The 219,410-nt window shown below is 39.2% G+C and overlaps 11 protein-coding genes and 1 long non-coding RNA gene across 15 annotated transcripts; 8 read left to right on the forward strand and 4 right to left on the reverse strand.

Annotated features, from left to right (window-relative positions):
- The first annotated feature begins 1,396 nt into the window (after nucleotides 1-1,396).
- Nucleotides 1,397-6,443, forward strand: dnajc27 (DnaJ (Hsp40) homolog, subfamily C, member 27). 2 transcript variants are annotated; one of them, XM_056242246.1, is made up of 8 exons: nucleotides 1,397-1,789; nucleotides 2,071-2,153; nucleotides 2,599-2,668; nucleotides 3,178-3,342; nucleotides 3,426-3,548; nucleotides 3,644-3,804; nucleotides 5,847-5,975; nucleotides 6,407-6,443. In XM_056242246.1, exons 1-8 carry the CDS (start codon nucleotides 1,703-1,705, stop codon nucleotides 6,408-6,410), a joined length of 822 nt encoding a protein of 273 aa, XP_056098221.1. In that variant the 5' UTR covers nucleotides 1,397-1,702; the 3' UTR covers nucleotides 6,411-6,443. The 2 variants fall into 2 exon arrangements, with proteins under 2 accessions (XP_056098221.1, XP_056098220.1); XM_056242245.1 differs by lacking the exon at nucleotides 6,407-6,443 and having other exon boundaries at nucleotides 1,398-1,789; nucleotides 5,847-6,081.
- Nucleotides 6,444-10,833: 4,390 nt separating this feature from the next.
- si:ch211-132f19.7 (adenylate cyclase type 8) lies at nucleotides 10,834-23,334 on the forward strand. The gene is made up of 18 exons (XM_056242244.1): nucleotides 10,834-11,792; nucleotides 12,123-12,272; nucleotides 12,347-12,477; nucleotides 12,570-12,681; nucleotides 12,904-13,031; nucleotides 14,207-14,365; nucleotides 14,452-14,683; nucleotides 15,829-16,017; nucleotides 16,101-16,201; nucleotides 16,312-16,513; nucleotides 16,591-16,683; nucleotides 16,818-16,990; nucleotides 17,591-17,672; nucleotides 17,951-18,109; nucleotides 18,315-18,461; nucleotides 18,683-18,775; nucleotides 21,069-21,183; nucleotides 22,798-23,334. Exons 1-18 carry the CDS (start codon nucleotides 10,917-10,919, stop codon nucleotides 23,202-23,204), a joined length of 3,549 nt encoding a protein of 1,182 aa, XP_056098219.1. The 5' UTR covers nucleotides 10,834-10,916; the 3' UTR covers nucleotides 23,205-23,334.
- Nucleotides 23,335-27,382: 4,048 nt separating this feature from the next.
- xdh (xanthine dehydrogenase) lies at nucleotides 27,383-61,212 on the forward strand. The gene is made up of 36 exons (XM_056242236.1): nucleotides 27,383-27,542; nucleotides 27,673-27,730; nucleotides 38,236-38,332; nucleotides 39,256-39,364; nucleotides 39,550-39,676; nucleotides 39,779-39,840; nucleotides 40,590-40,667; nucleotides 41,045-41,140; nucleotides 41,240-41,381; nucleotides 41,893-41,985; nucleotides 42,204-42,355; nucleotides 43,172-43,265; nucleotides 43,741-43,850; nucleotides 44,288-44,472; nucleotides 44,586-44,760; nucleotides 50,843-50,932; nucleotides 51,012-51,181; nucleotides 51,404-51,530; nucleotides 52,610-52,732; nucleotides 53,870-53,966; nucleotides 54,748-54,872; nucleotides 55,384-55,517; nucleotides 55,605-55,692; nucleotides 55,780-55,866; nucleotides 55,976-56,167; nucleotides 56,242-56,387; nucleotides 57,161-57,242; nucleotides 57,329-57,424; nucleotides 57,575-57,703; nucleotides 59,137-59,211; nucleotides 59,322-59,374; nucleotides 59,526-59,640; nucleotides 59,768-59,833; nucleotides 59,917-60,105; nucleotides 60,190-60,357; nucleotides 61,043-61,212. Exons 1-36 carry the CDS (start codon nucleotides 27,462-27,464, stop codon nucleotides 61,091-61,093), a joined length of 4,062 nt encoding a protein of 1,353 aa, XP_056098211.1. The 5' UTR covers nucleotides 27,383-27,461; the 3' UTR covers nucleotides 61,094-61,212.
- A 2,631-nt stretch (nucleotides 61,213-63,843) lies between these two features.
- Nucleotides 63,844-68,339, forward strand: zgc:162964 (uncharacterized protein LOC560569 homolog). The gene is made up of 8 exons (XM_056242247.1): nucleotides 63,844-64,250; nucleotides 64,543-64,684; nucleotides 64,963-65,103; nucleotides 65,200-65,358; nucleotides 65,813-65,975; nucleotides 66,053-66,227; nucleotides 67,337-67,609; nucleotides 67,690-68,339. Exons 1-8 carry the CDS (start codon nucleotides 64,037-64,039, stop codon nucleotides 67,902-67,904), a joined length of 1,482 nt encoding a protein of 493 aa, XP_056098222.1. The 5' UTR covers nucleotides 63,844-64,036; the 3' UTR covers nucleotides 67,905-68,339.
- A 1,402-nt stretch (nucleotides 68,340-69,741) lies between these two features.
- LOC130076928 (epithelial cell-transforming sequence 2 oncogene-like) lies at nucleotides 69,742-79,415 on the reverse strand. Its single transcript, XM_056242233.1, is given in 22 exon segments — nucleotides 69,742-69,988; nucleotides 70,186-70,358; nucleotides 70,573-70,661; nucleotides 70,842-70,907; nucleotides 71,447-71,603; nucleotides 71,689-71,762; nucleotides 72,458-72,657; nucleotides 74,390-74,618; nucleotides 74,683-74,787; nucleotides 74,877-74,980; nucleotides 75,080-75,256; nucleotides 75,998-76,090; nucleotides 76,218-76,346; nucleotides 77,003-77,171; nucleotides 77,247-77,331; nucleotides 77,452-77,570; nucleotides 77,885-77,988; nucleotides 78,142-78,394; nucleotides 78,558-78,720; nucleotides 78,812-78,924; nucleotides 79,238-79,378; nucleotides 79,380-79,415. Coding segments are annotated over 22 exon segments (2,910 nt in total). The 3' UTR covers nucleotides 69,742-69,857.
- Nucleotides 79,416-79,800: 385 nt separating this feature from the next.
- On the reverse strand, nucleotides 79,801-83,987 carry ccdc28a (coiled-coil domain containing 28A). Of its 2 annotated transcripts, none has more exons than XM_056242230.1 (7): nucleotides 83,853-83,987; nucleotides 82,216-82,378; nucleotides 81,945-82,108; nucleotides 81,710-81,864; nucleotides 81,052-81,074; nucleotides 80,413-80,490; nucleotides 79,801-80,382 (listed from the first exon to the last, which is right to left on the reverse strand). In XM_056242230.1, the coding sequence occupies exons 1-6, from the start codon at nucleotides 83,923-83,925 to the stop codon at nucleotides 80,436-80,438; spliced, it is 633 nt and encodes a 210-aa protein (XP_056098205.1). In that variant the 5' UTR covers nucleotides 83,926-83,987; the 3' UTR covers nucleotides 79,801-80,382; nucleotides 80,413-80,435. The 2 variants fall into 2 exon arrangements, with proteins under 2 accessions (XP_056098205.1, XP_056098206.1); XM_056242231.1 differs by lacking the exon at nucleotides 83,853-83,987 and adding an exon at nucleotides 82,727-82,882.
- On the forward strand, nucleotides 83,354-92,279 carry snap23.1 (synaptosome associated protein 23.1). Of its 2 annotated transcripts, none has more exons than XM_056242229.1 (8): nucleotides 83,354-83,508; nucleotides 85,950-86,064; nucleotides 88,507-88,548; nucleotides 88,686-88,734; nucleotides 88,842-88,959; nucleotides 89,073-89,246; nucleotides 91,158-91,302; nucleotides 91,530-92,279. In XM_056242229.1, the coding sequence occupies exons 2-8, from the start codon at nucleotides 86,008-86,010 to the stop codon at nucleotides 91,587-91,589; spliced, it is 645 nt and encodes a 214-aa protein (XP_056098204.1). In that variant the 5' UTR covers nucleotides 83,354-83,508; nucleotides 85,950-86,007; the 3' UTR covers nucleotides 91,590-92,279. The 2 variants fall into 2 exon arrangements, with proteins under 2 accessions (XP_056098204.1, XP_056098203.1); XM_056242228.1 differs by lacking the exon at nucleotides 83,354-83,508 and adding an exon at nucleotides 83,625-83,714.
- Nucleotides 84,804-96,557, reverse strand: LOC130076930 (uncharacterized). Its single transcript, XR_008805699.1, has 2 exons — nucleotides 96,333-96,557; nucleotides 84,804-85,024 (listed from the first exon to the last, which is right to left on the reverse strand). It is a non-coding gene; the product is annotated as an uncharacterized LOC130076930 (long non-coding RNA).
- On the forward strand, nucleotides 95,496-104,440 carry LOC130076927 (synaptosomal-associated protein 23-like). Its single transcript, XM_056242232.1, has 8 exons — nucleotides 95,496-95,812; nucleotides 96,382-96,455; nucleotides 96,745-96,786; nucleotides 96,910-96,958; nucleotides 98,634-98,751; nucleotides 102,497-102,631; nucleotides 102,752-102,896; nucleotides 104,362-104,440. Exons 2-8 carry the CDS (start codon nucleotides 96,399-96,401, stop codon nucleotides 104,419-104,421), a joined length of 606 nt encoding a protein of 201 aa, XP_056098207.1. The 5' UTR covers nucleotides 95,496-95,812; nucleotides 96,382-96,398; the 3' UTR covers nucleotides 104,422-104,440.
- A 6,961-nt stretch (nucleotides 104,441-111,401) lies between these two features.
- Nucleotides 111,402-127,378, forward strand: rin3 (Ras and Rab interactor 3). The gene is made up of 10 exons (XM_056242235.1): nucleotides 111,402-112,345; nucleotides 114,992-115,652; nucleotides 116,756-116,870; nucleotides 118,619-118,691; nucleotides 118,791-118,882; nucleotides 119,828-121,261; nucleotides 122,166-122,474; nucleotides 125,864-125,995; nucleotides 126,708-126,871; nucleotides 126,956-127,378. Exons 2-10 carry the CDS (start codon nucleotides 115,053-115,055, stop codon nucleotides 127,280-127,282), a joined length of 3,246 nt encoding a protein of 1,081 aa, XP_056098210.1. The 5' UTR covers nucleotides 111,402-112,345; nucleotides 114,992-115,052; the 3' UTR covers nucleotides 127,283-127,378.
- A 7,283-nt stretch (nucleotides 127,379-134,661) lies between these two features.
- pth2 (parathyroid hormone 2) lies at nucleotides 134,662-136,965 on the forward strand. The gene is made up of 3 exons (XM_056242242.1): nucleotides 134,662-134,699; nucleotides 135,490-135,599; nucleotides 136,163-136,965. Exons 2-3 carry the CDS (start codon nucleotides 135,490-135,492, stop codon nucleotides 136,527-136,529), a joined length of 477 nt encoding a protein of 158 aa, XP_056098217.1. The 5' UTR covers nucleotides 134,662-134,699; the 3' UTR covers nucleotides 136,530-136,965.
- A 2,097-nt stretch (nucleotides 136,966-139,062) lies between these two features.
- tmem121aa (transmembrane protein 121Aa) lies at nucleotides 139,063-177,445 on the reverse strand. Its single transcript, XM_056242249.1, has 2 exons — nucleotides 177,194-177,445; nucleotides 139,063-141,024 (listed from the first exon to the last, which is right to left on the reverse strand). Exon 2 carries the CDS (start codon nucleotides 140,554-140,556, stop codon nucleotides 139,606-139,608), a length of 951 nt encoding a protein of 316 aa, XP_056098224.1. The 5' UTR covers nucleotides 140,557-141,024; nucleotides 177,194-177,445; the 3' UTR covers nucleotides 139,063-139,605.
- Nucleotides 177,446-219,410: the final 41,965 nt, after the last annotated feature.

Consider the following 219,410-nt stretch of genomic DNA (forward strand, 5'->3'; position numbering starts at 1 on the left):
CCCTTTAGATCTTATTTTTAGGGCATTAAACAAAATGTAATTTTTATATAATATTTTAAACTGTAGTTTGTTTGAATATTTATCTGATTGACTTTAAAGAGGTCTTTAATCGGTTCTTCAGAACAACTCATTTCAAAGAAATGTTGAGAGCCTCGGCTTACCATGCGTAAAAAAACACAAATGGCGCTGAAGTTTGATGATGTCAACTTATATATCATTCTCTGTCTTCTTTTCAAGACAAAATTACGCCTAGAAGACAGCCCATTCGTCGTCTCTCGACACATTGTGAGTCTGACATGAAAGAGACAGATGTATTAGTTCGACCGCTGCACAGAGACCAAACGTTGTGACATCAAAATACAGCGAGAGCGATTTGAAACCATACGGGAAACATCTGCTCCCTATTAGCTCTCGCGGTAACTTACTTTAATGTCATACACCGATCGGTCTGCAGCAAGTCGAACAAAGCGGCGCAGCGCAGACCGATCACCGATCGGTGAGAAATCGAGAACTACTACTCGACCGATTCACTCCTAGGCTGCGTTCCAGCCCACTTTTAGACACACGCACTTGCGAAGTTCCCTAAGCACTTCTCCTCGGGGGAATCCCTGCCACAATTTTGAAGTGCGGGGAAGTTTATGGACAGACCCTCGCTCCCTCGATTTTGACGGTGACCGAGTCTACTTCATATGTCCACTTTAGGCAGCTCCATATACCATAATGCAACACGATTGTGATGTCAACGCATATTGCGTTTAATTTACCCCACCACAAACAACTCTATGATATATTAATTATATATATATTTTAATTTAAACAACTCAAACACACCTATATACATATAGAATGCTGTATTAAACAATTTCGTAAGAAAAATAAAAATCAACCCCATAATGGATTCAAGGGCTTAGCACGTTCGCAAAGGTTCCGCCAGTAGTGGGCACTCATGTTGCATGAGTAAGCAATGACGTGCATCTCAGTGAACTAAACGGAGGGAAGTTAGCGATCAAGGGCATGACAATTTTGAACTGGAACTATTTTTTACAGTCAATGACTGGAACCCAGCCCTAGTCATGACGACTGGTTAGACAGTAAGGTTATGTCCTCTTTTGGTTCTGCGAAGATCCGATTCAAAATAACGGTTCGAACTTCGTTCACGAATTGGACATAGCCAATTGACTCCCCTTTGACGAATCTTTGTAATAGGGTTGCTGTCGCCATAGAAACCCTTTATCTGTTTGCTATAATTCGGCCCTTATGTTTCGATTGTACATATCATGCTTACTTATCATAATTTCCATTAACCTATTTAGGAAATATATCATTTAAAATGGTGTTTTAAAACTATATGTTTAGATTTTTATATTTATTTTATAGCACAAGGTTCTGTTGAATCTGTTGTTTTCAATCGCGTGACCAAATAACGTTAGTCGTTGCTAGGGCAGCTAGCCCGTTAGCATGTCGAGTTTTAAACATATATACCTGCAAAAATACCTGCTGTTTTTGTCGGCAGCACATCATGTGTGAAATGTACTTACGATTTATGGACAAATGTTATCCATAATATTCCGTGACACACCGGCCCTCTGTTAGCCATATAGCAGGCTGTTTACTGTGTTGACGGACCGACTCAAACAGTCATACGTGAATTCTTGGGATATTTCATCTCCTCATTTGGAAGTGGTTTGGGAATAAGTGCAATATGGACACGAATGTTCAGAAGAGGCGAGAAAACAAGAAGTCGTTACGGGTTAAGGTAATTAGTCTGGGAAATGCAGAGGTGGGGAAGGTAAGAATATACTGTTACTATGAACCATACAGACATCAAACTTAATTATCTTTTTAAGAAGTATGCTCCTTTTAAAATGATTTCCCCTTACATGTGTATTGTAGTGTATTTAATATAAATGAATACTGATACTGTAAACATTATTTGATAGTAATCTGTTTTGCTTTAAATGTAGGAGCTTTTTATTCAGTAGGATTTTGTTTTTAGGGTATCCTGCATAGTGTGTAGCATACTAGGTTACCTAAAACATATGTAATATTTCTTAATATTTTTTGTTTCAGAGCTGCATTATTAAACGATACTGTGAGAAGCGGTTTGTGCCCAAGTATCTAGCCACCATTGGGATAGATTATGGCGTAACCAAGTAAGTGATGTGGGTTTGACAAATAATGTCCGTGTTTTCTCAAATATAATGTTCTAAAGGCAGCCAGCAAGACTTTAATCTAACATCCTTTCCAAAATGTATCATATTCATGGCACATAACGCACCTATTTTGTATCCTGCTGGTTAAAAATATTATCACTTATAATTTTATTATCGTGTATTCATTAATTCTTTAATTGATTGTATCTACCTTTTTGCAGTAATGTTAAATATTAAATATGAATAAGTCATTAATGACCTTATATATATATTTTTGTAAACATGATAAAAGAGGTTGTTTTGTCACTTATTGGTGCACTGGCACATACTTGTTGATGCACTTTTTAAAAAAAAGAAGGTACATTAATTCCATTAATAAAGTACAATTACTGTGATTCACTGATGGGATGTAAATGAAATAGTTTTTTTTTTTTTTCACCTCTAGGGTTCAAGTTCGAGACAGGGAGATAAAAGTAAACATTTTTGATATGGCTGGACATCCTTTCTTTTATGAGGTATTGCTTGCTTTGTTTTATATTTGTATGCGTAAGCACATTATAGAGTAATATTAATAATTATGTTGAAACAAATGTTTCTTTTTATTATAGAATATAATCCATATTTGTTTTTTGTTACTGCTCTATTAATACATCTAACTAACCACAGTGTGGTAGTATAGAGCTGCTGTCAATGTGTAACACCTAAAGTCGGCATGAAACAGAAGTTGTGATAGTCTTTTCTTCCTATTGTTTCATACCTATATCCAAGTGTAATGGCTTCTCCATCAAAACAAAAAAATGTAGGGCTGGACTTGATTTTGTCTGTCGGAAATTGATTGGATACTTGTGGTAAAAGATTATGAGGGTACATGAATTAAAAAAAAAATGTGTGCAATGATACTGCAATATTCCATTCAAAAACAAGAATTTTCAGTTTTGATTTCATGATGACTTTAACAATTGTCATCTATTTTTGCGTAGAATTTGATCCCAGGTTAATATAGCTGATGCTGTGTATTCTACAGGTTCGCAATGAGTTTTATAAGGACTCTCAGGGGGTGATTCTGGTCTATGATGTTGGTCTGAGGGAAAGTTTTGATGCTCTAGACAGCTGGCTCACAGAGATGAAGCAGGAGATGGGCTCACAGGCCAACATGGAGAACATCATCTTCGTTGTGTGTGCCAACAAGGTGCCACAAGTGTTTAAATATCTGTATTATTTTTGATTTATTTGAGATTGACTGTTATAAAGTGCTGTTGTTCACCCTAAAAGGTTGACCTGACGAAAAGGCGAGTGGTGGATGAGAGTGAGGGGAGACTTTGGGCCGAGAGCAGAGGATTCCATTACTTTGAAACTTCTGCCCAGAGCGGTGAAGGCATCAATGAAATGTTTCAGGTGTGTGTCTCATTCAACTCTTTTCCGTTTACAAACCTGCTGTTGTGTTTTTAATGAATGACTGTTGTTTACCTACTGTGTGTCCACCTCTAAAGGCCTTTTTCTCCTCCATAACTGACATGTGTGAAAATGGAGGGAAGAGACCTACTCCAGAGGTCAACGTAGGTTTTACCAAAGAGCAGGCCGACACCATCCGACGCATTCGCAACAGCAAAGACAGCTGGGATATGCTGGGGGTTAAACCTGGGGCCACAAGGTAAATCTTATGCTACATCCTACATGTCTCTACTAGTGCTGCTGATATTTTGTACTTTATACTCTGAATGAATGGTTATTTGAGATATTTATTGACTATTGCTCTGTATAATGGGCTCTGTTGAACAGAAACAGGTTAATGTACTGAGGGATACCCCCCTCCCCCCTCCAACTCTACAGCATGTCATTAAAACATTTAGAATAAAATACAATATATACACTACCATTCAAAAGTTTGGGGTCAGTAAGATTTTTTTTATGTTTTGGAAAGAAGCCTTTTCTGCTAGCCAAGGCTGGATTTATTTAATGAAAAATACAGTAAACTTAAACTTAAAATACAACAATAAATATTATATACAATAAAAAACTGTTTTCTGTTTTAAGTGTAATTTATTCCAGTGATGGCAATGCTGAATTTTCAGCAGCCGTTACTCCAGTCTTTAGTGTCACATGATCCTTCAGAAATCATTCTAATATTTCGATTTTGTGCACAAATAGCATGTCTTATTATCACAGTTAAAAAGGATTGTGCTGCTTAATGTTTTTGTGGAAAGTGGAAACCATAATACTTTTTTTAGGATCGATTGATGAATAGAAAGTTCAGAAGAACAGCATTTATTTGAAACAGAAATCTTTTTTAACATTATAAATGTCTTAACTGTCACTTTTGATAAATTTAATGCATCCTTCCTGAACAAAAGTATTTAAAAATCTTACTGACCCCAACATTTTGAACAGTAGTGTATGTATCTACATTTGCCTGATGCAGCGTATTGACAATGTTTAAACTGATTTATTGTATAATTTCTGATTTCTTGTATAATATAAATTTATTTGATGGTGCAAACTAGTGATAAATAGTGGCCAATGTGGATATCTAAAGAGCATAAAATGTCAGACATGTGATATATCATATGACTTAAGAATAATAAATAAATAAAATGATTATCAATTTATTTAAATAAATGGCAAATTAAATGTTATGCTTGAAATTAAAATTTAAAATTAAATCAAAATTAAATATTAAATATATTACTGTATTTATATTGGCAACTGGGTTTTAAAATGTTGTTCAACCAGTCCTAAACAGCTGTGTTGGTTGTAATAAACTTTGTGCTCCAGACTTTATGCAGTCAAAAATCTGGCATGCGGCACTAATTAGCCAAATATGCAAAATTTGTTGAGCAATCATGTAAAAATAGCAGATATTACTAGTGCAAGCCCTATTGGTGTTGCATTTGGATTAGGATGTTGATTTGGCTCTATTTGATTAAACCTCACTTAACCTCTCCAAAGTTATAAGAGCAATTTGATGTCAATAGGTTAGTTTTTTTTTATTTCCAATCTTTGTTTATGTTGCTTTAATAATAACCATTAAAAGTACACTATGTAACTTTTGGCCTTCTAGCGATTGAAAAACAAAACAGCATGCATTTTGCAGAAGAGTATTGCTTCAGCTGACTGTGCGGGTGAATATTACTGCTCATAAATCATTCACTACTGGGCTTAAACAACAAAAACACGTGTATTGACTCATTTAGTTAAAGAAAAAAAAAGTTACATAGTGTACCTTTTAAGAAAGCCAAAGCTAGTACTTACTAATCTGTTTCCTGGAATGTTTAGTAGAATGTCAGAACAAACAGTGAATACAGTTTGATACACTTATTTCCCATTTAATTCTAGCGTTTCAACATGATTGATGCAACACTCACACTGCAGGTTGTGTTAGCTTGGCTGGTTTAATCATGTGGGTCACGATCATTAGAGAATGCCTGCAATCCAATTACCATCCCTAAATTCTCTCCTGCCAGTCTAATCAGCCTCTTTGAGATCTCTCCAACACCCTGAGAAGCCAATCATGAGCTTGTGTCATTCCTCATGTCTGACCAATCACGGTCCCTGTACAGGGCCAATCTTCATTAACTGATTCTTCACTGTGATCCCTCTTTAGTGAGACCACAATGTTTTGCTATATCAGCATTTTAAGCCTGTTTGATGTGTGGAAACTGAGACTAATAGGTTTTTCTCATTCCGTGCTCATAGGGAGGAAGTCAACAAGGCATACAGGAAGTTGGCTGTACTGTTGCACCCGGACAAGTGTGTGGCCCCAGGCAGTGAGGATGCCTTTAAAGCAGTGGTTAACGCTCGCACGTCCCTGCTCAAGAATATCAAGTAGGAGCGTGTGCCCACACACAAGTGCATCTCACATGGTTTCCATTACAAACATACTCCTCATTATGTCTGAGATATGCCATAAAACATATTTTTTTAATCTTCATTGTGCCATTGAAACATTATTTATTTTAAAAGATTTTTTTTTTTTAGATTGCTTGCTGTGGTGTTTTCTTTGTTGAATTTGTATTATATATTTATTTATTTATAATTTTGATTATTAATTGTGCAATTAAAATGGCAATTAAAAACCTTGCGCGAGCCAGGGCAGTTTAAATATGCTATCACAATATTTGAAGTACAAATAACATTGTAACACCACAAAAGTGTTTTGTTTGTTTTTTCGCCTCAAGATTTCATCAAAAACCAACAAATGACCACTTAGACCCTTTAAGGCTATCAAAAACTTAACCATGTTCCCTTGTTTTAAGTTGATCAGCTTCACATTGCCATTAGTTGGAGTTGGAGAGTTACCTCGCATTTGCAGAGTTCCCTTCTCAGTGAAGATTACGCTTAAGACACATGGAGAAGCCTCTGGACTCCAACAAAGACTTAGTTACAGCTGAGTTTGATGTACAGCTACAGTATGACACAGTCACCACAGTTGTCCTGTTTACTTTATAATGTAATATACATGTTCATGTCAAGTTGTAATGGGGAAAACAATGCTCTAAGCCCAGATCATATGTACGTCACATCACCTTAGAGCATGAGGATGACTTAGGTGGACCGTTCCTTTTCCCAGTCTGTCCTGTGACATCTGACTGTTGTGCTGCTTTGCTCCCATAGACGTACAGTTGAAAGACCTTTTATTTTCCTACTTATTTGTGAGTCAGATTTAGCATTCAAATGCTGTTGTTTAATCCCAATGCATCTTGCAAGGATACCATAACCTACATGGGTGATTCCCAGTTTTCCCCCTGCTTCACCTTAGCTCACTCCAAAGAGGAGGAAAGCACCAAACTGTACTGTAACTTAACCAATACCTTTGCTTCAGTGCAATTTAACAGTAGAGCTGGGTTTTAAAAATCCCAAGTCTTCTCATATTTGATGCTAGATTCTGTTAACTAGTCTTTTGAAGAGAATCAAGTTTTAGTACAAACATCAATACATTTAAATCAACCTGTTCAAGAACCATGGTATGTCATGCAAATGCAATTAGTTAATTTGACTAAAGTTATGTACTTTGGGGTATTATATAGGCTATAGTTTTTTTTTTTTTAAATAATGGATTTACCAAACATACACTACCGTTCATAAGTTTAGAGTCAGTACATTTTTTTTAAAGGAATTAATTAAGAAAGGATGTGTTAAATTGATCAAAGGTGAAAGTACATTTTACAAGACATTTACATAGTTACAAAAGATTTATATTTCAAATAAATGCTGTTCTTTTTAACTCTCTTTTCATCAAAGAATTCTAAGAAAATTGTTTCATGGTTTCCACAAAAATACACTGGTATATTCAGCTTTTATTCATCACAGGAATAAATTGCATTTTAAAATATATTCGAATAGAAAACATTTTGCAATTTACTGTTTTTACGGTATACTGGATCCTGTATCAAATAAATGCAGTTGTGGTGAGCATAAGAGACTTCTTTAAAAAAAAAAAAAAAAAAATTCTTACTTATCCAAGACTTTTGAACGGTAGTCTATGAAATGTTGTGGTCACTACTAGTGCCAAGACTATATTAGTGTATAAGAGTACCGTTTACCAGTCTTTACAAAACCTTTGGGGGTTTTGCAAAACGCAAAGCTAAAAAAAAAAATGTATTGATGCTGACACAGTAGCTTGCGTATATATATATATATATATATATATATATATATATATATATATATATATATATATATATATATATATATATATACACACATATATATATATATGGTTGTTTTCTCTACTCTGAACTGTATTAACCATGAAAGGAACTCTCTGTGAATCTGTCACAGTGATGGTATCTGATCCCAGGATAACGTAAGAAGAAAGGAGCTTTGTTTACACCAACATTGGAATAGATAAAAATAACGAAGATAAAACTGTTACATTAGCAGAGCAATGTAGATGTGCCAACATGCATTAGTTCAACAATGTTTTGTTTGGCCCTTGTATATTAATAATAATCACTGTAATGCAAGTATATCAAATGTTGTATTTTTTTATGGAACCGTGGTGTTTACAACATGATGTAGGTGTACATGTGCAATCTAACCATTATTTATATTTTCAATCAAGTTCACGTTTTGTGATCTCTATTTCACGTTTATTTTGAAAGGGCATTTGATAATGTGCTGCCTTATTCGCTATGTTGGACTATGTAACGTATCCGAACAATGTTTGACTGTTGCATCATCTGTAGATGTGAAAAGATGAGTTGTATTGCTAAATGTTTCATTAGCTACCCTTACCACACATTACACAATATTGAATCTTTTAACTGGAATCACTTTTGTTTCCACCTTTTGTTTCATTGTGTGACATTGATATGTCTGAGTATAAAATGTGTTAAAGCATGAATAAGAAGCATGTTTGTGATTATGCAGAATAGAAAGATGCGGCCAGTGTAAATGAATGCCAAGGCCACTGCTCAATGGGGAAAAGTGTCTCTGTTTTATGCACAGAAGCATTCACTTTCTTCATTCGGCTTATAGCGTAATAAAGGAATAATTTTAAATCACTTTTGGTCCCTTTTGATTTAGAAAATTGTATTATTAAATCACAACATTACAAACTAATCCAGTTTCACAAAAGCTACAGAGTTATGGGCCATTAATACAGAAATTATTTTGCATTTAAAAATAGAGATGCAGGGCAAAGTCTAGAGATGCGTTTTTAAAAAAAAGTTGGACTTTTTTACCTTTTAACTAAAGCACCAAGTTTTCAGAATGCTGTGTAATGCGTGAGACACGAGCGCAACGGTCAGATAACTAGAATAAAAATAGAAAAGCAGTAGTGGAATGCAAAAACGCATTCTGTGTGAATGGCCCCTGTTGTACTATATAATAATAATAATTCATTACATTTATATAGCGCTTTTCTCGGCACTTAAAGCGCTTTACATAGAAGGGGGGAATCTCCTCAACCACCACTAATGTGCAGCATCCACCTGGATGATGTAACGGCAGCCATATTGCGCCAGACACCCACCACACACCAGTTTATTGGTGGAGAGGAGACAGTGATGAAGCCAACTAGTACATGGGGATGATTAGGAGGCCATGGTGGACAGAGGCCACTGGTCAAATTTGGCCAGGACGCCGGGATTACACCCCTACTTTCGAAAGACATCCTGGGATTTTTTGTGACCACAGACAGTCAGGACCTCGGCCCCTGCTGGCCTCACTAACACCTCTTCCAGCAGCAACCATAGTTTTCCCAGGTCTCCCATCCAGGTACTAACCAGGCTCAACCCTGCTTAGCTTCAGTGGGCAACCAGTCTTGGGCTACAGGGTCATATGGCTGCTGGCTTTAGAAATGCTACGAAAATTAAGCCAGTGGGTAAATGCAACTCAACATTGTTTAGCCCAAGTCATCCACTAAAGTGACGGAAACAGATGGTTCAGTCACTTTCTGACCTGGCACATATTGTTGGTAACCAGATCAGTGAGAAGCACTTTATCCAGCTTACTTCCCACATTCCCTGAATCAGTGGCCTAGCCTGCTAAGTGCTAACTAAAACCCTGCCCTGTGTCTGCTCAAAAGCAGATGTCAACCAATCACAAATGATCAGCTTTTCTCGTTATAAAGTAATTATGTATCTGGGCAAGATGAACTAGATATTGTGAAAACAAAAAAACACTTTTAATCAACTATTTGAAACATGGAATTAACAAAACAGGGCTTTCCAAAAATACATTTACAGAGCAATTAGATTTTAACCTAGCTCTTGCCTCCACACATAAACTCACCAGCCATGTACATTATCCTGTTAGCTGTGAGGCCTTAATGGATCACGTGCGCCATTGCTGAGTAGATAATCCCTTATATTTCAACCTATTACTACCTGTGTGCGTGTGTGCATGTGCATTAGATCCCAAACTCCTCTTTCACTGACTGCTGAGTCCAAGTCCACTTACTTTTGCCTCTAAACATATCCATCAAGAGTCAAAATTCTTCAATAGGATAAGCTTCAGCAGATTGTGCTCTGCTACCTCTGGGAAGGGTCAGGACAGCTTTTCAGACCATCTGGCAGAGCAATCACTTCATTACCTGAAGACAACGCTACTCAACTCTCAAGACAGAGTCAATCATCCACAGACAGGATGTCTTTTTAAACTGGAGTGAGGTTGTATTCATCCAATGCAGAGGTGATGGATGCTTTGCATAGTTATGGTGCATGGCATGGCAGAAGGGAAAACTGTCAAAGAAGACTCATTCTGCACTCAGCTGCTGAGCATTACACCACTGAGGGACAAGAATTTGCCATATTAGATATTTGCTTGTGTCTGGATCAGTGTACCTGGGCTACTGTTCATGGCGGAGCAGATGCATGCATTGTTACAAGATTTATCAAGCTTGCAACACCACATCAATGGCAAGTATCCTTCCATTTATTTCATGTGTATACGTAGTTTTAATCGATTTTGTTCTCTGCTAATTTTTATTATTGAACTCATTTTGGGGATATTGAACTTGTTCTAGGGGTATTTTGGGGGGTATTGAACTTGTTTTGGGAGTCTTAGAGTGTATTAAACTTGTTTTTGATGTATTCTTCTGAGGGCATTTTATGGGTATTGTGCTTGTTTTGACGTGCATTGTCATTTTACATCCAGTGTTAAATCATTTTAAAGTTTGTTTTTGAGTTTCATACTGATACAACTTCAATGTTCCATCTATACTATTAAATCTTTTTTCTCTCTTGTTTCAGGTTTGTGCAGTTGATCGAGGTCTTTATCTGAGTTTTGGGATCTAAAGCCTGTTCAGATAAGGTTCAGAAAATGGCTTTGAGTTCTACAGAAGTCACTGTTCAACCTAAGGTATGCACATATGCGCCTCCCCCGCCCCACCTAAAACGCAAGCAACTAATGTGGCAGAATGCGGTACGTCACATTATCGACCAACGAGGAATGCACCACGAGGGACGAGTAGCCAATTCTCACAAAATCATTGTTACCGATGCCTACATCGATGACATCAACAGGCAGATTCGTAACAAAGCTGCACGGAGCACTGCTGGCATGCACAAGCGGCGCTCCTCTGCGGCCCGCATCCATCCATTACGAGAGCGCAACTCCACCTCCACTCGGAAGTCCACTGACTCGCTCAGTGACGCAGACTTCTTTGTAAGCTGGGGCTCCACGGTGCGTGGAGTCTTCCTTCCTGCTCTCCAACACAAGTTCAAATCTCATGATCTCGAGCGTCTGTACCAGCATCATTCATCTGGTCAGCGCCGAACTTCCCTTGTAGTCACTAATGTCATCGATATCCTTACCAAACTCCATATTCTCTTCATTTACCTGGCAGTGGCCCCTGAGATGGTGGACCTTCAACAAGGATGGTTGGCTGGGCTCTTCATGGCACTTGGAGCAGTCATATGCGTCTTAGTTCTAACCTATAAAGGATTGATGTGTCCAGATTACCTGCGCTATGCTGGGCTGGCGAGTTGGCTCTCCCAGACTGTTCAGGCACTGGGTAGTTTGGTATATGGATTGGAGAAGGACCAGTCCTGGTATGTGCTCTTCACCCTGTTCGCCACCTACACGCTATTGCCCCTACCTCTTCTGTGGTCCATCTGCACTGGGTTCCTCACCGCTGCCTTGCACCTTTTGGTGGATGCCCTCAGGAACTACAATGACACGGCCATTGTAAGAAAGGTAAAAAGGACTCAAGATCAAACCTCATTAAACTTAAATGTTCACTTTTGATTTTCACCTTAGCGTCGAAAAGTAAAAAGACATTAATGCCTAATTGAAATTGGAGATGATCACGAGAACTATCCTTGAGATTTTGAGTCAAGTTTGTGTTTTTTTCGGAGTTGTGCTTGGTCTTCCTTTTGATAAATGCTCCATTATGGCACAAGAGTACACCAGTATCAGAATCTCAAGACTTTCTTCAACCACTTGTCGACTTGAGAGATCAACTAATGAACCTTGTCTTGTTCATTTCAGTTACTGTGCTAACTTTTACTCTTGGTTTTCGTCCAGTTACTAGCGAAAGGTCTGTTGTACATGGGTATGAACACCGCAGGACTGTTCATCCACTACTTATCGGATCGTGCACAAAGGCAGGCCTTCCTTGAGACGCGACGTTGCATTGAAGGACGAGTCAAGATGGAGCAAGAGAACAAGAGACAGGTTTGTGATTCTTGACTTAATATGATAGATCATTAATCTGAAACCTCAGGAAATGAGAAATCATTTTGCGTTAGGAACGCTTGGTGATGTCCATTCTTCCTCGGTTTATTGCTATGGAGATGATTGGTGATATGACTTCTATGGATGATGAATTACTTCCTCAACAGTTCCATAAGACCTACATTCATCAATACAAAGACGTCAGGTACACACTGCTTCCTGTGCAGTACTACCTTCCAGCACATTTAGACTGCGAGGATGGTTCATGAAATGAACATATATGTCCTCTTGTCTCAGTATCCTGTTTGCTGATATAAAAGGCTTCACCTCTCTCTCCATGACCATGTCGGCTCAGGAATTGGTGCGCACACTCAATGAGCTGTTCGGTCGCTTTGATCGCCTTGCTGAGGTGAGAAAGATTAACCTTTGAGTTTTACAGGTAGTTGGAGAAAAGGGTTTTGGTCAATGTGTGTCCGACTGTAATTTACTGTATGAGCTTAGGAATTGTTGTAACTATTGTAAATATCACAACAGTCGTAATTAGTTTTAGTGTCAGATGTGTTACTTTATGCCAAAGTGTAGAAATGTGAAATGTTAGAAGATTATTAAAAGATATCTTTTGATATTTTAGGAGAATCATTGCATGAGGATAAAGATTCTTGGAGATTGTTACTACTGTGTGTCTGGGGTCCCAGAGCCCCAAACCGCACATGCTCGCTGCTGTGTGGAGCTGGGTCTGGCCATGATAAACACTATACGGTGTGTATTTTACGTGTTAGACACCCCCACCCCCCACTCAAAGGGTTTGTGTCTAATTCTCAATGATTTTCCTATTTCAGAGTTTGTAAGCAAGCCATTCAAATGTTGATTTCCCCCAAAGACTTGCTCTGTCGCGCCACTAACATTTTTTGCAACAGCGTAATCCTTCTCTGACGAAGAAATCTCAGATTATCCGCGCGTATAAATGGTACCAGAACAAATTAATCTGATTGTGGGTGAAGAAATCCCCATTTTCTGCATTTTTGAAGGTGATCTGAGCGATGCTCCTCAGTCACTGATTAAGGCCTTATTATTAGTTACGTCATTGTATTCATATTAAACAGCTGAACCGCTCAAATGAAACAATCGCGCCGAATTAGTGGTGAAAATTCTACCCTAGCTAAATAGTAATTTGCCATTGTCTGTGAAGGGAATGTGCTGTTTTGATTTGTGAAAGAGAGAAAAACGTCATGTGTCTAAGCTGGAGTTCTCAATGCAAACTTTCAGCACAACGAGAGCGCTGCTTCGCTTGATTTGTGTTGTTGGTTGGGGCATTGGTCTCTTAGCAACGCATGACACCAGGAAGTACGAGCAGGCACTTCTGTATAATCTGATAACAGCACCAACCTCACAGACCCTTTTGTAAACAAGTGATTGTGTGTGTAGCCAAAGCTAGCTCTCTAGTTACCCTACACGCATACAAGTTAAAGCCCTTTACCTCGACCGATAGCTTTTAGCGCCCGGCTAAAACTTGGACACGTGTGAGTGTAAAGTGTAACCTTTAAACCAAAGACTATAGACTTTGGGCCTTGGCCCTTGAGACGAAGGGATTGTGATTTGAACACAAGTGATGAGAGACAAAGCTCCTCGAGGCTTTGAATCAAAGGAGTCAATTGGTAACAAATGATTCATTGTTTTGAAGCGCCCCCGCTGGGGACCCCTGCTGGTCAGAACAGTGTAAGTGTAGCGAAGTTGGGGCAGGTTTGAGCTCTGTTGGAACTCTGCAGGACGTTGACCCTCCAGGAGAAGGACTGGGACACCCCTGATCTTTTGGAATATTCATATTCTGTTATTTCCAAGTTGCTTTATAGCGATTTAAGTCCATATCTGTTGATGAAATCAAAAGAGATTATCAAAAATCAGAAAAATGTTATTCTTCCCTCTCCTTTTGTCAGTTATGTACGTAAGGAGCTGAAGAGAGATGTGGACATGCGTATCGGGATCCACTCCGGCTCGGTTCTGTGTGGGGTTTTGGGTCTGCAGAAATGGCAGTTTGATGTGTGGTCTTGGGACGTAGATGTTGCCAACATGCTAGAGGCTGGAGGAGTCCCAGGGTAAGTACACCGGATCATTACCATGGTCATATGTTTAACTTAATACAATTGATATTAGAATAATAAAACAAATTGTATAATATTAGGAGGATTCATATATCACAAGCAACCTTGGACTGTCTAGAGGGTGTATATGAGACAGAAGAAGGTCGAGGCCATGAACGGAATGAGTTTTTACGCAAACACAAGGTCGACACTTTTCTGATCCGCCAAACCCCACAGGAAGACAAGGAGCCTCCTAAAGTCCGGCGAACCAGCAAAGATGAGACTACATGGAGTGCTGAGCTTCCTTTTGATAACATCATTGGAATGAACTGCGTGAGTCTGCTGGCCTTAAAACCTTACCTAATCTTACTTCTCTTTCTAGTTAGTGATAAGATGTAATGTTATCAAACCTGTTAAATAGTGCCATACTATGTTATTCATTGAATTCTTTAGTACACTAAAGGAATGTTCCAGTACGGAGACAAGTTAAACTTTATCACCAGCATCAGTGGCATGGCAGATTACATTAGAAAATAATTTATAAAAGACTAGTCTCTTGTTTGTAAAACTAAACAAAAATCATGTTCACAGTAAGCATTTAATATGGAAGTCTGTGCGCAAGGCAAAAAAAAAAATTATTTCTAGGGGTGTAACGAGACCCTCATGTCACGATTTGATACATATCATGATACTGAACTCACGATACAATATTTTTGCGATACTCTAAAAGGTTAAACAAAAAAGATTATGTTGATTAAAATGCTAAATTTGGTATTACATTGGGGGTGTAAATGAATAGACTTGGACTTGGTTCTGGTAACCCAATGCACAGAACAATGGTGACACCAGAATATAAAATATTCATGATTCTGAAGCTGAAAATACAGAATTATTTTGGACGAATATGCTTGCACTCTGTCACTGACTAGATATATTTAAAATTATGTAGGCCACTTTTTACTGGTAACATGAGACATTTGGCATTATCAGGACCCACAAATATTCCCCCATTGCATTATTATACATTATAGTAGTGTAATGTGTTACTGACACTAAAACGCTGTAAACTTGAATTTTTTCTCACAGAATTTTTATCTTGGCTGAACTATACAAAATACATATTGTCACTATCCATGATACATATTGCGACATACAGTATTGTGACACGATATATTGTTACACCCATAGTTATTTCAGTTGTAAAGTTGTTAGCTGTTAGCATTGGGACTAATCAATATGATCAATTTAAAAAAATCTCCAATTTTGGCCAATAAACAATATCAGTTCAGTTTATTTGTCCCCATAGGGAAAGTAAGTTTGCAGCATACTCACACAGACATTTTAAGAAACACAATTTGATACACATACATACAATACATGTGTATGCCAAGTACATGGTACAGGTCATCCATCTCTATTAATAATTGTAATAGATTTTCTTTTTCACTTGCAATGCTTTTTGTTTTGTCATCTTTTAGATCTTAGCCACTTTCACCAATGGCTCCCTGGTGCAGTTGCCCAATCAGATTATTTCCCATTGTGCCGGGTCTCGAGAAATCAACAAGAGAATCAAGCAGGCCATCGAGGTGCGCAGTAGTGAGCGAATGCGCAAGGAACACATCACACCCTTCACGTTGGTCTTCAAAGACGCACACATTGAGGGAAAGGTATTGACTGCAGAGGAACTGCTTTTATATGTCGTAGAGCACTTTTGCTTACAAGTAGGCCCACACAAAATTTGCACTTTCAGTTTTCTCAGATGCGAGATGAGATGTTCAAGTCCAACTTGGCCTGCTCTTTCCTCATGCTCCTCTTCATCATGGCTGTTCAGGCCCTCATCCCCTCACCACAGTGAGCTATTATTATTATTATTATTTCAAAAGCCTAATGTGGACTTTCATTGAATTTTAAAATGTGTTACATTTCCGATTTATAGCTCTGAATGCATGTGTCCCCCACAGAATCTGTCCTATGGTAATCCAGTTTTTAGTATTCCTGTTTGTCTACATGCTACTGCTTCTGGTCACACTGGCTGAGGAATTTAAGCGCTCCCCACCATACTTACAGCATCTGTGCTGTTGGATCCACGAGACCAAGAGCATCCGTAACCTGCTCACCCTCGTCGCTATTACTATTAACTTCGGTGTGGCCTCCTGTGATATTGTGAGTGCCAGAATTGATAGTTTTCTTGGGCCAAATTAAAATGCTTCTCTTAATGATTTTTTTTTTTTGCTGTACAGTTGTGGTGTAACACAGTTGGAGAGGATGAGGAAAGTAACAAGACCTCCAAACAAGGCTCACAGTGGACTGTGAACATCTGCACCCATCCTGAGGTACGGTAGATGCATATTAAATACAAATGTGTCTCAAGTGTGATAACTTCCAGTAATGCTTAATCTGGTACTATGAATACCATTTCTGTAACTCCACTATAAGGCATACTATAAAACTCTCTGTCTCTCTGCAGTTCTTTGTTTTTAGTGGTGTGTTGGCCATGGTGACGTGTGCTGTGTTCCTCAGACTCAGCTGTCTGTTGAAGCTGGCAGTACTGATGTTAGTCATTGCAGTTTACACATACCTCATTGAGGTAGCCTTCCATGTGCTCTTTATCCGCCAACACCAAAACGGCCAAATTCAGAGGTACAATATTTTGCTTTATTGAAGAGTTCATACCAAGTTTCTGAATGTGGTAATGTGTTCGATTTTAAGACACTTAGGCACTTCAACGATGAATAAGCCATTTTTGCAATCTTTTTATTATTATTATTGTTTAGAGTAAATTTACAGTTTTGAAAGTAACAGTATATTTACAGGTAAAATTTAAAATATAACAATTAAACTCTTTTTAATATGAAAAAGCAATATTAGTTGAGACTAACAAAAAGAAAACTTGGTAATTTTCATAACTTGGTGATATTTATAAAATTTAAAACTACTTTTTTATGATTAATGTACATTTAAACTGTAAAGGAAATGTTTTTTTTTTTTTTTTTTTTTACCTTTTTAGAGCTTTTAAATTTTAATAACAATTGAAATTGTACAGACATTTTTTTATGTAACATTGCATATGTTTAAAATGCAGATTTGGTCATCATTGTTTGTCACTGACCCTTAAATAGTACATCAAACTTTTTTAGAAAGTCAAGAAAAATTTTCATGACATGACCCCACCAAATTACTTCCTGGACTGTTGAATTGTTGTAGCCCCTCTGATGTGTGTATATGTGTGTTTTTGCCCAGATCTCAGTACCTCAGACGCAAAGGCATTTCTGTGTTGCTAATGGCCATGTTTGTTGTGGTCGTCCTTTACAACAGTAGACAGGTAGTATATTAACATCTTATTAAAAAAATGTATTATAGGAATGCATATACTAGTGATTTAAATAACAATTTAATTATATAAAATTATTACATATTTATTTAACAATTGATACATATATTTATTTTTAATGATATAAATACTAATCAAATCACCACTTAGCCTTAATTATCATCCTATTGTAAAATAACTGAAACAATAAAAGCTGACATGCAATTTATATTTTGTGTTTTAAGTTATCTCAGTATGATTCAAGAAATGATTACTGCTTTAACCTACAGTTAGAAACTACAGCCAGGCTTGACTTCCTGTGGCGTCTGCAGGCCAGACAGGAAGTGGAGGACATGAAGGAACTGAGGGAGCATAATGAGTGTCTGCTGTACAACATTCTTCCTGGCCATGTAGCTCGCCACTTTCTTGAGAGAGACAGGAACAATGAGGTAGTTGCGTGGATTATTAATGACAGATATTAATAGTTTAAACTTATAACAAATAATAATGTAAGTAATAACATTGTCAAGCTGTTTTCAAAATGAGGGTCTATTTGGTGCATTTAAATTGTTCCAGCAGCTATGCACTCTTCATTAATCAATAAGTATAAATAAATTAACAGTAACACAACTGTATTAACTCTTTGGCTTCAAGGACCTGTTCTCTGAATCGTATGAGCGAGTTGGGGTGATGTTTGCTTCCATTCCAGACTTTACAGATTATTACGAGAAGAAAGAGTTGATTCATCAAGATGTGGAGTGTCTGCGTCTTCTTAATGAGATCATCGCTGACTTTGATGAGGTGCGTGGATTTGTGCAGCATCCTCTTAGTAACAAATGTCGTCAAAAGCCCAAGCGTGGACATGCTCAGGGATTTAACAGCTAATAGCTGCTCAGGTGTTACTATTGGAATGTATTGGCTATGTGCAAACACTCATTTCTTTTATCATAAGACATTATGTTATAGTGAAATATCTCAGAGACAGGCTTACTTAGTCTTTTTTCCCCTGGTTTTTCCCTTAGCTACTGGAAGAGCCTTACTTCCAGGACATAGAGAAAATCAAAACCATTGGCAGCTGCTACATGGCTGCTTCTGGACTGTCTCCTGAAAAACAGGTGAGTTTGTTTCAAAATGTATGCCTGGCAATATATGCAGATGCATGAAATATAGGCTACTGGACTGGTCAACCATATTTGTTGTTAATACTATCCACACCAGTTTAATTAGGTCAATATTGGAATCAGATAAAAATATACAAGGAAAAAAAGTAGTATAAAATAAGAATACGGTTTAATTTGAAACTTATTTACTCACATGTTTTCATAGCCATTGCAGAATGTGCAGCATATTTATTTTATTTTATTTAGTACTGTCCTGAATAAGATATGTCACATAACAAATGTTTACATATTGTCCACAAGTCAGAAATAATAATTGAATTTATAAAAATAACCCCGTTCCAAAGTTTACACAGCCCTTGTTTTGTGATGATTGTTCAGAAGTCCCTTGTTTGTCCTGAGCTGTTAAAGGGATAGTTCACTTTGAAATTAATTTTTGGTATGTTTTAGCTTACCTCAAGGGCATCTAAGATGTAGGTGTCTTTGTTTCCGCAGTAGTTTCAATTTTGATATTTTTAGGTCATGAATTTATATTATTGAATTTTTAACATTTATGATTATTATTATTATTTTTTGTTATATCCTTTCTGACCAACATGATGGTCAGAATTAAAAAAAAAAATTTTAAATATAATTTTCAGTTCTGCTCATAAGTTTACATACCCTTAGCAGAATATGCAAAATGGTAATAATTTTAACAAAATAAGAGGGATCATAAAAAAAATGCATGATATTTTTTATTTAGTACTGTCCTGAATAAGCTATTGCACATAACAGATGATTACATATAGTCCACAAGATAAAATAATAACTGAATGTATAAAAATGATGTTCTAAAGTTTGTATACCCTTGAATCTTAACACTGTGTGTTATTTTCTGGATGATCCAAGATGATCCAGATGTTTTGTGATGTTGTTCATGAGTCTGTTGTTTTTGGAGCACTTGCCTTCAGAAAATTCTGCAAGGACATACACATTCTTGGGTGTTGTCATATTTGAACCCTTTCCAAAAGCAACTGTACGATTGTGAAATCCATCTTTTTACACCGAGGACAACCACAGGACTGTACACAACTTTTACAAAAACATTCACTGATGCTGAAGGCGGAACTTTTGAAAAAGGTCAAATATTCAGGATATGCCTACCATGTGTAGGACATTGAGTATTTTTCTGAAGAGCAATGCTCTGTTTAAAGGGATAGTTCACTTTGAAATTATTTTTTGGTATGTTTTAGCTTACCTCAAGGGCATCTAAGATGTAGGTGTCTTTGTTTCCGCAGTAGTTTAAATTTTGATATTTTTAGGTCAAACCGTTCTTGTCTGTCAGTCATATAATGCAGGTCTATGGTCACCACCTCAAAGAGCATGCACAGAGAAATCCAAATTAAACATGATTTAATGACTCGTAAATGTAAGTACACATTGATGGCCTAAGACACGAAACGAGCGGTTTGTGTGAGAAAACGAACAGTATTTATATCGTTTTTACCTCTTGTAACCACAGCCACGTCCAAGTGATCTGAGGCCGCGGGCGCTTCGGTCTGTGGTTACAAGAGGTAAAAACGATATAAATACTGTTCGTTTTCTCACACAAACCGCTCGTTTCGTGTATTTGACCTTTTTCAAAAGTTCCGCCTTCAGCATCAGTGAATGTTTTTGTAAAAGTTGTGTACAGTTCTGTGGTTGTCCTCGGTGTAAAAAGATGGATTTCACAATCGTACAGTTGCTTTTGGAAAGGGTTCAAATATGACAACACCCAAGAATGTGTATGTCCTTGCAGAATTTTCTGAAGGCAAGTGCTCCAAAAACAACAGACTCATGAACAACATCACAAAACATCTGGATCATCTTGGATCATCCAGAAAATAACACACAGTGTTAAGATTCAAGGGTATACAAACTTTAGAACATCATTTTTATACATTCAGTTATTATTTTATCTTGTGGACTATATGTAATCATCTGTTATGTGCAATAGCTTATTCAGGACAGTACTAAATAAAAAATATCATGCATTTTTTTTATGATCCCTCTTATTTTGTTAAAATGATTACCATTTTGCATATTCTGCTAAGGGTATGTAAACTTATGAGCAGAACTGAAAATTATATTTTAAAAAAAAACAATTTAATTCTGACCATCATGTTGGTCAGAAAGGATATAACAAAAAATAATAATCATAAATGTTAAAAATTCAATAATATAAATTCATAATAATTAATAGTAATTAAATAGTTTAGTAACTGAAAAGTTGCATTTTTGTAAATTAAGGCTCAATTGTATTTCATAGGAATGTGAAGACGAGTGGGCTCACCTCAGTACGCTGGTTCTGTTCGCTTTGGCCATGCAAGAAACTTTGAAAGAAATAAACAAACGTACCTCAAACAACTTCCAGTTGCGTGTCGGTAAGATTGTGCTTTTCTCATATAACTGCTCTACTAGTGCTTATAAAAACCAAGTGCTTATATAAGATTCTTCTTATTTTCTAATTTAAGAATAAAGATGAGAATATTTTGTATTCCCAAACAACTTTTCTTAAGAATTTTCTTGTCTTGTTTATTAAATGTAAAGAACAAGCTTAAGAAGTATTCATATTTCCAAAAAAGAATGCTCTTAAAAATCATCATAAATAACTTCTTAAAGTTAGGATAACCTCCATCCTGTCATTAGGCTGCCTACAACACAACACTAGCTACATATAATACAAATTACTACCAGGAATGTGGACGAGTAGGCTACTCTGAAGTGACACCGTTCGATCATGAAAATCACTACTCTAGCAAGGCAGAACGCACAGACGAAATAAGACGGAGCGCAAATTAATCCATTAACTCCAAGTGTTACGAATTGATTCCACCGGAGGCAAGATGTAGCGAACCCAAATGCAACTTTAATAATAAACATAAGATCAAACATAAAACAAAGGCTAGAAACTAGAACAACACAGGAAACATTCACTGGTAACATACAATACTAGACAAAGACACAGGGCAAACAATGGGGCCTAAATACACTGACTAATTACAAGACAACGAACACTTGTGAACAATGATCAGACAATTAACAAATGACAAGACACATGGCAGGACCACATGACAAACAGGGAATCACATGACAGACAAGAACAAGGAACAAGACACAAAACCCACACCGTGACACCAAGCCAGTTGCGATGAAAATAGTCTGTGAATTTATTATTATAACTACATTAATCTACAGGCAGGGCAAAAAGGGTTTTGAGGTGTTTTTCATTCAACAAATCTTCAGCAATACCTGCCTTTCAATTAAGTAACAAGAAGGCTTGTCATTTTCTTCTTAAGAAAATATTTGAAAAATTCTTAAGATTGTTTTTAAGAATTGGACTTAGTTTTTAAGAACATTCTTAGGAACTTCTTGGCATTTATCTTAAGAATTTTGCTCATCCATCCCTCGCGTCCGAAAATTTTGACCCGAAAATCAAAACTTTTGTATCTGAATATGAACTATGAATACACACACAAAAAAATGACTTTAGGACCCAGCGGAGCTATAAGGCCATCTGTGGCAAGAGTCATGAAATTTCATGTTGTGTACGGCAAATACCACAAGAGTTCGGCAATCACCAACATTGACCCATTGTGAGATATTTTGAGCTGATCTAACCTGGTTTATGCATGTTTTGAAGAGTTATTTTGAATTTAAGTTGAAAGGATGTGAAGAATATGCTTAAATGATTATTTATAAAATTTAGTAATTTAAAGGTAAATTAAAAAAGATAATACAAAATCTCTCCCCAAAAAAGCATAAAAAAATATATAACAATTAAGTAATATAAGCTCTCTGGAGTCTGGACAAAATAAAAAAAGTATAATTTAAGGGTTTCGGGTCATTTTTAACCACGAGGGAAGGATTTGTTACAGAATGCGAGGAGAGGATGAGAGTTAACTTTTGCCTTGTAATCTTTACAAAATGTTGTAACTACCTTTGCTCTTCTTCTGAAAGACCATTAATGGGCATAAAACTGCTCCTCTATCACACAGGTATTTCTCATGGGCCTGTAGTCGCCGGGGTGATTGGCGCCACTAAGCCCCAGTATGATATCTGGGGCATGACTGTGAATCTTGCTAGCCGAATGGACAGCACAGGGCTCAGTGGGCGTATTCAGGTCCCGGAGGGCACGAGCCGTATCCTGGCCGACCACGGCTTTGTGCTACAGCTTAGAGGAGATATCTACGTCAAAGGGGTTAGCGAGCGGCGGGGAGGGGTCCGCACATACTTTGTTAGCAGCAGGGAAAAGAGCTTAAACTACGGCGAGAGGATCACCAGCAGAGGGATCTCTCTCGGGAGGAACACCCTCGGTGCTGTGGTCTTTACCCTGGTGCAGGCCCGCAAGAAAGAGGAGTTACGAGAGGCCAGTGGAGGCTTTCATCTCATGGAGATAACATGAGTTTGGATTGAAAACTGGACAGGAACCACATTCAATACCTCTTTTAGAGACTCATGTCTCTTTCATGAGTCATTGCCTTTAAGTGATTTTCCATTTTCTCTGTATTTCTTTGTAAATAGTAATAACTTTATTTCTCTTGTAAGATTTCTTCTGATTTCCAAAGTCGTGTTCCTTTTGTCCTGAAATCACTGGGATTTTTAGGCCCGGTTTCACAGACAGGGCTTAGATTAAGCCAGGATTAGGCCTTAGTTCAATTAGTGCATTTAAGTAGCTTTTATAAATGTGCTTTAGAAAAAAGCATTACTGGTGTGCATCATGAGACAAAACAATGACATTTTAAGATAAGTCAGTACAAGTTACTTTCAGTTAAGACAGCTCAAACATGCATTTTAGTCTGGGACTAGGTTTAAGCCTTGTCTGTGAAATTCCCAATTTTAACCCCAGGTTTCAAAGGGTCAAAATAGGCAGAGCTGCAAATGAAACATTCCTCATCTTGGAACAAGACCAAAATAGTGTACAAAAGCTATAAGGAACTCTGGATTCAACTTATCAACTTATTAGACTGATTATAACACTTAATTTAATTGGAGGTCATATGCGCTCTGATGCTCAACTGCCCTGACAGAATAAATGTGCAAATGTGGAGAGTAAAGTACGGTGGCCCAGTAGTGCACAACGAAATTTAAAAAGCAAACATAAGTTCACAACACAACGAAATTAAAGGTATAGCGGAGGATTTTCTTTTTCCGGGTGGGTAGTCTATACTATTGGTCTACCTAAGTGTCAATCATTCTGGTGATATGTTTACGTAAGGCCGTCGTACGTGCTCGTCCCTATGTAGTTTTCGCTTTCTGCGCATGCGCACTTTCAGGTGTATTATGTGTGATAAGTTACGGTTTCGGCCATTCCTTTGAAAATGGCTGAGGGTCGAAAGAGAAAAAATGTATACGAAGTGTATGATAAGAAGAGAAAGGCCGCAGAATATAGAAACAAGACCAGAGTGATTTTGGGTGATTATTTCACACGCTGGCGTGCGCTAAAAGCACAGGTTGGGCTTTCCACTGATGCCGCAGTCGCGAAGATTCTACTAGACAGGTAAAGTTTGTCATGCTATTTGGAGAAATCCATTTAAAATCACTGCTAGTAAAAGTTAATGTAAGCTATGATTAGCGATCCTGGCACAAGTCATGATTAGCGACCCTGGCACAAGTCATGCAAATAGAGTGTTGCGCATGTGCATTTTTTTTAAAAAATTGGAGAGGGCGGGTCTTCTCTAAAATTCGGAAAGATCCTCCGCCATACCTTTAAGCCTCAACACAATGGAAATGCTCCAGACCACTAGAGGGCTCTCGAACATAAAAGCTATAAATCCCAGGATTACTGTTCCGACATATCAGATTTTCTATGAAAAGCATGTAACGCAGAATATTTTAACAGTTTGTAAAACTCCCCTTTTTATATTATGTTTACATGGTCACAAAATGAGAATGCCAAAATTCTGTCTCTTTCTCTCTCTCCTTTTTTTTCTTCAGTAGACCTACACTTAGGTATTTCTGGGACACACTACCACATGTAGGCCACCAAATGATGTTGCAGTGTTTCTAAATATTCAACCGCGTTTACAATTTTGGAATATATTATATATATCTAGGGAGACTTAATATATTGGTGACGGTTACATAATATCTTCCAAAAAAAATTAAACATTTGTCTAATTAGGCCATTATTGAAAGCAGATAAAAACAGACAAACAATAAAAAAATTATAAACAATACTAAATATACTAATATTAGTTTTTGGCCAACATGAAAATAATTATTTGTTATCAGCATAGTTAATATGTTTATATCTATACATTAATGTTTATGAAAGGTGTATGTTATAGGAATGTGAAAATAAGGCCTAGCTCAGTGCTTGTTCTGTTTGCCTGGCCATAAGCGACTCTGGAAGAAATAAACAAAAATATCTCAAAACAATTGTGTGGTGGTAAGTTTTAACTTTTCTTGTTACTTTAAGCTTGGTGCCTTCTAGAAAACAGTAAAATCATTGTAAAAAAACAAATTGTAATGTATCTTTGAATCATGATATTTTTCTTGGGGTGACTACATTGTAAAAAACATCACCTTTTCTGCTGCTCTGGGCTGCACGAGCTCTGATGACGACACAGCTGTTCCACGATTGGCCGGATTCACCGCATGACAACGATCACGTGCGTTTCGTGTTTATTCGGTTTATTCTCACACCTTTAGTTCCACTAAAGCTCACAAATCAGTTTTTTTTATAACAGTAAACACTCTTTTCATGTAGTCGCGATGTATTGTGTTATGTTTATCAAAATAAAACTGATTAAAAAACGTTGATTCCACTTCATTGATAGTAGCTGTAGGCTTATGTTGAACTTTATTCTTGTTCAAACAAACGCTGTATGAAGCAGTACATAAAGTATTGAATGAAAATGTCTCTGAAACATCTGTGTATTTGGCAAATATTGCATTTATTTCACTTCAGCTGTGCTAAAGTATACAAACACCACGTGAGCGGTCACTACAGGAACCAGAAAGTGTCCGACTTCACGTCTCCGTTTGCAGCTCCTCCCCGCCTGCACGCGGCTACTCTCGCCGATCAGTTACATCCAGCCGCAGCCGATGTCGAACACACCTATTATCTTTGTTGTACAAGTAAATGGCGTATATTAGTGATGTTACATGACACTGAAGCTTCGATGTGCGTATCGCGAAAGCGATGCAATTTCTATTGAAGCCCCGTATCGGGGTGTGTATTGGTTTCCCAGAGGTCACGTGATCGATGACAAACGAAGCCTCACTTTCTGTCCAATCACGTGCGCGTCTCGCTTTGGGTGTCAGAAGGCTCGAAGGTCCTTGTTGGCTCAGTCTGGTTGATGGGTTTGTGAGGAGAGTGCTGTACTTTGAAAGTTAATCAATACATTACATTTAAATAACCAAAATTACTTATTATTTTGTTGTTGTTGTTGTGTCTTTTTGTTTTTTTTTTGTGTAAAAAAACACTTTTGGTGTTTTTTAGGTAATTTGGTGTTGGTATTTGGGTGTTTGGTGACGGGTTTGTATTTACAGCAATGGCAACAGCCAAAAATAAGTAAGACTTCCCCTAACTGGGAATATTTTGAGCTTATAGCTTCCAATCATGAATGCATTTCTAAAAAAAAGAAATAAATATTTATTTATTTATTTAGTATTATTTTATTTTTTATCATTGTATTCTATAATTGTTGACCATTGATGTGTCTTATATTCAGTCAATGTACATGTACAGTCACTCCTAACAAAAAAAATGTATCCTCACACTTCTGAGGTGGAAACCTTTGGGTTCTGTTGGAAAGTGCTGTAGACCAGCGCAAACAAAGCTCAAATGCCACTTCTGATGCGATCGTAGAAGTGGATAAATACCTTACAGAGACAAACATACAAAGAGCTGAAGATCCACTTGAATACTGGAGAATGCAGAAACATGTCTACCCCCATCTATATACATTGGGATTACAGAATAATTAAAATCTTTATCACCTTTCTGTCATTCCTACAGTTACATAAGCACTATCACTGCCAAGTGTCAACAGATGATCCTATCACACAATGTCCTTATTCACTATATGTGTGTGTGTGTGTGTGTGTGTGTGTGTGTGTGTGTGTGTGTGTGTGTGTGTGGGGAGAGAGAGAGAGAGTAGGCCTACATTAGATCTTATTAAATCATATGCTCATTTTTATATTTTATTGTCACACTTTAATGGGTAAAATAATTTATTTATTAATGGACAAATCAAACACAAACGTGTAAGGCTTTTTATTTCTACACATAACATTGAAATTATGGAGTGTGTTGTGGTTGCTTCATCTGACAGAGCTTTTAACACAGGCTTCTGGCTGCTTTATTTTAAATAAGCACCACATGGCGCTGTTCTCGACACTCTCGAAGCTTTGAATCTTTTCCCGGAACAGTCAGGGGAAAGCCTCATTGATTCACAAGGCTTCATTTCCCATCATTTCCCCACCCCTACTCTTAGCAGTCTCAAATCACAAACTTTCTCTTTCAAATCAAACAAACAAACAAACAAAAGGCTACTCAGTCTCAAAACTCTTAACATTCAAATCACAAATCATGTATTGATAAGAATCTGTTCACGTGACGCAGTGCTCATAGTTCGTCAGCTCACTTACAGTGACAGCAGCGCTCATCTCACTGATTTGATCTCAGGATTCTGGGGGAACACTGGTAATTAAAATGTCGATCACAGCGGACGAGATTAAGGATAAATTACACTCTTCAGGAGATGACCTCGTTTTCTTCGTTAATGGAAAAAAGGTAATTGGAGAAGTTAATAATTACATGTGTTTAACTACGTGTTTCAAACATTTTGCTTCTGATTTTTCCCCTGGGTTAAAGTTGTTAGCCAATACGGCCAAACGTGTTTTCCATAATTAATTCTGTGCAGATTACGGAGAAGAATGCAGAGCCTGAGATAACCCTCTTGACATATTTGAGGAGAAGCTGTATCCTTTTGATCCGTTGCTCTGCTGAACAGTCTCTGTGTGTTGAAACTGAAAGCTTTTTGTCCTCTAAAAAAAAGTTACATTATTAGACCATAACCCCAGCATTTACGAGACACTGATATTTCTGTCTTCTGGAGTTATGTTTTTGGTTAAATTGAATTGTTCGCTACCTGCATGGGATTGCGTTCCTTTGACTATTCTTTGAGGTTTGCTCACATCACAGTCAGTCAGTTTATTTAATTGCATCACTTTCATTTTGTTGTCTTTGCTCATGAAAAGTGCTGATTTGTTTCAATATGTGATCAAGCCTGTCCCTTATTCTTATTTCTATACAGTAGTATGATTGTATAAAATACTTCAATGATATAACTTTGAGATAAATATAATAAATGAACAGTTGTGGAGAATTTTGTTGATTTTATTCCCCCTGCATTTTGGTAAAAACTCCTCCATTTGATTAATATTACAGAATATGAATCAATTAGATTTTACACCAACAAAAGTACTTAGTAAGAGTCAAATCAGCATGATTCAAAACTGAAAATAAAGTTCTGAAAGGTTGAAACTAAGTGTTCGAAAACTCAAAATCTTACAAAAAAAAGTTTTGCAAGATCGAAAAATAAGATTTGCAAGCTTGCAAAATGTAAAAAAAATTAAAAATATCTCTGCAAACATTATGTTGTTTTTGAGATTTCCTTCTTCAGAACTGCAACATTTTTTTTACGATGTTGCGCAAACAATTTTTCAGAGTTTCACATTTGTCAGTGTTCTCCCACTGTATTAGTTTGTTTTCCAGGTTTGAAACCTTGTAAATGGTGATCTGAAAACTGGTGTGCGAATGTGTGAAAAAAAGTTTTGAAACTCTGAAAACAGACTTTTGCAGGCTTGCAAAGGGGTAAAAAAAAATTAAATCTCTGCAAACATAATTTTGTTTTTGAGTTTTCCTTCTTCAGAAGTGCAACACTCTTTTTTACGGTGTTGTGCAATCATTTTTTCAGAGTTTCGAATTTGTCACTGTTCTCCCAGTGTATAGTTTGTTTTCCAGATTTCAAACCTTGTAAATGGTGATCTGAAAACTGGTGTGCGAATAGGTGAAAAAAAGTTTTGAAACTCTGAAAACTGAGGTTCGAAAGGGCGAAACTTATTACATTACATTACATGTGCACTCCTATTGCAGACTATTTTTTCAGAGCTGAGTTTACAACACCCAGTTTGCGGAGATACGCCCACACAGTTGCGAGCTTGCGACTCACGTGATTTGTGGCAGCGTTGTCACGCAGTTCTGCTCTGAAACTCTGAAACTCAGACTTCGCAACCTCGTAACTTAAAAAAAAGCCTGGAGGGAGGGCCTTCTGCTCTTGGCCAATGCTTTGCTGTCTGCTGACGTACAGTCCAATCACAAGTCGTATTTACTGGAAAGGTGGGATTGACCGACTGCTCCGCCAATGACGAAAGCGTATGGAATGAATATAGTCAGTCATATTTATTTATAGAGCACATTTAAAAAAAACAGCTGTTGGCCAAAGTGCTGTATCAAAATATAGTATCAAAATGATTAACACGTGCAAGCACAATTATCAATGAACTTGATTAATGTTGCAGAAATGTTTTATTATCCACAACCAAAGGCCTTTCAACAGGCCTTTTCAGGGGCGGCGCCAGATCATTTTTAACGCAGGTGCTGAGGGGGTGCTAGATCATTGACAGGGGGAGCTGCGCAATTATATATATATATATATATATATATATATATATATATATATATATATATATATATATATATATATATATATATACATACACACACACACACACACACACACACTATTATTTAAATGAGCAAAATTTATAATGAGATGCTCCAGCTCATATATGCAATGCAATCGTGCCCGTGCCTCCATGATCATATTGTCAGCTTTTTGCTTCTTATTTATTATATATCCAATTGGTTGATGAAAAAATGATTAAAATTAAGATACAATTTATACAAAACGAAATTCACTTTAAAGAAAGACTTTCTACAAAACAAAACTTAATTTAGTGGTCAAAATCATGTCTGACCCATCATTTCTTCCGATATATTGCGCATCCATCTTACACATGCTGTTCAATTTTCATAATCAGCATAGATGTGAAAAAAATAACATTATAATATTTTAACAAAAATGAAACTAAATGCGCTTATTTAATGGCTACAACACATATAGTGGGCCTATACAGACTCTCTAAATATTTACATTAATATTGACAATGAAGTGCAGTTTGTTGATAGTAAATGTTAACTAATCTATAAGTGTTACCGATTTTTTATACACCGATTCAGAGGTCTCGTGAGTTCAGTGTTGGACAGGTCAGTTGTTTCAACTATTCATTAAAGTGAAGAGTTAAAATGAGTCATTCGTTTGCGTATCGGACGTGTCATTAGTGGACGTCTAGCACGCTTGTGTGATTATCTCGGCAGTTTAGGAGTAGGACATCACACAAGATTTGCAATGTGTACAAATAGAGACATTTTTGTGAATACAAATGTTTTCTTTTGTATTAGTGTTTCATAATTTGCGCATCCAACAAAGAAGACGTGCATATGTGGATCAGGTGACACGCGTGCATTCATTGACGTCTTTTCTGAGTCGATCTCATTTGATTCATTTGGATTTTGAGACTTTCTTTTCGCGGGTTTTAAGCATTTCACAACCCACACACAAACAACTACAAATGAATAGGCCTGGTGCTAATTATTGATTTGGGCACAACTACACATCTATTTGACAAATTCATAAATGTGCGTCACTACATTTAAACTAATACAATTCAATGTGTGCGCAGAATCCAGAATCACATGAATGTGCAGCATTTTGTACAACTAGAGCCATATAGTTGTTAATACAAAACCTCGATTTTGTATTAATGTAGCTCAGAACTTGTGCATGCAACAAGATGTGCAATTTTTGATCAGGTGAAACGCGTGCATTCATTGCTCCGTTTCTAGAATGCATGAATATATTATATTCATCCCATACGCTTTCGTCATTGGCGGAGCAGTCGGTCAATCCCACCTTTCCAGTAAATACGACTTGTGATTGGACTGTACGTCAGCAGACAGCAAAGCATTGGCCAAGAGCAGAAGGCCCTCCCTCCAGGCTTTTTTTTAAGTTACGAGGTTGCGAAGCTTCATTTTCTCTCAGTCTGAGTTTCAGAGTTTCAGAGCAGAACTGCGTGACAACGCTGCCACAAATCACGTGAGTCGCAAGCTCGCAACTGTGTGGGCGTATCTCCGCAAACTGGGTGTTGTAAACTCAGCTCTGAAAAAATAGTCTGCAATAGGAGTGCACATGTAATGTAATGTAATAAGTTTCGCCCTTTCGAACCTCAGTTTTCAGAGTTTCAAAACTTTTTTTCACCTATTCGCACACCAGTTTTCAGATCACCATTTACAAGGTTTGAAATCTGGAAAACGAATCGGTTACCTAACGTAACCTCGGTTCTCTCTAGAAGAGGGAACGAGTATTGCGTAAGCTAGCTTACGCTGTGGGAAAGATTCATCTTTGCTGAGATATTGAAGCCAAAAAATTATTTCATAATTTTGTATCCATACACAACGCAGTTCCTCTGCGGCAGACCTAGAGCGGGCTAGCTAGCAGCTCATTGGTTCGCTCAGAGAGAACTGCTTAAGCCAATGGGAGAGCGGGGCTGAACCCGCTTCCAATGAGAGGCGCCCGCGCGCTCATTGCGTCATGACCCGCCAGAATGGGCGTGGCCATGGTGTATATAAGGCGCTCTCCCAGGCTTATATGTTGATTTATTTCAGCGTGAAGCGAAACGCTAGTAGCGCAAGCACGGCCGGGAACGCAATACTCGTTCCCTCTTCTAGAGAGAACCGAGGTTACGTTAGGTAACCGATTCGTTCTCTTACGAGAGGTTCTCTCGTATTGCGTAAGCTAGCTTACGCTGCGGGAACACCTGGCCAACGCCGTGCGCGCTACGAATCCACTCATGAAAAACCCAGGGATATACCGGGGGAATTTCTTAACGTGGAGTGAATGTACAAAGAGGCCGCAGAGCGGGCTCATGAAGTGTACACATAAGCATGTATGGGGCCAGCAGAGCGGGCACATGAAGTGTATAAGCATTACAGGAGAGCACAAGGGGCGAACCGGTTGTGAGGGACCTCCAGAAATGCAGCTTCTTAGAGAGCTGTTCGTCAGACAGCTAGTAATTTTGCCTGCAAGGCGGGAACTTCCAAGTTATAAAACCTGACAAAAGTGGACGGGGAGGCCCATCCCGCGGCCACACAAATGTCATGAATGGAAATTCCACAGGACCATGCCCACGATGAGGCCATGCCTCTAGTGGAGTGCGCCCTGATGCCCAGAGGGCAGGGCAGGCATTTAGATGCGTAAGCAGAGGCGATAGCGTCCACTATCCATCTAGACAGTGTCTGTTTTGAGGCGGCCAGACCCTTGGTGCGCCCCCCAAACGACACGAAAAGCTGCTCAGCGCGTCTGAACGCGGCAGCGCGCGTAGTGTACAATCTCAGAGCCCGCACCGGACAAAGGAGATTGGCATCGCGCTCACTATCGGATGAAGGCAGAGCCGATAGGGAGATAATCTGAGCCCTGAACGGGGTACCAATCGCCTTCGGGACATAGCCATGCCTAGGTTTGAGAATGACAATCGAATCATTCGGTCCAAACTCAAGACACGCGGCGCTGGATGAGAGCGCGTGAAGATCCCCAACGCGTTTAACTGAGGACAGAGCCGTCAGGAAAACGGTTTTGAGCGAGAGGTATTTCAGATCCACAGACTCGAGCGGTTCGAACGGGGGTGCTTTCATAGCTTCAAGGACTATAGAAAGATCCCAAACCGGAACCGACGGGGGCCGCGGAGGGTTCATCCTCTTAGCTCCCCTGAGGAAGCGGATGACTAACTCGTCTTTGCCCAATGACTGAGCGCGTCGGGGTTCCGCGAACGCCGCGACGGCTGCCACATAAACCTTGAGAGTGGAGGGGGACCTGCCCTTGTCCAGCATCTCTTGAAGGAAAACAAGCAAAGACGGCACCTCGCACGACCGTGGGTCCAGCTGTTTGTCGGTGCACCATTTTGAGAACACAGACCATTTAGACGCATAGAGCCTTCTCGTGGAAGGTGCTCTAGCCTGTATGACAGTGTTTCTTACTCCCTCTGGCAAATCAACGAATAGTCGTTGATCACCCATGCATGCAGCGCCCAGCGCTGTGGATGGGGGTGCCAGATCGTGCCGCGAGCTTGAGAGAGGAGATCTGCTCTGACTGGGATGGGCCACGGGGCTGTCTGTGACAGCTGCGTGAGCTCCGGAACCCAATTCTGACTCTCCCAACGCGGGGCTATGAGGAGCACCGAGTGGCGTGTGTCCCTGATCCTCTGAATTACCTGTGGTAACAGAGCGATCGGAGGGAATGCATAGAGCGGGCGGCGAGGCCATTCCTGGGCTAGCGCGTCCTCGCTCTTCGAGAAATATATTGGGCAGTGAGCGTTCTCTTCTGACGCGAAGAGGTCTACTTCTGCTCTGCCGAATAGTCGCCACAGTAACTGGACCGTCTGTGAGTTCAGGGACCATTCTCCTGTGGAGATGAGGTTCCTGGACAGTATGTCTGGACCGTCGTTCAGATGGCCCGGCACGTGCGTCGCTCTGAGCGAGAGCAGGCGGCTCTGAGACCAAACTAGAATGCGGTGCGTCAGTCGACAGAGATTTCTGGATCTGACACCGCCCTGACGGTTGAGATAGGAGACCACGGCCATATTGTCCGAACGGATCAGGACGTGGTGTCCCTGGATGCGCGGGAGAAAGTGCGAGAGCGCGTTCTCGACCGCCAGCATTTCCAGACAGTTTATATGTAATGGGCTTTCCTGAATCGACCAGTGGCCGAAGGCCGGTGAGCCCTCGCAGACTGCACCCCAACCCGTGTTGGATGCATCTGTCGAGATGACTTTTCGGCAGGAAAAGGTCCCCATCGTGACGCCTAGACGAAACCATTCTGCTACTGTCCATGGCTGCAGCGCCGTGAGACACGTTTGCGTAACCCTGATCAGCTGGCGACCCGTGTTCCACGCGCGGTGGGGTACACGGCTGTTCAACCAGAACTGAAGCGGGCGCATGTGCAGAAGGCCCAGCTGAAGTACAGCGGAGGCTGAGGCCATGTAACCCAGCATCCTCTGAAAAGTTTTCAGAGGCCTGCGGGTGCCCATCTGGAACGAGGCGGCTAGACGCTGAACACTGCGCGCGCGCTGTGTAGACAGGCGAGCCGTCATCGTGACCGAGTCCAAATCTATTCCTAGGAAGGAAATCGATTGACTGGGATGAAGGGAGCTCTTTGTCCAGTTGACAGAGAGGCCCAGCGTTTCCAAATGGTCGAGGAGAACTGCGCGGTGCGACAGAAGCTCCGTCTGTGATTGGGCCAAAATCAGCCAGTCGTCCAGATAATTCAGAATGCGCAGCCCCTGGCTTCGCAGGGGGGCGAGCGCCGTATCCATGCACTTCGTGAATGTACGGGGCGCCAGAGATAAGCCGAACGGGAGAACGGCGTATTGATAAACAAGACCCTCGAAGGCGAAACGTAAGAATGGCCTGTGACGGGGATTTATCTGGATCTGAAAATAGGCGTCTTTCAGGTCTAGAGATATGAACCAGTCCCCTTGGCGCACCTGCGCGAGGAGTTTCCTGGTAGTGAGCATCTTGAACGGTCTCTTCATGAGCGCTTTGTTCAAAGACCTGAGATCTAAGATCGGTCTGAGGCCGCCGTCTTTCTTGGGAACCAGAAAATAACGGCCGTAAAACCCCGACTCGGTCATAGATGGCGGGACTCTCTCTATCGCGCCCTTTTGCAACAGCGTCGCAATTTCTGAGCGGAGCGTGCCGGCGGCCAGCGGGCTGACAGAAGATTCGAGCTGCGCGCGCGCACGAGGCGGGCGGCGGCGAAACTGTAGCAGGTAGCCGTTCTTTATAATGCTTAACACCCACGGGGAAATGCCTGGAATGGCTTCCCACGCTTTGGAGCATGCGGCTAGTGGCCGAATGGCTGTATTGCCCTGATTGCTGCACATAGCGGGCTGGACACAGTGTGTGGGCGCGCTTTGAATGTGTGTGGCAACGGGATTTGCACTCAGAGAGGAGTCTATGGGCCGTGACACAGAGCGAGCAGAGAGGGGACACGTGCACGAGCTCGTGGGCGTGTTTATGTTCTCTGATATTAGAGCGGGCTGTGCCCGTTTCATGTGATGGGGCTCTGATAGAGACACGGGATATGTTATGCTTGTGTGTATGGGTGAACACATGATTGTGGGCACATTTTCTACACAACTGGCAAAATTTCTCTTTTTGAGATTTCTCTGGGTAGCCGTAAAAACGGCTTTTTGTCGCTCGCAAGCGGGCTGGGACACCGGCTTGTTTGTGGCGGTCAACACTACAGCAGTCGGCGAAATAACGGGGACTGGCAGAGGGCGAAGCTTTGACGGCGGTCCGGCCACGGCGGGAGAGCACCGTCGTTTTCTTGACATTGTTAGGCAGACTTCTGATGATCAGGCTTCAGCGTGATCTTGGGTCGCGGGCCACGGGGGGGCGGCGGTCTGCGGCGGCTGTCAGAGCGAGAGCGAGGGCGAGGGCGGCCGCTCTGACTGCGCTGAGTTGTTTGAGTCTGCGGAGGGGGGCGCTGTGATGGGGCTCTGGCGGAGGGCTCGTGAGAGCGGCCCGCTGAAGAGCTAGCGCGGCGGGGTAGAAACAAGTTCATCGCCTGAGAAGCTTTCTGTACTTCAGAAAAGCGATCGACAATTCCTGTGACGGCAGATCCAAACAGGCCCGTCGGGGAGAGGGGCGCGTTGAGAAACGCGGCGCGCTCAGAATCTCCCATGTCGGCGAGCGTGAGCCATAAGTGTCTCTCAGCAACACAAAGGCTGGCCATGCATTTTCCCAGAGCTTGTGCGGCGGCTTTAGTGGCGCGAAGGGCGAGATCCGTAGCACTTCTCAAATCCGTGACGGCGGGGGGGGGGTTTTCTACCGCCTTCGGCCCATTCACGGAGAATATCGCTCTGTAACACTTGGAGGACAGACATAGAGTGAAGCGCAGCGGCGGCCTGACCGGCGGCGGCGTAAGCGCGAGCATGAAAGCTCGAGGTCGCTCTGCAAGCCTTCGAAGGAAGCGTGGGTGAAGAACGCCATCTAGCGGAGGGCGGGCAGAGGTGTGTGGCGACCAAGTCCTCGACGGGCGGCATGGCTGCATAGCCTTTCTCGGCGGCTCCGTCCACCGAGCGCAGCGAGGCGGATACATCGGAGCGATTTCTAGCCGAGAGCGGTGCATTCCAGGATTTTGTCAGCTCTGCGTGAAGTTCAGGCAGGAATGGAGCGGCCCGGGTGCACGCGGGGGTCGAGCGCCGATGAAAAAAGCTACCGTCCATTCGGTTCGGGGCCTGCTCGGGTGGAGGAGACCACTCGAGACCGAGGCGTTCGACGGCCTGTGAGAGGAGGCGCATCAGCTCCTCTTCTATCCCGGCGCGGGTCCCCGTCGACTCTCTCGCGGATCCGAGAGATGACCAGTCTTCACTGTCAGAAGCGAGCAGTGAACAGGAGTCCTTCTCCTCCGCGGCGTCATCGGAAACAACAGAGCGGCCACTCGGCGGCAACTGAATGTCCGGCAGGGGCGGGGAGGGAGAGCGGGAAGCGGGAGGCGGCGGCGGCGGCCCGCATGTTTCCGCTGGGGGCTCCGGCGGCCTTTGAGAGCGGCGTTTCTTTTTACGCGGCGAGAGAATAGGCGGCGCGGGAGCGGTTTTCACTGCCAGAAGTCGTGCCCGCAGGGACGATAACGGCAGGCTTTCACAGAGGTCGCATCCTCCATCAGCGAGGGCGAGTTCTGCATGCTCGAGTCCCAAGCAGAGAGCGCAGATGACATGGCGGTCTCCGTCCTCGAGACGAGCGCGGCAAGAGCCGCAGGAAAAACGAGACATCTTTAAAAAGACGCTCGGCTCTTTTAGAAATAGAGAAAGGATACAATCGTCGGATGGCCTAGCTTGCTGGGCGGCTGAAGGTGGCGAAGACGGCCGGCTTCTTCAGGGTCCTTGAGCTCGCTAGAGGATGCCTTCTTCGACGGCGATGGCTTTTCTCAGGAACAGCAGAAGCGTGCAGCTTGCTGAAGATGAAATGAATCAACATATAAGCCTGGGAGAGCGCCTTATATACACCATGGCCACGCCCATTCTGGCGGGTCATGACGCAATGAGCGCGCGGGCGCCTCTCATTGGAAGCGGGTTCAGCCCCGCTCTCCCATAGGCTTAAGCAGTTCTCTCTGAGCGAACCAATGAGCTGCTAGCTAGCCCGCTCTAGGTCTGCCGCAGAGGAACTGCGTTGTGTATGGATACAAAATTATGAAATAATTTTTTGGCTTCAATATCTCAGCAAAGATGAATCTTTCCCGCAGCGTAAGCTAGCTTACGCAATACGAGAGAACCTCTCGTAAGAGAACAAACTATACACTGGGAGAACAGTGACAAATTCGAAACTCTGAAAAAATGATTGCACAACACCGTAAAAAAGAGTGTTGCACTTCTGAAGAAGGAAAACTCAAAAACAAAATTATGTTTGCAGAGATTTAATTTTTTTTACCCCTTTGCAAGCCTGCAAAAGTCTGTTTTCAGAGTTTCAAAACTTTTTTTCACACATTCGCACACCAGTTTTCAGATCACCATTTACAAGGTTTCAAACCTGGAAAACAAACTAATACAGTGGGAGAACACTGACAAATGTGAAACTCTGAAAAATTGTTTGCGCAACATCGTAAAAAAAATGTTGCAGTTCTGAAGAAGGAAATCTCAAAAACAACATAATGTTTGCAGAGATATTTTTAATTTTTTTACATTTTGCAAGCTTGCAAATCTTATTTTTCGATCTTGCAAAACTTTTTTTTGTAAGATTTTGAGTTTTCGAACACTTAGTTTCAACCTTTCAGAACTTTATTTTCAGTTTTGAATCATGGCAGGATATTAATCCCATACCTGTAGAAAAAAAGAAGAAAAAAAGTTGCTTTAGTACAAGCAACTTGAATGTTTAAGTGATTTCAACTTAAATTGTATTTAACTGACTTTTAAAAAAATGTGTTGAATCTTGTATAACAAAAAAAGTTGAAAATTACTTAACTTATTTTGATTAGTTAAAGCAATGTAAAAACAAATGTCACAACTTATGGATCATAAGTTCTTACAGTGTAGAAATAATCTGTAACATCATTTTAGCATAATTTCTTTTTCAGCAATAATCATTGTTTAATTTTTGTTAACTTCATCAATCATTTACATTGCACCACTACTGATACAAGTGACATTTATTGATCAAACATGTCATTTTGGACTGCCATCTTATTGACCTTGAAATTGTACATTACCAACATGTTGTACATTGTAGTAATTTTGTATTAGCCTACTCATTTAGGCCTAGACTGTTGTTTTTTCAGTGTGACTGTTTTCCTTAGTGTTAATGCTTGCAGTGGGTCTGACAGGAACCAAACTGGGATGTGCTGAAGGAGGTTGTGGAGCCTGCACTGTAATGGTGTCCAAATATCATCCACATCAGAACCGGATTATGTATCTTTTTATGTACTCTGTGGTAGATTTTTCCCCTACACACCTGACTTAGGTTGAACTGAGTGTCCCTGACACGACACCTGAAAATATTATACTCAGTTGAGTTCACCTTCAGGTTGACGCCTAAGTGTAGCTATTCTGACCGCATAAAATGCCTAAGAATTATAGTTACCTGACCGCAATCTAACCCCGCCTAAGAGTCTCACAAAGAATCGAACGACGTCTCGTTCCGTTCGAACACTATCACTTGGGAATAAGGTCTCTAGGGTTCCACCGCATCACTTGGGAATAGAAGTAAGATCTCTACTTGTGTTTCGCTAAATGACTTGTTCCACTAACTAACTTGCTGCACAGCATTAAGTAGACAGACTCCAGACAATGCCTTCGAATATGCTTTAATCACGGCTGGAGGATCTCAGACAAATATCAGAGAGAATCCCACCAGCAAAAAGAATACAACAGTTTTTATTGAATAGGAGCATGTCAAAAATGACATGATACATTACATAATTTCCCTACAATTTGATTGGTTCTTCATATGCAAACCCTTCTGTTACTAGGTAGGAACAAACTTAGAAGTTCAGTTGATTACTCAATATGTCATGAGACTAGTCTAAACAGTATATTTTTGAAATTGTCTCGTCAGCATCTCCAAATTTTCCATCGACAGCAACATTTTTCAGAGAACATTTTGTTCAAGTGTTTAGAATGTTAGGCCTAAAAGAGAAGTAAGTTTAGATGTTAGAATTATGATTACCGGTAGTTAAAAAATCTATCACAATTCCCATTTTGCAATAAAGTGCATTGATGTCCTTAAAGTCTGTAACAGATTCATGATGAGATAGCTGTTAACAATTTAAATATAATTGTTAAAGGATCTTGAAACTTATGCCAGAGTTAAGTCCTTAATGACACTCTTTAAGTCACTATGCGGTTAATGCCTGTTTGGCTCCTCTCTGCTCTTTGCATCACTGTGCAATAACAACCGTGGAGGGCATCGGCAGTGTGGCAAGCAAACTCCATCCTGTACAGGTCTCAATTTTATCTTATTTTCTCAGATAATAATGAGAGAATGATGTCAGATTACATAACATTATAACTACTTTTCCTTCCTCCATTCATTACAACATTATCTTTATTATCACTTGATATATTGCTTTTCTGCTCGTTTGTGGTGTAGTATCTCTGACAACAATAATATTCTAATTTTCATCCAGGAGCGAATTGCAAAGACTCATGGGTCACAGTGTGGGTTCTGCACGCCAGGAATTGTGATGTCTATGTACGCTCTTTTAAGAAACAACCCTCAACCCACCATGCATGACATTCAGGAGGCCTTTCAAGGTATATTAATAGTCATAACTTCTTCATTTTGTTAACTTTTATCCCTTAAGGTAATATATTTTTCAAATAAATCTTTTTGTTTTTAAAATTGGTTGCACACAGGCAATTTATGTCGCTGTACTGGGTACAGACCTATTCTGGAAGGCTACAGGACATTCACAAAGGTAAAATTATATATTTATAATAGTTTGTGAGAGTAAGTGGGAGTTTATGGGTGTACACAAAAAAATCAATAAGTTATGATCAATAAGTTATGACGACGTATGTTTTTACATTGCTTAAACTCATCAAAACATTTTTTTTATAAGTTGTACAAGATTCAACTAATTTTTGTTAAGTCAGTTTAATGTCATTTAAGTTGATATGACTTAAACATCCATGTTGATTGTACTTTTAATTTACAGTGTAAGAACTATCTATTACGACGTATATCCAAATGATAATTTGCCCCAAAGTGCAGCTAAAAACTGCTTAAAGGGATAGTTCACCCAAAAATGAACATTCTGTCATCATTTACTCACCCTCAAGTTGTTCCAAACTTGTATGAGTTTCTTTCTTCTGTTGAACACAAAAGAAGATATTTTGAAGAATGTTGGTAACCAAACAGTTGACGGTAGCCATTGACTTCCATAGGATTTCTTTCCTACTATGGAAGTCAGTGGGGGCCAGAAACTGTCTGGTTACCAACATTCTTCAAAATATCTTCTTTTGTGTTCAACAGATGAAAGAAACTTGTACAGGTTTGGAACAACTTCATCATCTTGGCTTATTACAACAAGTCATCTTGGCTTATTACAAGTACAAGATTAATATTTCCAGGTAGTCTGAGCTGATATAAGGAATATTGCTGTAAAATAAACAGAATTAGCATAGACAATATCTTTTGTTTAATATCTGCCTCTTCTAATTTCAGGATGGGGGATGTTGTGGTGGGAAAGGACAAACGAATGGCTGCTGTATGACTAATGGAAACACACAAGAGCATGTCAATGTGAGTGGAACAGACATCCAGACACTATGCTCTATTTTCTCTGAGCACAAGCACGTTTTTGTCCTTAAGTCTTTCCATTTATGATAAACCTTTAGCATACTGTAGTTGGATATGAAATCAATGACATGGCAGCCATTGCATTCTCATAGGAAACCAGTCACATGTTTGAACTGACACTCATAAGCATGTGAGGTCAAATCTACAACCGTGAAACAAACAGGCACTTCAATATCACTGTTTCACAATCACAGTACTGCCTATCAGTGCTAAATGTTATCTAAGGACTTTTCATCTGCAAGGTATATATATAACTCATGGTGCCAGTTGCCCGTTTGTACTTTTACAAATATTTTTTACATTTCTTTCTCTAATTTTAGGACAATTCAACACTTTCAGCTCAGAAATTGTATGACCAATCAGAGTTTATGCCACTGGACCCGACACAAGAGATAATTTTCCCGCCTGAGCTCATGGTGTGTATAAAATAAGTTTGATTGACCATCATAGTAAAATGGCTGATTACTGCATTAAATGGACGCATCAACAGTTTAAGTTATATTTGTGCTCTACAGAGTCTGAGTAAACAGCCCCAAAGAGAGCTGAGGTTTATAGGGGAAAGAGTGTCTTGGATTCAACCCAGCTCCCTCAAGGAACTCCTGGAGCTGAAGGCGACCTATCCAAACGCTAAACTAGTGGTTGGGAACACAGAAGTTGGTGAGGCCCACATACATTAAGAATATCAATAACATGAAAATAGTATAAATTATACAGTTAGTTCCGGTCCTTGAATTGGATTTTCTAACAGTATGAATGTAATCTGGATGTACTATATTCGTCATGTTATCATTGACATGTGACCTACAGTGTCAGTTCCGTCGCTTCACTGCCATTCACAACTCCTCTTCCGTAGCCTCAAGTGTCCATCAGATGCGCGCTTCAAAATCTCGCCAGAAATATGTCCAGGAACCATTCTTTCTGCATGTTACATTGTTATGCCAGTAGGTGGCGACAAGTGACTGTATTTAACAAGGAGTCATTTAATAATTCACTCAACTGTTTTGTTCAAAATGTTGATTCATTCAGGAATAAAACAAGTGACTTCATTATTTACTCAACCGCAATGCAAGGCAAAAATACACACATTTTTTCTTTGTGCAGTAATCAAAGAACTCAATGCAAAACATTATGGGATCAAGTTTTTAATTGTTTTGAGTCTCTGTTCTAGGCATTGAGATGAAGTTCAAAAACCTTCTTTACCCTGTGATTCTGGCACCAGCTTACATCCCAGAACTGAACATCATCCAACACACTCAGGATGGTAAGAGTCATATACCTAATGGGATGCTGTCAATGTATGTTGTTCGATAATTTGAAGCAAATATTATTTGTCAATACAATACATTAAGACATTATAGAGTCAGAACTGTATGTGCATTCATCTGTCTTCAATCTAGTCTTTTTTTAGTGGCATTTCACTGCTTAGGTTAATTGATAGTTGACGGTTAATCGCGGCTGTAACAAGCATGTGGTTCACAGGCATCCAGGTTGGCGCATCAGTGACGTTGACTGTGTTGGGGGATGTGTTGCATGCAGCGGTGAAGAAGCTGCCCGCTCAACAGACGGAGATCTTTAAGGCTGTTCTTGAGCAGTTGCGCTGGTTTGCAGGACAGCAGATCCGAAATGTTGCGGTAAGTCATGTTCCTGAAAACAAAAAGTGACACAGCGTTGGTTACACTTTATTTTGATGGTCTCCTTTAGACATTCTGTTGACTGTAAGTAACATTGCGCCTTCATGTCAAATAACTGATTAAAGTATTACTTGATTATTAGTAGACTGTTAGGGGTGGGGTTAGGGTTAGTAGAATAAGGTGAAATGTACTTGCAAAGTTACTTATAGTCAGTAGAATGTCTGTTCGGGAACCATCAAAATAAAGTGTGCAGAAATTAAGCATACAGTGTACTGATACTCTACTAATACTCTAATGAGAGTAAGTTGACGTGTACTGTAGGTGCAATGTTACTTGGTAACGCTTCCTTTTACAGTCCTGTTACCCATGTACTTACTATGTACTTATTATAGTAATTATAATTACTTGGTAATAAGTTATAACTAGGTACTAACCCTGAACCTACCCCTAAACCTACCCCTGAACCTACCCCTAAACCTACCCCTAACCCATGTACTTACCTTATATTAGCCAGTAATTTATAGGTAAGTACACTGTAAGTACACGTAAGTAATGTACTGTAAAAGGAAGCGTTACCCGTTACTTATAGTCAAGATAGTGTCTAAAGGGGACCATCAAAACAAAGTGTTGACAAAGTGTTTTATGTAAGTTACTTAATGACTGTTTAACTTAATGAAATGCCTAACTTGAACAATAAAACATAAATGATTATGAATGTATACGTCACATGGTTGATGAATCATGTTTTAATCATCCAACCTTTTTGAAATGAAATGATTCATTTCAGTTACTTAAATATCATATTAATGCTTTCAGGCTGTTGGTGGCAATATTATGACAGCGAGTCCCATTTCAGACCTTAACCCTGTGTTTATGGCAGCTGGCTGCAAACTCACGGTGATGTCCAAAGGTACAGTACACCCCCCGATCGAGGATCAAAGGTTGTAAAAGTTCATGATCTGATACAGAACACAGAGAACAGAGAAAACATTCAGAGCCAGTCTATGTAAATATGCTATTCCACTCATTTTACATGCATTCTGGCTGGAGTCTGAATGTTATGGTGGTAATTACTGTAGCAGTCAATAGTAATTCTATAGGGAATTAGAGATACTGTCAAAAAATGTACAGTATCCCAGTGTTTGGCAGCTTATTGAATGATTGTGGTACATAGGGTAGGGGTTAAGGATACTGGAAGCTAAATAGGACTTTCACAGTACAGTCTAGTTTATGAGTAACATGTACTGTATAGGGTGTTAACCTTGTATGTTTTCTTGACATAGTCTCCATGTTCTTTGTTCTACAGATTTTATGATAGCAAAAATACATTTTTACTTTTAATCTGTTTCAAAAATTCTATAAAAATCTTTTTCTGATGTTTTAAGGGGAGAAACGTGTTCTTGAAATGGATGACAAGTTCTTTCCTGGTTATAGGAAGACCGTTTTGAAGCCAGAGGAGATTCTGTTGTCCATTGAGATTCCATACACAAAACAGGTCTGCAGATTCTTTTCAAAATAAATGTTTTAATTGAAAGTACGATAATTTTGTCATCTATTACTCACCCTAATGTTGTTCCAAACCCATGTGATGTTCTATCCTCTGTGGAATACAAAAGAGATTTTGAAGAATCATGGCTACTCTTTTACATATAATGAAAATGAATGGTGTGGTGAATCTGGACTGTCGAGCTCCAAAATTGGTCCATATGACTTGTTCGCTATATTGGAAGTCTTCTGAAGTCATACCAGGGCTTTGTGTGAGGAAACCCATTTACGTTTAGAATCTTTCCATAATTCTTGTATTTTCTTTAACTCTTCTCCCTTTGTGTTCAGCTGAAAAAAGAGAAAGTTATACTGGTTTGGAAAGACATATTGATATTGATGTTGGTATCTCAGTGTGATGAATCAGTCATTCTTTCAATTCATTTTTAGGGCCAGTACTTCTCAGCCTTCAAACAGTCCCCTCGCAAGGAGGATGACATCTCCATTGTCACATGCGGGATGAATGCATTCTTCAAGGACCAGTCCAATATAGTGGAGAGTATCCGGATAAGCTATGGAGGAATGGCCCCTGTGACTGTCCTTGCCACGGCCACATGCAACAGGTTGCTCAACAGGTAGAAGATGATGGCTGGCAAATTTTTTAAATTATTTTCTGACATTCAGCCTCATTCCTGAATCATGAGCAGAATGACTGCATCAGTTTCACAGAATTGTTATTTAATTGCAGGCAATGGAACGAGGAGCTTCTAGAGGAAGCCTGCACCTCATTGGCTGAGGAGATGAGTCTGTCTCCCTCAGCTCCTGGTGGGATGGTGACATATAGGCGCACACTGACTATCAGCCTCTTCTACAAGTTCTTCCTCACTGTCCAGCACAAACTGGCTCTGAACCTGCAGATGGAGGTTTTTTTGTTTGTTTGTTTTTTGCACATTTACACATTCAAGTGTTTGAGAAATTCCGAAACAGAAGTAATTTAAAGTTATATTTTGGGCCTTTTTATGCCTTTATTGTCAGGGTTCTGTCACTTCTGTCTGGTTTTATCTTAAGCTAGAGAGATATTTGGAGGAAACGCATACAGATGCAAAAAGGCATGAGCCTATGTCAATTCCATCAGACATCCCACCTATCAATCCACCAGAATACTAAATGGAGGTCTGTGCACCTAAGTGGAAAGAGGTAGAGCAGGCTGTGAGAAAGGCAAGGGCTTCATCATCTCCAGGGCCTAATGGAGTTCCATACAGAGTGTACAAGAGTGCTTCAGGAGTTCTACGAATTCTGTGGAAATTGATAAAAGTGGCATGGGAAAAACAGGTTGTACCTAGAGCATGGCGCAGAGCAGGTGGAGTCTTTATACCTAAAGAAAAAGATGCTACAAGCATCAGTCAGTTTCGTCCTATTTCACTATTAAACGTTGAAGGTAAGATTTTCTTCAGTATTATTGGTCAGAGATTGTCCACCTACCTATTAAAGAAAGGCTTCATTGACACTTCAGTTCAAAAAGCGGGCATTCCAGGGTTCTCAGGATGCTTAGAACACATCAATGTTATCTGGCAACGAATTCAATCAGCTAAAAAGGAGAGGAAGGAGCTCCATGTGACATTCCTGGATTTGGCTAATCCATATGGTTCAGTGCCACATGAGCTTCTTTGGGCAGGATTTGATTTTTTTCAGAGTACCAATGTCAATAACAAATTTAGTGAAAGCCTATTTTGGAGATTTGCAATTTAGTTTCTCAACTCCAGAATTCAGCACTACATGGCAATGCTTAGAGGTTGGAATAATGGAAGGATGCACCATTTCTCCACTGGCTTTTACCATGGCAATGGAAGTAATCATTAGGGCATCAAGATGGGTAGTAGGAGGAGAGCGCTTGGCTTCTGGGATGCGACTACCACCAATCAGAGCATACATGGATGACATGACAACCATGACTACAACAGTAGCCTGCACTAATCGGTTATTGGGTAAGTTAACCGATAATATTGAATGGGCACGAATGCAATTTAAGCCCTCTAAATCAAAGAGCATCTCGATAGTTAAAGGAAAGGTAGTAGATAAAACATTCTTCATTAATGGTGAGGCAATACCAACAGTTTCTGAGAAGCCAGTGAAGAGTCTTGGGAGATGGTACGATGGGGATCTAAAGGACACAGTGGGAGAAGTTAGACGACAAGCAGTGGAAGGGTTGAACACCCTGTGCTCTACCAGGCAAACTAAAACTCTGGTGCTTTCAGTTTGGACTACTGCCGAGGTTGCTGTGGCCACTGACAGTGTACGAGGTTTCTTTGACAACAGTGGATAAGCTGGAAGCGTTAATAAGTTCATACATCAGGAAATGGTTGGGAGTTCCACGCTGCCAAATGACCTTAGTAGAGTCACACGACAAATGTGTAAGGGAGGCAGCACCTGTGTTAAAAACTGGTAGAAAGTGGTCGGCAAAGAATCTGTGGTAGAGGCAAAGGCTGCCCTTCAAATTGGTGATATCGTGGGACAGGTACAGCATGGAAGAGGGGGTTTTGGGCTCAGTTTAGCTCCTCCTAAATGGAACAAGGCAAGCCCAGCTCAAAGGAGGAAGCTGGTAGTCAACGAGGTGCGAAAGCAGGAAGAGAGGATGAGGTGTATAAAGGCCATTTCCCAGGCCAAGCAGGGAGAGTGGATGAGATGGGAGAGTGTGTCACAACGCAAGATGGGCTGGCAAGACCTTTGGTCAATGGAAAAAGTAGGATCAGTTTCCTTATCAGGTCAACATATGATGTTCTCTTATCACCACAGAACCTAAACCTCTGGGTAGGAGAGGATCCCTCGTGTCCTTTGTGTTCATCACCTGCCACATTAAGGATGTAAGGTGGCTCTTAGCCAGGGTCGGTTTACTTGGCGCAATGACCAAGTACTGCAATGTTTGGCTTTAGCATTGGAAGGCAAGTGTAACATGACCAACAAGTTGCCACCTGTTCTAGCAAAACATTACACACAGAAGACAATATTCCTCCGCCCAGGCGAGCAACCACCAAGAAAAGGTGTTAAAACCAATTCTCGCCCAGGACAACTGGAAGCTGCTAGGGACTTGAAAATGCTGGCTGATCTTGATCAATGGCTTATTTTTCCACCTGAGATTGCCACCACTAACCTCCGACCTGATATTGTTTTGTGGTCTGGATCAGCACGCATTGTTCAACTGATAGAGTTAACAGTGCCATAGGAGGATGCTGTAGATGAGGCATATGAGAGGAAAAAAACTGCGGTATGCTCATCTGGCCACTGAAGCAGAACAGCGAGGATGGAGAGTCCAGGTTTATCCAGTGGAAGTGGGTTGTCGAGGATTTGTGGCACACTCTACAACCCGGTTCCTCAGAGACGTCAGATTCAGTGGCCAAGAGTTGCGTCGCACAGTAAAGAACTTATCTGAAGCAGCAGAGAGGAGCAGCAACTGGCTGTGGTTGAGACGGAAATATTCTGGCTGGCTGTGTACAGGCTGCCATGCTACGGTTTCCTAGAATTCTTGAAGAGTCTGTTGGTTTATTTGTATAGTTTGCATAGTAATTACAGTTATTACGTTCCTGTGTATATTGCGTGAATGAGGGTTGATGTTTGGGCAGATATTGTGTTTTGCGGTAGGTAGTATGCCATACGGAACCGTTGCCACTGAACCTACTTTAACGAAGACAGTGGGGCTCGACAACCTTAGTCAAACGGGTTGGCGCGTATGGTTGGGTTGCGGAGAGATTGTGAGATTGTGGTTAGGTCACATGTGAACTACGAGGAAGGAGCAACCTCAGCAGCAGGAGGGATGTAAAGGTCAGTAAGCTGAGTTGAGTGGGGGACGGAGGGGGGTGACTCTGGGACGCCAGAGTCACTGTTGAGCCCTCTTGAGGTGTCGTGGGCCAGTCGACGAAACACTGAGGACGGAAGGTGCCCACTTGAAGACCCTAGAGATGTCCCCTACTCGGCTCAATCCAGACGGTTGTCGTGCTGGTCCACTGGGGAGACCACACTGTAGTTGCAGCCGTTGTGTGTGCTGACGCGCCAAGTACACTGCAGCCGTTAACGCCGGACAGAAGGAGATTCACATCACCATATGGAAAGAAGCGTAAATGGATGGAGAAGCATAGGTTACTGTAAAGCTACGTCTTAGTTTGTGCTTATCTTGGCGAAAGCCGAGTACAAATCAGCATGAAGTTTTAACATCTACTCTCGTGTAATGGAAATCATAGTGGGTGACAGAGCTTTGACATTCCGGGTTTGTCATGTGCTTGTGTTCTAGTTCTGTTTATTGTGAGCACATGGCTTGTCATGTGTTTCCTTTGTGCCATGTGCTCTCCTGTCTATTGTCTAGAACCCTCCCATCTTGTTATCTGATTATTGGTTAATTCTTCCCACCTGTCTTTCTCGTTAGCCTCCTTTGTTAGTTCCCCTATTTAGTCTCCCTGTGTTTGCTGTCCTGTGCTGGTTCGTTGTCAATGTTTCCTTGTGTTACCTGTTTTTGCCTGAAATCTCTCTTGGTTTCCCCCTCAGGGTTGTTTTGTTTATAGCTTGTTTTATTTTGTATTATTTAATTAACATCATCTCATCCTGCTCTTGTATCCTTGACTCAGTTCTGACCATTCCGTGACAGAACGAACCAATAATGTGGATACAGCGGAATGAGATTTTTCCTGCGGGAGAGAAGGGATCTGCTATTTCCTTATTTGACTACTTCGCTATGTGCGCTAGTAGGACTGAGGAGACCATGGGAGCCAGCGGTCAGGTGGGAGGAGGTAAGCCCAGGACTGCGACTGGCAGCTCCTCTAAGACTCCGGCTCACCCGCAATCCTTTGAGGGATCCCGCTTGGCCAGATTCTCGGGGACTCGTGGAGGCCATAGAAGGGGACATGGTCGTCGTGGACACCAACATCAGTCCACAGTCCAAACTCTCTTCAGCCAGGTACCGGAGCCATTTAATGACGGCGATCCTACGACTTCGATGGTCCGTAACCGGAGGGTCCGGAAGGACCAGACGACGTCGGGGTTCTTAAGTCCGGTGGTCCGGGAGGACTCGATGTCGAGGATCCCAAGTCCGGTGGTCTAGGAGGACTCGACGTCGGTGATCTCAGATCCGGTTGTCCAGGAGGACCCAACTTCGGTGGTCTCAAGCCTGGTGGTCCAAGGGGATCCAACTTCAGGGGTCCCAAGCCCAGTGGTCCAGGAGGACTCGACATCGGTGGTCCTAAGCCCAGAAGTCCGGGGGTCCAGAAGGATCGGACTTCGGGGGTCCCAGGTCCGCTTGTCCCTGAGCCGGAGTCTGTCCCTGAGCCGGAGTCTGTCCATCCATCATGGCCGTCAAAAGGGTGGTCTCCACCGTGGCCACCTGAATGGTCGTCTCCACCGTGGACACCCGAAGGGTCTGCACAGCCGGATCCACTCTGGCCATCTGAACTCCCTGCTCCACCTTGGTCACCTGCACAGCCTGATCCACCCTGGTCGTCTACACGTCCTGCTCCGCCCTGGACTCATGCTCTGCCCTGGATGCCTGCCAAGCCTGTTCCACCCTGGACACTGGATCCGCCCGGGAGGCCTGTTAAGCCTGCACCATCCTGGTCCTCAGCCAGGAATCCTGGCAAACCTGATGCTCCCTGGCTCAACCCTCCCTGGTCAATGCTTTGGACTTTATTGACTCTCATTTTGGTTCTGTTTTGGCTCCCCTCCCATCTTGTTATCTGATTATTGGTTAATTTGTCCCACCTGTATTTCTCGTTACCCTCCTTTGTTTGTTCCCCTATTTAGTCTCCCTGTGTTTGCTGTCCTGTGCTGGTTCGTTGTCAATGTTTCCTGTTTCCTTGTGTTACCTGTTTTTGCCTGAAACCTCTCTTGTTTTCCACCTCAGGGTTGTTTTGTTTATAGCTTGTTTTATTTTGTATTATTTAATAAACATCATCTCATCCTGCTCTTGTATCCTCGACTCGGTTCTGACCATTCCGTGACGTTTATTGGATAGGACAGTGTATAGATCAGACAGGAAAGCAAAGGGTGGAGAGAGGGGAATATGATTGGCAAAGGACCCCAAGCCCGGAAACAAACTCAGTTCGTACAGTACTATACAGTAAGTTGGAGCGCTGCCCACAAGGCTATTGGCTCAGACGTAATTTTTAATAAATAACTAGATAAATCAATAATTTAAATACAAATTAGTGCTGTCAATCGACAAAAAAACCAACAACAACGAATTAATCTCTAAGTTTTCTGTAATTAATCGTGATTAATCGCACCTAACATTCAAATGTTAATTATAATTATATGTTTTGTATAATTTCATATTGAAATGTAGAAACAACATAAAGATGGTATATTTTAAATGTTTACTTAATGGCATCTCTTTACTGAATATGAATGAAGGACAGTATCACAGATACCAATACAGCTACTGATGAAATGGATTTTTCTCAATTTCTGTAGACAAAATGAGTAATAGCCATTCAACATTACAGTATGAGTGAGAGCCTTCATTTTAACGTTTAATATGCTTTAAAATATATAACAACTTTTAATTAAATCTGTTTTTTACCTGCTGTGCCTATATATATATATATATATATATACAGTATATATTATATGTATGTGTATATATATATATATTAATCCTTATTAAAGCTACAAAAGTGAATCAGTCAAGAGCTGTGAGTTATTTTATTTTTGTCTTTTGTTGTTTGATTAACATTAATGACAGACAGCAGCAGGAATATTAGTCTGCCGTCAGTTTAAGACCTGACGCAAATGACCCGGATCTGACACGCATCTAATGTTCTCACAACTATTTTCGGTCATTTAAGAAGCTGCAAGAGGGAGGGGAAGTTATTTTGATTAAAGATTAGGAGGGCACATGAATTAAAAATAATAATAATGATGTGCACGGATAAATCATTTATAATAAATTCTGTAATATTCCATACAAACCAAGAATTGTCCATTTTGATTTCATGGTGACTTTAATTGAAATCTGTGTCTCTACAGGGTGTGACTGTGGAAGACATCAGGCCTGAGTATGCTACTGCTACTGAGCTCTTCCAGTTGGACTCACCATCCAGTGTACAACTCTACCAGGTACATATAAATAAAGCTTTGGCAGCTTTGTCTGTGTATTGTTTTGGCAGATTGCTTAACTTTATTTCTTTGTTTGCAGGCAGTTCCCCCTGGTCTTAATAGTGATGATGTAGTGGGGCAGCCGATCATGCACCTCTCCGCTCTTAAGCAGGCCACAGGAGAAGCGGTCTACTGTGACGACATACCCTGTTATGAAAATGAGCTCCATTTGGCTTTGGTCACAAGCACTAAAGCTCATGCCCTCATAAAGTTAGTTGAAAAAGGACACACGTCATGTTCTGGAATGATTTAATATTGAGTTAAAACCATCTATATGACTTATCACATGCACAGTGATGACGTTAAAGAGAGCCTACGTTGTTTTTATGAACCTCATGTCATAAAAAGGTTCAGTTCTGAACTAGATTGTTGTGATCTGAGACCATCTTTATCCAAGATTGTTAACTACATGTCTACCTGTTTTTCTTTTAGATCAATTGACACCTCTGATGCAATAGCGGTTCCTGGAGTGTTTGCATTTATCTCTGCCAAAGACATTCCAGGAAGTAACATAACAGGACCTATTTTCTATGACGAGACCGTTTTTGCCGACGATAAGGTGGATTAATCTATATTTCAGTGCATTTTCTGTGCAGTATTTCTAATGAGAGACGTATTAAATTGATTATGACAGTGTTTGCCTTTTATATAGAAGTCTGTTGTAAGTTATGATGCAGAGTAAATCAGGGATTAGGCCACCATAGGACAATGGCTTTTACATTTCCCTTGCAAAACAGAGTGTATCATTCGAAAGGTGTAGCAAATGACGTCATGCACATGTGACAGACGTACAGTATAGTAGATGGATCCCCGTGCAAAATGTTTCTCACATGCATCATTTGATTGCAGACTGGCTTGGCTATTGTATGATCAAGCATCTTTTAACGGCATAATCATTTATATTTGCAGTTACACTTTGACGTGTTCTTTAATGGTTAAGCATCTTGGACGTTGTACAGTAATAAAATGCCAGACATTTGCAGCAAAGACCTTTATAGGCTTATAGTGAAAAACTAAAGTTATTTTTGAGGTAAACTTTAAAAAAACAACAGTTATAATAATTATGTATTTATGTATTTTAATGTCTTTGATATGTGTCATTTGACAGTATTATACACTACAGTAAGATTTTTTTTTTTTTTTTTTTTTACAATTTAAAGAAATTAATACTTTTTATTGAGCAAGGACACATTAAATTGATCAAAAGTGAAAGTAAAGACTTCTTAAACACATTTCTATTTCAAATGACTTCTTTTGACATTTCTATTCAGAGGTATCACGGTTTCCACAAAAACATTGAGCAGCAATGTTTCTTGAGCAGCAAATCAGCAACATTAGAATGATTTCTGAAGACTGTAATGAGTAATAATGCTGAAAATTCAGTTTTGTCATCACAGGAATAAATTACATTTAAAAATATATTAAAATAAAAAGTTTTTTAAAAAACATTTTTATTTTATCAAATAAATGCAGCCTTGATGAGCAAAACATTCTGTCTAAAAACATTTTTAAAAATAATACCTGCCCCAAACTTGTAATAGTTATTGTGTGTTTGATATGTCTTACAAATTATTTGTCACTATTGTTTATTCATGAAGAGTTCATTGTTTTCTTCCCCACATTGATCTTTCATGCTAGGTCACATGTGTTGGACATATAGTGGGGGCCATTTTGGCAGACACACAGGCTCATGCTCAGAGAGCAGCCAAAGCTGTGAAGATCAGCTATGAGGAACTGCAGCCTGTGATTGTCACTATTCAGGTTTGTATTTATGTGTGCACATACACACAATAGACTTAAAGTGGTGACTTAAAGGGATAGTTCACCCAAAAATTTAAATTAGCCCATGATTTGCTCACCCTCAAGTCATCCTAGGTGAATATGAAATTCTTCTGTCAGACGAATACAATCGGAGTTATATTAAAAAAATTCCTGGCTCTTCCAAGCTTTATAATGGCAGACAGTGAATGGAAGTGAAGGCCTTCTGAAGCGAAGCGATGAGTTTGTGTAAGAAAGATATTTATATTTAAAACTTTATAAAGTAAAATAACTAGCTTCCGGCCAAACAAACATACGGATTCGACTTAAGTCTAAACGCAACTTATGCGAGTAATGTCACGTACTGCTGCTATTTACGCTACGCCATGACACACCACGTTACTTCTGACGTCATAAGTTTCATAAGTTGCGCATTAGGCGTAAGTAGACTGCGTATGGCCATTTGGCCGGAAGCTAGAATTTTACTTTGTAACATATTAAATATTAATATTTTTCTCACACAAACGCATCGCTTCGCTTCAGAAGGCCTTTATTAACCCCCTGGAGCCGTGTGGAGAACTTTTATGATGGTTAGATGCACTTTTATGGACTTATAATGACAGAAACTGCCATTATAAGGCTTGGAAGAGCCAGGAATTTTTTTATTATAACTCCGATTGTATTCATCTGAAAGAAGAATGTCATATAGGATGACTTGAGGGTGAGTAAATCATGGGCTAACTTTAATTTTGGGGGAACTATCCCTTTAAAGTTGCATATTGAACAAAAGTAAATGTTTAAAATTAAATTCTGATAATGGCTACAGACCTACAACTCACTTTTGGTTTTCGACCCAGTACCACTGATCTACTAGCCTCGTGAGACCATCCTGATCTCGCGAGCTTGAGCAAATCCATCTGGCGGAGTCAGGTTACTGATCTACAATATTATTGCAAAACATTTGGTTATGTGATCTGACCTCTCACCATTACTTAGCGCTTTTCCTGCTGTCATCATTACATAAAAGGGTTTTTCAAGGTTTTCAAAACAACAAGCTTGTACAAGTTCAAAAATACACAGAACGCATAAAGATAAGCTTGACTGGTTTGCTAACATGTTTGCGTTCACTCTTTCAAACAGGATGCTATTACCAACAAGTCCTTCTATCAGCCGGTGAGAAGTATAGAGAGAGGAGATGTTGCACAAGGATTCAAAGACTCTGATCACATACTGCATGGTATAGCCATGTTTCTATTTAACCCTAATTCTCCTGTGCTTGTTAAACAAGAGTTCCTCACGGGTCAAAATAACCCCAAAGCCCTAAAATTTTACCTTTTTTTTCTTTCTTTTTTTTCTGAAAGCTTATTTCATTTCATTTTGATAGTTTTTTCTATTTTTAATGCAATTTTTTTTGTAGATTTTTTTGTTCAACAGTGGATGTGATTGGATATCTGGACTAACCAGCAGACTAATCACATCACAGCATCTCGAATGTAGTTTTATTTCTTCTGAAATGCCTGAGCCAAAGCCTGTCATCAAAATAATTTGGTTTAATTCCCTCCCAGAAGCGTTATGTCTGTGCGCTCTGAGATGAAACTCCTTTATGATGTAGGAAAAAAGAGTCAAAGGCGTCCTCGATTGCAGCAACTTCCGTTTTTACTACAGATATTTTGGGCCAATTTCCGAGGAAGAAAAAAGTTGGAAACGATGCTATATTCGCATATGTTTTATGCGATATTCCAATATTTGCGCATTCACAACTTTGGATGGAAACATAGCTTGTGATACACTGCATCAAGCCTATTTCTGAATAAAGAAAGTATCTAATAAAAGAGTCATATTATTTAAAAGCATATGTTTATTAATGAAACAGGAAGTCTGTACCTGATTATAAATGTGCACAAATTATGTGGTAGATGTGCAGGTTTCTCGCCCAGCATTTAAATTCCTTGAAAGATTCTGTTCAGTCCTGTTTCTCTTTAATTTGATGAGCTGACTCCAAATATGTGATTCTGCAGGTGAGATGCACATTGGAGGACAGGAACAGTTTTATTTGGAGACTAATTGCACGCTGGCTGTCCCTCGTGGAGAGGATGGAGAAATGGAGCTGTTTGTTTCCACACAGGCGCCCTCCAAGACTCAAGTAAACATATAACATATTTACTTTCTTACTTTATAAAAGAAAATTAATTGAAATGAATAAAACAATTATATTTAATTAATGTACATTTAATCTAATAATACGTCATATAAAAAATATTAATAAATAATATCATTATTATTTATATTACTATAGTTTAATAATAGTCATAAAATAAAACTCAGTTAAATAATAGATGGATGGATGGATAGACAAGCAGAGATTAAATAGATAGATAGATAGACAGACATACAGACAAGCAGATCATTAAACAATTAGATATAGACAGACAGACAGACAAACAGCCAGCTAGATAGATAGATAGATAGATAGATAGATAGATAGATAGATAGATAGATAGATAGATAGATAGATAGATAGATAGATAGATAGATAGATAGATAGATAGATAGATAATTGATTAGGAACAAAAATGTGACTGGATTATTAATGTTGCAAAATATAATGTTGATTGTACTGTCCTTATGGAAATGACTTGCTGTGTTTGGCTCAGGCCCTTGTGGCTAAAGCTCTAGGAGTGTCTGCCAACCGGATCGTGTGTCGTGTAAAGAGGATGGGAGGAGGATTTGGAGGGAAAGAGAGTCGGAGCACCATTCTCTCCACAGTGGTTGCTGTTGCCGCGCATACGTATGAGAACTTACAACAAATGAATGTAACAGCGTCGATGTGCCTCATTGTGTAAGTTGAAGATTTTGTTTTGTCTTTTTCTTCCAGGGCCAAGCGACCGGTTCGCTGCATGTTAGATCGCGATGAGGACATGCTGGTCACAGGTGGTCGGCATCCATTCTTTGGTCGTTACAAGGTGAGAAATGTTGCAAATTAGCCAAATATTGTCCATGTCCTTGTTAGACTTTTCTCAGACACGATCTCTCTGTAATCTCATGTCTAGGTTGGTTTCATGAACAGTGGAAGAGTGATGGCACTTGATGTGACACTCTACAGCAATGCAGGCAATTCACAGGACCTGTCATTGTCAGTGAGTGGCCATCCCAAAGTTTTGAACATCTGTTTCCCCCTGGTGGTCAGTGAGACACATTACAAGAAATGATTACCCTCCAAGTCTAAAATTGTGTCTCAATCCACAGATCCTGGAGAGGGCACTGTTCCACATGGATAACTCCTACAACATTCCTAACATTCGTGGCACAGGCTACATGTGTAAAACCAACCTGCCATCTAACTCTGCGTTCAGAGGCTTCGGTGGGCCGCAGGGCATGATGATCGCAGAGAGCTGGATGAGTGATGTGGCTTTGAGCTGTGGTCTGCCGGCAGAAGAGGTTCGTACTGCAATTCACTCTCTCTCTCATAGTCCACACAGATCACTTGTAACAGGATCCTTTACTAATTCCAGGTGAGGAAGTTGAACATGTACAAGGAGGGAGATCTCACGCACTTTAATCAACGTCTGGACCAGTTTACCATTAATCGCTGCTGGGAGGAGTGCATGCAGATCTCAGACTTCAACAAGCGCAAGGATGCAGTGGAACAATACAACAGGTCTGAAATACTCCTAGATATCAAGCTGAGAGTTTGTGCTGTTTAACGAGACTATTTTGAGATAAGTGTAGTGGAAATTAAATTAAACTGTTTTTGGTGCCTTTTTGACATTATAAGATAAAAAATTAATTTACTAAAATGTAAATAAATAGTAAAAAAAATTATATAAACTCAAAATTTACAAATAATACACATTATTATGTAAAATGTATAATAATAAAATCTATAAATAACTAATGAAAAATAAACAAATGAAATAAATGTTTATGTTTTATTTGCTCTATCATATTCAATACACTTCAGTGTCAATAGAGCAGCGTCAGAGTTATTAACTAAAGCTAAAATACATTTTTAAAAATAATCATCAGTAAGATCATGTTCGTTAATTGAAATAAAACTAAAATAAAACTACTGTAATATTAGATGACAGGCTTAAAATTAAAAGAATGATAGGAATGTTGTGTTGGCATCTAACTGAAATGAATGAGTTTGAGTTGAAATAAAACTAAAATAAAAATTATGAAAAAAAACTAAAAACTAATAATGACAAAAAGCACTTGTAAAAATGACTAAAACTGAAAATATAAAAAAGAATTGTAAATTAAAAATATTTATAAATACTATTACAGTATAGTAATAATACTAAACTGACACAGAGCAGCAGATGATGTAATTTTTATGAAGGGATTTTATTTGGATGTTACTGTAAATATGTTCAGTTCAGGTACTGCCAAGCTTGTTGGGTAAGAACTGCTGTAATCTTGTCATTCCAGGCAGCACCGTTGGACCAAGAGAGGGTTGTCCATCATTCCCACCAAGTTTGGCATCAGCTTCACTGCTGTCTTCCTCAACCAGGTCAGCCCTCTTCCTCTCAGGCTCTAAATAATTCTTAGAAAGAGGTGATTAGGTATATAAGAATGTGATGTACATTTCTGATTCAGGCAGGAGCATTAGTACTTGTGTATGCAGATGGTTCTGTTCTACTAACTCATGGTGGAACAGAGATGGGACAGGGCCTGCACACTAAAATGGTCCAGGTAACACACACACACACACACACACACACACACACACACACACACACACACACACCCTATGTGTATACATACATACATATATATATATATATATATATATATATATATATGTTGATCAGAGCTTTTTATATTAATCTTTGTTTTGTGCAGGTGGCCAGTAAAACTCTTGGAATCCCCAGCACAAAGATTCACATCTCAGAGACCAGCACTAACACAGTTCCCAACACCAGCCCTACGGCCGCCTCTGCCTCCTCAGACCTTAACGGCATGGCCGTCTATGTAAGGCTCATGCACCAGAAATTCAAATTTATGATGCGTTATGTACACTGCCTTTCAAAATTTTGGGGTCAGTAAGATTTGTTTTAAATCTACATTAAATTTATTAAAAGTAACAGTCAAAACTTTTACGTACTTCAACTTTCTATTCATCGAAGAATCATAAAAAAAAAAAGTTTCTGAAGGATCATGTGACACTGAAGACTGGAGTAATGATGCTGAAAATTCAACTTTGCAATCACAGTCATTTTAACCCTTGTGTTCTGTTCGATTTCTGTGTACACCCCTTATGGACCGGGTCAAATTGACCCTAATTGGATTCAATGCAATTCCTCAAAAATCACACTATGAAAAACAACAAAGATTTAGATACAAACTGTAAACTTTTAATATCAACATTTGTCAAACATTACAAAAACATTATATCTGAAAATATGATTAATGAAAATGTTTTTAAAACATTTTTTAAAACAGTTTTGTTTTGACAAAATTGGAAAATAAACAGTATACTGATTTTTTTGCATATATTTTTTTTTTTACTTTTTTTTTTTTTTTTTACATTTTATGCTTTGAACATCATAACTGAACAAAAAAAAATGGCTGTATAATGAAAATTTTTCATTTTCCTAAGTTAACTTTCCCTAGTTTCCTAAGACCTATTTTCCTAGTTTCATTATTCACTCACTGGGAAGTGAGAAACCAAACATAACAAAAACATACATCAAATAAATGTTTTTTATTTATTTTTTGGCTCTGTGAAGCTGCCTTTGAAAATCCTACACAAAAGTTTTGGTTAAAAGCTAGGTATATAGATATTTTGAATATTGAAATGAGAGCTTATTTTACTATCTGTGTCTGACAAAGATTTTCATCTGTAATTTGCAAATAATTCTGAACATTTTAATTTTAGCTTTTTCAAGTGTGTTTGGTTAGGGTTAGAGCACTTTTAGATGCAATTGCACGTTAGAACTGGAGTTGAAGTGCCCTGACATACAGAAAATAAATGTTTTTATTTTGTGTCTGTACAGTTGCTTTTGAATGGCTGTCTATGAGGGTCAAATTGACCCGCGAACATCACGAACGTAACAGTAATTTTGTTTGTATATGTCAAAACACATCAGCATGTTGAAACTTTGCATGCATGTTCATCATGATAAATGAGAAAAAGTCACAAAATATCAAGAAAAAAAACAAAGGTTAACCAGTATTTCCAACAACTTGAAAATCGAAACGGGTCAAATTGACCCGCAACATAACACAAGGGTTAAAGTATATTAAAATACAAAGCAATTATTTTCAATTGTGATAATGTTTCATAGTATTACTGTATTTTTGATCAAATAAATTCAACCTTGGTGAGCAAGAAACATTAAAAAATATTCAAATCAACATTTGTCATAATCAGTAATTCCACGCAAACTTGTAATGTCCCATAGAATGCTTGCCAGACTTTACTACAAAGACTTCAGCCTTACAAAGACAAAAACCCCAAAGGCTGCTGGGAGGATTGGGTCAGTATCTAGCTTTTTTCATGTAATTATTTATCAAATGTTTGAATATATATATATATATATACTGTATACACTGTGTATGTGTATATTTGACATTTTGTCTATTGCAGGTGAAAGCAGCCTATTTTGACAGAGTAAGCCTGTCTGCCAATGGATTTTACAAGTATGTTAATTTCTTAATATTTTCTTCAGCTAATAAACTCATCAAATTATAATACATTTCAATAAATTTGATCATTGTCACATTTTACAGTGCTAATCATGTTGGTCCTCATAGAAATGAGAGGTATAATTAATCCGATTATATTTGATAGGACTCCAGATCTTGGCTATGACTTTGACACAAATTCAGGAAGGGCATTTAACTACTTTAGTTATGGCGTGGCCGTCTCAGAGGTGGAGATAGATTGTCTAACTGGCACACACAAGGTAATGGCAAAGTTAATTGTGTCTTTATTATGTTCAAATGCCAGTTTTACTGACCACAGGACATCTGGTCTACATAACAAATTACATATTTGAGATGCAAGCTAAAAAGTTAAATCTCTCCTGTCAGAATCTTCATACGTCCATAGTCATGGATGTGGGCAAGAGTTTAAATCCAGCATTGGACATTGGACAGGTATTTCATCTAAAATGAATAAAGCAGATCACTCAATTGTTATTTCATTATGAATATTATCTGATTTATGGCTGCGTGTGCAGGTGGAGGGCGGGTTCATGCAAGGTTTAGGCCTGTTCACGCTAGAGGAACTCCGCTACTCCCCTGATGGTTACCTATATACTCGCGGACCTGGCATGTATAAGATTCCCGCATTTGGGGATATTCCAATTGAATTAAAGGTCTCGCTGCTCAGAGACGCTTCCAACGAGAGGGCCATCTTCTCATCAAAGGTTGGTCGCACCACAACAACCGACTTCACACAGTAGATGATAGTTTGTGTCTGTTAACCTTTAAGGCTGCGTGCTTGTGCTCAGGCTGTGGGCGAGCCTCCTCTTTTTCTGGCGGCCTCAGTGTTTTATGCCATTAAAGATGCCATCACTGCTGCCAGGGCTGAGTCTGGCCTGACTGGACCCTTCAGACTGGACAGCCCCGCCACTCCTGAACGGATACGAAATGCCTGTGAGGACAAGTTTACTAAACTGGTATGTAGTAACTTTTTAATGCTCACAGAACTGCAAATTAAACATTGCATCAAATCTGAACAAGGATGATTTCAGACTGAAGATGAATTTTATTATACCTTCTCAAATCAAGTCAGACACTACTGTTCAAAAGTTTGGGCTCAGTCATTTTTTGACAGAAATTAATATGTGTATTCAGAAAGGATGCATTTAATTGATCAAAAGTGACAGTACAGAAATTTACTCTGTTACAAAATATTTCTGTCTCAAATAAATACTGTTCTTTTGAACCTTCTGTTCATCCCCAAAAAGCGCAACTGTTTTCAAAGTTGATAATGAGCAGCAGATCAGATATTAGAATTATTTCTGAAGGATCATGTGACACTGAAGAATGGAGTAATGCTGAAAATGTTGCTTTTCCATCACAGGAATAAATCACATTTTAAAATATATTCAACACAGTTATTTTAATTTGTAATAATATTTGATGAGCATAAGAGACTTATTTCAAACACTTAAATCTTATGGACACCAAACTTTTGAATAGTAGTATATATAAAATATATTTCAAATTACATTTTATGTGGTTTAATGTTTGATATCATATCAAATGCTTCTGATAGGGCCTAATGAAGTGCTGTTGACCTTTAAATACATGTCTGCGTGTGTGTGTGTGTGTGTGTGTGTGTGTGTGTGTTTGTTTTAGTGTCCTCCTGCGGATCCTGGCACCTTTATTCCATGGGCAGTGCATGTGTAAGACACAGCAAACTCAATTTAAAGTCAACATGAAATCAAAATGGACCCTAGTATGTACATTCTTAATGCACATTCTTTGTCTTGTGGAATGATTCATCGGTGCATGTTGTTCCAAAGAAAGTCTATAATCTTCAAATCAAATTGTTATAGCTTACTGTTCCCCTGAAACAACTTGCCTTTCCTGCTGGCACAAGCTATTGAATAACGTTAACCATTTGCCAAATAACTATTTAAGCATTGCACATTCGGTCGACTTTTCACAATCCACTTAATTCCTGATGGATAACTTCAAGTCCCATTCACACAGGTGTTGCAAAAGGAAATTTATGTTGACTTTAAAAGCTCTCAGCATTCAAAATGCACAATAGTGAACACAGACACTAAGTGATGAATGATAACTGCCAAAGAAACGGAACGATTGAGGATTTTGTACTGAGCAGATTATACTGTGAAAAAAAGCATTTGTGTTTTTATCAGCTCTCTGTGCTCTAAGCGAAGCTTAGCTAGCATTATATGAACATACTAAAAGTGTAAAAGGTAATTTTTTCATCTAATCCCTTTGTAGAAATACACATTTGTCACCCAATATTATTAATCTTTTTTTTTTTTTTTTTTTTTTTTAAATTGTCAAAAGAAAATAGGGGGATAACAAGATAAAGTTGTCTGGTCACGTGATCTCAACATGATAGAAAAGGGAAACCACTCTCATGTAGAATCAAACAGCTTTTTCTAATACACGGGTACTACCGTATCTTCAACTAATGTGAGTGTACAGTACAGCACAAAAAAATGCTTAGTGCCACTTTAAATACTAACACCACCCATCTAACAAAAATGTTCTAAGAACGTTTTGCTAATGTTCCCATTAAGTTCCCAGAAATAAAACTTTAAAACAAAATGGTCAGTTTTTAAAATGTATTTAAAAAGTTTTTTCTTGGTTATGTGAACGTTCTTCACACATTATGAAAAATTTATTTTTTAAACTTTCTGAAATAAGTGGAAGCATTTAAAAAGGTGTCCAACTTAAACATTTCAGAAAAATGCTCTACGAACAACGTATAAATAAACGTTTTTCTGCTAAGGTTTTGAGAACATTATTAAAGACCAGATACGTTTAAACAAACATTCTATTAATGTTACTGAAGGAACTTAGAGAACCTTGCCAAAACGTTCTAAGAATGCTCCCTGTTAGCTGGGTAAATACCAATATTATATAGAATTTGAATGTACTTATGAAAATGTAACTCAATTATGGTTTGTTACAATATAAATAATAAATGATAGTCATAATTAGATTACTTCTATGCATATTCATATGTAGGCTCAATGTTGTATATTGTTCCAAATTATGATTTCTCAAAGATTTAAGAGTTCTTGTTAATAAATGATTTATGTATTTGAAAAAGTGCATTACACCTCACAATATTAAATAAAAGCCTGTTCTCACATACAGTTCTTGTTAAGGTTGATACCCTATTAAGTTTTTTATAATGGTGTTTGTCAATGAAAAGCTCTCTCCTCTGAGAGTGACCATGTATTCGGTACAATCTTGAGAGATTCTGGACATTCTTTGTGTTCCCTATGACCTCATTCCAATCACTCCATTAGCTGTGGAGGTCTGTGATGGCAGAAGAGGGTGCTTTTGAAAGCCTGATGCAATGACTTCAATCTGTAAGTGTAAAGGAGAGGATTAAACACTCAATTTGCATGGAAGAGAACGGCTGTTGGCAAAATCACAGGACAAAAGTTTGCCAGATCCACTTGTGTCTTTTCATGTTAAAACTTAACAGACTGGAACCCTTGTTTCTGTTCAAATTCTGGGCTTTCCAGTTTTTCCTGAGGTCTGCTGGCATTTGGGCGATTCTTTGCATGTATTTAAAGGGATATTTCACCCAAAAATGAACATTTTGTCATCATTCCAAGCCTGTATACATTTTTTTTCTGCTGAACCCAAAAGAAGATATTTTGAAAAATGTTGGTAACCAAACAGTTAATGGGCACCATGACTTCCATACTAAGTTAATGGGGCCCATATCAACTGTTTGGTTACAGACATTCTTCAAAATATCTTCTCTTGTGTTCAGCAGAAGAAAGAAATTCATACAGGTTTAGAACAACTTGAGGGTGAGTAAACTTTTCATTTTTGGATGAACTGTTACTTTAAACATGTTTAATGGATTTCTCAGGTGAGATTGATTTTAATCTGCACAGTTTGCTAAAAATGCTGTGAAATAAAAGTGGGGAAAAGAGTTTGTTTTTTAAATGCTTTAAATACATTTTAAAGACTGTATCAACCCAAAGTGACTTGATGGTTCAGGGTTTTGAAATGATATTTTTCCTTGCCAATTGATTTGCTCATTGAAGAACAACAACAACAAAAGGCTACAAACCAAGCCTCCCATACACATATGAATATAAGTTACAGAAGAAAACTTCACACTGTTTAACAAATTACAATAACAAAGCAAATTCAGTTAAATATTAACATTAAAACATGCAAAAATATAGTTTTATGTAAATATATGGAAACTATTAAAACGGTGCAAAATACTTCTGAATGTCGGCAGTTATCTATAATATATCTTAATATAAAACTGCGTGACCAGAAAACTATATAAAAAAAATCGTAGTGCTTTGAAGTGAAATGTGGTTCAGTTTACTAGCAGCTGGCAGCTGCACGACTAGTTGAGTCAGGTCAGTTAACGTATGCTCAGGTAATGTTCATGTCTTGTGTGTCATTTTAGCCTTAAACCAAAGCGGAAATTCGTCAGAGAACATTTGGGGGTTTATCTGCGCAGGTACAGAAAGTGAACGCGGTTTCAATGAGCTGAAATTAACACAAATATCCGTGATTTCCGGTGGGAATATACGGAAGAGAAGTGTTTTCTGCGCTACGTGGCCACCTGTGACAGCAGCAGCGCCTCGTAGTGACAGTTTGTTTGACATGATGGAGTTTGACAGAGAAGAACATGGCAGGGAGAGGACCGATAAAAACTGCGAGAACGATATTATTAACACCGAGAATCACGAGCCCGGCACTGAGGAAGACCATACATCATGTGAGGATCATGAAGAAAATCAGAAGTCTTGGAGTTTGGAGAGAAAATGGGGTTTCACATTACAGGAGCTCTTCAGACTTGCGCTGAAATTCTTTAAAGGTACAGATAATGAATTAGCCTAGACTTTCACTTTCCCTTTTCTGTTTGTCCAGTAAATGTTTACAACTTTATTCTGTACCGTCACAACCTGCAGTCATGTAACGTTACTGTTTCTTTATTGGTAGCAAAACAAAATTAAAGTCCCTTTACTGTGACTCATTGTCTAGATACATTGTAATAATAACTCCACCCATTCAGAAACTGGAAATGCCACTGATAATAATAGTGATTCATGATCTCCCAGATGTTGTCATTATTTCATGATGATTTCTACATGTTTTGTCCCACACAGAGATGAATGGGAAAGCCTTTAATCCAACATATGAAGAAAACCTCCGTTTGGTTGCACTACACAAGCAAATCACTCTTGGCCCTTATAACCCAGAAGCATGTCCAGAAATTGGGTTTTTTGACTGGCTGGGAAATGACAGAAGGTAACAGAGGATTATGTATGTAATGACTGTTTAAGGCCAGTATAATTATCTCAGTACAATAAAAATGGCATTACCCTGGTATTATGATATATGATATTTGTAAATTCCATGAAATTTGGTAGCATGATACATACACACATATATTTGGTAGCATGCCATGATATAATACACACATAAAAAATCAAGCATTGTCCATTTTGATTTCATGGTGACTCTAATGCCATATTGCACAACCTTACAATGTCTATAGAAGCTTCATTTATCACTGCATTTCTCAGGAAAGAATGGCTACGGCTTGGCAGCATGGCCAAAGAGGACGCCATGGAGGACTTTGTGAAGCTTCTGAACTCCTGTTGTGCTCTGTTTGCACCATATGTGACATCACATAAGATTGAGAAGGAGGAACAAGAAAAGAGACAGTAAGTTCTGTATTAGTTAAAGTGCCTGACGTTTCTCATAATGTAGTCTATTAAGAATTGTAGGAAGCCCTTTTTATTCTGTTTGTGTGTGTTTAGAAGAGAAGAGGAAGAACGTCTCAGACTGGAGAGAGAAGAGCAGGAGCGACGGCGGCTGGAAGAAGAAGCACGACGCAGAGAAGAAGAGGAGATGAGGATAAAAGAGGAGGAACAGAGAAGGAAAGAAGAGACAGAGAGGTTACAGATAGAGCGGCAAAAGTGAGTGATGGTAATCTATAGATATATTGATTTTGAAAGTAATCTTATGCTCACCAAGGCTACTTTTATTGGATCAAACACAGTAAAAACAGTATAATACAGATTGCAATTAAAAATAATAGTTTTCTATTTTAATATATTTTAAAATGTAATTTATTCCTAATGACAAAGCTGTCTTTTCAGTATCAGTGTCTCATAATCCGTTATTACTCTAATATGCTGATTTGGTGCTCAAGAAACATTTCTTATTATCAACGTTGAATACTGATATGCTGCTAAAATTTTTTGTTGTTGTCTAAACTGGATAGATTTTTCTCCAGGATTCTTTGATGAATAGAGTTTTTTTGAACCAATGAATCAGTGAGAGAGTTTCAGTTCTCTGTTGTTTCTGTAGAGATGACTGCTGCTTTAAAATGTGTTGTTAACTTCTAGTATATAACATCTGTGTGCACAGACAGCAGATCATGGCTGTTCTGAATGCACAGACGGCAGTGCAGTTTCAGCAATATGCCCAACAGCAGTGTCCAGACAACCCAGACCAGCAGCAGTTACTCATCAGACAGCTGCAGGAACAGCACTACCAACAATACATCCATCAGGCCCTTCACCTGCAGCAGGTACAAACACACCTGGAGACATTTACGGAAACTTCTCATCAGGATCCTGGTCTTAGGTTGCTTCTTTATGATTTCAGATGGCCTCGCAGGAAGACTCAAATGCGACTCAAACGTCAGAAGCTCTTCCTGCTCCTGTCTTAAGTGAAGCAGTGCCCAGCTGCAACCCCAACAACCAATCAAATTCATTAGAGAATCACGAACAACAGTCAGACTCAAAAGCCTTCCATTTGTGTGTAGAAGGGACAACAGGCGGTATGTTTTATCAAACTATGCAAGTTCTTGTCTATTTTCATTTTCTATTTGCAGCTAAGAAAATTATACACCACAATTTGAAGTTTGATTATTGTTTTATTTTTTTTTATGTTTTGGAAAGAAGTCTCTTATGCCTCCCAATGCTGCATTTATTTGATTAAAAGTTAAGTTACAGTAAAACAATAATATTGTGAAATAGGAATAATATTTTAAATGGTTTGTTTTCTATTTTAATATATTTAATGTTATTTATTACTGTGATGGCAAAGCTGAATTTTCAGCATCATTACTCATTTCACATTTCACATTACACATTAGTCTTCAGTGTCACATGATCCGTCAGAAAACATTCTAATATGCTGATTTAATGCTGCACAACTTATTATTATTATTAGAGTATTTTCATTTTTGAAAAACATAATGAAATAGTTTTTATTTATGTATATTAATAAAATGCTTTTACTAAATTAATATGAATATATTTATAGGCTTATATATATATATATATATATATATAATATATATTTTTTACATACAATAATAAAATATGATAAATATAGATTTGTAAAATAAAATAAAACAATTTGCTTTTAGTTTAGGTTCAGTAAGATTGTCTGAAATTAATATTTTTATTCAGCAAGGATGCATTGAATTGATCAAAAGTGAGAGTAAAGATCAAATAAATGCTGTTCTTTTGAACTTTCTATTCATCAAATAATCCTGAAAAAAATAAAATGCGGTTTACACAAACATGTAAAGCACAACTGTTTTTAAACATTAATTATAAAAAATGTTTCTTGAGCAGCAAATCAGCATATTAAAATGATTTCTGAAGGATTATGTGACACTGAAGACTAGAGTAATGACTCCAAAAAATTACAATATTACTGTTTGTTACTGTTACTATGTTTTTTTTTAAATAAATGCAGCCTTGGTGATCATAATCCTACTGACCCCAAACTTTTGAACTGTAGTATATACTGTAGATATATTTATTTATATTAATAATAATTAGTTTTTTAAAGTTGGGAACACTAAGTTTATTCACACATATAGTCGTCACATTACTTGTCCTCTTACATTCATTTATTTTTCTTTCTTGAATGCAGAAGTACCTATCATTGCTCCCTCTATGTGGACACGGCCTCAGGTGAAGGAGTTTAAGGAAAAGGTGTTGCACGATGAAGACTCTGTGATCACGGTGGGCCGAGGGGAGGTGTTGACAGTACGGGTGCCCACTCATCAGGATGGCTCACACCTGTTTTGGGAATTTGCCACCGATCACTACGATATTGGTTTTGGGCTCTACTTTGAGTGGAAGGACTTGACCGTTCCAACAAACAGCAAAAATGAAGGAGATTCTACTACTGACGCTAATGAAGGTAAGAAGGTGGATTTCATAGACACATTAATAAAATATGATTACATGTTTATTATTAATTCAATTCTATCCTAACTAAAGGCACAGCACAAGCTGAAAAAGAGAAACTGACAGAACAAAGCAGACGTCCGCTGGTAAATGAGGTGGTTCCTGTTTCCCGTCGTGACAGCCACGAGGAAGTTTATGCAGGCAGCCACCAATATCCTGGTGAGGGAGTTCATCTTCTGAAATTTGACAATTCCTACTCCCTCTGGAGGCCAAAGGTTGTCTATTACAGAGTTTATTACACTAGATAAATATCAACAGACCAGGTGCTGCATTCACTATCTCTAACTTTGAGAATACCGTGTGAGTCTTGATTCAACAGAGGCACAGTATTGTGCTGTTGAAATATGAAATATAAGAAATATGTCGTTTTCTTCAAATGCAAAGGTCTTTTCTACTGAAAGATACATGAATCCTGCTTTTGGTGTCATGATCAAAAGGAAGTCCTGTTCTTTAGTAATTTATATATTTTTCCATGCAAGAAAACCCAAATCTTATGTTTATTATGTTGAATCAATGAAGGAGTGGTGTATATATATAGTTTTTAATTGATGTGATTCAAGCACTTTAAAGTTTGAAAAATCATTTATTAATCCTAAAACAGATGACATTTTGCCTTATACAGTAGTGGCCAAAAGTGATGTCTGGACTAGGAAAATTGATATCTTCACCTTTTATTCAAAAACTATAAAAAATGTCTTAAAGATTTTGTAAGCATATTGCGTAGTTGTGCTTGAAATCATTTGTGGGGTTTTTTGTGATAATGCAATTAAACATACCAAATTATGCAGACATAATTTTCGGCAAGGCTGTCATACAAAGAAATTATATACGCATGCTAAAACGAGAGAACAAACAAAATATTAATAACTGATTGGTTTCCTGTGAGCTTTTTGTTATTCTATGCATTATTTGCATAGTAAAATAAACAATGTAGCTATAGTTAACACCTTTTTTTGCCAAATAATTTTGTTAGATAAATGCCTTAACCAAGTTTAGTGCTTTATTCTTCCCTCATATTTAAAATATAGAAAAATATAAAATATTTTTCTCATATTTTGATGGTTTAATCAAACTTGTAGGGTCATTAAAAACAAATCCCCAAACCAATCACTTTTGGCCACTACTGTATTTCTTTGGTGTATAGGATTGTTTTTCTTTTTATATTGTTTTGTGGGTTGTTGAATAGATCAAGCATTAGATAATGTAATAATTTGTACTTTTTATATTAAGGCCTAATCGTAAAACATTATACTTTTCCGTTTATATGTTAATTGCAACTGGAGGTTAGGATGTTATTGACCTCTTGAAAGTTAAATGATTGTTATGTCTATGTTTGCACAGAATGTTTGCGTAAATGTGCATACAATGTGCACTTGTGCATAAAAGCAAGTCAAGAACTAGTGCTACTACTACTACAACTAGACTCCAAAATGTCTAGTTCCTAATGACTTTGTTTGGCTTTCTAGTAAGGGTTCATATTATTATATTTATAAGACAAGTAAATACACATACATTTATATTATATGTGTATTTACTTGTCTTAAGCATACATGTCTATCCTGATGATACTGAAGCATATATGAAACTATGCAGATGCCACAATATTGCACACTACAAAGATGCAGAGATAGTGTGTGTAGACACAGATGAAGAGGTAAAAACACTAAATACTTTGGACTATCAGTTCAGATAATTGTTTTAAAAATTTTTATAAATTTTTTAAGAATTATAAGTGGCAGCTAGGTGTAACCATGTCCGTGGTGAGGGATTTTTTTCTTTTTAATTGTCTTTTTTTGTATAAATAGTATAAAACAATTGTCCTAATGACATCTGGAAGTGTACTGATGTGGGAAGTCCCACAACGCAATCAAAATCTTTAACACTGTGAGAACACTATTTTTTGTGAAATAAATGCTTTTATACCCTACATAAGTGTGCATGTACAATATTTAAATTATAGTTTTAATTATTTAGCCCTGTGTATGATTATCCCATTTTTCCACATTGTTCCAGCAATAAAGTAAAAATGATACATTCAAAATCACAAAGTCAGGGATATTATCAATAATAATCAGATGTAGTAATCATACCAATTCAATTTGCTTGGTAATAAAACAAATGAAAAAATAGCAAGTTAGGAATTAAATATGTCCATCATAGTTTCATCATTTAGCTTTCAGGAGTAAATATTCTGTTCATCTTTAGTTAGGTGTTATAGCAGCACTCATAGCACTGTGTAAAGCACACAGCAGCCTGATTTTGTCCTCTTCTCTATCTGTAGCACATATCCACTGCCGCTTTGGGCTCTCCAGCTGAAAAGCGTTTCGGACATCTGAAAAGATTATAAAGAAGTTAAAGTGTTTAAATGTATATGTTATAATATTATATTATAATTTTAAAGTGATATATTTTATATATATATATATATATATATATATATATATATATATGTGTGTGTGTTGTGTTATAACTTCCTGTGTTATGATAACATCCTGAACACTGCATTACAGTACTAATAATAGCACATACACTTTGTATCTGTGATTTCCGTGAGATTTAGACAGTGCAGAGCCACAGAGGTGAGAAAGGTGTGAGTCGTGTTCTTTGCCAGACAAAACGGCACGTTTGACACACTCTTCTCTGTGAGCACGAGAGCATCATTGAACAGAAACATTCCCAGGTCACTCACATGCTCATACATCCTGAGAAAAAATGAGAATAAATACATCACAGGTCAGTAGGGTTTGCTTGAGTAAATCCGGTACCTTGATAGAAAGTTTATTTCTTTATTACAGACTCCAATATATTGAGTTTGATTTGAAACTATGTTGTTACTATTCATTTACAAAAAAAAAGGTTGGCTTCAAGTAGACAGAGGCTTTTGTTTCTGTCATTTGATCTCAGGTCAGATACTACCTGAGAGAGGAAGCAATGTCTCCATTAAGGCAGCTCAGTAATGCCACATCCTGTGTGGTTATCAAGTATCTGCTCCCCTCCAACAAATTCTAAATAAAGTACAAAAATAGTGTGTATGAGCATACAGTGAGTGCACTGCAATTGTGTATGGCTGTCTATCACAGACTTTTGTTGTTTTAAATACAGAAACCTTGCCTCGTGACCTTTAGTGGCCTGTGAGAACCTGATCTCTGTGCGTAAATAACTGGTGCAATGACTGTGCAACTTACTGGGCAGCTTTGAATTGTGCTCTGTGCCTCCATGATTCTCAAGTTTCGATCCAGACTCTTTTTCAACTGGGAGTAAAAAACAAAGCACTGTTTTAAAAAAGTGACATGACTTTACTCGGAACACCCATACTTGGAATTTGTTCTCTGCATTTAAGCCATCCAGGTTAGTGCACAAATGTGATGTAAGGCAAATTGAAAAAATCCAATACTTCGTTCAAATCATTTTTTTCCGAAGATGGTTTCTGTCATTTTAGATAGTTATCATGCTGATGTCCAGTAAGTTTGGTTTTAATTAGTTATTTGATGCGATAAAAACAGGCTGTAACATCATGATTGACAGCTGTACATAAAAGACTACAAACTACTACTCAAGACTACAAACGAGGCGTTTCAGGGAGTTCCGAAACAGTGCTTACTGATATAGAGAATAACTCCCTTTTGAGTGGACTTTGTGCTTTGTAACTTTGTAGACCTTTTTTAAATACTCATACAGCAATATTACACACTAAAGAAAGTTGCAAATGTAAACAAGCATAATAGGCCATCTTTGAGGTGAAAAGATACATGTTCATATTTATTCACTGAACACTTTTTTTGTATCACACCTTGTGTATGAAGCCTCTGTAAGTCATCAGCGAGTTAAGGGCAGATGATAACTGTGTGTAGTCTGGGTGCTCAGGCGGTGTGTGTAGCGTTAATGCCTGAAGCAAAGTCACATACTCCTCCACCCGTGCGGATGGTGTGAGAAACAGCTCCTGGAGACTGGACATACAATAGGAGTGTTGCTAAGTCGCTCTTGTACAACTTTTTTTGCCAGAACACTACCAGATCTTTAACTCTACTGTACCTCAGCATTCTGGTAGCAACGGTCCGGTCGTGTCTCTTCAGAAACGTGCGGAATACTGGAAGCATCTCACGACACTACAAAACATATACAATATTACATAACAGTTATTTTATATTTACAATAAAAAAAAACTGTTTATTTTAATGTTTTAAAATGTAATTTTTCAGTAGCATTACTCCAGTCTTTAGAGTCACATGATCATTCACTGAAATCATTCTAATATGCTGATTTGATGCTCAAGAGATATTTCTTATTATCAAATGTTGAAAATACATTGCCTAATATTATACGCTGCCTAAATTTTTTTCAGGATTCTTTGATGAATAGAAAGGTCAAAAGAATATCATTTATTTTTAAATATATTTTTGTAACAATGTTAAAGTATATAAGAGACCTATCAACATTGACACTTAGTCATGAGGGTCTGCAGGGATCTCTATGTAATTTCCTGTTTTGTTTCCGTACATTGCTCGTACCACATGACTGATTTGGCAGAAAAGTTTTTCAAATATTTATACATTTTTATCAAAACTGCTTTGCTTCTAATAACAATAAAATATAATAGCAACTACTCAGTAAAGAAAGAATGTCATTCTTTTAACCCACCCCCACCCTATTATATAAATTTTGACTTTATTAAAAAATCTATCAAAATGCTTTTTAATTTAGAAATTAAAACATTTACATCACTGAAGAGGTTTATTCAAGTCCTTGTATACATTTATTAGGGTTTTTTTATGTATAAAGAGAATATTCAACATTAACATACCTTATCTATAGTTCTCAGAATGGTAGAATAGTTGTTGAAAAAGTTAGTGTAGACTCTTAACTTGGTGCAAAACTTGACACAAACATCCCCCACACACTGCAGCGGAGCCCACTCCTCCCACCTCTCTGTAAGCTCCTTCAGAAAAACACTGCAAGACCATTTGTGAAAGCCAGAGAATGAGAGAGTAACAGAAAGAGAAATTTATATGTGGAAACAGCACGTCCAGATTTTGCCGAGTTAGACGCGTTCCTGTATTTTGTTGACCCTGAAACAACATTCCTGTCTGAAAATGTAATCCTGTCTACATCCCTACCCCTAAACCAAACCTTACCCAGGCCATAAGTTATCCCTAAAATCAGGGAAATAATAGGTGAATAACACTTGACTTGACATCAGTGTTGGGCAGTAACGCGTTACTAGTAACGCGTTACAGTAACGCAGTTACTTTTGACAGTAACTAATACTGTAACGCATTACTTTTTAAATAAATTAACTCCGTTACCGTTACCATATGGCGCGTTAGTCCGTTACTTTTTTAAATTAATTAGTTGCTGGAGCGGCTGAGAAGTGTGCGCTGTCATTACACAGTACGAGAGCACTGAAGAGACTGCTAGCATTATACAGAGCGAGAGGACACCGGAGGACACATAACAAACTCACTGGCTGAGTTGTTTACGTACACATGAGGCAGCGCGAGCACGGAGATTACAATCTGCACGGAGAGCGCTGAGCACTTGATGCGCATTTAAAACACAGACAGCGAAACGGTATGAATACAGAACACTTAAGTACACATTGCCATATCATTGTAAAGTAATTAATTTTTTGACTAGAGCTGCATCAGCACATTCAGCAGAGAAAGAACAGAAGCTTGCCGTCGAGTCTGAGAGGAATAACATTAGTAACGGCTAACTTACCTCAAGCGATTAAAGCAATGTGACAAAAACACACGCAGACCTGACCCACATGTTTTTAATGTCGCAATTGTTACCATCTATTTGCATTAGTTTATATCCAGCTGGTCACTTTTATGCATTCATTAGCCGGCGAAGTTGTATTTTAAAAACTAGTGACGTGATTGATTGCTTACATTGATATGTTCATGCAGCCGACATCAAGTCTAATCAAGTGTTCTAAAATTTAAGCAAATAAAGTGAAAGACTGTAATATAGGTCTACATTTATGTAATTTTAATGCTCTGGCCTTTGCAGATATTTAAATATGGCCATCTTCTTTAAGCTTGAATCATATAAATGTCACTTTACAATAAGATTACAATTTTAGCATTAAATATGGTTAATAAATGTTGTAGAAGTATCATTCATTGTTAGATGTATTTGTATCTCCTTAGTTAATGTAGGCCTACTATGAATTAACAAGAATGATCAAGGTACAATTGTATTGCTCAAAATCAAATATTAATTCATGCAGTAAAAACCACAGTGGTAAAAACGTATACTGTCAGCTGCATGAAAATATCAATGTTGAGAAAGCAAACAAGTCACTAGCTTTAAAAATGCTTGTTTTGTTATTTATTTCAGAAATCCTTGATATATTCAGTTTGTGCTGGTCTGACTTAAATAAAATAGTGTTTAAAAATTACTTTCTGTTTAAGTCAGTTTTGTGTTTGTATAGACCATAACGCATAAAAGGGCATTAATGGGAACATTTAAGAACTTTCTTTAAAAAAGTAACTAAAAAGTTACTTTTAACAGTAACGCATTACTTTTTGGTGTAAGTAATCAACAAAGTAATTGAGTTACTTTTTGAATGAAGTAACTAGTAACTGTAACTAGTTACTATTTCTTAGTAACTAGCACAACACTGCTTGACATAAACTCTAAACTTGTCCCTCAAATCAGATTGGTTGATTGGAATATTGTTCCAGGACTAACAAAGATATTGATGCAGGAACATGTTGCACTTGGTTCTGCGAGGAAGAATGGACTGTATTTTACTTGTTTGCCTCCAAAATGTCCAGCAGAGGGCAGAAGAGGCTGATTAGATTGACTGAGCTGATGATGGCTCGATTGGAGTCCAGTGCCGCTCTGAGAGGTGTGTAGAACACTGTGGCCACCGCTTGAAGATGCCTCACGTATGTTTTCTCACTATTCAAAAGCTCTTTGCACACAGCACTGCGTCTATCTGCATCACTTAAACCCTAAAAAAAAGACATTTTTAAGGCATTTGGTAAACCAAATGATCTGAATTATAGAAAGATTAGCACTAACATTTGGAGATTCTGGACTGGGGAATGGATCAATGTTCTTCACACCACTGTTGACTGATGACCTTAGTAGAAAGTGTCCCAAGAAGTCTAAGGGATCATCCTACAGCATGACAGTAAATCAGTGAATTCAATATAATGCAGCGATAAACTGATATTTACTGAACAGAATGTTGTTGTTTTTTTGCTTACTGGAGTCTCGTTCATCAGAGCCACGAGCCCACGAACCAAACACTGCATGACCTCGGATTTAAGGGAAATGACAGGCATCTTTATATGATCCCAGAGGAATAGACCTGTAATAGCCACGCAAACAAAGAAAACGGTTTGAATACACACACAGGAAGTAAATGACGTAACTGTGTTTTAGGCTTTGTTTTAATTTTTTGACTTACCCAGGATGCGGCCTCTGATCTCTTGACATATAAAGTCCAGCTGTGGCCCCAGCTGTTTCCGTAGTTCCTTACAGGCTTCTTCTATCCATTCAGCCTGTCTGCACCAGCTCAGGAGGAGGGTCTCATGCAGATACACCAATGGAGGAAACTCACCAGACCCGGACCACTCACTGAGAACTAACAGAAATATAGAGACCGCTTCTTTAAAACACTAAGATAATACTTGACTGAATTCATGTTTCTCAGAATCTTTTTTTTTAAAGTAAAATCAAACAAGTAATTTAAAAAAATTAATAAAATAATATAATTATTATTATTATTATTAGTAGTAGTAGTAGTAGTAGTATTATTAACATGTATATTATTTTATAATATATATTGTATAAATATAATATATAGAATAATTCTATAATTAATGCTAAATAATAAACAATGCTATAATTAAATATATATTTTAAAATAATAATTGATATATTTCATAATCTTAAAAAAAAAACTAAAATGAAATAAAATTTTGTTATTATTTTTTTGTTATAATAGTTGTAATTTATTATTTAATGAAACATGATTTTAAGATTAATTAACATTAATATGATGTAATTCAGTTGGGCTGAATAAGGAATGAAAACTAACATTATACCAGGGAGCATTACAAAAAAATTATTAAAAAGTATCCCAGGATGCACCTTATGAAGTTGGTTGAATGGACAGAGCTTGCAGAGCTTTAATTTCTAAAGGTCTTAGTCTTGATTTAAAAATGATTGGTCACAGACTCACAACATTATTTTACTTCCATTTGTTATTTCATAGGTTTTATGACTGTGCTATTCTAAAATGTGGCAATAATAATGTGTCCAAACTTTCGACTGAAAGTATAATACAGTAGATCACAAATTAACCGACATATCTGAAACTCACTGTGCTGGTAGGAGCCCGTGCAGATTCCTGTGGGAGCTCTGACATTCAGACCAGTCAAAACAGACAACTTCCTCATCAGATCCATCCCTGCAACTGAACGATCAATACAGAACAACATCTGAATAAAACATATACAGTAAATGTCACATGGAATGGCATCTCAATGGCTACAACCTGTGTCAAGCCAGTACTGAACTGGGACAAAACAGACAAACTTTACCAGAAGCTCCCAGGGGAACAAAGATGTCCAGACTCCCTCCGTCTGAAGCAGGAACCACCCAGCCACACAGTTTCTCCCAGAACTCCCTCACACACGGCTTCAGCACTGTCTTCTCAGTAATGCTCAGTCCTGGGGATAAAACACAATATATATAATGTTATGTTATGCAGGGTGTTTTGTTGTGTTATGACAAAACATAATGTTGTTATAACATGTTATGTTTTGTCACCTTTTTTCGCCTTTGGCTTGCTTAGTTGGGGACATTTAATTTAATATTCAGCAATATTATTGATCTGCCTGCATTGACACCATTTTATGAGAACTGAACTGAGCTGGACGATGACATCACGGTTTTCTCTAGAGCGGCTATATATATAAATGAAGTTCGAACACCTTTTTTAAAACAAAAATGAACCATCACTGAACTTACTTAAGCTGGACTGTGATGCTTATTTTCTTCTAGAAACAAACTTTGTTGCATTATTTTCCTGTTTTCTCTTTAAAGCTGCTTTGAAACAATCTGTATTGTAAAAAGCACTATATAAATAAAGGTGTCTTGACTTGACTTGTGATAACTTGTTCATCATTTACAGCTACATTTTTTATCTTTACAGTTCATTGGAGCAATTGAAATATTTGCCATGAATTTGACAGTAGCTCTTTTTTTTAAGGTTATTAAAAAAAAAACCTGCCGCCATAAAGTTAGAGAATGTTCCAGAAAATCTATTCCAGCAGTGAAATATTCCATGTTAATGAAATTATGTTGAATTAATCAGGGAAATTACCATCTGTGAGAGTCAACTCCTCTGTGCTTCCTGCCACCAGAATGCCGAGACTTTGCATCATCCTGCCTTGGATCGTCCTTTCCGCCAGAGAGAGCAAAGCCTCCAAGGTCATTCCTTGTGAGTCATACGGCAAAACCACCACAGACACATGCGCCGCGGCCAGAAGCAGCTAGAAAAATGAAGTTGAGATCCTTCAGTTCATAAACAACTGTCTAACATTCAGAGATGTAACTGAATGTCTTACTTCATATCCAGGGACTTTGGATGACACAAGCAGGAAATGAGGAAGAGGACGGTAGGAAGACTTGACTGGTTTGCAGAACAGTGAACTGTAAGGTAACAGCATTTTCAGGAATAGGTTTCCATTATTGTTGTTTGACATATAAAAAAGGTACTAAATATAAAAAAAATAATGCAGAGATTTCCATCTATTAAATCCTATAACTGACCTCATAGTTTTCACTACACTGGTGGCACATGTGCTCTCAAGAGTATTATTCATCCTCAAATCAAGCCACGGTTCTCTTATTTCCACACTAGAGAGTGAATTTTCCAATCGACACTTTTCCTATGAAAAAAAGAGAAAAATTACCCTATTGTGTATATTTTCTGTGTATGTAATACAAGACTAATATTGTGTTACATAAACGTATCTAAGATGAAGATAAAATTAACATAATCATGATCAAAATGATCAGTGATTAAATTTTTTTGGTCATTTAGTTTTAGCACTTTAAACCACGTATTTGTGCATGTGTATATACAGTATATATATATATATATATATATATATATATACCAATTAAATATTTATTTTATTATTATTTAGATGACATGCTTGTTGATAAAATCTTTTTAGCTATAATTATATCAGTGTCTCACCCCAAGCTGAACAAGAGCAGCAGTGAGACTCAGTGGCTTATGTATAGATGATGTGCCCAATTTACTCGTGTTTAACCATGCTCTCCTGGTCTTCAATGCAGCCTCTGTGGAGAAAGCAGAAGGGAATATGAGGACCAGGACATCTGCCAAATGACATTATTAGCCTCAGATCATTTACATTACATAAAACTCTTTAACCTCAATCAGATAATTTCATGAGGGCATTTACAAGCAATGCTGGAATCCCTGGTACTTACTTTTATGCTCTGCTATCTTCTCTCTGATAGTTTGTCTTATCTTGTGCTCTCTCCATCTATCCTCTTGCTCCTCTGGTGCTGTCAAACTCTCATTCAAGGTACCATAGACATCTTCTGCTTCCCGTGCAGTCAGAATGTCTAAACTGGCAGTGCAGGCCACATAATGTCTTTTCCACGCTCCGTACTCATGATCTGATGGGCTGTAGGGAAGAAACCATCCCAGACGGATGCACTTCGGAGACCACAGACAGTCCTAGAATCACACAGAGATTGCAGTGTGAGTGAGTAAACATGTCTTTGACATTTCTGGCAGCATTCTGAAATTGAATTTCAGAAGATTTTCAGTAACAATGTTTGAGTGAAGAGACTGAGAGAAATGTGATAGAAGCTCGGTATCTAAATGAAATGCACATTACCTGCTCTGCCAGGAATCTCCAGTGCCAGCACACCTGTGCTGCGGCGCAGACGTCTCGAGGACTGAGGAAGGACATGATGTAGAGAGACAGAAAGCGAGGCAGCACTGCCGTGAAGTCCATTCGAGTGATGGGGACTGATTCTGCCAAACAATCACTGGTGAACCTAAAATCATAAGAAAGTCATTGTAATTTGTATGAGAAAGTGGAATTCCTGTGTGTGGTGAGATATCAGATATTATGCACTGAGAATTTACTTGAGCTGAGTTTTGGAGCATCTCCTCAGCAGCCGACAAATAAATTCTTTTCTTTGACGGTCTGTCCACAGGTCAAACCAATGGAGGATGAGAGTTGTTCTTTCCTGAAAAAGCTGCACATTTATTTAGTTAGATTAAATGTTGTTAATCTTAAAATAAATAATTTAAAAGTAAAAAAATATATATAATTATAATAGAAAATAAATAATTTTGGTTACACTTTATTTTAAGGTGTCTTTGTTACACTATACATTCAAGTAGCCTACTGAGTAATATTAAGTAACTACATGTTTTGGTTGGGATTAGGGTTTGGGGTCAGTTGCATGTAATTAAGCATAATTTATACTTTTTACTATAGTAAATACATGTAACATATTTAACAATGACACTTAAAGTAAAGTGTTACCATAAGTTTTTTCCCCCGACCTGTTGGTTACATGCTTTATTTGTTACAGGCGTCCATGAACTGAATCTGGTCTCTGTGCCGTCGGACTGCGGCTGTCTGTAGTCACTTCCATTCATCTGCCAGTGATTCATAAAATCAGAATTCCCGCGTTTTTTTTTTTTTTTACTTATAATAGGTTCTAAATTCCACAGACGTCATTCTAACAGTTAAAGTAATTAAAATAGTCCAAAACTATCACTTCCCGGTTTAAATAAAATAGCAGACGGAGAGTCGGAGACGTATTTGTTTTATTTGCAAATGCGCTAATTATTATAAATTCTGCCAGAGTATCTGCTTATTATATCGATTGGAGATTCTAAACAAACCTCTAGTGAACATCCAGGAACCAGCGCCTTTCCCAGCACGTTTCCCTGGAGACCACATAACAAATGAAGCTCTCTGAAATTCCTTCACACGAATCGTGTTTCTTTCAGCAGCTCCTGGATTCACGGTCGCAGACAGTTATTTAAACATATATGTTTATTTTTACATAAACATATTGTTTATCTACGTAATTCATATGTGGGTCATAAAACTTGACATTAAAACTTGAACTTTATTGATAGAAGCATGAATAAAAAGTTTAATCAACAATCAGCCAGTAGGTTACAATTTACATTTCCAATGTTTTAAATCAAAATAAAATATGTAAATAGAACTATATAGTCTATAACCAAAAATATACAATGCAATTTTAATTTTATTCTGCAGTCTTAGTAGTCTCAGGAAACTGACATCAACTGACATGAAAAATAACCTGCCATTATCTTTCTATTAATCACTTTAAGACAGGGCATAAATAAATACAAACTGAGCCAATCAGTTCCTTGTTAAAAGTGAATTAGTGATAATGCAAAGGTGCTGCTATTGTACAACTACAAGGCAACATTTAAGACATAAGATTAGATGCCATAATGTAATCGAACATCATCTTATGCACATATATTTCTTGTGGTACCATGTGAAATGATCCGGTGAGAAAGACAAGTGGGCAGTTCATCACAAATGTTTGGATTTGTTCTGTGATATCACATCTATAGAGTGTAAACAACCCAAGCTGACCAATTCTACACGTTTAAGACCACAGTGTCACCGATATGACTGTAATACTGGTGTTTCCCCATAGCTGTGTTGTGCTAAATATACACACAGTATTCTGCATGGTAGAGCCTTTGTAGTTCATATGCTGGAAGTTCTGGGGACATCTTGACTGTCAGCAATGTTAAGCTTTTGTCTAAGGAATTATAGTTAAGATTTCAAACTCAGTTAAAAGAAATGACTTGTGTTAGAAAAACCTTTAAAAGAATTTGATTTTAAGGATGTAACATGTTGCTGCTGTACTACACAATGCTTATGCAGACGAATTTCAAGGTTACATAATAAAGTTACCTGATCAATCTTAAAGGGATATTCACCCAAAAATGAAAATTCTGTCATCATTTACTCACCCTCAAGTTGTTCCAAAACTCTACGAGTTCCTTTCTTTTGCTGAACATAAAGGAAGAAATTTTGGAGAATGTTTGTAACCAAACAGTTGTGGGGCACCATTGACTTTCACAGAATTGTATTTTTCATACTATGGAAGTCAATGGTGCCCCACAACCGTTTGGTTAGCCAAATTCTTACAAATATTTTATTTTGTGTTCAGCAAAAGAAGAAAAAAAAACTCATACAGGTTTGGAACAACTTGAGGGTGAGTGATGAAAGAATTTTTGGGTGAGATATCCCTTTAACTAAACACTACAATATCATCCAGTTGATTCATCGGGTAATTGGCGAAACCATGAAAGGATACATTGAGGAGCTCAACTCTTCCAGCTGAAGGGGGGAAAAAAAGAATGAACTTCATTAGACTTACTAGACAAATGCATGAAAGAACTCATAGATTTCTGGTTTTTGACTAAATATTTGGTCACACTTTATATTAGGTGTCTTTAACCACTATGTACTTACATAAAAAAAAATTTTATACAATGTACTAGTTTGGCTCATTGAGGTGGGTTACAGGTAAGGTTAGGGACAGGTTTCAGGGTACAGTTAGTTTTAAGGGTGGCTAAAGGTCAAATCAAGTCACCTTTATTTATCTAGTGCTTTATTTATGCAATACAGATTGTTTCAAAGCATTCAATGATGCAAACTTCATCAAAGATGAGACGAATTTAAATTCTGCTTTTAAGCACCTCTATAGAAAACAATAGTGTCATTTATCAGCTCGAGATTTAGTTTAGTTTAATAACTGTGTAAATCAATTATGAAATGAGTTCAATTCTGCTGTAAACCACCTCATTATTCAGCTCGGGTCAGTTCAATGTTGGTTGCATGCATGTATTCTTTAAATACAAGTACAATGTAAGTACAAGTGCATTGTATCATATTATTAATTTAAATGTTAGTACATAGTATAGTTAAAGACACTCAACATAAAATGGGACCAAATATCTGATGTTGCTTACATTTGATAACAGTTTATCCATGTTAGTGTCATAAGCAGACTTCCTCTGGTCTTCCGGCAGCTCATCCACTTCTCCATAAAGGTCAAAGTGCAGGCGAGCCAGTGTTTCCTGCATTTCCCGCACATGCTCCATCTGATCGATTGAGCACTCGTTGCCTGATTCAGAGAAGATTTAGACTTCAATCAAAACTGTAAACACTCGATAATTTATTTTTTACTGTACTGTAAGAGCTTACCAAAGGCTTGCAATTTTCCAGAGTGGAAGTCATTGAGAAGGCTGAGCAGACCCTTCTCCATCTCCTGAACATCAGACACGTCTGTGAGAAACGAGTGCTGGATGTGGCCCGACTGGCTGCTCTTACCCGACTGACTCTGAGGCCTTGGTTTGTCTCTCACTCCCCTAACACCCCAAAACAAAATGAATAAAAGATCATGGCAAAATATGACGATATAAATGTGAAAATTTTAATACCTTACACAGTTTAAATGATGACAGATGATGCTCACCTGCGATACTTTGACCTCTGACTGTGCGTGACCATACCACCAACACCAAACGATCTACTGGATGTTGTTTTTCGAGCAGTCACTGGGGGAGGCGGCTGGTTGGAAGACGGTTTTGGGCTTTTACGTTTCTTATTCTTTTCCTCCATTGTGTCATCCAAATTATCTACAGAATAAAGTAAAAGACATGAGCAAAAGAGCCTGAAAAGTTAAGTGGTTTCAGGTCAAAGAACAACTAATCCGCGATTACTAACAGTAGAATGTTGAACAGGCGACAAAATATTTCACACTGGTAAAGAAACATAATATAAACATTGTCCGGTGATATTAAACCGTGTTATCACGCGCATTAGCAAGCGCTTCTAATCCTGTTTTATAATAACAGAACACGTAACATGTAAATAATATGCGAACGAGTCAAGGTGTGGCGTTAGTCGTGTACAACATGCCTATTCGGAACCACTGTAGTAGCGCAAGCAAAATAGTATTCGACAGCATACTCGTATGATTTTACCGCATAAAGGAAGACTCCACTTTTTAGAAGGAAATATTATCCCGTCTGAAAGGCATTCTCGATGAGATTAGACTGCTCTAAAGTTGGTACAGCTGACCTGGCTGCAAGTTTACAAAAGGCACTTCCGGGATTTACACGTCATCATCACGGTGATATCAACACGCACTGTACTGTAATTCCACTAAGCAACTCTGTTACTCAAAAACGTCACATTTGACCAAGAGAAACATTTTTGTTCCAATACTAAATGGATGACTGCCTGAGTCTATTCAAATATTGTATAAGAAACTATAGGAACAGCGAGACACTTTAAGATTAAATAATGTACTAAAACGTGCTACAGTGAGTGGTCATCTTTTTCAGTGTTTATTAAAAAATACACTCTAGTGGTGTACCGAAAGTAGCCACCTTTCTTTCAGGAACAAATTTGTATTGCACATAAACTAAATAATAATAATAATAATCGTATCAATTTGGCAAAAAATTTTTTTTCTATTTATTACATGATCTTTCAGAATATTAACTACCTCTATGAAACGCTTCACCCCACTCAGCATCTTTTCTGTTGTTATTAATAATTATCTTTTCTATTTATACTCGCTTCTCTTTGACGCATGCGCACTAAGTCACCTGTCATATGACTGCACATGCGCACCACTGTCATAATCTGTCTGAAGGAATTTCGGAAAGAGTTTGGACCAGCACGGGAAATAAACACTTTCTAAACACTTAGACCGATCGATCCTCAGTCTTATCCTTCTCCTGCCCTGGAATCAACCTCAGTAAGTAGCGAGTGAAACGTTTTGCTCCAGGTTCCGTCCAGTATTTTTAAAAAAGGAGGATGGTAAAGCGTTTCTACTTCCCCAAAGCGGAACTGAGTACGAGACCAACTGACCAACTAGCAACTTAACTTACTGCCTTAAATAAACAAACACACTTTACCAGTAAGTTAGCAATAAAGAACATCGTGAAACATCATGAGTAAACAGTAAGTATAAACCTTGACCGTAAATAGTGGTGTTGGGATCCTGGATCATTGGGAAGATCACAAGGACTTTCTCCACTTTCAAAGTAACGTTAACGTAACGTACTAACTTTATTAACGCGGTCAATTATTTAACGTTACCTGGCAAAATTGTGCTCTGTCCTTCTGGAGTTGGGTGTAAAAGGTACATCTTGGAATCAGCAGCATTAAACATCACTGTTATGTGTTTATACTCTCTGATTAGATCAGATTCTCTTGAATGGTTTCTGTTTATGGTTTCCTGAATGTTGATGTAACGTAAGTAGAGGATTTGTCAGATCCCAAGCATCATATGAGGCATGTTGTAGTTTGGTCCCAATTTGATCATAATGCAAGTCCAGATGATGATTAGTGTATCTGATACAGAATACAGTGGAAATAGTGTAATGTTAAGAGACATGATGTAATGACATTCCCTCGAGAAACCGGTTTTTGTTGACAAACTGGAAATGTACAATTCTTAAGGAGGTGTTTCTCATGGCTGGACTGTTTAATGGAGGAGAGTGAGTAATATGACGTTCTTGGTCATGTTAGCTTAAAAACACTTGTTTAACCGTTTTGAAAAGAACCTTGGATAAGCAAGTTAAAGGGATAGTTTAACTATCAAAATTTAAAATTCTGTCACTTACTCACCTTCAAGTTGTTCCAACCCTGTTTAAGTTTTTTTCTTCATCTGAACACAAAATAAGATATTTTGGACAATATGGTAATTAAACAATGGATGAACCCCATTGAATTCCATAGTATGGGGAAAAAAATACAATGGAAGTCAATGGGCCCGTCAACTGTTTGGTTACATACATTCTTAAAAATATATTTTGTGTTCAACAGAAGAAAGAACCTCATAGGAACAACATGAGGGTGAGTATATTATGACAATTTTCATTTTTTGGGTAAACTGTCCCTATAACAGAGAAAATTAGAATACTTTTAAACATGTATTCACCTTGTGTTGTTCCAAACCTGAATGACTTTCACAAAAGGAGATGTTAAGCAGAATTTGCCTCAGTCACTGTCTCAACTTTCATTTCATTGTGTCTTTTTTTATGTAGCTATAACAAAAGTGAATGGTGACTGAGGCTTTAATTCTGTCTCTTTTTGTGTTACCTGTTAGTGAACATGTTCAGAATGTAATTTCCCAGATCAGAAGTGGATTTGTGATGGCTGGATCTAGGGTTAGATGATATAGCCCTATTGATATATAGTGTGAACTTTTCTTTAAAGTTAGTTCTTGTGGATTTTTCCTCTACCTTGCTGGCATTTGAATCAGGAAGCTGCAGAAACGAAGGAAAAGACATAAGAAATCTGTTTCCTGTGTACAGAGACAGGCCTATTACACACTCTGTCATACCATAAACACTTATAAGCACTTTTTTCATCTTTTTACTGCAGTTTAGTTTTACTACAGTGCATGTGAGATTTTTACTGTGAGCTGTGACAGTTTTACGCTAGTCGATAATTGACCTCAGTATCTGTTTATTCATTAATGTTTTATGTGTATTTCTGCTCTTTTGTTTAAGCTTCAGGGTTCTTAGCAATAAAACACACCCCAAAATGGTGTATGTCTTATGTTGACCACATTGGTCATAAAATCTTCATAGAAAAACATCACACTTATCTTGTATCTCTCTCACACCCATCTCACACCATTGTTAACAGTGTTTTCAACAGCACAGACATTATACGCATTTTCACTTTTAACATTAAGGCGTGTAATGGGCATTGAAAAAAATGTGTTGTGTCTGTACTGTTTGTGTCCTCTTGGTGTTCTCTGAATTGTAACCTTTTTAAAATAATATTTTATAAACTTTACTGTTCATTTTAAAACATTTGACAACACACAACATTGTTAATCACTTTCATGCTTTTCTTTATTTTCATTATAGATATTTGAACTTTTCACCCAATATTTTGTCATCTACTCCGCCTCATGTTGCCTAATTCTATGTAATACAAAAGTTAAAACTTACATTTTGATTAGTAAGACTTTCAGAGACTTTGTATAGTACTTTGTGAAGTAAAAAAAAAAAAAAAATCATTTGATTTGAGCAACATGAGGCTGAATTCTGATGATAGAATTCCTTCAAATTCAAATTCCAGGTGGTAGATTTCCATGGGAAAGCTTTTTTGGGGGGCATCTTTGTTTGTGTGTGTATGAAAATGGCCTCTGAACCTTGACCTCTCGTTTCTGACCTTCAGACCCCAGAGCGTAGAGCTTAAGGCCACAGGAGGGGCAGCAAACTTGGACACCAGCAAGATGGCAGACATGTCAGTGGAGGACATCACGATGAGAGCCAACCAAGTTACAGATGAGGTATGCTGATCATCTGTTACGGTAGCGATATACTGTAACAGGATGAAAGGAATTAATTTCTTTGTTATTGATGCAATGTTTTCAAGTTCCTGTATACATACAGACTCATTGTTTGTGACCGCAAACAGTTTTCTTTTACTCACTGTTATACTGCTCTATTTTGCAACCTTACAATATATTTCTTGCACTAACAGTTGTAAAAAAAAAAATCTTAATGTCTTTTAATAGAATTTGCAAATAAGTGACTCTCTGTGCTACTAAATCTTCGATAACTATAACGCACTTCTTTCTTTACCCACAACTTTGTTTCCTTCTCTCTTTCTCCTTCTTGCTGCCTCTGAAGGGACTCACATGAGCCTGTGTGCTGTAATAAAGACTAATAGCATGAAGCGGCCTCTGTGCTCATGCTCAGCATGGGTGACTGGGGGTAAACTACAAATCCATGAAACATTCCCCACCCACCTTTCTATTCTAACATCAGTTTGTTTGTTTGTTTGTTTGTTTAACTGTGATTTTACCATTAGTGTTTAAGTACCCTCAGAATGTAATTTCCCAGGTCAGAAGTAGATTAATGATGGCTGAATTTAGGGTGATATATTGAATATTTACTAATACTATTTCTAAATATGAGTTATATATTGCTATATTTTGTGTGTGAGAGAGAGAATTTATTGAAATATTATTAATAATAAATGATTATTAAAATATTGTTTATGTAAGTATACATATCAATAGATAAACATTTTTTTTTTTTACTGTTTTAGTTCTAGTATTAAACATACACTTATGGCTATTTTGTTGGGGAAAAAATCACACTTTTAAATAGGTTTAAAGCAAATGCATAAATATTGATAAATACACAGATGAGCCAAAACATTATGATAACCTGCCTATATGCTATTGGTCCTCTGCGTGCTGCCAAAACAGTGCCGACCCACCGAGGCATGGACTTTTATAAGACCCCTGAAGGTGGTATCTGGCACCAAGACGTTAGCAGCAGATCCTTCAAGTCCTGTAGGTTGTGAGGTGGAGATGGATTGAACTTGTTGGTCCAGCACATCCCACAGATGCTCAATTGGCCTGAGATCTGGGGAGTTTGGAGGCCAGGGCAACACCTTGAACTCTTCACCACGTTCCTCAAACCATTCCTGAAAAATGTGTGCAGTGTGGCAGGGTGCATTCTCCTGCTGAAAGATGCCACAGAGAACACCGTTGTCATGAAAGGGTGTACCTGGTCTGTTTAGGTAGGTGGCACGTGTCAAATTTACATCCTCATGAATGGGCAGACTCAGGGTTTCCGAGCAGAACATTGCACAAAGGATCACACTCCCTCCAGCGGGTTGTCGTTGTCCCACAGTGCATCACTTCCCCAGGTAAACGGCTCACAAGTCCACGGCCGTCCACTTGTGTAAAAGAAAACGGGATTCAACAGACCAGGGGACCACCTTCCACTGCTCCAAGGTCCAGTTCCGACGCTTGCGTTCCCATTGTAAGCACTTTCAATGATGGACAGGGGTCATCATAGGCACTCTGATTGGTCTGTGACTATGCAGCCCCATACACAGCAGAATATTATGCACTGTGTGTTGTGACGTATTTCGCCCATAATCATTTTCAAAAATGTTGTGTGACTGACTTGTGCCACAGTAGACCTTCTGTTGACTCGGAAAAGACGGGATAGCCTTCATTAACCTGTACATTGATGAGCCTTGGGTGGCCAACACCCTGTCGCTGGATTATGGTTTGTCCCTACTTGGACACTGTTGGTAAATTCTCACCACTGCTGACCAGGAGGAACCCACAAGCCTTGCCATTTCAGAGATGCTCTGAACCTGTCGCCTTGCCATAATAATATGGTCATTGTCAAAGTCAGTCAGATCTTTATTCCTGCCCATTTCTCCTGGGATCCAACATGTTGATTATGAGAACTTATTGATTGCTCGCCATCTAATCTACCCAGATCTTAATAATATGTGGCCTTGTTAGGAGATGATCAACAATTTGTTTCACCTGGCTGTGACTGGTAATAATGTTTTGGCTCATCAGTGTATAATGTTAGTAAATATCTATAAAAAAAAAAGTGAAGATAATTATCTTTTTTAATAGCCAAGCTGCAAATGTTTTATTTATACCTCTCTATTGTGTTCCTGTGTATGTATTGTGTTCTTTGCATGGCTTCATAGCATTATCTATGATTTTCACGTTTCTTCATACACATTTCTGAATTTATCAGTGTGTTCGAATTAAAATCAACTCATAAAGGTCTACACATTGTGGCTTTATGAGCCAAAGACTTAGTGGAAAGTGTTAATTTTACATTTATTAATTGTGCTTTGTTTTATTTGATGTTTGCATGCAGACCTGAAATATAGAATATCTGCTGTTTTCTTATTACAGTAGTGATTCGATTACCTTTTGAATATGCGTTTCTTTTTCTTTCAGTCACTTGAAAGCACTAGGCGGATGCTACAGATGGCAGAGGAGGTAAGAGCTCCAATGAAACCTGGAGGCTTCAGAAGCATGTTTGCTGTTACCTGAAGTACATAATGCTTAGAACTACCTGTATTTGCTCATTAGAGTTATATATATATGACCTGATATAAGCATGCGTATGTTTTCAGAGCCGGGAGACGGGGGTCAAAACAATGACCATGCTGGATGAGCAGGGAGGTGAGTGACTGCACCATTCCATCGCAATCTGTAAAAACTTAATTTAGGAGATGCTGACTAATTAAGACATTGTTTATTGATTGAAATCTTTATTCTGTCTTGATCAGAGCAACTTAAGGGAGTTGATCAAGGAATGGATCAGATCAATCAGGACATGAGGCAGGCTGAGAAGAACCTGACTGATCTGTCCAAATGCTGTGGCCTGTGTGTGTGCCCATGTGACAGGTTTGCTATTATAACTCAACTTCCAGCTACTGGATTTAAAATGTTATGCATTACGTTGTATCACATCTTTCATCTTTCTGGGGTAAATGAGAGTATTAAAACCTCTCTTTCAGAGTGACTTCCATTGAGCATGATGGGAGATATAAGCGGACTTGGGGCACAGGCAGTGACAACGCCAGCATGCAGGGAAAAGAGGGCGGTGTGGTATCCAGCCAACCGCCCGCCGTTCGCAATGGGCAGGCTGTTTCAGGTGGATCAGCAGGCGCCTCTGGCCCCTACGTCAAGAGGTGAGGGCAAAATACACTGAGAATGATGGACATTGATCCAGTGTCAGACATAGCTAATAGAAACTAAACAAGAACATATGTTTGGCTTTATCAATAATAAATAAAGAAACATATTGATGACAATAATAATAATAATGATGATGATGATGATAATACTAAAAATAACTAGAGGATGAGGAAGATATGATAATATAGTCATATATAATAATACAATAATAGTAAGAATAGTAATAATAATAACAAAAATAATAGACTTTTCATTAGGAATGAGGGGGAGGTTGGAGGATAAGGAAGAGGACAAATAATAATAATAATAATGGTAGTAATAATAGTAATAACAATAATAAAGCTATTACTAATATGGTATTAAAAGGCTGCCTCTGATCCCTCCTTGGCCACGGCATAAGTTAGACCCCCAGCCACGCCACACTACAATGGGCCACCAAGAAGAGGCGCTGCGGGGCCCAGGGCCCCTCCCCCATCCCCAAGAACACTCCCCACCTCCGGCTGCCACACACATGCCATGTTTACCCTGTTTGTTGGCTGGGGGTTTTTTTTCCTTTTCTTTTTTTTGCTCGTGATGGACGTATATTTATGTCAGCTAGTGTGTTGCAATAAAAAAGCGAGACATGCAGCGTGGGACCAGCTCCGTGCAAAGCCCAGGCCACCACGTCCATGCCACACTTATCCTGCGTATGTGATTTAATATATTTTATTATGATTATTATTTAATTACTATTTTGTAATTAATTACTATTATTATTATTTCTTCTATTTTCTTACCCCTTGTTTAAGCTCCCAATAAATGTGTACTAATGCCAACTGCATAGGACAGGGACTGGGATGCCATGGCCAGCTTGGGTCCAGAAGCAGTATATGTAATTCTAGTGTATTGTTTTGGATTGAGGTGGACAGCTTTTCCACAGCAATGTACTCTATTAATAAGTTTTTCTTATTAATAGAGTATAAAAGATTTATAGTTTCTTAAGAACTTTATGTTTTCTAATACATTTAATGCACGGATTGTTACAGACAGACCTGCACAAGCTCGCGGCGCCATCTGCGGGACACCCTTAGCATGTTTCAAAGCAGCAAGTGCGAGTAAAAATCGGCATTGAAACGGTGTTACTTTAGTCACCAGTTGCCCTATAACTTTTTTATGAATTTTGACAATGCATGGTTGTGAGAATGTCATATGGCTTCATGCGATCATCAAAACGGTTATGAATATATAGTCTGACGCTTTACATGTTTGAGAGTAAAGAAAGGTATTCATTTTCAGTTTCAATTCACAGTAAATGCTACTTTGCAAGTGCTGAGAGTTTGAATCACTTATAATTTGTATTTGCGAACACAACCTGTGCCAACCATCTTCCCAAATTCGTAATGAGAATCGTTTAGAAATCTGTTGTTGTTGCTTATTTTTTGTCACATGCCTGCTTTATGTCCTTGAAATATAGTCAGACGTTTTGACATTTGGTCCGATGAAAAATTCCAACATTAAAGCCACATTTTCTCCTAATTTACCTTTATTTTTGTAGAGCTAAACTGTTGTGCCATCATTTGAATAAGCTTCCATTTTGTTGCATGCTAGTGTGTTATTGCGGTTTCAGATTTACCTACCCTTAAATGTTGCTAAGAAATGAACAATGGTCATTTGTTGCCTTCCTGTCTAAAGCAGGCAGCGCTTGACCTAGAATAAGCTACAATGTCTTTCTTCAATGCCGCATCGAATATATTTTGGGTGGCTGGTGCATCTGCAGTTTGGCTCCACATGTATGTGGTCTTTTTTTTTTTAATTTTAAGATCTTTACAGCTGATTAATTCTCCTGATTATTAATTTAGATTAGTCACTTTTTGTATTATTCTGTGTATAATAAGATGTACTGTATGCGTTATCATTCCTAAAAGAGTAACGAATGATGCACGAGAAGATGAGATGGAGGAGAATCTGGAACAGGTGGGCGGCATCATCGGGAATCTCAAGAATCTGGCCTTGGACATGGGCAATGAGATCGAAAAACAGAACAAGACCATTGACCGCATAACTGATAAGGTAAAGCCACACTATCAAACTCCTAAATGAGTTATAAGTTCATTATTTATTTATATACATATATGTATTTATTTATTGAAATATATATTTATTATAAAACAGATGTATTTTTTTTTAGGAATGTATATATATCATTTTATTACATAATATGATTGTATAATTTTATATTTAATTTTATATATATATATATATATATATATAAATATATTATTAATTGTGTTGCCCAGGCTGATATGAATAAAGCTCGCATTGATGAAGCCAACCAACGAGCCAACAAACTTCTGTAGAGAATGGACACTTCCAGCATCTTTCAGGAGCCTGATTGTTTGATCTTACCACACACTTACACAAACTTTCTGCTTCACAGCAATGAATTGCAGCAAGTGAGTTTTTTTTTTCAATGCCATCTGTGCCTTTTATTGCAGTCTTTGTTCTATTGTAAGTAGGTCGACACATGCACACAAACATATTAGAGCCTCCTGTACAATCCAGTCTTCACCCTTAATATGTGGGACAAATATGCTGGACGCACAGAGTGCAGTTGTTTTTGCGGCTTTGCTCACTGCTGTCCTGTCAGTCTGTAATGGATGGGAGTCAATCTCTCGGGATGGTGATGGGTTTTGTCCGTCCCTCTCTCTGGACTTGAGTCAACATGGCCAATTCTTTCACTAATCTGAATGAGGGGCCAAAGACTTATGACAGAACCTTCAATGTACCTGTATGCTGCCCTTATAGCCGTTTATGTATGTTTGGGCGGATTGGATGTTTGATTTGTATGTAATTTTTTTCTGATTCTGTTACTGATTATACTCCTATTTAATTATCTTAAGACATTAATAGGCCTTGTGAATACAGTTGGTCCTGTTCAATGTTTTGGGTAAAATTTATGGTAGTGTCGTTTTTTAATTTACCATGCTATATAGGAATAGGACATTTCACTATATCTATTTTAATTCTAATAAAGCCAGTATAATCCTTCCTTGGTTTTTTCCCCCTTTTTAAAAAATTATTTAGACCTGACATGACCAGCAGCAGGTGCTTCCACATTACTTTATGCTTTTAATGTGAAGGTTTGAAGTGCTTATTGCCACACTATGTATAGCTTGTTATGTCTGTGGGTTTAAAAAAAAAAAAAGAAGAAATCTCTAACACTTAGTTTAGGGTCCAATTACAACTATTAACCAGTCGCTTATTAGCTTGAATATTACAAGGATGTTGCCTGTTTATTAATACTTATAAAGCACATAGTGCCTTATTCTGCATGACCATACATGCCTCAATCCTACCCAATACCTAAACTTACCTTACTAACTATTAATAATCAGTTTATTAAGGCAAGTTTATTGAGGCAAAAGTCGTAGTTAAGTGAGAATTGGACCCTAAACTTAAGTTTGACCGAAGTCTCTTATGCTCTCCAAGGGTGTCTTTATTTGATCAGAAAATAGGAGAGTCCTTCATTTTGTGCTCAGTGACCCATTTTGTGTTGATTTTGATGTTTGCTTTGGATCTGTTCTGGTGGACGATCCAACAATGGCCCATTATAAGATTTCTGGCAGAGACTGTCAGGTTTTGATTTTTTATTTGTTGGTATTTGATAGAATCCATGATGCCATGTATCTGAACAAGATATCCAGGACCTCCAGCTAAATTAAAGATCCAGCAGAATATTTAATTGTACACATGGGGAACTTTTTTTATCCCGTCATGCACCAAACCCATCTTGAGTGTGTACTTTAGCTGTTTTCTTACAGCCACTTTCTATTTTGTGAAGCTCAACAATCTTTTGCTGCACATCAGAACCATATTCTTTGGTTTTACCCATCGGGATGAATGATTAAGGGAATTTGGCCTTTGTGTTTCCTCGTACGCTCCTTTGAAACAAGAATTCATGGCCGAATAGTTTCATGTTCCTAGTCACCCTGGTGTGCTAAATTGTAAATGTGAAGAAGAATATACTTCACAGATATACTATTAACTGTTTTTGTTTTAGTTCAGTGAACGGTTAGATTTTATTTGAATTTTTTTAAATGAAAGATCAAATGGATAAACTGTATATTTGTTTTCACCGACGTATTTGATCATGTTTACCAAGGGTGGCAATAATTCTGAACCCAACAAACACGCATAAATATATTTGTTTTTACTTTGTCATCTCTTGCATGTATTTGTTATATTAAACGGTCATCAATGCCTTAAGGGTGCAGTATGTAATATTGACAGCTAGTGGTTGAAATAGGCACTGTAGTCCAAATTGAAAATATTGGAAAGGGTTGTTTCTCCCGCCCCCTCCTTCTCAGACTTAACTAACACTGGTTGCCAGATTGAGGATACACAACTGGAATGAGCGCAGTTGACAAATGAAGGCGACGAGCCTGTATCACTGTATGTGATACAGGCTCACTTATTAATTGGAAACTATATTGGAAAGAAGAAAATCACAAAGTTCAGGGTATTTTTCCATGTAGGTAAAAAAACTGCCCCTTCCCCATTGCCAACTCACTTCGTTTTTGGATTGGTTGCCCACAGGAAGTTGTAAAGGTAGGTACACTATACCTGTAAATTACATCATTTTTAATAAAAAAAATAATATGCCAGAATCTGATCTCAGTAACTGTTATCTATTAATTCTAGCTTTCATCTTTTTCATGGATACTTTTACTTGGACTGATTGTTCTTTAGTTTTCCTCAAGAGGATTACATAGTAGCCTAGTTATTTGAATCTTTTGAGGTCTCAAGAACTAGACAGTGCCTCTGTTTCAACTCCCTTAGAGACTTTCTGTGTCTGCTGTCCAGGAAACTGCTGAGGAGGGTTTAGGAGTCTGAAGGAACCGTCAAGTTATCAGCCAGCTCTGATGTTCCCTGAGAGTCTGAAAAATGTAGTGCCACAAACATTGGATATAATATAAAAACTAAGTTTGCTGATAACGTTTTGAAGACTGTCTAAAGATAAAAGAGAAAAAAGGACCAACAGGCTTCCCTGCATCTCTCTGGCTTGGTTCTCCCATTGTGATGGCCCAAGCTTGATGGCACCTTCTGTTTAGGCATTGACATCGTTTATCATTTGCAAAATTACAACTGTGCCAAAGGCAACAGCAGCAGTATTACATACCAATTTTTTGTTTGCATAATAACTCACTGCTTTTCAGTGAAATAGTCATTTCCATGTGGGACAGAGTATTTGCTACTCGAAACAAGTAGAGAAAAACTTGATAATTACTGGAAAGAAGAACGACAAATCACAAGACCGTTGAGGGTATTTCCCCATGTGGTGTTCTTCCTTCTCACCCCCCATTGCCAACTCACTTCCAGTTTAGAATGGTTGCCCACAGGAAATAGTAACGGCAGGTGTACTTAGCGGCATTATGTAATAATTTCATATACAGTATGTAACTCAATGGCTCCTATCAATAAGTTCATATGATTTTGAATAACATCTTAACTCATATAACTTCTTTGGAATCTTAGAGCTCTGGTCCAGAGTAAATATTAGAGGTATATGTTTAGGCGGGACTTGGTTGAGTATTGGGCAAGCAGCTTAAACAACAAAGGCTGTGTCGAAATTCAGAGGCTGCATCCTTCGAAGGACGCGGACTTCAAGAGCCATGCCTTCGAAGGGTTTTGTTCCAAAAGTAAATTTTAAAAGTGTGCTCATTCGGATAAAAACGTATATGGATTATTGTATGTCTACTTGCATATATAAATACAATAGGGTGAGGTGTATGGAAGCTTCTGCCACTGAATAAAACAATTTAAAAGATAATTGCGCCTTCTTATCTCACAATTGCGAGTTTACATATAAACTCGCAATTGTGAGTTATCAGAAATGCTTGATATAAACTCGCAATTGCGAGTTATAAAGTCCGAATTGCCTGATATAAAATCACAATTGCGTGTTAAAGTCAGAATTGCGAGATACAAAATCGCAATTCTAAGGGGAAGAAAGTCAGTTGCAATTCTGCTTCTGATTCAATTCTGATTCTGACTTTATAACGCAATTGCGACTTTATATCAAGCAATTCCAAATATATTTTAATATATATATCAGAAATATATTTATTCAGAATGCAGTTGGAAAGTAGGCTACCGTAGCCTAAATATATTTATAGGAACATTTCAGCAGGTTCAAGATAATTCACGCCACGGTAACGCAGAGAACATGATTTAATGTTTAAACCAATTGACAGCCATTAAATGTAGTAATAATCTGCGATTAACTGTCTGTAATGTAGGTGCTCTGAACCCTGTTACTGGAAAGTCCTGAGTAGGCCTAGTAATATTCTTGCTAAATGCCCTCATTATCCAAATGTCACTGACCCCGTTTCAGTGTTGCCTAATGGGCGTTTTTTCCCACCGTGATTGGGCAGGTTTGAATAGCAATTGGCTGGTTTTGGTATAGGTACACCCACAGCTCTTTCTGTGGGATTTTTTTGTGGTGCAAAGAGGAAACTTCGACATGTACAACTGAATCACAACACGTCACTCATCATCAGAACTCTGGAGCGTCTTGAGAGTAAGTACCTTCTCAGATACACATACACCTGTACATGAACTAGAGGCACAAAAATATACTTTGTAGACAACTCTCACTTTAACTTACACTTTTGTTGAAATTCTGCTGTGGTTGATAGCTTATTTAGTTTGACTTATTTCTTGTGCTGTGTTGAAAATCCTAATTGATCTAAGCTTATGTGCCTTAGTTTTCTTAAGGTCTTAAACTGAGGTGCATAAACTCAGATCATTTATGCCTACGATCAGTCATTTCTAAAACGAAATATACAAAACCTGAGCTAATTGAAACAAAACAAGTTGATAAAAAGATTGGAATCCAATATTTGGCAATAATATAGCATAACAACAGTTTTATTAGCAGTTTTTTTGAAAGCCGGTCATTTTTGACTTGGAACACCCATAAGTGTAACAAGGTGGGGCAAAATTCCCCCCAAAAATGCACAAATGTAAAATTGTTCTGTTCTTTTAATATTGTCACATACTTGTTTATAAGCAAATGTATCATCTTAACTTTGACTTACTGTATAGGCTACTTTTCCCAAAGTGTATGTAAAGTTTTTGTGCCAGCAGAATCCCAATCCAGCAGCATGGCAGACATGTCAGTGGATGAGATCACAAGTAAAGCCAACCGTGTAACAGATGAGGTAGGTTTGTGATATCATGAAATATCATTATCTTCTTTTACAACCTCTTGTTCTTTAGATGTTTGTTTCTGTTCCTGTAAAATTCCCAGCTCGCATGAAAGCAGCATTCTATTTCTCTACACTAGAGATAAAATTCCTTCTTTGACCCATCTTTCTGTCTTTCTTTTGTTCTCACTTGTTTAGAACAACCACAGTTTATCAGAAGTATTAATACAATTTGTTTAGCATAATAGATTTATCATCATACTACAGTAATGTTTGACTAAGTTTCTTTGTATTTGTTTGTCAGTCAGCTGATAGCTGTAGACGAATTTTACAAATGACAGAGGAGGTAAGTTGTCTTATTTCAAGTAAACCAATGACACATGGATTGTCCTTAAAAGCTTGTCCCAAATAACATAATGCTGCTATTTGAAATGTAAAAATGCTATTTGCTCATTGTGTATTTGTGCAGACTATGAACGTCGGCGACAAAACAATAACTATGCTGGATGAGCAGGAAGGTAATTCCGTTTTCTCAATATACCTGATTCCTGATGTCTACTTCAATATCTCAAAACTTGGATGCCTTTTCACACATTAAATCATTTCTGTATATTCTTATGGATGGCATTTAGAGTATACTTTATAGTAATTAGCCATGAAATGCCTCTTAAAGGAACACTCCGACTTTTTGGGACTTTAGCCTATTCACCTTATCCCCCAGAGTTAGAAAAGTCCATACATACCTTTTTCATCTCCGTGCGTGCTATAAATCTGTTTGACGCACCCACCGCTAGCCTAGCTTAGCACAAAGACTGGATGTAAATGGTTGCAGCTAGCATACTAATCCAAATAAGTGACAAAATAACGCAAACATTTTTCTATTTACATGTTGTGATTTGTATAGTCACAGAGTGTACAAAAAACAGTCACATGAGACACAGACATATTTTAACCGTATAAATACTATATTCTCTGAAGGCGACTATATTCTCTGAAGGCGAAGCACTGCTACTTGGGCGGAGTGATAACTGCAGCACCTGAGACGCGCCGTGGTGAGGAGCAGAGAGCGCGTCTCAGGTGCTGCGGTTATCACTCCGCCCAAGTAGCAGTGCTTCGCCTTCAGAGAATATAGTTCCCAGTATTTATACGGTTAAAATATGTCTGTGTCTCATGTGACTTTGTTTTTTGTACACTCTGTGACTATACAAATCACAACATGTAAATAGGAAAATGTTTGCGCTATTTTGCCACTTATTTGGATTAGTATGCTAGCTGCAACCATTTACATCCAGTCTTTGTGCTAAGCTAGGCTAGCGGTGGGTGCGTCAGATAGAGTTACAGCACGCACGGAGATGAAAAAGGTATGTATGGACTTATCTAACTCTGGGGGATAAGGTGAACAGGCTAAAGTCCCAAAAAGTCGGAGTGTTCCTTTAAAGGTAGGGTAGGCAATTTTCTGAGAGGCTAGCAATAGCAAGCTAGCTTTGAAAGCATACGATCCCACCCTCCCTTCAGAGCGTCTCCAAAGCCACGCCTCCTTCAAAACACATGAACGCGTACAGCAGGGAGCAAACAAAAGCGTCATGAGAGACGGCGTTAAACTAGCGCATGTCTCCAAGTACATAACATTACAATAATAATGAATGTAAACACTGAGCTACCACCTGACTGCTGCAGATTCATTTCGCCGTTGATAGTGTTGCCATTTAAACGCATAAATTCAAGTCACATACCGCTCGAAGTACAACGTCACGGGTTTCAATCTTTAACAAATTAACTAACTTTTTATTGTCCTACAGCTTTCACAGATGATATATTTTCATATAAATACATCAAGACCACTTAACTTATTGATTGCATTTAGGGTGTGAAGAGACTTTCAACCAGCAGAACAAAAAAAAAATGTTTCTGGAACAAAACACCTACCCTGCCTTTAAGGTGCAATCCCATTCGCCATTGCTTGGCAAATTTTCGCTTTCAAAATCCAGTCATTGGGATTTCCGTATGAAGGCAAAAAAAAAAAAAAAAAAAATCCCATTATCAGGTTAATAATGCACATTTTCTGTGCTGACCAACAGAAAGTTGATTGGTTGAAAAGTGACCTCTGTGTGAGCCATGCTTCATGCATCACTATTGATAATAGACTACAGACTGGTGACTACCAGACCTTTATTCTCTTTCTCTCTATATCAGAAAAACTAAGGAATGTGAAACAGGAAGTCGGCCAGATCAAGCAGGACATGAAACAGGCTCGAAAAAACCTGAATGAACTGTCCAAATGCTGCGGCCTGTGTCTGTGTCCATGGAACAGGTTGGTTAGAGGGTATACCTTATTATGTGACATTGAGTTTTAAATTTAAATTAGTTAGACTACATTTCTTGTCGGACTACAACACAATTAATAAAGTAAGACACTGTGGAATAATATTGGAATTCTTAATCAGTGGGCCGGGCCCTGGTGACTTAAAGATGACTTAAGATGACTTTAAGTGATTTTAAGACTAAAAAAAGCATAAATTAAAGGTACACTATGTAACTTTTGGAGCTCTAATGCCTCGTTTCCACTGAGTGGTACGGTACGGTTCAGTACGGTACGGTTCGGGTCGGGTCGCTAAACCATGATCGGGGCTCGCGTTTCCACTGCCAACAGTACCCTACTTGATAGGCGTGGTGTATGCCGGAAAGTAGTGATAACGTCACTTGATAGGCGTGGTGTTTGCCGGAGAGAAGCGATCGACGTCATTTTCGCGCGAACAAAAACGACATAGTAAACAACAATGGATGACAGACAGCAGATCTTGTTCTTGCTTCTCGGGATGTTTGTCACAAGAAACAAGCGCTGGCATTAGGCGTTTCTCAATACCAAGTAGCCACGCAAAGTCCGACTCAGGAGAATGATCCCGAGGACGCGAGTCCAGTAATTCTGCTGATGGAACAGCGCGTTCTTGAAAGCGCCACTCAGCTCGCTCTGCTACTCCGGTTATGTACATTTTAGGCAACAATAAAACGAAATATGTTATAAAACACCACTCTGCTTCTTTTCGATTTAATTTAAATACATTTAAAACATTATAAGCACACAAATGTGGTTCAGGCAACGCATAGCCTATATTGATTATATTCACTGCATGTAACGTTATATTTATAACAAAACTAAATATAAAACACAATCCTGCCTCTTTTCGTTTCAATTTAAAAATATTAAACATATTCCAGGCAATGTAATGCATATTGCATTGGTACAAATGTTGCAATAAACAACATTACAGATGATCTTGTAATAAAATAAAATAAATGACAAAACTATCTATTTTTGTTGAATTTCAGTTTTATCAATAATAGCCATTATAAAAGTATAAGTAAAAGGTACAAAAATATGTACAGTAAAGCTTTAATAACAAAGCAAACAATTCAGTCAAATATACAAATTCAGCGCTCAAATATATGAAACTTCACTTAGCCTTCTGCCAAAACTATTGGCCAGGGAACGAATTATAAATTCACGAGACCAAAGATCGCCTGTTAGGTCTGTACAAGGCGAATTATATCTCATGTTTAACCACTACAGAGACGTCAGAGTCAGCGGCAAACATCAGAACGGCTAGCCGGGGAAAGGCTGCTCCAGGCGGGGTGCACGAGCGCCGAGCGCCCGGTGATTGCTTGGAATGGATCTTCAAATTATCATAAATCTATAAATAAACCACAGATTTGAGCTTTAAAAAACTACTTTCTCGCCTGAAAAACTCTTAAAACTACATTTCGTGACACAATAACAGTAGTATTATATTTTAACTGTATGCTTCTAATGCCCTTGTAGCACGCGCAAGTGACGATACTCTGTCAACCAATCACCGTTCTGCAGTGAGTCTAGCTCCACCTTTTAGTACCGTACCACTGTGCTAGGTACCACAACGGAAGGGTACCCAAAAAGTGGTACGGTACGGTTCGGCTTTTTGGTACCATTCACAACTTTTGACAGTGGAAACGCAAATAATTGCGTACCGAACCGAACTGTACCGTACCGTACCGCTCAGTGGAAACGAGGCATAAGAGTTAATAAACAAAATTGCATGCGTCTTGTGGAAGAACATCGTAGCCGGAGCTACTTCTCTCTGTTTATGTACACTCACCGGCCACTTTATTAGGTACCCCATGCTAGTAACGGGTTGGACCCCCTTTTGCCTTCAGAACTGCCTCAATTCTTCGTGGCATAGATTCAACAAGGTGCTGGAAGCATTCCTCAGGGAGTTTGGTCCATATTGACATGATGGCATCACACAGTTGCCGCAGATTGGTCGGCTGCACATCCATGATGCGAATCTCCCGTTCCACCACATCCCAAAGATGCTCAATTGGGTTGAGATCTGGTGACTGTGGAGGCCATTTTAGTACAGTGAACTCATTGTCATGTTCAAGAAACCAATTTGAAATGATTAGAGCTTTGTGACATGGTGGAAGTAGCCATCAGAGGATGGGTACATGGTGGCCATAAAGGGATGGACATGGTCAGAAACAATGCTCAGGTAGGCCGTGGCATTTAAACGATGCCCAATTGGCACTAAGGGGCCTAAAGTGTGCCAGGAAAACATCCCCCACACCATTACACCACCACCACCAGCCTGCACAGTGGTAACAAGGCATGATGGTTCCATGTTCTCATTCTGTTTACGCCAAATTCTGACTCTAACATCTGAATGTCTCAACAGAAATCGAGACTCATCAGACCAGGCAACATTTTTCCAGTCTTCAACTGTTCAATTTTGGTGAGCTCTTGCAAATTGTAGCCTCTTTTTCCTATTTGTAGTGGAGATGAGTGGTACCCGGTGGAGTCTTCTGCTGTTGTAGCCCATCCGCCTCAAGGTTGTGCGTGTTGTGGCTTCACAAATGCTTTGCTGCATACCTCGGTTGTAACGAGTGGTTATTTCAGTCACTGTTGCCCTTCTATCAGCTCGAACCAGTCTGGCCATTCTCCTCTGACCTCTGGCATCAACAAGGCATTTCCGCCCACAGAACTGCCGCTCACTGGATGTTTTTTCTTTTTCGGACCATTCTCTGTAAACCCTAGAGATGGTTGTGCGTGAAAATCCCAGTAGATTAGCAGTTTCTGAAATACTCAGACCAGCCCTTCTGGCACCAACAATCATGCCACGTTCAAAGTCACTCAAATCAACTTTCTTCCCCATACTGATGCTCGGTTTGAACTGCAGGAGATTGTCTTGACCATGTCTACATGCCTAAATGCACTGAGTTGCCGCCATGTGATTGGCTGCTTAGAAATTAAGTGTTAACGAGCAGTTGGACAGGTGTACCTAATAAAGTGGCCGGTGAGTGTATATGACACCGGTACTAGGTAGGGGAGCAGTATAGGCTCCACTAGGCTACTCTAAAAGAGTCTGAATATAAACACTTATTATAGGCGTACCGTAGTTATTCATAAGACAAAAACACGGTTTGGAAGATGGCTTCATGATGTACTTGCTCATTATATAAATTTTGAACAAAAAAAGTTACATAGTGTACCCTTTTGTGAAGTGTGATTTCTAGAACTGGAAAAGTCATGTAAATTAATCAAGTCTTATAACTCAATGGGCTTTTTTATAATTACATTTTAAATACATTTATACATTAAATACATTCTAGCTGTGTCAAGCTCTACAAAAACTTTTTTTCGAAATTCAAAAACTTGGCTACTTCTTTCTTCAAGTGTATTATTCAGAAACAGAGGACTTGATGTAGGATGCTGAAAAGAACAACAAATGTTGTGTTTTTGATGCTAGTCCCCAAAGTGAGATTCTGGTCTACTGATATCCCCGCCAGTTTCTTAACTAGCTTAACCGTCAACCAGGAAATCCAACTGCTTAATCAACTACATTTTGTTGGTGAATAGCCTATACTGCTCCACTACCTAGATCAGCATTAAACCAACACTATCCTGGTCTAAGCTTACCTTTTCAGCAGATATAATTATAAACTAAATTGGCACTTTTAGTTTGTGGTTTTCACCTCAGTTCTTGTATTTGATCTATTTCTTTGGATCTGAATGGCTCTTCTTTCAGAGTGAAGTCCTCCAAGAGTGACAGGAGATATAAGCAGGGCAAGGAACCAAAAGAAAGCAAGCGGAATGTGGTCTCCAGCCAAAAGAGTGCCATCCGCAATGGGACAGAAGCCCCCTCTGGCCCTTACATCAATAGGTGAGATTTGTGTTATGCATTGCCATATGGCACAAGCTCTAAATTTATATTTAGACACGTTTATCTAATAGATGTGTAATGGTCTTAGCTTGGAAATTCAAGTGGTTTTTGTTCTGTAAGAATAACAAATGATGAACGAGAAGATGAGATGGAAGAGAATCTGAAGATTGTGGGCAGCAACATTTTGATTATGAAGAGCATGGCACTGGGAATAGGCGACAAGATCAGCAAACAGATCCAAACTATCGACGAAATCAATAATGAGGTAAAGTTACTCTTATTAAATCCAGAGGTGATTCATTGGGATAATAGTGCAATTGTGACGCTAGAGATTTAGATCTAGCTGGCAATATACACTCACCGGCCACTTTATTAGGTACCCCATGCTAGTAACGGGTTGGACCCCCTTTTGCCTTCAGAACTGCCTCAATTCTTCGTGGCATAGATTCAACAAGGTGCTGGAAGCATTCCTCAGGGAGTTTGGTCCATATTGACATGATGGCATCACACAGTTGCCGCAGATTTGTAGGCTGCACATCCATGATGCGAATCTCCCGTTCCACCACATCCCAAAGATGCTCTTTTGGGTTGAGATCTGGTGACTGTGGAGGCCATTTTAGTACAGTGAACTCATTGTCATGTTCAAGAAACCAATTTGAAATGATTAGAGCTTTGTGACATGGTGGAAGTAGCCATCAGAGGATGGGTACATGGTGGCCATAAAGGGATGGACATGGTCAGAAACAATGCTCAGGTAGGCCGTGGCATTTAAACGATGCCCAATTGGCACTAAGGTGCCTAAAGTGTGCCAAGAAAACATCCCCCACACCATTACACCACCACCACCAGCCTGCACAGTGGTAACAAGGCATGATGGATCCATGTTCTCATTCTGTTTACGCCAAATTCTGACTCTAACATCTGAATGTCTCAACAGAAATCGAGACTCATCAGACCAGGCAACATTTTTCCAGTCTTCAACTGTTCAATTTTGGTGAGCTCTTGCAAATTGTAGCCTCTTTTTCCTATTTGTAGTGGAGATGAGTGGTACCCGGTGGAGTCTTCTGCTGTTGTAGCCCATCCGCCTCAAGGTTGTGCGTGTTGTGGCTTCACAAATGCTTTGCTGCATACCTCGGTTGTAACGAGTGGTTATTTCAGTCACTGTTGCCCTTCTATCAGCTCGAACCAGTCTGGCCATTCTCCTCTGACCTCTGGCATCAACAAGGCATTTCCGCCCACAGAACTGCCGCTCACTGGATGTTTTTTCTTTTTCGGACCATTCTCTGTAAACCCTAGAGATGGTTGTGCGTGAAAATCCCAGTAGATTAGCAGTTTCTGAAATACTCAGACCAGCCCTTCTGGCACCAACAATCATGCCACGTTCAAAGTCACTCAAATCACCTTTCTTCCCCATACTGATGCTCGGTTTGAACTGCAGGAGATTGTCTTGACCATGTCTACATGCCTAAATGCACTGAGTTGCCGCCATGTGATTGGCTGCTTAGAAATTAAGTGTTAACGAGCAGTTGGACAGGTGTACCTAATAAAGTGGCCGGTGAGTGTACACTCTAGTGACAACTTCTACACGTATGTTTGTAAATTAAGTTAACAAATATAATTAAAAATTGATAAGATTTAGAACTCCGAAAGGTTTGAGAGCTCAGAGGAGGAAAATATTGTATAGATAGATAGATATGTGAACTGACTCCTTTATTGTCTTTTTTTGCCAGGTTACAAAAAATACACATGATGTTATTGAGGCAGAAAAACATGCCAGGAAACACCATTAAGGGAAATACTGAAAGGACCACCACAAGTTTAAGTCTGCATGACAAAAAAAAAAAAAAAAAAATCCTATTGATTTTCTAAATGAATGCTTTAAATTTATTGTGAACAATTATTCTGTGCATATGTGCATTTTTTATTTAATTTTTATTTTGACCTTGTAACATTTTATCTTCTGGTGAAAAGACAGACTTCTCTGTAGTGACTTCTGCAGGACTTCTTCAATCATTTAGTCAGTTTAAACCCCTGCCCTACAAGCTTCCGTTCAACTACCTTTTGTGTGCAACGTACACAACTCAAAATCCAGTCAAGAACCAATGGATCGAATCAAGCCCAGCACTAAAAAAAAGTTCTTATCCGATAATCTGTTTCACTCTGATGTACATCACAATACGGAAGAAAAGATCTGCCGCTACTTAATTTAATTTCACTTCCATTTGTGTCTTTTTATTGTAATCTTGGTGTTTGTAAATAGCTGGACACAAGCTGTGTCATTAAATCATTTGCATAATAAGGCTTAAAGATGATTGAGCCTTTGGAAAGTGATTCAAGTCGGCATAAAATTTAAGTTGCAATTGTCTTTTCTTCCCTATTATGTCAAGTGAAACGGCTTCTTAAACAAGAAATGTAGGGCGGGAATTATTTTTTCTCCATTGAATTGAGTGGATCATTGGATGATCGTGGTATACTATTGCTGTGATGTCATGTGAGTGACAGGTTGTCCGGCCCTTGTTTCAGTAAACACATCATCAGAGAAGACAAGAGATGTGGCTGCAGGAGGGAGGATAGATATTTCATAATTTATGTTGTACTTTGTACTGTATGTGAATGTACACATACATTGTATGTAAATGACCAGCAGAGGTTGCTGTTAGACTATTTTGAAATAGTCAAAATGTGCTTCCTAAAATGGAGGCCTCAAAAAGCATATAGTTATGTTATGTATGAGAATTTTCTCAGAACTGATTACACTCTGACTCATCCATGAGTTCTAACACTTATTCTTATTGCTTGCTTTTCTTCATCACATGAGGGTTTTTTCTAGTTAGTTTAAGTTATGTTCTGTAGTGGTGTTATTGGGCCTACCACATTATTTTCTGTGGCTAAGTGCAGCAGAGCTCGTTTCTGTCTTGACAGTTAGGCATATCAAGCAGGCCAACACATGCTTAAGCTCTTCTGGACTCTTTTTCTTCGTTTTCAGGGATATCTGTGACTGGCAACTACAAACACTTTTCACTTTTACAGAAGTACATTTAGACTGCATTCTTGCATGAAGTGAAATTCAGACCAACAACACAAATTTGATATTTTGTAATACAATAGTATACAAAAGATGTTAATACTGAAGTTCTTAGACACAATATTGCCATTTACAGCATTGTTTTTGCTGTCAAAAATAACACAGTAGTGAGTTTGGCATTAGAGCCCCTCCCCCAGGGGGAACCTTGAGGGCAAAAAAGGCATTATGTAGCGGAGTATGAATATGGAGTACATAACGCATATATGGAGCTTACCACAAAAAGAAGTGTTTTTATAAAAAGAAGTTGCGGATGACTTTGTGACAGGTATAGTATTCGGTTTACAGCACTACTCATTTATTCCTATGGTCGTAAAACAAGTCTTAAAGCAATTCAATGACATTGTAACTGTGATCAATCTCTTAACAATGTGTATGAAGTAATGTCAAAGTCTCTTTCCTTTTAAGTGGTTTTTAACCCACTAGGGGGCCTCAGCAAACTGTCAAGGGGCTGATGACCATCTTTAAGATATAGTGCATGCTATTAATTTTTAAAGCTTGTCTTATTTCAACCCCCTTATTTCAATATTTCTATTGTTTATTAGTGGTATTAAAATGGCTGACCGCTTGGTTTCATCCGGACCGCGGGACAGTTTTACCGTTTCTACAGTTTAAAGTGAGCAGCGCGTCAAAACAACAGAGTGGTTCACACCATAAGTGGTCAGTGTTGTTTACTGTAATGATATTTTGGTGCTACATCCTCTGATATATTTTTCTCTTGAGCTAAATACGCTTCAAGCCCTTTCTGCTCCGTGCGCGTGCTTCTCTCGCTCTCGCAAAGACGTAAAGTGCCACACGAGCTGCCTGCAGATGGCACGGTTATTTTTATAACAGTAGCAGAAACACGGAGAGCTACGGTGGCCGAGAGAGCTCAACGCGCTGCAACTGAAGAAAACGCATGCAAATAGAAAACAACACGTGCAAATAAAACAAAACACATGCAAATAAAATAAAACGCATGCAAATAGAAAAAAACGCATGCAAATAGAAAAAAACGCGTGCAAATAAAAAAAAACACCTGCAAATTAAGAAAACATCTTCATCCGTTTCACAACACACGTGTGCTCCAAATACTCACAACACCACCAAATACATAAACGCGCTGCAAATAACACAGAGCACAACGGAAATGTTTCCAGGGGAACCAAATAAGTGACGAACCCGGCTGGGACGTGCTGGCATAGATATCCATAAATCTATGCGTGATGGTGCTTACAGCTTAACATTATACTTTATTTATTTGTTTGTTTATTTATTTGTTTGTGCAAAACATACAGAAATTACATTTTTTATGACATACAACTTGTATACAATGTACAAAATGTATTAACAATTTGTTCAATGTCATCAGAATACAAATGAGAAAAGAACAATGAGCTGGAAACTAAAATAAATAAATAAAAAAGATAAAGAAGAAAATCATGAAGGAAAGATATTTATCTATACATCAGTTACACTGTACAAATTGTTTCATGTTATTACATTTTCATAAAGAAAAGTTTCGTAAGAAATGTTAGGTAATGTAGGGTCCAACATTTTAAAGTTGAGACACAGATATATAACGCATATTTTAAAAGCTTTTTTTGTAAACTAAAAATAAAAATGTATTTGCATCCGTTATGTTAACAGCATCATATTTCTGTCGTAAGACCAGCTGATGGACACCGTGCTGCGTTGTCATGGGAACATCCCACGTTGTCTTTAGTTGCTCCCTTCATCAAGTGCGCTCCACACGGCTGCCTAACAGCACACTAGAGCCTTGCTCACTCCAAAAGGGCTCTGCAATCTGCCCTTCGAAGGGAGTATGGCATAGGGAAGCTCACGAGCAATAAGCACGTCTCGGCCGGGTCCGTCACTTATTTGGTTCCCCTGGAAACATTTCCGTTGTGGTCTGTGTTATTTGCAGCGTGTTTTCTGTATTTGGTTGTGTTGTGAACTTTTGCAGCGCGTTTCCTTATTTGGAGCACACGTGTGTTGTGAAACTGATGAAGATGTTTTTTTTAATTTGCAGGTGTTTTTTTCTATTTGCACGCGTGTTTTTCTATTTGCATGCGTTTTTTTCTATTTGCACGCGTTTTTCTCTATTTGTATGTGTTTGCTTCAGTTGCAGCGCGTTGAGCTGTCTCGGCCACCGTAGAGAGCACCAAAATAGATACTTTTTCTAAAATGAGTATTAGCAACCCCCCCAAATAAAATTAATCCACTGCTCTCTTGTCTCATCTGAGACTGGGACTCTAAATGGTGTTCTGTATTCGTCTGTGCAGCAACGACAGAACAGTTTGCATGGTTTGCTCGAACTTTTGCCCTTGTGTTAGAACTGGTTACACTGTTGTCGCTTGGGTGGAAACGTGCAGATTAAGGGGAGGTAATATTATAACAAGATCCCCTTCCTACGTCAAAAGGGGAGCGAAATCTGATCGGCTTATTTTTTTTGACATGCTTGCAGAGAAAGGCTTATCAAAAAAACAAAGTTACAGGGTTGTCACTTTTCACGTTTTCTGGGTTGGTAGATGCACCGGGGACCCAATTATAGCACTTCATGAACCCCTGATATCAACAAAATGTGAAATCAATGTATGTTTTTTAGCTCTTAGTATGAATATGTTAGCCCAAAAGTTATGAATAAGCTGGTGTGTTCCAAAACAATGACAAAATTCGCATTTAGAGGATTTAAGCATTCAAAACTTAGTCTCTCACTTCCGCTAAAATTGATCACGTATTTGTATGACATCGCCGCGGACTTCAGCTTCTCATCACATTTTCTGTCCAATCAAATGCTCAATCTAAAACTAAACGCTATTGGCTATTTGAAAAGGGGGAGGAGCCATTCAATATGTCCTGCCTTAGCTTCCTGTTTCAATGGAAATCACGTCAATGCATCATACAAAGCTGAGCATTCGAAGGAACTTCAGTGGGCCTTTAAACATGGAAAAAGTCAGATTTTCATGATATGTCCCCTTTAAGAGGTAAACCCTCCCCCAGTATGTTTTCTCAGTTTTTCTAACTCCTTATATGTGTCATACAGGTAGATGTCTAAATGTAAAATAAAATAAAAAGGCCTGATAAAACCTAACCTTTTTATATTCATATTGAGAGAAATATTGACTTTTTTTTTTTTAATATTGGTTAAAAAAATGAATTCCTAGACATCACTGCTTCAGATCTCGGGGCCCAAGATTCTTATCTTTGATGACTATTGTGAAACTTTAGGATTTGTTCTTTTAAAATGTACTATGCTGGCTGCCATGAAAAGTATTGTCCAGACCTACACTGGGAAGGAAATACAGAGGCCGGACCTCTTGGAGCTTTAATTGAATAACCCTGGGTTATGTAAGGCTGATTTTGCTACTTGTTAGTCTGAGTAAGAATTGCACGTAGGCTACTATATAGGACTGGAGATATACTGAAACTATGTGTATATTTGTTATATTTTCATATGCAAGTTACTGTTCCCAAGGCTTGAGTTTGTAAATTAAAATTGTTCAATAAAGTTTAATAATAAAAAAAGGCTACAATGTGATTTGTTTGCAGGGCATACATTTAAAGTCGACCGCTTTCACAATAGCAGAACCATGGAGGTTGGTATCTCCTTATATAATGACCCTGTCCCAAATGGCACCATAAGCCCTTGTTGTCCACACTTTCATGATGTAATACTGTTTTGACTGCATATTGCACATTGAGGGAGCATTAGTGGCCTCAAAGAGTCCCCACCCTTCGGAAACCTAAAATGGAAATTGGATCACCTTGGTATCTTGTATTTCACAGGGATGCACATGTCGGCCACTGTAAAGGCCCCGATATACTCATGGAGATGTTCTTTTTCGTTCTTCGTTTAGGGGTAAAACAAACTTCGAAATACATGAGCAGCGATATACTGTTAGCGAACATCCGACGGATCTCTAACCTCGACCGACTGAACAGGCCAAATTAACCAGAAAGGTTTTCACGTGAAAGATAGGTTTTCCGCGCACACCTATTACGTAATCGCCATGGACCAATGTACGAAGGTGTTTAGCAGCCGTGAGCGAACTTTTACGGAAAGTTCACTTTGGCGAGTTGTTTCGAACTCCCAAAAAGAACTTCGTTTCAGCCTGATTTTGTTCGAAATGACGTCACATCAGTTCGTTCTTCGATTTCGCTTGCAGTATATCGGGGCTTAAAGCAGCACTCAGTAAGAATTCCGTTTTTGTCAAACAGCGACCCCTAGAGTAGCTGTGGAGTACTTGTACTGTCGTGAATAGCACTCACGCAGAGATGGCTCGCACTCACAGCCGGATCCCCTCCCCCTGTACACCGGTACCTGTTCAGTAGGATGGACGCTGTAACGAGTGAAAATAAGGTATGGCCCCTTTAAGAGCTGCGCGCGCCCAACACCACATGTATACGGCGCCGGGTTATTTCTGTTTGATGCTCATTTTATCAGATCTGTTTTTTTGCCGTAAAGCAATTCGTTACCTCGCGAGACCTGATATCACATGATACTTCCTAACACTCAGGCCGGCGGCGCGCCGGCCCAAAGTTGCAAGGGTGGTTTTGCGGCTCACAGGCACCAGGGGGGTGTGAGATGACCACCATTCAACACGAAATCAGTAATATAAACATTACAATGACTCCAAAGCTGTTCGGTTAAGGTAAAAAAGTTACTTAGTTCACCTTTAAGGCCGCAAGTGTGCCATTTGGGACAGGGCCAAATACGAAAATATCTGGTGGTACTTAAAAAGTAATTCTTGAATTAATCCCCATTGTTTAATTAATTGATTGAATAAATGATTTAATGACTCACTCATTAAGACAACCTTTTTTCGCCATCTATTGGTGTAATGATGTAACCCGCAGAAAGAGTAACTGATAAATCACCACCATTAATGCACAGACTGACAGCCTGTCTGGAACATGCAAACACAAAGCCAGTGCGGTTGAACGTTTACATCAAGATGCCGCTAGGCCAATAAAATTCAAGGATATAGGACTTAATACTATTTCCAGTGTTCGTATGTATACTGTATTGGGCAAACGAATGTTGCTGGACTACTGAATTTAGAAATTCCTGTAGCTGTGTGAAGCTGTGTTCGTCCTATGAATGCAGAGTTACAGTGATTTGGGAAGTTTCATGCAGTGTTTCTGCTGAACTGGCAGCAGCTGTGAGAGCCGAGTGGAAACAGTGACTGAGTCTCCTGGATGTGAGGAGTGAGTCACATCAACCCCACCCCCCCTCCACCCCTTCCAAGATTCCACGGTAGTCATCACTTGAGCTGAACCCAGAACAGCGTCGCCATTTTAACTTGCAGCCAAAAAAAATTCACCTTTTGCTTGTTTGCACAACTCATTATGAGTCTTAAATAACTCTAAAAATAGTTATCAAGTGAAAGTCACTCAGTTACCACAATGATACAGATATTTCACAACAGAGAGTGAGATGGAGAAGATCTCATCTACAAACCTGACACTTAGGTTGTTTGGGTCAGGATTGATAGTGTCTTTTCTTCTTTGAGCTCACTCACTTGTGGAAGTCACACCTCACTAACAGGAAGCATCTGCTTGCAAGCTCACGGGTTCACGGTACCCTTGTGAAGCTCTTACAAACAAACCTAGATGATTATACAAATTGATTTGTCATGCAAAACATCAGACTTCAACAGTTCATTTAAAATGCACTTTCTTTTCATAGTACACAATTTGCTGGTCAGAACTTATATTTTCATAGTATGATCTTGATGCATTAACCTGCAAATGCTTCACACTCTTTAAAGTTTTCAGAGCTTTTGAGATTACAGTCAACTGCCTGCTAATGCAAATGGAAAACGAATCGTTTAAAAGTGCATTATACTTGGCAGCATCACAAATATGTTCCCCCTCCTGATGGCTCTTGAACAGGTGATGCAGTGTAGATGTTCTCCATCAATTTGCTTTGAGGACGCTCTTGGCAAATATTATGGATCCAACGATAAGGACGGAGCATCGAGGAGGGTGGGGTGGATGGGATGCCATTCGCTCCCAATGGTAAAACTAACCATATGTTGGACTGCAGACCTTATGGAACTTCTTTTGGGGTTCCTGAGCATCTGGAGTTGTTTAACTTCAGACACTTTCAGACTCTATGGGGGAGGAGGGAGGGAAGTTCACTCCTCACAGCTCTGTTTCTGGGGTTAACGCATCTGCGGACATTGTTTATGCTGCGTTCACTATGAAAGCGAGACGGAGACGAGGAGAAGCAGAGTTAATGTTTGAGGTTTATTTAGCTCAACTGTGTGTGTGAGACTGTAGGGGGGTGGAAAGGGGTTGGCTGACCACCCTGGACAGCCCCTTCCTGACTACATTGCTGACAGGAAGTTTAGAAAGAAAAAGAGAAAAGGGGACGTGCATTTTTCTGTTTCTTCTTTTTGTTTTTTTCTGCATTTTAATGATTGCGGCCACCCTCATTCTCAAAAGGAATACATAATTTGGAAAACGCACCAAAGAGAAAAACACAAAGTGAAAGAGCTAAGCAAGAATATGGAGGACAGCTTTTACTGCATATTTGGTCATTCTGTGAGGGATTATTTGTGACGCCAAAGGAAGAATGTTGAGTTTTAAGACTGAATGATGAAAACAGCTGTTGGGACCATCTTGGAACACGGAGCATCCTGAGAGTAAGTATTGCCAGATACACAAACATCCATTCAGTATATACATACACCACAGCTGTCTTAGCATGTTTTACTATTTGCTCTCACTGAGCAGAAAAGGTATTTGTTAAGTCCTGAAATTATGCTCACTTTTTGGAAAGACTTAAGGATGAATGAAAACCACTGGAAAGCCGGAACAACTGGAAGTCTTCACTTTTATACTTATTTAAAAGATGAATTAATATTTGTGAATTTCCAAACACTATTGTGAATATCATGGGTCCAACTGTAAAAGCTTAAAGGGGTCATATAATGCCATTTTTGTACAAGCTAATATGATTCTTTAGGGTCTAAATTAAAAGTTTGAAATATACTTTAATTAAAAATTCTCATTAGTATTGCAAGAAAACACTTATTTTACCTGGTCAAAAACAGCTCTGTTTTCAGCACGCCGTTTCAGTGTATAGGCCTTTAAATGATAATGAGCTTTGCTGACTCCGCCTCTCTGTTCTATGCGTACACCGTTTGTAACACAATAACCATAACGTGTTGTTCAGTATAAACGTGGGATTATGAATTATATTGAGAACGTCGTACATAGAAAACATGCCGTAATGGACCCTGAGTGTAAACCTTAGACGCATTCATTGTGAAGCGTGCAGCTAGCAATTTGCAAAGATTAATATAAATATTAATGGTAAATGGACTGCATTTATATAGCGCTTACACTGACCCAATAGCCACCAAAGCGCTTTACAATTTGCCTCACATTCACCCATTCACTCACTTATTCATACACCGACGGGCGACGGCAGCCATGCAAGGCGCCATCCAGCTCGTCGGGAGAAGCTGGGGTTAGGTGTCTTGCTCATGGACACCTCGACACTTGGTCAGGTGGAACCGAGGATTGAACCACCAACCTTCCGGTTTGTAGACAACCCACATGAACCACTGAGCCACTGCCGCCCCATAATATAAAGTTTAATAAAATGTTACACTCACTTCAGTTCTTCTGGGGGTTCAGCAGGAACACGAATAGCTGGTACCGATCCTTTTTTCATGAGCAGCTTCTTAGCAAAACCAGCTTTATACTGACCCTCCTCGTTTATAAAGCAGTCTGGTGAGAAATGATTCGCACAAACATGAGAGCATTGACGTTGCTCGTGGGGAATATTCCCTTCGAAAACAAACTCAGCCACTGCGTCTTCAGCAGTTCGGATTTAGGAACATTAAAATGACTGCTGTGTTTGTTATTACACCCAAGAACAGAACACCACAATCGCTTAGACGCCATTCTGCTCATAGACAGCTCCAGCATATCAACAATGAGCGCACCGGTCCGCGCAGACTATGATTGACAGCTCCCTCACGAGCGAGGGCGGGTCTGTGTTGAAATGCTGCTGTCAATCAACAATCGTGGGAGGGGCTTCCGAGCGTGTGACGTCACAAGGTCGAACGGCTTGATTTGAGGCAGGGGAAAACATATAAAGAGATTAAAACAAAAACACTGGATAGATTTTTATCATTGTATGATGGTTGTGTACAGGCATTGCCAACACACATTTCAGTACAATCAACTTGTAAAAGTGCATGTACCATTATATGACCCCTTTAAGAAAACCCCATTTTGAAAGGTCACTATCCTGAATATGTGGGAGGGATGTGGATATGTCTCCCAGGCCCAGATCTGTATCTTTTTGTAATGCTTTTACATATCTGATGTGTTTTAAGATTGCCAACAACATGTGCATTTCAGCCAGGTAAATGTTGAGGAATTGCACAAACACCCATGTTGCTTGTCTCTATGTCTTGGGTATTGTCTCTAAACCCAATGTCTCGTGACATTGGGTTCAAGTTTTATTTAATGGATATTATCTTTTTATTGTGTTTTGCAATAATTGGGCAGTGATGAAAAGGCAGGTTACACTTTATTTCAAGGTGTCCGTGTTACAGTGTAATTATACATTTAAGAACTGAATAACAATAATTATCTAAATAGAGTTAGGAATAGGGGTTGCTTTAGGTTTAGTTGCATGTAATTATCCCTAATTTATAGTTATTACTACAGTAACTACATGTAACGTGTAACAAGGACACTGTAAAATAAAGTGTTATCAAAGGCTAAAGAAATCAACTACTTCCTGACAAATACAGCGGTGTTTAGTGAATTCATTCATTGGTTCTCATGTTCAGTTTGCAAGCAACAAATATTGATATGGCTTGCTGTCTGCAAAGGCAAATGAGTTGCATGCAAGCTAAAAATTTCCCCCGAAGCATATGCCATATATGATATTACAGTACAGCAATGCCAAAGGAGAGATGTTTGCAGGAACTGGAGGAGGGAAACATCCTGGTAGCCAAGAAACAGGAAGAATGGGAGACAGCAGCAACTTAGCTGAGAGAACAGAGAACAAAACGGCTGCTATACGATGCACAAGGCTTATTTCATACTCACATGAAAATGCTGACACATTCCCTATTGCACAACTTAGCCATGTTGGCACATTTATTACGATCATATGACATTCTGAACTGACCTCATGTTTTACAAAAATCAAAAGAAGACTTCTGTTTTTCCTTCTACTGTATGATACAGTGGTTATCTTGTTCTCGAGTTTGTTGCAGTTTTGTTATACTGAGATTTTTGTATGATCTTTCTTGTTTCTGCAGGGTGATCTAAAAAGATTCATCGGATTCTTCTCAAAGTTTTGTGTGTCGTGCAGTATGCACTATGCTTTCTCCTGGCCCTTCCACAGCACCTCCAAGCCTCTCCAAACCCTCTTCCCCACCCATATCTTCACCTATTCAGGCCTCTTTCCATTCACAAACCACTCCTCTTCCTCCTAGTCCTCTTTCTTCTTCCTTGACTTCTTCAGCCTTCCCTTTGGTTGATGTATCTGACAACCCTTCCACTGACACCGCCTCCCTTCCGCTCCCTACTTCACACCCAATTTCATGTGTACAACCTTCCTCACCTCAGCTTAACTCCAAACCATCCTTACCTCCTCCCCACAAACCCATGTCTCCCCAGGCCTCAAAGCCACCCCTCCCAGCACAACTTTCCTCTGCTCTTCCTAAGAGCTGCTCCTCAGCCATGCCTAGACCACCTCCACCTCCTGTCAATAGGCCCTCATCTCCACCTCAACCCAGACCACCTCCACCAGTAGTCCCAAAACCATCAGTCCCCACATCTCCAGTGAGCAAGACCAATAAACCTGTTCCTCCTAGTATCAGCATCCTGGAGAAACTGATTAAGACGTGTCCAGTGTGGCTTCAACTGGGAATGAAGCAGGACAGAGCCATGCATATACTGAGCAAGGAGTTTCCTGGGGTGAGAGGAAAACACAGGAGATGATTCACATAGAATGCATTGTTTTGTTCTATTGCACTTTATTTATTTTAAGTAAAAAAAAAAGTCAAATACCTTTTTCAAATACCAAGTGTTTGACTGTTGTGCTGCGCCAAGAGAACACCTTGTTTTTAAAATTCAAACTTTAAGCACAAAGCATATACCCGCCTCCAAGACCAATCAGAAAAAAAACAATCATGCTGCACGCCATGTCATAATTACCGTAATTACAAGATTTTTAACTTGTAAAAAGCACGTCCTCATAGAGCTTGCAAGTACAGCAGGGAATTTTCCGAGAGCTCCTACTTGTACCACGTGAACTCTGCAGATTAATTTAAGTGTTGATAGTATTGCCATAGAAATGCATAATTGCATGCGTGAATGCAGCAAATGCTCGGTACAATGCTTTCGAATCACTCTCGCGGTCATACACCGATCGGTATGCATAGGCCTACTGTAGCATGCTTCAAGTCGAACACAAATCTGCAGTGGTCAGGTGGTACAGCAGCCACGTGGTACAAGTTTCGAGGATAAGGTACAAGTTTACAGGTTGTAATTGCAAGTTTTACAAGCACATGAAGGTTTTTTACAGTTCAGAATAATAACCGTAATTACCATATGTATGCCATATTCAACCGCTCCAGAGTCAGACACGTCGGCGCGCCAGTCATCTTGGAACGGTCAATGTGTCGACTCGTCACATACAGTATAACAATCTACTATTATGCCACAGCCGCAACATTGCACACCTTTCACAGGTGAGAATGTTTTGACGTGAACGCAACTTTAGCTATGACGATTATTAAGTATTTATTTTTTATTTTTTTATTTATATAAAGTTTTTCATTTTAGAAACAATAGCGTTCAGTCCTGCTGTTCGGCAACATATTTTATGTATTTATGTTTTTTCTTTTTTTTTGCCATAGGCCTACACCTCTCATAAAAGTGATCTCAATATCATAGCCTACTGTACTGTTTTACTATTCCCCTGCACTGCGTCTTGGGTTTTTAAATGCAAAAATGCGTTGTGTGATCCTTACAAGCTCTACTGCCGAACTGATTGTGTCATTGGTTTGATTTTGCAGATCTTTTTAGTCAGGAGGGATTCAAGTCAACAAACGATGGTACTGGCAGTACGTCTTCCTGACCAGCTGGGGGAGCCCCATGTCAAGGAACTGCCTATAAAGGAAGAAAAGTCCTGTGAGTTTTTTTGCATTGAGAAATGACTGTTCTTTCAACTTCACTCTAAAATGCTGGGTTGTTTCAACCTATGTTTAGGTCAAATATGGACAAAACCAATGATTGGGTTTGTCCATATTTGATTTAGTGTTGAGTGCAGAATGCCTTTATGCCATAGGCAAACCCACACACAAATACATTTGCATACAGACCCTAACACATCCAAAGGCTCACACACAAACAAACGTGGATATATACCCGAATAAATTGGCATAGATGTTTGAGTGCGTACAGAGATATAAACAGGTCCTTAAGGGTATCAGCGGTGTTTGACGGTAGGGGTTGCGGGCCACAGGTTTCCTGTTCCCAGCCATGCATTGCAGTAGTAACTACAGGATGTCCTGCACTGGCCTCTTATAGCTTCATTTCCTGGTGTGTGTCTGTGTCTGTGCTTGAGTGCATATGTGTGGTCATTTTCATTTTTTACAAAGCAGTCTTATTTGTCCAGCGGTTACGAAGCTGCAAAGTCTATTGTTTTCATCTTCTCTTTTTTGGCTGAAATAAAAACTCTGTAGCCTAACGCCCGTTTCACACATACTCCGTTTGCAGTGCGTATGCGGTGCGTATTTTTTTCCGTACCCATGTTAACAGGTTAGAGCTTTCACACTGCACGCGGATGCGGTCCGTCGATCCGTTCCAGTTGCGGTGCGTATACAGCAGTGCAGAGATCGTTTCCGCACCGAGTCTATTTCTGCTGTGCTGCAAACGCTGAATTAAAGTGACAGCGCACGGTTCGTGGTCAAAATGAACACAGACTGACCTGAATATGTAGTAATTTCACCATAAATGCATTTAATTCAATAAAATGTAGTAATCTCACCATAAATGTATTTAATTAAATAAAATGTAACCATAAATGCATTTAATTAAATACTACTTTGTTCACAGTCATCTTTTTACTTTAAGACCGGGGTAAAGCAAAGAAAGCTACAATTTACTTCAACAAGGCCACATAATGAACGACACTCGTCTCATTCGTTGAGGTGGAAAAACAAGTTATTTGTGACATGCAAGATTTATTGTATACAGATTTGAATTATGCAAAAGAAAAGGTATGAGTCTGCTGTTTTTGTCAATTTTAAGTTTTAATTTAAAATGTTTGCGATTTTAATATAAGTACATGGTTAAATATGTTACCACTTGCTTGAGCAACTTAATATAGCCTATAATCTAGGCCTATATAAAAGTAATGCATTGAATAATACGTCGTTTAAATTGTGTTTTAAACGTGAATAGGCCTACAAAGAGAATTGCACTGGAGGCAAAAACTTTTGCTGCTGATAACTTGATTTGATTGATGATTTTTTGAAATACAAATAGTGAGTAAATGTGTTTGTGGTACAGCCGCGGATCAGCTGCGCACTGCAAACGCACGCAGCATATGTGAAAGCACTATAGCGCGTGCTGCTCCTGTACCGCATACGCACCGCAACACGCACCGCATACGCACTGCACACGGAGTATGTGTGAAACGGGCGTAAGCGTGGGGGCGGTCAGGACATGTTTATTTACACATCATCATTCATTATTATCCCACTTCCCATTCTTACAGATATTACACAGTGAGTTAGGTTCTATTTTAGTGTTTACATCAGTAGGCAAAAAGTCACAAGAACAAAGAACTAGTGCCACCACCAAATCGAAGTATTAACATCAGGGACCAGTTATGTGCCTAATATTAACATGTCTGTTTCTTTCATTCACTGCAGTGTTGTACCTTGAAGGGTCTGTGCTGGTGTTTGAGAACATTTTTAAACTCATTGCTTTCTACTGTGTTAGCCGGTAAGATAAACAAAAAAACAAAATCACAAATGTCCATTTTACTTAGAATATTTTTTTTAAATGTCTAAAATAGACTTTTTATTTGTCTTTTTTACTCAGGGACATCCTCCCTTTTCCTCTGAAGTTGCCTCAGGTAATTCAAAAGGTAGCTAAATATGAGGACATGGAGGTGATCTCTTCTCTAGGTGCAGGTAAGACGTAACAATAGTTTATCTTCTATAATTTTAGTTTATTTAAAGTTGCACTCAGCAATTTTTTTGTCTGCAGACTTGTACTTTCTGTGCTGATTTCAGAGTAAATCTGTGGTAAATATAGTGAAATGTTTTAAACAGAGCTCTTATTCAGTAGCTGCCCTGACTCACATGTTGCCCTAGACGAGAGGACTGGGCAGAACAGTGGTTGGAATACCATGAAAATGCTGCTGTTGACTGAGTGTCTCATTGTGTGCATGTATACGTGCCCCATGCCGCCCCAGAGAATATTTCCAAATGAATGTGCAAGGGGCGGAGTATGTGTGGGATGCGTTCCAATTCTGGAGAAATCTGCAGAACTTCTGCGCACATATTTTATGTGGGACTGCAGGTGCTATTGTAAAAATCAATGGTCTATTAGCAGTCAGCCATGATTAATTATTCAAGAACGAAAAGTGTCCAATAACAGGGGAGGAACAAGAAAGTAAGTCATATTTGGCTGGTCATATGAACTTGTCACCTCCCTCACAAGACGCCCCTTCACAATGTACATATAAAACATTAGGGTACTGATATGACTCTTATTCTCCTTTGAGATGGTTTTTCGAAAGCTCTATTCAAATATTTGTGTGTAAAACTTTTTAAATTAGGAAAAAAATAGTGCAGCTTTGTAGTCCTCAACTATACAAAATGTCTATGCTTTTGTCTATGCTATATTTAGTTAGTGGTAGTAAATCTATTTGGTAGTGTGCATTTGCACTTTATTTTTTACCTTTTGTCATCGCACCCTAAAGCGATATGAATCTCAATTATAAAATAATGGTGACAGTTCATGGGCAATAAGTGTAAATAGCAATTGATGCTAGCATATAATAATTTAGCATGTGGAAATTGTCTTGTAAAAGTTAAATAATGATAACATTCATATTTCTCATACTAACACAGAGTTCTGGAACTCAGCTCTGAATAGTCACGAGGAAGTGGAAAACGTTGCTGGTAGCTGTGGTGCTTCGGATAGACAGGGGCAAAGCAGTTCCTGTGAAATCCAGCTTTCCATTGGCAGTGACCGGCTTTGGTATGTCAACCCAATTTTCATTGAGGAATGCAGCAACAGCTTGATGCCCACCTCCTCTACCCCTGTTCTGAGGACCCAGAGTCTCAACACACCAGTCCTGCAGGCTCCTCCCAAATTCAAAAGGCCGCCACCCCTACGCCCTCGTCCTCCCAGTGCACCTGAGTGCTCTCTAAACTATGCATTAGTCAAGCCTTCAAAAGGGGAGTTTAAGCCAGGTCTTAGTTCTCCTCCCCCTTCAGTCCAAAAAGAGGAAGGAAATGACTGTGAGTGTGTAGACCGAGAACAAGAGAGACAGGGAACTCCTGCCCCAAGCACTGAGTGTGACAAGTCAGCTGTCTTACAACCAGCTCAGGGCAAAGAAGGAAAGCAACTTTCTAATACAGCTTCACATCGAGTTCCTCCAATTCCTATCCGACGGCGGTTATCTGAAAAGCAAGCTTCAGAGGAACCAACGCAGAAGGAAGTTTACTCCAGCACCTCCACAGAAGCAAAAGACGATATTCCACAAGTCCCTGTAGCATCTCTCATTTGCCTAGATGACAGTGTAGAAGAAAGGGACAAGCCTATGGACCCAGCTACTCAGCAACTTCAGGAGGTGCCAGAGGAAGAGTCTAAGGTAACTAATGGAGCTCCAATGGTGACTCGAGAGGTAGCACCTAAACCGAAGCGGCCCAATGCTCCAGTGGCACCTCCCAGGAAGAAAAGACCGTCTCAGAATCTGACGGGACAAGTCTCCCAAAGCTTTGGAAACTCACTTACGCCAATTCCCCAAGAGCACACTTCCATTGTTCCTTTGAACTCCAGCAGCCCCAATCCTGTCCGCCATTCGCTCTGCATCAACGCCGGTCATCCCAAAGTCTCAGATGTTTCTCTATACTCTCCTGAAGGTGGAGCTCCAGCAGACCATGACTCCTACTCAACCAGTAGCACGGAGGAGGATGCGGATACTGTGGCAACAGGTGCTGTGATGAAGAGGACATCAACAATTATGCTAGACCGTGCCAAGCAACGCCTATCAATGGTGTCCATGGCGAACCTCTCCAATGTCCTCACAGGCTTCATGAATGCGGACCGCAAGTGTCAGAAACGCATTGTCGAAATGTCCCGGGATGGAAACACGTACTTTGGGAACCTTGTTAAGGATTATCGAGCTTTCACTTTGGACACCATGCGGAAACACACCTCCAGCACAGAGATGCTCCAAGAGATCCGGCAGATGATAACCCAACTGAAAAGCTACTTGATCCAGAGTGCAGAGCTGCAAAATCTACAGGAAGCAATCGCATACTCTGAGGAGAAACTGGGTAATTGACCTCTGCATTATATTTACTGTCAGAACTTCTGCTTTTTAGTTTCTAAACAATTATTTGTGAAAATTTTCAGATGTTTAGCTTCTGATGTCAGCATGTTTCCATCCAAGCAACTTGAATTTATGAACACTTCTGTGATGAACAATTATTCAAAAGCAAAAATTATTTTTAACAAATAATAACAGATAAAAACTCAAGCGAGCATATGTTTTTATGCACATTTTGGAAGTTTTATTCACATCTGGCTGTATTCCATCCAGCATTTTATCATTCTAAAATTAGCAAGAATGCAAAATGTGCAAACAGATCTACTGTCTTTTTTGTATTGTTGATGTAATTACGTTTCAAGCTCATCTGAGCAAAGCACCTGAAGATTTCGTTGCCACCAACCTTACGTTAAACTTAATAGACCGTCTATAAAGACTGAGCTTTCTCTATTGTGCTTCTCAGTCCATAAAAAAAAAAAGTCCACAGTAAACCACAATCACTTTTATTATCGATTCACTGCTCAGAGAGAAAGCCCAGGAATCTTCTTGCATTTTTAAAGCAGCATTAAATCATCAAGTTTCTAACTAGTGATTGTGGGTGCATTACTAAGAAAGTTTCATATTTTCCTGTGAGGAAAATGAACGCTCTCGCACTGAGACACAAGATATGTTTGCTGCTTTTCCTTCTCTGTAGCACCAGAGTATTAAAAATGTATTAATGTCTTATGAAGACTTTCACAGTGATATAGGCATATAATATTTGAAGCCATATCCTCCTAGATTTCTATGATTAAAAGTCAGACGCATATAAATAATGTATAAAGAATATATAAATGAATAAAGCTTATCTTGGAGATGGTATGCAATTTTCCTTATGCGTTTATGTGTGTATCTGTTTTCCCCCTCTTCAGAGATCATTATTGAAGCGGCCTTATGCAAAAGTGTCCTGAAACCCTTGCGGGAGGCTGTGTATAATGGGCTGAAGGATATCCACTCCCGTGCAGGAAATCTGAAGAAATTAAAAGAGAACCAGCAGGTGGTTCAGGGGACCACCACCACAGACCTGGGGATCATTACAAGTGTTCCTGAAAATGCCATCATGGAGAAAATTCAAACAAAGCTCAGTAACCTACACCTAGAATATTCACCTCAGAAGAAGATCGACCTGCTCCTCAAGACCTGCAAAATGATCTATGAATCTATGTCTGTGGGCTCTCCAGGTGGGTTTGATTTGAAATGTTGTGAATTAGCGATATAGTTGATCCTATACTTACTGTATATTATGCCTGGCATTCATGTTTATAAACATATACCATATCAATAATAATAATATCTGCCTTCTAACATCCTCTATAAACATTCTTTAGAGTTCAGATACACCCTTAGTAGATCCCTTTTAGTTAATATTTCATATTCTATTCTATTCTTTTTTCTATATTATATTATATTATATTATATTATATTATATTATATTATATTATATTATATTATATTATATTATATTATATTATATTATATTATCACCTGTCAGGGCTGCATTTCCCAAAAGCGTTGTAAGCCCTTTTGGGGAAACACAGCTCAGATCATTACTCATCAGTTCTAGAAAATATGAAGGAAAGAGCACAACCTCTGAACAGAGAAATCAGATGGAAATAACGTCACCAATGTTTCTCTACAGCTCAAACTCCACCTTTTCCTCCTCACCCCAAATTTAGTCTAGACTCTAGATTATATCAAAGCTGTCATTAGTTCCTCCAAATAAGGAAATGCTACAGCTGCATAAGAGATGGCTTGACATGCATAGTATTTATATCAATTCTCAAAGTTTTTGTCTGTTTATATTATTCTGCATCTGCATCTGAGCTGTTCTTAAAGGGATAGTTCACTTTGAAATTATTTTTTGATATGTTTTAGCTTACCTCAAGGGAATCCAAGATGTAGGTGTCTTTGTTTCTGCAGTAGTTTCAATTTTGATATTTTTAGGTCAAACCGTTCTTGTCTGTCATTCATATAATGCAGGTCTATGGTCACCACCTCAAAGAGCATGCACAGAGAAGTCCAAATTAAACATGATTTAATGACTCGTAAATGTAAGTACACATTGATGGCCTAAGACACGAAACGAGCGGTATAATAATAATATCACATATTCTCTATTTTACTAACGTATAAGCCTATTTATTTTAGTATCCTAACAACTCACAATTTTGCAGTTGCATTTGATCGTTTCTATTTTTCTCCTTGCTATCAGAACAGTCACGACTCATCTTTGGGTTGCAACACACCAGTTGAGAACCACTGATCTTTTTTATCCTTTCATACACACCATTCTTGTTTCAGTGCTTTCTTTAATAGGTATTCATGAGCACTGAGATTAGCCCAGATGAGCTTTGCTTGCAGATCCTGAGCTATTATTCAAGTGTTATTCAAAGAATTATCCATCTCGAAGAACAGTCACAAATGAGATCCATTTCCTCTATTACAACTTCCAAACCACAATCTTAAGCAATGGTTTGGCAACACTTTCTAGTCTCATGGGCATCAACAACCCTTTTCTGAAGTCGTTTGCTCAGCCACAATTTCACAGAAAAAATATCAGTGTGATCAACAATGACATTTCGCATTGTTTCATTAAATCTTTTTTTTTAAATCTACTAATTAAACTTAATTCAAGTCAAATTAATTGAACTACAGATAAATCCAATTGGTTTATTGTCTTAACTGTTTAACCCTACTAAGTTAGAAAAGATAGAACTTTTGGTTCTGCAGTTTCTATTACTCTCATTTTGTTTAGTTTATTATCTTAAATTAACCTTACTGTATCACACTGCAGGTGCTATTTTTAGATCCATAATAAAAGGACTGGGTTTCCTATGGGGATGTAATACTGAAGTAATAAAATTTACATCTAATGAGACAATTTACTTGCATAGAAATCACTACGTCGCCTCTAAATTACCAAGATTAAAATTCAACGCATTGCCATCTTGTTTTGAAAACGCATTGCTACTTCATTTAATTGCAAAACACTGTTTTGAAATGAAGATCGGAACAGATGAACTCACAATGAATCATTCTTTGAAAGCTGAATGTATGCAGTCAAGTTACATTGTTGTTTCCTTGTATTATCATAAAAACATTCAATAATTTCAACGTGAACAGGTAATGCAAACTGATAATATAGCCATTCAGTATTTGGGAATTTTTGATGTTTTAAGAATAATGGTTTTAATTTCTGAGCAAAATAATGTCTGTTGTTAATATTGCTTGATGAGGCCTATTTGCATTTTGAAACAGTCGAGTGATTGAAAAACATTGCTGACAAATTACGAAATATGGACAACAACCTTAAGGATGTGGGGGAATTTTTTTTTGATTGTGTCTAAAATGCACGTCCTGATTTTGCCAAGTTAGTTAAACATATTTTGTTGATCCTGGAACCAAATTCCTCTCTGAAAATTGAATCCTAACCATATCCCTACCCCTAAACCTAACCCTACCAATAAGTTATCCCTAAAATCAGAGGGAAATTATAGGTGAATAACACTGATGTAAGCACCTAACCTTGGTTGTAAGCCTAAACTTGACATAAAATTGTCCCTTAAATCTGATTGATTGATTTGAATGTTGTTCGATGACTAACAAAGATGTTGATCCAAGAACATGTTGCTCTTGGTGAAATCAGTTTCTGTGTCCAAGACAAGAAAATCACTTCAGCAAATGTAAACCACAGACTTTATTTTACTCAAATCCGACAACCACTACTCTGAAACCTATTTAAAACAATCCTGAGGGAACCCAGGGTGAATTACCCTTCCAGTATGGCCAACAAATTGACTGCTATTTTATTTACAGTCTACTTCACTGCACCAGTGATAAAGCTAGCGCAAAAACAGCGACGGGTATAGAATACAGACTTCAGACTTCATCTTTCATATTCACAGCTCCAAGGAATGTTTTTCCCTATTTAAATGAGACCGATGTCAGTTTATTGTTGATTCTATAAGTAATGGACAGCCAGTGCAGATACAGTACAAACCAGTTTTTACATCCAACATGTTTCTGAATATTTTTTTTACATATTCATTGTCAAATGTCCCAATTTAAGCATTAAAAGTCTGAAGTGTTCAAATGATTTTTGCTCATACAGAATAATGTCAGTCTTGTGACGCTTGTAGTGTACAGCACAGCTCTCTCATCATATTCTGGATTGTAGTGTATTGGCGGCACTCCAAACGCAGTCAAGGATGCATTTCTTTCCTGCATATATTTCTTGTTCTATACAAATAATATACAGGGAGCACAAATGACTGAACAGGAATCTGTGTAGTGTTGCAATGAATGCGTTCAGGAATGAGAAAGTGTCCCCTGTTAGTTGCCAACCAGCACATTGATCTGCCCCTAAACAATGAGGCAGCTCATTATCCACATTCTCAAAGCAACGGATTGCCACATATTGTGAGATTGAATCACACTCATAAGACATATTTAGAAATAACTTGTTCTTAAAGTGAGCTTGTTGTATTATTAATGTGATATGAATGATTTAAACATTTTTATATTTTATTAATGAATATATTTGGATTATTTCCTGATTGTTATGTACCAGGAAAGGCTCATGGGGCTGATGACTTCCTGCCTGTGCTGATGTACGTCTTGGCTCGCTGTAACATCAGCTCTCTGCTGCTGGATGTAGAGTATATGATGGAGCTAATGGATCCGGCTTTGCAGCTCGGAGAGGGTGAGGACACACACACACACACACACACACACACACACACATTGAACATACAAAAATCCGTGGATGTGATCATGTGCATAATGGATTGATTGCATACTTCAAAGACGAATTATGCCTGTCTTCTTTTTGAAAATCAAAAACTTTTCCACCACATCTTAAGTGCGTTGAGTTTAAATGCGTTCTGTGATGGAAATTACATTTTAAGCATTTTTGGAGAGGCAGATTAATTTGCTTGCTGAGGAAAATGTGACAGATAGCATTTAATGTGTAATAAATACAAAATATGAAACAATATTTCACACTTTTTTCCTAATTTGACACTCTTGATTTAACAAATTAAACAAATATTTTGTCCACGGGTGATATGTATCTTTATTTTTTCTTTCTTTACACATGGTCTTATTGTTTATATTTGTTGACTTTTTTGTTTAGATTGTCACAGCTTCTACAATGTAATAATTTGATTCATTTTCATATTTTAAGATTACAAGATGAGAGTAAAACAATAAAATCTAAATGCATTTGAAATGTAGCAAATTTGTTAGCTTCAATAAAAATCAACCTCTGGGAGCGAAGATTGCCATAGTTGAAGACCTATAAATAACATATTTTACAATTTTTTATCATTTGCTTTGGTCACAAACAAAGTAACACTGAAGCTAGCATGTCAAAGTTACTGCTATATAACCATTATATGTCTATATTCTTCTAGGTTCATATTATCTCACCACCACTTATGGAGCTCTGGAGCACATCAAAAATTATGATAAACAAGCTGTGACCAGACAGTTAAGTTTGGAGATCCAGGACTCCATTCATCGTTGGGAGCGTCGCCGCACCCTAAACAAAGCCAGAGCGTCACGCTCCTCTGTACAGGTATTATGGCAACCGAAATGGCAAGGGAAAACCATTGGTCAGTCAATGTGAGTATTAATTTTTCTCAAATTTCTTTTCTGTCAGGACTTTATTAACGTGTCCTTTCTGGAGGCTGGCTCCAACACCAAGACCCTGGGAGTGCGTCCCAACACTACCGCCCAGGACCTGTGCAGTCAGTGTGCGGACAAGTTTGAGGTATTGGATCCTGAGTCCTATTGCCTAAGCGTGCTGGTTGAGGGCCATTTCAAGCATTTGGCTCCTGAAGAGTTTCCTCTCACGATCAAATCCACCTTGCACCACAGTGAGCCACGCATAGATTATTACTTCGTCTACCGCCATGGTCGCTGGCCAGAACAAGAGTCTGTGGACCAGACGCCAACTACACCAGCACCAGAAGAGAGTTTGATATGAACTAATGCGTTTGTGTGCGCATGATGTGTCAGTAGGTGGGTCTTTAGCAGAGGGTTTGAGCTGCTTGAATGGACAACTTTAATATACAAAAGAATGTAAGCGATGCACAAGAATGTAAGCTGAAATTACAATGCTTAACCACATAGCAGAATGTGCTATTTGCCGAGGGAAATTACATGAGTTCAAAGACTGGCTTAAAGGGGAGTGGCATTTGCTTTAAAACGCTTGCTGGAAAGGTCCAGGTCTGGAATCCGAAAACTGTTTTGAAAAGATCTCTTTTTTTTTTCTCCTAAAGGAGCACGGTGAGCCTCAGATGAAGAGCTTGCATCAGAAAAACATTCATTTTCTGAGACTCAAGAATAGCAGCGCACACACAGCAGATTCATCCTTCACCTTTGTTAGCCTTTACTTCAGCAGATCTGATTTTCCCAAGCGTTGTACAGACCTTGAAAGTTTCATGATTTATAAATGAAACTTTAAACTTTCCAACAACGCAAATCCTTTCACATCTCAGGGCTCAGCAAATTGTGACTCATACCCTGTTTCGGTGCTGATTTCTTCATTTATACGTTTCTTAAAGCAATGCATCTTTACAGACCTTGAACTGGTTATGCACCTGCATTGCTTTCATATTATGTACTCAGTAATTTGCCATACAGTTATGCTTTCTTTGTTATATTTTCTTCATATTTGGTTCATTGTTGCTGCATTTTATATCTCACAACATATACAATAGTTTAGAGATAAGCTCTGACTTTGTGGCAAATTATTCTAAGCAGCATGAATGCATTTGTATCACGCATTATGTGAGTGTTTCAATGATCACAACACTTGTCAAACCAAAGATTGGTGTTTGTTATATTAAAAATGTATACTGATAATAAACACTTTTTACATTATTTACAGTGTGTGTTAAGAGCAACTTTAGGGTTCCCCTTCAGATAAAACACTTTCCTCTCATTTCTCCTCATCTGCACTGTATATAATATGATCTGAATATATAAATTAGCAATAAGCTATGAGAGGCTGTGCATTGCAGTGGTTTTCGGTGTTCATAGAAACACAACACAAAGCTAAGCAACAACAATATTATAAAAGACATCAACAATCAATAAAAAGTTAATAATCCGATTATTTTTAACACACTCTTTAATATAAATTTCCATTTATGTGCCCCATTGTGCGGTAACAGGTACATGGTTTTCAACTATTTTACAAAGTCAAATCAGATTATGGAGCTGAATCTGTTGTGTAATTAAAGGACTTTACAACTACAGTAACTCATCAAGTTGCTACCCTGAAAATTTAAATGTGATCCAAAACAATACTGCCCACAGACAGTTTTTTTTAAGGAAACCCTCACATTAGTTAGTATGAGAGATTTAACAATAGCAACATTCTTGTTTCTGCATGAACAAAAATAGGAGGGGGTGTATGAATACCTGTCATATTTAAGACGGCACCAAAGATTTAGCTCCAGGCTGACACGTGGGAAGGATATTTGCGGTTTTATCAAACATTGGAATTCTGAGTGGTGGAGCCTCTCTGGAGGCAGATGAGCTCAGCTATGTTTATCGCATATCAATGATGGAGGAATGCGGCGGGGTAAAAATGGGACATTGATGCTGACTGTTATACACATGAGATGATTGCAGAGGTGTATGATGCAAATGTGTGATGTCATGCTGTTCTTCTCTTCCAGATGTGACAGTATCGTTAACATATCCCTGTAATCTTTGCCTGAGCACAGTGTCATTCCAAAAAAAACATGAAATCATTTGCGTCCACAACATCTGATAGTGTACTAAACAAAAATCTACACAAAAAATGGTGTAAAAAATTCACTAATAAATTGCTAGTAAATTTCACAAACAGTAACACATTAAGAAATGGCAAGTAGCATTGAATTAAACATAAACATTGAAGTAAAAAAAACTGAAATGGTATTTTCTTGTAACAATCTTTGTTGTATTTAGGCTACAGATTTTAATAATTTTGAAAGTGTACAAAAAGCTTTTTAAAAGCTTAAAACATTAATTACATTTTAATTATTATAAATCAGTTTAGTGTTTAGATATTGTTTAATGTGTTAATTGTGTTTTTAAAAATACATGCTTTTTTCTTATACCATAGGCTATAGAAATTCTCAAAACACCGAAACGCATACGCAACGAAACGCATCTTCAGTGACCAGGGACATCATACACCACCATCCTCTTCATTCATTTTTTAAAGTTAGACATCAACCTTTTCAGTATTCCTCAATTCATTCATTATAAACAATATAGCAAGTAAAAATAATAAAGAATTCCTGTTTTCCCATTCCTTTTTTGTAAAAATAGTATAGGGTCGCTAACGACCCGAGGTGTGTAACAGTGTATATTTTTTGCTTACTCTTTGCTTACCCTGCATCTGCATCCCAATATCCATATCCATCCTAAATAGTATGTGAGAATAAGTGTGTCCCAAAGCATTGTATTTGTTTGTTGAAAAGAGTCTATGTCAAAAGTTTTTTGGATTTCCGGTAGTTTTTTGAAGTGTGGATTGGTGCCCACAACCCATTGCTTTGGAGGAGGAACTACAAACAGTGTTAAAAAAGTAAACAGAGTAAAAAGTGCTAAAAAAACTACAAAACATGGCGGATATGAGCGACCCTGTGTGCGCGACCGACGGTGAGAGGTTTAGATAAAGGGTTGAGAAAGTTTAACCTGATAAAAATATTTATTTAACGTTATCAGAATTATAAATATAACAGATGTTATATTTCATTTGAAATAACATGTGGACTTTTATAAAGATCCGTTTGGGCATTAACTTTCAAATGCATCATAATGCATTCAAATGAGGAGAGTTCTGTGCATGAAAGACCTGCGACTGCAGATCAATGTGCTACTGGATTTCTCTCCGAGAAGGTAGGAAATGAAATGAAATGTGGAGGATTTTAACTGTGACAAGATGATTGACAGGCCAGTTTACTGTGACAGGATGCGACAGAGAGCAACCGTTAAAGACGCAATTGTATGACGTGATGATATCACAAAGCTTGTGTAGGGCTACTCTTTTGCTACACACTCAAAAGTATCTACTTTTTCTTCACAAAAAGAGTAGGCCTACATACTTTTAGGGCGTAGTGAATTGAGAATTGTGTAGGCCTATGTCACAATATTGGCCAGCTGCGGGTCTTGAAACCGCTGAGACTTAAATTCCCACAGAAATGGGTAACATTTCACAGGTGAGAATGTGTTGGTTTGTGTGTGTGTGTGTTTTTTATTGTTTTTTTATAACTCAATATTACAGGTTTTTAAACTATGGTAACTTTTTAATGTCGTGTTAGCTGATGCCTTCGTCTTGTTGTATTGTAGCCTATTAGTTAAAGTCCCTGTAAAGTCAAAATTAAGTATGTGTTTTGAGTTTGTCACACCACAGAAAAATTTGTTATTAGTCACCCAGCCAAATTTGAATGATAAAAAAAGCCAGCAAGTACATAAAATAAGCTATCAAAATCTTGAAAAAATTAGCAGTAATCTCTGCTCTCAAACGCTGGGGGCGTGTCCATTGGCTGCGCTGAAACCACGCCCACTCGCGGGAAAGCTGCCGTCCACACTCAACTCTACAGCCGGAATGGATGCTCGCACGGTGGGCACGCACTGCCGATGATGGCACCAGTTGTCGGCGCGACGGGAGGATGAAGGCTGAGGCGGGAGTCGGTTCGGCCCCATTCACCAGTAACAGCGGATTATCAGTGAATCCCAGACAGTTATCTCCGACGAAAGTTTATAAAACTATCCCGTGTAAAATGATCACTTACAGAGGCGGGTTTTGGCGGTGATCCTCAGCTCTCCATCAAGGTTGGCTCTTCACAAAATTAATCCACCTCTTCTTGATGTAATCGTTTTTCGGAAATTTAAATAAGGACACCGATCTGTTTTGTACGTGATCCGGTGATCGCATCCAGGTAGTACGCATTTCCGTGACGAAGGCATAGCTAGCAATCTGTAGGCTGTGTTACTAATAGTACTGACAGTAACTCGCGATTGAGCGGCAAACTGATGTGAATGTGCTCTATAATATTGTTAGGAGCGGCCAGCCTCAGCGGCTCCAGTGCGTCATTAAGTAGGGGCGTGTCCAGGAGCTCAGGGGCTCCAGTGCGTCATCGAGCCCTGTTTTAGCCAAGGGGGTAATCCATCGACCGGAAGTTGAAGCCGGCCGGGTGCCGCCATGTTGTAGCAGAACTTCACTTGCGTTAGCATTTCCATTGACTCCCATTCATTTTGGCGTCACTTTGACAGCGAATAACTTTACATCTGAGGCGTTTAAAGACTCCATTTGTCCATTATTTATTTCTAAAGAAACACGACAATGTATAAAAGACTCCATTACCTTCTATGTTACATTATGGCCCCGTAGAAACAGATTTAGTAAAAATAGGCTAACGATTGCGTCATAACCACTCGACTCTCTGTCGCGCTGTACAGAAGTTACCGTACAGACAGGAGGAGAAGCTCGCAGGCGATCGGGGGGACGTCCCGTCAAGGGAGAAGCCCATAGATAATGAGTCCATAAAAGCAGAGGAATACTTACTCCTGCTCACTCACGCCAAAGAACTCTTTGCTCAAGTTCCCCGTCTCTGCAAGATTAACGTTGGCAATTTTCACGCACAGTTACTAGAAGATTCACGTCTGTCAGACAGGTTGCTCACGTCATCAAGCTTAGTTTGAGTCGGTCTGAGTCTGCGCGTCAGGAACGAAAGTGCTCAAAAATCGCTAAAAGTGGGCTTCAACTGTCTCAACTGAGTTCCAATGAGATCGCTCTGTCCATTTCTTTTACTGTCTATGGTTTTAGCCCCGCACAGAAAATCCGGAAAATAGCAATGGTGAAAAACTGTTTAACGGTCTAACTCCACAATTCAGTACTTCACAGTTCACAGTCTTTGTAATATGTTTTAGCAATACATTTCTAACATTTATAATGTGTTTAGAATTTTTTTTTGAAATTGCCTTTACAGGGACTTTAAGCAAAACGAATGATCTGCCGAAGTCTATAACAGATAAAGATACATGTGTATACTGGTGCAGACTTACAGTCAACTTGCTCTCTCTAATGTGTAAACTGACCGGCTTTGACCGTTCCATTATAGTCTCGTTGTGTCTTCAATTCAAGTTTATAATATAATACACATTTCCTGTTGGGATTCACAGTTTAAATCTCACACAGAATCTAAAAAGAATTACATCAGCTTTCATGAATGAATCCTACAAATGTGCCACCCACGATCACATGATCATAAATGGCAAATTACATCCCTGAAATGACCATAACCTGTCTGGCTGACTTCCTTTTAATGGGTGCTTAATGTACATTACTGTACATAATAGACTGTTTTTACTACATATTTTACTATTATATTATAGACTTTTAGAAAGAACAGTAGACCATATTATTGTCTCAGGGGGGCTCAAGGTTTGGCTTGTTAAGATGACTGCTGTTAGCACCTGCTTGTGGATCACTTACATAATCTGGCAGCCAAAAACATCTTTCTATGTTGGCTGTAGAATGCTAATGATAGGAATGTTATCATAACCTTGATAATAGGAAAAGCAGGAGCCATTTTTAAAATGTTCCACCCGTCACTCACATTCCCCTCTTGAAAGTTCAGAATATTTATTTATATTCAGATATGTTCAGAACAAGTACTGTACATATTAATGTTTTGGTAGATAGCTACAGTGCATCTTGTGATAACAGTGTTTATTAAAATTAGCCTGATAAAATTAGTGCTAATTATGTCCTATAGAGTTTAGAATTTACTTTTACAATAATAAACACTCCGAAAAATCTCTCTTCATTTGTATGAACAGATGGCCTTTAAGTAAAGTTTACTCTGAGATTTTTCACAGTTTGTGAGCACGAAACATCCAGAGGTTTGTATGAGGATATGAAAGACAAGGAGGTGAGGAATAAGAGAGAAGAGAGAGTGCTTGCTTGTGTAAAAAGAGCTCATGACTCACGCTGGCGGTTGACGGTGGATGTTAAAACTTGCAGATCTATGGATTACAACCAAAATTGAGGCCAGAGTTGACTAAACGCTTCAGATCATTTCTTCAGCCTCTCGCCGCTGAATCCCCTGACCTCATCTGCCTCACGCCCTGATGCTTTCATTCTTGTCCCTCCACTCATGTCCGACGCGACCGGTCCATGTCGCTGTTGTCGTGCTCTTACTATAATGACTGTCAGGACCTGCTTGTCTGAACCTTGCACTCAAAACCGCTGGCCATTATTTTAAATGAGACCTAGCTAAAGTCAGCTTCCGTAACAAGCCTCCCTGTGCTGAATGAAAATGAGTGTTTTCTTTCGCCGGATGTCACCTATAAGTTGAATGCGTGTTTTTTCCACGGTCTGATGAATGTTTACATTGAATAACAATGAAATATGCAATCATTTTTATTAGAAAAGAAGATGCTCCTTATGTATGAAAAGCAGTTTTGTCTGCACATGACTGTTTTAGCAGTTGTCAGATTGTGTTGAGTGTTTCTGAAGCAAAAACCTACATGTGGTTGCGTAAAATGCGACAAATTGTCTTGTGGGGGATTCAGTGTGTTTGACAAGACCTTTCAAATTTAATGAGAGTGACGTTTTGCTTGGCCTAGAATCCAAACGTGTGCGTGGGCTCCATGAGGACAGCAAGCATGTCACTTCAAATTCGGTTCGGGATCCTCATTATCGACCCTTATCTTGTAACTCATGATCCTATAGGTTACGCCCAGTGAAAGGTAGGTCACGCGCTTGAGTCAAGGTTATTATATGCCATAGTACGGAAACGCTGGAACAACTAGTTTTGATCATGATCATGTGGCACTTTCCAGATTTATCCTTTTCCTTTTTTGAGACATCATTAAGGTGTTCTGACGTCCAAACAGTTGTCTTTTCTCCTCTGATTCTTTCCTCTATTTTAAGGCTCCATCCAAACAGGACATTCAGGGGTGTGGCCTTCTCTGTTTCAGCTCGGTTTCCTTTTCAACAAGGAGAATGACACATGCCTTTTTATCTTTTCTGTTTCCCCCTACAACTTCTGACAAAAAGAGAGGTATATATAATCCCACACAACCAAATCCTGTATATATTCACACTGGCACTTGACAATGCACAATAGAGTTTGGAGGTAGAGCTACAACCAGAGAAGTTGATAAAGCAATACATATAAAGAGGAACCATCGGAAACTTCTCAACGATTAATTACTTGGCTAGAGCGTTAGACAGAAATATTGGACAATCACAAACCTCTTTGAGACATTGCATGGAAGATTTGCAAACCAGCTTGGAGTCACACAAGACTGATTGGATTTTTGACTCCACACACTGGAGACAAAAAACTTCACCACAGCAACACACCGCCAAGAGGAAGAACTACTCCACAAAGGTACCATAAACATCCAAATTAATTTAACTATAATTGCTAATCATAATATTTTCAAGTATACATGAATACATAAATATATGGTAACGCTTCCTTTTACAGTACAGTACTTACGTACTTACAGTGTACTTACCTATAAAGTGCTGGCTAATATAAGGTAAGTACATGGGTTAGGGGTAGGTTCAGGGTTAGTACCTAGTTATTACCCAGTAATTATAGTTACTATAATAAGTACATAGTAAGTACATGGGTAACAGGACTGTAAAAGGCAGCGTTACCAAATATATATTAAAATACTGTCTATTACTAAACAATATGCATGTTAATTTAATAATAATGTATTACCATTTTACTACAATAAAAAAATCTATTGATTTTTTACAAAATTTTGTAACAAAACAGGTTTTTCCTTTCCTTCAGGTGGAAACTTTTTTTATTCATTCAGATTTTATCATTTTGAAATATATTGCAAAGCAGATAGAAATGAGAAAATAAGTTAAAATTAATATTATTAATATGTACCTTTTTGGTCTGTTCTGAAGTACTGCTGTATAATGTAAGTGAATGAAAGGGTGTAAATAATGTATAGACATCTGAAATATACTTCTGATTGGCTGAGTTTAATTTCAAAGTTGCCTGTAGTCAGAATTATCTTCTGGCAATAGTCAGCATCCCTCGTAAATTACATTCAATATCTACATTTTAAATGTTGCGCATGTATATCCTCTCCGTCTCTTATCTGTACAGAAACAGTTTTCTAATATTATGTCTTGGTCAACATATTTATCTGTAGATGGTGGCTTTATCCTTGCCTCCTCGTCCTGCCCTGTTGTTCTTAGTCCTCATGAGTGTGACTCTGATGACATCTGCGTTTCCCCAGCCTCAACTTCGACCTCTGCAAAGGTATAACTGTTCCTTAAAAATAGGAGATTTATTATTATCATCCTCGCTGTTGCTGTTGTTGTTGTTGTTGTTGTTGTTGTTGTTATACCTCAATTTGAACAGCTGTAGCCTTGTATCCCTTAGGTGAAAACTCACCAAATTCTGCATGCATGAAGAGTTTGTTTTGAATAGCATTTTATTTCATTATGGGATAAATTAGATGTGTGGTTATTTATAAACTAGTGGTTAAATTAGCTAAATTCAACACATCAAACACACATTCATTTGAGCTAGACTTAAAATTTCACACGGAAGTCTTTCTCCTAACATAGAATTTTTTACATAGAAAAGTACTAGAAGTTCTGCTAAACCTTTATTTGTCATTTTTGGAGATAGCATTTATAAACTGGCTACATTTAATAGAGTTCTAGAAATTGCAGCCCGAATTATAGGTGTAAAAAAAATTAAAACAGATGCTCTGTAACAAAATTATAAACCATGTTTCATTGTCCATTTAGAGTTATCATTTCATGCTTGTCTAGCTCGCTGGACACATTTCTTACACATCTCTCTCTTCTAAACAGTAACTTGCCTGCTATTGGTCAAGAGGATTCCAAAGGTGAACAGTGGGAAGTGCTGTTCCCCTCCATCTCGCTCCGTGATTGGAGCATTCAGATGCTGAGCGCCCCAGATTTTGGAGCAGCTAAGGCTGGGACAGAACAGCTGGAGGGGGATGATTGGCTTCCGCTCAGCCAATCACAGATGGAGGAGGAGCTGGTGAAGGGCTGGCTGGGCAACTGGCCTTCACGGGTGGGTCACCAGGAGAAGAGAAACATAGTGGTGGCAGATGACGCTGCATTTAGAGAAAAGAGCAAGCTTTTGACAGCAATGGAAAGACAGAAATGGCTCAATTCCTATATGCAGAAACTCTTAGTAGTTAATTCAAAGTAGTTATTATGTTATGTAATTGTAAATATATTAAATATTTAGAAAAACGTGTTTTATGTGGGAGAAAAAAGCATTTGATCATCACTACATGAGATAATGTAACCGAATTAAAGGGTTAGTTCAACCAAAAATGCTCTCATCATATACTCATTTTAATCCCATATTATTTTTCTGCATGGAACACAAAAGTAGATATATATAGTACAATGCTTCAGATGCTTTTTTTCCTCAACAAAAAAGTAAATCATACGGGGTTGGAATGACATGATGGTAAGTAAATGATGAGAACTTATTTTTGGGTGATCTATCCCTTTCAAAAATCTGAATGTAGATAAAGGTGCTTTCTTTTCTTTCTTTTTAGATGATCTTTGAATAAGGAAAATGCATGATGTGTTTGTTGGTCTGATCTTGATTTGAATAAACACCTGAAAACAATCTGCATGACTGTTTGAGCAATTTGCCTGAATGGGATTCACATAATATAAGCTGCCATAATAGATTTCATATGGCACTTTGCTTTACCCCGAAACGGTAAAAGTTCTTCAGTGTATTAGTTTCAGTTCATTTATTGTAAAATACCAGCAAACTTTATTTAGAAGCTGTCAAATTTACAATCAATTAGTGAATAGATTGATACAAATATCACAAATAACATAAATCAGTGTAACGGTTCCTGGTTCATTTCGAATCGGACTTAACTGTAAAATTACAAGTTGTTCAGTGAGAGAATCATATTGAGCTCAGTAACAGCTTTTTTTAAAAACATTTTGACTTATTCAGTAAAATTAATTGTTTCATAAGAGTTATTGTTGCATGAATCCAATGTCACGGCTCACATATGTTAGTTGATTTTATTGATTAAATGCTATGTGATAAAATGACATAATGCTTAAACATAAAGATTTCTAATTACAACTAGATACAGTTACAGAGAAAGATCAAAGTATCGACTAAATTGTTAAGGCTATTTAAAAGTTTGCCTAGGAAAAGTGTATTAGAAAACACACAGGGTAACAGGTTGCCTACATGTTTGACAGTAGATTACATTATCTAGATAAATAGATGTTTGAGGCACTGTAAAGGTGAAGTGAACCAAGCTGGTAAATTGAGCTGTGTGTCAGAGGAGAATAGGTCCTCCCATGATAATATTAGTAATTTATCGCCAAGCCGAATTATGATGTGCTTAAAATGGAATTTTTAATGTTCTGACAGCAGAAAATTAAATAGGGCCATGGTTAAATACACCCTCATGACCTCATTAGCCTCGAGCTAGCAGGCGATTAATCAACTGATTGGAGAGGCTTTAAGTATGAGGAAATCTCTGACAGCAGACACTGCGACAGCTGAATCGCTGCTTCAGGTTATTTGTTAGAATTTTATAATGTTTTTTCCCTTTACCTTTCGAAATGGCTTCACAAAGGTCAAGTCTCGCAAATAGTGCCTGGAGGGGTTGTTAAATAATATCTTCTCATGAATCCTGTATGGATGGTTATGTATTCAAGAAATAATTTATAGGCTGTTTGTTGGGAGTAATACATTTCAGCAGAAAGTGATTGACTCACACAGTTGACCATTTATCTCCAGTTGTCAAAAATATCAGGTGTCAGTTCAGAAGTGCAATTTATTGCTCTTATGGAACACATCTAGAAATGGCATCTCTGTTAGGACTGAGAACTGTGCTATAGGAAATCTTCCTGCTGCTCAGGCCTCGTGGTGAGGAAGCCTATAGAAACTCTATAACGGTGAGATGGATGAGAGGGCTGAGGATCACAGGAACTGTAATTTATCACTCCCTACAGCTGGCCTACATGGCAGCCAGAGCCAATCAGCAGTAGCCAAATTGCTTTCTGCACCCCATTCTCACCAAGTGGAACTGCGTCTCAAAGCTCATGTAGAATCATCCAGTCCTGCTGTTTCTCAGCGGTTCTGGCACAAGTGTTGGCTGGGTGTGGGAGTAAATACTATGAGTTTTGTGTTTGTGCTGAAGTTCAATGTTAGCTCGATCTGCATATTTCAGCTGTCAATGTCAAACACACCACAGTTTCAAGATTATGGAGGTTTTATTACACTTTGCAACATTTAAAATGTCACAGCTAAAAGAAAAAAGAAACAAGATAATAATAATAATAATACAATGATCCTCTTTAAAACATGACTGAATTGTATATTAATTAATGTATTATCATCCAATATTATCAGTTTTTTTTTCTAATGAACTCTCTTCCGTCCTCTCCTCCATTCTATCCACCCACACATACAAAACTTATAAAGGCTGAAAAGTAATTTTGGCAAATTAAAAGTTTCCATTTGAATCCCCAGGAAAAGAATCCTGTGAGAGTAGTTTTGCTTTAAAACATGCTCACATCTTAACACACACAAAATATATTTTTTTGAAAACATACTTTGAAGTTCACTTGAAGTTCACGTCTTGCCTCAGATCTGTTTACAGATTATGGTAAGACGAGTGGACTTAACTTCTGAACTTGGCACGTTTCGTTTCTCATTTTTCACTCATCAGCAAGTCCAGGCGGGATTTTATGCACAGATTTCCGAGGGAAAATCTGCAGAATTGTGTGAAATTGATTTAAACATGGTGGGCTGAGAGTACTGGATTTTGATTGATTGCTTAAAGCATTTTCAAACTAGCCAAAATATGTTATAAATGAACACACAAGGGGCAGGGCAACTTTGAAGAACTTTGAAAATAACAAGCATTCAGATTCTACAGAAATCAGTGCAGATTCCATGTGTGGAGCAAGGTGAGCCACCACCACACAAATCTCTTTAAAAACATCCCATATCTAACATCACAACAGCTGCTTGAAATTACAAAATCTGGTTAAAATCAAGATCTTGTGAGCTGCCATTTGTGCATCTGAGCATCAATGGCATTTGAACACTTAGCCTAGATGAGTAGCACTTTACAAAATATTCTTTAAAATAGTAAACTTAGGGCTGAACTCCTTGCTCAGTTGTAAAAGGACCAGAAGAAATATACTTAATCTTTTCCTGGTCTGAACTAACTAAGATTTTCTTCTTTCCCCTAACACTAAAGTCTAGACATTTTGGTCAGCTCTGGTCACGTGTCAATGACCTCACGGGCCGGTGAGGGCTCCTCTGGAAGGGTGGTCGTGGCGTTTGGTAAAGTTTGATTGTGTGGCACAGAGTTGTGCTGTATCTCCATTGCAATCCCAGCAGGATCTTGCGGGGGAAACTCCTTAACTTGTCGTCGGTACTCCAGGAAGGTGCAGGCCTTAGTGGCGATGGCAACGACATTCTTCCCGATGAAGATGGTCGAGACTCGGCTGTCTTGGAACAAAACCATGTTGACACCTCGGATGAGGATGGTGACTATGTTGATGGTCACCAAGCTGAGGACCGGGTAGAGCATCATCTTCTGAGGCGACACGTGCTCGCCCTGCACGCTGATCTCGCTCAGAGAAACACAAGGCAGGATGAGCAGCAAGATGTAGCAGTAGAAGAACATCAAACCCTCGGCCCAGATTGGCAGACCTGTCCGCTGTGGCTCCCAAAGGTTAGCCTGGATGTCCAGGACATCCAGAAGGTCAAGAGCCACCCAGAAGAGTCGACCCCGCATGTCCTCCTTCTTCCGGAAGGTTCTTACGTACTCCATGCTGTCGAGTGCGACCAGGACGAGGTACAGTCCGGGTACGCAAACCGATAGCAACAAAGTCAATGCTTTCCTAGCTACCGTCTCCAGACTTTTACGGTCAGCCTTGTAGTTCTGGAAGACGAAGTAGAGCTTGATTTCCAGAACGAAGATGTAAAGGAACCAGAGGATCATGGCGTAGCCACGCTTCGCAGTCCTTACCTCAGCACCCACCCACACCGCCACATAACGCAGCACTATAAGAAAGCAAATATCTCCGACCAGGACGATGATGCAGACGCCGATTTTGCGTGGGCCCTGGTTCTGCTCCACAAGGTAGGCATCCATGAAGGCCATGCTGGTCATGATCACAATGGTGGTTAAACACACATGCCGCTTGTCGGGTGGCGGCAGAACCATGGTGCTATCTGTTTATCGAAGTAAAAAAACGAACAAATCGTATCCTTCAAAAAGTAGCAAGGTTAGTTCATGGTGTGCAAACTGTTGTCCATCGATGCTGGTGACTGAGGAGCCCGTTTTGCAAAGCTCCACACAGTCCAAAGACCACTCTTTACCGCATTTTCGAGCCTTACATGGCCTCCACACTAATTTAGTATGTCAATATCTCTTTGATTCAGTGTGACCGTATTGTATAAATCTGTATGTGTATCCACTGCTGAGGCAGATTGTGTCGATTTCCTACCGACATGGGCCTGCTTGTCTGTGTCAGCTGACCCATATAAACAGCATTGCTGGACACTGTGCCGTTCTCTTGTCGTTGTCGTCACTTACTCCTGCATCGGAGCCAAGCGTGCACAGGAGTATCGTCAGTCGTGAAGACGGAAGGGGAGGTCACAGCTCTCTTTCTGCTCTGCCGGCTTGAAGCATCTGTTAATTAAAGAAAGAAAAATTTGTTCAGTTCAGAGGATGTTTTTGACCTTGTTCCAACTGATGAAGCTTTAAAACAAAACACTAGGGGTCACTGTGGTAATTTAGCACAATCAGGTGTAACTAACCATCCCATGAGTCCTTGGGTTTGTTTCACATTTCTCTTAAGCCTTTTATGTTGAAAAGAATGAATTTAGCTGTTTTGAAGGGCACTGAATTTGTCATGTTTAAATATCCAAAAAGTGTTTCTGTGTGTAAAAGTAAGTCACCTACAGTACATAGAGCAGGTTGGCGGAAGCAATATAGCCTGAATTATAATTTCAATGTATTTTTTTCCTTAACATCTGACCTCATTCCTCAAGTTCTTACCGTGATTTAACACCGTTGAATACTTTTAATTGAAAATTCCTCCTTTTTGTATGAGCTCTATAAGCTCGATCTCGCTATGCTGCATTATCCATATTTAGGTATGACAGTGTCAGCTACTAGAATATCATTCCCTAATATTCCTATGAGCTCTGAGTCACCAGCTTCCATAGCAACGGTTTCTATTGAGAGAGTGATAATAAGTGATGATGAGTGTAACGCAGCAGGGAACCCTCGGATTTCTGGAAAGCGAGATATTATTGGATGTGCAACAGACAGAGGGTGTGCACTAACTCTGATATCTTGGTGTGAGGTGGCCTGATGTGAATGACAATAATCCCCCCAAAAAACTTTGCAAGTTTCAGTATGCATGGTAGACACGAATTGTTAAAATAAACTGCATCACATTTAAATGCTGGTGACCAACTGTTTTAAGATACAGCAACTCTTCCGAATGCACTGTGTTCTTATTAAGACTCAACTCACGGTCACATCTGGATGTTACTGTGACAAGATTTCCTCTTCAGATGGGATATTAGGGAACAACACATACATTTAAACAAGGGATTATCGTTGATCTAGTGTCTTTTGTATGAAATTTCAATCACAGCAACATTTGTTTTGCACACTACTTACACAGCGGTCCTTCACAATCCCCTATTGCTAGTTAGTTCACGTCAATGCCGCTCATATATATGCTGCAAACACAGACTATTTGCTCATACAGCTTCTCAAGTGATTGATTTCAATCTCAAAGAGATAAAAATCATGCACAATAAATCCGTACACTGAGAGAAATACATGAATCCAAAGTTGTACCTACATTTATCTTGCATCTTGAATGCATTTAGCTTTAGATAGGAATTCTGGATACACTGAGTGTAAACTGTGCTATGGATCAATAACTCTTCTGCAACGTGATGGCCAAGTGAACATGCTCAGAAAATTTGCCTTGTTACACATAATTGAGTGACAGTTTGAATCAAGTTTCATTTTCTGATCCCACCAATATTAAAATATAACAAAGTAGAATATTTTTTTCGTACGATATCTGCAGTAACTTAATTGGTCTGTTCTTTTAATATGACTGCTCTTTTAAACTCCTCAGAACAAAATGTGGTTATGCATTGTGCCTCTACACTGCCTCCTTCTACTTCCTTTCTTTTCTATTCTAGTGCATATATTTTCTTTTCTGAGAATGTGACTCTTTGACCTTCTGAACTCTCATCTGTTCAGTTTCAGAACGCGCAGCTGAGCGGAAGATTGAACTATTTATTTTGGAGAGGATGGAGAGAACCACAGATTGAGAACCACAGATTGAGACTTTAAATACATCACACAAAGCATGATTTCTGGATTAATGCTTTAATGATGTAATTTGACGTAAAATACTCTGAATTAATTGCAAGATACTACATCAATCCTACTAGAGTATAATTGTTGTGACCAGTCTGGACTGGTGAACCCTGAGAATAGTTCCCACTCTCCACCCCATTATTTACAGCCCTGTCTCAAATGAATCTTGAATAATAAAGAAGGATGGCTCAAATAATATTACGGTACATGTACTCACACATATGAAAAAGGTATCAATGTTAAGCTTCTTTGAATATGACATTCTATATTTTATGTGTCCAGATATTTGGTATTTGTTTTCCTTGGGTTGTCCATCTTATTTTATGACAGATCTCACATACCTTGCAGTATTTTCTGCACTTTCACATGGAAGGGATGGAAGTATATTTATTGTAGATTTCGAATAGAAATCTTTGTGATGGTTCGCAAAATAGAGAAAGTGTGTAAATCTGTTTCTGACTACTTTGAGAGATGTATCAACACTGTGTTCAATTTTTTTAAGCCAGGTATCTGTATGGCGAGTCTATGTCCAAATAGTCAATCCATATTTTCATGACCTTTCTATTGTTAGTCTTAAGCATTGTGTCTCTTTTATTGTACATTTAGAGTCAGATAATATTCCAATTTGCTCCATTATGTTGTAATTTAAGCCAATGTTTTAAATACTTTTCTATTTGGTTTAGTTTAATTGAGTTTTTATCCTTTACAAGATTTGGTTTCTATGGAAGTCTGTTTCTGCCTAAGAGTAAAAAAAGGTCATTTTGAGATAAGTAAAGCTGTGAAATATAAAGTCGAATTGGGAGATATAAAGTTGCAGTTACAAGAAAAAAAGTTTCATCTGTGAGAAAGAATCAAAGTCACAATTGCGAAATATAAAGTCAAATTATAAGATATAAAGTCAAGTTGTGGATATAGAGTTTTACTCCTCCATAAAACAGTCCTCCATAGGTTTAAACACAAGCATAACAATAACTATTTAATGTCATCTCATGGTACAGTAGTTCAGGGCTTTTGGTAGAAGATCTTGCTTTTCCATAGCTGGTTCTGAAATAGTTCTACAGACACACAAGCACATGCGCACACATTCCTCCCCCAATGTACTGTACTGTAAGTGAAGAGAGAAATGGAGTGAGAGCATTAAATCAAGAGTTTAATTAAAGTGGCAAAACACATGGGAGCAAATAAGTGTCTGGAGTAGTAGAGAGCGAGCTCATCAGGCCAATCAATACACACAAGAGGAATATTCCCCCCCTGTGAACCAGACAAACCCTAGACACTCACAGGAGCCAATAAGGCAAAGCATTACAGGCAGTGCTCTATGTTTTCTATTGGCTTCCAAATGCAACACAGTTGCACAGAACATAAATTGCACATGAAGTTGCTGCATTGCAGCTGCAACCGGTATAAATAACAAATGAGACCTCTGTAATATCTCAGTCATTTCTCCTTGACAGCAATGGGAATAAAGGATGCACAATAGATAAAATCAAATGATATGAGATATGCTATTTACATGTTGTAGTACAAAATGTTTGTTTCTTCAAAGGAATTTTTGGTGAAGCATCTGAGACACGTTAATATATGAAAGTTAATATATGAAGACCTCCGATGCAAAAGTATATAATACAATTAAATTAAATATAAAATAAAAGCATTATGGCAGGCGCATCACATTTTAAACTGAGCTGTCTGGCACCTTCTTTGGTTATTTACACCCAGGGCCGGTTCTAGAGATTTGGAGGCCCTAGGCAATATTCTTGTTGGAGGCCCCCCACCCCCAATAAAAAACTCTTGAAACAAAATATGATTCCTAACCTTTTAATTTATACAACATTTAATTTTAAATGTTTTTACTTACACGGTACATAAGTTTGGACACATTACTATTTTTAATGTTTTTGAAAGAAGTCTCTTATGCTCATCAAGCCTGGATGTATTTGATAAAAAATACAGAAAAATAATATATAGTGAAATATTATTAAAATAATGGTTTTCCTATTTTACTATACTTTAAAATATATTTCTGGGATGCAAAGCTGAATTTAGTGTCATGTGATCCTTCAGAAAACTTTATAATATTCTGATTTATTATCAAATGTTAGAAATGGTGCTTAATATTTATTTTATAACCTGTGATACTTTTTTTCAGGTTTTTTTTTTTATTATTAAAAAGTTGTTTTAAAAAAGTCTTCACTATCACTTTTTATATATTTAACACATCCTTGCTGAAAATTTCTTTTTTTTTTTTTTTTTTTTTTGATCAAATAAATGCAGGCTTGTAGAGCATAATAAAAAACTTCTTTCAAAAACATTAAAAATAGTAATTGGTCCAGACTTTTTACCAGTAGGCTACTGTATGTACATATTAATCAAACTTCATCTAAGGTAATCTCTTTTTTGTTTAATGAAGATGTTATTGTTATTGTTATTTTGCTGTTTTATTCAATTTATTCACAGTTCCAGAATACCACTTAGTGATATATGCTTTTATCATTTTTTCATAGCTGGTATGGGCAGGATTTCCCCCTCCCATTTAATCAATATTGACTGCAGATATTGTCATATTATTAATATAAGTAATATGATATTATGCATTGCTAGCTTAAATATGCTATACACAAATCAAGTGGAAGAGAAAGACACGATCACTACTGATTAGAAAAAAAAATTCTAAACTGATATTATTGGCGCGAGTAGGCTGATGTCAGACAGGGTATAATCTAGCCTAATCATCAGCAGAATTTAGAAGATAGACCCATGAGATCCTTTATTTGAAACATTTAAAAATGTTGTAGTGTGTTGGGTTTTTAACTTTGAATACAAACGTCTTGTCTTTTACTTTTGTAGCGTTTTTAGTCAGCTCCCGACGCGATGTTATTCATTGTACGTGCAAATTCAAAGTGTCGCGTCTGGGCACGTTAATGACGCTCGCGCTCTTTTAAACTCGTAATAAAGCGGTGAATGATTTTTCTAGAAATGACGCTGATCTACAGTAGGCCTACAAGTTTATATTTAGAATACATTGCAATCACTCCAAAATAGATGACGACAACGCACACACCTGCATTACGAGCTGTGCTTCTTTGCGTGCTTTTGCTTCGCAGCACCTGATGGGCTGGCGTTAATGTGACGTATAACAGTCTATGGTTAAGATAAACATCGTCACTATTTTTAGTTAATTAATAAATATTGAAATAAATTGTAGATATGACATTTGTAAAACATTTTTTTTTTTTTTTTTGTCCCTCTGTCTGGGCCCCATCCCGCCAATCGGGCCCTAGGCACGTGCCTAGTTTGCCTTTGCGTTAATCCGGCTCTGTTTACACCTCTTGGCTGACACAGATCTAGTGACTTCCAAACAAGCTTAGCAGAGAAAGTATGGGCAAAGTCTACTAAGCAGTTTAAGCACGGGGTGATATGCATTCCGCATTGCAAGGCGCCGGAGACACTTTATTAATTTTCGATGAGCACACAACAAACTTTCCCGAAAGATATTTTCGAGAGAAAGTTTATAAATGATGTTGAATGTTTAATTTCTCATGCATACTTAACAAATAGAAAAACAAAATAGTTTATTTAAAAGCCAGAAGCCTGTGGCTCTGTCACACATTCGCTGGCAGCTCAGCAATTAGTGAGGGGCTGAATATACAACATGTATGTATGCGTTTGTACAATGTGTGTCACCATTCAGTTCAGTTCAGTTCGGTTCAAGGACTTTTAGTTTGTATTTCTTCAGTTCATGCCTTTCTTTGTTGTTTTCCCACCACTCTTTAGTTACTATGGTCACCGTCATTATGAGTTCTGTGTTTCAGCTGTGTTTGACTAAACTGTGTTTGCTTTATAAATGTACCTTCACAGTGAATCTTTATCTGGACACCGTTATGTTTAAAGTGTTTGCTACTGCCTGCCTCTTTGTAATTGTTATTAAACCTTGAGTCCTTTGTCTGTCTTCCTGCAAACACCGCCAGTATATAGGCATGTGTGCATATATATATATACGCATGCTAATTGGTTGCAATAAGCGTGTTGCTGTGGTAACAGGCATCCATCAGACGATACGCCAGACCCCCAATAAAAGAAAACAATAATGAGTGTGACTCTTATTTCTGCTCAGTATAATAATAATAATAATAAAAAGACCCTCTGTGCTTCAACTTGAAGTAGAGGATTTCGTGCTCTTTCTCTCTTTTCATCTTGGTGTTATTACAGCAAAAGACTCTGAGATCAGACAAACCGTAGTTTTAAAGCCTTTCTTGTGGACACACAGAATGGATATATGGCCCGGTATTGCAAAACATAAACACAGACAGCTGTCTGAACATTACCAGCGTATGATCAGTGTCTTCTGTGAATATGGCGCATCTTCACTGTGAGTATAAAAAGAGGTTCGACTAATCATTATATGAATCAATTCAATGGTCAGTTATTCTTATAGAAAGTGATTCAACCATCAATTATTCTAACAGAAATTGATTTAACACTCAGTATTTCTTGCACACACACAAAAAGAATCAACAGTTAATTCTTATAGATTTCATGAGAATGTGACTTCTGCCATATACGAACTGAGGTTGTCTCCTCGCCTCTCTGCCCACCTTCATGTGGTCCTTCATCCCCCAACCCTCATGATGAGCCAGGTCTCTCATCCTCCTCCATCTCTTTGGAGTCCTCTCCAGAGCTGTTTCATACTCTCTTTCAACTCTCCTACTCATTGATTGACCTCTCTCTCTCTTTCCACTGCATTCCTCCCCCTCATTCACTTAATTAAAACGGCAAGTGTCTGAAAATCTGAGAGGGGCTTTGTAAGGTAATGAATGAGCATGCATTCTGCTCTAGTTGGGAAAATCTTACAAAAAAACAAATCCAGATCACATTTCACATCCAAACAAAACTGTAAGATATTATGTTTGCAATATATTATATATATTTTGCAAATAAGGCCATTTTTTATTGTTGCTTTTTATTTTAATTTTCTAACATTATTTTTGAGACAATTCGCCTTTGGCTAAGCCCCGCCCCCCTTAGTTACTGTTGCTACGTCCGACAAACAAACTTCATATGGGCTCTGGTATCAACATGGCTTATGCTGTGACGGCTCTTCCTGCTGAAAATGTATCAAACTTTTATAAAGCAGCAAATAAAGTGTCCGATAGAAGTAGGCAAAAGGGGCTGCAATATACGTTCGAAGGCTATATTAACGACAAACAGGTGAAACGCAAGGAACAACAAGGCATCCAAATAGAGGCAAAAGCATACCGGTCACAGTCAAAAAATGAACCACCGCATATCCTACTAATCGAGACGGAGGCTGGGACTAACAATATCAAGGAGCAACACTGTTCATGCAAAGCTGGGTAGGTCTCTATTCACTTCTATAATCGTTATTACAAAACAACGGACTACGCGAGTATAACGTTGTATTTATTAGCACCGTGTGCTAGCTAGACGACACTTGTCAGGATTTGACTTCCTGAAAAAATGGACACCCCCCTCCAACCTCTCTGGGAAACGCGTATCTGTGTTACAAATGCCCCAGGCACAACGTTTAACCATATTTTTGATAAAACTACGACGGCAATAGCCTGCCGAGACCAAAAATATGAGACGCCTGTGTTAAAGTCAATGGAGCGCTGTGAAAAAGTGTCGGACCACTGTGGGAGCTCGTTCTTGGCTGCGTTGTGATTGGTCAATCTACATTCTAGGGTGTGGCTTAGCCAAAGGCGAATTATGTGCATTTCCCTCCCCAATTTTGCATCTGTATGCTGTACTATTGCTTTTTTAATATAGTTCAATATATAGTTGTGTTCCCTTTCGAGAGGTTCCTCCTATTGCGTAAGCTTACGCTATGGGAAAACTCCTTTTCTCGAGAAATATTGAAGTCTTTATGTAAAACGCATTGCAGCTGCACAGCATACAGCAATGAGCGAGGCAGCTCGGTCATTGGCTGTGCTGCGGCAACTTGCACGAACCAATGACGGGGCGACTCTGAACCCGCTTCCAATGAGCGTGCTTCGCGCCCACGCGCGTCAGAGCCCGCCGAGATGGGCGTGGCCAAGGGCTATATATTGGGCGCCCCGTCGTCTGAGTTCTTTAGATTTAATCTCCTTCAGCAAAGAACCTTCTCTTCGCTGGATCCTCCGGATTTATTGGAGTCTTTTCGCCGCCGCCGTCGACAAGCCTACAGCAGGACTGCTTCGAGGACGCCGGCGCCTTCAGCCGCCTTCGATCGCCCTTCTGCTAAGCCATCCGGCGCGCACCATCTATATCCTTTTTCAAAAAGCTATCAGTGTTCGCCCCCGCGACACTTTTTCTAAAAGAGTCAAATTTCTCAAGGCGTTGTTTCAAATGCCTTCCTGCGCCTCGTGTCGAGGCCCTCTTCAGGACGGGGATCGTCACATCATCTGCGCCCGCTGCTTGGGACCGGACCACGCAGAGGCTGCCCTTACTCGAGGCGGATGTCCCGAGTGTGACGCCCTGGGCCTCACCGAGCTGCGCGCTCGCTTCGCCGTTTTCACCGCGAAAGAGCCCACCTCTTCCGTGCTGCCATCTCCTCTAGTCGAGCCGCGAAAGAAAAAACGCCGCTCACAGAGGCCGCCGGAGCACGCGGTTTGCAGTGATGTCACGCCGGGCCAATCCCCGCGTGCTTCACCAACACCCGAAGACTCCCCGCCGCCAGTCCAGTTCACACAGGCGGACCAGCACCCCTCCAGCGGAGCGATGGGGCTCGTCTCGTTTGGCGCGTCAGGGGATGACGATGATAAGGATGACAGTTTTTCCTGTGATGCTGCATCCGACGATTGGCCGGGCTCGTCCTTCGACCCCGCGCCATCGACATTAGCGGGCACGAGCGCGGGCTCCAGCATGGACTCTGAGATCGTCCGCATTCTCTCTAAGGCCGTGGAAGACCTCGGGCTCGATTGGTCTTCCCCGGAAGAACCCGCCCGCAGCCGACTGGACGAGTGGTTCCTGCAGGGGCGCCGACAGGCCCCTCGACAAAGACCCTCCCCCTTCTTCCCGGAAGTTCACGACGAACTCACGAAGTCGTGGAAAGCCCCGCACTCCGCTCGCCTGAAGCCTTCTTTTTCTTTGTCGCTCTCCTCTGTGGACGGCGCAAAAGAAAGAGGCTATGAGGGGACTCCGCCCCTCGAGGAAGCTGTGGCCAATCATCTGTGTCCACCCTCCAACGCTGGATGGAAAGCTAAAGCTTCTCATCCCTCGAAGCCTTGCCGATCTACTTCAGCTCTCGCCGGTCGCGCATACGCCGCCGCCGGCCAAGCTGCATCAGCGCTTCACTCTATGGCTGTCCTCCAGGTTTTTCAAGCCAAACTTCTCCGCAGTATGGACGAGTCTGGACCCGATCCTGAGGCATTTAAGGACCTACGCAGCGCCACTGACATAGCGCTGCGAGCTACAAAAGCCACCGCCCAATCCATCGGCCGTGCTATGGCTAACCTGACTGTCCTTGAGCGCCATCTGTGGCTGACGCTAACAGAAATGAAGGATGCAGATAAGGCGTCTTTTCTCGACGCGCCTATCTCCCAAAGCGGCCTGTTTGGACCAGCGGTGAAGGAGTTCGCCGAGCGCTTCACCGAAGCCCGTAAGGACTCACAGGCTATGCGTCACTTCCTGCCCAAGCGATCTAGCTCATCGCAGAGCCGCCAACGGCCGCCTCAGCAGCAGCGAGCTAAGACGGCGCCCCCCGTCTCTCAGCCCAAACCTGAAACGGATTTTCGACGCCGCTCGCGCTCCGCCAACAGGAAACAGCCGCCCGAGCGACGGGGACCTCGGCCCAGGATTGTGCTGAACCCAGAGCCTCGTAAGTCCTCCTAGCTACAGGGAGGAAAAGGGAGAGCGCGTGTCTCGCAAGAGCCGGACCGTTCTCTCCAAAACGTTTAAAGCATTACCCAGTCCCCTTACAGGCGGTTGGAAATGTCTATACAGCAGCCAATGTGCCAGCCACACAGCTCGCCCACCTGCAAACAAACGCCGTTTTTACGGCGACACACAGAAATCACATAAAGAGCTATTTTCTGCCTGTGTCATTAAAGGGTCACGTGTCCACACCAAAGTGCGCATTCCCACATATCAAAACTGTAAACTCAGTGCCAAATGTTTTCCCAGCTCAGGCTGGACGCCCCATAAATGTAGATTGTGTGCCAACTGTTACGTATGCACCACTACACACAAGCACTGTTCCCACAGTTATAAACACTTCCCCAGTAAAAGCGGGAAGTTGTATAAGAGTAGCGCGTGTGCCCGCTGTTATGCACGCACCCCATCTCACAAACACTGTTTATATGGCCAAAAACCTCCCGCCACGAGCGGGAAGTTTTATGAAAGTGGCGCGCGTGCCTACCACAGTCTATGCACCCCCACCCATAAGCACTATACACACAGTGTTAAACATTTCCCCATCTCGCTCTGTGAGCGTTACAGCGAGCGTGCCTGTAATCTCACACGCACCCCTGCACTCGGCATTCAACAAAGCTGCTCAGCGCGCGCCCGCGCCGCTGACAGCTGTGAGCTCGGTATTAACACAGAACGATTCGCTGGCGGGAGCCATACGTCACTGCGACACGCCCCCGGCCAGCATTCAGCCCATATCTGTGCGAGCGAAAGCTTGGGAAAATATCCCCGACATGCCGAAATGGGTTTTGAACATAATAAAACACGGTTACTCGCTCCAATTCGCTCGCAGACCGCCCCGCTTCACAGCAGTGGTAGAGACGAAAGTGAGAAAAGATGTTTCACATGTTCTACGCACCGAGATGCTCAAACTAATAGAGAAAGGTGCTATAGAAACAGTGCCCCCCTCTATGAGCGAGGCAGGTTTTTACAGCCGCTATTTTCTCGTCCCGAAAAAGGATGGCGGTCTCCGCCCCATCCTAGATCTCAGACATCTGAACAAAGCTTTAATGATTCGCTCGTTCAGAATGTTAACAACCAAGCATATCCTCGCGCAAGTTCGCCCGGGGGATTGGTTTCTGTCAGTGGATCTGAAAGACGCTTACTTTCACATTCCAATAGCGCCTCATCACAGGCCATTTCTGAGATTCGCTTTCGAGGGACAGTCATACCAGTACACAGTACTACCATTCGGCCTGTCACTGGCACCCCGTACATTTACGAAATGTATGGATGCAGCACTTTCCCCCCTGAGACAGCGGGGAGTGCGAATACTGAATTATCTCGACGATTGGCTAATCCTAGCACAATCAGAGAGCCAGTTAGTGACACACAGGTCTTGGATTATCAGTCATCTAGAGTGCCTGGGTCTAAAAATCAATTTTGCAAAGAGCATGCTATCCCCCAGCCAGAATATTTCTTTCCTGGGAATAGTGCTAGACTCAGTGCAGATGACGGCGCGCCTCTCATCAGAGCGCGCGCTCACTATCCGGCGCCTTGCAACATCGTTCAGAGCGGGTGCGTGCGCCCCCGTCAAGCGATTTCAGAGGATGCTCGGTCTCATGGCCTCAGCATCAGCTGTACTCCAGCTAGGATTGTTGCACATGCGTCCTCTCCAACGCTGGCTCAAAAGCCGTGTCCCCACTCACGCGTGGCGCTCGGGCCACTTTTTAATCAGAGCAAATCACGGCTGCATAAAAGCCCTGACGCCCTGGAAAGCTGTCGACTGGTATCAGTCCGGTGTGAGTTTGGGCGTGAACACAAGGAGAAAAATGATCACGACAGATGCCTCCAAAATAGGCTGGGGGGCCCTTTACGAGGGCAGGCCTGTCTCCGGCTTATGGTCAAACCCGGAGAAGCGCCTACATATAAACTGTCTGGAATTGAAAGCGGTCGCTTTGGCTCTCAGAGCCCTGCTCCCGTACCTGAAGGACGAGCACGTTCTAGTCCGAACGGACAACATGACGGTAGTCTCGCATATAAATCGTCAGGGTGGACTCAGATCGAGCTCCCTGCACTCGATGGCCAGGGAGCTCCTCCTATGGTCCCAGCGCAACCTGCGCTCACTGAGAGCAGCGCATGTGCCAGGCGTTCTGAACCAGGGAGCGGACATGCTGTCCAGAGACAAAGTTCTCCCAGGAGAATGGTCTCTCCACCCCCTGACGATTCAGTGGTTATGGCAAACCTTTGGCAGAGCAGAGGTCGACCTCTTTGCCTCCAAGGAAAATGCGCACTGCCCTCTCTTCTTTTCAAAGAGCACAGACGCGCTCGCCCAAGTCTGGCCGAGCCGCCCGCTGTATGCCTTCCCTCCGGTCGCGATGCTACCTCAGGTCATCAGTCGGATCAGGGAGGAGAAATGTGCAGTGCTCCTGGTAGCCCCACTCTGGAAGAACCAGACGTGGTTTCCAGAACTGATGCAGATGATGCAATCTGCCCCATGGCCGATTCCACTGAGGCTAGATCTCCTCAGGCAGGCCAACGGGATGATCCTCCATCCCCGCCCCGATCTGTGGGCCCTCCATGCGTGGCCCCTCAACGGATTCCCGGGAACCTCCCCAGTGGAGTGTTGAGAACCATCACTGAGGCGCGAGCGCCCTCTACGAGGCGCTTATATGCCCAGAAATGGAAGGTGTTCAGTGACTGGTGTAAACCCAGGAACCTGAACCCTGAGACATGCGAAGTACCGAGTGTGCTCGTTTTCTTACAAGAACTGTTGGAGGCAGGCCGCACCCCCTCCACGCTCAAAGTATATGTGGCTGCCATAGCGGCATCACATGAACCGGTCGAAGGACGCACACTAGGGAAAAACTACCTAGTTGTTCGTTTCCTGAGGGGCGCCAGGAGGATGAATCCCCCACGCCCCCCCTCGGTGCCGATTTGGGACCTGGCCACGGTCCTGGACGCACTTAAGCGTGCCCCGTTCGAACCCCTCCGAACTGTGCACCTTAAACAGCTCTCGCTCAAAACTGCTCTCTTGCTGGCTCTCGCCTCGGTCAAGAGAGTGGGCGATCTGCACGCGCTGTCTTCAAGCGCTAACTGCCTGGAGTTTGGACCTAACGACAGCAGGGTTGTCCTCAGGCCAAAACACGGGTATATTCCTAAGGTGCTCTCTACTCCTTTCAGAGCACAGGTGATATCTTTGGCCGCGCTATCGTCCCCAGCAGACGAAGGTGACGCTAATTTACTCTGCCCGGTCAGGGCACTCAGAGTATATTTGGAACGCTCTGCCCTGTTCAGACAGACAGAGCAGTTGTTCGTATGCTTTGGCGGCCGCACTAAAGGTCTGGCTGTGTCAAAGCAAAGAATATCGCGCTGGATAGTTGATGCTATAGCGCTGGCTTATGAAGCCAAGGGCCTTCAGTGCCCCTTGGGCATCAGAGCTCACTCTACGAGAGGCATGGCCTCCTCGTGGGCGTGGTCGAGTGGGATACCCATTCAAGATATTTGTGCGGCTGCAGGCTGGGCCTCACCGTCCACATTTATCAGGTTTTATAACCTACAGGTCCCCTCATTGCATTCTAACATACTGTCGGTCTAACCATCATAGGCTGGGGTGTGTACATGCTGAGCATTGTCTCCTCCCTCATAGAATCACATCTTGAAACTGATGTGGAGGATTTTTCATACATGACAGTACATGAAAATGTGCTTGTGTGTGTCTCTGGACGCCCATCGGGCCGTTCCACGTTGTCCTTTATAAAACCCGCCTTCGGCTGGCTTGTTGGATAATCACTTTGCTCAAAGGCTCAGGCTCCGGCCTCCGGCTTAATAGAAGCGAAGTCAGCACGCACGGCGTTTTACATGGCGTTCCCATAGCGTAAGCTTACGCAATAGGAGGAACCTCTCGAAAGGGAACGACTCGGTTACTAACGTAACCTCGGTTCCCTGAGAGGAGGGAACGAGTATTGCGTAATCTGCCGTGCTTGTGCTTGGTCAGTTTGCTTCAGTCGAATTGAACCTAAAGAACTCAGACGACGGGGCGCCCAATATATAGCCCTTGGCCACGCCCATCTCGGCGGGCTCTGACGCGCGTGGGCGCGAAGCACGCTCATTGGAAGCGGGTTCAGAGTCGCCCCGTCATTGGTTCGTGCAAGTTGCCGCAGCACAGCCAATGACCGAGCTGCCTCGCTCATTGCTGTATGCTGTGCAGCTGCAATGCGTTTTACATAAAGACTTCAATATTTCTCGAGAAAAGGAGTTTTCCCATAGCGTAAGCTTACGCAATACTCGTTCCCTCCTCTCAGGGAACCGAGGTTACGTTAGTAACCGAGTCGTTTTTTTATTTAATTTAGTTTTGTTCAGTCAATTAACAGCTGTGAATGTTGTCCAAGAGCCAAAATAACATCATCAATGGCACAGTTATAAGCTAAATGGGAATATTTTCATGTAGACTATTTTTGTACTGCGAAATTTAAATGGTGTAAAATATAATTCAGAATATATTTATTTTCAATTAAACTGACATTTTATCTGTTTTGTCTCTTATCTGTCAACATTATAATTTGTTATTCTAAATATTATTCAGAATATATTTATTTTCAATTAAACTGACATTTTATCTGTTTTGTCTCTTATCTGTCGACATAATAATTTGTTATTTTACATATCACAATTCAGATTTTCCCCCCCCTCAGAATTGTGAGATATAAACTCACAATTGCAAATTATAAAGTCAGGATTGCGGGATATAAACTCGCAATTGTGAGAAATAAAGTGAGAATTGTGAGTTATAAAATTGCAATTCAGATTTTTTTTCCATTGCAATTGCGAGTTTATTTCTTGCAATTCTGACATATTTTCTCAGAATTGCGAGATATAAAAACTCACAACTGTGAGTTATAAAGTCCAATGTCTTGTATTGCGAGTTTATATCAGAATTGTGACTTTACAACTCACAATTGCGTGTTAAAGTCAGAATTGTGTGATACATACTCACAGTTGCATGTTACAAAGTCAGAATTGCAAGTTTACATAACGCAATTCTGAGAGAAAAAAACGTAGAATTGTGAGATAAAAAGTCACAGTTATTGCCTTTCTTTTATATTCCGTGTCGGAAACAAGCTTCCATAGAAAACCCTGCTTAAATGTTATGAAAATAATGCCACAATGTAATAAAAAAAAAAAAAAAATCTTATTTTGAGGATGAAATATGTCCCAGGCACGTTCTTGACATTGGTTTCCTCTGTAATTTTTTCCCATGTGACTGTGTATGTATCATTGGCACTATGAATGGACTCTCTGTGAGTAGGTCAGTCAGGAACAGACAGGACCGGAGGGGAGGAAACAGAGCTCAGCAGAATCAGATAGAGAGCTTGATGGCCTGAAGGCCTCTCCAGTAATCATATCAACATGTTCATCCAGCCTGGCAGCCGCAATGAGCAAAAACTCCCCGTGGAGCTATACCAGCAAGAGCAGTCTGAGCTCAGCAACACGACTCATAACGCTATCTTGTTTCTGCTCAGTGCTCAGAGATAGGCCAAGACCCATCCTTTAAGACAAAGAGGAGGCAAAGTCCCCTCTGTGGGTTTGGCTATTTTAGTGAAACGTCAGTTCATCTTCCATTTGATGTTTACACGGTTTTTAGCCATATGGAACAGCATATAAGCTACCAACACTGAAATGTTTGTGCATACTATCTGTCAAAGTCAAATCACATCAAATCAGTGGTGGCTGGTGGGTTTTCAAAATAGAGGAGGCACACTAAATTGTAGCAGTGGGGATCCCCTCTTGAGGATTTTTAACTGCTTTAAAATGGCTTTTTGGGGGTAATTTCTTTTCACTTTTTGGAACCTTCTGTCCTTTTAAATATCCGTGTTAAAAAAGCATATTTCGGCTGTTTATTGAAGCAGATTGCTGTCGCCTATATGTCCAATTTCGGCATGGGGTCTTCCTTGATTTTGTATTTGTTGCTGCTGTTCAAATGGTAGCTTGGTAAATTTGTTGGTGATAAAATATTCAATATCTCTACTCTCCATAATTAAGATTTTGGTACATTATCAGCAGAAGTTCAATCTAATATCATGTAATTTACATCTCTACATTGATTAGTTGATATACCAAGGGAGGCTAGACTCTTCTGCAATGTATTTTACCTTTTTTTTTTTAACCAATGGAGGCAAAAGTATCTGGCTGTGGATTTCGCCCCCATCCTCTTCTCTATCCACTCAGATCTTAGTACAGTTTTCCCGAATGGTTACATCAGCAGAGTTACATTAGTGAAATTACGAACAATAAATACACATTCTGATGCATGAAATTAATGGGATTTTTATTAGCATTACATTGTATGCACCTTAGTTTTTGAGTGAAAAATTTCACTCAAGCTTATTCACCACAACAAATCTGAGGTGCTTTAAGCTCAGATCAATGAGGCATACAATCAATCAGCTAAAATATAAACAAAAATAAAACCTGCACTAATTGAAAGAAAATAAGCTGATAAAAAGACTGAATCCAACATTGGCAAAAAAACATAGCATAACAAGAGATTTACAAGCAATTTAAAAGGCCATTTAAAAGTAATTTTTGACCAGAGAACAACACATTTTGGGAAGTCGTCGTTATACCATCTGTAAGCATTTATTTCAACGCAATAACATTTAATTAGCATTTTCGGGAAAAAGAAAAACCTCTCCAGGTCAAAATGACCAGACCACAACATGATTTAGAGACCGTTATCCTTACATTTAGTTATCAAGGCCATTTCACACTGCACCAACTGACGCCAACCAACATGGACAATCACCAGATTACAGTAAATCACTTCTAAGACAATCCACGACCAGACAAAAGCTGATTCAACATGTTGAAGCGGCAAAATCAAGCTCCAACAGTCACCGACAGGGGTAACACACTGATCCGACAAAATCCAACAAAGAATCTATTGCCATCTGTCGCAGTGTGAATTGGTCTTCATTTGTTATAATAAATCTTAGCCTCACTTCATTGGTTACCAGTAAAATACAAAATTGATTTTAAGATTTTAGTATTTGCATTTAAAGCTCTGAGTGGACTTGCCCTTATTTATATTTTGGATATTCTTTGTCTTTGTTCTTCCTCCTCTCAGTTGTTATTAACTGTTCCATAGTCAAGATTAAAAACCATAAATCCTTTTCAAAATACTGGCACTATTTCCCTTCCAATATCTACATTTGAATAATCTCTTAATAGTTTTTTTTTCTCAGCTTACTTGTTGTTTTACCTTTTTTATTATATCCTGTTATTTTATATTGTATGGCCATTTTTTCACACTACGTCTAATGTGAAGTATGGTCATGTTGTTTTAAAGTGCTCTATACCTAAACATGTTATACTTTGCCTCAGTAGTAGTAACTACAATAATACAGTAAAAGCATATTAAGTTTTAATTCACTGGCCTATTATTTATAGTCACCATCTTTTTGGACCATTAGTCAACAATCCTCAGTCTGTTGGTATAAAGATAATGGCAGAAAATTGCAACTTTAGTTTAACAGCGCTCATAAGATCTCATCCTGTTATATACTGGTGATTATTTTCTCATATTTTTTGGAGAAGGAGAAAACACCTCCGGCATGTACACACTGCAAAGTTTAAATGAATCAGCTAAATTACTGTGTATGTAAAGAACAAGACCAAGCACGCATGTACACTATTAGTGCACATGGCCAGAGAAAAGACACTATTGAAAGAAAGAAAGCAAAGGAAAGCCAACTGTCACCAAAAGCCGGATACATAAAATTTTTTAAAAAGATCGCAGCTGTTCTCAGATCTGTGGCACGAGTTTCCGACTTGGCACAATGCCTAGAGCTTTCAATATTTTGCACACTAAAAGAGAGTGCATTACGTCTGTCTGGGATGTGCCTCAAGCACTACTTCTGCCTCTCTCTTTTTGCCGTGACCTCGTTCATTCTGTCCTTTAAATGCCTCACTTCCACTTGTCTCTCTTCCTCTTGTCTCTGTGGCTGCACTCAGAGCAGCTTCATCCCTATGAAGTGTGCAGTAACAGGATCTGTGATGACTGGTTCTGTGAGGGGGACCCTTAGGGGTGCTGCTTACTTCTGTTGCATGTTCAAAGCTCTCTCAACAGCCTCGAAACAGCAGATGTGATGCCATGTTGAATCCCTTTCCACGGTTTAAACACCGAACGCCACTCGTCATCTGCCTACATTATCAAAGTAAGACCTCCCCGGATGCCAACCAAAGCTGTCTGACAGTCCCCATGGCGCCTGAAGATGGTTGACCTTGCAGCATCTGCTGGAGCGAGGAAGAATGGGAAGGTATTCACACTGAGATATGAGAAGACGGATATAAAGACTGCATCAGCATATACACTCTCAGCAGGACCAGAGGGATTGTGCGAAGTGCGCAAAGAAACCAGACTCTACAACCTTGTGTAGCACAGAAGGCAACAACCAGCATATGGATACTTGATGATACTATACTCATTCATGTCACACAGAAAGTAGGCAAAAAGTATGTTTTTTTTTAAAGAAGTCTTTTATGCTCACCAAGACTGCATAAACAGTAATATTGTTTAATATTATTACAATTGTTTTCTATTTTCATGTATTTTAAAATGTAATTTATTCCAGTGATGGTAAAGCTTCAGTGTCACATGATCCTTCAGTAATCATTCTAATATGCTGATTTGGTGCTGAAGAAAACAGATTAAAACTGTTGCATTGCGTTTTTTTTTTTTTGTGGAATCCGTGATACATTTTTTTTTCAGGAGTCTGATGATGTATGATGAATAGAAAGTTCAGATGAACAGGATTTAATTGAAACAGAAATCAATTGTTACATTATAAATGTCTGTGCTGCATGTTACTGTTGATTAGTTACATTCAACAAAAGTCTTAATTCCTCTCCAAACTCCTGTGAGGTGGTTCTTTTATGAATAGTTCAGAAAGACAAGTATAGTTCAGAGAATACACTGCCCTATATAATTAACAGCATTATTTGGAAGAGAGATTTTTTGATGTTGTTTTTTAAATTTGTAGCTATAATGAATCCCAATCAAATAAAAATGTATTGTTTTCTAATCGATACAAGCACATTCCAGGGCCCAGATTTATGGAAGAGCCCCTCTATTACTGCAACAGAAAGGTTTGCTACATTTCGATTGGACTTTGGTGGACTAGCACAAACAAATGTCCAACACCATCAGATAAGGGTGCAAGGACAACTCACAGACACCTCAAGCGCGGGAAGGACATGACTTCCCATTGGTCCACAGGCAGTTTCTGCCCTGCACCCATAATGAGACTAATCCTTAACGTTTAAGCCAAACACCATACAAATTCTTTAGGACTTCTTGGATGCAAGAGCAGTGGCTGAAACAAAGCGAGGCCACAATAAGACACCCATTCATAACTATGTTTGGAAAACTTAAACTACACACATTTATTTCATACTTATTAAGGGAAATAAGTGTTCTCAGTGACAGCTATTTATAGTGCAACATCTTCATCAACAAATTAATCCGGTGAGACAATTGTGGATATACCATTCAGAGTCTCCCATCTAGAGAGACTGTAACAGATACACCTGTAGAGGTGAGACAGTAACAATTACAGCACGTCCTGAGTCTCAATGCCAGAGAGACAAAAGCAAATTGACAAAATTCTGAGTGTCTGGCCCAGAGGCAGAAGACATACAGACACATTTGCAACACGGTTGAGCTCAGGAGAGCAAACCTTAACTTCAAAGTACCTTCGTCTGCGTATTCCAGATTGTTAAGGAACTTGCACCTACTTCAGGGCCTCATCTGTTCCAGATTTTAGGACCCTTTTTAGTGCTTCAGGAAATCAGCATCCCACAGAGCTTTTGTGTTCAAGGCTGTTGAAACAGATTCTAGCTCATTTCCCCAATGCATTGTTACAACCAGAGGAAAACATCACCGCCATCGGACTGCTCACTCGACCACGTGTCGAACGTAAATATCACTTAAAGCTGCATTAGGGAGTTTTGAGAAAACGTTGAGTTAGCCTGAAAATTTGAACAAGCACAACTTGCAGGTCCCACCCCCTTGCTCTCTGCTGCGCTACAGCCCTCCCTCCACAGCTCGTCCTCCACAGCGGAGCCTGTCGTGAACGCGCAGGCTAGTAAACAGGGCCACCGATAACAGCGGATAAAAAGTTATATGGCACATTCACTAATAGGGACTAAACATCAATAATATGCTTTACATTTACTATGGCCTACCCATACTTTGACTACAAACTTGGTCCTCAAATCATTATGTATTTTGCAATAGCCTACATGTAACTTTATAGCGTTGCACTCTTTCTATAAGTTATAAATAGCTAGTAAGATAACGTTAATATAACGGTAACTAACGTTACAGTATGTAAGTAATTATTCTAGCGATATATAATGCTAGATAAGGTGTGCTAGTACATTATTTCAGCAACATGACAAGCCAGTGAATTGGCAGGTTTCAATTGTTGCTTAGCAGAGTGCGTGACATTTTATGTTATGCGGCTAGAGTTTTGACACCGAGTCAATGGGCTCTGTGTAATTCTTTCTTTTTCGCTTGTTTATCGTCATCGGTCTTTTTCCTTTTACCTCTTTGTTTTATGAGCAGGTGTCACTCGAGAATTGGCAGTTTAGGTTGTTTCTCCGTCATAAGCACAGCTGCAGCACGCCGGCTATCTTGAGTTTGAATGACGGCTCGCGCTGTGCAAGAGAGGGGTGTGATCAGCGCGTACACGAGCGTGATTGACACTGCTAAGACATTCCTCCTGGCTCTGATTGGTTGTTTCTGACCGGGAGCGTGTATTTCTGCAAATGGCAATAGGACCACTGGGAGGAGCCAGAAGAGCTTGATTTTTTTCACAGATTATCGGTCTCATATTCTACTGTCAGGACATAATGACAGTTTTAACAAATATGTAAAAAATATTTTTTACAAAAGTTACCTACAGCAGCTTTAACCTAACCTCTTCCCAGAGACCTTGGCAGCATTGTATATTATCAGTATATGATTTTAAAGGTCATTAGAGGTCATATAGCTGATTCTAGTAAATAAATAATCTTTTGTTTATTTGTTTGATGCATAATAAGGATCTTCACCTTATTAGTTTATACTATTTTAGACACTTATCTTTCCATAAGATAACGTAACGTCATAGCCACAATCAACTTAATCGTATTGTATGCATCATATGCACTTTATTCATTTATTAGTTGTGTTGATTTAGTCTTGTTTGTCTTTTTCGTTAAAATAATGTATTTTATTACACTTGTGTCTTCCTTGTGTTAATAATGCAGAAGAGGCTCTTAGTTAATGGAATCTAACAAATCCTTCAGATTGGTCATATGAGTCAAGCAGGTTTGGTTGAGCTTCTGTTTATGTTCACTGATCAATGGTAATATGTGAATAAATGACTAAATGAAATCTGTTCATCATATAAAGCGATTGTGTCTCTTCAGAAAATTTGGACTAAACCGCTTAATTCATTTGGATTAGTTTTACAATCTCTTTATGGACTTTTTGAAGCGTCAAAGTGGTAGTTGCGTAGCTATCAAAGGAGGGACAGAAAGCTTTTAGATTTCATTAAAAATATCTTCATTTGTATTCTGAAGATGATCAAAAGTCTTACGGGTTTGAAACGACATGAGGGTGAGTAATTAATTTTCATTTTTGGGTGAACTAAGTGACGTGATCAAACCTCACAATATTAATTTGGTGCCCAAATAGACCAAATGCTTATGGTGCCCATTTTAAGCCTTAATATCTACACCCAGCCCTAGACTTAATTCATATCTAGGAAGCAGAATATCATAGAGATTTTAGACTTTTATGACTTTAGAAACCATATAACTTAGCAACTATATCAAGCACTAAACGCATTTATAGTGCAGCACTAAATTTCTTAAAATTTAGTTGAATAAGTACACTGAAGCTGTATATAAGACTCATCAAAATCACAAGACGGGGTTAATTAACTAAATCACAAAGGCACTTTCTTAAAGCAAAATCAGACAAAGACATTTCACACCATCTAACCAAAACAAAGGTTTTGACAGTAGTTTTTTTTTTCATAGAAAGACTGAAAATTAATTCCCTTATTGCAACAATTATTTGCAAAGTACTTGACACTTCCTACATAGAAATCTATCAAGTCTAAATGTAGCCCTGCAAAATAACAACTTCCAGTGACAGTTTTCAAGTCCATGGAGAGCTTTTGTCAAAAAAGCTGTTTTTCCACTCAACTTACTCCTTAACCTATTGATTTGTCTCTTCGAATGCTGCCATTTCATTTCACTGGAAGTGGAAACACCCATCACAAGCACCTCACTTAATGAGCTGCCTTCATGCTGTGCACTACTCTGTGTGGAAAAAAAGAGAAGTGATTTCAAAGAAAGCATAGGTGTTGGGCTATCTTTGGTGTTAAGACTTTGGTTCAGATTCTTATTCTAAGGTATGACACATAAAGAGCAGACCACTTTCATAGTGAAGGATGTACTGTAAAACTTTATTTAATTCTCAGAACACTTCTTGTTCTTATCTCACTACTCTCTCTGATACTTTTCCTTTAAAATCTTTCCTTTGCAGATTGTTCTTCTTGACACTCCAATTAATCCTAACATCACTTTCCTTGTTACAAAGTATTCTCAGGTCAGCCCTTGTCTAATCTGTATCTCTCTCACATTCAAAATCAAAAGTTTTCAGCTTTTTTACAGTCTCCTAGACCAGGAGTTTTCAAACTTTTTGATGCCAACCATCACAGATGGAATAAAGGTGAAGTGAGGTTTCAAGTGCAGGAAATGAAGGATCTTTAATTAAGTGGTCAAATAAAACAATAATACAAACAAAACTATACCCCGAGGGGGAAAACAAGACCAGCATCTCAAACCTTGACTGTGGCAGAAACACGAGGATACATATAGTGACGAACCAGCACAGGACTGCAAACACAGGGAGACTAAATAGGGAAGCAAACAAAAGAGGGTAACGAGGAAAGCAGGCGGGGCAAATTAATCAATAATCAGGTAACAAGATGGGAGGGGCTAGACAATCGACAGGAGAGCAAATGGCACAAGGAAACACATGTATGGGATCAAACTCCCGCCAAATGTATTGCGGCCACGGATCGAAAAATAATAAGCGTGATTCAAAAAACGTAAAAACAACTGAAAAAAAATAATCCAAAATTATTTCACAAGCACCTCAGCATGAGTCGCACTGGAGTGACGTCAACTCCCCTCTTCGATTGATATAGATTGTCAATCTAGAACTAGTGGACCAATGGTGACGCTTAAGCCCGCCCTAATTTACATGAAACTCGAACTGCAACATTTGGAAGAGCAAGCGCAGAACACGGAAAGAAGAGTGAAAAACATGAACATAAATTTAAGTTTCGTGCAAAATATTTTTTAATGTGTTTAAAGTTTGTATTCATGCTTGTTATTTTTTGATTCACGCTTATTATATTTTGATCCGTGACCACGTTGTTTGCTTTCCTGATAATTTTGCATTATTTTTTTTCAGTTTGTGCAATATATTTTTACATGTGTTTTTACATTTTTGAATCACGCTTATTATTTTTTGATCCCTGGCCGCAATACATTTGGCGGGATTTTGATCCCATACACATGACAAGCCATGTGCTCACAACAGACAGGACTATAACACAAGCACATGAGAAACCGGGAGTGTCAGAGCTCTGTCACCAAACCAAGATATAAACTAGACAGAAGTGACAGAACCCTGACACCAACAACAACCAAATATGATTATCCTCTTGTAAAATTTAAACAAAGCTACACTCTAAACAACGCTTGGTTGTTTTAACCCAAATTTGGGTCAAATATGGACAAACCCAAATGTCGGGTTAAAAATGTAATTTTAAATTTTAACCCAACTTCAACTTTCACTTTCAACTGTAATTTCTTTTAATTACATTTTTAACCCAACATTTGGGTTTGTCCATATTTGACCCAAATTTGGGTTGAAACAACCCAGCATTTTTTAGAGTGTATATAGTTTCATGCACAAAAATGTGATATTACAAATTAATTTATATATATATATATATATATATATATATATATGATTGTCATTTGATTGTCATATGATTTTCATTTTGAAATAAATAATACAATTTGTAAAATTCTGTAATAAAATGTGTTCCACAAAAGAAAGAAAGTCATGCATAAAACAACATCAAGATGAGTATATGACGACAGGACTTTTAATTTGACCATAAACTATTCTTTTAATTGTCCAGAATAGTGAATCAAGCTCTAAAATCACATTCAGTGGAGAATCTTCCTTACAATTTCATTCTGAGATATTAGAATAGATATTAGATATTAGAATGCAGACCCTGTCTCACTGGCAGGATTTATCTTTTAATTTCTCAGCTGCATTGTTCTACTGTCTCAGTCATTCCCATGGGAATCTCAGCCACAGAATCAGGCAAAGGCATGTGGCGAGACCCAGAAAGCTCTAGCGCTTACTATTTATGTCTTTCTGGTTAGAGATGACAGGGAGGCTTTAAACTGCAGAACTTTGGCAAGCCGGGCATTGGGAGTCTTTTCACGTCCGCGAGATTCTTTATCTCAGCGTGACACAACTGTCCCCAGTGCTGTACTAAGAAGGAGAAGAGAGTATCTCTTCTCTTCCACTCTTGTGCCTCCTCTACTCTGTTCACATAAGAGCTGGAGCTTTGAGCAACCCAAGGTGTTTGCAGCACAACAGCTTTGACACGTTAAAGAGAGACGGGGGACTAGGATTGCGTAAAGCTGAAAGACTAGAAACCGATACAGCCCACAGTTTCTGAGGAAAATATATGTGACCTTTTAGGACCACTATTAAATGTTATTTTTTTTTGTTCAAAATTAACTACATTTAAATAATCCTTCTTCCAAACATGTTTTTGTCTTACCCTAATTCACTATGGTATGCACATTATAAGTGCTTATATTTTAGACTGAGCAGGATGCTTTTTGCGCAAAATTATGTATACCTCACTCGTCTGTGAGTGTCTCGTTATATCCGTAAATAGAGAAAAATTGCTACGGCTACTTTGACGCATATGGGAGTGCCATAGTTGTCACAACGAGCGAGAAAGGTTGACAAATAGCACGCTAAATCTTGAACCTCCGGGGAATCACACGTTTGAAAAAAAAAAGACAAAAAAGAGAACGCGACAGAGCTCGTAATAAGATTAGAATCAACATTGGCTGAGCTTTTCAGAGATGGCGAGAACTGAGGGATTTGAAATGTTGTAAAAGCAATGCGTAGACTGCGTTTTTATTACTCAAAAGGTGAGTAAGGTATTTTATTGAACAGATAAATTAATATGTAGCTCTCTCACAGAGTTTATTGAAGAACATTGTCTATTGTGAAGGGTCATTTCATTATGGTTGTTGTAGCGCTGTGCTGGAATTTATTTTCAAGGAAGTACCATGTCTGTTAATGGGTAAAGCTACAGTAACGTCTTCAGCTCATCAGCTAAAGATTCTTTTAATCTAAACTGGTTATATCTCTTAATCCTAGTAGTGCTAGTGAATATTTTATGATCAGTATAACCATATTCATCCGCACAGTCATGCAGAGCCGAAACACAACCAAAACAATGTTCTTCCGCAAAATGCATGCAGTTTTGTTTTTTTAACCGCTAGAGGGCCAAAAGTTTCATAGTGCACCTTAAAAATCCAAAATCATTCTGTCATTTACTTTACTTCAAGCTCAAAACTTAGGTTTCTACTGCATTATGGGTCACATTTACATTTCTTGCCAAAGGGTCTAATAAAAAGTGTTTTAATTATGTTCATGATATTTACCTAAGCAGGTGGCTAAGGATACAGAATTAATGCTTTAGGTGCATCATATTTTATCAAACCACATTGGGGGAAGTTATGTGTATGGAATTACACTGCAACACAGATTAATTATCAGAAGCCTGATGAATCTAGGCAAATATTTAAAGGGGATAGTTCAGCTAAAAATATAATATTGTTTCATCATTTTCTCAACCTCAAGTCAATCTATAATTGTATGACTTTCTTTTTTCAGTATATAGAACACAAAAGGAGATGTTTAGAAAAATGTTCATGCTGCTCTTTTCCAATGGAAATGTAAGAGGACCAGGGTCTGTCAAGCTCCAAAAAATTTCTTCTGAAACAATATGATAGTTTTGTGTGAGAAACAGAATGAAATTGCTTGACTGCTGTGGTCACCATTTATTTTTAATGCATGGAATATCTTTTATACTCTCTGATTGTGGTCCACAGAAAAAAGAAAGTAAAACTCAAAAGGGTTAGTAAATAATTATAATTTATCATTGGGTCAACTGTCCTTTTAAGCATTATCATTTGTACCTGAATACAGGAACATAACCACTATATTCCTCCATATTCAGATTAGCAGACAATTTAATCCTGGACCTGACCTGAAGACCCGTTCGCAATTTGGTGTTGGGGGAATTTCTCACTTGAACTCAGTTAGTGGGTCCCTAGACATGAAAAATCACAGAGGTGCTCGTCCACCATAGTGCCACGAATTACTTAACGGCCAAATCAAAAATGTCCGCCAATCGGATGATGATGAAAATCCAACTTCTTTGTTTCTGAATGTTTATACACACGTAATACCTATATTTTGACTAATTATGGTATGTGGAATTCATTTCTGCCATTGATTTGACCATATTGGGTGATTTTGACCTTGAAAGGGCATGGTCAAGGTCGTTTTCCTATTCTGAAGAATCTCAAAAGACATGTACATGCGAACTAACTCAAATTTACAGTCTGCCCTTATACTGTGAATTTGTACAACACTAGACATAGTTCACAGAAAATAAGAGGACAAGGTTTAACTTTTCTTATATTTTACCAGGAGTATCAAAAGATTTCCAAGGTTCCTAAAGTTTTCATCTCACTATTGAGCATCACTCCAATTGATCAACAGGACCCTGCTCGTACAGGCAGGAGAGGTTAGTTGAGAAGACCAAGAAAATGAGCACAACTGTATCAAAGAGAAAACTACCTCAGTTCAACGAACAACCACAGAAGACACCGACAATCAGTATGAAGGAGCAGAAGTTAGTCTCATCCAAAGACATGGCCGAGGCACATAGGAGTATGGACATAGACCAACGCTACTTTTGCGTCATCGAAGGGTAACTCCCCCTTTTGGGGGAAAACAAACGGATTCCCCTGAGAACTCGCTCTAGATCTGCAAAGTTTCTTGATAGCAAAAATGGCACAAACTTATAGAAGCTACTGGATACGGGGTTACAAAGGTGTCCCTTTGAAATGGTCGAAAACTGGATTAATGACCCCACGCAGTGGCCAAATATGGACTATTCAGACATCTACCACTATCTCGTGGAATCACCAAGTAAGTAGCCAATTTTTTTTTGTCATTAACACTCACAGTAAGACAAACTAGACGATGAGGCCATGTCACTTGGATCATTTTTAACTTGATTTAAGCTATTGACATAGTTTTGTTGTCGACTAGCTATACTAGTTAGAAAGACGAAGCTGCTAGCAGCTAACGTTACGTGATTAGCTCTCACTAGGCACGCTACCTTGGCTGTTAACTGATTTTACTGTTGAAATAGTGGCAGGCTAGGACTAAAGTGGACTTTGCTGGTTTCTGCTTGTGTCTAGAAAGTGCTTTAGGCCTATATGACTTTTCGACGACCACTGCTCTGGGCTACATGTAACAACACGAACGGCAGTAGATCAAGCCTTCTAGGCTAGATAGGATAGCGTAATGTCACAACATCCAATTTGATAGCCCCGTACATACATACATTGGTCCTATACATATTTTGCCGTACACTGTAAACCTTTTTACAACTTTCAAAGTCCTAGCACTTTCTAGACACAAGCAGAAACCAGCCAAGTCCACTTTAGTCCTAGCCTGCCACTATTTCAACAGTATAGTATAGCTAGTCGACAACAAAACTATGTCATTAGCTTAAATCAAGTTAAATATGATCCAAGTGACATGGCCTCAACATCGTCTAGTTTGTCTTACTGTGAGTGTTAATGAGAAAAAAAATAGGCTACTTACTTGGTGATTCCACGAGATAGTGGTAACGTTAGATGTCTGTATAGTCCATTTTTGGCCACTGCGTGGCGTCATTAATCCAGTTTTCGACCATTTCAAAGGGACACCTCTGTAACCCCGTATCCATTCGTTTTAAATACCGCTCACGGTCCTCGGCCGGCAAAGAGAGTGTGTATGTTTGTGCCATTTTTGCTATCAAGAAACTTAGCAGATCTAGAGCGAGTTCTGTTCTCAGGGGAATCCGTTTGTTTTCCCCCAAAAAGGGGCGTTACCCTTCGATGACGCAAAAGTAGCGTTGGTCTATTGCTAAGGAGCGGGGCATGAGTATCCGGCAGATACTTTGTGATGTGATGTGATGTGATGATCATGATGTGCTTTCAGCATCTCCCCTGTTTGATGGTGACCAGCTCATGTCAACAAGGCAAAACTTGTCAGTGAGATTGAGCCTCGACTTGATCTCACCCAATGGAGTCCTGAGTCTACTTATGCCACTCATGTTGTAGACTTCATGTCGAAGATGTGACAGATGCCTCTAGCACAATTCCCTACTTTAGGTGCTGTCATCAGTGCCATCATCAGCTCAACATCATCCCTCTGCCAAGAGCCGGAGTTCATCCATCTTGTACTAGATTCCTACATCGAGATGTCCCTGAAAGAAGGGGAGCGCATGCGACATACATACTCAACAACAGGCATCGACATCATTGGCATGAACAGACACACACCCATCCTTCAGCAACCTGACAAGTTCTGGGTGTCTGAGGAGAACAAGCGGAATCTCCAACTGTTAGATCGGGATATGGTGTGCAATCGAGCCACTGCCAATGCTACTGTCATTGATGATGAGTTGAATTGATGTTTTTTCAGTGGTTTTACATTTGATATTTTTTACATAACATTTTACAGTATTGCATTTGTTCTCCCCCTATGTTTATTATTTTGGTCCCCGAGTATATAAATATAGGCTTATTAGAATCATAATTTGCAAATTTGCAAAGAATTAAATGCTTCTCAGTAAGCTTAGAAACAGGCTCTTGACCACACAAGTCTCACCATTTTCATGCTTGCTACACTGAGAGACAACAAATGGAACGACTTAGAGCTCCAAATCTGCTACAAAAGAGGCAGTAACCAGTGCAATCACACATTGTGGCACATAGATGTTATCTTTGCAGCCTATCTCTGTCTCTCTCTGACTCACTTTATCTTTCCCTCTCCCTCTCTGAAAGGTGATTCAATTCAGGCCCCACGCGCTCTTAAGCGGTTGCTGCTCTGAGGCTCCCCGGTCTCTGCCTTTATGCTGCTGTTATAGAAGGGCTGCACTCTCCTGTCCAGGTACATCAACAGAAACACCACACAGTCACACACCATTCAAGTGTAAAACTATAATAGCTATATTTTAGGTGACTCTTAAAGGCAGACCCATAGTGCTCAGTAAGGCAAGACATGGTGTCATGGTGAATTTTTATAGTAGAAAAAAGTCAGTCTGGAAAGAGTCTTTCAAGCCACGTGGATTCCCAAGTTGATTTCATTGTCAGATATTTCTAAGGTAGAATGTGTTATGAACTGTCATCCAGCATCAGGGAAGAGGACCAAACCTGACTAATATATCCGTCACAGCAGAATACGTTCCTTCACACAGCACACGACACACAAAGGCAGATGCAAGCCGAGTCGTTATGAGCTTTTCAGCTCTAAAATGACATCTCACACACTGAAAAGAACTCCATTTGCTTTGGAACATTTGTCATGTGGAAGTATGTTGGCTACTGTACCATTGTCATGATGCCAGAGAACTAATAGGTTGTCATGGGAACTAATGTTCAGTTGGGACAATGAATTACTCTGCTAAAATTGGGCACAGTAGATTTTTTTGGGTTCAGACTAATGCTATTGATTACGGTGCTTGTAAAGCAGCACAGCATTGATATTCTTAGACATTTTGTTTGGGGATTTTTCTAAACCCCTAACCCTAAGTACTACATTTCTGCAGTTAATTCAGCCCAAACCACTTTACATATAGACATTTTCCCCCCCAACTATGGGCACTTTTGGCCCTGAGGACTTTTAGAAAGTAGACTCGCATAGGCAGACCCATAGAAAGCAGAAACATACTTTTCAAACTCTCACACATTTTGTCTTTTATCTAAAAGTTATTTCGGTAGCACTTTATTTATTTTACTGTCCTGTTCCCCATGTACATACTATGCACTTATAGTTATTACAATGACGGGGTAATGATAACCAACATTCTTCATAATATCATCTTTTGTGTTCAAAAAAAGAAAGAAACTCAACAAAAGGTTTGGGACAACAAAAGGGTGATTAAATGATGACAGAATTTTCATTTTTTAGTGAACTATCCCTTTAAGTTTGGGTTACCTGGACTTTCAATTGATGGACAGAAACCTCTCAAGTTTCATAAGAAATATTTTAATTGTTAAAAATGTTTAGAAGTTTACAACTTGAGAAGTTTACAAGAAGAACAACTTGAGGGTGAGTAAACTTCGAATTTTTGGGTGAACTATATTACTATCTTATCCCTATATTACTAGCACTTTATGTATACTAAATCCACAAAATCATGTGTTAAAGGGGTGGTAGATTATGATTTAACTTTAGTTAGTGTGTAATGTTGCTCTTTGAGCATAAAGAACATCTGCAAAGTTACAACGGTCAAAGTTCAAAGCAAAGGGAGATATTTTCTTCTACAGAAATCGCTTTTTAAGGACTACAACAAATGACTGATAGGGACTACAAAGCTTTTTCACGAGTTCGTGACATCACCGAACCCTAAAATTTACATATACCCCGGCCCCGGGAACATGCAACAAAGAGGGTGAATTTTGTTGTGCGGGTAAAAAATGGTTTGGGAGGGTGGGCAAAAGTTGGGCTGGTTTGGGGTCAGTGGTTTTCAAACATCTACACTTTAAAGTCTAATTGGTTAAAAAACAAAACTAAAGTGTGCATGTAGTCCACAAAATCAGACATCATGACATTACTAAACACACACGCCCATGCAGTCACTTGGCGTTGGTGTTGATGTCGCCGACGAGCACGCACTTTTAACCAATCAGCGATCAGCAGGCAGACACGATTTAGCACTATAACTAGCTGTATTCAAGTGATCGCTAATGCCAAAGTGGCATAAATATACAGTAAGTTTTATCTACAGTAAAGAGTGAGATAGTGAGCAACTCTAAAAATGTGGATGGGAGATGACTTGATGGTGAATATAACTCTGAGAGGAGAGCACAGTTGAATGACTTGAATTGAAATCGAATATGGGACGACTCCTGTCCATGGTCATGTGCATACTGGCCTAACCAGACATCTGCAAAAGTGTCCACCTGGACATTTTAGTCATATTTGCTAATTCTCCTTAATTATTGCCCTGTTTTGATCAGTTTTCCTGGGAAATCGATTGATTTTTTTATTTTATCATAGTTATTTTGTTTTAAGGAGATAAAAATGGTGCTTATCAACCTTGAATGACATTTTCTTGGAGTGGGCGGGTTTTGGTGAGCTTTTGGGCTGGATATCACCGTCCCAATCTGGCAACACTGAGTCCATGAGAAGAGGAAGAGTTGTTGTAGTAGGCTAGAGCCCATTTGAGAGTCTGCTCAAGTTGACGCATACGTCTTTTCACATTTATTGCAATACAGTACGTAACACAAATGCAATAGCATGTCACTCTGTAGGCATCTTACAACAGTTCCCACACTAGCGATTTCAATGACTTGAATATAGTAAACTCCACCTCAGCTACATACATTCATCAACTAACCATTCAGAAATGTCCTGTTGCATTCTACATGTTGTCACTTATTCTTGGGTCCGACTTTGGTTTAAACATAAAAGACAGGACAGTTTCTGACATTTTAGTGCATGTCTGGTGAGGTAATGAGAGCTGCTAACACATGAGCAGTTGTAGCTCCGCCCTCTGTGCCGGGAGCAGCAGCTCATTTGCATGTAAAGGGACACACACAAAACGCGTTTTTGCTCACCCTCAAAAAGGGAGAATTTTAACATGCTATAAAAAATACCTGTGGGGTATTTTGAGCTAAAACTTCACATACGCACTCTGGGGACATCAGAGACTTATTTTACATCTTGTAAAAAGGGGCATTATACCACCCCTTTAACAGTGTTTGATTTAATTGAGGTATTGCAACATCCCTCACATCACAAAGTAACAAATATACTTTGATGATGATATATAAATTTATCGCATTTGCCAATGTATGTTATTTAGACTGTATTGCCCAGTTTCACAGACAGGGCTTAGATTAAGCCAGGATTAGACCTTGGTTACATTTTAAACGTGCCTTAGCAAAAAAACATTACTAGTGTGCATCTTGAGACGAACAAGGGCAATGATATATTTTAAGATATGTCAGTGCAAGTTACTTTCAGTTAAAACACCTCAAACATGCATTTAAGTCTGAGACTAGGCTTAAGCCTTGTCTTTGAAATCACGCAAATATGTGCTTATCTAACTTAAACGGTATGCACTTCACCAATAAATTCTGAACATAACTGCAGAATATTAAACATTCCTCGCCTGTACTTCAGCACTGCATAAACTGTTCATTGGAATTATGTAGGTTTACTGTTACCTAGGGAGCAACTCACCAAGTCGCCTTCCTTCTAAGAAGTTGTTTACATGGCAGATGAACTCAGTTCTGATTCTGATATAGTTAACGGTGCACTGGAGACATATGTGATCAGATATGAACAATCTAGAATGACAGCTACCCCTTAAAAGTCCTTCCAGCATATTACAACACACAAACTCTAGAGTAATCCAACTATCTCTAATGAGCACAACCAGTCCATCTTAACCATCATTCCACAGTGCTGAAGGGCTGTGTATGTGCATTCAGCATGCTGTCTCATGGGCACTGCTGCAGTGTTTGATGTGGGCATCCAGGCCTCCTACTGATGCAAAACTCAGTGGAAAGGACTCCATCCAGCTAACCCCAGTCAAATGCTTCACTTCACAAAATGGCCTTGCCAGCTGTCCATGCTGACATTGTGTCAGTAATTAGCCAGTGGGGGGTTTGGACTGGCAGGGAGGCAGCTATGCCTGTCTGCCTGCAAATGGAGGCGGTCATGTCACACTTATGAAACCCAGAGGAAGATTGGAAACCTGCAGGTGGAACTTACGTAGCCGGGGTGAGAATGTACCGGTCATACTTATGTCCTGATAATGGACAGACAGGATAGTTGAGGGGGGTGTGACACTCTGAAAACCCAATTCAGTTTTTAAGCACAGGAAGTGAGATAAAGTACTGATTTGTCTGAAGCAAACCATTGGCAATATTGTGTGCCATAATCAGATCAATGGGAGAGGTAAGTCATCATGAAACTGACCCTGTGCACTGTCTTTTCTGGTCTAATTGTGAGCAAGTCATATTTGCACATTATTTCAAAGAAAAATGATGTTTACCTTTTAATCTTTTTTCAAAATGTAATAACTTTCCAGCCTTGCTCGTTCAATCACCTGGCTCTGTTCCGGTGGCCTATAATGGCCAATTTTCAAAATCCAATCAATTTCTGGTGGAGAAAAAAAAAAATCCCATCCCACAATACTGTTTTTTCTTGTTGAATTTCCAGCTAAATCTCCAAAATATTACAGACATAAAATGTGTTGTGAATGCAATTTTACATTAACTGTGCTAGAAATAATGTAACTGTTTTGGTTTTGACTTTTTTATCAAAGTTATTTCTTTCCCACATAAATGTCTCTAAATCACTCAAGCAGCTTAATAATTTGTTTGGGCTTACTGACTACATAAACTGTCCGGTGTGACAGGCACAGATACTCAAGCACTCAAAATGTTACTCAGATGACATATTTCTTACTCAAAGATTTCAACACTGAATAATGAAACTGGTCAGAAGGAAATTATGTATAATCAACAAACATCAACCAACCAGGTGAGAAGGAAAAGGAGACCTCAAAATTCATAAGGGAATTATGGGAGCAGTTGGGGGAGTAGTCACAGTATTCCAGTAACTAGGTTTTGAATCAAAATTCCAATTACACAAATGTTAAAGCTGCCGTCGGCAACATTTTTTTGATCATATTCAGTGAAATCGACACTATAATCCGACAGAACAACATAAATAAAGTGGTGTTAGAAACAAACCCGAGCTTCTAACTCCACCTGGCTTTAGCGTGTTATTTGTTTTGCAAAAATCCACAGCTCCCGGATCATCGGGTCCAATCAGCGCAGGGGGGTGTAAGATCTGACTGTCAATCACAGATCGGGCACACGCCACCCCTCACGCACGTTACAATCACATGCACACGCGCAGTAACGAAGAGTGATGGCGGAACACTAACAAATCAAGTAAGCTCATTTAGAGTATAAATGACCTTAGCAATTGCAATCTATCAGTAGATTAGCCAGGACAGCATACCTCCAAATACTCCATGGTGTTGATGGATGCTGATGAGACGGGCGCTCACAGATAACCTGGTGCACACGCACTGACGAGCATGAACTCGGTGGGAGGGTATTCAGTGGGGGAGGGCCATGAGAGTTGTAAACATTCAAAATTTTGCCTAAGTCCACTCAATCTGCCAGACTTGCCGACCGCAGCTTTAATGCTTTTGTGATGTATGTTCATTTCAATGTGTAGTTCAAAACATTTACAAAAATTTGGTGGCCAAAACAACGGTTTGATTGTAGCCTATGCTACCTGTGTGTTTCCTGGCCAGTATGCTATAGGTTCAATAGCGTTTTGTAGCAAAGCCTAAGTTATAACTAAGATATGTGCAATAAACTGACTTTGAAAAAGCCACCTTGTTGTAAGCAAGGCTGCCGATAAAAGTGCATGCATGGTCAGGAGGTGAAAGGGTTTGAGGATCCCTCAGGTTGTTTATGTGTCACGTGAGGCGCCTCTCGGCTTCCCACAGAACACACTGCAGAGCGCGTGAAAATGCCCGCGGGCTTCGAGCCAGCATTGTAAGTGGAAACGGTGGAGGAGTCTTTTCCCCTTTAAACCCTTCGAGGTGCTAGAATGATATTCAGGCAATAAAAACAGAAGCAAACCCCAAGACCATTGTTTGAAAGACTTAGAGAAATATATGAAGTGTGGAGAGTCGAGAATATTTCGAGCCAGTGCATGGGTTACCTCATGAAACGTTTATGAATGAATCTTTTAACGAATCGTTCTCGTGACTGTTTTTCTCTTCTTCCAAAAACTGACTCGAAACGGCATTTATAGTGGTGAACGAACGTAATGAACGAGGCATCGCATTAGTGAACAAGGATCTACTGAACGAGGAATGTTCGACATGAATCAGTTTAGTTACAAGAAGGATGAAGGTGCTGTTAGTCTAAAAATGACTGATGAACTTATTAAAAATGGCATAACAGTAGGCTACTTAATTTTATAGACTTTGTTATAGATTGATTAAAATCATGCCCAGCAGGTATAAAAGGACGATTTTTTTTTTTTTTGTCATTTGTGGGTATACGATACTCTTTCTGAAGTGCCTACACTGAAAAAATGGTAACCTAAAAATTTGCTTCATGTGGTAAGGTAACATCTAAATTAATCGCTTGTATTTGTATTTAACATTACTGAATCTACATAAATATATTAAGTTACACCAACAAAACTAAATTTACAGGTAAGATAGCTCTTTAACGTAACAATTGCAGGTTACCACATTTTACAGTGTAAATTTGTTGATTATTGCAATGACGTGGAAAATAAAACTTACTAAAAGGCAATTCTGAGTTGTTAAACGATTCGAGTGAACGATTCAATTATTCACTCATTTCACAGTAGCCTAGCCTAATGCTCACTTAGCATAATGACTTAACCTCCAAAAAGAGTCAATGAACAAATCCTCAGGTGAATTGGATTCAAAAGATTCGTGTCACTTAGCTAGACGAATCAAAACCACCATCATGTTTAACTCGTTACTTTTTAACGCTTACATCGTGTATTAGCCTACAATCTGTAATGATTGTGAAACAATCTGTAGCCTATTAAGGCGCTATAAATAAATGTGACTTGACTATTAACTAGATTCACACCCCAAACTACTCAAATAATCTACAATAGATTAAAAATAGACATTCTTCGTTATTAGACAACAGTGACTATCATCTGTCAAACGTCAAAGCCTCGAATTTTGCTTTCTTCTTTCATTTAACAATCTTTAGCCGATAGTTTTGCATTCTCACAATCCCATTAGTTAGCTAAAAGTGCTAGCTGTCTCAATAATTCATGAACGGATACTTTAGCCACAGAAACTGCTCTAAAACTCGAACCTATTAGAAGCACCGGCATAAATCGCAATACTTTTTTTATCCACACATGTAGCCTACTCAGCCAGCCATTAACTAATTGTCCTTCATGCAGTCAGTTCAATTAAGTTGATATTAATTTAGGAAGCACAACGCGCCTTATGTGCTCGCCACAGCTCATTGCACAACGGGTAATTCATGGTTTTGACAGGAAACCCTCCCTCATCCGAACAGACCGTTCAGCAGACTGTACCTCTGGCATCCGCTGTCCAAGGTGCTGATCCACTCTGAGACGAGATTGATGTTTCTAGAGTGATTTAATCCGCATCAAGCGCGCGCTGATGGAAAACAAGAGATGTCGCCTCCAAAAGAATGCAACCCCTTGTCAAAACTAGTGAAACGCGTGTGAGAGAGGAAATAGACACGCGCGTGCGGGCCGGTGCTCCTCAGTCCGATCCACGGTACTCTCTCTCTCTCTCTCTCTCTCTCTCTCTCTCTCTCTCTCTCTCTCTCTCTCTCTCTCTCTCTCTCTCTCTCTCTCTCTCTCTCGCTCCCTCTCCCTCTCTTGAATCAGTGATTCAGTCTCTTCCCTCACCCTCCCAGCAGAGAACATAATTTATTGGCAATTTGCTTATGTTGGGAGACCGTCAGCCCAATGCCTCCACCCTTTATTTGACAATGCAACAGCTAAATGAAACCCCCACCAACATTGTGTGCACTTTAAAAATCATACAGTATATCTACTCAAAATTAATAAAATGGAAGTTTAGAATGGAACCTCGAATTTGTTATTTTTAAAAACTGAACAGATCATATATAACATTTATATCTGAGTTAATTGTAATTAATAGAACCAGCATGCTTATGAATACTAAATATCATTTTGTACAAGTATTCTATATAACTAAAATGAGGATGGGGGGCACTAGTTAAACTAACATGTGAGAAGTACGCAAGACGCTACTGATTAAAATACAGATATCGGTGCGTACTGGCCCACTTTGAGCACTGCCCGTAGCAGATACAGGTGGAGCTGGGGAAGATGGAGGGTTTCTGCAAGCGCTCTGCAACAGCCACAGCAAATGCTGACCAAGTATTTGAAGGTTGAGCAGCAAGCTAATTGGCTACTGATATGGCAGGAACCAATCAGCTGTGCCCTATAAAGAATGATGTGATTGCAATCAGCCTGCACCATCTAGAGTTTCATGAGAGAACTTAATATTTAACTACTGACAACATTACATGAACACTCATCATATGAGGCAATATACACTCATGAAACTCCTTAAAGGCACAATATGTAAGATTTTTTCGCCATAAGAGGGCGCAGTTTCCAACAATAACAAAGGCGTAGGTTTATGACGCAGTGATGAGCTGAATGATGGGACTTGCTGTCAAGCTGATGGATCTAATAATGTTTATGGATGAGTGCAAACATTGTTTTATGTACATTCAGTCTTGGCTGGTCCCTGGAGCTTACGATCACACCGGTGTGATTAGAACGGTCAGTGCATCACGTGATCAACTGTCAAACGTGCTTTCGCGCGTTGGCTGGTGCTGAGCCAGAGACAGACGCACTCAGTGCTGTCATATATCACAACTATTGAGTGTTTTCAACCACATAATGTTTATTTTAGGTTTCAGACATTTAAATACACATAAGTACTAGCAAAACAATGATTTTGAGTTTGTAAAACACTGATGTCTATGGAAGCGGCAATAATAATCCTTTCCATTATAATAAGACGACACGTTTTATTCATATCAGATACACATTGTGTAAGTAGCTTTACATTTGACCCTATTCTTCTCCCAGTTCACCGGCCACTTACTTTCATGTATTTCGTGAGAAGTGGAGGAATTGACGTGTTGTAAATCCAACAGATCCGATTCTCTGAACTGTAAAAAAACTAAAATGGCGCCGCCCATCGTGCATACAGCTCAACTAACGCGATCGTTATAAAGATGTTTAAACAACAAAACCCATCCACTTGCACATATTTGACAATCGGAATATCAGTGTTTCATGCTATAGCTAATTCATTTGTGAATATTTTTAATAAAAAAGGAAAAATGACATAAAAGCAGATCATCATTCATTCAGCGCTGTGTTGTGGTTGCGCTGTGTCACGTGACAAGCAATGACGCGTCACCATGGAAACATTAAAGTGACAAGTTCTAAATAACGGTCGCCTTGAAAAACTCACGCTGGGGGGTCAGTTAGAATATTTTAAACTTACGTGTGAAAGGGTTAACATTACAGTGGTATGAAGCAGGTCGCGATTGCTAAAGAGACAGATATCACACGCGAGTCCCGGAGATATAAAGGAATAAGGACATTTAATTCTACCGAACTACCCGCAAGTGCTGGATTACTCACACAGGTCAGTTTATTAGACGAATTAAACTTGTGAGGTAATGCAGCGCTGCTTCACCTGGTCTAACGTTACACTAGCACACTAAGCGGCATTTAAATGTTATAATGTTATACTACGTGTTAGTTCGTTTGCTATACGAAACTAGCAGTAAGCTAGATCAACATTAGAATAACATACTGACCATATTCTAACATTTCATCATGTTGAGCTAACGTTATACATTGATTTGTTTTATGTACATTTGCTCACCTGTCTAATAAAGCTGTCAAGTCGTGACTGAAGCTCTGTCAAGTCCAAGTTAGTCACGGACGTGGAGCTCGGCATCTCAAAAACGCCACACTGATATTGATCCTCATTTTAGTTCTCCTTGTTTGTCCCAAAGTCTGCTTGCTATCATGGTCTATGTTTGAAAGAAACAAGAACTGCGTGCCGCTAAACGTTACGCACTACGTAGTTGTCCATGTCTGTCGCCATGGTTACGTCATGGCTATGGCAGTATGAATGGAAACCGAGGATAGCGCGGATATTGCGTCATTGACAGGCGACATTTTTTTTTGGGACGGACACTTATTTAAAATAGGAATTTCTCTGAAACAAAAAATCTTTGGAGACCTTTGGGATATTGTTAGTACACAACTGCAGGAAATATATCCCACTGTGCAAGTGAATCTTACATATTGTACCTTTAACATGCCACAAGAAATAGACACACAATAAACAATCTAATAATTGATCATTTTAAGGAGAACAAATGCATTCTGAGATAACAAAACAAACTACTAAATGTGACAACACAATCAACAACAACAACACCAACAGTATAACGTAAACGGCAAAAGGTCAAATAATGCAACTGCGATTACTAATGACCCAGAGCATGCTGGGAAGAAGGCAAATGGGACTAATAACCTTGATTGGAAGCATGATTAGACATAACAGAAATGCTTTAATTAATAACTGCTCCTTCATGTTGGGTTTACTCAATAATTAAACAGAATGATATTACTTTTCACAACAAAAGGAGTAGATTTTTATCATTTTTAAATTAACTCAACTAGTCAAAAACATTTAATAACAAAAAAAAACGTTAAATAGTTATGAAATATTCACGAAATTTTCAAAAGCACTGCATCATTTTTATTTTACAGTGTGTGCCTTAAACAAATATTTCATGATCATTAGTTTGTGTATTTTGGCTCAGTTTCTCTGGAAATTAGGCATAGCTGCAGGGCATCAATTACACCAAAAGATGATTTTATGCCTTTAAACATCTTGTGAGGTTATTATTTCATATACATACATCATTTGTGAGTCAGCCATGGCAATACAGTTACCTGGCAACTTTGAATGCTCAGATTCTGCCTGCATCTGAAATATAACATTTCCCCCAAGACATTCGCGAAAGATAAAATACTCAGAAAGTTCCTTTCTTGGAGTATCATTGCACACAATTCTCTTTGCCTTATGAATTTTTCAAACACAACTAATTGGATCTGTGTTAAGAAATAAATGAATAATGCATCATGTTTTGGCACACATAGACAGAAAGAAAGACTTGGAAATGAAGTAACCCAAGAGACAAAGAAATTCCACTCTATGGTCTTCCTAGAGAATCTCCACAAGATATAGAGAAGAATCATGACACTAGCACATTTGCAACAAAACCCGCTGTAATGAACCTTCTCACCAACAATATGAATGTAAACGTGATGCATGCAGGGTTGCTCATATAGAAGCATCCATAAATGCATACATAAGAGAGAATACACAACACAGTGACTTGAAGGCCTCCTCATATAATAGGGAAAAAAATGCATTCGTTTTGAGATTCATAAAGCTTTTAACAACTAAGAAAAAGACAGAGGAGAAAGAGAAATCAAGAACAAAAGAAAAAGAGTTGTCTTTCTACCCCAAGTTTAATTCAATATCGAACCACCTAACCACATGCTCCCTCATTAGGCGCCATTCTGATGGACAGACGTTTATTGGGAGACTGTTGGACTGTTGTTGAGCTGGCAGCATTTAGGACATGTAGTTTTAATTAAACATCACTCCGATTTCACACGCTCGGCTTCCCCTTTGCTTGCTATCCCTGTAGCAGTCTGACATCGTGTGGCTCGCGCACCACCTCTCATTAGTCCTCTACAGCTCGGCCAAACTAATTAGCAGTGTGTTGAGAAGTTCACGTGGGCGTTAACATCTTCATTTGCTACTAAAATCGGTGGCCTTGTTAGTTCTGGCTGCTGCAGGGTGAAACAATGGCTCTATTAATATTTAAATGGCTCACTGTTGCTTAGAATATATCAAATGGTACATATGAACAATCAGTGTGTAGCCTATATCGCACTTAAGTTAAAGAATAACTCATTTCAATTCACTCTGTCACATTCTCAATCTTTGTTTTTTTTTCAGCTCAGCATCTGAGTGATTCATTTCGTAGGTGTGTAAACTTGTATTCCCTCTCGTGCATTCTTGCTGTGAAGATTGATATATTCTTTTGCCTTGCATATAGAAACTCAAGGCCGAAAGGCATTTGAAAAGCAATGAAGGAAAACAGTCCTTTCCGAAAACCTGCTTCTAGATCAAATAGAGATTTACTTCTAAATGCAGATTTACTTCCTACACATCTTTCATTTTAAAATATAGATAGCGAAGTTCTTGTTTATTCTTTGTCTAATGAACAAGTAATGGCCCTTAAGCTGCTGTCCTGTGAGCGATTCTTTCTCCCTCACTCACAGAATGCTAAAAGGCTTTGCATTCACAGATAGATCAAATCTCTGATGGCTTTTGATGTTTTCTGCTTTTTTTGTTCTGTCTGTCTGTGTGGATCAAAATATATGACAAGGAGATTGTTAGTGAAGGAAGTATGAGTTGGAATGCTTGTGCTGGGCTGTGTGCATATGTCCAGCAAATTAAAAAAGCACAACAGTTAAATGATTTCTCCACCCTTCAGGACCCTTCTGATGCCTCTCTTCTTGCTCTCTTTCATGCATGGAGCTGAGGGACATGCAACACTCTTTACCATATCAAAGACTAGCTCAGGCCCTGTCTGCATCTCAGACTAGGTTCACAAATAGACAATAGGATTGTATAATCTTTGCCTATTCTTTTGGCTTCACTGTAAAATGTTTATTTGTTTGCTTTCTATGCATAGAGAAAGGTGTTAAAATGAAATGAATATCTCATCGTTTCTGTTTTATTCAAAATTGACAAAAGCACCATAAAATGTTCAGTCTGTCCAATGGACGGGAGGTTATATCAATATAACTGACTGAATTATTAATTATTAATTCAAACAACACTGATTTATTTAGGTACAAAACAATTGACTGCCTGAATTCAGAACCACATATTAGCATAAGACTCTTATCTGTACCATATATTTTTCTCTGTGTGTCTCATATCTATTATGTGGTTCCAAATTATTTAACTGTTATTATTAGTGAGACATTGCATCATTCACACAACTGATTCATTCAACGCTGTGAAAAAAAAAAAAAAAAAAAACTGTGTGTTGCTGGGAGATCATTGAATCCACTTTGGCTTTGTTTAGATCTGGTTTTGTTGGCGAAGCAAAGTGCCAATTTTGTTTCTAATATTTTACTTAAAGGGATAGTTCACCCAAAAATGAAAATTCTGTCATTGTTTACTCCCTCTCAAATGGTTCCAACCCTGTATAAATGTCTTTGTTCTGCTGTACACAAAGGAAGATATGTGGAAGAATTTTTGTGACCAAGCATTTTTTATTTTTTTCCTACTATGGTAGTCAATGATAGCCAAGATCTGTTTGGTTTCCAACATTCTTCAAAATATCTTCCTTTGTGTTCAGCAGAACAAAGACATTTATACAGGGTTGGAGGGTGAGTAAATGATGACAGAATTTTCATTTTTGGGTGAACTATCCCTTTACTATTAGTTATTTACTTCTTGTTTATTGGCAATGTCATACTTGCAAAGGTTCTGTTGATATCCAGAACAACAGCAGTGTTGCTTGTGTGATATTGCTTACTGTAAATATTTGATAACATAAGAAGATAATAAGACATTGTTTGTATTGTTTTGAACACAGTACAGGAACAACAAACCTTAACATAAGTTAATAAATTCTGTTGCGGTCATTTTGCATCATTCAATCACATGATAACATCCAAAGCTTTCCGAGGTTTGACAGAATCTCCGAATGTCACGAAAGTGACTTTTGCATTATGAGACTGCACTGCCTGAATGACTGAATTTACAATTGCGTGGAGCATTTTATGTGCATAAATGGACACACTCATGACTCACAACACCCTTCACGTGGTTCTCTCCAAATATTTTCACTGTGAAATATAAATATTTTCACCATTCCCTCAAAACTGATGTCCAGGCCAAAGTGGTATTTCACATTAGGGACCCTTATTCTTCGACTGTGAGAGGAGAAACAGTAGCAGAAAAAAACATTATGCCCTTTTAAATGATCTAATTGCCTTTCTCTTTTCTCATGGATGCACACATCACTCCTGATATTGGCTCTGCCATCATCGTGTGATAAGTTCTGGTTTCACTCAGCCACTCTGCTGGAATGCAGTAATTGTCTCTTGCCGGCCTTTATTCTGTGTACAGAGGGCTGTTTTGCAATGCTGATTTGAAGAGGCCACTCAGCAGTATCCTTCTTCCAAAAAGAGTCCATTAGAGTCAGAAGATACAGTATAATGCTGTTGGTTTTCAGATCAACACAAAATATATGTACTAAGCCGCTAGAATACAGATTCATTCACAGTTCATACAAAGCAAATTTCACTCCCTCAAAGTACTGTCATTATCAATTAAAGTAAATAATAAATAATCTATGAGTGTTCAAATTCCATCTCTCTCACTGTCTCACTCTTACACAGGCAGAAGCAAAAACAAACACACATTTAAATGTGGAAGTGATAGGCTTGTTAGTGATGAAAGGGAGGATAAAAACATCCACACAGCCGACTCATCTGATGTTGAGGTAGCTGGATGGTTAAGGATAAAGGCTGTTTGCAAAGAGGCTGCAGATACAGTCCAGTGCGGGAGTCACCTTAAAAAAAGACATAATTACAGAAATATACACACAGAATATGTCTACTTCGAAGAAGGAGGGATAACCCGCCATCTAACGGTGACACAGTGTTGAAAGACTAACTCGAAAGGGAACCTGTTTGAAATCAGTAATTTGTTGCAAAGTTACTGATTTCAAACAGGTTCCCTTTCGAGTCGGTCTCTCGACAGCGGGTGGGGGGGGGTGGGGGGGGGGGGGTATCCCTCCTTCTTCGAATCTACTGAAGCCTTATGAAATCTCGCGGGCAAGAATACGCCCGCCAATGGTGTTCAAGTGCACGAAATAGAGGCGGGCTCCCCTGCACAATAGGGCTGCACTGAGTGCTATTGCCTCAGAATCTTTTTTGAGCGGGTCGGAGCCCAAAAGGATTGCCGCTCCCCTGTAGCGTTCTGGCGAGTATGACAAATTTCTTCAAGATGCCTCCTGGACCGCGGCACTTCTGCTTGGACGATGCCCTTAAGGAGCAGCACTGCACGAGTCCGTCTGAACAAATGACAGGAAACCTTCAGGACAATACTGCATTGCTTACCCTGCCTTAGAGCAGCTCTGAGCCGTGGTCTATACCTGGTATGGCCTGCCAGTATCATGCTTTCCCCGCATCCCACGACGCCGAGCGGCAGCAAAGAAAAGAATCTTCATAAGTCCGGCTTATTATGCTCTAGGACGAAATTCCCGCCACTCACGCTAGATGAATACCCTCCTGTCTCAGTGCAGGAGTAAGTCGCGGACAAATGGACCAGCTCTTCGTGTGCTGCCTATAATGGCTGACTGTATTGAGGGACGTGCAAGTTCAATGTGCCGCCATAAATCGAGTCTTAAGTGCTTTCGGTGAGTAATTAACCTCACTTATCTCCTAATCTTGCTATTGTATTGACTATGACTTGGGCTCACAGTGGTCGTCGCTACGGCCGCGGACGCTGTGCTCATGTACACACTAATATGTGATTATGCTGTTATGTTGCCCTGTATCCTTCAGTGCAACCGGGTAATCTGATCTAACTGTGTATATTCACAGTTGTTGTCGCTACGGCTACTGACGCTGTACTCATGTAAATACTGATATGTGATTATGCTGTTATGTTGCCCTGTATCCTTCAGTGAAACTGGCTATTCTGATCTAACTGCGTTTGCTCACAGTTGTTGTCGCTACGGCTGCTGACACTGTGCTCATGTATATACTGATATGTGATTACTGCTGTTATGCTGCCTCGTATTCATTGCAGCCTGATATTCTAACTGATATGCAAATTTGGGTGTACTTGAGCTGAGTAGCTCATTGGTCTGGCCCTGCCTATCAACTGTGAGCACTCCTAGAGGAACGACGCTATTGGCTGTGGTTCTACTCTGTGATTGGTGTAGCCTTAACCCTGTATCTTCAGCCTGATCTTCACCTCTCACAAGGCGGGATTTTCTGTTCCGATACTGAAGTGACCGCTCTCGAAGGGAACGTCTCTGGTTACTGTCGCAACCCTGTTTCCCTGAGAAACTGCGTGACCGCCATTATTGCTTCTATGATAAGCGCTCTGGCTGTGCTGCTGCATTGTGAGGAAGTGTGTGCGTATGTTATACCGCTACTTACGCTGGTGCTACGAAAACTTCTCGCCTTCTATGTTGAACACGCTGGCTGTTGTTTTTCATAAAAGTGTAGTGTCACTTACACCACTGTACACCCCGGCGCCGACGCCGGCCATAGCACTCTTGATGCACTGACTATACAGCTGTTCCTAACGCTTTGTCTCTCTGTGCTCACTCCACGCAACTGTTCTCTAACCATGCCTCAGCCCCTTGCATAGAGCCTGAGCAGCTATGAATCCAGAGGACGTTGTGGCCGTAAGGCCACCTTTTATATTCAGAACGTAGTTGCCTTTGAGCAATTACTGTTCTGTTGTGCGGCATGACAACTGTAAGACAGGTTCTACATCAGAGAGAATTCACCCTTTTTGCACCGCATGTTCTGGCTGTGCAGGGGAAGACGGCTGAGTAACCACTGGAGTGTCTGCAAGGCTTCGTGGCCACGCCCCTCTCCGGCGCATGTTTCAACTGGGTCGTTTAGATCAATGTGCAGTCCACTTCTTGCACTATTAGCTACTGAATATGTAGCTAATCCATTCACGACACAGCCTTCTGTTTTCCATGGTTTCTAATGGCGCTACGGCTGTAGCTATCGTAAGAGCTGTGTATGCACCACTGCACTGTTGCTTATTATTCCACCACGCTCTCCATTTCATCAGTCCAGCGTTGCTCGACTGTGCTTAGTTTCTCAGCTTGATGCCTGGTGTTTCAACTTTCGGTACCCGACCGAAATGAACAAACCATGTGTACATTCATGAGTGTTGAGTACGGCTATCTCCCCTCTACTTGAGTGGAGCGCGCATTCTGGATGATCAACTGATCATAGTCCATTCAGGTGTTTGAGAGTGTATTTATATATCTCTTTTTGGTCAGACGGCCCCTGTCAGTGGCCTTGTCTTTTGCAAGAGTACTTGGATAGTGAATTATGCCCTCCCTGTTTTAAGCACACCTCTCGCCCTTCTTCATGGTCGATTTGTGCTGGACGCTCTGGTCCTGTGATTAATTGTATTCTCGCTCGCATCGTGATTTGCCTTCCAAGAGGATAATATCTACAACGCGAACTACTTTATGGATGTTGTCAAACAGATCATGTGACTATTACGACAGTTGTTACGCCCCTGCTAGTGGTGTTCAACTAGGTTGTTTAGGCATTCGGAGTCTGCTGTTACAGCCAGGCGGACACACTGCCTCCTCTTGCGCGAATGGTCACTCTCGTGGTTATATCTATGCGCAGTGCTGTTGTACACATTCATGGTGTAAAGCACAGACAAGGAATCTGTCATCATTTATGGTTTTTCCCACACAGGTAGTAACCTTTGCGGAAAATCTATGCCAGGTGGGCTATCAGCCACCATGTTTATAACCTGGATGTTCCTGGCAATACATGTGTTGTCCGTAATGGCACCAGTACTTCTGCTGCCTTCGGGTTTCATCTGCATGGTATTACCACGCTTGTATTACACTGAACAAAATTATAAACCAAACACTTTTGTTTTTGCCCCCATTTTTCATGAGCTGAAGTCAAAGATCTAAGACTTTTTCTATGGACACAAAAGGACTATTTCTCTCAAATATTGTTCACAAATCTGTCTAAATCTGTGTTAGTGAGCACTTCTCCTTTGCCGAGATAATCCATCCACCTCACAGGTGTGGCATATCAAGATGCTGATTAGACAGCATGATTATTGCACAGGTGTGCCTTAGGCTAGCCACAATAAAATTGCAACGCATCTCCTTCGCATGGATGGATTATCTCACATAAGGCTTCAGTAGATTCGAAGAAGGAGGGATAACCCCCCGCAGTTCCCTCCTCTCGGGGATCCGAGGTTACGTTAGGTAACCGGAGAAGTTTTCTATACACTCCCTGCCTGGTACTGGTCAGAGAAACTCAAATAGTCCTGCCCCAAACTTACACCATTGGTTGAGTAAGTGTTGCTGTTGTCAGGCAGATTGGGATACTCAAACAAACTTGCTGTCTTGATAGCAGCATAGTGTTTGCACTTTTTAATGGAAGAAAACTTAGAAACTATTTAAATTGTTTTGCATGTTAAACTGGGACGGAAGAGAGTACTTAAACATTGAACAATTACACATTACTTTAATCACTATAGTCTGTACAGGACTGTAGTCCTCTGATAAGGACACAGTTTCAGAAAAATCAAGATGCGCTGTTGATTGTAGCCTTAAGACTGATGCGGATTTTACTGGTATTGACAGCAGCTATCATAGTGATTGATCAGCTCAAGCTGTAAACACAAGCCAGGCAGTCCTTTTTTGATGAGGACGTCCTTTAAGTCAAACTTTGGAGAGACTCTGAGAAGAGAAATCAAGTGTAGCGTTAGTTCTGGCAGGTCACGTCAGTCAAGTTCGCATCGGCTGACTCTCAGCTGATCCACGTCGACCTATAGGGATATGACGCCTATCACAGCATTCCTATATATAAGGTCCATTCAGTATTATCAGCAGTTTTATTGCGTTGATCAGAATCGAATTACCCTCCTCCATCCCCAGCACCTCCTGTCGCCCAGTCAGGACTTGGCCTTCTGATATTCCTCGTCGAATCAGACAAAACATTTTTTTTCTATTATGCTGTTACAATAAATATTTGTTGTTAGGAACATTGATGATATCTGCAACACCTTATGTTGGTTCTGTTTTGGATGGCTGCATGGATGGGCAGGGAGTTCTTGCCCAGAACAGAACCATTCCACCAATCCAAACTGTATGCTAATTGTCAATCATCTTTGATGAAAGTGGTCCTGATCGAAAGTAATGTGGGATGTTTTGATACAAGTTATCTGAATGATTACATTTAAAATATGTTAAATATTCCACGCAGAACTAACAATGGACGTAGAGGGTGAGTTGGAATCAAAGTTTTTGATGAGTTGTTTATTAAAACAAATATTTAAGTTTTTTCTTTAAAGGCAGTACTTAAAGGGATAGTTCACTCAAAAATGAATTTTTTCTCACCTTCATGTCATACCAAACCTGTACAGTGTGTCTTTCTTCCATTGAACACAAGGAGATGTCAATGAAAATGTCTAGCATGTTCTATACAATGAAGCTGGGCCATTTAAGCTCCAAATAATAACAAAAAAATGGTATAAAATTACCATGAAAGAGATACATTCAAATCAACAACAAACAAAGAACCAATGGAGTTTGACATCATTTAACATCACTTTTATGTTACTGTACTTTTTTCACCTCAATATCATTTGTTGTATGCAGAAGAGCAACTTGGACATTATAGCTTAAATTTAACTTATAAACATTATAAATAACTTATTTTTCTGTTCCTTGGAAGTACATCCAACTTCTACTATCCCTTTAAAGTGCTAAAATAGCTCTGGTCAATTGAATCATTTGTTTTTTAAAACAACAGTTTTAGGTACAAAAATATCAGCGTTCCACAATGCAATCAGAGTGATGGTTCTGCTTTGCCTTTGTGCGTAGGTGCGAGTAAGTGGGTGGTATAAAGGTCAAACTGAGGCTGGTGAAGAAAAACTGCTATCACAGAAGCGCTAATGTCTCAGTTTGTGAACAGACAAATGCTGTCATACACAAAGACGCTCTAGGATACCTCGAACAAAGATGGTGCACATAGTAAAAGACATTACAATCCTTCCCTCTGTGCTCACTAGTAGGGGGATGGGACGAGGGCTCCGGGTGATAAATGGGATCTCGGCACTATAGATGCCGTCTGGTCTGGAGAACACCTCTTGCTGGAGGAGCTTCCCCAGCCCTGAGGAAGGGAAGAGCATGACAGATTTATGGACCTACAAAAGTGCTGACCTTACAGTTTTGCACGGCCGGCAACACAGAGTCACCACCATCACGGCCACACTGCACTATTCTGTCCCTCGTAGCACGATCAGGTCAAGTCATTACTGTACCGTGCATCAAAATTTACATATAAATGTATTTTGAAGGTAAATACCGCACCATTATTTGGAAGTATGCAGGCGGTGGATGGTGGGAGTTTTCAGCATCTGCTAAGAGTTTGTTTGTTTATCTCTACTGCTGGCTTGAGGTCATCACTCCATCACTGATGCTCGTTGTTATTCAGCTATATGTGTGTTCTCCGCTGTAGGCACAAAATGTGAGGTTTGGGGATCAGTTTTCCAGGACGCCTGGCTTGCAGAAGCAGCGAGAGCGTTGCCTTTGTGCTGTCACTCAATACGCTCTCACTGTCTTTGCCTGAAACACACATATATAATTTGAGATGGGGTAGATTAAAGCAAAGACAGTATGGCGATGCAGAAATGCAGTGCACAGGGAAGACAGCGTCGGCAATTCCCTGACAGACCGGACAGATGTTTCTGAAGCGATATGCACACACTGCAAAACACTATCTGTCCGATCTGGACAGGCTCCTTCACTGAGAATTAGTCAGGCTGATTACCCCTGCAGTCATAGTCAAAGATGTGCCCCTGAAGAGAGCTAATTGATAAATGAGAACATCTGATGGATGTAATGGCGAATGGGTCATATTAAAGGGAGGCTGATCTAATTGGACAGAAATGCTGAGGCATGCTTCCGCTTGAGGACATGTCACTCCCAACTGTAATGAGGGAAGGAACCAATCTTGCAGATGCCGAGCGGCAGCTTATGCCTCTTTGGGGTTTGTCCGGCTCACACTTCAGATATCACACAGGTGCTGCATCTGCATTTAACACTCAGCATCTCTGCAAGCTTCCTCCTGCTTTGATTGTAACCAAGCCTCTTGAGTTGACAGATGTGTGCAGCACAAATTAATGTGAATGTATATCGTTCATCTGTAAGCAGATTGGTGGGCCCACAAGTATTATCCCAAGAAAAATATTTCCATTGGTGCTCATTTAGGATCAGACATTTGGTCTTAAAGAAACAGCTCACCCATGAAATGAAATCCTTTCATCATTTACTCACCCTTATATCGTTCCAGACCTGAATGGGTTTCTTTATTCTGTGGAACATTAAAGGTAAGGCTGATCTAGTTCAACTCTCACAGAACACATTTTTGCAATCCCACTGCAGTGCTTTCCTTTTGTTTTTCTATGTAAGACGGATGTCTTTGACCATTGCGCTAGCATCTTTTACAGCGTCTTGCACATGACACAGTGTTCACAAACTGTAGTGCACAAGTTAACAAAAGTTCAACTTCTGTTAACTGTCTTCATTCTACTGCCATGCGTCTCGCAAAAACATATCCTTGCTCCTTTTGGTGCATTTGTGCCATTTTTTAAAAGTTGAAAGATGTTGAATTAATGAATTATAATTGTATGGAGAAGCCCATCATATTTTCCACAGTATTTCTCCTTTTGTGTTCCACAGAATAAAGTGTGTCATACAGGTTTGGAGCAACATAAGGGTGAATGAATGATGACAGAATGTTCATTTTGGGGGGAACTATCCCTTTAATCAAACAGAACAAAGCAATGAAAATGGTCTTAGATCTAACCAATCGAAATGATGAGAAGAGGTGAATGGTAGGTTCTCAAATGCAATACTTAAATTCATAGAAAAAGTGTGTGTGCGGGTTATGACAAAAAAAGTTTTCTGAATAATCATTTTGTTTCTGAATAATCATTTTGTTATGTAACATGCACCAAGTAGTCCTAAATGATTTTCTGAAAAACGTGTAAGTAGGTGCTTGCCATAATAAGGGTCGTTCATATCGTACATGTTATTTGGTCCAAAACCAGCTAGATACGGTGCCATGAAAATAAGATGTCTCAAAGTCATATTAAAATGACTTTTAACTTGACAAGGCAACTTAAAAAGTCTTTTAGACTTTAAGAGTCTTTGCTCTACTGTCGACGTAATTTTTTCTTCGTGCCACAGACATGTAAAAATATAAGGATTATCACCCAGAAAAGGGAAGTGAAATGTAGTAATTTATGTAAGTTATAATGGTCGCTACGCTCCTTGTAAAGTTGATTAATGAGGAAAACGAAGAGCTACTCTGAGCATTCAATCCACTGCTGTTCTAGCTATAGGCTCATTAAATTAGGCCATATTTTTGGAACCCAGCCCCCTTTAATCTTATTACCATGTGCAGCATATGGAATAAAGCAAATAGATGTTGAGGAATTATCTTTGTCCACAGTTCCAGCTCTTTTTCTCCTCTACTCTCTCTGTTAATTAAATGTGCTAATGACCTGGCAGGAGACAATGGCTTCTTGGCACAGGATCTGCGCAAAACGACTACAATAGCAGAACAGTGTGGTTTGAATGGCTTCCAACTGAGTTTTCTTCACATTAACCATAAACATTGCCCTATATTGGAGTGTATTTACACCAAGTGCAAATAGCCCGCCTTGTTGGCAGAGGCTGTTTACACTAACTCCGCCCACCATTATCTGATTGAGCCATTCAAAATTACAAAAGTACTACTGCTGACAACAGAATCAGTGGTATGGACAGTAAGGCAGGTGGTGATAGCTTTTGAAGCGACATACCTGGGTTCGAATCCGCCTTCTACCAAACTCATTCTTCTCCCTTTTCCCTCATCGCATATCAGCTAGGAGTACCATTTATTTGAACTAAAAATTAATACAACATTAGAAAAGTGGAATAAAGTGTCTAACAGGTATTTAATAGTGGGAATAAAGTGTTTAGCGGGTAGGGTTAGGAGTATATGTGTAGGGGAGGTAATGTCAAGTACAAGTAATGTCCCAATAAACCAATAAATATAATCATATACACTGAATATGTTGTTATTACTGCATACTATTATGCTACAATACAAGCATCTGCCACTGTTTGCACTAAGTATAAATAGCATCTGACAACCATTTGAACTAAGTGCAAATAGAATCTAACTACTATTTACAAGAAAATACTGCTATTTTCACTTAGTGTAAACAGCCGCTGCCTAAACATATTGAATAGCGTGGTTGCATACTACTGCAGTACAGTATGTATAAAAAAATGTCTAGAGAATACCTTTGAATTGCCTACTACGTTTTTTAATTTGGATGAACCGGAATTACTTACTGCATTTATTTCTACATGTATTTCATCTGAAACATTTTTGCACACACACATACACACACACACACACACACACACACACAATAAGTAAATAAATAAAACATTGCAAAATATCACAAACAAAATATTACAAAATATATTACAAATATTACTTAGAAACTATTTCTAAATATAATTTTAATATTGTTTATATTATTAATTATCAATATTATTTATAAATTCTATTTTTTTTCCAGCAAAATAACGAGGTAATATTGAATTGTTAAAGGTTTAATACCACGCGGAAGATGTGAACAACAGTATCAACTTCAAAATGTTAAGAATGGAATAACACCTACTGTTTTAAAAAAAGCAGTTTAGAGTGTATGCTGCTGTACTAAGAAATAGTGAGCTAGTATTCCATTCTGCACATAGCCTTTCTGACATTTTCATTTGGGAGGAAAAGGTTGCTCCCTGGCTTTTCTGAGAGGTGATGGATTGCGTGCGAGAGGAGTTTAAGCTGATGGCATTTTGCCTTCCGTGGTTTACACCTCTCACTCATTTGAAGGTATTGGGCTGATGTAATGTGGTTTGTTTTACTTGTCTCAGAAGTTTTTTTTTTTTTCAGAGAGAGTCAGCACAAACACATGTGGTTTGGAGTCATAAATGTCCTTTTCATATACGATTCTGTGGAAAAGGATCATAAGTTACCATGGCAACTCCTTATAATATGGAGCCACTGGATGTAGATGTAGCCAGCATCTATAGTCTTCCCTCTAGATAGACCTTTTGTTTGTGTGTGTGTGTGTGTGTGTGTGTGTGTGTGTGTGTGTGCGTGCATGCGTGTGTGTCAGAAAGTCTCTTAAAGTGCGGCACCGATCTGAAATCTTCACAATGTGCTGGCTATTAGAGAACAGATGGGTTGTTATTATCAGCTCTTATCTTCTTCCCGTAGGCTGAACTGGAACCTGTGCGGCTTATTAATTGTAGTGGCATCATCTCAGCTACATTTAACGGGGATCTCTGTACCTCCAATTACGTCGCCATTTTCCCACACATAAGACACTGTCCCCAAACCCCTGGGAAGTCTGTGAGTGAGCTGATTTAAGTGCAGAAATCATGAGCCTGTCCTTGGAGAGTTGCAGCAACATATGGATACTTACTGTACCGACCGGACTGAATTATTGAGTATTTCCTACTGTATTTTCCCCTGAAAGGCTTCAGCTCAGACTGAAATTGCAGTCCTTTTTCATATTCATATCGAAGGGTATATGTGGAAATCAGCATTTAGTTGCATCACTTTTTAGCGGTATTTGCTAAGGCAACCATCACTTTTACTATTGCTCATTGAGGTTATGGATTTGAATAAATGCCTATCCTCAAATATTAGGCTACACTTGTATGTTTGATAACTCAAATCTTGTAGCTTGTTGAGGAGACTTTTCTAGGAGACTATAACTAACTAGAGACTTTTCTAAGTGATCAATTTTCACCGTGCGGACCACAAACAAGCATAAAAAAACCAAAGAGTGACCTGAGACATATCAATAGGAACCAGAATATCATAAACGGCCATAAAGTAACAAAACCACCCAGAACAATTTCTCCAGGTGCATCTTTGCTGGATTCTTTGAGTGGCTGAATACAACCAACATTTGAACCAACAGAGGAAGAAACTGCTACCATGTTTCTTCCTCTGCACCAAAATGTATTTCAGTGCCATTTCTTGTGGAAAACAGAATCCATCATGAGCCTGAAAGAGGCAGCTGTGGTAAAAAAAGAGACTTTGTGGTGAGATGATGCAAACATTTTTTTTTCTGTTTGGTGTGCGGTTTGTCAGTGACATGGACAAGAGGATTGGGCAGTGCTGGAGAGCCTATTAGTTTTTGTAATTAGTGAGAGTGAAGCCTAAGCATTCACCAATTAGACAGCTGATATCCAATTACAGCAAGGCTGCAAGTAAGCAGGGTCATGTCTTATTCATCTTGAGAGCAAAAGCTACCGTTAACAAAGAGAACACTGCTTCTCCATGGAAACCTTACCTGATTATGATGTTCTATTTTTTTTTTTTTTAAACAAGTGGACGGGATAAATCAATTTCAAGCACTATGTATTATCTTCCAAAACAAGGCACCTGGGTATATGCTGCAGGGGTTAACACAGTCTCATCCCAAGACGTCATATGGCTGACGCTTTTGACCATACGTCATCATCCGATGTTTTAGGGTACCCTTTAACGTCAGTTAGATGACGATCCTAGGGCGTCATCTAACTGAAGCTTTACCTTTAGCGATTTTGGATATATGAGAGGGTAATTTTTTTTTTGCTTCACTAGTATCGTTTTTAGAAAAGAAACATTTGTTTTCATAAATTTACTTAATTCTGTGTCCATGGTATGAATTTTCGGTAATTCTCCCTTGCTGCATTTTTGTTTGTGATACTTTCTATATTCCTGCACTATTCAACTGAAGCTAAAAATGGTAATTCACCAAGAACTGATAGTGCTGGGTATTTGCACATGCTTTCTGCAAAAAATGGTTTTATTATATAATATTTTTCCCCAGGTCAATAAATGAATTATGCAAATCAGGTAATGATGCAAATGCTGATACATTTCCTCACTCTGATAATTCTAAACCTGTATTTAATTAAAGTAAATGGATACTGGGCTATTGATATATATATATATATATATTAGGGCTGGGAAAAAATTAATCGTGATTAATCGCATCCAAAATAAAAGTTTTGTTTACATAAAATATGTGTGTGTAGTGTGTATAATTATTTTGTATCTATAAATACACACACATGCATGTATATATTTAAGAAAAATGTGTTATTAATATAAAAAATATGTATATTTATATATAATATAAATGATGTATAAATATATATACAGTATATACATGCAAATATTTCTTAAATATATACATGCATGTGTGTGTATTTATATATACAAAATAATTACACACACTACACACACATATATTATGTAAACAAAACTTTTATTTTGGATGCGATTAATCACGATTAATTTTTTCCCAGCCCTAATATATATATATATATATATATATATATAATGCAAATAATCACACAAACTGATTTCTCAATAAATATTTTGGTTTATTTTTCAATAAAACAAATTAAAACAAAATGTTATAATTTTTAATAAACTTATTTAAAAGGTGTCCAATTTATATGAGATATTAAGAATATGTCTTGAATTAAACAGAACAGAACAGTTATTGTAAGGCTAGGTCTATCTCTGAAATGTGTGTTATGTCTTTAAACAGCATTATGATAAAAATGGAACTCTGTGGCAACAGCTTTCTTATACCTCTATAAGCGATGTTGTTTTGCTGACGGATCGGGGGTTTCTTTCAGTTGTACCCCCTCATTTAAAACACTGTGTTCATGGTCATTCATTTTGAAATGTAGACTACAAACACAGAGATTTTTCAGATTTTCCATCACAGCGTTCTCTTCGTATTCACGATTCTTTGCAGCCTTATCCACTGACTACAACGCGCTGGATCCTGAAACTGAAAGTAACTCACTCACGCTAAACGTTTACTCTTTGAATTCTTGCATCCGGGAACAATACAAGTCGACACCCTTATAACTAAAAGTTTGCTAAGGGGTATTTCCTACTAAAGCAAGATAGGATTTGACTCTGGTAAGCGCATCCATAGCAGACTGGTGGAGTGGCCTTGGATGGCAACATGCCCAGTGCATTATGGGTGTTGAAGTTTTCCTACTTAACAAAAGGTTTGCGAAAAACACAGATACAAATTTCTACTGTATAGGCAGCCAAGTTTTATTGAAAGCCCATTTTAACAGAAACGAAGTATACCTTTAAATTTGCGAGATTATTTTTCTTATTATTGTGATGTATATTCAAGAGTAACGAATTATTGAAAAAAAAAATTAGGGCGGGACTTTGTTTTATCCTTCAGTTGTTGATAGGTTTTGAGATTGAAAACATTAACATGCATGTACTGTAAACATGCATGGATGAATCATTCAAAATAAGATCAATAACATTGAAAAAATAAATTGGGTGAATTTTCATTTAATGCCCACTTCAAACAGTGCTTTCATTGATGTCCTGTCTAACCTCACTTCTTCTCTCCTGCAGTACTGTGACTCCCCATTGTCGTGTCTCGCTGTGTGCTGGAAATGGCAGGTGAAGCAGCTGAGCTTGTACTGCAATGCTGTTCCCGTCAGCGCTCTGGCCCTGAGAAAGACGTATGAGCTCAGAGGTGTGTTTGCCTTGCTGGGGCGCATCCAGCTGTCACTGGTTGCCCTACAAACTGCTCTGTCATCGCTCTGGCCCTATGGAGGGTTAGGTCATTTGCTCAGGCTGATCACTACAACCGTGAAGGGACCAGCTGCCAAAACACTTACAAAACAGCATTTTTCATGGCACAATTCAGTGATTTCCCTCTGTAAGAAAGAGGCGCACAACATTAGACACATTCCATCAAGTGTATCAATAATAATATTGTAAAGCAATTTTACTCTTTCACGTTCTTATTACACAATTACAAAACATTTAAAGGGATAGTGTCATCATTTGTCATCATTTACTCACCCTCATGTCAGTCCATAAACGATGTTTACACTGAATTATTTAAATTCATTTTGCAGATTGCCCTGAATGATCTTTTTCAAATAATGAAAGTAAATGGAGAAAATGGCTATCTGCTACAATAAATAAATACAAATAAATAATTTAAATTTAATATGAAATAGAATAAAATATTGTTTTCTATGAAAAATGTCAAAACATCCCTAAAATAAATTTACTTTCATAACTGGAATTTTAAGGTTGTTAAGGGTTAGTTCACCCAAAAATGAAAATTCTGTCAGTAATTACTCACCCTCATGTTGTTCCAACCCCGTAAGACTTTCGTTCATCTTCGGAACACAAATTAAGATATTTTTTATTAAATCTGAGAGCTGGCTCACTCCTCCATAGGCTTCTTAAGGGATCGAAACTGGCTGGCCCAAAAGTTATTATAGACATCGTTAAAATAGTCCAAGTGACTACAGTGGCTCAATCTTAAGTTTATCAAGCGACGAGAATACTTTTTGTGCGCAAAAAAAACAAACAAAAATAACGACTTTATTCAACTATTCATTTCCTTCTCTGTTGGCCTCGAGATTTCACGTAGTGGAACTGCGCAAAGCTTCTGTGTTACACGTCACACGCAGGCTCACTATTGGCCGACGCTGGTCATGTGTGTGATGCGTGTGACGTACAACCTAGAAGCTTTGCGTAGTTTCACTACGTGAAATCTCGAGGCCAACAGATAAAGTCGTTATTTTTGTTTGTTTTCTGCGCACAAAAAGTATTCTCGTCGCTTGTGTCGTATCTTTTCTTCCTTAACAGGCAGTAATGACCACTGACGACTTGAATTAAATAAAACGAACTGTTTACTGAAGTTTATGAACAGGTTTATGAACAGGATTACACATTGATACAGCACACAAACATGGAGTCATTTTCATTTCTTTCTTCTCTCTCTAGTTCTATCTGCTCGCTCTAGCCCCCTATGCATTTTGGGTAGACTTTTCTTAAAGCTGCTGTCCGTAACTTTTTTAAGTTAAAAATAATCCAAAATAATTATATTAAAAAAACATATTCTGCCAGTGGTCAAAACTATCTGCTTGCCATAGCTAGATTCAAAACGGTTAGCTTGTAATAATGATTTTAATTCCAGTGGTTCTGGTGGGTTTCCGCGGGAAATTCGAGCATGTCTTTGCGTCATGACGTCACACCCATACACATAAAGAAGGAGTTTCGACTAGCCGGCTATACTGCGCGTGACGAGATGTTTAGATGTATAGGCTTTTCTCGCAGCACTTTACATGATTAAACTTATGGCATCCAGAAAGATCCAAACAACAATCATCAGTGTCAACTGGAGATTCAGCAGTTATAAAACCCAAAAGACTTCGTACTTCGGATTTAAGGTGGCTAGAGAAAGAGAAAGAAACTGTCTCATGTGAACACAAGGATTTAAACATCGGCGGGCCTTTTGAAAAGTGTGTGAACTCCGTGTTTTGAAGGGGTTTAAAACGGAAGAAGAGACGGCCTTTTTCTGCTGAACAAGTAAGACATTTCAATAGTTCAATCGTGTAACAGTACGTTTTCTTAATTCACAGTTATGGAGTTTCCTTTGTTGTGCCTTTCTCGTTTTGCTATTATGGAGAATATGAATTCTGAACTACACAGGTAACCATAAAACACATTAAATTTAACATTAGTCACGCAATGCTGATGTGATGTTGTTAACATGAACAATTTGAGAACAAAGTAAGTTAGGCTATAATTTGCACGGTTGCTGTAAATCGCGTTGATTAAATCTAACGAAGCTTATCATGTCGAATGCTTTTTCCCCCTAGTTGGTCAGAACAAAAATGGATTTTACTTACTTGTTCAGAAGACATTTTCTTATGAAAATTCTTATGTTGGTCAAACTTTCAAAAAGTGAATCTGTGATTCTGTATGACAGTATCCACACAGCGCGGTGACTGACAGCACCACTCGCCTCAAAACACTGTGTTCATCCGCGCTTTTTCATGCCGATTTACAACCCACGTAAAGATGATAATTCCGCGAATCACTGCAGTTACAGATTTCGAACAGAGAGATGGCGACAAAGAGGAAAAGCTACGGACTGCAGGCAGCTTTAAAGCTGAACAACCTTATAAATGACAACACTGTTTCTGTTATTATTAAAGTTAATTATTTAAACATTTCTATTCTAATTAATTCACAACAGCTTGATAAACTTAAGGTTGAGCCACTGTAGTCACTCGGACTATTTTAACGATGTCTTTCATAACTTTTGGGCCGGTCAGTTTCGATCCCTTAAGAAGCCTATGGAGGAGTGAGCCAGCTCTCAGATTTAATAAAAAATATCTTAATTTGTGTTCTGAAGATGAACGAAAGTCTTACGGGGGTTGGAACAACATGAGGGAGAGTAATTACTGACAGAATTTTCATTTTTGGGTGAACTAACCCTTTAACTTAAAATCAAGAAAAATACTTCAAAAAATGATTTTCACAGTGCACTAAGCACAATAAAAGAAATCCACTAGAGCTTGCACAACCACACATTTTTACTAGTCGATAGTCATCCATTAAAGTTGCAGACTAGTCAGCAGGTCAGTGTTAACTTTATGTAAATGACAAAACGCCAAGCAGCATCAGCGGTCTTTGCCGTTTCTGTCAAATCCAGCGGTGTGTGAACGGAGAGTGCATGAGTGCAGCTAAAATGATGTGGGTGCTGCTTGCATCAAATATGTACCACTCGCTTATAGTTCCTGTCAGCCTCTGGGAGACACTTGGTTATTTTCAGGGCAGTTTACAAGAATTTTGTATTATTATTTGGGATTGAATACGAACACACAAAAATACCATCTCAGAAGTGCATATAGCATGGCAGAGGCTTCAGCTTTGTCTTAAAGGTACACTGTGACTTTTTTTGTTCAAAATTTACACAATTGGTACAGTATAACGAGTCAATACATGATAATTCTTCCGAAATGCGTTTTTGTCTCACCCTGATTTACTATGGTAAGCCTATTAGAAGTGTTTATATTTTACCTGACGGGATGGTTTTCGTTGGAAATGGCATACATGCGTCACTCGGCCGACTCGTCATATCCATAAACAGAGAAAAGTTGCTTAATCCTATAGTGAGTGTTTTGTGAGCAGATAATCTCTCTTTCTTTTTTCTTTTTTAGTTGAGAAATAACTATATTCATCCACACAGTCACACAGAGCCAAAACAACGTTCTTCTGCAAAATGCATGCAGTTTTGTTTTTTAACTGCTGAAGGGTCAAAAGTTACATAGTATACCTAAAACATTGTCATTTAATGCAACCAGTCACATTGTTTTGTCATTGCAATGTGACCAAGCAAAAAAGAACAATCTCCCAAAACATTATAATGAATAATAACAGACTGAAAACATCTTATTCACAATTTTATTGACTATAGTGCGTGCAACATATAGTCCATGACTTGTGTACTATTACAAATCTTCTAAATCCAAATGGTAGCTATAGCAAATTATTATTTTAAATGTGTGTTGAGATCTGCCAAGGATTTATTCATTTATCAGAGAGACCTTTGATAAAAAGACACGGTAACTTTACAATAAGGTTCATTAGTTAACATTAGTCAACTACCTTAGTTAACATGAACTAAGAATGGACAATACTTCTTCAGCATTTATTAATCTTAGTTAATACGTTATTAAAATCAAAGGTTGTATTTGTTAACATTAGTTAATGCACTGTGAACTAACATGAACAAACAATGACCAGCTGTAGTTTAATTAACTGACATGAACAAATACTGTAACAATTGTATAGCTCATTGTTAGTTCATGTTAGTTAATACATTAACTAATGTTAATTAACCTTATTGTAAAGTGTTATCAAAGACACTTGTTGACAAAATCTGTAAAAAGACATCATGACCAGCATCTGTCTGTATGTCTTTTGCCCTCTCTTTTAGTGCAAGCGTATATGGTACGGGAAATCCCTTGCAAAAAGTCTTGAACTGGTGCAGTGGATTAATGAGGCATGCTGGGTAATTAACGTAATGAGCCTCCAGTGTGTCTGGCCTGCCTCAGCACTACAAAAGGTGAATGTTGGAGTGGTCATATGCGACCATACCGGTATGAGCAAGTGTGTGTGTGTGTGTGTCAGTGAAATGTGTTCTAAGGGTGGGCCCTTGTCTGCATTTCATGTGATCGATTAGCTGCTGTAGTACTAAAGGGCAACCTGGGTGTGATTTCATGCAGGAAATTGGAATTCATGGCAAACAAACAAATAGACTGTGTGTGCTGCCCATCACTTGCCACACTGTGGTCACATGATCAGCAGCTGTGCTGGGGGACACTGGGGCTGAATGTGATGCATGGCAGCCCTACTATACCATTAACTGAGCTGTGAATCAGACAACCTTGCTTGATATTTCTATTAAAATTCCATTATGGATGGAGGTGAGTTCTTATAGGGCATTCATACCTACGCACACTGTTGGCTTAAAGGCCCTTGTCTAAAAACTAGAATTATTTTTGACATCTAAAGGTCATGTTAAAATTGTATTGGAAACTTTTTACCATTTTTCACATTTATTTGTGCCACTTTTTCAAATGCCTTATGCTTTATGGTTTTACCCTTGTCCCTGACCTAGACTTTCAATCTTAAAATATGAAAATCCATTATAAAAAAATATGATTGTTTAAAACTATCATCTAAATAAATAGGGAAAAGTCATTTCAGTGTTTATTCTGTGAAAATTTTATTTTTGTGATTTCATTTTATTGATTTTTTTTTCACAAATGACAGTCCTACAACAAATGGTGTAAGTTTTTTTTATACAACAATAATTTAAAAAGTAAATGTACTTGTTTACCAAAGAAACAATAGTGTCAGTGAAGAGCTTGAGATAAAAACATCTTAAACTGTTAGGCAGGGCCATTTACATATTTTCATAGAGATAGAGATGTAGAGTCAGAGAGATTCTAAAGAAACAAAAAAGATTTTACATTTTGATCTGATTAACTGGCACCATCCGACTTGATTAGCTACGGTGGTCGAGTGAAATAGCTTTTTTCCTGGTACAACACAACTTGATTCAAACAAAACACTCCCTCGACCTCACTTATCACCCCAATGCTGATTTCCTATCAACCCCAAAGGTTTGGAAAACAAAGCAAAACGAAACAACATCCTCTGAGCTCTCAAACTCTATTAGAACCATCTGGCACCGCTGGTTGTGTCTAGTATATTTCAGCGATAACCTTGTTTTTCAAGTAAATACTCTTTTCACTCTCATCTGCAACTATTGACTGATGCAGGCAAAACAGAACACTGTACCAATTTGTAGTCTTCACAGACATGTGCAAATAAAGTCCACATCAAGTGCGCCATTTGGGACAAGGCCCAGACACCTGTCCCAGTTATTCTTCTGAATCAGGACGGCTTGCTCTCCTAATTGTACTGTATCTCTGAGGAACCTATACAGTAGAGCAATGAAGGATTATACAGTGAAAAAAACTGACTTTGCTTTAAACATTTTACCAATATAAAGGCCTTTAAGAGATTCAGAACCATTGGTGTGGTCCCTTACAGAAAAAACACATAAATTTCACATTTGGACTACATTTACAGTGTATGTGATTTTGCACATGGGAAATTTAATATGCAAAAACATGTTAAAATCACATGTGAAATATGTCGAAGACATGTGAAATTAATGTGGTTTTTCTGTGAGCAACATAAAACATGATTGTCATGCCCACATTGATGGGTGACGAAGAATGGGCATTTATTATTCAATCATTCTGTCACCCACCATCAACATTGAAAGAAGGAAACCCAGCCCACCTATTCAAATGGACCGCCATGTATCATTTAAAAGCCATTATCAGAGGGGAGCAGCTGGGAGACACCCCAGTTATTAAGCAAAGAAATTTAGGTCACATATATTTAAATAAGGGATTTAGACCACAAAAGACAGATGTCAGTCCGCACCCTACTTTCACAGAAAAAAAAAAAAGCTTTCATTGCTGTTTACCTACCAACTTTATGAATCTCCACTTCATACATGACTTCATAAACGTACTTTCTGTCACGGCTCCAGAACTGGGCAAAATTGTGGAAGCTTGTTTCCGCCACTGAATATAAAATAAAAAAGGTAACTGCGATTTTTTTGTCTCAGAATTCTGACTTTTTTTCTCAGAACTTGATATTCAGATTTTTTTTCTTAGAGTTGCGAGTTCATATATCGTCATTTTGACTTTATAACACGCAATTGCGCATTTATATCAAGCAATTCTGAGAAAAAATTTGGAATTGCAAGAAAAAAGGTCAGAATTGTGACAAAAGATAAAATTGCAATTCTCACTTTCTCGCAATTGCAAATTTATATCTCACAATTCTGACATCTTTTCTCACAATTGCGAGTTAATATCTCTCAATTCTGACTTTATTTCTCGCAATTGCAACTATATCACACATTGCTGACTTTATAACTCACAATTGCGAGTTTATATCACACAATTCAGAGGAAAAAAAGCCAGAATTGCATGATAAAAAGTCACAATTACCTTTTCTATTTTTTATTCAGTGGCGGAAATAAGCTTTCATACAAAATAGTAATAAATGCGATATACAATACAAACATGCATACATATAAATCATGGGACAATAATTTAAAACAGTTGGGCACACATTAGGTAGGTCTTCTTGGGTTTATTGGTGATCAGCAATCCAGCCTATAGGTGCATTACTGCCCCCTAATGGACTGGAGTGTTGAAATCAGAACTTTGGGCAGGTCAATTCACCATTTCGTCAGATATGAAAACGTGTTCTGTGATTTCCAATTCACAAACATATGACTCTTATGAACTGGCCTTTTTTTAGTAAGTGAGGAAAAAAAGATTTATAAAACAGATTCACATTCTCTCTTGAATTAGCCATTTGTATTAGACTCTCTTAGTAATTCATTACTAATAATAACTGACTCCTTCACTGAACCACGGATCATCTTCAGAAATCGTTGAAATCAGAGTTACAAGTCAAGTCAAGTCATCTTCATTTATATAGCGCTTTCAACAATGGATTGTTTCAACGCAGCTTTACAGAGATAAACATATAATTTAAGGTAACAGATTGTTTTGGGGTTATAGCGGTTCTTGAATAATGTTACTTCCAGCTAAAGTTAACTTTGATTGATTCACCTCCGTCGAAATGATCAGACTTTAAACGCGAACCTGTGATTAACGCTGACGGCGTTCACATGCTCATTCAGAATTCTATAGTTATGTGCCTTTTAAAATGTGTGCGCAGGTTTGTAATTCATACAACCCAGCCTAAACAAACTACTTTTCTTGCCTATAAATTTTGATACAGAATTTTGTTTTATTTTATCACTTCGGGGTACGCGAGCCGGAATTCCCAACGCTTTATCTGTAGAGTGGGAAAGGGATCCTCCATAGGGAGAGGATAGTGGATACTTCAGCACTGCATTGTCATCGGGTCCAGGCAAAGCTCCCCCGTCAGATCTGGACACGGCCTGGATCCGGCAGGCTGCGGGAAAACCTCGGGATAAACATATTAGCGTAGATGCCATTCTTCTTATGATGTAACGAGTACATCTGGATTTAAGGGAAGTGTTCCCAGTTCCGGCTGACCTAATCTATGCAGCCTAACATTGAATTTATAGAAGTCTATAATGTATTATGTGTATGCTAGGTCAAAGAGATGTGTTTTTAGTCTAGCTTTGAACTGACAGAGTGTGTCTGCTTCCCGGACAATGGTGGGAAGACTATTCCAAAGTTTTGGTGCTAAATAGGAAAAGCATTAAATTTGTAATAAACAGTATTTAAAATCTATTGAATATTTCATTAAAAATATTATTAGAATTTTTTTTTAGCATATTGAAGTCCAGTTGTAATGGTGAAGATTGTAATAAGGACTTTGGGAGTAAAACAGACAAGTGACATGTAGGAACCAAAATCACGCAATATTTCACTTTTGCTTTTTCAAACAGTCAGAAATATTCTTACACAAAATAATGTCGTTTATATAGCACAAATACAGATATGACCACTACACTCACATTACATTAACTAAACCCCATAACTGAACAACCATCTATATCAAATGATTTGTGTATGATTCTTAGTCAAAGAAAAACATTTAAAAAAAATATATCTTTTTATAGATTTCCCTGTATGTACTTAAAGTAGTCTAATGTAGGTTTAATGAACGACTGTCAGTGTAAACATAGCCAGATGCTACTGTCCCTTATCTTTGCCGGTTCTACAACACTCAGCTTTAAGTGCTGATTGTCAATAACTGTAATTCTCTATTAATTCTCCTGCAAATAGGAAGTAGGTAAGATTAAAATAGCATAGGCAGCACTGGTTAGTTAATCAGCTTTCATGCAATGAATCATAATCTTTTTTTGACAGGGAAAACATCTGTGTAATTTCAAAAGAACAGCGTGAAGGTCCTTGCACTCACTGTGCAATTTGCCGTGGTGACATTGTTTCACAGCTTGCAACCAATCCAGCCTTGTTATCTAAATTCTGCCGTCAGAACAAGACAGTATCTATACATTGCACAAGCATGTGTTTACCAGAACACATCTACACAGGAACACATACAGTATACTGTATATATCCTCTGAGGTTGAGTAGTGCAGAGAGAAGTCAGACTTAGAGCTGTTAAATAAACGTGGACACTAAACTCTCCCCTCAAGGGAAGTGCAGAGGTCCAGGCCCTAACTGTTACCAAAATCTTGTTAATGTCGCCTGCCGAGAGTCCGGCCTCGACAAATGAGACTATAAACGCAGTAAATTCTCTGGCATGTTGTCCATATCTGTTAGAGGTTATTTATTGTTTGCTCCCAGGTGAGCGTTTGCAGCCTTTTGTGCAGGAGTATATTTCTCATCACATGACTCTGCAGCAGTCATATATCCTGAGGGTTAGAGTGTGCATGACACACACACACACACACACACACGCACTAGACAAGCCTTTACCTCTTACATACCCTCACTATATTTTCTTTCTTTCTAAGTAATTTTTATGCTCCTCATGCTGCTCTGTTGGCCTGGACCTCACTGAACATTCAATGTGAAAACCAATGGGTTGATTGAAGTATGCAAAATGACCCGGGACGTCATTCACTACCCTCCTCCTCATTCATTTTTTAAAGTTAGACATCAACCTTCTTAGTTTTCCTCAATCAATTCATTATAAAAATATAACAAGAAAAACAAAACAATAAAATTATAAAAGAATGCTTGTTTTCCCATTCATTTTTTGTATAGGGTATAGTATATTTTTTTCTGCACAACAATAATTGAATCTTTGATGACTGAATAAGTGCAATTCACCTTTATTTATCAGACTTTAATGTCTGATACGTCTGATTAATGAAGTGATGTTTCACTCATAGTTGCCGCAGGCAGAAAACAAAAGAATAGGAAATATCATCAGCAAAACCTGAAATGGCTCAGTGATTTACTGCAGAGCAAGTACTGAACGCAATCAAATATTACTGTCTCTGTCACTTGATGGTGGATCTGGTGAAGAAGCTGTCAGCGATCAAAGTAGGCTATTGATTTTGAAGATGTTGAAAATGATAGGTTGAGATGGCGAATATGAGCCAGATGCTGAATGTACTGGGAAATGAGGTCTGATGAGGACAGTGATGATGGTATAAAACATCTGCTGAAACTGAACCCTTCCAAGCTCTAAAAGTGAACAAAACATGCTTTATTTTATTCCTCTGTAATTGTTACTCTAAATCAGGAGAGTTTTATATTATCGAGTCAGGTAGAGATCCATCCGTGTTAGATATAGATCCGGGTTGCCAAAGACCCGAATATGTAATCATGATTGGCGAAACATTAATGCATTTAAGGCTTAAAAATAAAAAGTGAATATCCTTAATTGGCTGTAGTAATGTGGATTAGGAATTGCATGTCTTAGCTGTGCTTATTTAACACTTAGCATTCAACTAATGTGGTCTTCTTAATTACTGAGCCTAACCATTAAAGTGAAGTATATGCAAGTGATTTCAGATATGAGATTCAATACTTATTTAATTAGAATTAGCTCAAAGTTATTTAGAAAAATCATCTTAAATACTATACATTAACATTCATGCATTTAGTGGATCACTGGTTGTTCCGCTATGTATGCCGCGAGCAACACTAAGGCCATGGGATTAATGAGGAATGCATGAACTGATTAAATCTAGGCCTTGAAAGCAATGTTCACTGCTTTAGATAAGAATGTATAAATAAAAATACATGGTTACACTTTATTTTGATGGTCCACTTTAGACATTCTAACTACAGTATAGCCTAAGTAACTGCAATGCATATCAACTAACTCTCATTAAAGTAGACTGTAGTGGACTGTTAGGTTAGGGTTCGGGTTAGTAGAACAAGTTGACATGTTGTTGCAAAGTTACTTATAGTCAGTAGAATGTCTGTTGGGGGAGCATCACAATAAAGTGTTAGCAGATATTATGCAGACAGTCTACTAATACTCTAAGTGCACCATTGAAATAAAGTGTTACCACATATATTATAGCATAAGGGAAATAATCAGTCTCAGCCATTGATGCAATTGATTCTCCTCAAAACTTTCGTTAAATATCTACTCTTGCATAAAATGACATAAGTTCAAGGGTCCAAGTTTCTTCACAGAAAACGTCTCAGGTTACGAATGTAACCATAGTTCCCTGAGAAAGGGAACGAGACGATGCGTCATCGACGCCCCCAGCGTGAATACGTCTGAGCATCAACTAGTCCAATGGAAAGAATCAGCGTCACGGGCGGGTGACGTCATTACCAGGAAGGCATAAGAGCACATCCGGTGAAACGCGGCATTAGCTTCAAAAAGTCGAAGCAAGCCGATCACAGGGATGCAGGAAGTATGGCAGGGTGACGCATCGTCTCGTTCCCTTTCTCAGGGAACTATGGTTACAGTCGTAACCTGAGACGTTCCCTTTCGAGGGAACTCGCGATGCGTCATCGACGCTTTGGGAACGAGAATACCAAAAACGCCAGAATTCCAAGTACCTGAGTGTCAGTCTGTTGGAACTAAGCACTAAGCACCTGAGAACCTGGGGCAGCATCCAGGTCCAAACTGTAAAACCTGACGAATGTGAGCGGTGAGGACCAGCCTGCCGCATCACAAACGTCTTGGAGAGAAACCCCAAATAACAAGGCTTTAGAGGCCGCCATACCCCTCGTAGAGTGAGCTCTGACCACCAAGGGACACGGATGGTCAGAGTACTCGTATGCAAGTGAAATAGCCTCGACTATCCACTTACTAACCGTCTGTTTAGAAGCAGGAAGACCCTTCTTAGGTGATCCAAAGCAAATAAATAACTGGTCGGACTTCCTCATTGAAGATGTCCGATGAACATAAGTATCCAGTGCTCGCACTGGACACAAGAGGTTCAGCCTTTCCTGGTCCGCAGATGTAAAAGGAGGAGGACAGAAAGCCTGCAGCACAATAGGCCTCGGAATCAAGGTCGGCACCTTAGGGACGTATCCCTGTTTCGGATATAAGAATGCCTTGACCATCCCCGGTGCAAACTCAAGGCAGGTGGGGGAAACCGAAAGGGCCTGAAGGTCTCCAACTCTCTTAAGGGAAGAAAAAGCTAGCAGAAAGATAGTCTTGAGGGTAAGAAATTTCTCTGAAACCGAATCTAAGGGCTCGAACGGAGCCCTAGACAGGCCTTCTAGTACTATAGCAAGATCCCAAGCTGGCACCTTAGTGCGAGTTGCAGGCCTCAGCCTCAATGTGCCACGAAGGAAACGTGTAATCAGGGGGTCTCGACCCAACGATGTACCCCCCACCAGGGCGTGGTAAGCCGCAATGGCCGCCACGTAGACCTTGAGCGTGGAAGGACATAGATCTGACGTAAAGCGCTCCTGCAGGAACTCGAGTACTGTGTTCACAGAACAGTTAACTGGATCCCACTGATGTCGGTGACACCATACAGAAAAAACTCTCCATTTAAGCGCATAAAGTTTCCTAGTAGCTGGAGCTCTGGAGCTTAGGATGGTCTCAGCAGCCTCAGCTGAGAGACCACTCTCTATGAGTTGGGCCCCCTCAGAGGCCAAACCCACAGGTTCCAAATCTCTGGTCGAGGGTGAAATATTGTGCCCCCGGCCTGAGACAGAAGGTCTCTCCTGATCGGGATCTCCAAGGGAGGACCGTCTAAGAGATGGATCAGGTCCGCAAACCAGATCCGACTCGGCCAGCGTGGTGCTACAAGCAGTAGGCTTATTCCGTACTGGCGGACTCGTTCCAGAACTCCTGGGAGCAGAGCAACAGGGGGAAATGCGTACAGACGTAGCCTCGGCCACGTCTGCACCATAGCATCCAGCCCCAGGGGGGCTGGGTGAGTAAGGGAGAACCAAAGTGGACAGTGCGTCGTATGCTGAGACGCAAACAGATCCACTTCTGCTTGGCCGTAAAACTCCCAATTTTTCTCCACCGCCTCGGGGTGGAGTCTCCAGTCCCGGAGACTGGCCTCAGCTCCTGCCTCGACAGGATGTCTGCCCCCATATTCTGGTCCCCAGGAATATACACTGCCCTCAGGGAGAGTACCTTCCCCAGAGACCACAGGAGGATCTGGTGCACCAGTTTGCAAAGCGGACGCGACCGCAGACCCCCCTGACGGTTCAGATAAGAGACCACTGATGTGTTGTCTGTTCGTACAAGCACATGATGGCCCCTCAGGTCTGGGAGAAACTGTCTCAACGCATTGAAGACAGCCATCATCTCCAGGCAATTGATGTGCCACGAAAGATGATGACTTTTCCACAGACCCTGAACCGAGCGGCCTTCCATTACCGCTCCCCAGCCGGTGAGGGAAGCATCTGTCGAGATAGTAACACGATGGCAAAGAGCTCCCAATACCGGACCCTGGGTTAAGAACCAATGTTTCCTTCATATAATTAAGGCACGAAGGCACCGCCGCGTGACCTTGATCATACGAAGTGGGTTTCCCCTCGGGGAGAACCCTCTGGTCCTTAGCCACCACTGTAAAGGTCTCATGTACAGCAGGCCAAAAGGTATCACGTTGGACGCTGCCGCCAAGAGACCCAACAGTCTCTCGAACTGTTTCACAGTGCGTGACTGGCCTAGCTTTAGCTCTTTGGTGGCTGTCAGGATAGCAGCTACACGAACGGGCGATAGAGTGGCCCGCATCGTCACTGAATCCCATACCCCACCAAGGAAAGTGGTTCTCTGTACTGGAGAAAGAACACTCTTCTTGGCATTGAGCCTCAACCCCAACATCTGCATATGAGCGAGAACGACACCTCGGTGCCGAACCGCCAACTGCTCTGATTCCGCCAGAATCAGCCAGTCGTCGATGTAGTTCAGAATACGTATGCCCTGAAGCCTGAGAGGGGCTAGAGCTGCATCCACGCATTTCGTGAACGTGCGGGGTGATAAAGCTAGACCGAAAGGAAGAACCCGAAATTGGTATTCTTTGCCCCCGAAAGAAAACCTTAGGAACTTCCTGTGCTGAGGGAGGATGGAAATATGGAAGTAAGCGTCCTTCAGATCTATCGTGACAAACCAGTCCTCGGATCTGATTTGAGTCACGATCTGTTTGAGTGTCAGCATCTTGAACTTGAGTTTCTGTACTGAACGATTCAACAGACGAAGATCTAAAATGGGACGCAACCCCCCATCCTTTTTTGGAACAATGAAATAACGGCTGTAAAAACCCGACTCTCTGTCGGGTGAGTACACCTGTTCTATAGCTTCCTTTGCCAACAGGGCCTTTACCTCTTGCTCCATTACCAGAGCCTGCTCGGGATGCACCACTGTGGGCAGCACCCCGTTGTAACGAGGAGGACGAGAACCAAACTGGATTCTGTATCCTTTCTCTACAATCTGCAGGACCCAATGAGAAATATTCGGCAGAAGCTTCCACGCTGCCAGAAAATTTACTAAGGGAACCAGCCTCTCGAGGCAGGTCTCTGATGTTATCGAGACAGCTAATTCCGGAGCCTGAAACATAATGGCAGGAACTACCTGAACTGGCCGCTCTAAAGCCCCCCTCAGAGGGTGCGAAACCGATGCTGTGCCGCAGCATAGCATCAGCGACTCGCTGGAGACCGCTGCGCCCTGAAGCACCGAGGGTGGCAGGGTTGGCAGAACGGTCTCGTGAGGACCCCGAAATGGAACGGGCACCGTATAATGAGGTGTACACCACTCTATTTCGGTCGGGGCTGTCCTCACAGGCCTGATGCATGAACATCAGGACCTTTTTTTTTTTTTTTGAGACGAAGTCTTCTTCGCCTGAAGAACGGTCCTCAGATCCGGCTTCGACTTAGAAGACTTCGGCTGAGAGGGTTGCGTCTGTCTCCAGTTTCCACGTGGAGGTGCACGAGACGCAACACTCTCTTTCTGATGCACACGATATGATGAGCTTGACGGCTGGGGCTGCTCACGCCCAGCAGCCCCAGGGGGCTGGACACGGCGAGGGATAAACTTTTTGAAAGCGTACGCTTGCTTTTTTGATTCCTGAAATCTCTCGACGACCGTGTGTACTGCGTCACCAAAGAGACCAGAAGGTTCAAGCGGAGCATCTAACAAAAAAGCACCATCTTTTTCTTTAATCTCAGAAAGATTCAACCATAAATGTCTCTCAGTAGCTACCAAAGCTGCCATAGACCACCCAATTGCTCAGGCGGTCTCTTTAGTAGCCCTGAGAGAAAGATCGGTAGCCCGACGAAGTTCTTGAATATCGTCATGACTGACTCCCTCACTATTATCCAGATCCCCCAGCAGGTCAGCTTGATAAGCCTGAAGCACTGCCATAGTATGCAGACATGCTCCAGCTTGACCTGCTGCCGTATAAGCTTTGCCCACTAACACCGACGTGGCTTTGAGCGGTCTAGTGGGCAAAGCCGAGGCTTTCAGAGACGATGCGGGACCAGGGGAAAGATAGCTGGCTAAATTCTGTTCCGCCTGGGGCATCGCCTCATAACCATACTCTTTCAGCCCTCTAATTCTCGAATAAATATTAACTTGAGGGCTGAAAAGTCGTGATGAGTATGGCTTATTCCATGATTTAGAAATCTCATTGTGAAGATCAGGAAAAAATGGAAGCCCTCGTGGTGGAGATGAAGCAGTAAAAGATAAAAAGCGCTCATCTAATTTACTCTTAGGACGAGCGCTCCTATTATCAGATGGCCATTCAATCTTTAATTTCTCTACAGCCCGCGACATAACATCCACCAGCTCATCATATGCTGGGGAAATAAATTGTGAATCTCTTTCCCCCATGTGTTTGCTTTCACTCTCCAAACTCATAGCATCGACCTCCTCGGAGGAAGAACAATGAAGTAATGGAGGGCTCTCTCCCCGGGCGGAAGAAACCGCAGAGCGTGCTTCCGACACCGGGGGGGGGGGGGGGGGGGAGCGCTGGATCTTTCGGGTAAGGAAGGAGAAAGAGCCCTCGGACCCGTCTCCAACCCCTCCGAAAGATCCTTTTGCGATCCCCAGGAATGCATTCTCTGCGCTGCCTCGGCAGACGCGGGTCCTGATCCCTGCGGATCGCGAGCCTGCCCACTCTCTTTATCAAAGAGTGACAGGCGAGAGCGGAGCATGCGAAGCGGTAGCATTTCACAATGCTGGCACTCAGCCCCCTCAAAGGCTGAGACCGCATGCTCCACTCCCAAACAAATGACACAAAGCTCGTGTGTGTCCCCACCCGTTAAATAACGCGGGCAGGGAGAAGCACACTGTTTGTACACTTGTTTAGTTTCCATCCTTTTCCGCAACAGACAACAGTAAATAGACAGAGACAAAATGACACAGATCGCTTGCTGAGACACAGAAGCTAATGCCGCGTTTCACCGGATGTGCTCTTATGCCTTCCTGGTCATGACGTCACCCGCCCGTGACGCTCATTCTTTCCATTGGACTAGTTGACATTGATGCTCAGACGCATTCACGCTGGGGGCGTTCCCAAAGCGTCGATGACGCATCGCGAGTTCCCTCGAAAGGGAACACTAATGGTGACATCACACAAAACATTTCAACCAACAAAAACAACAATAGCCAAAATATCTCAAACCTATTCTTAAAAAAAAATATATATATTGTTTTTATTAGTGACAACTTTTAAGATATAAGATATAGTGTTAACTTTTTCTGAAGCTAGTATGAATAGCAAAATAATGCTCAAGTCAACCAACTTAATTACTCTGAGACACAATCTGAAGCACACTTTCTATTTAATATAAGCATTGTTGGGAAGTTTGAGTCATTTTTGTAAATCACTTTATTCAGATGATTTGTTCCGTTGATAAAATTAACCATAAAAATGATTATTTGTTTGACTTAAAAGTCTTGCAAAGAAAACTTTGTAATGATACATAATTAGCTGAATAGTCTTCAATTGTTTGTATAGCTACATTTACATTAAAGAGATAGTTCACTTTGAAATAAATTTTTGGTATGTTTTAGCTTACCTCAAGGGCATCCAAGATGTAGGTGTCTTTGTTTCCGCAGTAGTTTCAATTTTGATATTTTTAGGTCAAACCGTTCTTGTCTGTCAGTCATATAATGCAGGTCTATGGTCACCACCTCAAAGAGCATGCACAGAAAAGTCCAAATTAAACATGATTTAATGACTCGTAAATGTAAGTACACATTGATGGCCTAAGACACGAAACGAACGGTTTGTGTGAGAAAACGAACAGTATTTATATAGTTTTTACCTCTTGTAACGCACAGCCACGTCCAAGTGATCTGAGGGCGCGGGCGCTTCGGTCTGCGCAAGCGCAGGAAAGCGCAGGAAGTGATCTCTCGTGCGTGTACGTCACTCATTGTTTACACAGAGATTTCGGAAGTGTTACCTTTCACTGTGAAGATCTAAACATATTTAGATATACAGGGAATCGCAATGGAAGACGATTTCGATATAACAACAGACAACGTTGAATTTTTTTCGCAACTGCGAGTGAGATCACTTCTGACGCTTGCGCAGACCGAAGCGCCGGCGCCCTCAGATCACTTGGACGTGGCTGTGTTTACAAGAGGTAAAAACAATATAAATACTGTTTGTTTTCTCACACAAACCGCTCGTTTCGTGTCTTAGGCCATCAATGTGTACTTACATTTACGAGTCATTAAATCATGTTTAATTTGGACTTTTCTGTGCATGCTCTTTGAGGTGGTGACCATAGACCTGCATTATATGACTGACAGACAAGAACGGTTTGACCTAAAAATATCAAAATTGAAACTACTGCGGAAACAAAGACATGCATCTTGGATGCCCTTGAGGTAAGCTAAAACATACGAAAAAATTAATTTCAAAGTGAACTATCCCTTTAAATATATACTGAGTTGTAAGTTTGATGCTGATATCATAATTATGTTAGTATCAGATACACAGCATTTTGCATTCTAAAAAAAATCACTTTAGTCTTCTTAACAAATCTGCATTCAGTCCACGCTATAGATTATCCAAAGTCAAAGTTGTGCTTGCTGTCATTTCTCTCCTGCAAAGCAGGAGATAATACAAAAAGAAACCACAGGGCAGAGCTTTTAACACAGCTGTGGTTAATGCTTAACTATCAGACACAAGCAGTATAAACACATCTACATATTCTAATAAATTAGACCTTAAATATGTTAATGGCCTGCACAGATAAGTGAGGCAGTCATTGTGCTGTGATTGATTGACCGTGTAGAAGCAACATACAATGAGACATTTTGTTAGACACATTCATTCATTCATGCATTAATGTCTAACGTACCATGGACAAATTAAGTTTTCTTTTCCTCTCATTAATGTGAGACATTACCTAGTGCACTAGCCATGATTACATTCAGTTCGAGTTCATTGTTCTTTTGTTTTTTTTTTCAAATATCTTTCATGTCCTGATACCTGTCAAATTGTTATAAGACCTCCCGTTCCAACAAGATGGTAGATTTATTTTCTAAAGATCATCTCCTTTAACTGATCTGAAATGAATGTCATATATAATGCATAAAAATTGGTCTTTGAAGTAAAAAGGAACATGACGTCCAGCATGTAAAGTGAAACGAAGATTCTGTATAATGCTTCAACTGTTTTTGCCCATACAATGAAAGTCAATGGGAACTAAAACAACAATGAATCTTCTTTTGTGTTCTACAGAAGAAAGTCAGTTTCGAACGACATGAGGGGAAGTAAATTATGTCATTTTTAGGAACTACACATACCTTTAATAAGGAACCTTGTCTATTTACCTCAAAAAGTACAGAAAAGTTGGCTTACTAATATTAGCAGATACATATAACTATAGCCAGTACTAACCCTATCCACTCCAAACTGAAGAGCTGATTACATTTCTTCTGTATTGTGGAATTTCCATCAATCTGCAATCAATTATAAATGAATTATGCGGTCTTCAAATTGCTCTAATTCAAGTACTCTCAGTCGATTCAATCTGCTCACCACAGCTAATTTGAGATAAACCACACAGTTTAAGTAAGCACTTTGTTGGGATATTGTGAACGTACTCATAAAAGCTGACGAGATTTATATCAGTTCAGTAAATCCTGGGAGATGAATAATGATAGATCAGAGAGCAGCTGAAGAACCGGAGGCTGCTAAATAAAACTCCCCTGAAACTCGCTCGTGTGTGGGCCTGTCAGACCTGATTATAATTATACACATTATGTACTCGGTTCTGTGACATCATGAAACATGACTGATGGTTAGGCTTCTCGTGATGTGTCGCATGTTGCTGTTTTGTCTCGTTCTCTCCGCCTCTCTCTCTCTATCTCTGTCTGTCGCTCGCACTGTTTTAGCTGTCTTTCTCTTTGTCTTCTCCAGACACTCATTATGCACGGTTTGAACAATTTTTAATCAGTGCTTGAAGCTGCCATGGTTTAAATGCAAAACGCGGCTCTCTCCATCCTGCTTTTTTGCTCCAGTGATCGACTTGTTGGTTGCAGTGAGTGATAGCAGAACCATTTCAACTGTAACGTTTAAAAGTGAATGTATTTATAAAGGGGAATGGGAGACATTCAGAAATATGCTCTGGTTGAGTTCAGGTACATAATACTTCATTAATTGTGAATTGTTATTTACACAGTAGAAAGGGAAATTAAAGAATGCCTGACAGAATGGAAGATGGAAGCAAAAGAGAGTGTCAGCTTTTAATTAGTTTAAGCCATTTTTGCAAATGTGTCTATAATTTTACCAAACAGGATTGAAAGTCAGACAAAGCAACTAATACCACAAAAACATCACAGAATGAATCAAATCCATTATTAATAATAATAATTAACATTTGTGCTGATGTTTTCCCACCATGATGATGTCACTTCCTGTGGGATGATGTCATTAAGGATTATGCTTTCGTTTTTATTATAAAGAGTTACTAATTATTTACTAATTTCAACATTAACGTGTCTGAGATGTGAGCAATTGTCTTTTTTCTCTCTCAATGTGGTCATAAAATGCATCACTAATCACTCAAGTGTTATAGTCACTCTTCAAGAACTACTAATGATCTGGACCATTATTTGAAAGTAAAAAAAAAAAAAATCACAGTGCCTGCCAAATGCATAAATGTAAACCTTGACAAATATGTTGAATATCAATCTAAAAATGGCTTTGGCCAAACATGTGAACATCTTCTTGAACCATTTCATTAAACTGTGATATTGTGATAAAAATAAATCTACTGTAACTTATATGATTAATATTTTTAAAAATTCGTTGATAAAAAAGTTTGATATTTTATTCAAATAATCAAATCACATGAGCAAGAGTAAATATTACACTGAAATCAGAAGGCTGGAAATAATGGTTGTGAAATAAGACCGTTTTGGGGAAATTCAAATATACTACCTCTCGGAATGACCCAGAAGCGTCCTCAGATTGCTTTGAGAACCAGTAGTTCTTGAAGGGCCAAATAAAATATCAGACCAATGCATTATGCAAATATGATTGCATCTGCTGGTGGTCAGGATTGCACTGCAGGACCCCTATACAGAAATGGACCATGTTAATGTAAGTCATTGCCACTGAACAGATCCCTTGTGGGTTTTCTTGGCATTCTGAGATACAGTTTTACTGTATCTATAGCAGATGGTTTTGGATCCAACTTGCATTCAACTTATTCAGCCATATATAGTTGAATTGATGTTCATTAACTGTGTTACCACGCTTGCATGGCTTATTTTTCAATATGTTGATATATTGAGAAATATGTGCATTTTATTATCATATTGGGTTAATTATAGGTTCTCATGGGATTCCTTAGGTAGGCTATAAAATAAAGTGAGACTGTTGATAGGCAATTCTTTAATGATTTTCTCGGGATGGAATACCATCTTAAGTTTACTGAATATGTATACAGGTTATTATTATTATTTTTTTTTAATAGAAAGATAAACAGATTATGCAACAACAAACATTTCAAACAACTGTTTTATGCCACATTGTTGTCACATTATCTCATCACATTACATGAGTGCCATCCAGTTTTAAATGAGATTATTATATTATTTACATATGCATTACATCAATTCTGTTGAAAGTTATGGGGTCTGTACAAAGTCTCTTATGCTCACCAAGGCTGCATTCATTTAATCAAAAATACTCTAAAAAATGTACATTGTTAAATACTATTATAATTTTATACAAGTCTATTTTTCTATTTTAATATCTTTTCAAATGTAATTTATTCCTGTGATAGCAAAACTGAATTTTCAGCAGCCATTTCTCCAGTCTTCAGTGTCATGCATGATTCTTCAGAAATCATTCTAATATGCTGATATGATGCTCAAGAAACATTTAGTATCATTGTTGAAAACAGTTGTAGTAACTTTCTAGTCATTTCACAGACAGGCTTTATATTAAGCCAGGATTAGGCCTTACTTCAATTAGGACATTTAAGTAGCTTTTATAAATGCATCTTTAGACAAAACAATGGCACTGACATATTTTAAGATATGTCTGTGCAAGTTACGATCAGTTAAGGTGGCTCAAACATGCATTTTAGTATAGGACTAGGCTTAAGTTTAAGATACTGTCTTAAAGGTGCAGTAATCAATTTCTGAGAAACAGAAACTTTGATGCTTCAAAAAGAGATCGTAAAACTAATCCATATGAATTGAGCGGTTTATTCCAAATTTTCTGAAGACTCAATCACTTCATATGATGAACAGATTGAATTAAGTCTTTTATTCACAAATAATTATCAGCGAACATAAACAGAAGCTCAAACAAACCTGCTTGACGTGCGAAAACAAACCTCTTGCGGACTCAAAATGTGCTGTGTAACACGAGAATGAACCTCTTTGGTTCTTGTGCAAGCTCAAACGTGCTGCGTAACACGAGAATGAACCTCATTGGTTCTTGCTGAAGCTCAAACGTGCTGCGTAACACGAGAATGAACCTCATTGGTTCTTGCTGAAGCTCAAACGTGCTGCGTAACACGAGAATGAACCTCATTGGTTCTTGCTGAAGCTCAAACGTGCTGCGTAACACGAGAATGAACCTCATTGGTTCTTGCTGAAGCTCAAACGTGCTGCGTAACACGAGAATGAACCTCATTGGTTCTTGCTGAAGCTCAAACGTGCTGCGTAACACGAGAATGAACCTCATTGGTTCTTGCTGAAGCTCAAACGTGCTGCGTAACACGAGAATGAACCTCATTGGTTCTCGAGGAAGCTCAAACGTGCTGCGTAACACGAGAATGAACCTCATTGGTTCTTGTGCAAGCTCAAACGTGCTGCGTAACACGAGAATGAACCTCATTGGTTCTTGCTGAAGCTCAAACGTGCTGCGTAACACGAGAATGAACCTCATTGGTTCTTGCTGAAGCTCAAACGTGCTGCGTAACACGAGAATGAACCTCATTGGTTCTTGCTGAAGCTCAAACGTGCT

The sequence above is a fragment of the Rhinichthys klamathensis genome, unplaced genomic scaffold, assembly GCF_029890125.1.
Source record: "Rhinichthys klamathensis goyatoka isolate OS25496 unplaced genomic scaffold, OSU_Roscu_1.1 h1tg000716l_1, whole genome shotgun sequence".
NCBI classification, from domain to species: domain Eukaryota; kingdom Metazoa; phylum Chordata; class Actinopteri; order Cypriniformes; family Leuciscidae; genus Rhinichthys; species Rhinichthys klamathensis.

What these genes read in the sequence shown, in the direction of transcription:
- ccdc28a (XM_056242230.1), bottom strand. Translation starts at nt 83,925, where the DNA reads ATGTTTAATGCTGCTGATTCCAAGATGTACCTTTTACACCCAACTCCA. An exon ending in CAGAGGTCAAAGTATCGCAG is followed by an intron (nt 82,109 to 82,215) that starts GTGAGCATCATC and finishes TTGGGGTGTTAG; the next exon opens with GGGAGTGAGAGACAAACCAA. An exon ending in TGGATAAACTGTTATCAAAT is followed by an intron (nt 81,075 to 81,709) that starts GTAAGCAACATC and finishes TCCCCCCTTCAG; the next exon opens with CTGGAAGAGTTGAGCTCCTC.
- si:ch211-132f19.7 (XM_056242244.1), top strand. Translation starts at nt 10,917, where the DNA reads ATGGCTTTGAGTTCTACAGAAGTCACTGTTCAACCTAAGGTATGCACA. An exon ending in TCATCGCTGACTTTGATGAG is followed by an intron (nt 18,462 to 18,682) that starts GTGCGTGGATTT and finishes TTTTTCCCTTAG; the next exon opens with CTACTGGAAGAGCCTTACTT. An exon ending in CAACTTCCAGTTGCGTGTCG is followed by an intron (nt 21,184 to 22,797) that starts GTAAGATTGTGC and finishes TCTATCACACAG; the next exon opens with GTATTTCTCATGGGCCTGTA.
- xdh (XM_056242236.1), top strand. Translation starts at nt 27,462, where the DNA reads ATGTCGATCACAGCGGACGAGATTAAGGATAAATTACACTCTTCAGGA. An exon ending in CCAGTGTACAACTCTACCAG is followed by an intron (nt 50,933 to 51,011) that starts GTACATATAAAT and finishes CTTTGTTTGCAG; the next exon opens with GCAGTTCCCCCTGGTCTTAA. An exon ending in GCAGTGGAACAATACAACAG is followed by an intron (nt 56,388 to 57,160) that starts GTCTGAAATACT and finishes TTGTCATTCCAG; the next exon opens with GCAGCACCGTTGGACCAAGA.
- zgc:162964 (XM_056242247.1), top strand. Translation starts at nt 64,037, where the DNA reads ATGATGGAGTTTGACAGAGAAGAACATGGCAGGGAGAGGACCGATAAA. An exon ending in TTACAGATAGAGCGGCAAAA is followed by an intron (nt 65,359 to 65,812) that starts GTGAGTGATGGT and finishes CTGTGTGCACAG; the next exon opens with ACAGCAGATCATGGCTGTTC. An exon ending in TGTAGAAGGGACAACAGGCG is followed by an intron (nt 66,228 to 67,336) that starts GTATGTTTTATC and finishes TCTTGAATGCAG; the next exon opens with AAGTACCTATCATTGCTCCC.
- dnajc27 (XM_056242246.1), top strand. Translation starts at nt 1,703, where the DNA reads ATGGACACGAATGTTCAGAAGAGGCGAGAAAACAAGAAGTCGTTACGG. An exon ending in ATAGATTATGGCGTAACCAA is followed by an intron (nt 2,154 to 2,598) that starts GTAAGTGATGTG and finishes TTTCACCTCTAG; the next exon opens with GGTTCAAGTTCGAGACAGGG. An exon ending in GCATCAATGAAATGTTTCAG is followed by an intron (nt 3,549 to 3,643) that starts GTGTGTGTCTCA and finishes CCACCTCTAAAG; the next exon opens with GCCTTTTTCTCCTCCATAAC.
- snap23.1 (XM_056242228.1), top strand. An exon ending in CATGCTGGATGAGCAGGGAG is followed by an intron (nt 88,735 to 88,841) that starts GTGAGTGACTGC and finishes TGTCTTGATCAG; the next exon opens with AGCAACTTAAGGGAGTTGAT. An exon ending in TCTGGCCCCTACGTCAAGAG is followed by an intron (nt 89,247 to 91,157) that starts GTGAGGGCAAAA and finishes CATTCCTAAAAG; the next exon opens with AGTAACGAATGATGCACGAG.
- tmem121aa (XM_056242249.1), bottom strand. Translation starts at nt 140,556, where the DNA reads ATGGTTCTGCCGCCACCCGACAAGCGGCATGTGTGTTTAACCACCATT.
- rin3 (XM_056242235.1), top strand. Translation starts at nt 115,053, where the DNA reads ATGCTTTCTCCTGGCCCTTCCACAGCACCTCCAAGCCTCTCCAAACCC. An exon ending in TGAGCAAGGAGTTTCCTGGG is followed by an intron (nt 115,653 to 116,755) that starts GTGAGAGGAAAA and finishes TTGATTTTGCAG; the next exon opens with ATCTTTTTAGTCAGGAGGGA. An exon ending in GATCTCTTCTCTAGGTGCAG is followed by an intron (nt 118,883 to 119,827) that starts GTAAGACGTAAC and finishes ATACTAACACAG; the next exon opens with AGTTCTGGAACTCAGCTCTG.
- LOC130076927 (XM_056242232.1), top strand. Translation starts at nt 96,399, where the DNA reads ATGGCAGACATGTCAGTGGATGAGATCACAAGTAAAGCCAACCGTGTA. An exon ending in CCAACCGTGTAACAGATGAG is followed by an intron (nt 96,456 to 96,744) that starts GTAGGTTTGTGA and finishes TTTGTTTGTCAG; the next exon opens with TCAGCTGATAGCTGTAGACG. An exon ending in TATGCTGGATGAGCAGGAAG is followed by an intron (nt 96,959 to 98,633) that starts GTAATTCCGTTT and finishes TCTCTATATCAG; the next exon opens with AAAAACTAAGGAATGTGAAA.
- pth2 (XM_056242242.1), top strand. Translation starts at nt 135,490, where the DNA reads ATGGTGGCTTTATCCTTGCCTCCTCGTCCTGCCCTGTTGTTCTTAGTC. An exon ending in CAACTTCGACCTCTGCAAAG is followed by an intron (nt 135,600 to 136,162) that starts GTATAACTGTTC and finishes TCTTCTAAACAG; the next exon opens with TAACTTGCCTGCTATTGGTC.